We start from the raw sequence: 259,474 nt of genomic DNA, 5'->3' as shown, positions 1-259,474 counted from the left end.
AGGCAACGTTTCCAACCCACGCAATTGAAATAATTTTTCAGTGTGGCCACAATCTAGTTCTATCATTATTTTATAGTCCCCAATCAAATCATCTCTGAGTTCTAAGTGATGTCTCACCAAGGTCTTTTTCAACTTTAAAAAGAAATTTAGAGTACCCAATTATTATTTTCCAATTAAGGGGCAATTTAGCCTGGCCAATCTATCTGCCCTGCACATCTTTGGGTTGTGGGGGTAAAACCCGTGCAGACATGGGGAGAATGTGGAAACTCCACATGGACAGTGACCCGAGGCCAGGATTGAACCCGGGTCCTCAGCGTCATAAGCAGCAGTGCTAACCACTGTACCACCGTGCCGCCCAGGTCTTGTTAAACCTATAACAAATAATCCTGAGGGTACAGGATAGTTCTCTATTTGCCTTCGATGTGGGCACAATTTACCGCTGGCAGGATATTCCGGTACCGCCGACGGCGCACGAGATTCTCGGTGACGAGGGGTGCAGTGAATGGGAAATCCTGTTGACAACGGCGGGACCAGAAAATCCCGCTGGTGGGCCGCCTCCGCCACCTCAAAACACGTGGCGGGTTGGTCGTTGATGCCCACCCATAGTTTCACTGCATTGGCTGAGAAACCTTCAAGAATGTGGGCTGTGTCACTTATCTCTTTTCCTGACAATGTTGGCGTCAGAACCATGACCTGTTGGGTAAATGTGTAAATATCTATTTTGTCCGTGAGCATAAAAATGTTCTTGGCTAAGTAATATAATTTTCCAATTGCAGGCTAATTTTCTCAACATATTTCGATCTGAGTAGTTTAGTCTCCTCCGCAGTAATAACATCTCTACGTAACTGGAATTTAAAGAGCCCATGACACTTTGCCAATGAGCACCACCTCCCACAATGCTGCAATCACTTAGTACATTTTTCAGATTGATTGTAGCAGAATAAAATTGACGTTTTATTCAACCACTTCCTTTGCAATCCTACTTGAGTACTTGAAGTGTTATTTTTCATCAAAACCCCTTTAAAATAAACAAGTACAATTTCTGCATCATTGCACATGCCAATGGCAACCGCCCTTCATCACCACTCATCCAGCATGTGGAAGCTGATTAAAATAACAAACAGAAGAATTTGAGATTAATGTAATAAGCATCAATATCAGCTGCACTCGGTTGGTAGAACTGTCCCCTCTAAGTCAGAGGTTGTAGATTCCACTCAAGGACTTGTGCATCTGGCTGCTAGTTGAGTGGCCCTCTGTGCTGTGGGAGGAGACTGCCAGCTCACTGAAGGCGTCTACCTCTGGCAGGCAGGCTGGTTATTGGAACCAGAGGCTCTATACCACATTGATGGGATCATGAGAATGAAAATTCACAATCTAGGCTGAACCCAGTTCAGCAGACGGATCCCCCATTCATCCCAATGGATCCAGCAGTGTGGACCTTTTTTCTTTCTTCATTGCATGTAGGGCAGTGAGGATGCCTCCATTTTGTGGCACCCTCACAGCCTCTGACCTGCCTCAACAATACACACCCCTCTCAATGGGGCTGCAGAGCATCCGACCATCATTTTGGGACAACAGCATCAAGAGCCCACCTGCCAGCCTTCCTAAGATGGCCAACACGGAGGTGGCCAATGAGGAGGCAGCCTCCCTGATCTTGATCATTAAACTGATCTTGCTGCCAGTAAGTTGAGGCTTGGGATCCCCATTTGGTCCCATGCTGAGGTCTCAAAGCCTGTGGGAAAGGCCTATTGCTTTGTTGGATGATGATTGTATTGCCTGTATAGTGCCGCCTGCCCTGTTTTCTCGAGCGCTCCCGCTGGCAGCGGGATTCTCTGTTCCCGCAGCTGGCTAATGGGGGGAAGAATTCTCCAGTAATGGGGCTATGTCTCCACACCCACGAACAAACATGTGCGAATCACTCTGGATTTACCTGGAGTAAGTCCAGAGTGATTCTGCGATTTCCAGAGGGCTAGCAGGGCCCCAGAGTGCTCCTTGCAGCTCCGGCTGTCGATACGGGGCCTTGCACTTCCGGTCAGGGGTCCGCGCATGCGCATAGCAGTGGCCTGTGTCGGCTGCTCCACGCGACATGGCCTACCAGACCGGCACCAACAACAGAGGCCCTCCCCCCGATCGCGTGCGCCCGCTGATCGGTGGCCCCTGATCGAAGTCCTGGCCGTCCTGGAGGCCCCCCCGGCGACGGACCCCCCCAGCCGCCACGCCGAGTGCCTGCTGGGTGGAACCATGAGAGAACCACGCCGGAGGGAACTCGGCGAGTTGACTTTGGAGAATCGCTACGGGGGCCTTTTTCAATTGCCCCCGAGCGGCACCGTGTCGACCCCGCGCCCGATTCGCGGCGGTTCACCGGTGACCAGAGAATCGCGAGAGCGCGTCAGACCCAATCGAGAATTTGACGCCCGTTCTCCGCCCCCGCTCCGAACGCAATTCCGGCGCGGAGGCTCGGAGAATCCTGCCCGGGGTTTCCCATTGTGACCACTCGATACCGTCGGGAAACCCACGGGCTTGGGTGCGCTGCCGGTGAAGTGGAGGATCCCGCCAACAGAGAATCCCACAGCATGCCTCTTATGCTAATCTCAGGAATTAAATACTTTCTCTCAGTATGTAGTGGGATTCCTTCTCTTCATTCAGCACATGGAGTGCTGAATAGCATTCTGTTTGGGGAATAGAAGGTACTAAAATAAGCTTATGGATAAAGTCAATAATGTAATGATCATGCTCTGTCTATGACAGAAGGACTTTGCTCAATTATACCGATTGATATTTACCCTAAAGCATACATCAATGGAAAATGTTATTCATTACACATTCTTATAAGGAGTAGGATCCAACGTTCTCAAACAACATTCACAATTTTATACAATTATTGTACAGCTCTCCTGCAAGACTAAAAAAAATTGATTCCATTGCAAAGCAACTTGTCCTTCGTCACAAAAGCTTTCTCTCATTTTAAAATGATTTACCCATTTAAAAAATATGCGAACAACTAATGACGCAAAATTTAAGAGCCACAAAGTGTTCTTCCCTTTTCAACTATCCTCATAATCTCTGAGTGACAGTCAATTTATCACTGACCTGAGGCAAATTATGGGATGTGGATCCATGCCCAGTTGAAACTGGTTGGGAGGGGGGGATCCTCTGTTTCCGAAACTAAGGGTGTGATTCGCCGGAAAGATTTCTAAGTGTGGTAGCGAGCAGGAATTGCTGCAAGCTTCCCGATACTTGGCCCGGCAGGGTTGGCAATGCTATTCAACGTTAATTGGTCCACTTAATGAGGCCTCACGGGCTTCACGCCACAAAATGAAGACTCACCAGCCAGTTCATCGGGACCGCACATGCCAGAATCTCCCTAATACGGTCGAATAGCACTTAAACAGCACTTGCACAACCAACCTCAGTCCGCTCACAGCCATGGCGCCGAGATGAGCGGCCCCAAGGTTTGGAGACATGGACCTGGGGATGCTCCTAGATGCGGTGGAGGCCAGGAGGGATGTCCTGTTCCCCCGGGGTCCTGGAGGGTGAGCCAGGGACGAAGTGGCAGCGTCTATCAGCTCGGAAAGTGTAACCAGGAGGACTGGCCTCGAATTCCGCAAGAAGGTCAATAACCTACACCGGGCGGCATGGGTGAGTTGACACCACTCCCCCCGAGACCTTCCCAACCCCCAACATGATTAGACACCCACAACCCTCCATCTGCTCCCCAACCCACCCTTCACCCCCTCCCATCACTGCAACCCTCCCATCACCCCAACCCTCCACAAGAATCACCCCCACTTCTTGCCTTCAAACAACCGCGCAACCTCAACCATTGTTTGCAGCAAACTACCTAGCCTTCAGAACAGTGACCACGACACCACACAACCCTGCCATGGCAATCTCTGCAAGGCGTGTCAGATCATCAACATGGGTACCACCATTACAGATGAGAACACCACCCACCAGGTACGCGGTACATACTCGTGCGACTCGGCCAATGTTGTCTATCTCATATGCTGCAGGAAAGGATGTCCCGAAGCGTGGTACATTGGCGAGACCATGCAGACGCTGCGACAGCAGATGAATGGACATCGCGTGACAATCGCCTGGCAGGAATGTTCCCTTCCAGTCGGGGAGCACTTCAGCAGTCAAGGGCATTCAGCCTCTGATCTTCGGGGACTCGTTCTCCAAGGCGGCCTTCAGGATACGCGACAACACAGAATCGCCGAGCAGAAACTTATAGCCAAGTTCCGCACACATGAGTGCGGCCTCAACCGGGACCTGGGATTCATGTCGCATTACATTCACCCCCCAGCACCTGGCCTGAGCTTGCGAAATCCTACCAACTGTCCTGGTTTGAGACAATTCACACCTCTTTAACCTGGGGGTACCCCTCTCTCTGGATCTGTAAAGACTTAATTACTTGCAAATGCTCACATTCAAAGCATTGTCTTGCATCTTTGACTTTGTCTATATATATGCTTCTGGAACCAATCTCTTCATTCACCTGAGGAAGGAGCAGTGCTCCGAAAGCTAGAGATTTGAAACAAACCTGTTGGACTTTAACCTGGTGTTGTAAGACTTCTTACTGTGCCCACCCCAGTCCAACGCCGGCATCTCCACACGATGGACTGGCAACAGTGGCCACCAGCTCCCCCGAGTTCCCCCCATCTGATGAGGCCACATCAAATAGCCAGCATGGCCATGGGACGTAGTAAGCAGCTGGCTGCCTCCGCCTCTGATGTGCATCCTGGGGATGGAGCAGTAGAGCAAGGAAGGCCAAGCACATCGAGGATCAATGAGAGCATTGGAGGGGGCGGCGGTAGGTGGGGGGGGGGGTAAGGAGTGGAGTATGCGTTCTGAAGGCATTGTGGAGGGTTTGGGGGGCAAGAGAGGGAGGGTGGGGATAGTGGAGTGGCATCATCAGGATAGTGAGGCAGTGATGACACTTGTAGAGGGACATTAAAATACCCTCACCACAACCAGTATGATGCCTTGGCTCTTTGTTCCGCGATGCGGGCCAACCACCAATCCAATAGCCCATCACCTGAGACATGGTCAATTCTGCCCCCCAGCTGACACACCCGGCCCAAACACACTTGGCTGAGGACATGGGCCCGGGGCTGGGGCCAATCCCCTGGATGATCGAAGGTTGGCCGCTGTGTCTGTGGTGTTTTCTCCCGCAGTGTTCAGGCACAGTGCCCATGCATCAAGGTGTGATTGGGATGCTAGGCAATGAGCCCCAGATGCTACATCGCCCGCCCACCCACAGGGATCCACTTGGGATGTGTGAAGTGCTCACTTGGCTAAAATTGCCAATTCCCTTTTAGCAATATCCGTCAGCCTCCATGCCAGAGGTCTCCGTGGTCAGTGGGCATTAAGGGTGATCGGTGGGCAGGCAGGCAGGGGCTAGTGTTGCCCCTGGTACGAGAACACATGGTCCAAGGGTTGGCATGGCAGACCCACGCACATCCGCCCCACTGCCCCGCAGTGCTTTCCTCTCCCAGCCCCGATTCCCCTAGCCCCCTAAGGCAGCCCACCCTCCAACCTGGGCTTCATCCCCCCGGTTGCCCCCCAACCTCAGAGTACAGGGGCACCTTGCCCAGTGCCCCCGGGCTCACTGCCTGTGAGCGAAGATGACTACTCACCTCCTCAGCTTCCCGCAGCAGCCCATCCGTCATCATCTCATTTTTCAAAAGGAGCACTAATCGGCGGCAGTGTGACCACATGCTAGGGATGCTGCTGAATCATGGGAGGCCGGTGGATATGGGGTGGCTCCCATTAATTGTATGGAAATAAAGCTTGAGTAGTGATAATTGGTTTTTCGCCACACTACGGTGGGATCTGATTTCGGCTGCGGGAGCGGGATGGTTGCATCGCAAACGGTTTGGGTGGTGCCCAGCGCAATTCTCGTTTTCTGCCACTCCCGCTATTCACCGGCCTTGTTCCGCTCAGAGAATCCCGCCCTTTGTGTTGAAGCCGGGACTGAATCAGTGGACTTCTTCGACTACTAAGTTGGTGCTGGACCCGGAGTCTTCAGGATCCGTTAATGGGCTAGCACCGGCGCCACTTGGAATACGATCGATTCCAATGAAAAACATGTCCAATTTTCCGGTGTTGGGATTGACACTCGAGAGGCTGACAAGCTGCAGCAGCATATAAGCACTCCACTCCCCACACACACACACACATCCCAGCCAACATGATGGCAGCACGGCGAGTGGCACCCTGGTTTGCAGTCACCGAGCTGTAGACCCTGCTGGACATCGTGGAGGAGAGGTGGACCACCTTGGAGGAGGAAGAGGGGAGGTACAGGATGAGGCAGAGGGACATGCGGCCTTGTCTGAGGAGGAAGATGAGGTGGCCTGGGAGGAGCTGGAGTACGAGCCCAAGAATGAGCCAGAGAATGAAGGACAGGTGGCGGCAAGGTTCCGGCATACCAGGAGGACCAGGGAGGCCCTCATCATTTCCACATTCTCCGAGGATGAGGTGTGCTCGGAAGCTCAGCCCCCAACCCCCCAGATCCCCCTCTCCTTTTACCTCCCTCCCATCCATTCCCCTCTGCCCCCAATCCTCCCATTCCCTCACCCACTAGCGCACCACTCCCTCACCCACCACCCTGTTTCCCACCTCCAAGGGTCTGTATAACAGCACTCCAGGTCGATGGGCCTGTACTGTCACTGTCTGCAGTCACCCTGTAAGGCAGGTGTGTTATGATAACTTGGTGTGAGGAAAGCTCCGCTGCTGCTCAGTTTATGTTAAAGTCTGACTCCTATCTTTTTGCTGACAGTGCACTCACACCCATCCTCTGAACGAGGACTGCATTGGGGCTTTTGATCTTGGACCACTGTGCCAGGTCACGGGGGGAGCGAGGGGGGGCAGGCCCGCTGTGAAGGTTAACATGGCAGACACTTACATTTATGAGGTGCGACATGGTTTAATTTTGAACATTTCACTGTCATAGATTTGCCTCCCCCCCAACTCCAGATAGTGACCCCTCCCCTCCCCCCCACCCCAGTGTCTACTCAGTGCTCCTCCTCAATCTTCTTGATCTTCATGGTCTATTGCTATGTCTAGGTGTGTCCCCAGAATGCACATCAGAGGTGGGGCAGCCTGCTGCTTTCTGTGGCCCTGTGATCTTCGGTTTCCATGGAGGAGGCCCTTTGGATGGCCTGGAGCCGGGAGACCCGGCCGACTTACTGGAGTCACTGGCGTCGCCGTGCCACCCTGTTCTGCCATCTGCCCTTGAGATGCACCAGTGCCAGAGTAGGGGGTTTCAGAAGAAATGGAGACCGCCGTAGTCTCCTTGGTGGCAGGCCCCAGCATGGCCTCCAAAACGTCCTCCACCCTGATGGTGCCCGTAGGGGAACTCCATGGGATGGCAGGGCAGCTGGAGTGAACTACAGAGGCCTCTGAATCACTTTGTGCTGCCAGAGATGGAGGCACGCCATTGTCTGCACCATGGTGTTGACGCCCTCAGCGACGGTCCTCAGTGACTGGTCCACAGTCAGCAGAACCTCAGCAATATCCATCTGTGTCTGGGACATATCCCTCAGTGACTGGGACATGATGTTGAAGACCACATCCATGGATGTCACAGTCTGAGCCATACCTTGGACATGATGACACAAGAAGCAGACGTTGTGCTACAGGTTTTCCACTGCGGTCACCACCCGAGCAGTGTTGGCCTCGGTGCCGCGCCTTGTCATAGATAGATTTTCATAGAATTTACAGTGCAGAAGGAGGCCAATCGGCCCATCGTGTCTGCACCGGCTCTTTGAAAGAGCACCCTACCCAAGCCCACACCTCCACCCTATCTCCATAACCCAGTAACCCCACCCAACACTAAGGGCAATTTTAGACACTAAGGGCAATTTAGCATGGCCAATCCACCTAACCTGCACATCTTTGGACTGTGGGAGGAAACCGGAGCACCCGGAGGAAACCCACGTACACACGGGGAGAACGTGCAGACTCCACACAGACAGTGACCCAAGCCGGGAATTGAACCTGGGAGCCTGGAGCTGTGAAGCAATTGTGCTAACCACCATGCTACCGTGCTGCCCGCAATTGTCGGCACAATCTCCTGTGTCCGCAGCCCTTGGGACTCCTCCAAGTGCCTTGCAGTCACTGGAATATCACTGACACTCTCTCCTGAATCCCACGGCTGTGTTCCATCATCTGAATCAGCTCAGCATCTGGCTGGGACCCGGCTGTGTCCTGGGATCCAGCAGACCTCTGACTGCTGTTTCCCTTGGATCTTTCTGCCTCCATCTGATGAGCATCAGTAGCTGTGTGGTGCTCACCAGATTGTGCCCCGGAAACCTGTCCACTAATGTCACCCACCCAGGTGTGTGTCTATGCACTGGTGAAGGTGCAGGTCATAGCTATGGCGCAGGCGGAACTGATGTGGTGAGTGGTGGTATCTTACCCTTGTAGCTAGGTGGAGGTCATTGATCTTCTTCCGTCGTTAGACAGTGGTCCTCCAAGTAATGCTTTCCGCATTGCCACTGCCTCCCAGGCGGCATTGCTGACCCTGCTGTTGGTCCTCTGACCCCCCCCTCCCCCCTTGGGTGAACAGGGTGCCCCGCCTCTCATCCACAGCTAAAGAAGCCTTCAAGTCGGCATCCCCAAAGCGAGGAGCAGGTCTGCGCGCTGCCATGCTTGTGAGCTGAGTGGGAGTGATTGATGAGGGAGCGCTTAAAAGCAGCTCCACCTTGTTAGCGGCGAGCTGTTGAAGTGCGATTCAGGCGAATCAGATGGCGAGGGAGCCAGTAATGTCGAGAATCTCGTGGAGGCTCATTTTTGGCATATGCCGTTGAATATGGGCCACGATCTTGTCAATGTAGCCCTTGCGAAACTCCCCACCAAAAGTGTTCAAAACCAGACTTTAACTTTGGTTCACTGAATCACGCCCCATCCCTCATTGCACAATATCGGGTCTAGTACAGCCTGTCCTTTTATTGGTTCCAGAACATGGAGTTCTCAGAAACTTTCCCAAAGACATTCTATGAACTCGTCATCTACTTTTGCCCATCTGATTTTTAAATCTGTATGTACATTAAAATCCCCCGTAATTATTGCAGTACCTTTCTGACAAGCTCCAATTATCACTTGTTTTATACTCTGTCCTACCGTGTAGTTACAGTGAGGGAGTTTGTACACTACTTCCACAAGTCACTTCCTGTCTGCATCATTTCTCATCTCAACCCAAACTGTTTCTACATCCTGGTTTCCTGAACTTGAATATTCCTCTCTAATTTTCTATTACCAGCACTAACAGAGCCATCCCTCCACCTGTTCTCAACTTCCTGTCCTTCCTAAATGTCACATATCTTCAATATTCAGGTACCAATCTATGTCATCTTGTAGCCATGCCTCTGTAATAGCAAATCACACTCATTGGCACGGTTCTCCCAAAGAGGAGAATGTGGGGGAAAATTGCACCCATTAATTTCTATTTGTGCTATTAGTTCATCTGTTTTGTTTTGAATGCTACATGCATTCAGATACAGAGCTTTAATTTTGTCCTTTTATTATTTTTGTAGTATCTAGCCTTATCTGCTGATTTACTCTTAGATTTGCACTCTCAGTCCCTTCCTGGCATGGTCTGTTTAACATTTCTCATATTAGTACCTTCTCACTTGCCTTGTCTCTACTCTTAGGTCTACCACATCTTCCAAATTTGATCCCTTGGCCCCATTATTTAGTTTTAAAGCTCTCTCGACTTTCCTAGTTATGCAGCTCGCTCCACAGTCAGTCCCAGCACTATTCAGATGTATTCTGTTCCAATGGTAGAGACCTCATTTTCCCTTGTACTGGTGTCAATGCCTCACAGAATTTACAGTGCAGAAGGAGACCATTCGGCCCATCGAGTCTGCACCGGCCCTTGGAAAGCGCCTAAGCTTATCCCCACATTTCCACCCTATCCCCATAACCCCACCTTGCCTTACCTTTTTTTGGACACTCAGGACAATTTGGCATAGCCAACCCCTGCACATCTTTGGACTGTGGGAGGAAACCGGAGCACCCGGAAGAAACCCACGCACACACGGGGAGAACGTGCAGACTCCGCACAGACAGTGACCCAAGCTGGGAATCGAACCTGGGACCTTGGCGCTGAGAAGCCATTGTGCTAACCACTATGCTACCGTGCTGTCCCATGAACTGGAACCCACTTCTCCCAAACCAGTCTTTAAGCCACACATTCAATCCTCTGATCTTATTTCTCCTATGCCATTTTGTATGTTTCTCAGGAAATAATCCAGATATTATTACCTTTGAGGTTCTACTTCTTAGTTTGGTGCTTAGCGCCTCATACGTATTGTGCAGAATTTTCTTCCTTGTCTTGCCTATGTCACTAGTGTCTACATGGACTACAACAACTGGATCCTCCCCCTCCTACTGCAAGGTCCTCTCCAGCCTGGAGCAGATGTCCTGAACCCTGGCACCAGGCAGGCATACACAGACACCTGAGGTGGGATTCTCTGACCCCCCGCCGGGTCGGAGAATCGCCTGGGGGGGGCATGAATCCCGCCCCCGCCGGCTGCCGAATTCTCCAGTGCCGGGGATTTGGCGGGGACAGGAATCGCGCCTGTCGGCGATCGCTGGCAGAGGCTCCCTGGCGATTCTCCGGCCCGCGATGGTCCGAGTCGACGTCCGTTTTCGGCCGGTCCCGCCGGTGTAAATTACAACACGTAGTTACCGGCGGGATCTTGCTCTGAGGGCGGCCTCCGGGGGGGCGTGAGGGGATCTAGCCCCAGGGGGTGCCCCCATGGTGTCCTGGCCTGCAATCGGGGCCCACCGATCCACGGGCGGGCCTGTGCCGTCGGGGCACTCTATTCCTCCGTGCCAGCCGCTGTAACAGTTCGCGATGGCTGGCGCGGAGATGAGCCCCCCCTGCGCATGCGCTGGGATGACGCCAGCACACGCTGGCGCTCCGCGCATGCACCAACTTGCAGACCAGAAGATCCTAACATAAGGGATGAACACCGCCTGGTACAAAGTGCCCAGGTAACTCTTTCCCTCCCTGATGTGTTACAGCATCCGCAGCGAAGTCTTCAGATCAAAGACTCTGAACTGAAGCTCCTCAAGTCGCAGACACTTATTGTAGAATCATAAAATCCCTACAGTGCAGAAGGAAACCATTCAGCCCACCAGGTCTGCACAGACCCTCCAAAAGGGCTCCCTACCTAGGCCCACTCCCCTGCCCTATCCCCATAACCTCTCCTGACCTGCATACCTTTGGACACTAAGGGACAATTTTCGCACGGTTAATCTAAGTAACCTGCACATCTTTGGACTGTGGGAGGAACCGGTGCACCTGGAGGAAATCCAAGCAGACAACATGCAAACTCCGCACAGACCGTCACCCAAGGCCAGAATTCAACCTGAGTCCCTGGTTCTGTGAGGCAGTGCTTGCACTGGATAACACTGGTATCCATGAACTCCCACACTGAAATTTATATTTATATTTTAGTATTGAGCCCCATTACAGACGACCCTTTGTCTTGATTATTCAGGTTTCTCAATTTCTCTGCAAACATCTTTATTTGCTTTAATTATGCTGACTGTTTACACTATATCCTTGTTGGGTCAACATTTTTTGGCAATTGTAGGAGTAGGGTCAATGCTATTGTTGCTCATTAACAGAGTTCAGAATAAAACCTAGTTTCTTGTAACTCACTTGACGCATAGGCTTCTGCAAAATGAAGGCAATGTTGTCCTTTCTTTTACTAATTTCTATTCCGGCCTTAATATCCTCTGATTTCATAATAACGGAAGCAGAGCAGCATAAGGTAATGTTTTATTTATATGACCAAATACTTTAATAACTTTTTTAACTATCTGACTGTTTAAACATTTACATTTTTATTTTGTGCAGAGTGATTATGCGAATACTGTGTCAAATGTTCTGAAACAGGCGGGAAGAACCCTGAAGGTACTCAGCAACTGATCTGTACATGTAAAAGTACTGTGCTTCATTTAATCACTGTGAAATGTTATTTCAAGCAAAATAGAAGAGGATTAACTATTGATTATATGCTTCATGTCTGAGCTTTGATCAATGCCAGTCATACTAGGCGTTGTCCCCACCAGCCATGATTTACAAGCCTCACACACAACTAAAACTATTTTCAAACCATCCACGTATCGAATAAAAATGATACAGTGCCATAATTTAGATTCCTTTTCCAAATGAAATTCTGTGTGAGAGTAAACCGAGGACAATTTTATTAATTCTCATTAAACCCTTCAGTTATGTTCACGGCTTATAATCACTATCCAGCACCTAATTTCCTTTAATAAGGATTACTGCTTCAAATTGCTATGAGGCTTGTTTTGCTTTTAACCTCAGTTTACAACAGCTGTCAATGCAACCACCTGCTGAGGATTTTCTTTTTTGCAAAGGATCAGTTATCATGATGTCTTTGTGCAAAAATCATCCTCAAATTGGTACCCTATTTATTGCAAGTTGTAGTACATTATTAGTGTTTATTGAATGTGACATACATTCTTAAACGCAGAGGTATGAGAGCCTGTTATGAAGTCATGAGGCATAACTGTTGATTCACAAGATTGTTTGATCAAATACAAAACTATATGCATTCATATTCATTATTTTGCCTCAATCAGATTATCATAACACTTCATTTCCTTCTCCCTCATATTTTTGTATAGTTTCCCCTTAAATATATCTATACTGTTCAACCACTCACTATGGTCACATGTTCCACATTCTTACCACTCTTGGGTAAATAATTCTTCCAAATTCCCTGTTGGATTTCTTGGTGATTATCTGTATTGATGGACTCGAGTTATGCTTTTTCCATAAGAAAAAACATCCTCCCTGTATCCAGGCGATCAAAATCTCTCAGAACTTTAATGGCCTCTATTAAGTCACCCCTCGGCCTTCATGTATCGGAAAGCCAGCCTGTCAATCCTTTCTTGACATGTACACCCACGCACCTCTGGCATCACTTCTTCTCTGCACCCTCTCCAGTGTAACATTATCCTTTTCATTATATGGAAAACATATGAGACTGTAGTCTACATGCAGTCTAACCAAGGTTCAACAGATTTAGCATAACCTTCCTACTTTCCAGTACTATCCCATTATAGATAAAGCCTAGTGCTTGTTTTATTTTTAAGACCTTGCAAACCTATGGCACAACGTTTAGTGATTGATGTGTTTGCACTCTGAGATCCCTTTGTTTTTCTACCCTACTTCGTTTAGCAACTTCCATGTAATAACAGATCTCTCTCCCTTCCTTCCAAAATGCAACTCACATGTATTTATGCTGAACTTAACTAGCCCATTCTGCAAGTTTATTAATGCTCTCGTGTAAATTATTTCAGCGCACAGTATTGACAAACCCCCCCCCCCCCATTTGGTGTCATAGACATTCAACTTCACAAAAGAGAGAGGAAAACGTCACAGTGTTGACATTTTATTTCATTTTTATGCGCATCAAACATCTAATTCTTTGGAATTTAAGCTAATTTCTGATATGATTCCATTTGCTTGTATCATCTGTGTGTCTAGGAAGAATTTTGAAACATTAACGTGTTGCTCCTTTTCTTGGCTATCTACAGAAAAGAAGCACTGAGGAGCATGGCAAGAAAGTAGGTTTGATTTCACTGATAGGATTTACTTCAGTAACAAACTGTGGATGTTGTTAATATGTTGGATGATATTTATCAGTTATATTGCATACTCTCCCTCCACACAATTGCTGGATTGACTCTGCTTTGATGATTTATTGGGATTGGGATTTTGCATAATGTATATGAGGCTATCATTTGTACTCTGTGATCACTTAGGGTATAGATGCTTTAGAATTAATGTCCCACCAGAACAGGACAAAACACTGATTTAATTGAAATTGGATGTTTCCAATTGTCTTATTCTCCAGCACCAATCACTTCTCATTGAAATGTGTTCTTTCGGCCTCAGAGGGATCTTGAAATTCACGCTATGAAGATTGAGTCCAAAGTTTCATCTCGATTTGCTCACACTGTGGTCATCAGCCAGGTGCTAAATCGAGCAAATGTGTCAAAAGAAGCTTTCTTTGAAATTGAACTACCCAAAACAGCCTTCATTACCAACTTCAGCATGTGAGTATCAGCTAGACGTCAAAGTTACCAATTAGCATGGACTAGCTCTTTCAAACAGGCTGAGTGAATATGTTTCGGATGGAATTTTGCACTCTGCACAGAGTGCTGGCTGAGGCAAGAGAAACGACGTCTGGCTCTCCAGCTGCACAGCCGTGCTTTCCCTTCAGATTCTCTGGCACTCTACACAGAAAATTTGGAGGTGTGGTGTTCACCATCATGTGGGCGGGGGTGGGCTGCCCTGAACAGAATATTCCACCCTCCAACGGATATGGGGAGATCTCTCCTCCTCCCACAAGCACCGAGGCAACCTACACCCAATGGATTAAGGCAATCCCACACTAAAGGGGAACCCATGGAGTTTCCAAGAGGGCCCACACCTAGCACGGGCACTGCCAACCTAGCAGTGTCAGATTGACAGTAGCAGCGGCAGTGCCAGGGCACTGACCAGACATGTCCCTCTCCCCCAGGGGCTATACTTATACTTTGCCCCTGCAAAGCTGGGGCAACTGCATCTAGGCTGTTTTATGGATTTCCGACTGGATTCTATGGTAATTATCTGTGCATAAATGGCAGTGCTACATTGCCCTGGTGCCAGGTTGGCATTGCCAAGGGTCGGGGCCTGAGGGGGCCATGCCCATTAAAGGGGGGTGTGAAGAGGGGTGATGAAGGGTGGTGGAGGGTGAAGAGGAATTATGAATGGAGCTTCATAAATGATGGGAGGATGAAGGGGGAATGGATCTTGAAAGGGGGTAGTCTTGAAATAGGGTGGGGGGTCCTGAAAGGGGGGACCTCTGCAACCCATAGTGGGGGGTGCTCACTTCGGGGTCATTTTAGGTCTACAAAATTATGTGAGGCATAGACAGAGTGGATAGTCAGAGACTTTTTCCCAGGGCATAGGTGTCAATTACTAGGGGGCATAGATTTAAGGTGCGAGGGGCAAGGTTTAGAGGAAAAGTACGAGGCAGGTTTTTTACACAGAGGCTAATGGGTGCCTGGAACTCGCTGCCGGAGGAGGTGGTGGAAGCAGGGACGATAGTGACGTTTAAGGGGCGTCTTGACAAATACATGAATAGGATGGGAATAGAGGGATACAGACCCCGGAAGTATAAAATATTTTAGTTTAGACAGGCAGCATGGTCGGCGCAGGCTTGGAGGGCCGAAGGGCCTGTTCCTGTGCTGTACGTTTCTTTGTAGGGGGAGGGAGGGTATTGCCCATACCTGCGGGAGGTGGCATTGTCCATGGGTGGAGGGATGTAGGGGCCCCTCAAGCTCACTTCGAGATAAGGGCACCTTTTCAAAATGGCACCCTGATCGCTGAGGAGCCAGTCTTGCTGGAAGGTTCGGATCCCCACTAATAAAAATATTTCTAAATGTGGGCTAGACCAGGGAGAAACTCCCCAAGACCCCCAAAAAAGACTAAGGGCGGGATTCTCCAGTTTCCAACGCCAAAATCTGGTTCGGCGATCAACCGGAGAACACCCGTTGGTGCCAGAATCGGAGGCAGCGCCACTTTTGCGATGCTCTGCCCCTCTAAAACCGCACACCGTAGGGACGGCATCAGAATGTTACCTTAGGCCCTCCCCTGATGCTCCGCCCCCAATGGGCCGCGTTCCCAACGACGTGGGGCACAAGGGCTTATTTTTTTGGGGAACCCGGCGTAGCGGCTGCGGACTTAGTTCAGCGCCACCACAGTCGGGAGGGGAGCCGATCCGCGGCAGGGGGGACTTTGGTGGGGGCTGGGGGCACTGGTTGGGGGTGGGCTGGGGGTGGCGAGCGTGGCCAGAGGGGGGTCCTTGTGCGGCTGGCGCCATGTTGCACGACGTGGCTGTTGCAGGCCGCCTCCATGCACATGCACGACCACGGACCCAGCAATTGGCTGGCCGTATTTGCAGCTAGAGCCAGAGACTTTATGCCCCCCCCATCAGATGGAGGATCGGTGGAGGTTTTGCAACGTTTTCTTGGGCGTAAAACGCCACTGTTCTCACACCAGCGTCAGCACATAGTCTCCCAAACGGAGAATCCAGCCCTAAGTGTGGGTGAATCCAAGTCTGGATCTCACCCAAAAAGCTGGAGGGAAACATCCTGCCCAAAATGACACTTAGGGCGGGATTGTCCGGCCATGTCCGCCCAGCAACCAGAGAACCCCGCCCGAGGTTAATGGACTTCTCCATTGTCCGCACCTCGCCCATGGTGTTCTAGTGGTGGGCGGGGCAAAAGAATCCAGCCCTTAAATTTTGGGGGGAGAATCGTGCCCAAGGTGTCACATCCAGCAGCTGCTGGTCATTTGGAGAGTTGGCTAGACCAGGGAGCACCACTGGGAGCAGTGCCCAGCAGCACCACTGGGAGCAGTGGCCAGAGCCATAAACTGCACCCAGCCCAGTGAGACAGCGTGCACATCACCCTCAGAAGAAGGTAAATGGTGTCAAGTTGCTGGGGCCATTCAGGGAAGTGCAAGAGAGGCGGGAGGAGAATGATTGGGCATGGCAGTGGCTGTGATGTTACCATGGTGTCATAATATACATCAGTACATTATGGTGCAATCACATACACACACTGATGGACATGCAGTAGGACCAACCAGCATACATAACACCGCAGCCAATCACCAGTGAGAGCACAAGCACTATAAAGGCAGGGGCCAGGAGAGTTCCCGCTCATTCTAGCAACAGCCATCTCAGAGCACAGAGCTCACAGCCTGCATCACAGACATTCACCATGTGCTGAGCGCCTCACATAGCTAGTGATAGGAAAGGGTCCACAGTTAAGCTGGTATTGCTTATACCCACGTTTACAGTATGTTAGCATAGTTGAACGGTTAATAAAATAGCGTTACACCACTTCCAGCATTGTTGGCTTGTTTGTAAACCAGAACACCCAACACAACACATGGGTGGCCACTGTCGCCAGATGGCCCCTCTGTGGGCACACCCCGCACCCTCCTGCCCACATTGAGGCTGCAGCATTTATTTCCCAATACAGCGGAGGCTCCCCTCCTGCCTGCTGGTACAATTCCAGTGGTGGTGGGAAAAAGAGCTTAGGTGACTATTAATTGGCCACTTACAGGCCTCAATTTCCCTCGGCGCAGGTAGGTCTCCCTGCACCTTCCCTGCCGCTAATATAATGCGATGGCATCTGGGGGATGAATCCATTTTATGCACCCCCCCACCCAGTCTCCCAACCTTCCCCTCCAGCGATTCATTAAATTCTGTCCACCATTTAAGATTAGAGTCCATAGAATCTCGAAAGTGCAGAAGGTGGCCATTCGCCCCATCGAGTTTGCACCGACACTCCAAAAGAGCACCCTACCTAAGCCCACCCCCCACCCTAACGCTGCAAAGCCACCTAATCTGGCATATTTGTACACTAAGGAATAATTTAGCATGGCCAATCCACCTAACCTGCACATCTTTGGATTTGACAGGAGAACACCAATGCATGGCGATACTATTGTCAATTCCTCAACAAGAATTTACTTAAAATTTCAGCAAGCATCTAATTGACCCATGGGCCACGACATTTGAAGCAACCCCATCCACAGCATTTCCCTGGTAGTGCGTGCCGGGAGCTGTGCCTGGGGTCACTGCCATGGGGCACTGCCAGAAGCTTCTAAAATCACATGAGAAGACGTTGATGCGTATCCTGAAGTCATCACATCTTCGCGCCACATTCCAGTTGGCCGATGAACCTTCAAGTAGGAAGCATGTCCACTGACAATCTAGAAGCCAATTTAAATTAATTAAACGGCAACTGACTGGGACTTTTTGTTGCCCATCTGCTTTACAGTTGGCAGGTGGGCGGACTGATTGGCAAGGTGGCCTTTACGTTTAAGCTGCAACCTCGATTCAGGGCCAGATGAAAGTCAGGATTCAATAAAATTAACAGATATGTCTGGGGACTGAGGTCTGTGTGTGATTGTTCTGCCCAGGCCCTTGTGGCATAGCATTTCTGTTGATATCTATTTTTTACAGGTCAACAATTCCCTCAGATAGCCCCACAGAGGCTCTCCTCCTGAAGGGACATATTGGAAATACCAGCCCGCACGTTCCGTTTTCTCGACACTTGCCCTCCTCTCACCCTCCCCAGCAGCGTTTAGTCTTTCACAGAATGCATTCCATGCTGGATGGCCATTAATTGGCCAGACAGTGCACTATCATGTTAACAGCGCGATCTCCAATGGGAGCGGGTTTCACATCCACTCCTGTTTGTGTCTACCTCGGGCGCTCCCCGAATGTAAAATTCAGGCCAATATCTTTTTTTTCTTTCAATTTGCTACATGACTCCAAGATATTTGTAACCCCTATAACTGTATCGCTTCATGGTTCTGAGATTTTACCTCTTTACTCCAAGATTTCTCTGATATATTGCTTGTTATCACTCTCCTGACCTCATTGTGTCATGGGGGAGGCAGCGGCACAGTGGTATTGTCACTGGACTAGTAAACCAGAGACCCAGAATAATGCTCAAATCCCGCCACAGCAGATGGTGAAATTTGAATTCAATAAAAATCTGGAACGAAAAAGTTTAATGATGACCATGAAACCATTGTTGATTGTCGTCAAAATCCATCTGGTTCACTAATGTCCTTTCGGAAAGGAAATCTTTTGTCTTCTCTGGCCTATATGTGACACCCGACCCACAGCAATGACTCTTAACTGCCCCCTCAAGGGCAATTAGGGATGGGCAATAAATGCTGGCACAGCATTTTCGTCCCATGAATTAATTTAAAAAAAAGATACCCTCAATTGCTTTCGAGACATGTTTTTCTGCATTGGCCCAGTATAGTGTCCACTCTGTGTTTTCAAGATCATCTTGCTTGATGCATAAATATGTGTTGAAATATAGAACAGCAATGAATAATCAGAAGCATGTTGAATCAGTGTGAACATTCCTCCTTGAACAGTGGGAATGTAATTAAAAATGGTGGGTTTAAAAGAAGAAATCAGTGGAAGAGGTGAGTGAAGATTTAAGACAAATCGGATTTGTATTATACCATCCATGTGATTTCTCTCTCTGTAGGACTCTAGATGGAGTGACCCATGTGGGAGTTGTGAAAGAGAAGGAAGTGGCTCAGAAACAGTACCAGCAAGCGGTTTCACGGGGACAGACTGCGGGACTTGTAAAGTAAGAACAATTTCTTTGCATTTAACTGAGACATCCATTCTTCATTAGTTTATTCCTCATAACATTTGATGAGTGAAACTCTTTGGGATTGTGTCCATGTCAGTGTTAGCTGCAGGGAAATGAGAATAGAATTAGATACAATACAAATAGATACATGAAATTCCAATTGGCGGTGCCCCTCCTCCCATCCCCAACAGACAGTTGTCCATTTAGCATCACCTCTTGCCAAGGCAGCTTTTCAACCCACCTAGTTAATGTTTCATTACTTCTATGCAGTCTTGCCTTTTAAAAATCTTCCAATATAAGGGCTAATCCTGCTGTTCTGAACACCTAGCAGGAAATTCCCTGGAAATTAAATTTCAGAAAAAATGGGTTCCAGTTCTGTTTCCCACACTGGATGCCTGAACACAGAGTAGTGCAAGATATTATTGCACTTTGGGCGATGACCATTCTGAAATCTCTGTAATGCTCTTTCAGATATTTTATGAATAAAGTATATTTTTGCTTAAAAAAAATCTAGTGTCAAAGTAACAGCAATATTTCAACTTGTGTTTTTGCCCTGATTTTCAAAGGGTGTCTGGAAGAAAAATGGAAAAGTTTAAAGTTTCAGTAAATATTGGACCAAACAAAAAAGTCATATTTGAACTAACCTATGAGGAACTATTAAAACGTCACCTGGGGGCATATGAGATGCAAATCAGAGTAAAACCCCAGCAACTTGTCAACCATTTCCAGGTACATTTCTAAAGCAGCAACATTACTAATATATTTCAACTGTGGCTGTTTTTGATTTTCTTATTTGTTGATAGTTAAATTCTTTCACATTTTGGATTGCTGTTTCCAGATTGACGTACACATTTTTGAACCACAAGGCATTGCCTTTCTGAATGTTGATGCAAATTTCCTAACTAATAACCTGACATCAATTGTGAAAAAGACTCTTACCGGCACAAAGGTGGGTACATATCATTGTTTAGAAAAATCTTTACCTCACCAATTTCTGTAAAAATTAACTTTGAGTCACTGCTTCATTCAGGCACACGTTTCCTTCAAACCAACTCTTGAGCAACAGCGCAAATGTCCTGATTGTCATGAAACAATTCTAGACGGAGACTTCATCATTAAGTATGATGTCAATAGAGACCTGTCTGCTGGTAGTGTTCAGGTAATTGGAACTTATACTTAAAATGGAAGTCTCATCGGATTCTTCACTCTGATGATTTAAAATAAAAATTATGTTGTAATTTATTTTTCAGGTTGTAAACGGATATTTTGTACATCATTTTGCACCTGCTAATCTTGCCAGAATCCCTAAAAATGTCATCTTTGTGATTGACCACAGTGGATCTATGTCGGGGACTAAAATGCGTCAGGTAAGAAAAATGTTCAGTGTAGGAGGGAAAGATAGAAATCCCGCTGCCATATTCTTTGTCCGGTGTGATCCTCCGGTCCGCCGGCAGCGTACCCATGCCTGTGCTTTTCCCGACGGCATGGGGTGGCCCACAATGGGAAACTCCATTGGCCGGCTGCAGAATGAGAATCCCGTTGCCGGCGGGGACGTGCCGCGCAGGAAACGCGACTGGCGGACCGGAGAATCACACTTTTCACATTCTCTTTCCTTCTTAGGTGATCAAGGTGCAGGCAAAAGGGTAATTAACTTGTTTCATACATCCACCAATATGTGAAAGAAGGAAAAGCTTTTATTCATATAGCAGCTTTAACAGCCACACAAAATCCCAAAGTGCTTTACAGCCAATTAACTTTTGAAGTATAGTCACAGTTGTAATGTAGGAAACACAGCAGCCATCTTGTCCAAGATCATCCACAAACAGCTGTGTGATAATGGCCAGATAATCGGATTTAGTCATGTTGGTTGAGGGATAAACGTTGGTCAGGACATTGGAAGACACCTCTGCTTTTCTTTGAAGTAGTGCCCTGGGTTCTTTAACATCCATGCAAGAGTAAGGCAGAGCCTTGGTTAGTATTTCATCTGGAAAACCCCTGAAAGTGTAACAAGCTCTTCGTACGGTACTGGTTTGTGAACTTTGATTTTGTGCTTGTGTCTCTTTCTGACATGGGGCAAGTGTGCTAACTGAGCCACAACTGGTCACTAGATGCTGTTTAACTGGGAACAAGGAAGCATGTGATAGTATTCCAGGGAAAAGTATTGTTGTGATTTTTCCCTCTCTCTGTGAGTTTGCACCTTCTTCCAGTGCCTCTGCGCAGCAGCAAATGGAGATGGACACATCAGTGGCATGGAAGGTCAAGCCTGTCTCACCCGCCTCTGTGGTACTCTACTTTGGTTCTTCAGTGCACTACTCCTGCAATAAGAAAATCCTCTCCAAAATCTCTCAGCCTCTCTCTTTCTTTAAGACATTCCTTAAAGCCTACCTCTTTGACCAAGCCTTTAATAATAATTAATAATAATCTTTATTATTGTCACAAGTAAGCATACATTAACACTGCAACAAAGTTACTGTGGAAATCCCCTAATCGCCACATTCCGGCACCTGTTTGGTACACAGAGGTAGAATTCAGAATGTCCAATTCACCTAACAAGCACTTCCTTTGGGACTTGTGGGAGGAAACTGGACCACCCGGAGGAAACCTACGCAGACATGGGGAGAATGTGCGGACTCCACACAGGCAGTGATCCAAGCCGGGAAGCGAACCTGGGACCTTGGAGCTGTGAAGCAACAGTGCTAATCACTGTGCTACCATGCCGCCCATTTACATTCCTTTGTAGCTCAGTGTCAAATCCTATTTGATAATGCTTCTGTGAAGTGCCTTCGGACATTTTGTTAGTGGCTATATAAATACAAGTTGTTGAATTTCTACTAATAGACACAGAGCGCAGGTGCATCCTCACTTTGGACTATTAAGAAATAATAGATGCGTCTCTTTTTTAATAAACATTTTATTGAGGTATATTTTGGTATTATAGCAACAACACAATAAACAATGTACATGAAACCACCTCTGGACTCAGCAACACCCTTGTTTTTAACACCGTGGACATGATATCTGCAAACATTTGCCAAAATCCCCTAAGCTTCGGACATGCCCAGAACATGTGGACATGGTTCGCTGGTCCTCCCGCACATTTTGAACACCTGTTTTCCACCCCAAAGAATCTGCTCATCCGGGCCAAATAGATGCGTTTTTAATCTTACCGAACAAAGACCACGGGCGAAATTCTCCCCCAACGGCGCGATGTCCGCCGACTGGCGCCAAAGACGGCGCCAATCAGACAGGCATCGCGCCGGCCCAAAGGTGCGGAATGCTCTGACGCCGGAGGGATTTCCGCCCCGCCAGCTGGCGGAAATGGCGTTTGTTGCCCCGCCAGCTGGCGCGGAAATGCGGCGCATGCGCGGGAGCATCAGCGGCCGCTGAAAGTTTCCCGTGCATGCGCAGTGGGGAGAGTCTCTTCCGCCTCCGCCATGGTGGAGGCAGTAGCGGAGGCGGAAGGGAAAGAGTTCCCCCACGGCACAGGCCCGCCCGCAGATTGGTGGGCCCCGATCGCGGGCCAGGCCACCGTGGGGGCACCCCCCGGGGTCAGATCGCCCCGCGCCCCCCCCCCAGGACCCCGGAGCCCGCCCACGCCGCCTGGTCCCGCCGGTAAATACCAGGTTTGATTTACGCCGGCGGGACAGGCAATTTCTGGGCGGGGCTTCGGCCCATCCGGGCCGGAGAATTGAACGGGGGGTCCCGCCAACCGGCGCGGCCCGATTCCCGCCCCCGCCCAATCTCCGGTACCGGAGACTTCGGCGGGGGCGGGATTCACGGCAGCCAACGGCCATTCTCCGACCCCCCGCCGGGTCGGAGAATGACGCCCCACAATAGGAATGTATGAGGATGATTTAGTAGATTAAATATAGAATACATCATGTTGTACTCCTGCATTCTTAAATTGATATTGTTAATATTCAGGTTATATGTTTCTAAGATAGTCAGCTTGGCAAGAATTGTCCATTCTATATGGCTGTTATGCGAAGGTTGTTGAGGAGCAACATTATATTTTAATTATCTTTCTCTACCCCCCCACCCCCATTGCACGCGCACACACACACATGTCACCTTCAGATAAACATTCTTCAAGTAAAGCACAATGTACTGGAAGTGAGCAGATGTAAACAGAAAAAGTGTGGGGAATTTGACTCAATTTCAATTGGATACAATTGCTTGAATTCTGCTCTGGTAATAACTGAAACTGTCGGTGTTTGCCATCATTTCTCCACTGACAGTGACAGCAGCTTTTGGGTCTGCACTTGGAAACCCAGAAGTTGAGGTAAGTGAGTCTCCCGACAGCCATTTGGTGTACTGCAGGGGTTTGCAGTGACGGCAGTTTCCATAGTAATCATGAATTAATCGAAACAACGGTGACGCTGTTAGTTTCACTGCAATCACCCTGGAAAAAGTTATATGTTGCTGAATGAGGTGTAATTGCAATTTTAAGGCAGAGCTCCTCAGTGCAGGAAACATAACTGAGTGAGGCCTCGACGAGTCGGAGGCCTGAACCCCCCCCCCCCCCCCCACAGGGTGCTGTTAGATAGTGGGGTCATATCCGGTGCTTTCTGTTTTTGTTTTCTTTAGTTCGCACCAATAGTTTATTTAAGTCTAGTAAAATTTAACTCATTACTGTGACGAACGGTTACTGCCTTATCATCATGTAAGGTGATGTCCCCTTTAAGACCGGGCTTGGAACCCTGGGGACTCCGCTTCTGGCTCCGCCCTCTGTGAGCCATATATAAAGGGCTGCCTCATGGGCTGTGTAGCAGTCAGCACTTGTCTCAGCTCTAACATAGTTCTTAGTCTAATAAAGCCTTCTTTACAGTTTAATCTCTAAGCTTCGTTATTGAGGGTACCTCAATTACATTCCATACACAATAGTTACAGAACCAAACAGAACGTATAACCCCTCTCCATCCTTTATGATACGTAATAGATCTGTTGGACTATTTTCTAAATGGGGAAATGCTTAGGAAATCAGAAGCACAAAGTGACTTGAGAGTCCTTGTTCACAATTCTCTTCAGGTTAATGTGCAGTTTCAGTCGGCAGTTAAGAAGGCAAATGCAATGTTAGCATTCATGTCAAGAGGGCTAGAATACAGGACCAGGGGTGTACTTCTGAGGCTGTATAAGGCTCTAGTCAGACCCCATTTGGAGTATTGTGAGCAGTTTTGGGTCCCGTATCTAAGGAAGGATGTGCTGTCCGTGGAAAGGGTCCAGAGGAGGTTCACAAGAATGATCCCTGGAATGAAGAACTTGTTATATGAGGAACGGTTGAGGACTCTGGGTCTGTACTCGTTGGAGTTTAGAAGGATGAGGGGGGATCTAATTGAAACTTACAGGATACTGCGAGGCCTGGATAGAGTGGATGTGGATAGTATGTTTCCACTTGTAGGAAAAACTAGAACCAGAGGACACAATCTCAGACTAAAGGGACGATCCTTTAAAACTGAGCTGAGGAGGAATTTCTTCAGCCAGAGGGTGGTGAATCTGTTGAACTCTTTATCGCAGAAGGCTGTGGAGGCCAAATCATTGAGTGTCTTTAAGACAGAGTTAGATAGGTTCTTGATTAATATGAGGATCAGGGGTTATGGCGAGAAGGCAGGTGAATGGGGATGAGAAAATATCAGCCATGATTGAATTCTTCAGTCCCTAGCCATGTGTTTCCCGGCAGAGGCTTCCTCGAGGAGTGGGGTGATTTCAATGGGAATTCCCATTGACATCGGCGGGAACAGAGTATCTTGCCACCAGCAGCCTCTGCCGGGAAACACATGGCTAGGGGCTGAAGAATCCAACCCTTTATATCTTGCTCACATGGATAGTGTACCAGTGATGTTGTCTCATGTACAGAGGTATATAAAAATCGATCCAGTGATGGTGAAGGTTATGGATATGATGTAAAGGCACATTAACAAATGTGCATCAGAAGAATCCAGACCTCAAGCCCTACATCATGAAAAGACTTGAGTTGGCAGTCCAGAGTAGAATTCTGTTATTGGGAATTTGAGTAATTATTCCTCCATGGCTGTGCAACAGAATCCTTGATCAGCTACATGAAGGACATCCTGGTGTGGTGAGGATAAAGGAATTGGCACACAGTTATTTTTGATAGCCTGGATTATATGCCCAAATTGAGGAGAAGGTGGGGAAATGCCAATCCCATGTTACACTAAGCAATACTCCACTTCTGCAACCCTTACATCTGTGGGAATGGCCGACACAACCATGGCAGAGAATACATATAGACTATGCTGGTCCAGTTGAGGGACATATGTTCCTACTGATGGTCAACGCACACTCAAAATGGCCAGGTCTCAATCATTAAAATTTTTTTTTTTAAAAATTCGAATAAGGATATATATAACAACATCCAAACAATGGATCAATAACAAAAAAAAAAATCCCTTCCCCCTCATTGCTAAGTCTCAATCATGAAATCCACAACAACCGAACAAGCCAGCGAGGGATTAGGTGAGGTGAGGTATTTGCAAGGTCCGGAAGGTCGGAGCAACTTCTAAGTGAGAATGGGACTCAATTTATATGAAAAGAGTTTGTAAATTAGTTAAAGGGGGGTTGGTATTCAACATGTAAAATCTGCTCCGTATCACCCTACAACCAACGGGTTGGTCAAATAATTTGCACAATCACTCAAACAGGCAGTTAAGGCATAGAGAGATCAAGGCTCCTTATCAAAATGTGTTAACAACTTTCTAATGTCATATAGAAATTCCGCACATGCAACAATGCAGAGCTCACCAGAAATGTTACTCTTCAAGACGAAATTGAGAACACAATTTGACTTCTTGATACCACCTGTTACTTCGGAAACTGTCAAGTGACAACAAGTGCAAATTACTCGGAGAGAGCAAAACTCAAAGAGTAGAGTCTTCAACCCGTGGAGTACGAGTATTAGCTAGGTGCGATAGAACAAGTGAAAAATGGACACTGATCACCATCCTAGCAAAAACAAGTCTCATATCTTATACTGTCCAGACGGATGATGAAAGAGTTTGCCGATGAGTTTTACGATAGTGACATTTAAGGGGCATCTTGACAAATACATGAATAGGATGGGAATAGAGGGATACGGACCCAGGAAGTGTAGAAGATTGTAGTTTAGTCGGGCAGCATGGTCGGCACGGGCTTGGAGGGACGAAGGGCCTGTTCCTGTGCTGTACATTTCTTTGTTCTTTGTTCTTTGTCTTTGACATCTTGATAAGCATTTTCACATTCTTCATCCCGTGCCATGTTTGTTTGACACAAAGCAATGTGTTTCATGGCTTCAGCCTTGTGGCGAAGTTATGAATGAATTTGCTGTAATAATTGAGCAATCCTCAACAGCATCACATTTCGAGGATACAGGGCTCCTAGGATCTCAGACATCTTCTTTGGTTCTTTACGTAAACCATTTTCGTCGTTGATATGACCCAGATAGTTTATAGAAGACATTAAAAATTCACACTTTTCTTTCTTGGCTCTAAGGTGGTAGTGCTGTAATCATGCTACAGTAGCTTCCAAATTCCTTACATTTTCTTCAACATTTGAACCTGTAATAAGACTTTCATCTAGGGAATATTGAACACCAGATAGCTCACGCAGAATTTGATCCATGGATCTCTAAAAAAGAGCAGGTGCTGAAGTTATCCCAAATGGAAGTCTCCAATAATAAAAAGACCATTATGTGGCACTATGATAAGTGACTCTGCAGTCACATTCATCTGTAGATTTGCCCGAGACAGATCTATTTTGCTAATTGTTTGGCTTCCTGAGAGTCTAGTGAATAATTCTTCAATAAGTGGTAGAGTATAGAGCTCTGAACTCATTACTGTATTAATTGTTGTTTTAAAAGCTCCACATATTCTTACTGAACCATCACACTTTAACACAGGAACTATTGGTGTCACCCAATCACTGGTGGTAATGGATTCATAGGAACATAGGAATTAGGAGCAGAAGTAGGCAATTTAGCCCTTCGAGCCTGCTCCGCCATTCAATCAGATCATGGCTGATCTCTTCCTGGTCTCAAATCCACCTCACCACCTGTTGCCCATATCTCTTTAACCCATTTTAAAATCAAAAATATATCTATCTCTTTCTTGAAACCATTTCATGACTCAGATTCCACTGCACTATGGGGCAGTGAGTTCCAGAGATTCACCACCCTCTGCGAGAAGTAGTTCCTCCTCATCTCAGTTCTAAATCTACTGTCCCTCAACCTATATCCGTGACCTCTCATTTTAGATTTCCCCACAAGGGGGATCATTTGGTGTACGTTTACTTTATCAATCCCATTTAGTATTTTATACACCTTGATCAGTTCCCCTCTCATCCTTCTAAACTCCAATGAGTATAAGCTCAAATTGTTTAATCTCTCCCCATACGTCAACCCTTTCATCCCTGGAATCAATCTGATCAATCTCCTCTGAATTGCCTCCAATGCCACCATATCATTCCTCAAATAAGAAGACCAAAAGTGGACACAATGTGGTCTCACCAACATCCTACACAATTGCAACCACACTTCTCTACTTTTATACTCCAGCCCTTTTGCAATAAATGCTAACATTCCATTTGCCTTTTTAATTACTTGCTGTACCTGTATTCTGCGATTCATGAACAAAGACACCCAGGTGCCTCTGCTCAGACGCATATTGAATCTGCTTTCCATTTAGATAATAATTTGCCTTTCTATTTTTTTGGCTAAAATGGATAACCTCACACTTATCTACATCTGGCAAATTCTGGCGCAATCTCCTCGCCTATCTATATCCATCTGTAAAATCTTTATCTCCTCTTCCCTACCTGCTTTGCCACCTATTTTAGTATCATCCACAGATTGTTGCTATATTACACCCTGTCCCTGCTTGCAGATTATTTATATAAATTGTAAAACAGCTGAGGTCTGAGGATTGACCCCTGCGGCACCCTACTAGTTACAGTTCACCAACCTGAGATGGACCCATTTATCCCGACCCTCTGCTTTCTCTCAGTCAGCCAAACCTCAATCCAATCTAGTATTCTACCCACAATCCCCTGCAATCTCATCTTCTGGATCAGTCTGGGTTTCTCTTTGATGTGAATAGAAGCCTTGCCGGTCAAAGGATCTGTGGTGGTTTAAATCCTTGTCATGTGGCATTGGCTTTCTTTGGCTTCTATGAAATCATAGCTACTGCTTTCTAGACATCTGTCTGAGGGAGCAGGTGTAAGGGTCAGGTGAGTGAAAAGGCAGTGATTTTTTTTTCACTGTTACTGCCTGGACTGCCCTTTAGTTTGCAGGTGGGGGTGAGTGAAGTGGGGGGAGGTCTCTGTTATGGGAGTGGGGCACAAATAAGAATTACACCGGCCTGACGCTGTTCCTTTGGAGTGAAGGCCCAAATTAATAAGAGTCAAAGTGACTCCCTGGAGGGAATCCTACAGCCTGGGAGAGTTTTGACTGAATGTTGCTGCTAGAAATCACTCATTAACGATCCAACCTTTCACTCTGCGTCCTGGAAGGACATCTGTGGTTGCAACAATTTCAACATCAGAAACAACGACACACATCTTCCATTTCACAAATTAATTCCTATTATTTTTACCCCTTCCCCTACCCTCTGTGCATGTCTGTCTTGTGTGTGTTTGAGTAGAGGGTGGGATGGAAAAGGGAGGTGTAGTGAATTAGCTGGCCATTATTGCTTTCCAAGTATTGCATGTCTTATCTCTATTTTTGTTGTAAATAAACAGTCGTTGTGTCTCACTTACAAATCTGGTGCCTGTATGTCATTGGAGCAGTCAAGTGCCAAAGATCTCAGAGACTTTGCACAAATTATTGGTTAATTCACTTGTGTTGGGACACCGGAGACTGTGGGGCTGGAATCGATCGCTCACTAGGCCAGGGTGTGGTAACCAGGGGTTCTCTGATATGGGGGAGGACTGTGGTGGGTGTTCGCTGTTATCGGTTGCCTCTTATAGGGGTGTCTCTGTTATGAGGGCTCTGATATAGGGGTGTCTCTGATATGGGGGGTTCTCTGATAAGTGGGGGTCTCTGGTGGGGTTCTCTGGCGGGGGGGGGGGGGGGTCTGATGTGGGTTCATGCAGGGGATCAGGTCACCCTCATGCTTGTGTTGGGTGTTAAACATCATGGGCAAGATTCTCTGTTGGCCGACGCCGGAATTGGGAAACGCGATTGGGCAGAGAATCGGTTCCCGCTGAAATTGTGGCTGGCACCGGTTTCAAATCATAATTCTCTGTCGCCTCGACAGCGGTGTCAATGCGTTCCAGAATGCACAAAAACGACATTAGCATATCATTAGCGGTCCTGACCTGGTATTCTCTGGGGCCTCCGCGAGCTTCTGTCTTCACTGGGGCGAATTCCTGACGGGGAGGTTCACTTGTGCTTTTAAAAATCGTGAAACAGGCACTGTGGCTGCTGAGAGATAGGGGTATGGACAGTATCCAACATCGTCATAGTTTGCTGACAGTTGTGCCACTGGTTGGGAGGGGAGGCTTATGCCAGGGCCTGGGGGGGGGGGGGGTAGCTGGGGGTGGTCACGAATTGGGCTGTGTGTCCCCACAGGCCACCCCCCTAGGTGCCCTCTGACCCCAGCCAACCCATCAGTGGGATGGACGCATTTCAGCGCAACCAGTGCCATCTTGTTGGCTGGTGTGTGGGGAGTGAAGTGTGTATCTGCGGCTGCAGCTTGTCAGCCTCCCGAGTGTCAGTCATGGACCCGGCATTTCCATAAGGCGCCGGTGCTAGCCCCTCAATGGTCACTGAATTGGTCCAGGAGCTGGGGCAGTTCTGCTGTCATGGAAGTCCACGAGTCCTGCCCCGGCTTCAACACTTAGTCTCAGGAATGGTAAATCCAGCCACATAATTTTGTTTGTTTCATCATCTATTTAGGTGCAAACGCAAATATCAACTGATAATGCTGTAATACAATTCAATTATACATTCCTACTTCAGATGTAAGAATTAAATAGCAACAGTTTCTATAGTTCAACAACATGCTTTGTAAGTTGACTTCAATACAAATCAACTGCCAACTATTTGGTCAAAAGTAACAGTGCTTTTGTGGTAGTCACCACTGTTTGTATATATGCCGTATATGAGAAGTAATACGGTAAGGCTCCTCCTGTACAACAGGTACGGGGGTAGATCCCTGCCTGCTGGCTCCGCCCAGTAGGCGGAGTATAAATGTGTGTGCTCACCGAGCTGCAGCCATTTCGGCAGCAGCTGTAGGAGGCAACTCATCTCTGCTTAATAAAGCCTCGATTACTCTTTACACTCGTCTCGTCGTAATTGATAGTGCATCAGCATTCTCTTATTCATCGTGCAATCAGCTGCGTTTCATGGGGCCATCGACATGACATCGCAACACAATGTGAAAAATAGCATCAAAGCCTCTTGTGGCTCTACAGTTAATGTACTTGTTAAAATTTATGCTCGAGTTACAGTTGTTAACTTTTATTTTGTTTCTTCCAGACAAATGAAGCGCTTGTCAAAATCTTAGGTGATATGGACACAAAGGATCATTTTGGAATTATTATATTTGATGATAATATTGACACATGGAAGGATACAATATTTCAAGCAACTCTGGAAAATGTGTTTGAAGCTAAGAAATTTGTAAAAACTATTTCAGCCAGAGGAGGTAAAAATTATTATTTTTATTAGTAAAACATGAGAAATTTTTGATTTGTTATCTGCTAAAATCAGTTAAGACGTAATTCTTCAAGTGTGCCCCATTCATTTGTCCTGTTCAAGGCCTCTCTGCTACTTTCATTCCATCCAGGCTATGTGGTCACAAGCTGGTTACTGGGTCACTGATGTGAGGAACCAATGTTTGGCTGTGGTGGGTGACTTTGGCAGAGTTGTGTCTACATTATCAGCATTTGATATGAAGGAGACAAATGAGGGTTCGCTAAGTGCCAACGGTCAGCAGAGTTAGAATTGGCGGCAGCTTGTCGTGCAGAGTGCAAATGGAGAGATGGAGGTAAAAGGGGAGAAAGTGGACAAGCTGTGATATCTTCTTCAGCTTGCCACTCATCACAGCCCTGTTCATAGGAGTCTTCCCCTGTCTGTGATGGCCAGTACATGTTCCTCCATGTAGAGAATAAGCAGGATGATTTTGGTCTTCTGCCAGAAAGAATGGCGTGTCTCAGTGGCATCCTCATGAGGTACCTGTCATGATTGTATGGTTCATATGTAATATAACAGTCATGAGCTGGAGTCTCTGTGATATCGCGCCGAAATGGCGAAAGGCGATCAGCCAGAGAATCGGATCCGATGCCAAAATCCGGATTGACGCCGGTTTCGCGCCGAATCGGAATTCTCCGGACCCCCAACCCGACGAAATCGCGGCGCCCACTGCATGGCCCGGAAGTACAGTACGCATCTCATTATCTGCCCTGATGACCAATTCTCCAGGGCCTCAGCGATTCTGCGTCCCGGATGAGCCGATTTCCTGACGGTGTGTTTCTAACCACCTTTTAAAATTTGTGAAGCCGACGTGCTGGCTGAGGCGGCTGCGAGAGGAGGTAAGATTTGCCGTTGGGGATCCGCGGGCTCCTGTATCGTACTCTGCCCGTGCTTTCTGCAGGGGAGTGGGGGGCTGCCAGGGCCGGCGGAGAGGAGGGGAAGCGGGGGAGTCAGTTCGAGCAGCTGGGGAGCCTCTGACATGACAAGGGCGGAGCACACGCAACCTGTGCCATTATGGCGGCCATCTTGTTCGCCACCCACCCTGGCCCCTGGGTGGACGCCGAGGAAACTTCCATACTTCCTGGCCACTCCACTCAAACAGCGACACCCACCGGGGGACCACCCAGGGCCACATCAACGGCAGCCCCCAGTGAGGGCAGTGCCATAAAACAGTGGCACTGGCAGCGGGGACAGGCGCCAAGACCAGGGGCACCGACGGGGCCGGTGTGAGTGGGTGGGGGACATGCGTGGCTGATGCGAGCGGTGACAACTGGGGCACCCTGTAGCTCATGGTATCTGGTTGTGCACGTGTGTATGCACCATGATGACATGTTTTCCCCTCATCCCCTGCAGATAATCATGCTTGGTCACCAACCAGTGATGTTGGCCACCGTGGTGGCGGCCGCTGCCCTGCATGCAGCCTGTGGCAGTGTGGGCGGGGGCGGCTCAGAGAGGAGGCGGAGGCTGCATCAGAGGAGCGGGCTGCAGAGGGGCAGGTGGCAGCCGCTCAAGCTGGAGGGCCGGCTGCCCAACTAGACGAGGAGGAGGAGAAGGTTGTGATCTGCTGCATCCTCCACAATATAGCCCTGCAGAGGGGCGATGTGCTGGAGGAGGATGAGGAGCAAGGGCATGCCTCATCAGATGAGGAGGATGAGAGGGAGGGGGACAGGGAGCGGGACAATGAGCGGGACTAGGGGCTGGCCAGGCACGGGTGGCCGCGCAACCCCATCGTCAGGGCCAGTGAGCACGGGACACATTAGTCGACACATGTTTCACAAACTAACGGGGAGGGGAGGGTGCTGGGCAGGGACACGGACACCACAATACCACATCCCTTGACCACCGAACACCCTCACCTCCCATACCACCGAACACCCACACCTCCCACACCATTGAACACCCTCACCCCCGACACCACCGAACCCCCCACACCACCGAACCCCCTCACCCCCCACACCACCGAACACCCTCACCTCCCATACCACCGAACACCCACACCTCCCACACCATTGAACACCCTCACCCCCGACACCACCGAACACCCTCACCGCCCCCAACACCGAACACCCTCACCGCCCATACCACCGAACACCCTCACCCCACATACCACCGAACACCCTCACCGCCCCCAACACCGAACACCCTCACCTCCCATACCACCGAACACCCTCACCTCCCATACCACCGAACACCCTCACCTCCCATACCACCGAACACCCTCACCCCACATACCACCGAACACCCTCACCTCCCCCAACACCGAACACCCTCACCCCACATACCACCGAACACCCTCAACCCCGACACCACCGAACACCCTCACCTCCCACACCACCGAACACCCTCACCCCACATACCACCGAACACCCTCACCGCCCCCAACACCGAACACCCTCACCTCCCATACCACCGAACACCCTCACCTCCCATACCACCGAACACCCTCACCTCCCATACCACCGAACACCCTCACCCCACATACCACCGAACACCCTCACCGCCCCCAACACCGAACACCCTCACCTCCCATACCACCGAACACACTCACCCCACATACCACCGAACACCCTCACCGCCCCCAACACTGAACACCCTCGCCTCCCATACCACCGAACACCCTCACCTCCCATACCACCGAACACCCTCACCTCCCATACCACCGAACACCCTCACCTCCCATACCACCGAACACCCTCACCTCCCATACCACCGAACACCCTCACCCCACATACCACCGAACACCCTCACCTCCCCCAACACCGAACACCCTCACCCCACATACCACCGAACACCCTCAACCCCGACACCACCGAACACCCTCACCTCCCACACCACCGAACACCCTCACCCCACATACCACCGAACACCCTCACCGCCCCCAACACCGAACACCCTCACCTCCCATACCACCGAACACCCTCACCTCCCATACCACCGAACACCCTCACCTCCCATACCACCGAACACCCTCACCCCACATACCACCGAACACCCTCACCGCCCCCAACACCGAACACCCTCACCTCCCATACCACCGAACACACTCACCCCACATACCACCGAACACCCTCACCGCCCCCAACACTGAACACCCTCGCCTCCCATACCACCGAACACCCTCACCTCCCATACCACCGAACACCCTCACCTCCCATACCACCGAACACCCTCACCCCACATACCACCGAACACCCTCACCTCCCCCAACACCGAACACCCTCACCCCACATACCACCGAACACCCTCAGCCCCGACACCACCGAACACCCTCACCGCCCCCAACACCGAACACCCTCACCTCCCATACCACCGAACACCCTCATCCCCCACACCACCGAACACCCTTACCCCCCACACCACCGAACTCCCTCACCGCCCCCAACACCGAACACCCTCACCTCCCATACCACCGAACACCCTCACCTCCCATACCACCGAACACCCTCACCTCCCATACCACCGAACAGCCTCACCTCCCATACCACCGAACACCCTCACCTGCCATACCACCGAACACCCTCATCCCCCACACCACCGAACCCCCTCACCCCCCACACCGGCGAACCCCCTCATCCCCCACACCACCGAACACCCTCACCCCCCACACCACCGAACCCCCTCACCCCCCACACCACCGAACCCCCTCACCACCGAACCCCCTCACCCCCCACACCACCGAACCCCCTCACCACCGAACACCCTCACCGCCCCCAACACCGAACACCCTCACCTCCCATACCACCGAACACCCTCATCCCCCACACCACCGAACCCCCTCACCCCCCACACCGGCGAACCCCCTCATCCCCCACACCACCGAACACCCTCACCCCCCACACCACCGAACACCCTCACCGCCCCCAACACCGAACACCCTCACCTCCCATACCACCGAACACACTCACCCCACATACCACCGAACACCCTCACCGCCCCCAACACTGAACACCCTCGCCTCCCATACCACCGAACACCCTCATCCCCCACACCACCGAACACCCTCACCTCCCATACCACCGAACCCCCTCACCCCACATACCACCGAACACCCTCACCCCCCCACACCGGCGAACACCCTCATCCCCCACACCACCGAACACCCTCATCCCCCACACCACCGAACCCCCTCACCCCCCACACCGGCGAGCCCCCTCATCCCCCACACCACCGAACACCCTCATCCCCCACACCACCGAACACCCTCACCCCACACCACCGAACACCCTCACCCCCCACACCACCGAACCCCCTCACCCCCAAACCCCCTCACCCCCACACCACCGAACCCCCTCACCCCCACACCACCGAACACCCTCACTATCCCTACCACCGAACACCCTCACCCCCCCATACAACAGAACGCCTCACACCCCACACCACCGAACACCCTCACCCCCCCATACCACCGAACACCCTCATCCCCACACCACCGAACCCCCTCAACCCCCACACCACCAAACACCCTCAACCGCACACCACCGAACACCCTCACCTCCCCACACCACCGAACCCCCTCACTTCCCACACCACCGAACCCCCTCACCTCCCACACCACCGAACCCCCTCACTTCCCATACCACCGAACCCCCTCACCTCCCACACCACCGAACCCCTTCACCCCCCACACCACCGAACCCCCTCACCACCGAACCCCCTCACCTCCCACACCACCGAACCCACGAACCCCCTCACCCCACACCACCAAACCCCCTCACCCCCCACACCACCGAACATCCTCACCTCCCATACCACCGAACCCCCTCACCCCCCACACCACCGAACCCCCTCACCCCCCACACCACCGAACACCCTTACCCCCCACACCACCGAACCCCCTCACCTCCACACCACCGAACCCCCTCATCCACACACCACCGAAGCCCCTCACCCACGACACCACTGAACACCCGAACTCCCCACACCACCGAACACCCTCACCCCCCACACCACCGAACACCCTCACCCCCCCACACCACCGAACACCCTCACCCCCCCCACACCACCGAACAGCCTCACCCCCCCACACCACCGAACACCCTCACCCCCCCACACCACCGAACACCCTCACCCCCCCCACACCACCGAACACCCTCACCCCCCCACACCACCGAACACCCTCACCCCCCCACACCACCGAACACCCTCACCCCTCCACACCACCGAACACCCTCACCCCCCCACACCACCGAACACCCTCACCCCCCCACACCACCGAACCCCCTCACCCCTCCACACCACCGAACACCCTCACCCCCCCACACCACCGAACACCCTCACCCCCCCACACCACCGAACACCCTCACCCCCCCCACACCACCGAACACCCTCACCCCTCCACACCACCGAACACCCTCACCCCCCCACACCACCGAACACCCTCACCCCCCCCACACCACCGAACACACTCACCCCTCCACACACCGAACACCCTCACCTCCCACACCACCGAACACCCTCACCCCCCCACACCACCGAACACCCTCACCCCCCCACACCACCGAACACCCTCACCCCCCACACCACCGAACACCCTCACCCCCCCACACCACCGAACACCCTCACCCCTCCACACCACCGAACACCCTCACCCCCCCCACACCACCGAACACCCTCACCCCTCCACACCACCGAACACCCTCACCCCCCCACACCACCGAACACCCTCACCCCACACCACCGAACACCCTCACCTCCCACACCACCGAACACCCGCACCCCCCCCCACACCACCGAACACCCTCACCCCTCCACACCACCGAACACCCTCACCTCCCACACCACCGAACCCCCTCATCCCCCCCACACCACCGAACACCCGCACCTCCCACACCACCGAACACCCTCACCCCCCCCCCACACCACCAAACCATCCGCATGCACACCATCTCCGTTTTACATACCTGGGGCTCTACAATCTGGGGGCACTGGGTTGCCAGTGACAGCGGGTCTGGTCCATGGGATGGAGGATGATGACAGCCTGCTCTGCGATGAGCTCCGAGCTCCACAGCATTGGACAATGTCTGACCCATGCCCACAGTTGTACCTTCCACCTGGGTGATCCCTGCATGCAAGCTGGCCAGTCCATCACACGGTCCTGTCGAATCGCTGGGGACGGGGTGATGAGGATGGTCGGGGGAGGGGGGGGGGGTTGCATGGTCCACCCACTGGGCCTCTCCCATCCACCACTCCTCACTCCCAGTAGCCATCACTGATCACCCAATCCCCACACCCATCAGGCAGAGCACAGAGGCATGTTCCAACGGTGTTGACAATGTACAGTCTGTGCCCTAGCCCCTATAACTAAACTGTGGCCTGCACCCGTGCCAACTTAACTGGTTTCTAACTTCCTGGCCTTCAGTGTCCTAACACTACGCTTAGGTGGTTCCCCAGATGATACAGCAGGAGTGGAGGCCGACTGCTCTGACTCCCGCCTTGTGACGAGGGTCTCCTGGGGCGGCCTGGCCTTGATGGACCCAGCTGTTGCTTGGGCGTCCCGGGTGGCGTGGTGCTGCCCTGTTCTGCCCGCTGCCCACCATGATGCACCAGGGACAGAAGAGGGAGAATCCGAGGTGCTGCGGTGTTCCGGCAGCTCTCTTGCAGGAGTCACCAGCACGTGCCCCAGCACCTCCTCCATCCTCGGGGTGTCCAATGGCCCCCGGACTTCTCCATGGGACGGGGGTGCGAACGGAGCCAACCTCCGAGGCCCCCCTGACACCTGGCACTGCCAGTCCAGATGCCCGCTCTGGTGTTGACATGTGTCTGAAAGTTAGAGGCCATGAAGCACAGGGAGTCGGCCACCTCCCTCTGTGTCTGTGCGAGAACCTGGGCAATGCCACCGATGCTCTCTGCAATGGCCTGCTGTGACTGGGCCATCACCTGGGCAATGCCGCCGACGCTCTCAAACATGGCCTGCTGTGCCACACTGAGGAATGCAGCTGCAATGTCCAGGTGGCTCTGGCACATGGTTGCCTGTGAGTGGGCAGCCCTGTCCTGGGCTATGGCCCCCGCCTGCACAGAATGCCCCAGGCCTTGCATACTCTGACCCATGTCCGACTCCGTCGCCCCATTGCCTCCACCGCGGATGCCATCCGTGCGGTCGGCCTGGATGGCACGCTTGACCACCATCACTCCCTGCTCTTACAGGGGATGGACTCCACCTCCGTCTGCAGGTGCTGAAAGCTGGCCGTCATCTCCTCCTCTAGTCCCTGGGTCTCTGCCTGCACCTGAACTATGGGTGGGACTGGATGCTCCAGGAGCCCGGGACCCATCTGGGCGGAAGCTGGTTGCTGGGGCTGGCATGCCCTCCGACCGTCCGGCCCCATAGCTGCTCCTACCTCCGCCTGCTGTACCAGAACGACTGTGTAATGCGCACCAGTGAGTGTCCCAGAAGTCTCTTCACTCATTTGCCCAACCAAGGTGATAGTCTCTGAGATGGTGGAGGGTGTTGGAGATAGCTGTAACGGAAAGGTCAGTGACCCCTGCAACCCAAACTCCGGCGTCTCCTGGGTCGTGGTGTCCTGGGTCGTGGTGTCCTGGGTTATGCTGTCCTGGGTCGGGGTCCCCTGGATCGTGGTGTCCTGGGTTGGTGTCCCCTGGGTCGTGGTGTCCTGGGTCTTCTCGGGCACAGGGCTGGTGTTCCGGCTGCTCTCCCCGTCAGTGCTCGGATTTCTGGGGGGCACCGGCCATGGCCCTCACTGGGGGCGGAGGCCTCGGATGGTCCTGTAAGACACAAGACGGCATTTATGGACAGACAGACAGACAGGGGTGAGGTGTGAGCTGGTGAGGGCTGGGGTGTGGGGGCTGTGGGGGTTTGGGTGTGGGGTGAGGGGTGTTGGGGTGTGGGGGGTTGAGTTGGGCACACATTTGTCGTGAGGAGCCACAACCAGGCGGGGTGTGTCTCACTTTGTGGTGCACCGCCGACCTCCGCATGGCGACCTCCCTCTCCTCTGGCCCGCCGAAAATGTCTAGTGCCCTCTGTTCGGGCACGTGAGGGGACGCAGGTCTGGTGGTCCCCCTCCAGTCTTCTCCCGCTCCCGGCTGCTGTGCGCAGCGTGTCCTGGATGGGGGCAAACACAAGCAGCAACAGTGTTAGAAGTCCGATGCATGCAGCCCATGGGTTGGGCCTCTGATGGCATCAGTGGCCATGGCACACGGTCATTGCGGCTGGCATAGGTGGCCCCCCCGTCGATTCTCCGCCCGGGATGGGCCAAGCGGCCGTACCAAAAACCCGAGTCCTGCCGCCGCCGTTCTAACCTGGTCTTACCCGGCGGGACCTCGGTGTGGAATGGTCCGGGTGCGGCCTATGGGCAGGCCGGCCTCTCGGGCTGGTGGCCTCTTTCTTCTCCGCCGGCCCCTGTAGCCCTGCACCATGTTGCGTCGGGGTCAGTGCGGAGAAGGGAGCCACTGCGCATGTGCACGTTGGCGCCCGTGCCACTGTGCATGCGTGCGTTGGCACTGGTGCTATTGCGCATACGCAGACCCCGCGGTGCCCAGTTGATGCCGGGATCAGCAGCTGGAGCGGCGTGGGTCGCTCCAGTGCCGTGCTGGCCCCCTGTATGGGCCAGAATTGGTGATCCTGAGGCCATGTTGAACCCGTCGGAAGACGCAACGGCGTTTACGACGGCGTCAACACTTAGCCTCAGGATCAGAGAATCCTTCCCCACTTATTTTTCTGCTGTTGGAGCCATAGTTGACACAGCAGTGACAATACACAGGGACATCTTTTATACTGGAGTTATCTTGTGCTATTAATTGTCTAATGATTCCAGATGGAGACATCTCCTCCTCACCTTGGCCTGAACTAAGGCAGAATTCCCCATAACTCCTTGGCACATTCCAATTGAGGTACTTAATCTGCAATATAAACAGCTCTGCCAGCTGGTCTTTCTTATTTCTTCTGCTCTTTTAACTTAATTATTTTTTTAATAAACATTTTATTGAGGTACTTTTGGTATTGTAACAACAACAAAATAAACAATGTACATGAAACTATAAACATAGTGCAAAAGCCGTCTCCCTTCCTGACAGGTCCCACCTTTATTAACCCCCTACTCTAAGCTAAACTAACCCCCGCCCCTTCTGCTGACGATTAATTTTCCGCGAAGAAGTTGACGAACGGTTGCCACCTCCAGGCGAACCCTAACATTGATCCTCTCAAGACGAACCTGATTTTCTCCAAACAGAGAAAGCTAGCCATGTCCAATAGCCAGGTCTCCGACTTCGGGGGCTTTGAGTCCCTCCAAGCTAACAGTATCCATCTCCGGGCTACCAGGGAAGTAAAGGCTAGAACGTCTGCCTCTTTCTCCTGCTGGATTCCCGGATCTTCCGACACTCTGAAAATCGCCACCTCTGGGCTCGGTGCCACCCTTGTTTTTAACACCGTGGACATGACACCTGCAAACCCCTGCCAAAATCCCCTAAGCTTCGGACATGTAGGAAGGCAGTGCAGGTGTCCTCTTGTCCTCTGCGGTCATCTCCCTGCAAAACAGATATACCGTTTTGGATACTGTTGAGGGAGATGGCTCATCAGGGGAAGGCAGCAGCAGCCAGGTTCATGGCACCATGGCTGGCTCTGCTGCGCAGCTGGGCAGGAAGAAGAATGGCAGGGCTATAGTAATAGGGGACTCAATTGTAAGGGGAATAGACAGGCGGTTCTGCGGATGCAATCGAGACTCCAGGATGGTATGTTGCCTCCCTGGTGCAAGGGTCAAGGATGTCTCGGAGCGGTTGCAGGACATTCTGGGGGGGGGAGGGTGAACAGCCAGCTGTCGTGGTGCACATAGGCACCAACGATATAGGTAAAAAATGGGACGAGGTCCTACAAGCTGAATATACGGAGTTAGGAGTTAAACTAAAAAGTAGGACCTCAAAGGTAGTAATCTCAGGATTGCTACCAGTGCCACGAGCTAGCCAGAGTAGGAATGTCAGGATAGATAGGATGAATGCATGGCTCGAGAGATGGTGCAAGAGGGAGGGATTCAAATTCCTGGGACATTGGAACCAGTTCTGGGGGAGGTGGGACCAGTACAAACCAGACGGTCTGCACCTGGGCAGGACTGGAACCGATGTCCTAGAGCTTTGCTAGAGCTGTTGGGGAGAGTTTAAACTAATGTGGCAGGGGGATGGGAACCGATGCAGGAAGTTGGAAGGTAGTAAAACAGGGACAGAAACAAAAGGCAGTAAGGGGGAAAGTGTAAGGCAGAGAAGCCATCGTCAAAAAGCAAAAAGGGCGACAGTACAAGGTACAGTGACTGAGGGGAGCTCAGTGAATAGGACCAGGAATACTAAAAGGAATAAAACGGGAAGTGAAAACATTAATGGTAAGCGACGCGGCAGGTTGTTACATGAAGATATGGGTTCAACGACAAAGAAAATTAGGAGAAAGGTTAAGAGGAAATATAACTTAGGAGAGGTTACTGATCGAGGTGTTAAGATTCAGAACAGAGGTAAAAAAGCCGACATAAGTTTAATTTACCTGAATGCTCGTAGTATTCGGAATAAGGTAAATGAGTTGATGGCGCAAATCATCGTGAATGACTATGATTTAGTGGCCATTACTGAAACCTGGTTAAAGGATGGTCACGACTGGGAGTTAAATATCCGAGGATATCAAACTATTCGGAAGGACAGAGTGGATGGTAAGGGAGGTGGTGTAGCTCTGTAATTTAAGGATGACATCCGGGCAACAGTAAGGGATGACATCGGTGCTATGGAGGATAAGGCTGAATCCATTTGGGTGGAAATCAGGAATAGTAAGGCAAAAAGGTCACTGATAGGAGTAGTCTATAGGCCACCAAATAGTACCATTATGGGGGGGCAGGCAATAAACAAAGAAATAACTGATGCATGTAGAAATGGTACAGCAGTTATCATGGGGGATTTTAATCTACATGTTGATTGGTTTAACCAGGTCGGTCAAGGCAGCATTGAGGAGGAGTTTATAGAATGTATCCGCAATAGTTACAGTTTGTAATGGAACCTACGAGGGAACAAGCGGTCCTAGATCTGGTCCTATGTAATGAGACAGGATTGATTCAGGATCTCATAGTTAGGGATCCTCTCGGAAGGAGCGATCACAACATGGTGGAATTTAAAATACAGATGGAGGGTGAGAAGGTAAAATCAAGCACTAGTGTTTTGTACTTAAACAAAGGAGATTACAATGGGATGAGAGAAGAACTAGCTAAGATACACTGGGAGCAAAGACTTTATGGTGAAACAGTTGAGGACCAGTGGAGAACCTTCCAAGTGATTTTTCACAGTGCTCAGCAAAGGTTTATACCAACAAAAAGGAAGGACTGTAAAAAGAGGGAAAATCGACCGTGGATATCTAAGGAAATAAGGGAGAGTGTCAAATTGAAGGAAAAATCATACAAAGTAGCAAAGATCAGTGGGAGACTAGAGGACTGGGAAATCTTTAGGGAGCAACAGAAAGCAACTAAAAAAGCTATAAAGAAGAGTAAGATAGATTATGAGAGTAAACTTGCTCAGAATATAAAAACAGATAGTAAAAGTTTCTACAAATATATTAAACAAAAAAGAGTGGCTAAGGTAAATATTGGTCCTTTAGAGGATGAGAAGGGAGATTTAATAATGGGAGATGAGGAATTGGCTTCACTTGTGGAAGACACAAATAACATGCCAGTGACTGATGGAAATGAGGCTATGACAGGTGAGGACCTTGAGAGGATTGTTATCACCAAGGAGGTAGCGATGGGCAAGCTAATGGGGCTAAAGGTAGACAAGTCTCCTGGACCTGATGGAATGCATCCCAGAGTGCTAAAAGAGATGGCTAGGGAAATTGCAAATGCACTAGTGATAATTTACCAAAAGTCACTAGACTCTGGGGTGGTCCCAGCGGATTGGAAATTAGCAAACGTGACACCACTGTTTAAAAAAGGAGGTAGGCAGAAAGCGGGTAATTATAGGCCAGTGAGCTTAACTTCGGTAGTAGGGAAAATGCTGGAATCTATCATCAAGGAAGAAATAACAAGGCACCTGGATGGAAATTGTCCCATTGGGCAGACGCAGCATGGGTTCATAAAGGGCAGGTCGTGCCTAACTAATTTAGTGGAATGTTTTGAGGACATTAACAGTGCGGTAGATAACGGGGAGCCAATGGATGTGGTATATCTGGATTTCCAGAAAGCCTTTGACAAGGTGCCACACAAAAGGTTACTGCATCAGATAAAGATGCATGGCATTAAGGGGAAAGTAGTAGCATGGATAGAGGATTGGTTAATTAATAGAAAGCAAAGAGTGGGGATTAATGGGTGTTTCTCTGGTTGGCAATCAGTAGCTAGTGGTGTCCCTCAGGGATCAATGTTGGGCCCACAACTGTTCACAATTTACATAGATTATTTGGAGTTGGGGACCAAGGGCAATGTGTCCAAGTTTGCAGGCGACACTAAGATAAGTGGTAAAGCAAAAAGTGCAGAGGATACTGGAAGTCTGCAGAGGGATTTGGATAGGCTAAGTGAATGGGCTAGGGTCTGGCAGATGGAATGCAATGTTGACAAATGTGAGATTATCCATTTTGGTAGGAATAACAGCAAAAGGGATTATTATTTCAATGATAAAATATTAAAACATGCTGCTGTGCAGAGAGACCTGGATGTGCTAGTGCATGAGTCGCAAAAAGTTGGTTTACAGGTGCAACAGGTGATTAAGAAGGCAAATGGAATTTTGTCCTTCATTGCTAGAGGGCTGGAGTTTAAGACTAGGGAGGTTGTACTGCAATTGTATAAGGTGTTAGTGAGGCCACACCTGGATTATTGTGTTCAGTTTTGGTCTCCTTACTTGAGAAAGGATGTACTGGCACTGGAGGGTGTGCAGAGGAGATTCACTAGGTTAATCCCAGACCTGAAGGGGTTGGATTACGAGGAGAGGTTGAGTAGACTGGGACTGTACTCGTTGGAATTTAGAAGGATGAGGGGGGATCTTATAGAAACATATAAGATTATGAAGGGAATAGATAGGATAGATGCGGGCAGGTTGTTTCCACTGGCGGGTGAAAGCAGAACTAGGGGGCATCGCCTCAAAATAAGGGGAAGTAGATTTAAGACTGAGTTTAGGAGGAACTTCTTCACCCAAAGTGTTGTGAATCTATGGAATTTCTTGCCCAGTGAAGCAGTGGAGGCTCCTTCATTAAATTTTTTTTGATAAGGATAGATAGTTTTTTGAAGAATAAAGGGATTAAGGGTTATGGTGTTCGGGCCGGAAAGTGGAGCTGAGTCTGAAAAAGATCAGCCATGATCTCATTGAATGGTGGAGCAGGCTCGAGGGGCCAGATGGTCTACTCCTACTCCTAGTTTTTATGTTCCCGTACCAGCCTCCCCGACAGGCGCCGGAATGTGGCGACTAGGGGCTTTTCACAGTAACTTCATTGAAGCCTACTCGTGACAATAAGCGATTTTCATTTCATTTTCATTTCTTATGTCCAGAACATGTGGACATGGTTCGCCAGTCCTCCCACACATTTTGCACACCTGTCTTCCACCCCAAAGAATCTGCTCATCCGGGCCACTGTCATTTAATGGTAAGATTCTTGGCAGTGTGGATGAGCAGAGAGATCTCGGTGTCCATGTACATAGATCCCTGAAAGTTGCCACCCAGGTTGAGAGTGTTGTTAAGAAGGCGTACGGTGTGTTAGCTTTTATTGGTAGAGGGATTGAGTTCCGGAGCCATGATGTCATGTTGCAGCTGTACAAAACTCTGGTGCGGCTGCATTTGGAGTATTGTGTGCAATTCTGGTCGCCTCATTATAGGAAGGATGTGGAAGCATTGGAAAGGGTGCAGAGGAGATTTACCAGAATGTTACCTGGCATGGAGGGAAGATCTTATGAGGAAAGGCTGAGGGACTTGAGGCTGTTTTCGTTAGAGAGAAGAAGGTTAAGAGGTGACTTACTTGAGGCATACAAGATGATCAGAGGATTGGATAGGGTGGACAGTGAGAGCCTTCTTCCTCGGATGGTGATGTCTAGCACGAGGGGACATAGCTTTAAGTTGAGGGGAGGTAGATATAAGACAGATGTCAGAGATAGGTTCTTTACTCAGAGAGTAGTAAGGGCTTGGAATGCCCTGCCTGCAACAGTAGTGGACTCGCCAACACTAAGGGCATTCAAATGGTCATTGGATAGACATACGGACGATAAGGGAATAGGGTAGATGGGCTTTAAAGTGGTTTCACAGGTCGGCGCAACATCGAGGGCCGAAGGGCCTGTATATTTGTGGCTATCTAAGGAAATAAGGGAGAGTATCAAATTGAAGGGAAAAACATACAAAGTAGTAAAGATCAGTGGGAGACTAGAGGACTGGGAAATCTTTAGGGGGCAACAGAAAGCTACTAAAAAAGCTATAAAGAAGAGTAAGATAGATTATGAGAGTAAACTTGCTCAGAATATAAAAACAGATAATAAAAGTTTCTACAAATACATAAAACAAAAAAGAGTGGCTAAGGTAAATATTGGTCCTTTAGAGGATGAGAAGGGAGATTTAATAATGGGAGATGAGGAAATGGCTGAGTAACTGAACAGGTTTTTGGGTCGGTCTTCACAGTGGAAGACACAAATAACATGCCAGTGACTGATGGAAATGAGGCTATGACAGGTGAGGACCTTGAGAGGATTGTTATCACCAAGGAGGTAGTGATGGACAAGCTAATGGGGCTAAAGGTAGACAAGTCTCCTGGACCTGATGGAATGCATCCCAGAATGCTAAAAGAGATGGCTAGGGAAATTGCAAATGCACTAGTGATAATTTACCAAAAGTCACTAGACTCTGGGGTGGTCCCGGCGGATTGGAAATGAGCAAACGTGACACCACTGTTTAAAAAAGGAGGTAGGCAGAAAGCGGGTAATTATAGGCCAGTGAGCTTAACTTCGGTAGTAGGGAAAATGCTGGAATCTATCATCAAGGAAGAAATAGCGAGTCATCTGGATGGAAATTGTCCCATTGGGCAGACGCAGCATGGGTTCATAAAGGGCAGGTCGTGCCTCACTAATTTAGTGGAATTTTTTGAGGACATTAACAGTGCGGTAGATAACGGGGAGCCAATGGATGTGGTATATCTGGATTTCCAGAAAGCCTTTGACAAGGTGCCACACAAAAGGTTGTTGCATATGATAAAGATGCATGGCATTAAGGGGAAAGTAGTAGCATGGATAGAGGATTGGTTAATTAATAGAAAGCAAAGAGTGGGGATTAATGGGTGTTTCTCTGGTTGGCAATCAGTAGCTAATGGTGTCCCTCAGGGATCAGTGTTGGGCCCACAACTGTTCACAATTTACATAGATGATTTGGAGTTGGGGACCAAGGGCAATGTGTCCAAGTTTGCAGACGACACTAAGATAAGTGGTAAAGCAAAAAGTGCAGAGGATACTGGAAGTCTGCAGAGGGATTTGGATAGGCTAAGTGAATGGGCTAGGGTCTGGCAGATGGAATACAATGTTGACAAATGTGAGGTTATCCATTTTGGTAGGAATAACAGCAAAAGGGTTTATTCTTTAAATAATAAAATATTAAAACATGCTGCTGTGCAGAGAGACCTGGGTGTGCTAGTGCATGAGTCGCAAAAAGGTGGTTTACAGGTGCAACAGGTGATTAAGAAGGCAAATGGAATTTTGTCCTTCATTGCTAGAGAGATGGAGTTTAAGACTAGGGAGGTTCTGCTGCAATTGTATAAGGTGTTAGGGAGGCCACACCTGGAGTATTGTGTTCAGTTTTGGCCTCCTTACTTGAGAAAGGACGTACTGGCACTGGAGGGTGTGCAGAGGAGATTCACTAGGTTAATCCCAGACCTGAAGGGGTTGGATTACGAGGAGAGATTGAGTAGACTGGGACTGTACTCGTTGGAATTTAGAAGGATGAGGGGGGATCTTATAGAAACATATAAGATTATGAAGGGAATAGATAGGATAGATGCGGGCAGGTTGTTTCCATTGGCGGGTGAAAGCAGAAGTAGGGGGCAGAGCCTCAAAATAAGAGGAAGTAGATTTAGGACTGAGTTTAGGAGGAACTTCTTCACCCAAAGGGTTGTGAATCTATGGAATTCCTTGCCCAGTGAAGCAGTAGAAGCTCCTTCATTAAATGTTTTTAAGATAAAGATAGATAGTTTTTTGAAGAATAAAGGGATTAAGGGTTATGGTGTTTGGGCCGGAAAGTGGAGCTGAGTCTGAAAAAGATCAGCCATGATCTCATTGAATGGTGGAGCAGGCTCGAGGGGCCAGATGGCCTACTCCTGCTCCTAGTTCTTATCTTCTTATGTTCTTATGTACTGCGCTGTAATGTTCTATGTTCCATGTTCTATGTGAGCACGGTGAACGACCTTAAACTGTACCAGTCTGAGCCTGGCACATGTTGCGGACGTGTTGACTCTACTCAATGCGTCCGCCCATCGACCATCCTCTATCTCTCCTCCCAGCTCCTCCTCCCAATTGCGCTTCAGCTCCTCGGTCTGCGTTTCCTCTGACCCATAAGTTCCTTGTAAATGTCAGAGACGCTCCCTTCTCCTACCCACCCTCTGGAAACTACCCTGTCCTGAATCCCCCTTAGCGATAGGAGCGGGAAGATTGACACCTGTTTATGTAGGAAGACCCGCACCTGCAGATACCTGAATTTGTTTCCCCTCGCCAACCCAAACTTCTCCTCCAGCGCCCTCATACTCGGAAAGCTCCCCTCTGTAAACATGTCCGCCATCCTCTCAATCCCTGCTCTCGCCATATCCGGAACCCCCCCATCCATACTTCCCGGGGCAAACCAGTGATTATTACAGATTGGAGACCAGACCGATGCTCCCTCTGCTCCCACATGTCTCCTCCATTGCCCCCAGACTCTCAGGGCCGCCATCACCACAGGGCTGATGGAGTACCGTACCGGCGGGAACGGCAGAGGCGCAGTTACCAATGCCCCCCAGACTGGTGCCCTTGCATGAAGCCGCCTCCATACACTCCCATGTTGACCCCTCCCCCACCACACACTTCCTGATTATGGCTATATTCGCCGCCCAGTAATAGTTACTAAAATTTGGCAGCGCCAGCCCGCCCTCTCCCCGACTCCGCTCAAGTATTACCTTCTTTACCCGCGGGGTCTTGCCCACCCAAACGAAGCCAGTGATTCCTTTGTTGACCTGTTTAAAAAAGGACTGCGGAATAAGGATGAGGAGACACTGAAATACAAACAGGAATCACCGTCTGCACCCTCCCAGCCAGTGACAACGGAAGCGTGTCCCATCTCCGAAAATCGTCCTTCATTTGGTCTACTAGCCGGGCCAGATTTAATTTATGCAGCCGGTCCCATCCCTGCGCCACTTGAATGCCTAGGTACCTAAAGCTTCCCCCTATTAATCTAAACGGCAGCTCCCCCAATCGTCTCTCCTGTCCCCTCGCCTGGACCACAAACATCTCACTTTTCCCCATATTTAGCTTATACCCTGAAAACCGGTCAAATTCCCCTAGAATCCTCATGATTTCTTCCATCCCCCCTATTGGGTCCGATACATATAGAAGCAGGTCATCTGCATAGAGCAAGACTCTATGCTCCAACCCCCTCCCCCACCCCGGACCAGCCCCTTCCAGCCCCTTGAGGCTCAGAGCAATTGCCAACGGCTCAATAGCTAGCGTGAACAAAAGTGGGGAGAGGGGCATCCCTGTCTCGTCCCCCAGTGCAGTCTAAAGTAGCCCGATGTTGTCTTATTCGGCCGTATGCTTGTCACAGGCGCCTGATACAGCAACCTGACCCAGTCAATAAAGCCCCTCCCAAATCCGAACCGTCCCAATACCTCCCACAGATAATCCCATTCTACCCGATCAAAAGCCTTTTCTGCATGCATTGCGATCACTACCTCCACCTCCCAACATTCCGAGGGCATCATGATCACGTTTAACAGCCTCCTTACATTGGCCACCAACTGCCTACCCTTAACAACCGCCGTCTGGTCCTCCCCAATAACGTCCGCAACACAATCCTCAATCCTGGAGGACAATATTTTGGCCAGCAATTTGGCATCCACATTCAACAGGGATATCGGCCTTTAGGACCCACACAGCTCCGGGTTCTTGTCCCGCTTCAGAATCAGCGAAATTGTGGCCTGTGACATCGTCAGGGGCAACACCCCTCTTTCCCTTGCCTCATTGAACATCCTCAACAACACCGGCCCCAATATCCCAGAGAACTTTTTATAAAACTCCACTGGGTACCCGTCCGGCCCCGGGGCTTTACCCGACTTTTAATTTAATTTTAATTAACCATATTTACAGTTCTATGATTCCCACTCCCCTCATTTTACAAAAAAGGAAAGAAAGACTGGAAATTATATAAGATTTCATATGCCCAAGGTACGCTTCAAAGTGCCTGACAGCCAATTAAGAACATCCGAAATGTAGTTGCTGCTACAATGTACGAAATGCAGCAGCCAGTGCACTTACAGAAAACACCTCCATAGAATCATACAATCCCTACAGTGCAGAAGGAGGCCATTCAGCCCATCAAGTCTGCATAGACCCTTCAAAAGAGCACTTTACCCACGTCTATTCCCCCGTCTACCCCGCCTTATCCCCATTGCAGGAATTGAATCCGGGTCCGGCTCTGAGGCAGCAGTGCTAACCATTGTGCCACTGTGCATTGTGATAATGGCTATATCATTTGTTTCTGTGCAATATTGATTGCGGGATAAATATTGGTCAACACATTGAGATAACTTCCTGATTCTTCTTTGAAATAGTGCAAGGGGATATTTTACACCTACCCAAGGAGGCAGGAGGGGCTCTGGTTTAACATTTCATTTGGAGACCCATGGCTCTAATAATGCAGTGCTCCCTCGATACTGCACTAGGGTGTCAGCCTAGGTTTTTGTGCTCATGTCCTGAAGTATGATTTGAACAGGAACCTTGCAACTCAGGCAAGAGTACTACATGCGAAGCATAAGTTTCTTAAATTACTACAAAGGAGAAACAAAGCATAGATATGTACCTCAATATTTTGGTGATTACAGAGTAGCGGTGTTTAAACAGATCCATTTTCTTTTTTTAAAGAATTTTTAAAATTGAGGCATTTATAATTTTATCAATTTTAAACATCAACAATGTAACCAACAAACCCCCCGAGCATACGCCCCAGCGAACATGGCTTACATAAACAGTGCCACCTTCCCCGGCCCCCCTCCGTAGGTTCTCCTGCCCTCACTTGTCTCTCCCATGCCTCCCCTTTCCCCCCCACTTTCCCCCCTCCCCCCAGCTTAATTTCTCTCAAGAAAGTCAATGAACAGCTGCCACCTCCGAGCAAACGCTGCAACAATCTCTTCAAGGCGAATTTAACTTTCTCGCGTCTGAGAAACCCCGCCATATCGCTAACCCATACCCCGACTTCGGGGGCTCCGAGTCCTTCCATCCCAATAGGATCCGTCTCCGGGCCACCAGGGAGGCAAAGGCCAGGAAATCGGCCTCGCTCACCCCCTGGGCTCCCGGGTCTACCGACACAACAAAGATCGCCACGTCTCAACTCGGCACCACCCTCACTTGTAAGACCTCTGACATGGAGCAAACCCATGCCAAAAAATCCTCAGCCTCGGGCATGGCCAAAACATATGGACATGGTTTGCAGGACCCCCGCACAGCGCCTACACCTATCCCAACAGATCCATTTTCTAATTATGTGGTTATTCTACTAAGCATCTCCCAGATATTCTAACAGAGCCACTTTGCCACATTTTGCAATTTTGTCCCAGTGATCGTTTAAAACAAGGAGTCAAATGACATTTCAACGTCTGAAATTTAGTTGCCTAATTTATATTTTGATGGCATCACACAACCGTGTAAATTTCTGCAAAATTTTGAAAGACAGGATGATCTTTTGTTGCAGGAACAAATATAAATGATGCCATGGTGAAAGCAGTAAGACTACTGGACAAGGCCTACCAAGACAAGCAGCTGCCTGAAAGAAGTGTCTCCATGATCATTCTGTTAACTGACGGTCATCCAAATTCAGGTTACTAAAATTATGTACCTTCCTTGAAAATCTGGGGTCAAAACTAGAGCTCAAAGCTGCTCATGGACAAGGTCGATTTGAGAGGGACAATATTAAACCTTACGTTCTGAGGATTCCTTAATTAAAGTTCTTTGAGAAATATTTGCAATATTTTATAACCAATGCTTTCTGATAGTGAAACCCCAAAATAGAAATAAACACAAAGCATTTCTTCTAGAAATCACCAAATCATGGGGATTGTCCCTGTTACAAATTTAGGATTGGATTAGAAATCTTCCTGGGTTCACTTGCTGAAGCAGTCAGAGTTAAATCCCACCACCTTTAATCCACTAGTGCCTTAGTCGGACCCAGGAGTATAACAATTGTCGCTTTTGATTATACGTAACAACCTGAAAAGAAATAGATTGTTTTTATAGAGCCCCTTTTACTGCCACAGCACCACCCAACATGCTTTACAGATAATTAATTATTCTTGAACTTTAGTCACTGCTGCCATTCCTCAGTCATAAAATCTGTTTTTAGTGGTGGTGGTTGAAAGATAAATATTGGTCAGGACGCTGGTGTGAACTCCCCTGCTTTTCTTCAAGTTAGTACCATGGGATCTTTACATCCATCCGAGAGGACTCAATGCTTCATCTGTGACAGCGCGTCTGACAGTGCATTCTGCATGGCCAGCCAGAACTGGAGTGGACTTTAAAGCCTCAACTTTCTGTTGCAGAGACGCAGGAGCCACATCTAATGCCTTACAGACTTGTACTTCTTTTTCTCCAAAACTGCTGAGTTAACACAGGTTGAGGTAAAGTTAGGCTTTAATCAAAAGTTGTTGAATGTCCATAATCAGTAAACATACAGAATAATAAGATTAATGAGAGTGACTTGATACGCTTTCTCCAATATTTATTTGTGTATTATTCCAAAAGTTCAGCTGTCCAATAAAAGCTGAACTATTTCCGGAGTATATGTGCAATGATGCACTTTCACTGACTTCATTAACGCTGAGGACCAGGTTTGACCCCAGCCCTGGGTCACTGTCCGTGTGGAGTGTGCACATGTCTGCGTGGGTTTCACCCCCACAACTCAAAGATGTGCAGGGTAGGTAGATTGGCCACTCTAAATTGCCACTTAATTGGAATAAAATAATTGGGCACTCTAAATTTATTTTAATAAATACATTTCACGAATGGAACATTAATTTCTACTTTCCTTAACTTCAGCCAAACCCTTTTGGCTTCGCTGTTGGTCAGATCTGTCCCCGACGAAGTGTTGATTTATTTTCATTCTGTAATTCCCTCATTGTCCTCCATTTGGTATTTAATGTCTTTCATTGCCCCCTTTCTGAGGTCTTTCATTGCCCTCCTTCTGGGGTGTTTCATTGCCCTCTCCCTGAAGTCTTCTTTTGCCTCCTAACTGATGTCTTTGTTGCCTCCTCTTTGTGGTCTTAATTGCTTCCTGTGATGTCTTCCATTGCCATTTCCTTAAGGTCTTCATTGCCTCCTCTGAGGTCTTCCATTGCCTCGTCTTTGAGGTCTTCATTGCTTTCTGGGATCTTCTCCAATTTTCGTGTCCATAACCATTTGTTCCTTCTGTGGTTGCCACTTTAATTGTATTACTACTTTAAAATACATTGCTGCTTTAAGACTGTCATTTTAAAAACTCCGCTGTCAGCTTTCACGCACTTTTGGAGTTTTGGCATGAACCTGGATATTCTCTTATTTTTAAACTTTTAAAACTTCTCCTTTTACTAAAGGAGAGCCCTTTCAGCGGTCATGGGTTGGGGGGGAGGGGGGTATGGGGAAGATTTTGGACTTATTGGAAAGTCTGTTTCTTCTTTTTTTTAAGGTACTGATTTATTTTGGCAATTTTACTCATAGAGCGGACGAGGTCTGTTCGGGGCATTCGTTTTTAAAAAAAACTTGCTAAATTCACTTTTTTAAAGGTTAAGGAATCCTCTTCTTTGGTTGAAGTCCATCAGTGCAGCAATTGTTGCCATGGAGCCCCTGAAAACTCTGCTCTGACATTGGGAGATAGTCAATTTCAGCTCCTTGATTTTACCCGTGCATTGTGACACTTTCTTAGAAGCTTTATGGCCTTTCTTAGAAACTTTGCAGAAATTCTTTTTTTTTAAACTGAAGTTCTGTTTTTTTTAAACTTAATGCCACAGCTCTTGCTTCACAGAGATATGTTTCTTTTGACTGACCAATTCAGGTTTGTTCTGCATCTGTCCCTCAACCTTTCCATTGCTTTGACCCTGCCGGAAGCCTCGCCTCCTCATCTTACAATGTAAGCAGAGGTATGTTTCTGCATTTCACTCACCCTACTTGTGATTCTAACCCAGGGGGTCAGTGTGTGTTTTCTCCATTGCTCACACAGTGTGCAACTGTCCATCTTTCCTGATTCTACATTACTCAGGATCTAGCAATATCTTAACATCTCAAATGCATTTCTTCGTCCAAAGACAGGCATTTGGGTAAGTACTTTTTTTACAGACTTCGATTAAAACGGGATACTCACAGGTTGGGCATGAGGCAGTGTCAGGATAATTTTATACTTGTTACCAGATGTAATGATGCAATTTCACAGACTTTATTAGAAACACAAAAAGATTTATTAATAAGAAGAATTGTGCAGCAGTACAGCAGCCACACAGCTGCATCTATTCCCCTACATGTCGCCTTTCTAAGAGAGGACTCCACCCCCTGGGGTGAATACCCACTCTGACTCCCTATTCGTTGCCCAGGCCAGGTGACCCTTACTCTGCTGTGTTGCTCTGAAAGAGAAAATCGCCACAAATCACACAATATGATGTGCATCAGTGGTGAAAGTACTAGAATGACTTAGTTGCTCTATAAATAGGACCTAAAGTGCTAATCATATAAAAAAGTAAAACCTTTATCCAGTCCAATAAAACCCCTAAAAAGACTAAAAAATAGAAATACTCAATAATCATTTATTTTACCATGTTTTGTAGCACATTCACTCTAAGAGCTAATTTCACAAAATGAATAATTCCAAAATAAATCATTTTAGGGGCTGGTTTAGCACAGGGCTAAATCGCTGGCTTTGAAAACAGACCAAGGCAGGCCAGCAGCACGGTTCAATTCCTGTACCAGCCTCCCCGAACAGACACCGGAATGTGGCGACTAGGAGCTTTTCACAGTAACATCATTTGAAGCCTACTTGTGACAATAAGCGATTTTCATTTCATTTTTTTCATTTTTATTACAGGAGAATCAAACCCAACAAGAATCCAGCAGAATGTCAAAAATGTCGCTGATGGCAAGTACAATGTGTATTGCCTTGGTTTTGGTTACGATGTTAATTACAATTTTCTGGAGATAATGGCACTGGAGAATAACGGTGTAGCACGGCGAATTTATGAGGATTCAGATGCTCCCTTACAACTCCAGGTAAAATGCAGATTAAATATTGACAGATATTGGCTCATTTACCATGATCCAGAATGTCCTCAGAGATGCTCCCATTGCTGCTGTAACATCAACGTTAAGTGCAGCCAAAACCCTGTTGATATTAATGAAATGAATTACAAACACACTTCAGATAAAGTTATCGGCCGCTCAAGCGAGAGGTCAAAAACGAGAACCGCACCAGGCGCCAAGCAGTTTGCGATGCAATCGGCCACTCCCGTAGGCGAAATCGAGATCTCACCGTAGCCAGGCGAGAAACTAATTATCACCACTTAAGCCCCATTTCCATACAATTCACAAGAGGGACCCCCATATCCAATGGCCTCCTGTCATTCACCAGCCTCCCCATCAAGTGGTCACGCCGGTTAGTACTCCTTTTTAAAAGCGTGAACTTGGCGGAAGAGCCTGATTCACTTAGGACGTGGCCTGGTCCGTCATTGCATCCTTACCCACCCACCACCTCCATTTCCCACCCTCCCAGGGTCTGTGTCAAATCACTCCAGGTGCTGGAGCATGCCACTGTCGAGGGCAGGGGCTGTTGATAACCCGCAGAGAGCTGAGTGCCAGTGCTCCTCAATCTATGTCATAGTCTGACCCCTGCAAGTCTGCTGATTGCTCACTCACACCCATCAACTGCACATGGTGATGCATTGAGGACGAAAGTGACAGAGGCATCACGCTGGATGTGCACGGGCAACACGGTAACGCAGTGACTAGCACTGCTGCCTCACGGCGCCGAGGTCCCAGGTTCGATCACGGCCATGGGTCACTGTCTGTGTGGAATTTGCACCTTCTCCCCGTGCTTGCATGGGTATCTTTGCCACAACCCAAAGATGTGCAGGGTACGTGGATTGGCCACGCTAAATTGCCCCTTAATTGAAAAAATAAATTGGGTACTCTAAAATAAAAAAAATTTTAAATACTGGTTGTGCAGAAGGGTGTTTAATGTTTTGTATAGGTCCCCACTCTCCCGATGGTGCCTCCCTCACCCCATTCCCCCTACCACAGTGCCCTCAGTGATCCTCGATATGCTTTGCCCTCCTAGCTCTACTACTACATCTCGGTGTCTCCCCAGCATGCTTGACAGCGGTGGAGGCTGCTAGCTGTTTAACTTGTCCTGTGGCCTTCGATGCCCCGGCTCACTTGTCGATGGTACATGCACAGCCCTGACGCCCTGTCCTATGTTCTGACTCCAAGACGCGGCCTCATCAGAGGTGTGGAACTCGGGGGAGCTGGGGTGGCTACTGTCGCCATCCCATGGGATGGGTTTGGGTTGTCACCCAACAGCCCCCTCCTCCCATTCAGTGCCCATAGAGCCCTGGGGTCCACCTTGGGATGGAGGGGCAGATGATTCAAGCCCTGGCTGCCCCGCATCATCTGGCTCTGCCAGTCCTGGCGGTTCCCCAATGTCTGCACCATAGTGTCGCCGTCCTCAGTTATTGGATCATGCTCTGCAGTGCCTCGGCAATGCCCACCTGCAACTGGGACAAGCCCCACAGCGCCTCGGCCATTCCCATCTGAGAGCGGGACATTGTCCCGCAGAATCTCATCAAGGACAGCCTGGTACTGGATCACATCTCCCAGCGAGGCAGACATTCTGTCGACACCCTCAACCATGGCCGTCACCGACTGCGCGATGCCTTGGACACCTTCACTATGGTGCTGACACTGTGCACAAGGCTCTCCACTATGATCGCCACCCTAGCAGTGTTGGCCTTGGGGCCACACATTGTTGGCGAAATCTCCTGTGCCCATAGCCTCTAGAACTCCTCCAAGCGGGTATGGATCTGCTGGAGTGATGCTGACATATCCCTCTGAATGTCCTGGACGCTCCCTATCGTCTACATCGGCTCCATACCACAGGCTGAGCATCAGGCTGGGACCCAGCTGGGTCCTGGGATCCAGCAGCCCTCCGACTGGGGTCAGTGGGAGGGAGGGATCAGTCAGTAAGGTAATAACAACTCACATTTGACAGATCCTCTGGGTGGAGCCCGGTGGTTCCTCATCTCTGCAGCGTCCACCAGCCTCCGCGTGGGTGACCGATTTGTCCTCGGCCACCCCGGTCATCCAGCGCCCAGGGCCCTGCTCCTCGAAAGAGGTGAGGATCCTTAAGTCTGGCACCCCTTCACCACTCTGTGCCCCCTCAATTATGGGAGAGCTTTTCCTGTGGAGACACAGAGAGGGCATCGTTAGCCACATGCATAGTTCATAGTGGTGGGAGGGGGGCGTGGAGGGAGGGTTGGGTGTCACCTGGGAAGTTGGGGGGGTGGATGCTCCCTGGGTGCAGGGGGAGGGCGGGGTGCGTTGGTGTCTACTCATCCGTGCTGCCCGGTGTTGATCTTTTATCAGCACTGGAGGCCATTCCTCCTAGTCACACGCCCCAAGTTCACAGTCGCCGCCACCTCATCCCAGGCAACACTGGCTGCTCCGTGGTTGACTCTCCTGGGCCCTCGGGGAAACAGGACATCCCTCCTGGCCTCCACAGCATCCAGCAACCTCCCCAGGTCAGCATCCCAAATCTTGGGAGCGGTCTCCTCGGTCATTATTGTGAGCTGGCTGATGTTGGCTGAGCAAGTGCAGCTTAAGTGCTGCTCGACATTGTTAGCAGGGGGCTGATGAGCGCGGTCCCGGCAAATCAGCTGGCGATCCTTCATTTGTGGCGAGAAGCCCGTGAGGCCTCGTTAAGTTGAATTGCGTTGCCGGCCTTGCTGGACCAAGCGCCGGGAACCTCGTGGCAATTCCCGTTCGCTACCACACTTAGAACTTTTTCCAGAGAATCACGCCATAGTGGCAGAGTGGGAACATCTGTGAAGAAATTTGCAGCATTTAACTCACCTCTTCTCATGATTCATTTTATGTATTGGGTGATACTAGGTTGTATAACTTGTGGTAACTTGTATCTTGTAAGTTTGACTTGCAGTAACAATTGTCAGACACACTACAGCTGTTAAATCTGGGGCGCGATCTAACCGAATTGCAACAGAATGCCATAGCGAGCACATTTAGCGGGTTGTCGTGGATTTAGGTTATTCCGGATCAGATAATACTCTATTACTAACCTATGCCCTAGATTAACCTATTAAAAGAGGGAAACCTGTTTTCCTGCCAAGACTCAGAATAGATCTCACAAAGGGAGAATGCTTTTCTGGGTCTCAGACAGTTAAACAGGATTTCAGTTACTTTCTATAGGGAGAGTTCAGATTTGTCACTCATAACTAAATCGATACCTCTTGAGGTCCTATCGCCTACTTAGGCTTCCTAAATGAGTGTCTAGGAGATCAACCTCGAGAGTAATTTTCACACAGTATGATTTTAATTAAAGTATCTATATTGTGAAAATACTACCAATAGATACATACTGAATTGCAGAGTTAAAGTATAAGTGGACTAAACAGTCCTTCTAGTTATCTACTAACATACTAACTTCTCTCAATCGAATGAGATATCTTAACATGGAAAAATCCTTAAAGCATCTCTATCAGATTCTTAGTACATTTCTAAGAAGTTATAGGAAAACCATACTTACAACAGGTTTTGTCCAACAAGACAAGCTTCCTAAGAACAGAACTGACTCTCCCCCTAAGAGGGGGGTCAGGATCAGAGAGAGAATACTTCTGCTAAAATGCCTTCTCTTTATATACATTAAACTTGCTTATCGGTTCAGGAAGGCATTTGTTACCTTGGCATTTATTGTTGGTTAATTACCTATAGCGAAATGGCTAATTGGATGTACTATCACTGATAGATCTTTTAATGGTTGTAGTGTCTGTGTCCAGGGTTCTGAGATATATTGGCAAGGGAGGCACTGGTTGGTGCCTGCCTCTGTTCAGGGTGACATCCTCTCCAGATCTCAAAACAGACACTTTTGTGAAGGCGTTATTGTAAGTGTCCAAAGGTATAGTTTGAGAAAGATTTGTGTATCTACTTATCTGGAGAATTCCCTGTCCTTATATTTTGAATACTTCTCGGGAGGGGAGTTCATCTCAAAGGATTTATGGTCTATCAAAGAAGAGCCTTTAATTGTTTGATACTAATGAGTCCTTGGAACCAGCTTGGAGTCTCTCCCATCAGAACCTCTATCTGACCTTTAGCTGGAGTGGTTTTATTCCATCTTGAATTAGAATGCTGTGTGTATTACTGCCTTATTTTTAATCTGAATGCTGCAGTGAACGTGATATCCATCACAGGGTGTTTCCCGCCGCTCGTAGCCACACTATCGAATGGGACTTTGCTGCAATCCGGGGCCTAGCGGGGAACACCCCGCCGAGGTCGTAATCAGTACCATTTCCTGCACTGAGGAGCTCCGCTCACCAGAACTCCTCAGTGCAAGGGGAGATTGGGACGCCATTTTTAAATGGCACCCGGATCTCTCAACCCCATCCGACACGGCTCTGGACCCTCCAAAGCCCCAACCCACCCATAATGAGGGTTCCTCGGCCGCCCCCCCAGATCGCTCCTCACATGGATAGGGCACACCCCAGCCCGATCCCCAGCGTGATCACTGCCAACTTGGCAGTTTGGCACTGCCAGCTTGACACCCTGGCAGTGTCCCCACTAACCTGGTGCCCAGGTGGCACCATATGCCAACCTACCCAGAGGGCAACCAGCCAGGGGCTTGCTGAACTTGTGCTCACATTCTTTTTGTTGGAGGGTATCTTTCAGGGCCATGAACCTCAGCTTGTTTTCAGCATTCGTGGTAGTATGAAAACCAGTCCTGCATCAGTAAATTGAGAACTAGCCATTGTCCAGGAATTCTGCAGCTAATTGCCCCATCCCTTGTGCGGCAGGCAAGAGCACAGATATTTTGCTGCTGTGGTACCTTAAATGGTCTCAGTTATGAGCTCCTTGAGCAAGCCAACTGTGAAGTTCAGAGCCGGGTAGAAAAATCACACAAAACCTCAATATCAGGAGCAAATAGTCCTGCTAGTGCATTCCAATCTCTGTCTGCATTTCAATAGGATTTTCCAAGCTTAATATCATGATATGCAAACATGCAAGCAATGAACACTCAGAATAGGACACAACCAATGGGCAGTCAGGACACTCAGAGGTGGCATCACCACAAGGGGGCATGACATTAACACTATAAAAGGGATGAGGCACTCACACACTGCCTCTTTCCACAGACAGACATCTAGAGAGTTAGACAGGGGTGATCAGCAGCATCACACCCCAGCACGTGGCTTAGAGCAAGCTGGTACAGTTCGACTGAGTTACTACAGTTAGATTAGCAGACAGTCAAACTCATTTGAGAACTGGGTTAATAGCTCAATAAACACGTTGAACTCACTTCAGAGTCTGGAGCATCCTTTAGTTAAGACTGCATCAAGTAGCAGTCTGTGTTATCCGAAGCAGCATAACACAACACTTAAAATCTCATCAATACCATGATGGTTTAAAAAGTATGTCACATTCTTCACTTTCTTTTTCACAGGGTTTTTATGATGAAGTGGCAAATCCCCTGCTTTTGGATATTGAATTTCAATATCCAGAGAATGCCATTTCAGAATCAACTCAGGCCAATTTTAAACATCTATTTGCTGGGTCTGAAATTGTTGTGGCTGGCAAGATTGTGGACAACAGTCTGGATTATCTCAGAGCAGATGTCGTTGCTAAGACTGTAAGTGCTGTCTATCAGTTATTCAATTTATATTTTGGGTGAAACATGGAAGATAGTATTGCAGTAGAATGTTATTGAATGCATTGTGCCTGTACAAGTTATTTGAAAGAACTATTTATTCACTTACCCCAATTTCTCTCCCTTCCTTCATCCCTTACCCTTCCTCATACCTTACCTGAGGTTTCTCTTATAATTAATTCTCAGCTTCCAGTTCAAAAGATGAGTTCTGACTCTATCACCTTTTCTGGGAGTTGTAAGATTATCCTAAAAAATCCCCCCAAAAACATTTTTTGGGAGTTGTCGACAGATGCAGCATTTGGCCCATTGTGCTAGTGACAGCTTTTTGATGGGGCTAATCAATTAGTCCCACTGCCCTGCTCTTTCCTCATAGCCCAGTAATTTTTTACATTTCAAAAAGTTATCAAATTCATTTTTGAAACTATTGCTGAACCTGCTTACACCACCCATTCAGGCAATGCACTTCAAATCTTAACAACTGGTTGTATAAAAAAATGCTTTCCTCCTGCCGCCTCTGGCTCTTTTTCCAGTGACCTTATCTGTGTTCTCTGGTTACTGACCTTTCTGCCACTGGTGACAATGGTCTAAATCCACATATCTTTTTTTAAAATTTAAAATGTATTTTATTACCAACATGTATCAAAACAGGTTACAGCACATAAACACCCTGGGAAACATATTTCCCAGCAATCAACTATACAGTCTGTACAAATTTTTCCCCCTTTTTCACCCTCCCCCCCACCTTCCGCTCCCCCCTCCCCCACGACAAAGAGCTTCTCAAACACAGTCACAAACATCCCCCACCTTTTCTCAAACCTCTCTGCAGAGTCCCTTAACTCATATTTTATCTTCTGCAAATGCAGGATGTCGTACAGCTCACCCAACCAAGCCGCTACCCCCAGTGGCGATGCCGACTGCCACTCCAGTAAAATTCGCCGCTGTGCAATCAGATAGGCAAAGGCCACGACATCGGCCTTCCTCCTCTCCATGAGTACCAGCTTCGCTGAAACCCCAAATATCAGCACCAAAGTGTCCCGGTCTGCCTCCTCCTCCACTATCCTGGCTAAGACTGTGAATACTCCTGCCCAGAATCTTCCCAATTTTTCACAACCCCAAAACATGTGTGTGTGATTCGCTGGCCCCCTGCCCACACCTCTCAGACTCATCTGCTACCCCCTGAAAGAACCCACTCATTCTCACCCGAGTCATATGCACCCTGTGCACCATCTGAAACTGTATCAGGCTCATCCTTGCACAAGAGGAGGTTCACGTTTACCCTTCGCAGTGCCTCACTCCATACTCCCCAATTAATCTCCACTCCCAACTCCCCTTCCCATTTTTCCTTGATCTTCACCACCCGCACACCTCCCTGCCCACCAGCGACTTGTATATATCCCCAATTCTTCCTTCCCCTTCCATATTCTGAAGTAACAGTCGCTCCAGCAGGGTGTATCCCGGCAACCTAGGGAACCCTCTCCAGACCTTTCGCGCAAAGTCCCTAACCTGTAGATACCTGAACTCACACCCCCTTGGCAGCTTTACCCTCTCCCTTTCACATGGAGTATCTCTAACATGGTATCAAAGAATGAAGCCCAGAAGCCTACAGGTTTGGGGCAGGACCAGAACGTATGCGTATGGCTAGCTGAGCCAAGTGAACAGCGATCACATCTATCCTCAACAACTGGGAAAAACGCATTCATCCTCGCCCTAATCAAGTGTGTCCTGTGCACCACCTAAAACTGAATTAGGCTCAGCTGGGCACATGAGGATGTGTAGTTGACCCTGTGAAAGGCCTTGCTCCAAACTTCACCAGTGTGGTATTATAGGTATTACGGTACCTGATAGGCTAAAGCACCATTGGTGGAAACTGTATGCTTTCTATTGGTTAGAATGTATGATAGCTCTGCCCTGATAGGCGGGGTATAAGAACCCGTGATGCCCCAGCAGCCTTCATTCTGTACCTGAGCTGCTGGGGGAATCATCTAGCTTATTAAAGTTGTAGTTGGACTACAACCTCGCTTTAGTGGTCATTGATCGTGCATCAATCAGTAAGGTCAGAAGAAAGGTTGGAGCTCCGAATCAAGCCGGAGTGTCTGCAACTTAGCCCCCACGCTGCGAACTCAGCGGCAAACCTTAAGCACTGGCTGGCGTGCTTTAAAGGGTATCTCAAGACGGCCGAAAACGCACCCACGGGAGAGCAGAAACTGCACGTCCTGCACTCAAGGGTGAGCCCGGAGATTTACACCCTCATCGAGGAAGCGGAAGACTTTGATGCAGCGATAGAGCTGCTAAAAGGACACTATAATCGCCCGGTAAACCAGGTATACGCCCGGCACCTGCTTGCAACAAGGCGACAAACCCCTGGGGAATCACTGGAGGAATTCTACCGTGCACTCCTGGTGTTGGGCAGAAGCTGCGGCTGCCCGCAAGTTTCGGCGAGGCGAACACACGGAACTCTTAGTCTGGGTTGCTTTCGTGGCAGGTATCTATTGTCACAAATCCGCCAGTTAGAAAAGGACACCCTGGGTCTCAGGGAGGCACGGGCCCTTGCAGGCTCCCTGGACGTGGCCTCCAGGAACGCCTGCGCTTACGTTTCCGACCGTGCGGCAGCCCCCTGGGCAGAGTGGAACCCCTCCACGGCCGACCCCGAGACTTCCCACAGGCCTGCGCTGCAAGGCGGCCTGGCAACCCCGAGGGGCCCCGCTGCTACTTTTGCGGGCAGGCCAAGCACCCCCGCCAGCACTGCCCGGCCACGCATCCACCTGCAAGGGATGCGACAAAAAGGGCCATTTTGTGGGGGGATGCCAGGCCCGGGCGGTTGCCGCGGTCTCTGGCGGAGAATGCAGACCGCAACCACTAACTTCTCCATGGGCCCTGTGCGGCCAGTGGTCGCCGCCATCTTCATATTCCAGGGCCACGTGTGGACCTCGGGAGCCGCCATCTTGTTCCGCGGACGCCACGTCGGAGGGATGGGCACCCCCAGCCACGTGCGACCAATGGGAGAAGCCATCTTGGATGAACTCCAAGGACCCCAGCTCGGCTGACCACGCACTGCCCGAAGAGAACTCTCAACTACTGCGATTAGCTCAGTGACTCTGGATCAGTCTCGGCCTCGAACACTCTCAACTGCTACGACGACTGTATTCATCAACGGGCACGAGACGTCCTGCCTAATCGAATCTTGGAGCACGGAGAGCTTCATACACCCTGACACGGTAAGGCGTTGTTCTCTCCTCATCCACCCCATTAATCGAAAAATCTCCCTGGCTTCCGGTTCACACTCAGTGGAGATAAAGGGGTTTTGTGCAGCAAACCTCACAGTCCAGGGAAGGGAGTTCAAAAATTTCCATCTCTACTTCCTTCCACACCTCTGCGCGGCTACACTCCTGGGTTTAGACTGCCAGTGTAACCTTCAAAGTCTAACTTTCAAATTCGGCGGCCCTATACCCCCCCTTACTGTCTGCGGCCTGGCGAACCTTAAGGTCGACCCGCCTTCCCTGTTTGCGAACCTCACCCTGGATTGCAAACCCGTCGCCACCAGGAGCAGACGCTACAGTGCCCAGGACCGGATCTTTATTAGGTCAGAGGTCCAAAGGCTACTGAGGGAAGGGGTCATTGAAGCCAGTAACAGATTCTGGAGAGCTCAAGTAGGGGCTGTTTAGCACACTGGGCTAAATCGCTGGCTTTGAAAGCAGACCAAGGCAGGCCAGCAGCATGGTTCAATTCCCGTAACAGCCTCGCCGAACAGGCGCCGGAATGTGGCGACTAGGGGCTTTTCACAGTAAATTCATTGAAGCCTACTTGTGACAATAAGCGATTTTCATTTCAAATAGTGGTCGTAAAGACCGGAGAGAAGCATAGGATGGTCATCGACTACAGTCTGACCATCAACAGGTTTACGCAGCTCGACGCGAACCCTCTCCCCCGCATATCCGACCTGGTAAACAGGATCGCGCATTATAAGGTATTCTCCACGGTGGATCTCAAGTCCGCCTACCACCAGTTCACCATCCGCACTAGTGACTGAAAATACACTGCCTTCGAGGCAGATGGGCGGCTCTATCACTTCTTAAGGGTTCCCTTTGGTGCTACCAACGGGGTCTCAGTCTTCCAGCGCGAGATGGACCGAATGGTTGACCGGTACGGTTTACGGGCAACATTCCCGTATCTCGATAATGTCACCATCTGCGGCCATGACCAGCACCAACCTCCGAAAATTTCTCCAGACCGCTAAAATCCTTAACCTTACATACAACAAGGATAAATGCATGTTTAGCACCGACCATCTAGCCATCCTCGGCTACGTAGTGCGAAATGGAGTTACAGGCCCCGACCCTGAACGCATGCGCCCCCTTATGGAGTTCCCCCTCCCTCACTGCTCCAAGGCCCTGAAGCGCTGCCTAGGGATTTTCAGTTACTACGCCCAGTGGGTCCCCAACTATGCGGACAAGGCCCGTCCCCTGATCCAATCCACAGCTTTTCCCCTGTCGACAGAGGCCCGCCAGGCCTTCAGCCGCATCAAAGCAGACATTGCAAAGGCCACGATGCACGCCATCGGCGAGTCCCTCCCCTTCCAGGTCGAGAGCGATGCGTCCGACGTAGCTCTGGCGGCCACCCTCAACCAAGTGGCCTTCTTCTCTCGTACCCTCCATGCTTCCGAAATCCGATACTCCTCAGTAGAAAAGGAGACCCAGGCCATAGTAGAAGCTGTGCGACAGTGGAGGCATTACCTGGCCGGCAGGAGATTCACTCTCCTCACTGACCAACGGTCGGTTGCTTTCATGTTTGATAATGCACAATGGGGCAAGATAAAAAACGACAAGATCTTGCGGTGGAGGATCGAACTCTCCACCTACAACTACGAGATCTTGTATCGTCCCGGGAAGCTAAACGAGCCTCCTGACGCCCTGTCCCGCGGCACATGTGCCACCCCACAAGTGGACCGCCTCCGAGCCCTCCACGAGGATCTCTGCCACTGGGGGTCACTCGCTTTGTCCATTTAGTCAAGACCCGCAACCTGCCCTACTCCATCGAGGAGGTCAGGACAGCCACCAGGGACTGCCAAATCTGCACAGAGTGCAAACTGCATTTCTACCGACCAGAGAAAGCGCACCTGATAAAGGCTTCCCGTCCCTTTGAACGCCTCAGCATGGACTTCAAAGGTCCCCTCCCCTCCACCGACCGCAACACGTACTTCCTGAATGTGATTGACGAGTACTCCCGGTTCCCATTCGCCATTCCCTGTCCCGAGATGACCGCAACCACCGTCATCAAGGCCCTCCATAGCATCTTTGCACTGTTCGGGTTCCCCGCTTACATACACAGTGATAGGGGGTCCTCCTTTATGAGCGACGAACTGCGTCAATTCCTGCTCAGCAATGGCATCGCCTCGAGCAGGATGACCGGTTACAACCCCCGGGGTAACGGACAAGTAGAGAGGGAGAATGGAACGGTCTGGAAGACCGTCCTACTGGCCCTACGGTCCAGGAACCTCCCAGTCTCCCACTGGCAGGAAGTCCTCCCGGATGCCCCTCACTCCATCCGGTCACTGCTTTGTATGACCACCAATCAGACACCTCACGAACGTATCCTTGTCTTCCCCAGAAAGTCATCCTCCGGGACCTCGCTCCCGACCTGGCTGGCAGCACCCGGACCCACCATGCTCCGAAAACACGTGCGGGCGCACAAGTCGGACCCATTGGTCGAGAGGGTCCATCTGCTCCATGCTAACCCCCAGTACGCCTATGTGGCGTACCCCGACGGCCGACAAGATACAGTCTCCCTACGGGACCTGGCGCTCGCCGGAACCCCACGCACATTCCAGCCGCCAGTCCCACCCTCCCCTCCACCGCAGCACCTTACAGGAGGATCAGTCCTTCCGCCGGCCCCGTCTAGGGCGACCCCCCACCAACGCCCCCCGCAGGCGCTCCCTTCCCAGGTCAACCGTTTTCCCCACCAGCGCCGTCTAGGGGTGCCGAAGCTGCCATGGGCTCAATATCTCTGAAAACGTCTTATAGAATTCCACCTGGTAGCCATCAGGCCCCGGGGCCTTGCCCGACTGCATGCCCTCCAGCCCCTTGATTATTTCCTCAATCTCAATTGGGGTTCCCAGCCCCTCCACCAGGTCCTCCTCCACCCTCGGGAATCTCAACTGATCCAGAAACTGCCTCATCCCCTCCACCCCAGCTGGGGGTTCTGCCTTGTATAATTTGCTATAAAAGACCTGAAACACCTCATTCACCCCCGCTGGGTCCAGGACAGTATTACCGTCTCTACTCTTTACTTTACCTATCTCACTGGCCGCCTCTCTGTTCCTGAGCTGGTGCGCCAACATTCTGCTTGCCTTTTCCCCGTACTCATAAATCGCCCCACTTGCCTCCCTCAACTGTTCCACTGCTTTCCCTGTGCTCAACAACTCAAACTCCGCCTGTAACCTCCGCGTCCGGGGCCTCCGAGTATCTCCTGTCCACCTGGAGTATCTCCTCCACTAATCTATCCCTCTCAGCCCGTTCCACCTTTTCTCTGTGGGCCCGTAGCGAGATTAATTCCCCTCCGACTACTGCTTTCAGAGCTTCCCAAACCGTCGCTGCGGAGACCTCCTCCATATCATTTGTTTCCAGGTAGTTCTGGATGAACTTGTTAACCCGCCCACAGATCGCTTTGTCCGCTAGCAACCCCACATCCAGTTTCCACAGTGGGCGTTGCCCTCTCTCCACACTAACTCGTAGATTCACCCAGTGCGGGGCATGATCCGACACTGCAATTGCCGAGTACTCAGTATCCACCACCTTCGGTATTAGCGCTCTGCTCAGAACCAAAAAGTCGATGTGAGAGTATACCTTGTGCACACGTGAAAAAAAGGAAAACTCCTTCGTCCTCGGCTGTGCAAACCTCCATGGGTCTACTCCCCCCATGTGTTCCATAAAACCCTTCAATTCCTTTGCCACAGCCGGCCTCCTCCCTGTCCTAAATTTTGACCGGTCCAATTCCGGACAATGACTGTATTGAAGTCTCCTCCCATGGTCGGGTTATGTGACTCTCAGTCTGGGATCTTACCTAACACCTGCCTCATAAATTCCATGTCGTCCCAATTCGGAGCATATATGTTCACAAGTACCACTCGCACCTCCTCCAGCTTCCCACTCACCATTATGTACCTACCCCCCCCCTTGTCTGACACGATTCTCCCTGCCTCGAATGCCACTCGTTTATTGATCAAGATCGCCACCCCCCTGGAATTTGAGTCCAGACCTGAGTGGAACACTTGGCGGACCCACCCCTTCCTCAATTTTGTCTGGTCTGTAACCTTCAGGTGTGTCTCTTGTAGCATTGCCACGTCCGTCTTGAACTCCCTCAAACACGCGAACACGTGAGCCCTCTTGACCGGCCCATTCAGTCAACTCATGTTCCATGTGATCAGCCTGGATGGGAGGCTTCCAACCACCTGCCGACTAGCCATCACCCTTTTTAGGCCAGCCTCGGGCTCGTGCCCTCCCCTTCCTCGAGTCCCCACTCGGGCAGTCGTCGTTCCCCACCTCCCATTTGTCCCCTAGTAACAGTTCCTCCCCAGTCAGAAAAGCAGCTCCCTCCCACCCCCTTCCTCTCCCCCCCCCCCTAGCAATGACACTAGAAACCCAAACCCCCAAGTCAAGCTCCAGTTTAACACCTGCTCACCCCCCATTGCGCTTCTGAGAGTCAGCTGACCCATGCTGACTTGGTAGCTCCCGCCCCTTGCAACAAGCAGTCTGTCTCCCTATTCTTCTCTCCTCTCTCCCCCCACATGAATAAACGTTTTAAAAGCATCACATTCCCCGGTAAACAAACATCAGAAAAAACGGTGAAGAAACAGTCACTTTAGAAAAATAGTCACCCAAAAAGCAGAACCAAATTCAAAGCCAATCCCCCCCTCTAACAAGGTCCCTGCAAGACAAAGCAACCTTTAACCATCCCCACAGCCCATTATTTCACATAGAGCTACTTAAATTTATACAATCCAGCATCACAAATCTCCGCCACAGTACTTCTTCAAGACTTCAGTGTCTTTAAATTCGCCTCCAGCTTCATTTCTTTAATAAAGGTCCATACTTCGTCTGCCGTTTCAAAGTAAAAGTCCCGTTCCGCATGTGTGACCCACAGACGGGCTGGGCATCCCGAACTTCACCCCCTTCTTAAAGATGGTCGTTTTTGCCCGGTTGAACCCAGCTCGCCTCTTGGCCAAATCCGCTCCCAGGTCCTGATCGATGCACAACTCACAGTTCTCCCACTTGCTGCTCCATTCTTTCTTGGCCCACTGCAAAACGTGTTCCTCGTCCATGAAACGGTGAAAACATGCCACCATGGCCCTCGGCGGTTCGTTCACTCTGGGCTTCCTCGCGAGGGCTCTGTGCAGTCTGTCCAATTTCAGCGGCCGAGGGAACGCCCCAGCCCCCACCAACTTCTTCAACATGTCCGTCACATAAGCTCTCGCATCCGATCCTTCACTGCCTTCAGGGAGACCAACAATTCTGAGATTCTGCCTCCTGGACCTATTCTCCAGGTCCTCCAGCTTCTCCTGCATTCTTTTCTGGTGGTTGTCCATCATCCCAACCTTGTTTTCCCGCACGGTTATGTACTCCTCGTGCTCGGGAAACTTTTGTTCCACCTCCTGAATTGGTCTCCCATGGGTATCCTGGGGCGAAATTCTCCCCCAACGGCGCGATGTCCGCCGACTGGCGCCCAAATCGGCGCCAATCAGACGGGCATCGCGCCGCCCCAAAGCTGCGGAAATGACGTTTGTTGCCCCACCAGCTGGCGCGGAAATGCGGCGCATGCGCGGAGCGTCAGCGGTCGCTGACAGTTTCCCGCGCATGCGGAGTGGGGAGAGTCACTTTGTGGCGGAGGCGGAAGGGAAAGAGTGCCCCCACGGCACAGGCCCGCCCGCGGATCGGTGGGCCCCGATCGCGGGCCAGGCCACTGTGGGGGCACCCCCCGGGGTCAGATTGCCCCGCGCCCCCCCCAGGACCCCGGAGCCCGCACACGCCGCCTGGTCCCGCCGGTAAATACCAGGTTTAATTTACGCCGGCGGGACAGGCATATTCTGGGCGGGACTTCGGCCCATCCGGGCTGGAGAATTGAGCAGGGGGTCCCGCCAACCGGCGCGGCCCGATTCCCACCCCCACCCAATCTCCGGTACCGGAGACTTAGGTGGGGGCGGGGGCGGGATTCACGGCGGCCAACGGCCATTCTCCGACCCGGCGGGGGGTCGGAGAATGACGCCCCTGATTCTGAACCACTTGATCAATCGAAGCCTTAATCGGGTCCAGCGTGTCCTTCTTCAGCTTGGCGAAGCAATCCTCGAAAAACTTCACCAGCTGATCCATAGACAACTGTGTCGTCTCCCCACGGCCCTGCTGCCCCGCCATGCTGTCCCGTTTTACCAGCTCTACTTGCGTCTTCCTTATAGGACTTTGTCTTCTCACACGGCCACGTCTGGTCCAATTCTCCATACACTGGAGGGGAATTTCTCCTTACTGTCTCACTCTTCACCGATTTATCCCATAAAATCCGAAAAAAAACGGGGGACAAAGGTCCAAAAGTCCGTTACAGGCGGGAGCTATAAAATGTGCGACCTACTCCTCCATGGCCGCCACCGGAAGACCGAAATGTAATTAATGTTGTTATGCAGGCAAACATGGCAGCCAACTTGAACACAGCAAGGTCCCAAAGCAATGAGATCTCTGACTGGTTCTGTTCTAGTATGGGACAGCACGGTGGTGCAGTGGTTAGCACTGCTGCCTCATGGCGCCAAGGACCCGGGTTCAATCCCAGCCACTCGTCACTGTCCGTATGGAGTCTGCACATTTTCCCTGTGTCTGTGTGGGTCGTACCCCCACAACCCAAAAAGATAGGGTAGGCGAATTGGCCACACTAACTTGCCCCTTAATTTGAAAAAAAAAATAATTGGGTACTCTAAATTTATTTTTTAAAAATTCTGTTCCAGTATAGAGGTAAATATTGGACATGACAAAAATAAATTTCAAATCAGTACAACATGATAATAAAATACTATTGTTCACATTATATATTGTATATATACCATGAATTTTTGTTGGCAGATTTGTGAAAACAAATTATGTATTTTATGCCTAACACATAAAAGTGAAAATGTTTGCCTTTAAAAACATAACTAACTACAATTTATGAACTTATGTCATTTAACAAAGTGTCATGTATTTTCCTGATATTTAAATCCAAGTTTCAACTGAAACCTTTAATTCTTCCTCAGGCCAATGAAAATCTAACTCTACAAGCTGAAGTTAAGATTTCTGGAGCTGAAAACATTACTCAACAGCAGCAATACATTTTTGGTGATTTTACTGAGCGACTGTGGGCTTATTTGACCATACAACAGCTCTTAGAGAAGCGGTAAAGTAGCAAGAATTTTCTATCTGTGAACTTGATATGTAGAAATGTAGGGGGCGATTCTCCAGCCCTGCGTGCACCAGAGAATCTCCTGAGAGGACCCCTCCACCCCCAGCCGGCGCAACATGAAGCAACAGGAATCAGTAGGTCTCCAAAGATGGAGACCAGACACGATAACCATGACGGAGGGGCTCAAAGACCATTTGAGTCCCTGGCTGGTCAGGACATGGCTGGGCAGTGCTGCCTGGCATCCTGGCACTGCCCTTTGCATCCTGACACTGCCCCCTGACACCCCAGCACTACCCTCCCCCCCCCCCCCCCGGGTAATGCCAGGAGTAGAACCTGAAGAGGGGTTCATAGAGGGGTACAAGAAGGGGGGTACCAGAAGGGTAGGGCATGGATGGCGGTGCCTGAAAGGGGGACATGGAGGGGTGGGTGGACTGAAAAGGGTGGGGAAGGGACTAAAAGTGGGGGAAGAATTTGACGATCCCATAGGGGGTGTCGGTCACTTGTAGGGAGGGGTGTGCTGGTGTCAGCGATGGGGGGGAAGATGCCTGCAAATTGGGGGTCTCTGCCAGTGAGTAGAGGGGGGAGGTGTAGAGTTGGCTGAAGAGCGGGGCGCCCTTCATCTTTAGGTCCCGCCTGTACCCTTCCCATTTCCTCTTTGAATATCCCCCACTGCTCTTCTGTAGGTCTACCCACCGGTAACTTGTTTTAATCTACCATGGCCAGATCCTGCCTTATTTTACTAAAGTCTGCTCTCCCCCAATCCAAGTCCTTTTTCTGCAATTTGTTTATTTCCTTGTCCATAACAAACTTAAATTGCACTATGTTGCGGTTGCTATCACTGACATGTTCCCCCACCATCACATCAACCACCTGTCTGACTTCATTCCCAGAATTAAGTCCAACACTGCACCATCCCTTTTTGGACCCTCCACATGTTGAGCTAAAAAGTTCTCTTGTATACATTTTACGAACTCTGCTCTATCTAAGCCCTTAACACAATTAATGTTAATGTTGGGAAAGTTGAGATCACCCACTATAATTACCCTATTATTATTTTTACACACTTCTGCAAATTTCTGGTCGAGTTTGGGGGTGGGAAGGTTCCGGGGAGTTGGAGGGAGGGGGGTTCATCAACTCATCCATGCCGCCCGCTGTAGGTCATTGACCTTCTTCCAGTCTTTCTGGTCATGCTGCCCAAGCTTAATGCCGCTGCCACTTCATCCCAGGCTACCCTGTGGCTCACCCTCTGGGACACCCGGGGGAACAGGACATCCCTCCTGGCCTCCACTGCATCTAAGAGCCTCATCAGGTCCACACCCCCAAACCTTGGGACCGGTCGTCTCAGTGCCATGGCTGCGAGCTGAGTGGGGTTGGTTGTGCAAGTGCTGTTTAAGTGCTGCTCAACCTTGTTGGGTGGGGCGAGGGGGTAGCTGGCGAGCGTGGTCCCGCCGGCGAGCCTTCATTTGTGACATGAAGCTCGTGAGACCTCATTTCGTGGACCAACTAACGTTGCGGAGTGCTGGGGTGCTCGATGCAATTCCCGCTCACTACCACACTTAGAAATCTGTCTGGAGAATCTTGCACTTGTGGATTGCAATCTGGGTCTGACCAACCCACCGGCTGGGAATCTCACCCCTTTTCCCACCGGGGACGACACTTGGAAATATTTTGGGAAAATTGCACTCATAATTTATGTACAAGCCGTGACTCGCACACTTGCACAGCTTGTCTTCAGCACCTGAAAGACAGGTTCATCTTCAGGTTCAAAACCCTTCATCATCCTTTATTCTTGCTAACTGTAGCTGTCCCTGGAGCAAAATGACTAATAATCATGAAGTTTAATTATCTCTTTTGATTACTTGTAGAAGAAAACGACATAGGCGGTTAAAAAGATTGCAGGAAAAAGTGTTTAAATGGCAGCACAGGTATTTACTGCACGTCACATGTTTTTACAATTAATTGCCATCAATTGTTGCCTCCAGGATTTCTGCAGAGACAGATGAAAAGAAAAACCTAACGGATCGAATCCTGGAACTCTCACTCAAGTACAGCTTTGTAACACCTTTAACATCAATGGTCGTCACAAAACCAGAGGAAAATAAGAATGACACCTTTGTGGCTGACAAACCGTCAGAAGATGGTAATGTTTGAATAAAACTACCTTTCACTGACACAAACAGAAAATACTGGACAATCACAGCAGGCCTGACAGCATCTGTGGAGAGAAAAGAGAGTTTTGAGTCTGGATGGCTCTTCGTCAAAGCTAGAGAGAACTAGAAATGGGGTCAGATTTATAAATCCTGTTGGAGAGAAGAGCAATACTTCTTCGGCGTAAGCATTCCTCGAAGAGAAGTGGCAGTGAATTAAACACGGAGATAAAAGCAAATTACTGCCGATGCTGGAATCTGAAAGAAAATCTGCTGTCTGTATCCTATTCTGTACCAAATCCCTTCTGCCAAACCTCCCTGTCCATTCCTTTCAACTTTAATTACTACCTCCTCCAACAATTCAAAGATAAATTCTCATCCTTGTGTTCAAATCACTTCATGGCCTTTCCTTTCCCTATCTCTTCAGTCCTGAAATCCAATGAGAACTCTACATACCTCTGACCACGTATGCATCCACCATCTATTTGGCCCCACCACCAGTGACTGTGCATTGTGCTTTCCAAGTGCTATTTCCAAGAATTCCTCCCTAAACCACTCCACTTGGTTGCCTCTTTAAAGGCCTTAAGCTTTAATCACACATCCATCTTTGAATTTGCATTCATTTTAATCTGATTACCCTCCTGTGAAGCATTTTTGAATGGCTTACAACATTAAGGGTGCGCGAGAAATGCAAATGAAAGCTCAATGACCCGTTTTGCCCCCTACAAATGCTGCCCAATCTGATCCAGGGGGTAGAGAGTGGTGTAGCGTTAATGTAATCTCGAAGCCCAGGCTAATGCTCTGGAGTGATGGGTTCAAATACCATCATCGTTTAATTAATAAAATCTAGAATTAAAAGCTAGTATCAATAATGATGACCATTGTGACCAAAAGAAACCCATCTGGTTCATTAATGCCCTTTCGGGAAGGAAATCTGCTATCCTTACTTGATCTGGCCAATGTGTAACTCCGACCCACAGCAATATGATTGATTGCTCTCTGAAATGGCCTAGCAAGCCACTCAGTTCAAAGGCAATTAGGTTGACAAGAAATGCTGGCCTTGCCTGTGACTCCCACCACCACAACAAAATAAATTAATTTTCTGTTTTTATTTTTTTTAAATTACAAACTGAGCATCAGCAATGCTATAACTGCCAGCTTTAAAAAATATATATAAGTAAATGTATGTTTTCATTTATTTTCCAGAAAAAGTTGCAAGACCGAGTTTTCCAGGACACTCAATGGGTACGTTTTTGTAAACAAATCTCAGTCTTGCTTTTACGTGCGCCTGAGTGAAGTGGTACGCTGCTTCACAAGTGGAAGAGTTTTGTTTTACAAAGACAGATATGTGAAGGAAGCTATTTTTTTCAAGGCATTGTCACCTCATTTACCAGAATGTAAAAGATTGGGTCTGGTAGGTCCATTAACAGGAGAATTAAAAAGATGTCTTCCAGAATGAGAATGGCAATCAAAGAAAGAATGCCAGTGGAGTGGAAATGGGAATGCCAATGGAAGCAGGAAACTGAATGCCAACAGGAGATGGAAAGATGTGCATGGCAGTCAGCTATGAAGAGAGGATGGCTAGGCCGAGGTTGTTTGCCTTAGAGCAGAGAAGGCTGAGGGGGGACCTGGTCGAGGTATATAAAATGAAGAATCATAGATCATAGGTGCAAGCCAGCTTGCTATGTGGAATAACATGACAGAGACTACACATATCTCAGGCATAATGCGTTTTAATTCTGAACATTCAAAACCCTAACGGTCCCTAGCAACTGATGGTGACCCCCCCTCCCCCCACTCCCCCCAGTGCCCACTCAGTGATCCCCAATCTTCTTAATCCTCCGTGCTCTGCTGCTACGTTTAGGTGTATCCCCAGGATGCACATCAGAGGTGGAGGCAGCCTGCTGGTCTATGCGCCCTGTGGTCTTTGATGCCCCTAGTGGATGTCCTCTGGAAGGCCTGGGGCCGGAGTGCCAGGCCACCTCTTCTGTCCACTGCCCTCAAGATGTGCAGTTGTCAGGAGGGGGGACTCAGGAGAGCTGGAGACCACAGTCGTCTCTCTGTTGGAAGCTCCGGGTCGGCCTCCGGCGCTTCCTCCTCCCGGACGGTGCCCATAGGGCCCTGCGGGGCAGCTGGAGTGAGCTCCAGAGGTCCCTGCGTAATCCGGCCCTGCTGCCTCCCCATTGTGTGCACCATGGTCCTGGCGTCCTCAGCGATGTTCCTCTGTGATTGGGCACACTCTGGGGTGCCTCGGCAATGTCCACCTGCATCAAGGACACGTTCCCCAGCTACTGGGACATACTGTTGAGGCGCTCAGCCATGGCCGTCACTGACTGAGCATCGCCCTGGACATCACCACTCATAATGCTGACTTTGTTGCAGGCTTTCCACTGTGGTCCCCACCCTAGCTGTATTGGCCTCGGTGTCCGTAGCCTTTGGCGGGGATGGGGGGGAGGGGGGGGGTGGTGCGATGGGGCGGCACTCCCCTGTGGGAGGTACCTTCTGATGGAGTCATGCAAGAGAATTGGCACGTGGTCAGTGGCAGGGAATGACATGAACAACTCACTTGAGACAAGTCATCTGGTAGAGGGGCAGTGGATCCTCATCTCTGAGGCGCAGGCCAACTTCACTGTCAGTGGCCGCTCTATGCTCGGTCATCCCTTCGATCACCAGGGCCCGTTCCACTTAGAGGGTGAGGACTCTTATGTCCGGCACCCTGCTGCCCATCTAGGCCCTTTCCCGCCTGTTAGGTACCAACTTCTCCTGTGGGGACAAAGAGAGGGCATCATGGGCCGTTCACTTGATGCAGCAAGAGGGGCATGTCTATGGTGAGGGGCAGGCATGAGCACTGCTGCTGGACATGGGTGAGTTGTACTGGTGGGTACCAGGGTGAGCCAGGGCACGGGCGTGGTATTGTGCTTGGGGAGGGGGTGAGTGGCGCTACCCGCTGACTCTTGGGGTGGGGGTCTTGACACCAGAATCGTGGCGGGTGCCGAGGTCATGCCAAACCGCAATTCTCCGGTGCCTCGACAGCGGATTCAATGCGTTTCACTTCGCACGTACAGTAAATTCAGTTTGCATATCATTAACGGGCCTGACATGGTATTGTCAGGGGCCTCCGAGATGCTCCAGCCCTGGGAGATGCACTACAGCTCTACGAGCTGGAGTTGCTCAAGGAGGAGGACCATGCAGCAGCGAAGTGTGCCCAAAGGAACAGGACGCAGCCAGTGAAGACGGAGAGCAGCCGCCCAACAGGCCGAGGAGCAGGGTGAGGTGGGAAAGAGGCACCGCATGAGGCCTCGTGTGTACCGGCAGTGCCTGTAATTCGAGGACCAGCCGGATCGGGCAGGCCGTCAAAGACTCAGGCTGAGCAGGGGGACAGTGCAACATATCTGCCAAATCATGGTGCACCTGGCAATAGGGAGGACACCCGCCCCTGGTGACCATCAAGGTGACAGTCGTCCTGAACATTTACACCATGGGGTGCTTCCAGACGACAAGTGGGGACCTCTCAAGAATTCAGAGCTTAGCGCACAAATGCATCTGCGTTATCACAGAGGCCCTATATGCCCAGTTGGCAAAATACATCCATTTCAATGTGGATCGAGCCCACCAGGAGACCCAGACAGCAGGGTTCGCTGCCATCGCTGAGATGCTCAGAGTCCAGGGGGTGGTCGACGGGATGTATGTCGCCCTATGTGCACCTGCAGATGACAGGCCGCTCTTCACAAACCGAAAGTGGTTCTACTCGAAGGATGTGTAGCTGGTGTGTGACCGTCAGCATGCATGTCTGCAGCCGATACCAGGGTAGTGTGCACGACACCTTCATCCTGGCACACTTGCTGACCCTGGCTGGGAGGTTGGCTCTCAAAAACAAAACTCTAAATATGCATTAACTCACAACACACACCCGAAAACTAAACCAAATCCAAACTATTAAAACATTGCCTATTTATAACTACTAATTGTGGTGTTGGGTTCTCTGGTGCACAGATGAGCCAACACAGTTGTATGTGGTACAACTCTATTTTATTTTAACTCTTGTATACAGTTCGTTCTGGATACTCTGCACGTGCTGTCTCCCTGAGTGTGTCGTGTAGCAGGTCTGTCCTGGTCCTCGTCTCCAGCTAATACTGACCACCAGGTGTCGTGTTTGTGCTTTTATATCTTTCTGTGATTGGTTGTGGTGTTGTGTGTTCTGATTTGTCTGTTGGTGTGTCTATCATGATGTGTGTGTTTGAATATCATGACACTAATTAGCTTTAACGAATCACAACCACAATTTCAACTGAATATTATAATCGCTAATCACCAACTAACCTTGATAATGGACAACTACAGTCACAACCCAATGTTACAGCTGTTAACAATACTATCATTTAAACCAACACCAAATACTACCATACTACTATCTCCTTATATGAATAAACCTACAAACTTTAAATTTAAACTTTCATTGTAACTATTAGCCCAATTCACCAAAATTCACAACTGCCACCAGAGCAACTGTGTCAAACCTCCATAAACCATTACGGGCCTATCTCTAGCTCACACCACCAATACCAGATTTCCGAATTTACTACCTCAGAATATCTTCTCATAATCTCAATCACTAACTAATACCCTCAGCACATCCCAATTCCCACACACATAGGTAAACTGTCTACACCCAATTTAAAGCAAATACTGCCTCAAATATGGCCCTGTTGTACAACTTGTTGAACATTGTTGAAGTTATTGTGTGCATCATTAGCCTCCGCAAAAATTATTTTTATTTTTATTTTTTGGCACTTAAACACAACTTATTTTATTTGATCAGTTTAAAACCAAGTCCGTTTCAATAGGTTAGGAGACAAAAAAGAAAAGCACATTCTGCGCCCGAAACGCGCTCACTTGCGCCCCACTTACAAACGGCAATACAAAATTAGACATTTTATTTCTCTGGTCCTTACAAGAACTTTACTGGTCCTTACAAGAACTTTATGCCTCCGCAAATATGGACACTGGTAAATCACGCAACTTACCTTCCTTACTATGATCACAGAAACTCAATGTGGATCTTAACTGCTGAAATTTCCTCGACCAATTCCCGAAAGCCTCACATACAAAATACCCACGTTCTTGAAATCTACGATATGCACCATATGGGCACGTCAAATCTAATCCATTAACAATCTCTAACGCCTGCTGCCGTGCTTCCTTAACTGTCAAAGTGCCTAAGTGCGCGCATCACTGTTGGCACTGAATACCAATTTGCCACTTCACATATCTCTGCTCGAGCACTGTAATTTTTATATGCTATCGCTCTCGGGAATAGCAAGTCCAAATCTCCCACGTCCAACTCGAAATGATTCCAAATCTTCAGTTTTCTACACTGCAACCTCAACACATCCAACATTCACCTTCAACACACACACACCCAAACTCACATTTTCATTACTAAAGGTTGCTGTTGCTAAGGCTTTGATACATTTTCATTACTAAATGTATTGAAGAACAATGGTTAATTTATTACAAGAGGTTTTTATGCAACATTTCATGAAACAATGTTATATTCCGGCAAACATAGCAATTCCTATTCATTATCTGAAACAATGACTATCTTTCCACATTGGCCTTTTCATAGATTATCATCATAGTATTTACAGTGTAGAAGGAGGCCATTCGGCCCATCGAGTCTGCACCGGCTCTTGGAAAGAGCACCCTATCCAAGGTCAACACCTCCACCCTATCCCCATAACCCAGTAACCCCATCCAACACTAAGGGCAATTTTGGACACTAAGGGCAATTCATCATGGTCAATCCACCTAACCTGCACATCTTTGGACTGTGGGAGGAAACCGGAGCACCCGGAGGAAACCCACGCAGACACGGGGAGGATGTGCAGACTCCGCACAGACAGTGACCCAAGCCGGAATCGAACCTGGGACCCTGGAGCTGTGAAGCAATTGTGCTATCCACAATGCTACCGTGCTTGTGAATGCCTTGTGGATATTCAATTCTCTGTCTATGCATTGAATTAAGAAATGTACTACATCAATTTTTAAAGACACCAAATAAATCATTTAAGCAATAAATCAGTGAATCAATACATCAATAATCTATCATGAATGTGGCGTGGATGCCTGAAGGGCAGCTGGTGTGGATCCTGAAGGTTCACCGTCATGGGTCCCGCAGGTTGGCCAGCTGGCAAATGTGGGTTCCGGGACAAAAAGTTTGAAAAACACTGGTCTAGGTAGCAGTGAACATAACATCATGAATTTCACATTCATTTGAGGAGGGTGAGAAGTGTATGTCTAAGACTAGTATCTTATATGTAAAGAAAGGCAATTACAAGAGTGTGAGGACAGAGTTGGCAAAGGTGAACTGGGAAAATAGCTTAATTGGCAGGTTAGTAGAGAAATAGTGGCAGACATTTAAGGAAATATTTCATAACTCTCAGAAAAGATTTACGGTTAGTCTTTGTTTAATGTTTAATGCCCATTTAACATTGTTTCACTTTAACATCAGTATGTTAATGGAGCGTGTAATTTTGTTGAGCATTGAGAGATTCATTTTAATGTTTTATCCTGTGTGACCCAACTGGCGCCATCTTGGAGCAGCCTCGCCCACTTCCCCAAATTATGGTCTTTCCTTCTCCTTAACCTCTAAGTTGCAGCCTCTCCCCAACCTCCGAGTCGTGACCTCTCCCTGCTCCTCAATCTCCAAGTTGTGGCCTCTCCTGCTCCCCAACCTCCGAGTTGCAGCCTCTGTTCCTTCCTGACCCACTCTCTCAGTGAACTTCCCGCTCACTGAATCGTCCTCTCGTTGTTTCCTTCTTCTGGACTAGTCTTCCCAATCAAGGTCCAGATCCGATCCAAAGCTTTAGCTTTGATGTTGTGGAAGCGCAAGTCCCAGTGGTGCAGAAGTGCCTATCTGGGGCTGCTAAAATCCACATTGTCATCCACATCCACAACTGTCAAGGCTGCTCTTGCCTCGCTTCTCCTCTCCCGAACCCTTGCTCACAGCGAAGGTTCAGGAGAAGGAAAGAGTGAGCAGGAGTATTTCAAAAGAGCATGGATAATGTTGGTGTAAGAGAGGAATAAAGTATTTTGACACAGGTTTCTGTAAATTTAGTTAGTTTTGTGAAGATTTAATAAATACATTAAAAATGACAATGTTCTCAGTCACATTGTTAGCTGCATGGAGTACAGGGAGGTTAGAAAAAAAAACACAACTAAGAAAATTCATTAATTAGGCCAGTCTATTTTTTAATACCAGCAGGTTATGAATTGTTGTGTGAAATGTTTCCTTCATTTTCTGTTCACTACACAAACCTCATTTTTGCTCTTCGCCACTGGCTAACGGAAGGAAATTGTTTTGGTTCATTTGTATTTACTCAAGCAGGTACTTGATTGGTGCCTTAACAGGAAAGTGGTTCACTGACATTCAATGGCAATACCATCGCTGAATCCCCCACTATCAACATCCTGGGGGTTACCATTTACCAGAAACTGAACTGGGCTAGCCATATAAATATTGTGGCTATAAGAGCAGGGCTAGGCTAGGAACCTTGCAACGAATAACTCACCTCCTGAGTCCCAAAACCTATCCACCATCTACAAGGCAGAAGTCTGAAGTAAAATGGAATACTCTACAATGAAGATCCAACAACACTTAAGAAGTTCAACACCATCCAGGCCAAAGCAGCCCACTTGATTGGTACCCCTTCCACAAACATTCAATCCCTCCATCATTGTTGAACAATGTCAGCTGCGTGTACCATCTACAAGATGCACTGCAGGAATTCACCAGGGCTCCTTAGGCAGCACCTTCCAAACCCATGACTGCTCTCATCTTGAAGGGCAAGGGAAGATGCTACCTGGGAACCCCACCATCTGGAGGTTCCCCTCCAAGAAACTCATCATTCTGACTTGGAAATATGTCCCCAATCCTTCACCATCACTGGGTCGAAATCCTGGAACACCCTCGCTAACAGTAGTGTAGGTGTACCTATACCTCGGGGACTGCAGCGGTTCAAGAAAGCAGCTCACCACCACCTTCTCAAGGGCAACCAGGGATAGGCAATAAATGCTGGCCTAGCCAGTGGTGCCCACATCCCACATGACCCATGGAGATGTCACTCTCTAAAGGTATGATAGTATTGAGATTGAATGCGGCACAATTTCCGATCCAATGGCCATGAACTACGGTGTGCCACTAAACTTACCAACCAAATTTCTCAAACAATTTTTCAGTCCTTTTCAAGTCATCAAACTATCTACAGCTACTAATTAATTTTAGAATTCAATAATGGGCGAAATTCTCCCCCAACGGCGGGATGCCCGCCGACTGGCGCCAAAGCCGGCGCAAATCAGACGGGCATCGCGCCGGCAAAAAGGTGCGGAAGTCTCCGCATCTTTGGCGGCCTAGCCCCAACATTGAGGGGCTAGGCCGACGCCGGAGGGATTTCCGCCCCGCCAGCTGGCGGAAATGGCGTTTGTTGCCCCGCCAGCTGGCGCGGAAATGCGGCGCATGCGCGGGAGCGTCAGCGGCCGCTGTCAGTTTCCCCGCGCATGCGCGGGAGCGTCAGCGGCCGCCGAAAGTTTCCCGCGCATGCGCAGTGGGGAGAGTCTCTTCCGCCTCCGCCATGGTGGAGGCCGTAGCGGAGGCGGAAGGGAAAGAGTGCCCCCACGGCACAGGCCCGCCCGCGGATCGGTGGGCCCCGATCGCGGGCCAGGCCACCGTGGGGGCACCCCCCGGGGTCAGATCGCCCCGCGCCCCCCCCCAGGACCCCGGAGCCCGCCCACGCCGCCTGGTCCCGCCGGTAAATACCAGGTTTGATTTACGTCGGCGGGACAGGCAATTCCTGGGCGGGACTTCGGCCCATCCGGGCCGGAGAATCCAGCGGGGGGTCCCGCCAACCGGCGCGGCTGGATTCCCGCCCCCGCCCAATCTCCGGGAGCGGAGACTTCGGCGGGGGCGGGGGCGGGATTCACGGCGGCCAACGGCCATTCTCCGACCCGGCGGGGGGTCGGAGAATGACGCCCAATGTTTCCTGAAATTACATTATTCTTTTATAAAAATACATGCTGGACTCGGATTTTCAAAATTGTATAATTACATCAAAATGTTCATGTTTTTTAGGAGTATCATCACGCTTTCAGAGTAAGTTTTTTTTTACATACATCTGGATTTTGAACTGTTTCTGATAATTGTGGCAAGTTGCTCTACACATGTCAAATATAAATCATTGACAATTTCAAGCTGCTTTCTCTTGTCTAACGGCTTTAAATACTTTGAAAAGCTTTTTAATTGACACATCTAATGAATGAATTATAACATAATCCATTGTATTCTATAGAGTTTTAAATATATTCAGGTGACATGGTACAAAATCACATCAATATCCAATAAATATACATTCCAATGTGATTCAAAAGATACTGCAGAGATATTCAGTGATGACATTCTTTGAGCTCCTTTGGTTACTTGATGACAGATGGATTTCCCTTTTCTTTTCTGCAGGACCCGTTTACAGTTACGGTAAGATGCAGCTTAAGCATTTAAAAAATATAGTTGTATTAGTAAATCATACAACCAGGTACATTTAAAATTGATGGACAGGAAAAAACAGGTGATCCATCAAGCCTGCCCCACTCTCATGTTGGCCAATGTATCATGTTTAAACACTACCTCCCTTCCTCCATGCCTGTAACCGTGTAATTTCTTGAGAAAGGCAAAAAAGATAAAATGCACAGGGAAATTCATTTCTGTCCCCTTCAGTCCAAGAAATCAAATGGACAAGTCTATATAGACACTTATCTTCATTATGGTGAGATCTCTGCCCTTTCAGGACTCACCCAACTCCCTCTTGAAAACAGATAGTCATCTTCCTCCACACCAACTAGAAACATTCTCACGCTAACTACTCTTTGGAAAAGATGAACTCCCTCACATTAAGGGCACAATTTAACCAAAAGGTTTCTAAGTGTGGTAGTGAGCGGGAACTGCCTCAAGCTTCCCATTGCTCAGATGGGCGAGGCCGACACCACTATAAAATGTTAATTGGTCCACTTACCGAGGCCCCACGGGCTACACGCTGCAAATGATGGTCCCGCTGGTTGATTCATCGGGATCACGCTCGCCAGCCCCCTGCTAACAATGGGGGACAGCACTTAAACCGCCCTTGCATAGCCAACCCCACTCAGCTCACAGCCATGCCTCCGAAGAGCCCAGCTCCACGATTCTGAGATGCTGAACTGGGCTGTTTGTTGGATGTGGTAGAGGCCAGATGGGATGCCCAGTTCCCCCGAAGGTCTGGAAGGGTCAGCCAAAGGGCAGCCAGTGCTGCCAGGGAGGAAGTGGCAGCGGCTGTCAGCTAGGGGAGTGTGATCAGGAGGACCAGCTCCCTGTAAGAAGATCAACAACCTCCACTGAGCTGCACAGGTGGGTTGACACTGGACCCCCTAACCCCACCCCCCCCCTCCCACAGAGAATGCGCCTGGCACCGCCCCCACCCAGCACTGTTCTGGCTCTGGCACACCCATGCTCTGGCACACCACGGGGCAGCATGGGCAGTGCCACCCATGCTGCCCCACCCCCACACACCCCACCCACGCCTGGCATGGTTATCGATTTTAGTCTCTCCTGCAATCCAACAGTCTTTTAAAAAAATAAATTTAGAGTACCCAATTATTTTTTCCTAATAAGGGGCAATTAAGCGTGGCCAATCCACCTATCCTGCACATCATTTGGGTTGTGGGGACGAAACCCACACAGACTCGGGGAGAATGTGCAAACTCCACATGGACAGTGACCCAGAGCTGGGATCGAACCTGGGACCTCAGTGCCGTGAGGCAGCAGTACTAACCACTGCACCACTGTGCTGCCCATGCTGGAGTGTTTCTGACATATCCCTCTGAATGTCCCGGCTGCTCCCTAACGTCTCCATCAGCTCCAGGATAGCCCAGTCCATAGGCTCCATTGGTTGGGACCTAGCTGGGTCCTGAGATCCGGCAGAGCTCCGACTGTTGTCTCCCCTGGGCATTACTGCCTCCACCTGATGTACATCAGCGACTGTGTGGTGCTCACCAGCTTGTGCCCCAGAAGCCTGAGGTGATTAGTGTTGGCTGAGGTTGGATTGGTTAATTTGTGGTTGGCTTGTTGATGAAAGTAAAATTGCTCTTGGTATGCTTTCTGTGATGGCAGTCATCTCATCCATGATAGTCCTTAATACTGGGGCCTCACAAGACTGCGTACATAACCCCCTACTATACTCCTTATACACACACGACTGTGTGGCAAAATCTGGCTCCAATTACATCTACAAGTTTGCTGACGATACGACGGAGTGGGTCGGATCTCGAACAACGACTCAGAATAAAGGAGGGAGATAGAGTACCTAGTGGAGTGGTGTAACGACAATGCCAGCAAAACTAAAGAACTGGTCATTGACTTCAGGAAGCAAAGTGCTGTACACACCCCTGTCAGCATCAATGGCGCCGAGGTGGATGGCTTCAAATTCCGAGGTGTGCACATCATCAACAATCGGTCCTGGTCCACCCACGTCGATGCTCTGACCAAAAAAGCACAACAGCGCCTATATTTCCTCAGGAAACTAAGGAAATTCAGAATGTCCACATTAACTCTTACCAACTTTTACAGATGTACTATAGAAAGCATCCTATCGGGCTGCATCACAGCCTGGTATGGCAACTGCTCGGCCCAAGACTGCAAGGAACTTCAGAGAGTTGTGAACACTGCCCAGTCCATCACACAAACCCGTCTCCCATCCATTGACTCTGTCTACACCACCCGCTGCCTGGGGAAAGCGGGCAGCATAATCAAAGACCCCTCCCACCTGGCTTACTCACTCTTCCAACTTCTTCCATCGGGCAGGAGAATCAAAAGTCTGAGAACACGCACTATATTCAAAAACAGCTCCTTTCCCACTGTTACCAGACTCCAAAATTACCCTCTTATGGACTGATATGACCTCTTCACACATCTTCTCTACTGAGTAGTACTACACTCCTGTATGCTTCACCCGGTGCCTGTGTCTATGTATTTACATTGTGTATTTTATGTTTTCCCTACGTATTTTCTTTTCATGTACGGAATGATCTGTCTGAGCTGCACGCAGAACAATACTTTTCACTGTACCTCGGTACATGTGACAATAAACAAATCCAATCCAATCCAGTTCAGATAGCTCCAAAGAGGAACAAAGAGAGAGACCCAAACCGAGAAAAAAACTCAACCTCAAGGAAAAATCAGAAGGAACCCAGTCTTCCACAGGATACAAAATCTGCCCAAGCCATTGAAGGATAAAGGCATGGATTCCTAGATTCAAGTAACTGGGGGGGAAAAAAAATCTAAAAATCACCCCGACATGGATTGTCTCTAACTGGGGCTATCCTCAATATTTGTGAGGACTGAACTAACCCTACCAACCTCAATCATCGAACCTTCAACCCCACCTTGGCTCCACTCATCTTCTTTATGAATGGGATAGGAGTGATAAAGAGAACACTCCCCTCCCATAACCATATGGATTATAATACATAATAGCAAAAAGGTATAAAATTGTGCACAGATCACATTTCACGTAATCGACTCAATATGATTGTGCTAGGACAGGATAATCAACGATACTGGCCCTCATGCTCACATCTAAGGCCAACACATTCTTCCTTAGATACGGGGGCTCATAACTGCTCACAATATTCCATATGGGGTCTGACCAGAGCCTTATACAGCCTCAACAGTATTTCCCTGCTCTTGTATTCTAGCACTCTTGAAATGAATGCTAACATTGCATTTGCCTTCCTAACTGCCAACTGACCCTGTATGTTCACCTTAAGCAAATCCTGAACGAGGACTCCTAAATCCCTTTGGGCACATGGGGCAGGATTCACGACCCCCCTCCGGGTCAGAGAATCGCCGGGGGTCGGCGTGAATCCCGCCCCCGCCGTCCTCCGAATTCTCCGGCCCCCAAAAATCGCCCCGCGTGAATCCCGCCGCCCGCCTCGGAGAATGGCGGGGACCGGCGCGACTCAATGGGCCTCAGGGCCGCCTGAATTCTCCAGCCCGCGATGAGACAAAGTCTCGCCCGTTTTCTGCCAGTCCCACCGGCGTAAATTAGAGTAGGTCCTTACCGGCGGGACCTGGCCGCGCGGGCGGCCTCCGGGATTCTCAGGGGGGCATGGGGGGATCTGGCCCCGGGAGATGCTCCCATGGTGGCCTGGCCCGCGATCGGGGCCCACCGATCCGCGGGCGGGCCTGTGCCGTGGGGGCACTCTATTCCTCCGCATCGGCCGCTGTGGTCTTCCGCGATGGCCGATGCGGAGACGAACCCTCCTGCGCTTGCACCTGGATAATGCCAGCACACGCTGGCGCTCCCGCGCATGCGCCAACTTGTGCCGGCCGGCGGAGGCCCTTTGGCACCGGTTGGCATGACGCCAAGCCCCTTCCCCACTGGCCGGCGGGGCGCAAACCACTCCGGGGCGGGCCTAGCCCCTGGAGATGCGGAGGATTCCGCACATTTGGGGCGGCCCAACGCCGGAATGATTCACGCCACTCCTCGGCGCCGGGATCCCCCGCCCCGCCGGGTAGGGGAGAATCCTGCCCCAGATTTCCGAAGACTTTCCCCATTTAGAAAATAGTGTACTCCTAGCCTACCCGTGATTGCGTGAGTTTCCTCCAGGTGCTCTGATTTCCGCCCACAGTCCAAAGGAGTGCAGATTAGGTGGATTGGCCATGCTAAATTTCCCCTTTGTGTCCAAAAGGTTATGTGGGGTTACTGGGTTAAATGGATAGGGTGGAGATGTGGGCTTAAGTAGGATGCTCTTTCCAAGGGCAGAATCGATGTGCCAAATGACCTTCGTCTGCACTGTAGGGATTCTGTGATTCTTCCTACCAAAGTGCATAACGTCACACTTTTCCACATTGTATTCCATCTGCCACTTCTTTGCCCACTCTCCTATCCTGCAGATTCCTCACTTCCTCAACACTATCTGTCTCTTTACATATCTTTGTATCATCTGCAAACTTAGCAACAATGCCCCCTGTTCCTTCTTCCAGATCATTAATGGACATCGTGAATAGTTGTGATCCCAACACTGACCCCTGCGGAACACCACTAGTCGTCACCGGCTGTCATCCTGAAAAAGACCCCTAAATCTTGACTATCTACCTTGTGCCAGTCAGCCAATCCTCTATCAATGCCAGTACCTTGCCCCTGCCACCATGGGCTATCTTATTTGGCAGCCTCTTGTATGGCACCTTGTCATCACATCACGTGAAGTCCTTCGCCAAAGCTTTTCTGAGGGCCCGCATTTTATCTTGAAGAAGAAATGCCTGGGGTGGATTCTCTGCCTCCCCAGTCACATGTTCGTCGCGGTGTGCCGTCGCTACAGCGGGATTCTCCGTTCCCGCTGCTGGCCAATGGAGAATTCACCCCCCTGCCTTTCATTCAAGACCATATGACATAGAAGCAGAATTAGGCCACTCGGCCCATCGAGTCTGCTCCACCATTCAATCATGGCTGATATTTTTCTCATCCCCATTCTCCCCATAACTCCTGATCCCTTATTAATCAAGAACCTATCTACCTCTGTCTTAAAGACACTCAGTGATTTGGCCTCCACAGCCTTCTGCGGCAAAGAGTTCCACAGATTCACTACCCTCTGGCTGAAGACATTCCTCATCATCTCTGTTTTGAAGGATCATCCGTTTAGTCTGAGATTGTGGCCTCTAGTTCTAGTTTTTCCTACAAGTGGAAACATTCTCTCCATGTCCACTCTATCCAGGCCTCGCAGTGTCCTGTAAGTTTCAATAAGATTCCCCCTCACCCTTCTAAACGCCAACGGGTACAGACCCAGAGTCCTCAACCGTTCCTCATACGACAAGCTGTTCATTCCAGAGATTATTCTCGTGAACCTCCTCTGGACCCTTTCCAAGGTCACCGCTTAGATACGGGACCCAAAACTGCTCACAATACTCCAAATGGGGTCTGACCAGAGCCTTATACAACCTCAGAAGTACATCCCTGGTCTTGTATACTAGCTCTCTTGACATGAATGCTAACATTACATCTGCCTTCCTAACTGACGACTGAACCTGCACATTAACCTTAAGAGAATCGTGAACAAGGACTCCCAAGTCCCTTTGTGCTTCTGATTTCCTAAGCATTTCCCCATAGTCTATGCCTAAATTCCGCCATCCAAAGTGCATAACGTCACACTTTTCCACATTGTATTTCATCTGCCACTTCATTACCAATCTCCTAGCCTGTCCAAATCCTTCTGTAGCGTTCTTGCTTTCTCAATACTACCTGTCCCTCCACAGATCTTTGTATCATCTGCAAACTTAGCAACAGTGCCTTCAGTTCCTTCTTCCAGATCATTAATGTATATTGTGAAAAGACTATTTTGCATCTGTGATAATATGTGAAGTTGAAGACTCAAAACTTCTTTTCATAAAAAAGTGGCAATGATTTAAATGTTCTAAAGCTTTGACATTTTTTTCAAGTTGACAGCGATCCTCATTTTATAATTTCAATAAACGACCGCAGTGATGCCATTTGTTTCAACATTGATGGGAAACCAGGTGCCATTCTAAATGTGGTGACAGATCCTTCTACAGGTAGGTGCAAGCTCTGACATAATCTGTCACAAGGAAAGAAACATAGCTGTGCATTGCTCACAAACAGAAACATCTGGGGCAGAATCTAACCATATTTTTTTCAAAGTGTCAGGCTCAGAGTGAAACTGGCGTGTCGTTCTCCAGTTGCTCAGACCAATTTTCTCTCCAGATCTTGAGGCTTTCTGAGTAAATAAAAAGAGTGGGCGGGGTTTATGTCATCACTTTGGTGGGGCGGGGCCTGATAGAGCCAGCATCTGGCTCGACAGAGATTCGACCGCGATTGTTAAAGGGTGCCCCGATCAGCACTGAGATCCACCCACTCAACTGAATCTCATTTTTAAAAAGCAGCTATAAACCTCGCCAACATGATGTCACATCAGCGAGGTTTCAATATTTGGTGGGGGGGGGGGGGGGGGGGGGGGGAGGACTCATGTGGCAGGGGGTGCTGGCTAATCATATTAAGATTATTTAAATTCATGAAAATGAGGCTCTTGCCCTTTGTGGGCATAAACCCATGGTGGCACCAGTGAGGGGAGGGGAATGCTGGGAATTACAACCGCTCCAGAGAAAATCATGTTACCCAATTCTCTTCAGATTTTCCCATCATGTCGCCATTCTAACGGCGAATGCAGACCGAAAACCACCCATGAGTTGGAAGATCGTACAGTGTCATTAAAGCTGCTCATTCTGGAATTTTATTGCAGTTTTTATTTGTAATGAGTAACATAAAATAAAGTCTCAGGTTTATTATGATGCTTTTCCACATAAATCATAGAATCATAGAAGTTACAGTGCAGAAGGAAGCCACTCGGCCCATCGAGTCTGTACCAGCCCTTACGAAGAGCACCCTACTCAAGCCCACGTCTCTACCCTGTCCCCGTAACCCAGTAACCCCCACTTAACCTTTTTGGACACTAAGGGCAATTTAGCATGGCCAATCCACCTAACCTGCACATCTTTGGATGGTGGGAGGAAACCGGAGCACCCGGAGGAAACCTGTACAGATACGGGGAGAACGTGCAGACTCCGCACAGACAGTGACCCAAGCCGGGAATCGAACCCGGGACCCTGGAGCTGTGAAGCAACTGTGCTGACCACTATGCTAAATGCCAGATGGAACCATGATTTGAACATACGAACAAAGATATGAACTAGGAGCAGAAGGAGCCCATTCGGCCTGAACTTGTGGTCTTTTAAATTGCCAGTTCAAAACGATGTTTCCAATTTTATGAAGCGGCTTAAGTGTATTTTTATTTCGTGCAAATCTTATGGATAATTAACTTGATGCTTTCACTATATCTTAATTATTTCCTCATACTTTTACTCATGGGAGAGACTGTGGCTTTAACATCACAAAAATGTTGTATCTCATTCCTAGCATTTTTCATGGGAGTGTCTCTTTAAAAAAGTTTTTTGTCTTACCACATGGCTTCAGTGATATCATTTTTTGGGTGGTGCTGAGCTGTGGCTGTGAGGTTTTTTAAAGTTTCATTTTCAGTTTGACTGCTGTGGATTCAGGGAGAAAGAAGTGCTTTTTTCCTGTCTTTCTATTTTTTCATTTTAAAGAGTTGTTCCAGTAAAAAAAACATTGATTATAGCTACCTGTTTCGGTAACTTAAAATATATAGTTTGCTTTCTGGAAGGAGTTAAACCTATTGGTGAGACGGGGCCAGAATCTCAGGGAAAGCCAGTCTTATTCAAGTGAGAATGCAGAGTACTGGGCCACGCCCTTGAAAAGGGATTTGGGTTTATTGGATTTTGTTTTTTGAATTGGAACAGTTAAGGGGGAATTCATTAAGTGTTATATATAGATTACAGTAGCTGTGTGGTGTCTTTATGTTCGTAATTTATAAAAATTATTGCTGTATGTTTCGAGCTACATGTTAACTAAGTTCTTAGAAGAAAGCCTGTTTTGATTAAAGTGTCTAGGAAGACTGTTGAATCACACCTGAAGGGAAGGCTCTTGTGCTCATCCTCGCCAAATTCAACATAAAGGTTGAAGGTCAGGTGGACTTCATAATATACTGTGGAGTTTCTAAGCCCTGGCCAATAACATTTTCCATTTATTTTCTCATTATCAATAATGCAGCGGGCCATATGATTAACAGTTTACTAGCTCCTCGCTATAATTATTATTTGCATTCATCATTTGGCTCCATGAAAAAGTGATTCTCCTTATTTTAATTTGCCATTGTGACAATTGATTATGTTTTGAAATTTTTATTCAGATTTTGTGGTAAATGGAGAGCTGATTGGAGAGAAGAAAATAGAAAAAAATGTGAAAATGAATACATACTTCGGAAAGTTTGGAATTGTGAACAACCAAATGGATATGAAAGTTGAAGTATCGACTAAAATGATTACGGTCTTTCATGGAGAAGACAAAATAATTTTCCCCTGGTCATCAACAGCATCTTTAACAAAAGAGAGGTACCAATTTTTGCAATAATACCACAGCATTACATTTGTCTTTCAGGGTACAGCTGGTGCAACATATACAACTATAGCCAAGAAACAAAATGTTTGATTAGTTTGATTCTCACAGTTTGCAATGTCAAAGTAATTTGTATAATAAATGCACTTTGATAGATGCATTTTTGGGGGTTTATCATTGCATTTTTCAAATTATATTAGTTAGAATATGTGATAAAAAAAACTGCAAAAATGCATATAAGAACCAAAAAGTCACCATCACACAAACAAGGCAGAATAACAATATTGCGGCTATAGCAACCCTAAGTGAAGATTTATATCTGTCAAATACTTGAATTATTGTGATCTGTTATGAAGGATGCCGTAACAATGTACTTAAAAAATCTTAGTACGACCAGACAACAGCATACTTTTATGAAATTGTGTTTGACCTGAGTTTTTGAGGATGTAACTGGAAGGGTAGATAAAGGAGAGCCAGTAGGTGCAGTATACTTAGATTTCTAAAAGGAATTTGATAAGGTGCCACATAAAAGGTTATTATGCAAGATAAGAAAGAATGGAGTTGGATATAATATATTAGCACGGATAGAGGAATGGTTAATGAACAGGGAGCAGAGAGAAAGAATAAACGGCATTTTCAAATTGTCATCCGTAACTGGCGGAATTTCGCAAGGATCAGTCCTGTGATCTCAGCAATTTATAATCTATATTAGGGTCTTTGACTAAGAGACTGAGAGTAATGTTTCTAAATTTGCTGAAGATACAAAGCTAGGTGGGAAAGCTAAGTTGTTAGTAGGTTGCACAGATGCTGTGAAGAGATAAAAACAGATTAAATGAATGGGCAGGTGGACTATAAGTGGGGAAGTGTGAGGTAATTCATTTTGGTAGGTGGAACAGAAAAGCAGAATATATTTTTAAAAGCATGGAACCTCTAAATGTTGACGTTCATAAAGACTTGGTTGCATTCATATAAGGAACACCAAAAAGCAGCATGCAGGTGCAGTCAGCAATTAGGAACGCAAATGATACATCGGCCTTTATTGCAAGGGAATTGAAGTACAAGAATAAAGAGGTTTTTCTCTAATTGTACAAAGCTTTGTTGAGACCATATGTGGAGTATTCTGTGCAGTTATAGTCTCCATACTTAAGGAAGGATAATTTGGATTTGGTACAGTGAAGGTTCACAAAATTGGTCCTGGGATTATGTATGGCACAACTGTCTTTTGATGAGAGGTTGAATAAATTAGGCCTATACATTCTGGATTTTAGAACAATAAGATATGATCTAATTGAAACAGAAGATTCTGAAGGGGCTTGACAAAGTAGACAGTGAGAGGTTGTTCCCCACACTGGGAGTTGAGAACATGAAGGTACAGTCTCAGAATAAGTGGTCACTCATTTGGCACTAAGATGAGGAGACATTTCTTCACTTAGTGGTTTGTGAATATTTGGAATTATTAACTCCACAGGACTGTGAATACACTATTATTGAGACTATTAAAGGGTCGATAGAAACATTCTGGTCTGTCAGGGAATCAATGGATATACAGAGGAAGCTTGAAATTGGCGTTGAGGCAGAAGATCAGCTATGATCATATTGAATGATGGAGCAGGCTCATGGCGCTGTATGGTCTACTCCTGCCTCCATTTCCTGTGTTGTTATGTTGATACCAGCATGCTCCAGCACCACCATACTACAATGTTCAGGTTGTCTTGCTGAGATTTGGGCCCCAGCATCTCTTGTGCTTGACTAATGTTGGCAGGAGATTGCATAAGAAGCAGTCCTCCCTCTTTCAGTCTGACAGGTTCCTCTCCTTTGTATTTACCCACTCCCTTCATGCATTTGCGCTGATTATAATTTTTTCTTTAAGCTCTCTTACATAGTCACATCAGAAATCTTATTCAAAGTATTCATTGCCTCAGAAAAGTCAAATTAATACTAAAATGCTTAAAAAACAACTCCACCACATTGTGTTAGCTCAACGTAATTACGGTTACACAGCTCTCAGGTGGTACGGCTGCCTCACGGCGCCGAGAACCCCGGTTCGATCCCAGCCCCAGGTCACTATCCTAATGGAGCTTGCACATGCTCCGTGTGTCTGCATGGGTCTCACCTCCACAACCCAAAGATGTGCAGGGTAGATTGATTGGCAACGCTAAATTGTCCCTTAATTGGGAAAGAATTTACACAGCTCTCCCTTGAGGCTTTTCCTTGCCTGGTTGATGCTCTGTAACCATCGGCAGAATTTAATGTAATTTGCGGTGGTGAAGGTGGTCTGCCACTGGTCGGCGGCAGGGTCTTCTGGTCCCCCCATTGTCAACAGAGTTTTCCATTGAATGCAGCCCCACCACAGGGAAATCTGTGGCAGGGGTAAGTCGGCAGCGGAGCCAGAAGATTCCACTGGTGTAAATGGCCGGACATTTTCAGCTTATAAATCTGAAACAATAAATTGTTTTATTAAGAGCTTTCATCTCACTGAGGAGACTTCAGGCCAACCCACATCCAACAGCCTGCTCTGCAAACTCTGCTCACATTTTGACAGCTTTGACAAATTCCACCCCAGCACCTGAAAAAGTCTGAAACATTCTAAAACAATCAACAACATTTGAAATAAAACAACCCATAACATGATTTTAAAAGAAGTTACCTTGCACTATCACCCAATGTTAACAGATCCTTTTAAAACAAAATCCAGGATCCAGATCCACATGTTCACCAAGAGCTAGCCAGTTCTTTCTTGGGCCACATCCTATCTGTGTATCAGATTTTGTTGATATCTGTCCATTAGTTTTTTGTTTACAAACAAACAGACCCACAAACAAGGGCAAAATAAATTACCCTTCCCACATTCAGTGGCAGAGGTTAAGAGAGTTATAACAGACTACTGTGGGATTTAATGGATTGTATTCTTACTTATAAATGTTATTAATAATGGATTAATAACATAGATAATTTTGAGAGCTTTATTTGTTTGCATTCAATATTCAGTATTCCAAAGTTTAGGCACTACATAATCTATCATCTCACACATTTATTTCCTAGTTTCTCAATTTCAATCGCGAAAGAGAAGAATCTTACACTAACGATGGGCGATGATGCAACATTTGTTATTGTGCTGCATCGGGTCTGGAAAAATCACCCTCTGCACAGAGACTTTCTGGGATTTTATACACTCGACAGCCACAGGCTCTCAAATAGGACCCATGGATTACTTGGTATGAATTCACTTTATTGGGTGCTCAAACATAGTTAAACACATTACCATCATGGACATGCTTTCAGCTGCTCAGGACCTAACGGCTGGAATTCAAACGCTGACTTTTTCTGCTTCTTCACCTCACTTTCCTCCTCTGGACTCAGCTTAAACTTGACCCCTGAATCTAGCTTTCGTCCTCTGTCCTAATATCTCCTGCTGTTCTGTGTCATATGTTTTAAATGTCTCTGTGAAGTGCCTTGGGACTTTACATTGCGTTAAAAGATGTTTTATTAACACAAGTCATTGTTGGTGTTGTCACAGCCACTCAACACTACTAACAGAGTATACAGCTCTTGTACAAAGATTTCACAAAAAAAACTATTATACTGCAGTACCATATTTAGTGATGACTCTGCAGGACACATATTCCAAGAACAGTAATTTCCATTCTCCGCTGAAACTGACTGTGAAAATGAGACCATTTTACCTTGTGAAAATGGGACTGATTTCATCCGGTAATATCTGGTGTGATGACATTGAATCGCAATCCCACCCTCATTACACAGCGGGTACGTGGAATCCAAAATCGGGTGTCATTTTGAATTGAGCAATTAAAGGCTATTTAATCTCTAGCAGTCTAATCAACTGCAATACTAAATATTTGACGCAAACATTTGGTTGGATAATAAGGGCAAATGTAAAGGTGACAGCTGGGCCTGTGCCTGACTTCAGCGAGGGAGACTGCGGAGATGCTTTTGCTTGGCTACTCTTAGAATTTCTAGAACTCCTGGACTTTATCAAGGGTCTTAGGCATTATGTTGTCTGCACACTGGTGGACTTAGCGATATATCACCATGGCAGCATTGTCACTCAGTGCATTATTGGTGTAGTTATTTGTGGTGGAGATACATCCTCCAGTAAGGAGGAGAGGATGAGGAAGAGAAGGAGTGGGAGGCGGCCAGATGAACGGGGATAGAAGCCACAGGAGACACATGAAGGAGCTCAACCTGTGGAGGGGCAAGGGACTGCTGAGGGCAGGGTGCAACAGCCATGGAGGAGCCTAAAGAGGCCATGCCCAGCCAATCATATATTCAGGGTATGGACGACTTACCTGAAGATAGCAGGATATAGTGCCTGCGACGGCTTCAGCTTTCTAGAGAGACTGTAACACTCTTTGTGACATGGTGGCCAAGGAGATAACATCTATCTGTGAGGGGGGCCTCCCAATGGCAGTATGTCACTTTGAAAGTTAGTGGCTTTTCTTCAGGCTCATTTCAGGGCATTTGTGGGGACCTAAGTAGCATTACCCAGCTTGCAGCACACTACTATATAAAGGTGTTCACAGAGGCCATATTTAAATGTGTGGATCAATCCATAGCCTTCACAATTGATCGCCATAAGCAGACCAAATGAGGCAGAGGCTAGGCTGACATGGTTGGTTTTCCAAGGGTGCAAGGTGTGATTGACTGCACATATGTCACAATCAAGTCACTAGCAGGCCAACCAGAGGCATTTGGCAATGGAAATTCTTCACAAGAAGTGTTAAACATCATAAACTTCTAATGACCAGCTTATTGCATATTATACAACTAAACTCTTCATTTTGTTCCACAGTTACACGTATTTTTAAAAAATTAATTTTATGGGATGTGGGCATCACTGGCTAGGCCAGCATTTACTGTCCATCCCTAGTTGCCCTTGTGAAAGTGATGGTGATCTGCCTTCTTGAGCACTGCAGTCCCATATAAAGTTACAGAGAGTTAACCAAAACAAAAACCACTACATGTAACAAGTCGGATTAGCAAGATTTAAAAATCATAGAATTATCATGACTTAGAATCTGCCCTTTTTCCTACACCCTTTCTTAAACTCTGAATAGATCATCAACAACTACATTCAGTCTTTTCTTTCAAGTGAATAGAAGATTAAATATTGTATGCAGCGGAACTCTCCATTGGTGGGATCCTCCAGTCCACCAGCAGTGCACCCACGCCCGCGGGTTTCCCGACGGTGTGAGGTGGCCACAATGGGAAATCCCATTGGCCGGCTGCAGGAACGGAGAATCCCGCTGCCGGCGGGGCAAGCTGCGCAGGAAACCCGGCTGGCAGACCAGAGAATCCCGCCCATGATCTTTGGCTATATTTTTTCATGGTCAACCAAAGATAGTGAAGTTACATTAAAGCTTTCTTTAGAAACATCTTGACCAGTTTGCACCTCCATTTTGTACCAGGGTTTGTTGGTGCGATTGCAAACCAAAACTCTGGCAGTCTTCCCCTCTTCACATATGGGGTGCGTATTAGTCATGCTATGTGGTACGAATGACTTTCACATCGGTTTCTGAACTTTAGTACAGAAGAACATGAAGTTTTTTTTATTCTTCTCCTCCATTAATGGAAATATACCACCTTAGATGGGTCCTTTAGGTTTGCTACGGAAACCGCATATGTCTGATTGACAATCAGTTTCAAAATTATATTCTTCATTCACTTCCTCCATAACAAACTTTCTCTTTTCACTAGATTAATGAACTCGCACGGAATGAACATTGCTCTCTTTACTCAAGTCGCTTCCTAGTCTATCCAAAAGCTCTTCCATAGTCTTCAGAAAACATTCATATTTTTCTTGTTAATGTTTAAAAAATGGAACAATCAGTTCCACTTCTTTCACAGTTACACCCAGTATTTGTTGTCTCTGTTATTTTCCAATTCTTTTCCAAATTTGCTTTCCATTCAGTTCAACAACTGTTCTGGTCAGTTCAGTTGTGTTTGTCTCAAAGTTATCTGCGGAATCCTTTTACAAGCTTAACAACTTCAAATGAGCATTCAGTTCATTTCAGAATCTTTCTTCTATGATCACTGACTGCCCCTTAGACTTATCCAATTCATTTGTTAGATGCTCAATATGTTTCTTCATATTTTCCTAATCTGCTTTCAAAGTCTGGAACTGCCTTTCCAAACTGCCCACCTCATTTGTTTTGTTCTCCAGATTGTATCGGAGTTAAAGAATCTCATCGCTCCTTTCACAATGAAGTTTCAACAGTTCAACAGTCTTGGTTTTCATTCTGCATTCAACCCACTATTCTGATTCATCAGTAATTCCTTTTTCTGTTGAAGGCATTTTTCACAATACTTTATAAAGACTTCTGATACTTGAAGTTCATCAAGTTTTACCTGAAAATCTATTTTTAGAACATAGAAAAATACAGCACAGAACAGGCCCTTCGACCCACGATGTTGTGCCAAACCTTTGTCCTAGATTAATCATAGATTATCATAGAATTTACAGTGCAGAAGGAGGTTACCCGGCCCATCGAGTCTGCACCGGCTCCTGGAAAGAGCACCCTACCCAAGGTCAACACCTCCACCCTATCCCCACAACCCAGCAACCCCACCCAACACTAAGGGCAATTTTGGACACTAAGGACAATTTATCACGGCCAATCCACCTAACCTGCACATCTTTGGACTGTGGGAGGAAACCGGAGCACCCGGAGGAAACCCACGCACACACGGGGAGGACGTGCAGACTCCGCACAGACAGTGACCCAAGCCAGAATCGAACCTGGGACCCTGGAGCTGTGAAGCAATTGTGCTATCCACAATGCTACCGTGCTGCCCTTAAGAACAACTTAATCTACACTATATCATTCTACCGTAATCCATGTGCCTATCCAATAGCTGCTTGAAGGTCCCTAATGTTTCTGACTCAATGACTTCCACAGGCAGTGCATTCCATGCCCCCACTACTCTCTGTGTAAAGAACCTACCTCTCACATCCCCCCTATATCTTCCACCATCCACCTTAAATTTATGTCCCCTTGTAATGGTTTGTTCACCCGGGGAAAAAGTCTCTGACTGTCTACTCTATCTATTCCCCTGATCATCTTATAAACGTCTATCAAGCCGCCCCTCATCCTTCTCCGTTCTAATGAGAAAAGGCCTAGCACCCTCAACCTTTCCTCGGAAGACCTACTCTCCATTCCAGGCAATATCTTGGTAAATCTCCTTTGCACCTTTTCCAAAGCTTCCACATCCTTCCTAAAATGAGGCGACCAGAACTGTGCACAGTACTCCAAATGTGGCCTTACCAAAGTTTTGTACAGCTGCATCATCACCTCACGGCTCTTAAATTCAATCCCTCTCTTAATGAACGCTAGCACACCATAGGCCTTCTTCACAGCTCTATCCACTTGAGTGGCAACTTTTATTGCATTTGCTTCTACATGTTCATCATTTAGATGTTTCAAGTCCTCATTCAAGTGTTTTACTTCCTGTCACTGATATTCCAGTGTTCTTACCAGTTCTTGTTTGTCATTAGCAAACTAGTTTTTTGTGCAGGGAGTTTTGTTCTCTACATCTACACTGATCAGTTTTTCCTTCAACTGCTTGTTATCAGCAATAAGCTCCTCATGTTTGATCACAGTAATTTTTAAAGGTTCGACAAGATCGGTATGATCAAATGCCTGCTGCAACACATTGGTTGCCATGTTACCATTCATGCTGGCCAAAGTATTACCCGATATACAATCTACCCCTTCAATGGGTAAACTTAGAACAATTTTCACAGTAATAGTTCTGTTTACTTTTACTCAGTGACTTCATAAATTAACTTTCTACAAGGGAACAGGTTTATAAATCCCATGAATACCCCTATTAATACTTTTTCCTTCATCAAGCCATCTGGAACACAAACTGTATTATCAGCCACCATCTATGACTGATCTACCCCACTGTCTCTCAAAATATTAATTTGTTTACTTGTTTTGCTGGAGGAGTCATGGGACATAAGAACATAAGAACTAAGAGCAGGAGTAGGCCACCTGGCCCTTCGAGCCTGCTCCACCATTCAATTAGATCATGGCTGATCTTTTGTGGACTCAGCTCCACTTTCCGGCCCGAACACCATAACCCTTAATCCCTTTATTCTTCAAAAAACTATCTATCTTTATCTTAAAAACATTCAATGAAGGAGCCTCTCCTGATTCACTGGGCAAGGAATTCCATAGATTCACAACCCTTTGGGCGAAGAAGTTCCTCCTAAACTCAGTCTTAAATCTACTTCCCCTTATTTTGAGGCTATGCCCCCTAGTTCTGCTTTCACCCGCCAGTGGAAACAACCTGCCTGCATCTATCCTATCTATTCCCTTAATAATCTTATACATTTCTATAAGATCCCCCATCATCCTTCTAAATTCCAACGAGTACAGTCCCAGTCTACTCAACCTCTCCTCGTAATCCAACCCCTTCAGCTCTGGGATTAACCTAGTGAATCTCCTCTGCACACCCTCCAGTGCCAGTACGTCCTTTCTCAAGTAAGGAGACCAAAACTGAACACAATACTCCTGGTGTGGCCTCACTAACACCTTATACAATTGCAGCATAACCTCCCTAGTCTTAAAATTCCATTTGCCTTCTTAATCACCTGTTGCACCTGTAAACCAACTTTTGCGACTCATGCACTAGCACACCCAGGTCTCTCTGCACAACAGCATGTTTTAATATTTTATCATTTAAATAATACTGCCTTTTGCTGTTATTCCGACCAAAATGGATAACTTCACATTTGTCAACATTGTATTCCTTCTGCCAGACCCTAGTCCATTCACTTAGCCTATCCAAATCCCTCTGCAGACTTCCAGTATCCTCTGCACTTTTTGCTTTACCACTTATCTTAGTGTCGTCTGCAAACTTGGACACATTGCCCTTGGTCCCCAACTCCAAATCATCTATGTAAATTTTTAACAGTTGTGGGCCCAACCATGATCCCTGAGGGACACCACTAGCTACGGATTGCCAACCAGAGAAACACCCATTAATCCCCACTCTTTGCTTTCTATTAAGTAATCTATCCATGCTACTACTTTCCCCTTAATGCCATGCATCTTTATCTTATGCAGCAACCTTTTGTGTGGCACCTTGTCAAAGGCTTTCTAGAAATCCAGATATACCATATCCATTGGCTCCACGTTATCTACCGCAATGTTAATGTCCTCAAACAATTCCACTAAATTAGTTAGGCACGACCTACCCTTTATGAACCCATGCTGCGTCTGCCCAATGGGACAATTTCCATCCAAATGCCTTGCTATTTCTTCCTTGATGATAGTTTCCCGCATCTTCCCTACTACCGAAGTTAAGCTCACTGGCCTATAATTACCTGCTTTCTGCCTACCTCCTGTTTTAAACAGTGATGTCACGTTTGCTAATTTTCAATCCGCCAGGACCACCCCAGAGTCTAGTGAATTTTGGTAAATTAACACTAGTGCATTTGCAATTTACCTAGCCATCTCTTTTAGTACTCTGATATGCATTCCATTAGGGCCAGGAGACTTGTCTCATTAGCTTGCCCATCACTACCTCCTTAATGATAACAATCATCTCAAGGTCCTCACCTGTCAAAGCCTAATTTCTATCAGTCACTGGCATGTTATTTGTGTCTTCCACTGTGAAGACCGACCCAAAAAACCTGTTCAGTTTCTCAGCCATTTCCTCATCTCCCATTATTAAATCTCCCTTCTCATCCTCTAAAGGACCAATATTTACCTTAGCCACTCTTTTTTGTTTTATATATTTGTAGAAACCTTTACTATCTGTTTTTATATTCTGAGCAAGTTTAGGGAGTTAGGAGTTAAATTAAAAAGTAGGACCTCAAAGGTAGTAATCTCAGGATTGCTACCAGTGCCACGAGCTAGTCAGAGTAGGAATGTTAGGACAGATAGGATGAATGCGTGGCTCGAGAGATGGTGCAAGAGGGAGGGATTCAAATTCCTGGGGCATTGGAACCGGTTCTGGGGGAGGTGGGACCAGTACAAACCGGATGGTCTTCACCTGGGCAGGACTGGAACCGATGTTCTAGGGGGGGTGTTTGCTAGAGCTGTTGGGAAGGGTTTAAACTAATGTGTCAGTGGAATGGGAACCGATGCAGGAAGTCGGAAGGTAGTAAAACAGGGACAGAAACAAAAGATGTACCACTTTGGATACTGTTGGGGGAGATGGTTCACCAGAGGAATGTAACAGCAGCCAGGTTTATGGCACCATGGCTGGCTCTGCTGCGCAGCAGGGCAGGAAGAAGAATGGGGAAAGTGTAAGGCAGAGAAGCCATAGTCAAAAATCAAAAAGGGCGACGGTACAAGGTACAGTGACTGAGGGGAGCTCCGTGAACAGACCCAGTAATACTAAAAAGAATAAAATGGGAAGTAAAAACATAAATGGTAAGCGACGCAGCGCAGCAGGTTGTTACATGAAGATATGGGTTCAACGACAAGGAAAATTAGGAGGTAAAGTTAAGAGGAAATATAACTTAGGAGAGGTTACTGATCGAGGTGTTTAGATTCACAGCAGAGGTAAAAAAGCCAGCATAAGTATACTTTACCTGAATGCTCATACTATTCGGAATAAGGTAAATGAGTTGATGGTGCAAATCATCATGAGTGACTACGATTTAGTGGCCATTACTGAAACATGGTTAAAGGATGGTCACGACTGGGAGTTAAATATCCGAGGGTATCAAACTATTCGGAAGGACAGAGTGGATGGTAAGGGAGGTGGTGTAGCTCTGTTATTTAAGGATGACATCCGGGCAATATTAAGGGATGACATCGGTGCTATGGAGGATAAGGTTAAATCCATTTGGGTGGAAATCAGGAACAGTAAGGTGAAAAAGTCACTGTTAGGAGTAGTCTATAGGCCACCAAATAGTAACATTATGGTGGGGCAGGCAATAAACAAAGAAATAACTGATGCATGTAGAAATGGTACAGCAGTTATCATGGGGGATTTTAATCTACATGTCGATTGGTTTAACCAGGTCGGTCAAGGCAGCCTTGAGGAGGAGTTTATAGAATGTATCCGCAATAGTTTCCGAGAACAGTATGTAATGGAACCTACAAGGGAACAAGCGGTCCTAGACCTGGTACTGTGTAATGAGATAGGATTGATTCAGGATCTCATAGTTAGGGATCTTCTCGGAAGGAGCGATCACAATATGGTGGAATTTAAAATACAGATGGAGGATGAGAAGGTAAAATCAAACACTAGTGTTTTGTGCTTAATCAAAGGAGATTACAATGGGATGAGAGAAGAACTAGCTAAGGTAGACTGGGAGAAAAGATTTTATGGTGAAACAGTTGAGGAACAGTGGAGAATCTTCCAAACGATTTTTGACAGTGCTCAGCAAAGGTTTATAGCAACAAAAAGGAAGGACGGTAGAAAGAGGGAAAATCGACTGTGGATATCTAAGGAAATAAGGGAGCATATCAAATTGAAGGAAAAAGCATACAAAGTGGCAAAGATCAGTGGGAGACTAGAGGACTGGGAAATATTTAGGGGACAACAAAAAGCTACTAAAAAAGCTATAAAGAAGAGTAAGATAGATTATGAGAGTAAACTTGCTCAGAATATAAAAACAGATAGTAAAGGTTTCTACAAATATATAAAACAAAAAAGAGTGGCTAAGGTAAATATTGGTCCTTTAGAGGATGAGGAGGGAGATTTAATAATGGGAGATGAGGAAATGGCTGAGAAACTGAACAGGTTTTTTGGGTCGGTCTTCACAGTGGAAGACACAAATAACATGCCAGTGACTGATAGAAATTAGGCTTTGACAGGTGAGGACCTTGAGATGATTGTTATCATTAAGGAGGTAGTGATGGGCAAGCTAATGAGACAAGTCTCCTGGCCCTAATGGAATGCATATCAGAGTACTAAAAGAGATGGCTAGGGAAATTGCACATGCACTAGTGATAATTTACCAAAATTCACTAGACTCTGGGGTGGTCCCGGCGGATTGGAAATTAGCAAATGTGACACCACTGTTTAAAAAAGGAGGTAGGCAGAAAGCAGGTAATTATAGGCCAGTGAGCTTAACTTCGGTAGTAGGGAAGATGCTGGAATCTATCATCAAGGAAGAAATAGCGAGGCATCTGGATGGAAATTGTCCCATTGGGCAGACGCAGCATGGGTTCATAAAGGGCAGGTCATGCCTAACTAATTAATGGAATTTTTTGAGGACATTACCAGTGCTGTAGATAGCGGGGAGCCAATGGATGTGGTATATCTGGATTTCCAGAAAGCCTTTGACAAGTTGCCACACAAAAGGTTGCTGCATAAGATAAAGATGCATGGCATTTAGAGTAAAGTAGTAGCATGGATCGAGGATTGGTTAATTAATAGAAAGCAAAGAGTGGGGATTAATAGGTGTTTCTCTGGTTGGCAATCAGTAGCTAGTGGTGTCCCTCAGGGATCAGTGTTGGGCCCACAATTGTTCACAATTTACATAGATGATTTGGAGTTGGGGACCAAGGGCAATGTGTCCAGGTTTGCAGACGACACTAAGATGAGTGGTAAAGCAAAAAGTGCAGAGGATACTGGAAGTCTACAGAGGGATTTGGATAGGTTAAGTGAATGGGCTAGGGTCTGGGCAGATGGAATACAATGTTGACAAATGTGAGGTTATCCATTTTGGCAGGAATAACAGCAAAAGGGATTATTATTGAAATGATAAAATATTAAAACATGCTGCTGTGCAGAGAGACCTGGGTGTGCTAGTGCACGAGTTCCAAAAAGTTGGTTTACAGGTGCAACAGGTAATTAAGAAGGCAAATGGAATTTTGTCCTTCATTGCTAGAGGGATGGAGTTTAAGACTAGGGATGTTATGCTGCAAATGTATAAGGTGTTAGTGAGGCCACACCTGGAGTATTGTGTTCAGTTTTGGTCTCCTTACCTGAGAAAGGACGTACTGGAGCTGGAGGATGTGCAGAGGAGATTCACTAGGTTAATCCCAGAGCTGAAGGGGTTGGATTACGAGGAGAGGTTGAGTAGACTGGGACTGTACTCGTTGGAATTTAGAAGGATGAGGGGGGATCTTATAGAAACATATAAAATTATGAAGGGAATAGATAGGATAGATGCGGGCAGGTTGTTTCCACTGGCGGGTAAAAGCAGAACTAGGGGGCATAGCCTCAAAATAAGGGGAAACAGATTTAGGACAGAGTTTAGGAGGAACTTCTTCACCCAAAGGGTTGTGAATCTATGGAATTCCTTGCCCAGTGAAGCAGTAGAGGCTCCTTCATTAAATGTTTTTAAGATAAAGATAGATAGTTTTTTGAAGAATAAAGGGATTAAGGGTTATGGTGTTCGGGCCGGAAAGTGGAGCTGAGTCCACAAAAGATCAGCCATGATCTCATTGAATGGCGGTGCAGGCACGAGGGGCCAGATGGCCTACTCCTGCTCCCAGTTCTTATGTTCTTATGTAAGCATTACATACCTCTGTTTTAACAACCTCATAATCTGAAGATTGTTCTTCTGAAGGGGTACAATACATATCCGAAGCCTTTTCAACCAAAACTCTTTGCAAAATAAGGGTCCATGAGTTGGAATGTCCGCACAACCTGCTGCATGTTTCATGGTTGCAGAGGCGGCAGGAACTTCTGGTCTCACTGTTTTCATCGCGGTTTCCAGGTGAATGCGCCCCTTACCGCTGGGAAACCCACATTGGGGGTGTACCATCAGCAGGACTGGAAGATCCAACCGGTGTGAACAGCTGGAAATATTCGGCCCATGTGTACTTTGGCCACTTCAGCTTTTGAGCCACCTTTTCAAACATTTTTCAGTAAATTTAGGCAAGAGACAAAGACTTTTTATTGTGCCAAAGCTCGGAATGGGACTCAATATCTCGTCTGAACTACTCGACTATCTTTCATCCAGTAACTTAAGCTTTTCTCGAGCCAGTTCATGCTGTCTAATTTTTTTCTTTCTTTGAAACTCAAGCTCAAGCTTTTGCATTGCCATTTCTTGTGCTCTTACGTTTTCTTCTTCCTGCTTTGCTAACAAACAAGCTGGGGTCAAACACACCACGCTGCACACTAAAATGTAACCATGGCATAGTCCACAGACTTCTCAACAACCCACCCATGCATCAGTAAACACTGTGGGTGGGATTTTCTGGCATTTCCGCCAGCAGGATCTTCCTATCCTGCCAAAGGTGACCCCTGCGGCGGGTTCCCTGGCGGCATGATAAGTGAGCCACGCAGACATCGGTAGGACTGGAAGTCTTCAAAGATCTCACCTTGGAACTCTCTCCACAATTTGCTCCAACTCGCAGGGTTTCAATCTCATCTCCCAAGATTCCATTCTGTTGGATTCCCAAGTATGCACCCAGGCACCAACTCGCAAGCACAACTTCAGCTCTTCGGCCAAGCTGAGCTGAATACCACTGTTCCAAAGGTGTAGCTTCACCCCAGTGGCCTGCAGCACCGAGTCACCAATCTTTGGCTGCCTTTTTGGATCTTCAGGGTTTCTCCTGAGCTCTTTTAAATTATCAGGGCTTCTCCTGAGCCACCTTTGCTTAAAGTCTGCTAACTGCAGCCTTCCATCTACTTTTAACTTAACTAGGACTTCTTCCTGTCCCCTGTCTGGGACTCTTTGTTTGGTACTTCTCTGTCTCCTCTCCCTATCCACTTCCTGGGATACTAATAATTCATGCTCCTGGTCACACAACCTGGGTTTTTGCCCTAAATGTTTCTGCATGCACAGATGCACTGGGCCCAAAGAACTCAAAAATGTAAATGCGCTCCCGATCTGCAGAAGCACAAGAGCTCTGAGGTCCATTCTCAAGGTTGAGGTACAGTAAGAAGTCTTAGAATACCAGGTTAAAGTCCAACAGGTTTCTTTCGAATCGCTAGCTTTCGGAGCGCAGCTCCTTCATCAGGTGAGTGGAGAGGTGGATTCCACAACCACATAGATAGATAAAGATAATGATGCAAGATGATACTTTGATGATACATCTTGCATCATTGACTTTGTCTATTTATGTGGTTGTGGAACCCACCTCTCCGAAAGCTAGTGATTCGAAACAAACCTGTTGGACTTTAACCTGGTGTTGTAAGACTTCGTACTGTGCCCACCCCAGTCCAACGCCGGCATCTCCACATCAAGGTTAAGGTAAGTTGGCTTGCATAACAGATTAATCATAGCATTTAGCAATAGCTTCTAAACTCATTCATCCCATCTGAACCATTCGGTCGCCCTCATTGGTAGAATGAAATATATATTCTTGTTATATAGCCTGCATTTGGTACGCTGTACTGTATTTGTGACTTTCCAGTTAAATTAATTAATTTTTATTTTGACACAGGCCAGTTTTATCGTGAAGTAAATGCTGAGATATATAACATTCGCCCTGGCTTAGATCAAGGCAAACCTGACGCAACAATGATTGTAAAAGGTCACAAACTCAGGGTGACAAGGTAATGTTGCTCAGATACTATTAGCACTTTTGATGTACCCTATCTAATAATTGCAATTCTTCGCTACATTTCTTACATACATTTTATTGATGATTTTAATTTCAGGGGGTACCAGAAAGATTACAGACTTGACCCGAAGCGAGGTACCAATATCCCATGCTGGTTTGTTCACTACAACGGGAAAGGATTTATTGATGGAATTCCCACTGACTACGTTGTCACTTCTTTATTTGACACGTTGTATTCATAACCTGGGAGCAGATGGTGAAAGTTCACCCGTTTCGTATCCCTTGCATGGTTTTATTGTTCAATTACATTATATGTCAAATACATACAGATTAAAAATTGTAAATCTGCAAGCATTTCCTGTCTCTTTATATAAATTTAAATGTTAATTTCCAAAGAAACTGCTCTTGGGAAATGATTAAATGTGGTTCGTGTGTGTTAAGAGTGAAACCAGGTGTTGCAAGGTGAGCCTGAACTTTAACCCAGTGTGCTGAATCTTCCAATGTTCAGGCATCAGGAGCAATTTCAGAGTCTGACTCTCCTCGTGGCAACAGCGGGACTTCAGCTGCGATCTCACTGGTCAATTAAAACCCCTTCTCTGTGATCACTGTCCAATCAGTGATCATAGAATCGTGGAATTTACAGTGCAGAAGGAGGCCATTTGCCCCATCGAGTCTGCACCGGCCCTTGGAAAGAGCACCCTACCTAAGCCCACACCTCCACCCTATCCCCGTAACCCAGTAACCCCACTCAACCTTTTTGGACACCAAGGGCAATTTAGAATGGCCAATCCACCTAAGCTGCACATCTTTAGACTGTGGGAGGAAACCAGAGTACCCGGAGGAAACCCACGCAGACACGGGGAGAATGTGCACACTCCACAGAGACAGTGACCCAAGCTGGGAATCGAACCTAGGACCCTGGAGCTGTGAAGCAACTATGCTAGCCACTGCGCTCCCATGACGCCCAAATGGCAGGTGGGCTCAGGAGTTGGCAGGTTTAACCAGTGCTTGGTTGGCAGTCTTTACTGTGGCAACAGCGAGGATGCTGAAGATTCTGGGACATGAGGGAGCAATGCGATGAAATGGAGAGCTGGCTGATGGTGTTGGAGAGCTCTTGCTAACTCGAGAATTCTCTTGTGACAGCAGTTTCCCTGTGTGACTGGCACAGTGGCAATACTCTGCCTCCAGATGACTGACATCATGCCATATGTGCCGTGTAATGATTGGCTATAACTGTCAAGTCACCTGGACGAGCGGATGTGCACCTACCTCCAGTGAGCGGGGCATATTCTCCTGGGCATAATTTTAAATGTCCAGTGAAAATGCTTGATAATTGCCTCATTCGTGACCTCAATTTCTTTCCCTCTGCTGCTGTATGGTCTCTCAACATTTCCTCCCGCCTCCCTGGGACCACGTCAGCAAACTGGCTCAATACACTTTTTCAGATTTTCCTAGTGCCAAAAACCACGACCCCCCCAACCCCAACCTCCCAAGACCCCACCAAACTCCATCTCAAACCTATCTCTAAGGGGTTGAGAAAATTCCCCCACTAAATTAAAAACAGAAATTCTGGTAGCAATTCTCCCTGCAAAAGCAATCGCATAATCATCCTCTGGTAGCTTATGAGATGGCTTGCAGTACCCACTGAGACATTTAAAGAACTGCTTCAGGGAAGTGTCCTGATCTCACCACAAGAACTACTTTCGTTCAATCCTAGTGACAACAGACAGTGACATTGATACAAGCATTAGTATAGTTCCAGCATTGAAAGCTGGAGAGAAAGTGGCCTGGTAATGACCAGCACTTCTACTCCTATTTCCTATGTTCCTATCTAAGGAAGAGATTGTCATACTTATTAAGAGGAGCTGGAATTTAAACCACAAAAGCATTGCTTTCTTAATGATTATACTTCTTGCACATGAACCAACCACCAGATTTGAACTTGATGTATAGCTTCATTACAATTCATGTGGTAAAATTGATTTTAAATCAACCCAATGTCATTCCACTGTTAAAAAATTCAATTTACATGGTACGGCATGTCAGAAATGAAATTAATTTCCAAATCTTTGAATAATTCTTGTCTAATCAATAGTTGTCTCATCAATATAGTATCCTTTTGGAATCAATTTGGGTTCAATGAAGGCTGTTTAGCACACTGGGCTAAATAGCTGGCTTTTAAAGCAGACCAAGGCAGGCCAGCAGTGTGGGTTCAATTCTTGTACCAGCCTCCCTGAACAGGTGCTGGAATGTGGTGACTAGGGACTTTTCGCAGTAACTTCATTTGAAGCCTACTTGTGACAATAAGTGATTATCATTTATCAGGACATAGCTTGTCTATACATTCAGCTGCATAATTAGTTGCCCTCCAGTGTGAGTTGCATTTATCTTGCATGTGATGGCAGTGGATATAAAAGAACCATTGTGTTCCAAGCCCCTTAGAAACTAATAACTTTAAACAAGAGATTTGAATTCCCAGTGATTAACTTAAAGGAAATGCACAACAAGGTTTCAAGTTTGAAGACTGTTACTGTAACAAACTAACAACAATATTGACTAAACATTATCTAGTAAGCAACTAATGCAACTGATAATCCTACAACCTATTTGAATCATACAATATGTTTCCAATTACAGTACTTGTAGAAAACAGTCCCCAATCACTCACCATTTTCCTTGATACAATACTGCACCTCACCTCCAGCAAATTACCAAAGGCACAGACATAATCTATAGACCTGTTAAACTTTCGTACCATTCTTCTGACATCATCATTTTTTATTCATTCATGGAATGTGGGCATGGCTGGCTGGACTAACTATTTATTGCCCATCCCTAATTGCCCTTGAGCTGAGTGGCTTGCTGGGCCATATCAGAGGGAATTTAAGAGTCAACTACATTGCTGTGGATCTGGAGTCACATGTCAACCAGACCAAGTAAGAATGTAAGATTACATTCCCTAAAGGCCATTAGTGAACCAGATATGTTTTTTCAACAATACAATGGTTTTATGGTCATCATTAGACTTTTAATTCCAGATTTTTATTCAATCCAAACATGACCATCTATCTTGGTGGGATACGAACCCTGTCCCCAGAGCATCACCGTGGGTCTTTGAATTACTAGTCCAGTGACACTACCACTATGCCACCGCCTCCCCAATTTGGAGGAGCTTGTTAAGCACTGCTGGTGATACTTCTCCAGTGTTTTGAGGTGCCTACTGTAGGTTGTCCAAATCTCCAAATCGAATAGGAGCTTGGGGGTCACTGCTGCCTGTTAAACAGTGACCTTAGCCTCGGGATTGAGATCCTGGTCCTCAGACACTCTTTTTCTCTGCTGGCATATTTAAGGCGATGATGAATTTTGTCTTCTATGTCTGCCTTCATCAAGATGAGGATCCTAAGATAGGGAAAATGGTCCTCATATTCCAGGATCTCACCATTGATCTTGATAGGGCATGGGAATTTTTGTTTCTGTGGGAGCTGGTTGAATGATGACTTTAGTTGTTTGGGTATTGAGTAAAAGGCTTTGGGGGAGTTGTCAATGATCAAGAGCTTCCAAGTAAGAGCACACACAAGCATCATCTGTATACTGAAGCTCTATGACTGGGGCTGGGGTGAATTTGGTTTTGGATTGCAGGTGGCGTAGGTTAAACAGTTTCTGTTTATTTTATAGAATATAGAACAGGCTCCATCCCAAAGCAAAATGTGCCTCTCAAAATTATTCTCTCTTCGATTTTACAGATATGATTTTTGAAATTTACACTGAAATATGAGAACCACAAAATGCATTGAATTGTCTCCCCATAGCAACCAGCCTTACAGCACCTCTGGGTGATAGTCAATTTATCACTGACCTGAGGCAAATTATGCTGAGCTCTGGAAAAATGACATGGCTGGGCTTAACAATCTTTACAACCAGTAGAGAAAAGAATCTTCCTTTTTATGAATGTGGGTTGGATTCACAATCATAACCCACGTGTAAAGCTAGCCAAGCATCATCTGTTTTCCCTCTCCCTCACATTATTTCTTTCTATTGAAGTTGATTGGATCTTTATTTAAATAGCCACAATGTAGCCAATGCCCTTGCCTATTGGAAAGTGTAGCTCGCCCCTGTCCCATTGACTTCCTAATAAGGTGAGTGTCATGAATGTGCCTAGCAACAGCAGTAAAACAAATTTAACAAGACATAAAAGGATGTGAGATGTCCAGCAACAGATAGAAATCTGGCTAGAGATAGCAGTAGCCACTATTCAAAAGGTCAGAAGAGACGCATCTCTGTCAGTAACGAGTTTAGAAGGCAATTTAGACAAGAATCCTGTAGAATCTCTTATTTTCAAATAAGAGGCGGGGTCCGGTGGTAGTTTGAGATTGAGTTTATTGCAAAAACTTGGGTCGTACATTTTCAAATGCAAACAAAAACAAAAGCCTAGCAGGGCATAAGGAAGAGAACAGTGGATAAAGAACAAAGAACCAATGTACACCAAGAGCTTTTCGCCTGCACTTTTTGGTACCGCCCCCTCTCTGCTCCTAATTGGCTTGCAAGTTTTGAATTGTGACTTCTGAATGGTGCTCCATACCATCACTCACAATGGTATCTAACTTACTAGCTCTGCACATTTGCAGTCTGGATGCTGAAAGGCTGGTGTAACATTTCACTTTAATCACCCCCAAACTGCAAATGCATAATCTGACTTTGACTCAGAACAATATTTCATCTCACCATTGCAATATTTTTAAAACTTGTTTTTAATATTTCCTCACAATTCCCCCTTTGATTCTTCTGAAAAGGTCCGTGATGTTTCGGATCCAGTTTTCGGGGTCCTTAAGGGGGAAGGGGAGCAGCCCCAAGTCGTGGTCCACATAGGTACCAACGACATAGGTAGGAAAAGGGATAGGGATATAAGGCAGGAATTCAGGGAGCTAGGGTGGAAACTTGGATCTAGGACAAACAGAGTTATTATCTTTGGGTTGTTACCCGTGCCACGTGATAGCGAGACGAGGAATAGGGGGAGAGAGGAGTTGAACACGTGGCGACAGGGATGGTGCAGGAGGGAGGGTTTCAGATTTCTGGATAATTGGGGCTCATTCTGGGGTTGGTGGGACCTCTACAAACGGGATGGTCTACACCTGGACCAGAGGGGTACCAATATCCTGGGGGGGAAATTTGCTAATGCTCTTTGGGAGGGTTTAAACTAGTTCAGCAGGGGCTTGGGAACTGAATTGTAGCTCCAGTATTCAGGAGGTTGAGAGTAGTGAGGTCATGAGTAAGGTTTCAAAGTTGCAGGAGTGTACCGGCAGGCAGGAAGGTGGTTTAAAGTGTGTCTTCTTCAATGCCAGGAGCATCCGGAATAAGGTGGGTGAACTTGCAGCATGGGTTGGTACATGGGACTTCGATGTTGTGGCCATTTCGGAGACATGGATAGAGCAGGGACAGGAATGGTTGTTGCAGGTGCCGGGGTTTAGATATTTCAGTAAGCTCAGGGAAGGTGGTAAAAGAGGGGGAGGGGTGGCATTGTTAGTCAAGGACAGTATTACGGTGGCAGAAAGGATGTTTGATGAGGACTCGTCTACTGAGGTAGTATGGGCTGAGGTTAGAAACAGGAAAGGAGGGGTCACCCTGTTAGGGGTTTTCTATAGGCCCCCGAAAAGTTCCAGAGATGTAGAGGAAAGGATTGCAAAGATGCTTCTGAATAGGAGCGAAAGCAACAGGGTAGTTGTTATGGGGGACTTTAACTTTCCAAATATTGACTGGAAACGCTATAGTTCGAGTACTTTAGATCGGTCCGTTTTTGTCCAATGTGTGCAGGAGGGTTTCCTGACACAGTATGTAAATAGGCCAACGAGAGGCGAGGCCATATTGGATTTGGTACGGGGTAATGAACCAGGACAGGTGTTAGATTTGGAGGTAGGTGAGCACTTTGGTGACAGTGACCACAATTCGATTACGTTTACTTTAGTGATGGAAAGGGATAGGTATATACCGCAGGGCAAGAGTTATATCTGGGGGAAAGGCAATTATGATGCGATGAGGCAAGACTTAGCATGCATCGGACGGAGAGGAAAACTGCAGGGTATGGGCACAATGGAAATGTGGAGCTTGTTCAAGGAACAGCTACTGCGTGTCCTTGATAAGTACGTACCAGTCAGGCAGGGAGGAAGTGGTCGAGCAAGGGAACCGTGGTTTACTAAAGCAGTCGAAACACTTGTCAAGAGGAAGAAGGAGGCTTATGTAAAGATGAGACATGAAGGTTCAGTTAGGGCGCTCGGGAGTTACAAGTTAGCTAGGAAGGACCTAAAGAGAGAGCTAAGAAGAGCCAGGAGGGGACATGAGAAGTCTTTGGCAGGAAGTATCAAGGATAACCCTAAAGCTTTCTATAGATATGTCAGGAATAAAAGAATGACTAGGTTAAGAGTAGGGCCAGTTCAGGACAGTAGCGGGAAGTTGTGCGTGGAGTCCGAGGAGATAGGAGAGGTGCTAAATGAATATTTTTTGTCAGTATTCACACAGGAAAAAGATAGTGTTGTCGAGGAGAATACTGAGATTCAGGCTACTAGACTAGAAGGGCTTGAGGTTCATCAGGAGGAGGTCTTATCAATTCTGGAAAGTGTGAAAATAGATAAGTCCCATGGGCCGGGTGGGATGTATCCTAGGATTCTCTGGGAAGCTAGGGAGAAGATTGCTGAGTCTTTGGCTTTGATCTTTAAGTCAGCTTTGATACAGGAATAGTACCAGAAGACTGGAGGATAGCAAATGTTGTCCCCTTGTTCAAGAAGGGGAGTAGAGACAACCCCGGTAACTATAGACCAGTGAGCCTTACTTCTGTTGTGGGCAAAATCTTGGAAAGGTTTATAAGAGATAGGATGTATAATCATCTGGAAAGGAATAATTTGATTAGAGATAGTCAACACGGTCTTGTGAAGGGTAGGTCGTGCCTCACAAACCTTATTGAGTTCTTTGAGAAGGTGACCAAACAGGTGGATGAGGGTAAAGCAGCTGATGTGGTGTATATGGATTTCAGTAAAGCATTTGATAAGGTTCCCCATGGTAAGCTACTGCAGAAAATACGGAGGCATGGGATTCAGGGTGATTTAGCAGTTTGGATCAGAAATTGGCTAGCTGGAAGAAGACAAAGGGTGGTGGTTGATGGGAAATGTTCAGACTGGAGTCCAGTTATTAGTGGTTTACCACAAGGATCTGTTTTGGGGCCACTGCTGTTTGTCATTTTTATAAATGACCTGGAGGAGGGCGTAGAAGGATGGGTGAGTAAATTTGCAGATGACACTAAAGTCGGTGGAATTGTGGACAGTGCGGAAGGATGTTACAAGTTACAGAGGGACATAGATAAGCTGCAGCCCTGGGCTGAGAGGTGGCAAATGGAGTTTAATGCAGAAAAGTGTGAGGTGATTCATTTTGGAAGGGATAACAGGAACATAAGAACTAGGAGCAGGAGTAGGCCATCTGGCCCCTCGAGTCTGCTCCACCATTCGATGAGATCATGGCTGATCTTTTGTGGACTCAGCTCCACTTTCCGGCCCGAACACCATAACCCTTAATCCCTTTATTCTTCAAAAAACTATCTATCTTTATCTTAAAAACATTTAATGAAGGAGCCTCTACTGCTTCACTGGGCAAGGAATTCCATAGATTCACAACCCTTTGGGTGAAGAAGTTCCTCCTAAACTCTGTCCTAAATCTGTTTCCCCTAATTTTGAGGCTATGCCCCCTAGTTCTGCTTTCACCCGCCAGTGGAAACAACCTGCCCGCATCTATCCTATCTATTCCCTTCATAATTTTATATGTTTCTATAAGATCCCCCCTCATCCTTCTAAATTCTAGTCCCAGTCTACTCAACCTCTCCTCATAATCCAACCCCTTCAGCTCTGGGATTAACCTACTGAATCTCCTCTGCACACCCTCCAGTGCCAGTACGTTCTTTCTCAAGTAAGGAGACCAAAACTGAACACAATACTCCAGGTGTGGCCTCACTAACACCTTATACAATTGCAGCATAACCTCCCTAGTCTTAAACTCCATCCCTCTAGCAATGAAGGACAAAATTCCATTTGCCTTCTTAATCACCTGTTGCACCGGTAAACCAACTTTTTGCGACACACGCGCTAGCACACGCAGGTCTCTCTGCACAACAGCATGTTTTAATATTTTATCATTTCAATAATAATCCCTTTTGCTGTTTTCCTACCAAAATGGATAACCTCACATTTGTCAACATTGTATTCCATCTGCCAGACCCTAGCCCATTCACTTAGCCTATCCAAATCCCTCTGCAGACGTCCAGTATCCTCTGCACTTTTTGCTTTACCACTTATCTTAGTGTCGTCTGCAAACTTGGGCACATTGCCCTTGGTCCCCAACTCCAAATCATCTATGTAAATTGTGAACAGTTGTGGGCCCACCACTGATCCCTGAGGGACACCACTAGCTACTGATTGCCAACCAGAGAAACACCCATTAATCCCCACTCTTAGCTTTCTATTAATTAACCAATCCTCTAGCCATGCTACTACTTTCCCCTTAATGCCATGCATCTTTATCTTATGCAGCAACCTTTTGTGTGGCACCTTGTCAAAGGCTTTCTGGAAATCCAGATATACCACATCCATTGGCTCCCCGTTATATACTGCACTGTTAATGTCCTCAAAAAATTCCACTAAATTAGTTAGGCACGACCTGCTCTTTATGAACCCATGCTGCGTCTGCCCAATGGGACAATTTCCATCCAGATGCCTCGCTATTTCTTCCTTGATGATAGATTCCAGCACCTTCCCTACTACCGAAGTTAAGCTCACTGGCCTATAATTACCCGCTTTCTGCCTACCTCCTTTTTTAAACAGTGGTGTCACATTTGCTAATTTCCAATCCGCCGGGACCACCCCAGAGTCTAGTGAATTTTGGTAAATTATCGCTAGTGCATTTACAATTTCCCTAGCCATCTCTTTTAGCACTCTGGGATGCATTCCATCAGGGCCAGGAGATTTGTCTACCGTTAGCCCCATTAGCTTGCCCATCACTACCTCCTTGGTGATAACAATCCTCTCAAGGTCCTCACCTGTCATAGCCTCATTTCCACCAGTCACTGGCATGTTATTTGTGTCTTCCACTGTGAAGACCAACCCAAAAATCTGTTCAGTTCCTCAGCCATTTCCTCATCTCCCATTATTAAATCTCCCTTCTCATCCTCTAAAGGACCAATATTTACCTTAGCCACTCTTTTTTGTTTTATGTATTTGTAGAAACTTTTACTATCTGTTTTTATATTCTGAGCAAGTTTACTGTCATAATCTATCTTACTCTTCTTTATAGCTTGTTTAGTAGCTTTCTGTTGCCCCCTAAAGATTTCCCAGTCCTCTAGTCTCCCACTGATTTTTGCTACTTTTCCATCCATTTGATACTCTCCCTTATTTCCTGAGATATCCACGGTCGATTTTCCCTCTTTTTACCGTCCTTCCTTTTTGTTGGTATAAACCTTTGCTGAGCACTGTGAAAAATCACTTGGAAGGTTCTCCACTGTTCCTCAACTGTTTCACCATAAAGTCTTTGCTCCCAGTCTACCGTAGCTAGTTCTTCTCTCATCCCATTGTAATCTCCTTTGTTTAAGCACAAAACACTAGTGCTTGATTTTACCTTCTCACCCTCCATCTGTATATTAAATTCCACCATATTGTGATCGCTCCTTCCGAGAGGATCCCTAACTATGAGATCCTGAATCAATCCTGTCTCATTACACAGGACCAGATCTAGGACCGCTTGTTGCCTCGTAGTTTCCATTACATACTGTTCTAGGAAACTATCGCGGATACATTCTATAAACTCCTCCTCAAGGCTGCCTTGACCGACCTGGTTAAACCAATCGACATGCAGATTAAAATCCCCAATGATAACTGTTCTACCATTTCTACATGCATCAGTTATTTCTTTGTTTATTGCCTGCCCCACCATAATGTTACTATTTGGTGGAAGAGACTACTGGGCTAATGGTAAGATTCTTGGATGTGTGGATGAGCAGAGAGATCTCGGTGTTCATGTACATAGATCCCTGAAAGTTGCCACCCAGGTTGAGAGGGTTGTTAAGAAGGCGTACGGTGTGTTAGCTTTTATTGGTGGAGGGACTGAGTTTCGGAGCCATGAGGTCATGTTGCAGCTGTACAAAACTCTGGTGCGGCCGCATTTGGAGTATTGCGAGCATTCTGGTCGCCGTATTATAGGGAAGTTGTGAAAGCATTGGAAAGGGTGCAGAGGAGGTTTACCAGAATGTTGCCTGGTAAGGAGGGAAGATCTTATGAGGAAAGGCTGAGGGACTTGAGGCTGTTTTCATTAGAGAGAAGAAGGTTAAGAGGTGACTTAATTGAGGCATACAAGATGATCAGAGGATAGGATAGGGTGGACAGTGAGAGCCTTTTTCCTCGGATGGTGATGTCTAGCACAAGTGGACATAGCTTTAAATTGAGGGGAGATAGATATAGGACAGATGTCAGTGGTAGGTTCTTTACTCAGAGAGTAGTAAGGGCGTGGAATACCCTGCCTGCAACAGTAGTGGACTCGCCAACACTAAGGGCATTGAAATGGTCATGGTATAGACATATGGATGATAAGGGAATAGTGTAGATGGGCTTTAGAATGGTTTCACAGATCAGCGCAACATCGAGGGCCGAAGGTTGTACTGCGCTGTAATGGTCTATGTTCTATGTTCTCAGAATGAATCAATAAAAGCAAGCAAGCAGGAAATGGTGCAATGGAACACATTCACAGATGCCTTTGATGGTCCCTTTGTTTAGGAACAGCCTTCAACACTGGAATGGGCAAGGCAATAAGCTGTTACAAACCTTTAAATATAGGAAGAACGCTTATTAGGCAAGAGGGGATGATGGATAGTCTTGAGAGGCAAATCCTTAGCAGGGGCTTTGATTAATTGTTCACAGCAACACTTAATAAACATATAAAAATTGAAAAAGCATGCAACGGATACAATATTGTTAAACATGTTCGCAAATAAGAATAGTCCTTTTAAGAGATAGGAGTTTTAATCACAGTCTGCTCGTTTAATGTGATATGTATGAATCCAAGCTTTCTTCCCCTGGGCTTTAACAGCTGCTTGGGTGACCAGTAGCACTTGATAGGGTCCATCCCACTTAGCATCCAGAGATTCTTTATGTACTTTCTCATGTAAAACCAAACTCCAGGGACAATGTGTTGTCCTCCTTCTGGTGGATCTCCCCAGCCCACCAAAACCTGTCGAGAAGCAGAACTAATAGAATTTGTTAGATTCTGACAGTATAAGGCTTCACTCATCAAGTGACAATCGGCTTTTCGCAAGTCAATGGTTCCTGGCAGAGACATGGATCTCCCTGTTATGATTTCAAATAGACTCAGACCTGTAGTTCTATTTGGAGTTGCCCTCATACTGCGCAGGACTATTGGTAGTGCCTGGGGCCACGGCACTCCCTCCTGATGATGTTTGGCAAGTCATTGTTTCAGAGCTCTGTTCATTCATTGTACATACCCTGATGATTGTGGGTGATGAGGACAATGTGAGTCCCATGTAATGTTTAGTGGTCTCCAGATTTCTTGACATGCAGCACCTGTAAAGTGGGTCCCCTGGTCAGAGTTAATGCTGGTCTGGACTCCCCATTGGGGAATGTAATCCTAACATTAGATCTTAGCCGTATTATTGGATGTGGCCCTTCCAAGTGGAACAGCTTTCACCCACCTTGCGAACTTGTCGATGTAAGATTCCTAGGATTTGACTGTGCCAAGTTGAAGGAATCTATAATATTCCTACTATTCGGTTACCAGGAGCACTTTGCGATTACTGGGACTCAGCAGAAATTTACAGTTAAAACTTCTCAGGTGCCAAAAGGAATTGTTTTATTTGTCTTCTGTTGATTGCAATTTGAAAGTCATTTAAAAGGCAATTCGTAGACAATTTGAAGCTTTCTAGAATCAAAGACATTATCTTCTTGCTTAGGCAGACAGCTCGAAAGTAACTTTTAAAAGGTCAAAGTCTGAAAATGAAATGTGAAAAAGAGAGAGAGAGAGAGCTAATCTAAAACTAAAACTAAACGTCAAAACCTCAAAAACACTCCCCAAAATGGCGGGGGAAACTTTTCAGTTATACCCTTTCATATCTGTCTTAAGTCATCTAATCACACCCCAATATAATCCTAATTGGTTTGGGTTAGACTCAAACACATTTAATTTGACGGCAAGCCGTCCATCTTCAATGTGCAACATTAGTTTTAATTGTTTCATGTCTGAATCATGTTACGGAATGTGATTCCCGCTGTCATCACTCATGGCCTGAAAAGAAAACAATAGAGCTTTAGTTACTGGACTCTTGTCACCTCGTTGCCATGGAATTCAGCCCTTGTCCTTGACAGCAGCACAAGCATAGAGTCAAATTGTCTTACAACTGTGCTGTTTTAATCTATGATGGAATTATGCTGTTTCATGCTATTTTTTGTGTCTCTGTATGTTCAGAGATGACCTGAGGTTATAAGTGAATTTAAAATGGGTATTTAAAACTGGGGCTTAATATTTATGCTTAAACAGCTATCTTTTACCTATACTAGTTGTATTAGAAATACCTGGCTTTTTCAGTCGACCACAACGAGAACATCGGTGTATCCGTGAGATGGAGGAAGGGAGATATAGTCGACCTGCAAATGCTGGAATGGTCCGGCAGGGGCAGGGGACCTCAGTTGGGGCATCAACATGATAGGTCCAGGATTATTCTTCTGGCAGACCAAACAGCGGCCTGTACCAAAGGGAGTGTTTTTGAATCCCCGACCTCACCAGCTTTTCTGGAACCATGCTGTCATTTGTTGCGGGGCCAAGTGCCCCCATGAATGGGTCTGTTGGGCTAAATAGGGCATCAGTGCTTATGGTGCAATTGGCTTGTCAGTACCTCTTTGTCTCTGGATGCCTTCATCACATAGGTTCATCCCTGCCTCAAACCATGTCCACTTTTCTTCTCGAGAGCAGTCGCTTTGCATTGTCTGTAGGTCTCGAGTTAGACTGATTGCTCCCAGTCTGCATATTTGTGTTGGTTCCTCTGGAGAAGCGCATTGTGAGGTGGCCTGTTTGGCTGCCTTGTCGGCTGGGGCGTTTCCTTGTGCTTCTGTGGTATTTTTCTCCATATGGGCCTTACACTTCAAAATGGACACTTCACAGGGTAGTTGTATGGCCTCCAGTAAGTCTCGTACCTCCTTCCCATTTCGGATCGGTGTACCAACGACAGTGAGAAATCTTCTTCTGTGCCATAACTGGCCAAAGTTGTGAGCAACTCCAAAGCTGTACCTTGAGTCTGTATAGATGTTAGCTGTCTGTTCCTTTGCTATCCGGCATGCTTCTGCCAGGGCCCATAACTCAGCCTGTACGGCTGATGTCCTTGAGGGCAGACACCCCTTTGACATAATCTTGTGTAGGCTTGTGACCACCTATCCTGCTTTTTGGATGCCATTGTCAACAAAGGAGGAGCTGTCTGTAAATAGGATCAGGTCTGGGTTGTGCAGTGGTTCCTCTGACACCAACCACTGGGGCAGCACGTAGCATTGTGGATAGCACAATTGCTTCACATCTCCAGGGTCCCAGGTTCGATTCCAGTTTGGGGCACTGTCTGTGCGGAGTCTGCACATCCTCCCAGTGTGTGCGTGGGTTTCCTCCGGGTGCTCCGGTTTCCTCCCACAGTCCAAAGATGTGCAGGTTAGGTGGATTGGCCATGATAAATTGCCCTTAGTGTCCAAAATTGCCCTTAGTGTTGGGTGGGGTTACTGGGTTATGGGGATAGGGTGGAGGTGTTGACCTTGGGTAGGGTGCTCTTTCCAAGAGCTGGTGCAGACTTGATGGGCCGAATGGCCTCCTTCTGCACTGTAAATTCTATGAAAGCTCGATTCCTCCATTACCTTCAAGATATCCACACAGTCATGCCCTCTCCTCACCCCTCTTGCTCGTCGGGAGGTGAGAGAATAGATGATGGGTTCACATGGCTAGCCCAGACAATGTGGATATTGGGGGCTTCCAGGATCACTGCCCATTTTGTCCATCTTACTGCAGTCACCTGGGAAACTCTGTTCATAGACAGCAGAATGTGTATGGCAAGGGGGCACTTGACGGTTAGCTTTTGGTCCAACTAGACCCGCAGTGGCCATTACAGCCTGATACGTGGCTTCCATGGTTCTCAGGCAACTTCCCTATCCGAGGGTCAGTGCGCCCAGTTTTCCTGAATAGTATCCAGTGGGTCTCTGCTGATCCCCATGTTCTTGTGCCAGTATTGCTGTCATGTATCCTTCTTTCTCATGGACAAACAAGGTAAATGGCTTACCATCATCAGGGATTCCTAGAGCCGGGGCAGAACACAAGGTCTTTTTTAGATTCGCAAAGGCCTCTAGCTCTTCTCCCATGAGGACAATGACTTTTTTGGATTTTAGTTTCCCCATTAAATGGTCATTCAATGGCTGAGCCAGCTGTGTGCAGGAGATGATCCAATTTTGGTTAAAGTTACACTAATCCAAAAAGGACCTGAGTTCTTGGATAGCAGTAGGTTATATGGCAGCCTGAGTGGCTGTGGTCCTATCATGGGTAAGTTCTCTTTTTCCTTCTGAAATCTTTTGACCCAGGTACAGAACCTCTGCTTTGGCAATTTGTGCTTTGGCAATGCTGGCTTTATGTCTGTAGTGATCTTTACTTGGGTATGTACAGAAGGGGCTGATGGGTAAAGGAAAGACCACTAGGGGGAGCACTAGCGTGTATAAAAGGGGAAGCAAGCAGCCCTCTGGGGTGTTGGGTGGATTAGACCGTGAGGAGAACAGAGGCAGAGATTTAGCTCAGGGCTGCTAGTGTGGTCAGGCCTAGTTGTAGTGTATAGAAATGTTGTAACCTTTCTTAACAGTAACAGTAACAGTTCTTAAAGTAAGAACTCACGCAGCTATTTAAGTTGTGTTGCTCAATAAACCTTCTGTAAAACTTCTGGATGACTTTGAGCCTTCTTCCAAAGCCTCTACTGTAACTGAGTTGAGTAGCACATATTACCTGCCTTACAGGTAACAAAACAATGTCCTCTCAGGTGGAGGCGGTCCAGCTTGGTACGTAGGTCTTGTTTGTGTTATTCTTCCATTTTGGACGCCAACAGAATGTCTTCCACATACTGGATAACCATAGAATGCTCAAATGATTGTGTGAGGTCATGTGAAATACCGTAGGGCTGTTGTGAATACCCTGTGGTAGTTGTGTCCAGGTGTACTGTAGCTGTTGGATGGTAAAGGTGAACACGGTCGAACCTCAGGTGCCAATGGTACCGACCAAAATCCATTTGCCGTATCTATTACCCCAAGAACCATTTATGTCCCGGCATTAGACCATTAAAAATGGTGGACGGGTCGGCTACCAAAGGTGCACTTTGATCAATACACTGGTTGCCTTCCTGTAATCGACGGTCAGAAGCCAAGTCCCATTGGGTTTCCGTACTGGCCATACGGGCCTCCATACAGAGGAACTATGTGTTTTTACGAACACACCTTGCTCCTCTAGACTGGCAAGATGGCAGCAATCGAGGTTGGGCTGATAGGGTACTGTTTGGTGCACAATGGGGAAATCTCAGTAAATGATGCCGGTTCCATCTGGAGTAAGCCGCAATCATTCTTATCTTTGGCCCATATTGGGTGCTCTTCCAACCCCCCCTTCTTCAGACTTTTGATGGTCCAAGTTACCTGGCCACCTTCAAAATAAAATGAGGAATTCAATAGAGTCAGGACATCTATCCACTGCGCGTATCCAGATTGGTGTGGTCAATTTGTGTGGGCCAAGTCCAATAAGTATCGGTTGAGTTCTTCTGATTACCAAAACCTGGCTCCCAACCCCGTGGGCAATTTGTATCTTGTCATCTAGAGGTAAAGAGTTTTTCTATCAGAGGGGCAAACATGTTAATTCAGATCCTGTATCCAGGATACCATTTATTTCTTGATCGCCCACCCTCATAGTGATATACAATTCATCTCCTTGCTGTTGGATCAGTCGTCGCCACCAGATCGTCGCCACCAGAGGTCGTGCTTGGTCTGTGCGTCGGGCTGTTTCCCTGACGTCCTTTTTGTTGTCCTTTTTCCTTTGCACCTCCTCACCCAGTGCCTTTTTTTCCACAGTGATAACACTTTCCAAGTCATTTTTCTTGGGTGTTGTTACTGTTAGGATCCTTGGGTTTCCATCCTGCCTGCATGGTTCGGAGTTTAGCTCCCATATCCTGGTATAATTTGTTACACTGATCCACTAATGTGCAAAGGTTGATTCCCGGGTCTCCCACCCGGGCAGAGTTACCTTCAGCGACGAAGGCGGCATTCGTAGGACCTGTGGTGATCCACTGTAATAGGAGATGTAAGGTAGGATCTGTACTACAGGTTCATCGGGAGCTCCTGCCGGCTGGCTCCGCCCAGGGAGAACTGTATAAATATGCATGACCTCCAGTGCCCTGCCATTTCACCAGCTGCAGCAGGAGGCCACGCATCTGACTGTAATAAAGCCACAGTTGTACCCAACTTTAGCCTTTGTGCAATTGATCGTACATCAATTTATTACAGTTAGATTTTCCACAGAATGGATATCAGAATTAAGCCCGATCGCCTGCAACTGGATCCGCACTCGCCCGACACCAGAAAAGACTTTACTCACTGGCTAGCATGTTCTGAGGCCTACATCAAGGCTGCGGACCCTGAGCCAACGGAGGCTCAGAAGACAAACGTCCTGTACTCCAGACTGAGCTCCAGCGTGTTCCCGTTGATCCAAGACGCCACGAATTACACAAAAGCAATGGAACTCCTTAAGGAACACTACGCTGGGAGAGGTGAGTGCACAAAAGGCGTGTCAGGAGTGCCTTTAGTCACGGAGTGCTGATTGGAACAGAGTGCATCTGAGTTTAGGTGAGTGACTGAGTGCTGATTGGAACAGAGTGCATCTGAGTTTAGGTGAGTGACTGAGTTCGGGTTAGTGGCGAGAGAGGGCTGTGTTTTTGTTGGTGTTCGGGTTTATCCTTGAGGTTCTATAAAGAAAATTTAAAAATATATATTTAAATTAATTAACTAGTTGAATATGGCTGGACAGGTGCTGTTGCTGTATGATGATGGAGCTGGTGGATCCCATTGAGACCGTCAGTGACCACATCTGCAGCAAGTGTTGGCTGCTCGAGGAACTTCGGCTCAGAATTGATGAGCTGGAGACCGAGCTGCACACACTGCGGCCCATCAGGGAGGGGGAAAATTACCTGGACGCTTTGTTTCAGGAGGCAGTCACACCCGGTAGAATAAGTACTGTTAATTCGGACAGTGGTCAGGGACAGAGTGGTGTGACTGCAAGGCAGGCAGGTAGGGGGATCCTGAGTTTAGGAGTTGAGGAGCCTCAGCCCTTGACCTTGTCCAACAGGTATGAGGTACTTGCTCCCTGTGTGGATGAGGAAGAGGGCTGTAGGGAGGATGCGTTGACTGACCACTGCACCGTGGTACAGGAAGCCATTCAAGAGGGGGGAGCAAAAAGACAAGTGGTAGTTGTAGGGGATTCTATAATTAGGGGGATTGATGGCATCCTTTGTAAGCCAGATCGAGAGTCCCGTATGGTATGTTGCCTGCCCGGTGCCAGGGTGAGGGACATCTCTGATCGGCTTGAAAGGATTTTGGAGAGGGAGGGGGAGGATCCAGTTGTTGTGGTCCACGTTGGGACTAACAACATAGGGAAGACTAGGAAAGAGGACCTGTTTGGGGATTATCAAACACTAGGGACTAAATTAAAGAACAGGTCCTTCAGGGTTATAATCTCTGGATTACTACCCGAGCCACGTGCCAATTGGCATAGGGTTGAGAAAATTAGAGAAGTTAACACGTGGCTAAAGGAGTGGTGCGGGAAAGAGGGATTCCATTTCATGGGGCATTGGCATCAGTACTGGGGCAGGAGGGGCCTGTACCGTTGGGACGGTCTTCACCTGAACCATTCTGGGACCAGTGTTCTAGCGAATAGGATAAATAGGTTGGTCACAAGGACTTTAAACTAGCAAGTTGGGGGGAAGGAAAGTGTAAAGCTATGGACAGTATAATGGTTAATGGAGATCAAGGCAGCAGGTTACGTGTCAGGTTATTATGTAGAGATATGGGTTCAAAGACAAGGAAAATTAGGAGAAAGGATAAGAGGAAAAATAAATTGCGAAAAGTTACTGATCAAGGTGTTAGGATTCATAACAAAGACATAAAAAACAGCATAAGTGTACTTTACCTGAATGCTCGTAGTATACGAAATAAGGTAAATGAGTTGATGGCACAAATCATCGTGAATGACTATGATTTAGTGGCCATTACTGAAACATGGTTAAACGATGGTCACGACTGGGAGTTAAATATCCAAGGGTATCAGACTATACGAAAGGATAGAATGGACGGTAAAGGCGGTGGTGTAGCTTTGTTGTTTAAGGATGGCATCCGGGCAATAGTAAGGGATGATATTGGTGCTATGGAGGATAAGGTTGAATCAATTTGGGTGGAAATCAGGTATAGTCAGGCGAAAAGGTCACTGATAGGAGTAGTCTATAGGCCACCAAATAGTAACAGGATGGTAGGGCAGGCAATAAGCAAAGAAATAACCGATGCATGTAGAAATGGTACAGCGGTTATCATGGGAGATTTTAATCTGCATATTGATTGGTTTAACCAGGTTGGTAAAGGCAGCCTTGAGGAGGAGTTTATAGAATGTACCCGTGATAATTTCCTGGAACAGTATGTAATGGAACCTACAAGGGAACAAGCAGTCCTAGATCTGGCCCTGTATAATGAGGCAGGATTGATTAATGATCTCATAGTTCGGGATCCTCTTGGAAGGAGCGACCACAATATGGTGGAATTTAAAATACAGTTGGAGGATGACAAGGTGAAATCAAACACTAGTGTTTTGTGCTTAAACAAAGGTGATTACAATGGGATGAGAGAAGAACTAGCTAAGGTAGACTGGGAACAAAGACTTCATGGTGAAGCAGTTGAGGAACAGTGGAGAACCTTCTGAGCGATCTTTCACAGTGTTCAGAAAAGGTTCATACCGACAAAAAAGAAAGACGGCAGAAAGGGGAAAAATCGACCGTGGTTATCTAAGGAGGTGAGGGAGAGTATCAAATTGAAGGAAAAACAGACAAAGTGGCAAACATTAGTGGGAGACTAGAGGACTGGGAAGTCTTTAGGGGACAACAGAAAGCTACTAAAAAAGCCATAAAGAAGAGTAAGGTAGATTTTGAAAGTAAACTGGCTCAGAACATAAAAGCAGATAGTAAAAGCTTCTACAAATATATAAGACAAAAAAGAGTGGCTAAGGTAAATATTGGTCCTTTGGAAGATGAGAAGGGAGATTTAATAATAGGAGACGGGGAAATGGCTGAGGAGCTGAACAGGTTTTTTGGGTCAGTCTTCACAGTGGAGGACACAAATAACATGCCAGTGACTGATGGAAATAAAGATATGATAGAAGAGGACCTTGAGAGGATTGTAATCACAAAGGAGTCAGTATTGGGCAAGCTAATGGGGCTAAAGGTAGATAAGTCTCCTGGCCCTGATGGGATGCATCCCAGAGTGTTAAAAGAGATGGCTAGAGAAATTGTAAACGCACTAGTGATAATTTATCAAAATTCACTAGACTCTGGGGTGGTCCCAGAGGATTGGAAAGTAGCAAACGTGACACCTCTGTTTAAAAAAGGAGGTCGGCAGAAAGCGGGTAATTATAGGCCAGTAAGCTTAACTTCGGTTGTAGGGAAAATGCTGGAATCTATCATTAAGGAGGAAATAGCGGGGCACCTGGAGGGAAATTGTCCCATTGGGCAGACGCAGCATGGGTTCACAAAGTGTAGGTCGTGTCTGACTAATTTGGTAGAATTTTTTGAGGACGTTACCAGTGCAGTAGATAACGGGGAGCCAATGGATGTGGTATATCTGGATCTCCAGAAAGCTTTTGCCACACAAGGTTGCTGCATAAACTAAAGATGCATGGCATTGAGGGTAAAGTGGTAGCATGGGTAGAGGATTGGTTAACTAACAGAAAGCAGAGAGTGGGGATAAATGGGTGTTTCTCTGGTTGGCAACCTGTAACTAGTGGGGTCCCTCAAGGATCAGTGTTGGGCCCGCAGTTATTCACAATTTACATAGACGATTTGGAGTTGGGGACCAAGTGCAATGTGTCAAAGTTTGCAGACGACACTAAGATGAGTGGTAAAGCAAGAAGTGCAGAGGATACCGGAAGTCTGCAGAAGGATTTGGATAGGTTAGGTGAATGGGCTAGGGTCTGGCAGATGGAATTCAATGTTGCCAAGTGTGAGGCTATCCATTTTGGGAGGAATAACAGCAGAATGGATTATTATTTAAACGGTAAGATGTTAAAACATGCTGCTGTGCAGAGGGACCTGGGTGTGCTGGTGCACGAGTCGCAAAAAGTTGGTGTGCAGGTGCAACAGGTGATTAAGAAGGCTAATCGAGTTTTGTCTTTCATTGCTAGAGGGATGGAGTTCAAGACTAGTGAGGTTATGCTGCAATTGTATAGGGTGTTGGTGAGGCCGCATCTGGAGTATTGTGTTTAGTTTTGGTCTCCTTACCTGAGAAAGGACATATTGGCACTGGAGGGAGTGCAGAGGAGATTCACTAGGTTGATCCCAGAGTTGAGGGGATTAGATTATGACGAGAGGTTGAGTAGACTGGGACTGTACTCATTGGAGTTTAGAAGGATGCGGGGGGATCTTATTGAGACATATAGAATTATGAAGGGAATAGATAGGATAGATGCGGGCAGATTGTTTCCACTGGTCGGGGAAAGCAGAACTAGGGGGCATAGCCTCAAAATAAGGAGAGGTAGATTTAGGACGGAGTGTAGGAGTTACTTCTTCACCCAAAGGGTTGTGAATCTCTGGAATTCCTTGCCCAGTGAAGCAGTTGAGGCTCCTTCTTTAAACGTTTTTAAGAAAAAGATAGATGCCTTTCTAAAGAATAAAGGGATTCGGGGATATGGTGTACGGGCCGGAAAGTGGAGCTGAGTCCACAAAGATCAGCCATGATCTCATTAAATGGCGGAGCAGGCTCGAGGGGTCAGATGGCCTACTCCTGTTCCTAGTTCTTATGTTCTTATGTACGCTCAGAAGGTGAACACGCTCTTCGCCAGGCATGTACTCGCCACCCGCTCAAAACTACCTGGTGAGTCCATCGAAGACTTCTGGCGGGCCCTAATTCCACTCGTCCAGGACTGCGACTGTCAGGCCGTTACGGCCGCCGAACACGCGAATCTCCTCATGGGCGATGCCTTCGTGACGGGGATTGCGTCGGACAGCATCCACGAACGATTACTGGAAGGGGCCACGCTCGAACTGGCGGAGACGGAAACCTTGGCCTCCCCATCCCGTAACGTACAATCGTACCCCTCCCGCCGCGCTGCCCACCCTTCTACTCCTTCCTACCCCTCCGGGACCCCGCCGATGACCTCCTCAGCCAGGGCCCTGCCCTCTCTTTTTGCCAATCTAACTGCGGATTGCAAGCCCGTTGCCACTCGGAGCAGACGGTACAGCACCCAGGACAAGACCTTCATCAGGTCCGAAGTCCAGCGGCTGCTTAAGGAGGGTATTATCGAGGCCAGCAACGGACCCTGGAGAGCCCAAGTGGTAGTGGTTAAAACTGGGGAGAAACACAGGATGGTCGTGGACTACAGCCAGACCATCAATCGGTACCTGCAGCTCGACGTGTACCCCCTCCCACGCATATCTGATATGGTCAATCAGATTGCGCAGTACCGGGTCTTCTCAACAATTGACCTGAAATCCACCTACCACCAGCTCCCCATCCTGAAGTCGGACCGGCCATACACTGCCTTTGAGGCGGACGGTCGCCTCTACCACTTCCTTAGGGTCTCTTTCGGTGTCACAAATGGGGTCTCGGTCTTCCAAAGAGAGATGGACCGAATGGTCGACCAGTACGGTTTGCAGGCCAGCTTTCCGTACTTAGATAATGTAACCATCTGCGGCCATGACCAGCAGGACCACGATGCCAAGCTCGATAAATTCATTCGCACTGCCACTTTTCTCAACCTGACCTACAACAAAGAGAAGTGTGTGTTCAGCACGACCCGGTTAGCCATTCTCGGCTATATTGTCCAAAACGGACTTCTCGGGCCTGACCCCGACTGCATGCGCCCCCTCATGGAAATTCCCCTCCCCCATTGCCCCAAGGCCCTCAAACGCTGCCTGGGGTTCTTTTCCTACTACGCTCAGTGGGTCCCAAACTATGCGGACAAGGCCCGCCCACTCATTCAGTCCACCCAATTACCCCTTGCGGCCGAGGCACAACATGCTTTCGCCCGCATCAGAGCAGACATCGCCAAGGCCTGGATTCGCGCAGTGGACGAGTCACTGCCTTTCCAAGTAGAAAGCGATGCTTCAGACGTCGCCCTTGCCGCCACTCTAAACCAGGCAGCCAGACCCATGGCATTCTTTTCCCGCACCCTCATGCCTTGGAAATTTGATACTCATCCGTCGAAAAGGAGGCCCAAGCTATCGTTGAAGCTGTGCGGCATTGGAGGCATTACCTGGCCGGTAAGAGATTCACCCGCCTTACGGACCAACGGTCGGTAGCCTCCACGTTCAATAACACACAGCGGGGCAAGATCAAAAACGATAAAATCTTGCAGTGGAGAATCGAGCTCTCCACCTATAATTACGAGATCTTGTATCTCCCCGGTAAACTCAACGAGCCCCCAGGCACCCTCTCCCGAGGTACATGTGCCAGCACACAAGTGGACCAACTCCGGGCCCTACACGACAGCCTTTGTCACCCGAGGGTCACTCGATTGTACCATCTGGTCAAAGCTCGCAATCTGCCCTACTCCGTCGAGGAAGTAAGGACAGTCACCAGGGACTGCCAGGTCTGTGCAGAGTGCAAGCCACACTTCTACCGGCCGTACTGTGCGCGCCTGGTGAAGGCTTCCCACCCCTTTGAACGCCTCAGCGTGGATTTCAAAGGGCCCCTCCCCTCCACCGACCGTAACACGTACATTCTCAGTGAGTACTCCAGATTCCCCTTCGCCATCCCATGCCCCGATATGATGTCTGCCACCGTCATCAAGGCCCTCAGCACCATCTTCGCTCTGTTCGGTTTCCCCGCCTACATCCACAGTGACAGGGGATCCTCATTCATGAGTGATGAGCTGCGCCAGTTCCTGCTCAGCAGGGGTATAGCCTCCAGCAGGACGACCAGCTACAACCCCCGGGGAAACGGGCAAGTAGAACGGGAGAATGGGACGGTTTGGAGGGCCATCCAGCTGGCCCTATGGTCCAGGAACCTCCCAGCCCCTTGCAGGCAGGAGGTCCTCCCTGACGCTCTGCACTCCATCCGGTCACTATTGTGCACTGCCACTACTAACACACCCCACAAACGTGTTTTTACCTTCCCCAGGAAGTCCACATCCGGGGTGTCGCTCCCGACTTGGCCCGCTGCTCCAGGACCGGTCCTTCTCCGTAGGCACGTCCGTCTCCACAAGGCGGACCCCTTGGTGGACAGGGTTCACCTGCTCCATGCCAACCCTCAATATGCCTACGTTGATTTCCCCGACGGCCACCAAGATACTGTCTCAGTCAGGGACCTGGCACCGTCAGGCTCCACCCCAACACACACCCCCACCAATGAGCCCCCCCACCTCCCACCGCGCCGCCAATATTGACCCCACCAGACCACTCCCCCTCCCCTTTTCCGCACAAGAGGACGAAGAGGACTTCTGCACACTCCCGGAGTTCCCTGATGACTGGCCAGCATCAGCACCGCCACCACCGCCATTGGTGCCACCTCCACCACCGCCAGGACCGACTTCTCCGCCACCATTACGCCGCTCCCAACGAAGCACCAAAGCACTGGACCGGCTGAACCTTTGACGGACTCTGGACCTTCAACATGGACTTTTCTTTCCCTACCACTGTACATAATTGCACTAATTGTATATAGTTTCACTTCACCCCCGCTGGACTCATTTTCAACTAGGGGGTGAATGTGGTGAACCACTGTAATAGGAGATGTAAGGTAGGACCTGCAATACAGGTTCGCCGGTAGCTCCTGCCGGCTGACTCCGCCCACGGAGAACTGTATAAATATATATGACCTCCAGTGCCCTGCCATTTTGCCAGCTGCAGCAGGAGGCCACGCATCTGACTGTAATAAAGCCACAGTTGTACCCAACTTTAGTCTTTGTGCAATTGATTGTGCATCAGGACCAAAAGTGCTGCCGCCCATATCTTTGGGTCAGCCTTATTCCCCAGTGCTACAACCGGACAGATTGGATTCATTCATCATACTCTAAGTCTTCCACCGCCCCTTTTTGCTGGCAAGCCACGATCTTTCCCCAGTCCGTTTTTGCAGGATTGAAAATGTGTAGCCAGCACCTGATCGCAGCCCATCCTGCCCCTAATTGCTGCCCCTCACCTCCAAGGTACCATTATGTCAGGATCTGTACCCTGTCCCACGAGTGGAGATTATATATGCCTTTTAAAGGTTCTAATTGTTCCCACATTTTCACTCCCCCTTTCTTGGGGTATGGCAATTTTTTCCACCATTTATCAATTTTTTACAGGACCACTGGGACATGGTGAAAATACTGAGCAGATTTAGCTTTAATTTTTTTCTTGCCACCTTCGTCAGTAGTTTCTTCTGACTTAATTTTAACCCGTTTTTTCTTCAGAGGATTGAGCCACGCTGAGGAGGGTTCCTCCTATGAAGAACTACTTTCTCCATTAGAGGCGCTAGAGGACTCAGACTCAGTTTCTCGACTGGCTTCGCGTAACTGCGTTTTTCGCTGTTCCGCTTCTATTTCTTCTACGCAAGGGTACAAATGGAACAATTTACTTGCGGGGGATCCAAGGGATCCTGACCTTTTTAGTGGTGTTACTGGTTCTTCATGCAATTGCTTCTTAAGTTCTTTGATTTCGGGCCTGATTTCGGACTTAAGTTCCTTGACTATGGACTTAAGTTATTTTACTTCGACTTCTAACTTTTCCGATTTCAGTTTTTCCTTTTTTAACTGTTCGCTTAAGCCGTCAGTTGTTCTTTCACAGCGGTCAGTGCGCGATCATGTTGGGATTGACTCGTAATTTTGTTTCGCTGTAGAACCTGACCCATGTCGACTAGGGATCATTTGATTTGTTCCTTTTCTTTCATACAGGTCATTTATCTCCAGATCCTTTTGATATCGTCCCTTGGAGGTACCATACTTTTCCTCAATCTCAGTACAGGTTTTGGATAAGTCAAACTGTTGCTCTATATACTCTTTTAAATGCCGATGGATCTCGACTATGGAAATGTCCAACGTGGCTTGCCCGCCTTTGAATGTGGTAGGCAACTGTTTGTCCTTTTTCTCTGCCATAATACCATTATTTTGTCCAGACTCAAGCCCTGAGGCTTTTCAGCCAGGCCAGTTTATCTATCCTGTATATTTCCGAAATCCAGATGTCTGTTAGGGACTTGAGCCGGCTACCATACCGGAAAGGTTTGAGGTCGCGTAAGAGGGCTACCGAGTCTAAACAATGGGCAAGGACATTTTTTTAATAACGTGGTGTCCTTATCTCCAGGGATAGGTCCGATGTCCAGATGTCTGGCGCCTTTTCTCTCTCATGACTCTGCTCGCAACGCCAAATTGTAGGATCTCTTATTTTCTAATAATAGACGAGGTCCAGTGGTAGTTTGAGATTGAGTTTATTGCAAAAACTTGATTCGTACACTTTGAAATATAAAAAAAAGCGCAGCAGGGCATAAGGAAGAAAACAGTGGAAAGGGAGCAAAGATGAGAGAGAACAATGTGCACCAAGAGCTTTTTAATCTATTCTTTTTGGTACCGTCCCCCTTCTCTGCTCCTAATTGGCTTACACGTTTTGAATTGTGACTTCATCATTCACTCACAATGGTATCCAACTTCCTGGCTCTGCACATTTGCAGTCTGGATCCTGAAAGGCTGGTGTAACATTTCACTTTTATCACCCCCAAACTGCAAATGTATAATCTGCCCTTGACTCAGAATAATACAAGCTTGTATTTCATCCCACAGTTAGAATATTTTCAAAACGTGGTTTTAATATTTCCCCACAAATCCGATGTCAATGGTTTATGAGTAGAGCAGTTTACATGGACAATTGGGAAGATCAATGTTAATGGCTAGGGTCAAGGACGTTGTTAGGGCAAACAGCCAAATACATAGAAGGCATAATTAAAAAGCAACAAAGGTATAATTAGCCAGCCCCTCAGAAGCAAGAGCAGCCAGTTAACACCTAGCAGGCTCAGAAAGCATACAAGCCAGTTTTCAAGCTAGCAGCCAAAAGTTAGTTTTCAGCTAGCAGCCAGAGGACAAATTTTACAGGCAACAGTTTCAACGTCTTAGAGACAAAGCAGTGCAGGAAACCTCAGTAAAGGCAATTAAATTTTTTTTGCTGGATCAGGAAAAGACATTTCTCAGACTTGATTGTCATCCCTCTACTGTGTAGTAATTATGAAGTGATTTTAACTTATAGGTTTATTTAATTTGAATGTTGTTTGCGGAACAGGGGACGTCTTAGAGAGTTCAGGTATCATAGATATATTTTGGAATAAGGGGTAAATTTTACATAAATTCTGTGTGTATTTAGTAATTTATATACATTGTAGACCAGTAATTAATTATCATAGAGTAGTCCGGTTTGTGTGTGTTTGTCTTGCTTTACTATAATAAATAGTCTGTAATAATTGTTACACAGCTTCTCAATAAAAATATTTTAAAAATAATAATTTTCATACTGCGACTGGATTACTTATTCTCACTGGAGTTTTGCTTGTCTCCACACATCATTACAGAAACCAAAACTATGCACCCCCCTCCCACCCCATAAACCAGGGTTTCAGTAGGATACCCTCGCAGGTAACAAACTATCTTTCCAAGTTCATTCCTTGTTACAGTGTGGTCACTGGATCTCTTTGTCAGCTCCTCCACCAGGACGTTGAATGGTGCTGGCAAATGCAGCGGTCTTTAACCGCCGTTACCTAATACAGATATCAGAACCAGCACCAACAGGTGCCATAGTACCCCAGCCCCAGCTTACAACAAATGCCCCCTACACTAGTGGACAGGGAGGCTCCTCCAGAGGCTTACGCAGTGAGCCCCGCACCCACTGGTTACACTGATGGGATGCCCCAGATCGTCCACACGGACGACACCAGCCCAAGAAAATCTACAGTTCAACCAACTGGCACAATCACACAATCAGGGCGTACGATCAAACCAAACACAATGTTCCAAGACTAAGCACTAGAACTGACCTTTGACTTTCCTCTTTACAAAACAAAAAGGGAGGGTTGAAGGAGATGCAATGGGTTGTGCACCTGTTGCAACAGCTTAATCTGTGTTTCATCCAATGTAAACAGTTATACATTGTTCAATTTGTACGCTATAAAATGGTTCAGTCAGCTTGCACACACTTACATCTCAGTACCACCAGTTGTCCCAACTTAAATGGAGATGTATACCGAGTGGTCACGTGATGACGTGGCCATTTAAAGGGTCACATGACAGGAGTGCAGGAGTTCTCCCCAGAGCACGGGCAGGGTAACGTTTTGAGTCCACAAGAAGAGGGAGTCCACACCGAGTTGAGTGAAATAAACCGGCCGACTTTATACCAGAAACTCTTCAGCCCACCCACCCCCTCAGCAGGAGACCACATATTTACCTAAGGCTTCTGGGAAGGCCACATCATCGATACCACAGATTTCGGTTGGATTGAGGTTACAACACACACAGCATGTCGAGCTGCTCAGACTAGTGAATAAACTGGTGATGTTCTAAGTCAATCATTTTCAAAGTCGGCATCATGACCCGCAGGTGGGTCGCAGGCGGGTGTCAGGATGGTCGCGGGGCCATGCATCACGGTGTTCCTGATCGCAGGTAGTGCTGAACGGCCACAGAAGCCTGCTTTTAACAGTGCCAGCTGCGACCGGCTTTCAGAATGCCAGCCGTGCCACGCATGTGTGCCCGCTCATCAGTGTGCAGGAGCCCAGCAATAAAGACCGCCTCCTCCTGACATCAGAGCGCTCATCCAGGAGATTTTAAAAAAAATTCAATGTAGCCTTCCTGCCTGAAGCGATGGCAGACAGCAGGTCACGCGCCCTGAACACTGATGTCATGTGCTCTGGGCGCGAATGCGATTCCTCCATTTTGTTAGCAGCAAACAAGCAACAGGATTTAAAATGGATTGTTTCATAATAAGGAAGATACAAACAGGCCAGGCTCTAACAACTAAATGGGCTGGAGAGCGTGGCTCAGGCGAATCCACAGCAGGACTAAGCAGTGGTGATGTGAGCTGTTCAGGAGAATCCATAGCAAGACAAAGCAGTGCTTTGCGCAGGTGAAGGAGACACATCCTGAGTGAGTCACATCCAGAGTGGGAATTGGAACTTGGTATTTGATGCAGTGAGGTAATCAGGAAAGGTAAGTGATAAGTCTAATTTTGCTGTTTTTCACATAAAAGTGTAGTGTGTAGCTTAGTGTCTGATTGGCTGAAGCTGCCCCACCCTAATTGCTGAGAGGCAGTTATCTGTCAGTCACCTGAGGCCTGTTTAGTGGCACATGGGTGTACATTGTATTCTTCTGTTTGAAGCTTAAGTAGTGTTACCCTGGTTAGCTGAGGCCTGTATAAAAGACAGACAGAAAGCACACTCAGTAAGCTTTGCGCAGGTGAAGGAGACACATCCTGAGTGACTGAGACACATCCAGACTGAGTGAGACACATCCAGAGTGGGATTTGGAACATGGTAATTTGGTGCAGTGAGGTAATCCCGTGCAGAGTGGGAGAAGGTGCTTTTTCCCTACCGTCTTGTTCTTTCTTCTGGCCTGTAACTGTTAATCTGCAGGGAGAGAACCAGAGAGCATCCTGGGAAGGTAAGGGATTTTTATTTTTTATTTTTATTACCTTTTCAAATTGCGGCGGGGGGGGGGGCTGAAGTGACATCACAGTAAAGCTGTGACCTGATTGGCTGGTTGGGAACCTGCTAAATTTGAAAAAAAATATTGCAAAACAAATCTAATTGATTAACTAGACAGTGGAGTAACTAAACCTAAGGGCAGTGATTGGTATTTAGCATTTAATTTTACAGGAAAAATCATCTAGCGTCAGGGCCATATAGTTAATTGTAACTCAATCTAACAATAATTCAAGTGTTTATTTTAAATTAATTAATTAGTGCTTAAATGTCACTCAGCGGGGTGCAGTGCTCCAACTGTGAGTTTTGGAAGATCTGTGATGCTTCCAGCGTTCCGGTCGACTACATCTGCAGCAAGTGTAATCAATGGCAGCTCCTCACAGATCGTGTGGTTCGGTTGGAGCAGCAATTGGATGCACTTAGGAGCATGCAAGTGGCGGAAAGCGTCATAGATAAGAGTTATAGAGATGTGGTCACACCCAAGGTGCAGGCAGAGAGATAGGTGACCACCAGAAGGGGCAGGCAGTCAGTGCAGGAATCCCCTGTGGTTGTCCCCCTCTCGAACACGTATACTGCTTTGGATACTTTTGGGGGGAATAGCCTATCAGGGGAAAACAGCAGCAGCCAGAGCAGTGGCACCACGGCTGGCTCTGATGTTCAGCAGGGAGGGTCAAAGCACAGAAGAGCAATAGTCATAGGGGACTCTATAGTCAGGGGCACAGATAGGTGCTTCTGTGGATGTGAAAGAGACTCCAGGATGGTATGTTGCCTCCCTGGTGCCAGAATGGGTAGTGGGCATCCTGAAGGGGGAGGGCAAGCAGGCAGAGGTCGTTGTACATATTGGTACTAACGACATAGGCAGGAAGGGGCATGAGGTCCTGCAGCAGGAGTTCAGGGAGCTAGGCAGAAAGTTAAAAGACAGGACCTCTAGGATTGTAATCTCAGGATTACTCCCTGTGCCACGTGCAAGTGAGGCTAGAAATAGGAAGATAGAGCAGCTAAACACGTGGCTAAACATGCTGGTGTAGGAGGGTTGGTAAAAGTGGGTCCCGCGAAAGAAAAGTGTTCGCGATTCTAAGTACTTGGTCGCCAGTTATTGAAACATATCCCCATCCAAAACTAACATTTAAAACTTCCGACAGTGCATGCACCATCTGCATGTAAAGTGCTTTTGTGTGTGTGTATATATATATATATATGTAGATATATAAAAACAACCTAAAGATTGTTGCTGCCAGAGTTTTATCCTCCATGCCAATGACAGGGTCCCCTCCTCCTCCGAGAGCCCTTTCCGCGGGCCTGGGAGGACTGCAGGATCGCCGTCGCCATCTTTGATGCAGGCAGTTGCCGATGACGCCACTGGCATTCCTCACCCGCACTGAAGCTGACAGAGATTGCTGAGAATCTGCTGTAACCAATCGACTCCCGAAGACCAACAACAACAAGACTAACGCGCGCGCGCTCCTCCAGCGAGAATAATTACTTCACTTCTATTCCAGCATTGATCTCCATGTAAAGACCACTCTTCGGCCCCCACTGTTCACATTGCGCAGTTTGCCTCTTTTTTTGACAAATTGTCAAAGTTGGGTCAATGCCGGTGGTGTTTATGAACAGAGGTCGGAATAAAGCCCAGCTCCTTATAGCTCGATTGTGCAACATTGAGACAATGCTGCCCTTCATTTTGCTGATGTCTATCCCACCATCAATCTCCTCTGATTATATAATAACGGAATCAGGACATCACACGGTAATATACGCGTTATGCTGGAAATAATGATAGTAACTTCCTTTATTCGTTGATTTACTCTTCGAACCTTTCGAACTATTTCTGGCATGAAATGTTTATGATTTTCTTAATTGGTTGATTCACCGTTTAAACTTTTTATTCTTTCTCTTGAATTGGAGCAGAGTGTTTATGTCGACTCTTTCATCGTGTCAAATGCTCCGAAACTATCCGGAAGAACCCTGAAGGTATTCGGCAGCGAGTCCGTGCATGTAAAAATGCTGTGCTTCATTTACTCGCCAGGAAATGTCGTTTCAACTCAAACATACAGGCATCAACTATTCTTCTGAGTTTTTAATCAATGCCAGCCGGCATCATGGCAACAGGCGTTGTCCTCGCCCAGTTGTCAATTACAAGCTTCTCACATGGGAGGGGAATTATTCCTCCCTCCGAATTGCATATAAGAATGATACAATGTTTTGTAAGGGCAGCGAAGCGTCCACACCGAGTTTGGTCGAAACAAACAAACTTACTTTATTTACAATTTACTCTTGTATACAGCTCCAGTCGTTCCCCACTCGAGTCGCTCTCTCTAGCCGGTGCCTAAACTGCCCGGCTTTATATATGGTACAACTATACGGTGTTAAGAGGTGCCAACCCCCTTAACGGGGGAGCTCCTAATCTGCAAGAATTGTTCCCACCCTGTAGGCTACTTGCAGGTTATAACACAATGCAAAATGAAATCCCGTGCGAGAGTAAACTGAGGACAATTTTGTGATCCTCGTTGAACCCTCGGGTTTGGTTCCGTGCCTTATTGCCGCATGTAATCTCCTTCGGAGAGTGTTGCTTCAATTTGGTGCGAGGCTTGCTTTCCTTCGCTCTTGGTTGGCAATAGCTGTCAATGCAACCACTCACTGAGGACGATCTTTGCACTAAAGGATCAATTAAAATCAGTCCCAGAGGACCATACGCTGCTCTCTTTGAGAGCTGATTGGAGGCGATTTTAACCTGAAGGTCAGCGGCCTTCATGAATAACCTGAGACTGCATGGGAATTGAATTGGAACATAGAACATACAGTGCAGAAGGAGGCCATTCGGCCCATCGATTCTGCACCAACCCACTTAAGCCCACACTTCCACCCTATCCCCATAATCCAATAACCCCTCCTAATCTTTTTGGACACAAAGGGCAATTTATCATGGCCAATCCACCTAACCTGCACGTCTTTGGACTGTCGGAAACCGGAGCACCCGGAGGAAACCCATGCAGACACGGGGAGAATGTGCAGACTCCGCACAGACAGTGACCCAGCAGGGAATCGAACCTGGGTCCCTGGTGCTGTGAAGCCACAGTGCTAGCCACGTGTGCTACCGTGCTGCCCTAATTTATACTGTAGGCTTAGCAGTGCATTCCTTTATTATCAATTACACCAAGTGATACTGTGCTGGACTAGAACTGTGGGTCACTTAAAAAATAAGTGGTCGCTCATTTACGATGGAAACAAGGAGAAATGTTTTTTCAGAGGGCCATGAGTCCCTGGAACTCTCTTTCCCCCAAAGGCAGTGGAACCAGAGTCTTTGAATATTTTTGAGGCTGAGCTGGATAAATTCTTGATTAACAAGGGGATGAAAGGTTATTTGGTGAGGCAGGAATGGGGGTTGAGGTTACAATCAGTTCAGCCATGATCATGTTGAATGGCGGAGCAGGCTTGAGGGGCCGAGTGGCCTACTATTCTTATGTTCACATGTGTTGTATCACTGTGCTTACTTTGTATATAAATCTAATCTCCAGTTTTTAAAACTTAAATAGCAGACAGAAGCTGATTGAAGCCTGAGGTAAAGGCTAATAGTTTGTTATAAGCTTTGGGATCACTTTTTATTGCATTTCATAGTACACTGTTTCAATTTATTAAATGTGTAATATATCCTTAGACTGTAGCAGAGCATGATCCTCTTGTAAATCCATGAGGTTGATTCACTAAATTATATCATCAATTGCAAGACTGTAACATGTATGATAACTATTACAAATCAATCAGGTTACTTTTCAAAATTAGTTCTAACAAAGAACAGTGAATAAACTCTTGCAACATACTGAAGGGTTGTATCCAGATCTGTTGTGCATTAAATATTCTATTACAGAAAAAAAGAGAACATTTTACAGCCTTGATATTTTAATCTTGTATCACTTTTTGAATTTATATTAATTTCTTATACTACTCCAATATCTCGTATTATTTATATGCATAACACATGCATTTTATAACGTGTTGATCCTTTTCTTGGTTGGCAATAGAAAAGAAGCACCGAGGAGCATGACAAAAAAGTAGGTTTGATTTCTCGACACTGATTATTTCAGTAACAATTTGTGTTTATTCTAATGTGTTGGGTGATTTTTATCAGTTCTGTAAAATTTTCTTATTTCTCTGAATCATAGCTTGAGCGTCTTTAATTTGATTTGGGCTGCATTGTGTTTCTGCAATTACCATTTATACACAGATCATCTAGGGCATGATCGAACGCACATGCTGCACCCAAAAAGCAGCTTGCCATGGCACAGTGTGGCCGATAGAAGCTGGGAGACTCCATCCCTGAATCTACCTGACTCACAACGCCTCACAAGGTCTGACGTGATCTCGCGAGACTTTGCAATGTAAAGGCGGGATCACTTTTAGGCAAGACAGCTACCCGGGGCATTGAGATCTATCTCCTTTGCCTTGGAGACCCTGGGTGAGTGCCATTCAGTACTGGTCTCCACAGTTGGGGACCAGATGTAATGGCACTTATACTTGTGACGGTCTGCCAGGGGATCACTGGCCTCCAGGTGCATGCCCTTTGTGGGTGGGGTGGTACCCTGGCACTGATGGTGCCACCTGGGTGCCAGCCTGGCACTGCCCAGGTAGCACTGGCAGGGGCACTGCCAGGGTGGTTGGTTGGCATTTTATGTGTGGTGATGATTAGGCTGGGGGATTGTTGCAGGGCAACCCTCCCATAATGGGCTGGGGGGGGAGGGGGGGTGGTTTGCTTCGAGAGCTCCAGAGATTGGGACGCTCGCTCCTCACTGAGGCGTTCTGGTGTTTCCAGCTGAGGTCCCATATCTAACCTGGGTGCCGTTTTATAGCGTGGTGTTTCTTGACGCTTTTCCCATTTAGTTAAATCCCGCCCAGAGAGTGAGCATATCAGATGCCTTATCATTAATGTTCCACAGACGGCACTGATCTACCTCAAGTAGGATCTGTAGTGATATGTATATATGAAGATATATAAAGGGTTAATGACTACATCATCATGTAAGACAACCACTAGATGGCAGCACTAGATCCATGTATAAATATGTGAACTCTGAGGATCTTGCTCTCTTTGAACCAGGAGTGACTGGACAGCAGAGTGTTAGAGAGATATAGCATAGTTAGCACGTGTAGTTAAATATAGTTAATACTTATTCTGAATTACTTTATCACTAGTTATAGTTCTGTAAGAGTGAACAAACTCATTTCAATATTATTTAATTCGTTATTCAATTAAACCTATTTGCTTTAAGTTGAAGATTAGTAGTTTCTTTTCAATCTAACCATCAGACCATTCTGGAAGTGTAAAGCAAAGAGTAACAACATATTACAAACAATATAACAGGATCTTTCCAGTTATTTTAGTTTCTTGCATCAATCATTCCTCATCGAAATGTTACTTCTTAATTTCTCTCAGCCTGAGATGGAGCTTGAAATTTATGGTATGAAGATTGAATCCAAAGTTACATCTCGATTTGCTCACAATGTGGTAATCAGCCGGGTGGTAAATCGAGCAAATGAGTCAAGGGAAGCTTTCTTTGAAATGGAACTACCCAAAACAGCCTTCATTACCAACTTCAGCATGTGAGTATCAGCAACATTATTCAGTCCACTTAACTAATTAGGATGAAAAATTGTGTGTACGTTTTATGTGCAGTGTGAACATTTTTAATTTCTTGTATGTAAATCTAAAGATAACAAAACCTGTGTTTCTACCTCAACAAATTAATCTTGCTACTACAAATTGCAGGTGTCTAAATATTTTGTTGTGCTACATGGCTGATTTATGCAGCAGGTAGAACTAAAGACATCTTTATAAACAGAGACATAAAGTACAAAATCAGGGAAATTTTGATGAACTATAAAGCAATGGTTCAATCTCAACTGGAATGTGTTGAATTCTGGAAGCCACCTTTAGAGAGGGCGTAGAAAAGATTTGGAGAATGGTTCCATGGATGAGGGACTTCTGTTCTGAGCAACAACTCATTTGTACTTCCAGAGAGCCAGCAGGAACAAGGTGGGATGAATTGTCGTGTTCTGTGCTGCAACCGTGCCATGATTCCAGCTTTTGCCATGTTTTGCTTGTTGCAAAGCCATTGCAAATGACTAGCCATTGCTACCAAATTAAAATTTAACTTTGTTCAACAATAACAACAATTTTTATGGTGCCTTTAATGCAATAAAAAGCCCCAGGACACTTCACAGGAGCATTATAAAACAAAATATGATACTGAGCACACCGGGAGATAGGCTAAATGGGCAAAAGCTGAGTCAAAGAAGTAGATTCTGAGAAGTGTCTTCAAGGAAGAAAACACGGTAGTAAGGTGAAGAGATGTGGGTGTGTGTATTCCAGAACTCCAGGCCTAAGCAATTGAAGGTGCGGCCACTAATGATGGAGCAATTAAAACCGGGGAGTTCAAGACAGCCAGAATTAGAGGAGTGGCAATATCTCAGAGGGATGCGGACAAAGCCATGGAGAAACTTGGAGACAAATATCAGAACTTTAAAGTCAAAGCATTGCTTGACCAGCAGCCAATGTAGATCAGCGAGCACAGGGTGATAGATGACCAGGACTTGTTGCGAGTTAAGACACAGACAGCCTCCAGTTTAGAGGGTAGTGTGGGAGACCAGCCAAGTGTGTGTTGGAATAATCAAGCCTAGCAATAACAAAGCTATAAATGAGGGTTTCAGCAGTTGATGTGCTGCAACAGGGTGAATTTGGAGGGCTTAGTGAATATGAGGTTGTAAGGTCATCCCAGGGTTAAATGTGACACCAAAGTTGTGAACAGGCTGGCTTAATCTTAGATTGTTGTAGAGAGAGGGATGAAGTCAGTAGCTAGGGCACCAAAATTAAACTAATATTTAATTGGAGGAAAACTTTCTCATCCCATACTGGATGTTGGATCAGCAGTTTGATTGTTAAGCGACAATAGAGATGTTGAGAGGAGTGGTGGTGAGATAGAGCTGGATGTAGTCAGCATAGATATGAAAACAAATGCTATTGTTTTGGAAGATGTCACAAAGAGGCAGTATGTGGATGGAAAATAGGAGACCAATAATAGATCCTTGAGGAACACCAGAGGTAATGGTCTGGGAGCAGCAAGAAAATCCATTGCAGAGATTTTCTGGCTCTGATTATATGGTTAAGAATGGAACCAGGTGAGAGAAGTCCCACCTGGCTGGAGATTAAGGAGAGACTTTGAAAGAGCGTGGTGTGACTGCAGATAGATTGAGGAGGAGGGGCGAGTAAGTTAATCTTTATCACATCCACATAGGATGTCATTTATGATTTTGATAAAGAGCCTTTTTGTCACTAGTAGGGATTCAAACATAGTGGGCAGGATTCTCCACGCCAGCGTCAAAACGCGGGTGTTTGACTCTGGACTTTCCTGAAGTAAGTCCAGAATGATTCTCCTGCAAGCAGGGGGCTAGCAGCTCTGGCTGCTGATATGGGGCTCTGTACTTCCAGTCGGGAGTCCGCGCATGTGCACGACGGCAGCCTATAGCGGCCGCCCCGTGTGACATGACCGACTCGCACCACGCACCACGATGAACAAAGTAGGTCCCCCCGAGATCGCGACGGCCGCAAATCGGTGCCGCCCGATCGCTTGCTTGCCTATCAGGGCGGCCGGAAACTGAGTCCACAGCCGTCACCGGCCGTTCCCAACAGGCAAAACGGGTTAGAACCATGCCGTCGAGAACTCGGCCAGTTTTCCTGGAAGAATCGCTGCAGGGCCCTCTGTCAATGGCCCCCTACCCACGCCGCGTAGACCGCGCGCGATTCCCGCTGATTCTCGGGGAACCGCAGGATCACGGGAGCGCCGTCTGACCGGATTTCGTCGTTGACGTCCATTCTCCGCACCCGCGCCGATCGCGATTTCGGCACGGAGGCTCGGAAAATCCAGCCCAGAGTTCCAGGAAAGCAGGAAATGGATTTGGGAGGCGACAGCACATTCATGCACTGAGGGGAGGTTGGCTTTGGGGATGGTAGGTTGAAAGATAGTGGAGTCAAGGGTCGGTTTCCTGAGGAGATGGTTACTTATTGCAGATTTAAAGGAGAGAGAGTCAATATCTGAAGGGAGAATTGTTGACAGTTATTGGCTGAGATGGGGACCAGGAGGAAAAGTTAGGTGCTCAGCAGTTTAGTGGGAATAGAATCGAGAGAGCAAAAGATGGGTCCCGGATGAGCTCAAGAGAGGGCAACAGGAGAGATCGGAGATAAACTGGAGAAAGGTACAAATTCAAGGCTCTTGTATTGAATTCCTTATGCAAATAAGGAGCAGGAGTAGGCCATCCGTCCTCTAGAGCCTGCTCTGCCATTTAATACGATCATTGCTGATCTGATAATAACCCCAAATCTGTATCTCGCCTACTCCCTAATAATCGTTCACCTTTAGAAGAAGTTTGGGCAGGTGTAAGGGAAAGGTGCATCAGAGGCAACTATTTGGATGGCCTCGATTTTAGCGATGAAGTTCATGAGATTCTCTGACTTACTGTTGGAGGTGAGGGTGGAGGGGTTTAAAAACATGGTTTGCAGGAGAGAAAAAACAAGTTTATCTTGGCATTCTATGATGATCCTGGAATAGGGAGCAATTTTAGGAGACTAGGCTAGGACCCGATAGTGTTTTCATAAAATTTACAGTTCAGAAGGAGGCCATTCTGCCCATCGAGTCTGCACCGGCTCTTTGAAAGAGTACCCTACCCAAGCCCACACCTGCATCCTATCCCCATAACCCAGTAACCCCACCCAACACTAAGGGCAATTTTGGACACTAAGGGCAATTTAGCATGGCCAATCCTCCTAACCTGCACATCTTTGGACTGTGGGAGGAAACCAGACCACCCGGAGGAAACCCACACACACGGGGAGAACGTGCCGACTCCGCACAGACAGTGACCCAAGCCGGGAATCGAACCTGGGACCCTGGAGCTGTGAAGCAATTATGCTAACCACTATGCTACCGTGCTGCCCAAGTGGGTGTCAGCCATATCCATTCAAGTCTGCTTGTGCAGTTAAATACACAGAAGAGTACTGCAAGTCTACTGACAAATAAATTGTTTAGAATTCAGTGGGTCCATTTGAATTAGTCCGAATGATTGAATACTGATTTGACATTTTTCAGCATGAGTGGGGGGGGGGAGTAAAATGGTACTGGGAAGGGAAATTGTTTATTAAATGATTTTGAAAAATAGTCATTTCAGAATCGACAGGACAATGACAATGCATAGGCATAATATTGCCAGTTTCTATGCAAAATGTTGCAGCATTCTTCTAATTGGCCAGCTAAGAGCTATTATTACAAAAATAATTTCATAGAGTCAAAGAATTATTAGGGAGCCTTAGGAGGCCATTCAGCCCATCAAGGCCATGCCGGCTCACTTTCAAGCAATCTAGCCAGTGCGTTTTCCCTACTCTATCTCCGTTACGCTGCAAGATTATTTCCCTGAAGTGACTATCTAATTTCCTTTAGAAATGATTGATTGCTTTCCCTTCCTCGTAGGCAGGGATTCCCGAATATAATTTGAGAATTTATTGAATAGTTTTTCTTTTAAACTTATTTTTAACTTTCAAAATCTATACCTTTCTATTTTATATATAATTTGTAAAAAAATTGATGATAGAAAGACAAATGCTGCAAAGTTGAGTTAGATCAGGGATTAGAATTATTGAGAGTCTCATAACTCACATTAATGTTGTCAATTTTAATTCCCCTTTACATTATGCCTTTCTGCTGAAATTCTACATTATATGATTATTTGGACTTTTTGTAAGAATTCACATTCAATTGAATTTGTTTAAATCTAGAACAGTCCAGACTTGAGTATTTCTCCATTCCTTTCTCTCTGACAGATTTTTTCGTGGCAAATTCTCCTGCTGCACATTCCACACTCCTCAGATTATCTCTTCTATGGTTTTAGTTCTCCACGCTTTATACCTCCAAGGTCTTTCCCTGACTTGGCAGTGCTCTTATGACCATCTTTTATCTTGCAATTTGCCAAATGTCTCCAAGGCCTCTACAACCCCTACAACTCAGGAATTTACCTCCCTCTCTGAATTGTTTCCCCTTTGCTCCCTGCCTCCATGATTCTCTCGTTCATAGTATCATTCTCCTAATCTTGCTGTCAAATATATCCTCAACTCTGTTTTGAAGCCATACACCTTTCTGCAGCCATGGCCTAAACTTAGGAACAGGAGTGGGCCATTCAGCTCCTTGCGTCTGCTCCGCCATTCAGTGAGATCATGGCTGATCTGTGGTAAAACTCCATATACCCACCTTTGGACCATATCCCTTAATACACAAATCTATCTCAGATTTAAAATTAATAACTGATCGAGCATCAATTGTCATTTGTGGGAGAGAGTTCCAAATCTCTGCCACCCTTTGTGAGTAGAAGTGCTTCCTAACGTCTCTCCTGAATGGTTTGGCCCTAATTTTTAGACTATGCCCCCTGGTTCGAGAATCTCCAACCAGTGGAAACAATTTATCTTTATCTACCCTGTCTTTACATGTTAATACCTTGAAGACTTCGATCAGATCACTTATTAACCTTCTAAATTCTGGGAAAACAGGCCTAATTTGTCGAGTCTCTACTCATAACTTAACCCCATGTTGCTCTCCCTCCAAGGCCAAAATATCCTTCCTGAAGTGTTCTGCTCACTGTACTCCAAGTCGGGTCTAACAAGGGTTTTGTAAAGCTGCAGCATAACTTCTGCGACTTTATACTCCATTCCTCCTTGGCTTACATTGAAATTGATCTGCCGCAGTTTTGCCCATTCACTGAGCCTGTCAACGTCCCTTTGTAATTTTATGCGGTCTTCTACACGCCACTCTGTTTTCAAGACTGTCCTGCTAGGTGCATAAATATGTATCAAAATATAGTTCTGCAATTAATGATTAGAAGTATATTAAATTAGTGTGAATATTCCTCCTCGAACAGTGTAAATGGAATTAAGAATAATGGGTTAAAAGAAGAATTCAGTGGAGGAGGTATGAGATAAAATTGATATATCCGTTTTCATTTATGCCATCCATGTGATTTCTCTCTTTGTAGGACTCTAGATGGAGTGACCTATGTGGGAGCTGTGAAAGAGAAGGAAGTAGCTCAGCAACAGTACCAGCAAGCGGTTTCACGGGGACAGACTGCAGGACTTGTAAAGTGAGAACAATTCCGAGAATTTAACTGATGACCTACGTTTTTCATTAGTTTATTTCCCACACGATTTGATGGGTGGAACTCCATGGGATTGTATCATTGTCAGTATTAGCAGCAAAGAAACAGGAATAGAAATAGATACCTGAAATTCCAATGGGCAGTGCTCCTCCTCCCATCCCCAACAAGACACATGTCCATTTATCATCACCTCTTGCCAAGGCAGTTTTCAATCAACCCACTTAATATTTCATAAATTCCAAGCATTCTTGCCTTTTTCAAATACTTCCATTATGAGGTGATTTCTGCTGCTCTGAGGAAACTAGCTGAGATTGAAGGTTGGGAAATTGAGGTTACACTGTTGTAACACTCTCTCCAACAGTGGATGCCTGCAAGCAGAGATTCATTGCTGGTAAAGCAAGATTACAGAAACACTCCACTTAATTAAATAGCTTCTGATAAGTATATTATTCATAACCATTAACACAGTTCACTGAACGGGACCAATCAATCTAAAGTTGTAACTCGGGCAAATCCAATTGGAAAAGTTGGCAGCAATCTGTAATGCCAGGTTTCCACCCAATTTGTGCATCACACTCATTTTTGGGAAAGTGAAAAACAGAACAGGAAAAGTAAGGGGCCTCATTTAATTATTGATTCAAGGGCAGCAGATTCTGCTAACTGTTTCTTCAAATATTGGCAGGATGCCAGGACTCAGTAGAAATACTTTGGGCGCAATTCACGTTTTAAACTATGCCTGCGTGACTTCCCACTGGGGAGTTGAGTAATTCCCGAGATGCCAATAAATTCGACTCCAATCTCGTTAATGAGATTTAAATGAGGGTAAATTATATCCTCGCCATTTTTGTGCATGATCCAGAGCTCGCCATCGGGAGCAGGCTGGGAGAATATGTAAAATGGTCCATGCCCAACCCGAATCTCGATTTTTGCCCTCTCCTGCTATTCGCCCAGTGTGTCCAGATCCACACGGGCATAACGCAGTCGCTGAATCGTGTCCTTAATTTTTCCAAAAATAAACAAGCCTGTGCTGCTGGCACCACAAATAATGCCCAGATCACATTTATAATTCCTGCCACAGTTCAACTTAAAACTTCTGCTGAGATATTTCAATAAATAAACAAATGTCATTTGATGCAATTTTTATGTTTGATAATATAGTTGTCATTGTGTGTCAGCTGTGATTCAGTCAGTAGCACTCTTGCCTCTGAGTCACAAGGTTCCGGGTCCAACTGCCACTCCAGGACTTGAGCACGAAATCAAGGCAGCACCTGGTGGCGGGGTGCTCAGCAGATGGCTCTGCTTACACCTCCGTCCCATGGCGTGGCCCAGGGGCCATTGGGCACCCTGGGGGCGGAGGAGGTGACGGGACCCATGCCAGAACACTGCAGCACCTCGGACTCTCCTTCCCCCCCCCCCCCCACCTCCTGTCCCTGGTGCATCTGGTGGGCACCATGCCACCCGGAACACCCTCTGCTGCCTGCTCCCCTGCTGCAGCTTCCCCCTCCTCTCTGAGTGGCCCCGCTCATGCGGCCGCAGGGTATCTCGCAGGGCTATTGCCATCACCACAGTGCCCAACATCACGGTTTGATGTCCGAATGCCATTGTCTGCAGGGGATGAAAGGCCAACATGTTAGCATGGCGCATACTCCTGTGCCAGCCAGGTTCCATGGGCTACACGGTGGCCCCGGTTGGCACTGCGGGCCCCGTCCATGCATGTTCTCCCGCATCCCTGCCCGGTCGATATCCGGCCCCGTCGGTGCCCCTGGTCCTGGCGCCTGTCCCTCTGACACCGCCTCACTGGGGGCTGCCTTGGGTGTGGCCCTGGGTGGTCCCACAGACACACTCCAACCTCATTCCCCACACACCTCCCATCCCCCACAACCCCAAACCTCACCCCCCCCCCACCCCCAACACCAAACCTCACACACACACCCCAATACAATCCCAAACCTCACACACCCCCGCCCCCCAACCACAAACCTCACTCCCAACCCCATCCCCCACCCCCCCCACATCCCCCCCACACACCCCCAACCCCACCCCCCACACACCCCACCCCCACACAACATGTTGAAGTTGTGAAGAACACAATGTAAATTAAAGTTGGTTTTTTTTGCAGATCCCAAACCTGCACAGTTTTTATGCAGCCCTCATGATGCAAATCTCACAGTTGGACAGCAACACATTACAGCAAAACAATGAGTTCTTTATTCAAAATATCACAACGATTCTGTGTCTGCAACAAAAATATTTTAATTTGTGTTTTTACTGATTTCCAAAGGGCATCTGGAAGAAAAATGGAAAAGTTTAAAGTGTCAGTAAATATTGGACCAACCAAAAAAGTCACATTTGAACTAACCTATGAAGAATTACTAAAACGCAACCTGGGGAAGTATGAGATGAACATCAGAGTAAAACCTCAGCAACTTGTCAAACATTTCCAGGTACATTTCTAATGTCGCAACATTTCCAATAATAATAATATTTTGTTGTGACAAGTAGGCTTACAATAACATTGCACTGAAGTTACTGTGAAAAGCCCCTAGTCGCCACATTCCGGCGCCTGTTCGGGTACACAGGGAGAATTCAGAATGTCCAAATTACCTAACAGAACGCCTTTCGGCACTTGTGGGAGGAAACCGGAGCACCCGGAGGAAACCCACGCAGACACCGGGAGAACGTGCAGACTCCACACAGACAGTGGCCCAAGCCGGGAATCGAACCTGGGACCCTTGCGTTGTGAAGCAACAGTGCTAACCACTGTACTACTGTGCCGCCCAAACATATATTTTAGTTGTGGCTGTTTTTCATTTCCTTATATGACAATTTAATGCTCTCGCATTTTGGATTGCTGTTTCTAGATCGATGTACATGTTTTTGAACCACAAGGCATTGCCTTTCTGAATGTTGATGCAAAGTTCCTAACTAATAACCTGACATCAATTGTGAAAAAGACTCTTACCGGCACAAAGGTGGGTACATATCATTGTTTAGAAAAATCTTTACCTCACCAATTTCTGTAAAAATTAATTTTGAGTCACTTCTTCATACAGGCACACGTTTCCTTCAAACCAACTCTTGAGCAACAGCACAAATGTCCTGATTGTCATGAAACAATTCTAGACGGAGACTTCATCATTAAGTATGATGTCAATAGAGACCTGTCTGCTGGTAGTGTTCAGGTAATTGGAACTTATACTTAAAATGGAAGTCTCATCGGATTTTTACTCTTATGATTTTTTAAATCAAAATTATGTTGTAATTTATTTTTCAGGTTGTAAACGGATATTTTGTACATCATTTTGCACCTGCTAATCTTGCCAGAATCCCTAAAATTGTCATCTTTGTGATTGACCACAGTGGATCGATGTCGGGGACTAAAATGCGTCAGGTAAGAAAGCTTTTACTGCAGGAGGGAAAGATGGATATCCCTGTTTTTCTTGCTCTCTTTACAGTTCTTACTCAAGTTTCAGCCACAATAGTGACTAACTTGTTTCACACATCCAGCATATGAGGATGAGAAAGAAGAAAAAGTTTTAATTTACACAGAAGTTTTCACAGCCACAGGAAATACCAAAGTGCTTTACAGCCAATTAACTTTTTAGAAAATATATATTTTATTAAAGTTTTCAAACACAATTTTTCCACCTTACAAATCAACAAAAAAGATAACACATTAACTAATAGATAACATAATTTAAATAAAATAGTGAAAGTAACAAAAAATAGTGCTCCCCCCCCACCCCAACCAGAGCAAAGCAGGTTGCCCCCCCCCCCCCCCCCCTCCCTCTGGGCTGCTGCTGCTGACGATCTATTTTCCCTTAACGTTCCGCAAGATAGTCAAGGAATGGTTGCCACCGCCTGGAGAACCCCTGAACCGATCCTCTCAACGCAACCTTCATCCGTTCCAGTTTTATGAACCCTGCCATGTCGTTTATCCAGGCCTCCACGCTGGGGGGTTTCGCTTCCTTCCACATGAGTGAGATCCTTCGCCGGGCTACCAGGGACGCAAAGGCCAGAATATCGGCCTCTTTCGCCTCCTGCACTCCCGGCTCATCCGCTACCCCAAATATAGCTAACCCCCAGCCTGGCTTGACCCGGACCGTCACCACCTTTGAAATCGCTCTTGCCACTCCCCTCCAGTACTCATCCAGTGCCGGACACGACCAGAACATATGTGTGTGGTTCGCCGGGCTTCCCAAGCACCTCCCGCACCTGTCCTCCACCCCGAAGAACCTGCTCAGCCTCGCTCCCGTCATGTGTGCTCTGTGTAGAACCTTGAATTGTATCAGGCGAAGTCTGGCACACGAGGAAGAGGAATTTACCCTACTTAGGGCATCAGCCCACAGACCCTCCTCAATCTCCTCCCCCAGCTCTTCTTCCCATTTTCCCTTCAGCTCCTCTATCAGCGCCTCCCCCTCCTCTCTCATCTCCTGATATATTTCGGACACTTTGCCCTCCCCGACCCATACCCCCAAATCACTCTATCCTGGATCCCCTGTGTCGGGAGCAGCGGAAACTCCCTCACCTGTTGCCTCGTAAACGCCCTCACTTGCATGTATCTAAAGATATTCCCCGGGGACAACTCATACTTTTCCTCCAGTGCTCCCAGGCTCGCAAACGTCCCGTCAATAAACAAATCGCCCAATCTCCTAATTCCTGCCCGATGCCAGCTCTGGAACCCTCCGTCCATCCTTCCTGGGACAAACCTATGGTTGTTCCTGATCGGGGACCACACCGAGGCACCCGTCACACCCCTATGTCGCCTCCATTGCCCCCAGATCCTTAAGGTTGCCGCAACCACTGGGTTTGTGGTATACCTTTTCGGGGAGAGCGGTAGCGGCGCCGTCACCAGCGCCTTTAGGCTCGTTCCTTTACAGGACGCCATCTCCAGCCTCTTCCACACCACCCCCTCTCCCTCCCTCATCCACTTGCGAACCATCGCCACATTGGCGGCCCAGTAATAATCGTCCAGATTCGGCAACGCCAGTCCCCCTCTGTCCCTGCTGTGCTGCAGGAACCCCATCCTTACCCTCGGGGTCTTCCGTGCCCACACGAAACTCATAACACTCCTATCTATTTTCTTAAAAAAGACCTTAGTGATCAAAATGGGGAGACATTGAAACACAAAAAGAAACCTTGGGAGGAACATCATCTTGACTGCCTGCACTCTGCCCGCCAATGAGAGCGGCAGCATATCCCACCTCTTGAAATCCTCCTCCATCTGCTCCACCAGCCGTGTCAGATTGAGTTTGTGTAAAGTTCCCCAGCTCCTGGCTACCTGAATCCCCAAATATCGGAAGCTCCTTTCCGCTCTCCTCACCGGCAGGTCATCTATCCCTCTTCCCTGATCCCCGGGGTGTACTACGAAAAACTCACTCTTCCCCATATTAAGCCTGTATCCCGAAAAATCTCTAAACTCCCTCAATATCTGCATAACCTCTGTCATCCCCTCCACAGGATCCGCCAGATACAGCAGTAGGTCATCTGCGTAGAGTGACACTTGGTGTTCCTCTCCCCCTCTAACCACCCCCCTCCATTTCCTAGAATCTCTCAACGCTATGGCCAGTGGTTCAATTGCCAGCGCGAACAGTAATGGGGACAGAGGGCACCCTTGCCTCGTTCCCCTGTGTAACCGAAAATACTCCGATCTCTGCCGATTTGTGACTACACTTGCCACTGGGGCCCCATAGAGGAGTTTAACCCAGCTGACAAACCCCTCCCTGAACCCAAACCTCCTCAGCACCTCCCATAAATACTCCCACTCTACCCTATCAAATGTCTTCTCTGCATCCATCGCTGCCACTATCTCTGCCTTCCCCTCCGCTGGGGCCATCATTATCACCCCCAACAGCCGTCGCACGTTAACATTCAGTTGTCTCCCCTTTACAAACTCTGGTCTTCATGCACCACCCCCGGGACACAATCCTCGATCCTCATCGCCAGCACTTTTGCCAGCAACTTGGAGTCTACATTCAGGAGCGAGATAGGCCTATATGACCCGCATTGCAGCGGATCTTTATCTCGCTTCAGGATTAATGATATCATCGCCTCCAACATTGTCGGGGGTAGAGTCCCCCCTTCTCTGACCTCGTTAAAGGTTCTTGCCAACAGCGGGGCCAACAAGTCCACGTACTTCCTATGAAATTCCACCGGGAACCCGTCTGGTCCCGGGGCCTTCCCTGCCTGCATGTTCCCCAGTCCTTTGGTCACCTCGTGCACCCCGATTGGCGTCCCCAGACCTGCCACCTCCTGCTCCTCCACCTTTGGGAACCTTAGTTGGTCCAAAAACTGTTGCATCCCCTCTTTTCCCTCCGGGGGTTGGGACCTATATAGCCTCTCATAAAAGGTCTTAAACACCTCATTTACCTTCCCTGCACTCCGCACCATAGTTCCCGTTCCATCCCTAACTCCCCTATTTCCCTCGCCGTTATCCTCTTACGAAGCTGGTGGGCCAACAGCCGACTCGCCTTTTCCCCATATTCGTATCTCATCCCCTGTGCCTTCCTCCACTGTGCCTCTGCCTTCCCTGTGGTCAGCAGGTCAAACTCCGTCTGAAGTCTTCGCCTCTCCCTATATAATCCTTCGTCCGGGGCCTCCGCATATCTTTTATCCACACTCAAAATCTCCCCCACTAATCTCTCCCTTTCTTTGCCCTCTTTTTTCTCCTTGTAAGCCCTAATGGAGATCAACTCTCTCCTAACCACCACCTTCAGCACTTCCCACACTACCCCCACCTGAACCTCATCATCATCATTGGCCTCCAGGTACCTTTCAATACATCCCCGCACCCTTCCACAGACTCCCTCATCCGCCAATCGTCCCACATCCAGTCGCCACAGTGGGCGCTGTTCCCTCTCCTCTCCTAGTTCCAGATCCACCCAGTGCGGGGCATGATCTGAAACGGCTATGGCCGAATACTCCGTTCCTCCCACCCTCGAAATCAGTGCCCTACTCAAAACAAAGAAATCTATCCGGGAGTAAGCCTTATGAACATGGGAGAAAAAGGAAAACTCTTTGGCCAACGGCCTAGCAAATCTCCACGGATCCACTCCCCCCATTTGCTCCATAAACCCCCTGAGCACCTTGGCCGCTGCCGGCCTTCTTCCGGTCCTGGATCTAGACCGATCCAACCCTGGATTCAGCACAGTATTGAAATCCCCCCCCCATTACCAGGCTTCCTACGTCCAGGTCCGGGACACGTCCCAGCATCCGCTTCATAAATCCCGCATCATCCCAGTTCGGGACATATACATTTACCAGCATGACCTCCTTTCCCTGCAATCTACCACTCACCATCACATATCGGAAACCGTTGTCCACTACCATATTCCTAGCCTCGAACGACACCCGTTTCCCCACCAATATAGCCACCCCTCTATTTTCCGCGTCTAACCCTGAGTGGAACACCTGTCCCACCCATCCTTTCCTTAACCTAACCTGATCCGCCACCTTCAGATGCCTCTCCTGAAGCATGACCACGTCTGCCTTCAGCCCTTTTAAGTGCGCGAACACTCGGGGCCCTCTTAATTGGCCCATTTAGGCCTCTCACATTCCACGTGATCAGCCAGATTGGGGGGCTGCCCCCCCCCCCGCGCCGACTAGCCATCACCTACTCTAGGCCAGTCTCACGTCCAGGTCCCGCGCACGCACCAGTCCCCCAGGCGGCGCACTCCCGTCCCGACCACCTCTTCCCTTGCCAGCTCCCTCTCGATCCCAGCAGCAGCAACCCAATTATCCCCCCCCCCCCCCCCCGCTAGATCCCCATCTAGCATGGTTACTCCCCCCATAATGCTTCCAAAAGTCAGCTGACTCCAGTCAACCCCTGCTTCCCCCGCTCTCTCCTTGACCCCCCCCCGTGTGTGGAACTCTCATCCTCCTTGCGCCTATCTTCCTGCCATCATCTCCCTAGCGCGGGAAGAAACCCGTGCTTTCCTAGATCAGGCCCGCCCCCTATGGCGCAGCTCCCCCTACAGCCCCGTTCCCATTCCCCATCCCTCACCTATGTCCCTTTTTCCACCGGCGCCCACATTTCTCAGTGTCCCCCCCGTCAAAGAAAAAAGGGATTTTTCTCTTCCCTTTCCCCTCCCATCTATCGTCCCGATGCGGTGAACCTCCCATTCCCAAATTTACATTTCTGTACATCAACATCGTCATCTGGTTTAAGGGGCTGGTTTAGCTCACTGGGCTAAATCACTGGCTTTTCAAGCAGACCAAGGCAGGCCAGCGGCACGGTTCAATTCCCGTACCAGCCTACCCGAACAGGTGCTGGAATGTGGTGACTAGGGGCCTCTTCCGACGTTTCAAAATAATAGTGTCTATCTTGGTACGTGACCCACAATCGCGCCAGCTGTCGCATCCCAAACTTTACTTTCTTCTTGTGAAGCGCCGCCTTGGCCCGATTAAAACTCGCTCTCCTTCGCGCCACCTCCGCGCTCCAGTCCTGATACACTCGTATCACCGCATTCTCCCACCTGCTACTCCGTACCTTCTTGGCCCAGCTCAAAACAGCCTTTCTGTCGGTGAAGCGGTGAAATCTCACCACTATCGCCCTTGGTGGTTCTCCAGCCTTGGGTCTCCTCGCAAGGACCCGGTGAGCCCCTTCCACCTCCAGGGGGCCCGAGGGGGCCTCCGCTCCCATTAGCGAATGGAGCATCGTGCTCACATAAGCCCCAACGTCAGCTCCCTCCACTCCCTCGGGGAGACCCAGAATCTGGAGGTTCTTTCTCCTCGATCTGTTCTCCAGGACTTCGAGTCTTTCGCTACACCTCTTGTGTAGCGCCTCGTGCGTCTCCATTTTTACTGCTAGGCCCAGAATCTCATCCTCGTTCTCAGCTGCCTTCCCCTTCACCCCACGGAGCTCTATCGCCTGGGCCTTTTGCGTTTCTTTTAGCCCTTCGATTGCCAACAACATCAGCGCCAGCACCTCCTTCTTTAATTCCTCCACACACCGTCTAAGGAATTCCTGCTGATCCAGCCCCCATGTCGTCTGGTCTCCATCCGTCGCCATCTTGCTCCTTCCTTCTCTTCTCTGCCGCTGCTCCAGAGGATCCTTCGCAATCTGGCCACTACCACCGATCTTTTCCATACACACTAGGGGGGACTCCTTACTTCGTCACCCCACACTGGGTTTGGTCCGAAAAAATTTCCGTTGGGGCTCCCAAAAAGAGCCCAAAAGTCCGTTAAAGCGGGAGCTGCCGAAACGTGCAGCTTAGCAGTGCATCGCGCAACCGGAAGTCCCCAATTAACTTTTGAAGGGCAGTCACAGTTGTAATGTAGGAGACACAGCAGCCAGTGCTTCAAGAGGTTGGCCAAGAGACACATCAACTCCATACACCTAGATTGCCTTGATCCACTGCAATTTGCATACCACCACAACCGGTCCACAGCATACACCATCACCCTGGCCCTAGTCTCATCCCTGGAGCATCTCGACAACAAAGACACCTACGTCAGATTCCTATTCATTGACTACAGCTCCGCCTTCAACACCATAATCCCAACGAAGCTCAGAACAAAACTCTGAAACCTAGGACTTGGCTCCTCCCTCTGCAACTGGATCCTCGACTTCCAGGCCAGTAGACCACAGTCAGTAAGGTAAACAACAACACCTCCTCCTCAATAGTCCGCAATACCTGGGTCCCGCAAGACTATGTACTTAGCCCCCTACTATACTCCCTATACACACACGACAGTGAGAACATGCAGACCCCACACAGACAGTGACCCAAGCCGGGAAACGAACCTGGGACCCTGGAGCTGTGAAGCAACAGTGCTACTCACTGGGCTATCCTACTGCACGAGACTAGATTTGAGTATAGAATACAACATGTTGTAGTCCTATATTCTTAAATTGATATTGTTAATATAGAAATATTTGGTTTATATATTACATATTATATTAGTACGTTCGAAAAACTGACCACTCTATATGGTCTTATATTACTAGAAGGCTATTTAGGAGGAAACTCAACTCCAATTGGCTACAATGGTCCAGCGTTTGCTGTGGTAACTATGAAACTGTCAGTATTCACAATAATTTATCAGCTGAAACTGACAGCAATTTCAAGAGTCCTTTACACATCAAAAAACATAACTACACACAGCCTAATCCAATCAACATGTGCTGCACATACTTATTTTGATCACACTTATTTTGGACCCCATATCATGTGTTGTCTTCCTTGCGTTGTATCTGAGGCTTGACCTGGCTTCAAGAACAGTGCTGTTTGCTGACTCACTGTTCTCCGTACAATAGCTGCTTGCTGTATTAGTTCCTGCAGTTGCTCGGTAGTCAGTTATGAATGCTACCACAAGCGTTTAATCAGATTAACCGTTCCCTACAGTGCCCATCTTACGAGGAAAGACATCTCTGACTCCTCAAATACTTCAACTTATCTCTCATGTAGTGTTGAAAGTCTATTGGCTCCTGTTGATGAGTCTCAATGCAGGTCATAGACAGCAGTTTAATATAACAATACCTGGCATATTTCCTTCAAAATTCCCCCCGTTCCTGATTCCCGCTTCATTGTCCTCTTTAGCTGTGTCTTCATTTTTTAAATCCCACATTCACATAGAATCATTATGCATATGGCTTAGGCCTTCTATCCTTCCTGCTATACCAGCTTCCATTCATTCCAAGATTCAGCCCTTCCTGTTTCTCTGCTCCACTCATATTTGGTGACGATGTAACAAAGCTGGAATCAGCGGTTGTGGGTTAGTGATTATTAATAGGCTCTGAATCATCAAGAGTTTCTATCGAACAAAGCTTCTATTTTATGCACATTCGTTTTATGTAAGTTGCAGTGTAACAAAGATTCAATACAAGTTTAGCATAAATTCTTTAATTTAAATTTTATCCCTCTATAAATGACCCCGGTGTTTTATAATGGCCATTCTCACCTGCATCGCTACTTTTATTGATTTGTGTATTTCTACTGCAGGATCTCTTTGTTATTCTACCTCTTTTAGATTTGTATTTTCTAACGTGCAAACTCCTTGTTTTCCTATTTTCTTTCATGTTCCTTGATAATTAGTTTCATAGTTTCTCTTTGCTCTCCCAGTTTTTTGAAATTTATTCTAATTTCTTCATAATATCCCATGTTATTCCAATCCCTGCTATTCATGCCCATAATATATGTCTCTTTCCCTACCCTCATTTTATTTCTAATGGTTTCATTCATCCATGGAGATTCATTAGTGTTCAACTTGTTTTTGCTTCTTCTTTTTTTTTTGAAGACAGCTTTAAATGTTTTTCATTTCTGTTGATCATTTTTTTACAGATATTGTTACCATTTTATTTTTCCAAGTTCTATTCACAGACCCTCAAAATAATCCCTTCTCTGACCTATTCGCTGTCTTTTGCCTTACTTCCATCCTACTTGATTGTTATCATAAAGCATGTAATATTATGGTTGGTTTAGGGAACCAGTTTAGCTCAGTTGGCCAAACAGCTGGTTCATGATGCATAGCAAGGCAAACAGCGTGGGTTCAATTCCCGTACCAACTGAGGTTATTCACGAAGACCCTGCCTTCTCAATCTTGCTCCTCGCCTGAGGTGCAGTGATCCTCAGGTTAAATCACCACCTGGGACCATGGCGACTTTACTTTTACTCATAATATTATGGTCACTATTACCTAAATGATTCCATATTTTTGCTTTTTTTTTATTTGGCTTATTTCCCAATACTGAATCCTCCATTATTGGGCTTCTTACATATTGGGCTTGAAAGGAGTAATGTACACAGCCCGGGGTCCGGTTGCAGCTATGCCTGGGTAGGTCGCACGTTCGGCAGCTCCCGCCAAGAACGGACTTTTGGGCCCTTTTGAGGAGCCCCAGTGGCACTTGGACGACGATTCCCAGTGTGGAAAGGCAGCAGTAAGGTTCCTCCAGCCTTACTGGACCAGGAGTGGACCAGGAGTGGAGCGATTAAAAATGTGGTTTTGGAGCAGAGAGGAAAGCGGGTGCGGAAAAGTAAGATGGCGGTGGGTGGAGACCAGGCAGCGTGGGCGCAATGGTCGCGGGAGCAGCAGGAGTTCCTGAAAAGCTGCTTTGCGGAACTGAAAGCAGAAATGCTGGCCCCAATGAAGACGTTGATAGAATAGCTGGTGGAGACCCAGAAGGCCCAAGGGGCGGTGATTCGAGAGGTGCAGCAGAAGGCCTCTGAAAACGAGGACAGATTCTGGGCCTGGCGGTGAAAGTGGAGGCGCACGAGGAGGTGCACAAGAAGTGGCAGGAAAAGTTTGACGACCTGGAGAATAGGTCGATGAGGAGGAATCTCCGGATTCTGGGTCTCCCTGAAGGGGTGGAGGGGTCCGACGTGGGGGCATATGTAGCCACAATGCTGAACACGTTAATGGGCGCGGGAGCCTTCCCGCAACCCTTGGAGCTGGATGAGGCTCACAGAGTCCTGGCAAGGAGGCCTAAAACCAACGAGCCGCCAAGGGCTGTAGTGGTGAGGTTTCACCGCTTCATGGACAAGGAGTGCGTCCTGAGATGGGCGAAGAAGGAACAGAGCAGCAGGTGGGAGAATCCATATTTATCAAGACTGGAGTGCAGAGCTGGCTAAGAAGAAGGCTGATTTCAACCGGGCCTAGGCGGTGCTCCACCGAAAGCGGGTGAAGTTCGGGCTGTTGCAGCCAGCGCGACTGTGGGTCACTTTTCAAGATCGCCACCATTATTTTGATACGCCAGGTGAGGCGTGTACCTTTACAAAACGAGAGGTTGGACTCGAACTAAGAGTTCGATGTGGGGTTGGGTTTGTTTATTCGTTGTGTGGGAAAGCTGGGGAGTGGGAAGGGGTGAGTGGATGTGATATGTGGGTTTGTGGGCATCGGTACTGTTTTGCAGGGGCTGGTCCCCGTGTGCAAAGGGGGGAGAGGGGCTAGGGGGCCGTGGGGAACTGGGGTGCTGGGGTGAGGTTGTAGGAGAAAGGAGCTGCGCCATAGGGGGCGGGGCCGGCCCAGGTGGAAAACGCGGGCTTTTTCCCGTGCTGAGGAAGGGTGGGCGGGGCCTGAGGGGAGGGGCGGTGCTGGAGGGGTGCTCACATCGGCCTGAAGAGGGGGGATGGGATGGGGATTCCACACGGGGGGGCCGTTTGCAAAGGCGGGAGTGGCCGGGGTCAGCAGGAGTCAGCTGACTTACGGGTGTGCAATGGGGGGAGCAAGGGGGCTAGACGGTAGCCCAGCTTGGCGGGGGGGGGGGGGGGGGGGGGGGGGGGACTGGGTTGCTGCTGTACTGACCGAAGGGGAGCTGGAGGTAAAAGGGAGAGTCGGGCCGGGGGTTCGCCGCCTGGGGGACTGGAGTGTGCGGGAGGCGTGGGCACGTGGCTGGCCTATGAAAGGGGATGGCGAGTCGGCATTGGGGGGCGGGGGAGGGGGGGGCGAGTAGCCCCCTGATCCGGCTGATAACATGGAATGTGAGGGGCCTAAATGGGCCGGTCAAGTGGGCCCGGGTGTTCACGCACTTAAAGGGACCGAAGGCAGATGTTGTTATGCTTCGGGAGATGCACTTGAAGGTGGCAGATCAGATCAGGCTGAGAAAGGGATGGGTGGGGCAGGTCTTTCATTCAGGGCTGGGTGCGAAGACAGAGGGTTGCAATACTGGTGGGGAAGCAGGTGTCGTTCGATGCGCTGAATATTGTGGCGGATAATGGGGGTCGATACGTGATGGTGAGTGGTAGGTTGCAGGGGACCCGGGTGGTACTGGTGAATGTGTATGCCCCAAATTGGGCCGATGCAGGGTTTATGAAGTGCATGTTGAGTCGGATCCCGGATCTGGAAGCGGGAAGCTTGATAATGGGGGGGGGGGGACTTTAATACGGTACTGGACCCAGCATTGGACCGATCCAGGTCAAGGACGGGTAAGAGGCCAGCTGCGGCCAAGGTGCTAAGGGGTTTTATGGACCAGATGGGGGGAGTGGATCCGTGGAGGTTTGCCAGGCCGGGGGCCAGAGAGTTCTCTTTTTTTCTCCCATGTACATCAGGCCTGTTCACGGATAGACTTCTTTGTGATGAGTAGGGCACTGATCCCAAGAGTGGAGGGAACGGAATATTCGGCAAAACGATTTCGGACCACGCCCCGCACTGGGTGGAGTTGGGGTTGGGGGAGGAGAGGGACCAGCGCCCGCTGTGGCGCCTGGATGTGGGACTGTTGGCGGATGAGGAGGTTTGTGGGCGGGTCCGGGGATGCATTCAGAGATACATAGAGGCCAATGATAATGGGGAGGTGCAGGTGGGTGTGGTTTGGGAGGCTCTGAAGGTGGTGGTTAGGGGAGAGCTAATTTAAATTAGGGCTCACAGGGAGAAGAGAGAGAGGATGGAGAGGGAGAGGTTTGTGGGGGAGATAGTAAGGGTGGACAGGAGCTATGCAGAGGCCCCCGAAGAGGGGCTGCTGAGGAAGCGACGGAACCTCCAAACGGAATTTGATTTATTGACCACGGGGAAGGCAGAGGCTCAGTGGAGGAAAATGCAGGGGGCAGTGTATGAGTATGGGGAGAAGGCGAGTCGGTTGCTGGCACATCAGCTACGTAAGAGGGAGGCGGCAAGGGAAATTGGAGGAATCAGGAATAGTGGAGGGAATACGGTGCGGTTAAAATAAATGAGGTATTTAGGGATTTCTATGGAGACCTGTGTAAGTCAGAGCTCCCGGAGGGGGGCGAGGGGATGCAGCGGTGCTTAGATCAACGGAGGTTCCCGAGGGTGGAGATAGAGCAGGTGGCTGGCCTGGGGGCCCCGCTGTGGCTGGAGGAGCTGGCTAAGGGATTGGGGAGCATGCAGGCGGGCAAGGCCCCGGGACCGGATGGGTTCCCGGTTGAATTTCACAGGAAGTATGTGCATCTGTTGGGCCCGTTGCTGGTGAGAACCTTCAATAAGGCGAGGTAGGAAGGGACTCTGTCCCCGACAATGTCTCGGGCGCTGATTTAGCTGATTCTCAAGCAGGATAAGGACCCACTGCAGTGCGGTTCGTATAGGCCGATCTCGCTCCTTAACGTAGATGCCAAGTTGCTAGCGAAGGTCCTCACTACGAGGATTGAGGATTGTGTCCCGGGAGTGATACATGAGGACCAGATGGGGTTCGTGAAGGGCAGGCAGTTAAATGCGAATGTACGGAGGCTCCTGAATGTGATTATGATGCCCTTGGTGGGAGGGGAAGCGGAGGTGGTGGCGGCTATGGACGCGGAGAAGGCCTTTGATCGGGTGGAGTGGGAGTACCTATGGGAAGTGCTTAGCAGCTTTGGGTTTGGGGAAGGGTTCATAGGGTGGGTCAGGTTGTTATACAGGGCCCCGGTGGCGAGCGTGTCTATGAAGTAGCGGAGATCAGAATATTTCAGATTGTACCGGGGGACGAGACAGGGGTGACCCCTTTGCTGTTTGCGGTGGCAATTGAGCCGCTGGCCATTGCATTAAGGGAGTCTAGGAACTGGAGGGGGTTGGTCCATGGACGGGAGGAACACCGGGTGTCGTTGTATGCTGTTGACCTGTTGTTATATATTGCAGATCCAGTGGAGGGGATGGCGGAGGTCATGCGGATGCTTAGGGAGTTTAGGGACTTCTCGGGCTACAAGCTCAATGTGGGGAAGAGTGAGCTCTTTGTAGTGCATGCGGGGGGGGCCAGGAAAGGGGGCTAGAGGAGCTGCCGTTGAAGAGGGCGGAGAGGACCTTTCAATACCTGGGTATCCAGGTAGCTAGGAGCTGGGGGGGCCTGCATAAGCTTAATTTGACACGGTTGGTGGACCAGATGGAGGAAGACTTTAGGAGATGGGATGTGTTGCCATTTTCCATGGCGGGTAGGGTGCAGTCGGTCAAGATGACGGTCCTCCCAAGGTTCTTGTTCGTGTTCCAGTGCCTGCCCATCCTAATCCCCAAGGCTTTTTTCAAGCGGGTAAGCAGGAGTATTATGGGGTTTGTATGGGCGAGCAAGACCCCGAGGATGAAGAGGGTGTTTCTGGAGCGCAGTTGGGACAGGGGCGGGCTGGCGCTGCCGAATTTGTGTGGTTATTATTGGGCAGCTAATATGGCGATGATCCGTAAATGGGTAATGGAGGGAGAGGGGGTGACGTGGAAGAGGCTAGAGGTGGCGTCTTGTGGGCGCTGGTGACGGCACCGTTGCCGCTACCGCCAACGCGGTACACCACAAGCCCGGTGGTGGCGGCGACATTGAAGATCTGGGGGCAGTGGAGGCAACATAGGGGTGAGGTGGGGGCCTCAATTTGGTCCCTGATACGGGATAATCATAGGTTTGTGCCGGGCAGGATGGATGGGGGGTTCCTAAGTTGACAACGGGCAGGAATTAAAAGGATGGGGGACCTGTTTATAGATGGGACTCTTGATAGCCTGGGGGCGCTGGAGGAGAAATTTGGATTGCCTCCCGGAACCGCTTTTAGATATATGCAAGTGAGGGCGTTTGTGAGACGGCAGGTGAGGGAATTTCCACTACTTCCAGCACAAAGGATTCAGGACAGGGTGATTTCGGGTGTATGGGTTGGAGAAGGCAAGGTCTCGGTGATTTATCAGGAGGCCTCGGTGGAGGAGTTGTAGGGCAAGTGGGAGGAGGAGCTCAAGGAGGAGCTGGATGAGGGTCTGTGGGCTGATGCCCTGGGCTTGGTCAATTCCTCCTCCTCATGCGCCAGGCTCAGTCTAATACAGTTCAAAGTAGTACATAGGGCGCATATGACAGGGGCGAGGATGAGTCGGTTTTTTGGGGTGGAGGACAGATGTGTGAGATGTGCAGGGAGCCCAGCGATTCACGCCCATATGTTCTGGCCGTGCCTGGCGCTGGAGGGGTTCTGGAGGGGCTTTACGAGGGCTATGTCCAAAGTTGTGAACACCCGGGTCAAGCCGTGCTGGGGGATAGCACTATTTGGGGTATCGGACGAGCCAGGAGTGCAGGAGCCGAAAGAGGCCGGAGTTCTGGCCTTTGCGTCCCTGTTAGCCCGGCGGAGGATCCTGCTAATGTGGAGAGATGTAAAGCCCCCCGAACGTGGATGCTTGGATCAGTGACATGGCAGGGTTCATTAAATTGGAGAGGATAAAGTTTGCCTTGCGAGTGTCTGTGCAGGGGTTCTCCAGGCAGTGGCAACCGTTCCTAGACTTTCTCGCGGAGCGCTAGGTGGAGGTTGAAACAGCAGCAACCCCGGGGGAGGGGGGTTTGGTTTATGTTTTTGTTAAAAGGGGGCGTTTTCCCCACTTTTGTAATTATTGGTTAAATGGGGTTAATGTATCCTTGTTTGATTTCCTATGTACAATTTTGTTTTGTTTTTCTTTCTTTCTGGAATGTTTGGTTGAAAATTTTGAAGAAACATTTTTTTTTAAAAAATGTACACAGCCCAGGAATTCCAGTTTCTTATCCCCTTTACATACATACCACCTAATAGTGGAAGAGATGTGGAAGAAGAAATATGCAAACCATATTAGGGACATGAGCAAAAACATATAACAATAATAACTTTCCTGATATTAATTGGCCAGAAGAAGTGGACAAAGATGCTAAAGGTCTGAACATCAAAGGCCTCATCAGTTCTTCCCCATGCTCTCATTTCCTGTTTGGTACAAATTTAGGCTGACTTAATTTCCTGTACATCCCCCCCCCCCCCCCCCCCCCCCCCCACTCCACACCCCACCCCAAACCCAGCCATCCATCAAACTAGTTTGAAGACTTTCCTACCTCCCTGTTTAATCTTTTAACTAGGACATGAGTCACGTCTGGTTCAGTGGAGTCCGTCCCCTTGGCATATCTCTCTCCTGTCCGTGTGTTTCGTGGAAAGACAGCGCTAGCTCTTTTGTCACATGCTAATTATCCTGATCTGACTGTTTATATGCTAATTTGCACATGGCAAAGGCAGAGATTATTACCTTCAAAGATAAAAGCAAATTACTGCAGATGCTGGAACCTGAAACAAAAACAGAACATGCTGGACAATCTCACAGCCTGTGTGGACGGAGAAGGGAGCTCATGTTTCGGATCTGCATGATTCTTTGTCAAAACTAGAGAGAACTGGAGATAGGGTTAGATTTATACTGTAGTGGGGGGGAGGCGTGGGTGTGACTTTAACACACTGCTCACCTTTATTCTGCCATTCACACATTCTAATCTCTTTATGTGCCACTATCAGCACCCTTCTTAGCCTTAATCACCCCCATTTACATTCCTATTGTCTTTCTGTCCTCGATATCTTTGTCAATCTCTATCTATTCCTGGCCCCCTATCCAGCCCCACCGCTCCAAGCCCCCAAAGTGGCTGGCCTTCCCGCTGTCTTTCTCCTTATCCTCACAGGTGGCTAGCACCTCATACTTTTGGACAGGCCCAGTGTCTGTGGGACATTCTTCTCAATCTCTCCTAAATTCCCATTAGCCTGCTCCAGAATAGTCATACCCTCCTTTTCCCAAACCTGTGCTTTTTTCTGTGATATGACTGCATTTCCATATAGAAATTCCTCCTGTCCACTAAGTTTGGAATTTCTCTAAGCTGTACTCCATCTCAATGACTCTGAGCTGCAGTGATTGAAGGTGGGACCTTTCCAGCAGCGTGGGAACCTGGGAAAGTTTCACTGTCCACAAACACCTACATACTACAGCCCCAATGCAAACCCTGCCCTGCTTTCTCTAGTCCTTTTTATTTGTTTGATTGGTGATAGCCTGAATGAATAGTTTTATGATGTAAGGATGCCCTTGTTTAAACCTGATTTTGCTTGTGTATTCCCTTTATTTTCTGTTATCTTGGCTGTTATAACTTTTGTATCTGGATGATTAATGAAATGCCGCCAGGCAGAGGTGCCACTTGGTCTGATCTCATGACTCCACCTGGCACCAGTGCTATTTGGTCTAGCTCAGTGATGACATAGAACATAGAACATTACAGCGCAGTACAGGCCCTTCGGCCCTCGATGTTGCACCGACCTGTGAAACCACTCTAAAGCCCATCTACACTATTCCCTTATCGTCCATATGTCTATCCAATGACCATTTGAATGCCCTTAGTGTTGGCGAGCCCACTACTGTTGCAGGCAGGGAATTCCACGCCCTTACTACTCTCTGAGTAAAGAACCTACCTCTGACCTTATATCTATTTCCCCTCAATTTAAAGCTATGTCCCCTCGTGCTAGACATCACCATCCGAGGAAAAAGGCTCTCACTGTCCACCCTATCCAATCCTCTGATCATCTTGTATGCCTCAATTAAGTCACCTCTTAACCTTCTCTCTAATGAAAACAGCCTCAAGTCCCTCAGCCTTTCCTCATAAGATCGTCCCTCCATACCGGGCAACATTCTGGTAAATCTCCTCTGCACCCTTTCCAATGCTTCCACAAAGGGCAGCACGGTAGCATTGTGGATAGCACAATTGCTTCACAGCTCCAGGGTCCCATTTTCGATTCCAGCTTGGGTCACTGTCTGTGCGGAGTCTGCACATCCTCCCCGTGTGTGCGTGGGTTTCCTCCTGGTGCTCCGGTTTCCTCCCACAGTCCAAAGATGTGCAGGTTAGGTGGATTGGCCATGATAAATTGCCCTTAGTGTCCAAAATTGCCCTTAGTGTTGGGTGGGGTTGCTGGGTTGTGGGGATAGGGTGGAGGTGTTGACCTTGGGTAGGGTGCTCTTTCCAAGAGCCGGTGCAGACTCGATGGGCCGAATGTCCTCCTTCTGCACTGTAAATTCTATGATTTAAAGATCCTTCCTATAATGCGGCGACCAGAATTGCACGCAATACTCCAATTGCGGCCGCACCAGAGTTTTGTACAGCTGCAACATGACCTCATGGCTCCGAAACTCAATCCCTCTACCAATAAAAGCTAACACACCGTACGCCTTCTTAACAACCCTCTCAACCTGTGTGGCAACTTTCAGGGATCTATGTACATGGATACCGAGATCTCTCTGCTCATCCACACTGCCAAGAATCTTACCATTAGACCAGTACTCTGTCTTCCTGTTATTCCTTCCAAAATGAATCACCTCACACTTTTCTGCATTAAACTCCATTTGCCACCTCTCAGCCGAGCGCTGCAGCTTATCTATGTCCCTCTGTAACTTGTAATATCCTTCCGCACTGTCTACAACTCCACCGACTTTAGTGACATCTGCAGATTTACTCACCCATCCATCTATGCCCTCCTCCAGGTCATTTATAAAAATGACAAACAGCAGTGGCCCCAAAACAGATCCTTGTGGTACACCACTAGTAACTGGACTCCACTCTGAACACTTCCCATCAACCACCACCCTTTGTCTTCTTCCAGCTAGCCAATTTCTGATCCAAACTGCTAGATCTCCCTGAATCCCATGCTTCCGTATTTTCTGCAGTAGCCTACTGTGGGGCACCTTATCAAACGCTTTACTGAAATCCATATACACCACATCAACTGCTTTACCCTCATCCACCTGTTTGGTCACCTTCTCAAAGAACTCAATAAGGTTTGTGAGGCACGACCTACCCTTCACAAAACCGTGTTGACTATCTCTAATCAAATTATTCCTTTCCAGATGATTATACATCCTATCTCTTATAAATCTTTCCAAGATTTTGCCCACAACAGAAGTAAGGCTCACTGGTCTATAGTTACCGGGGTTGTCTCTACTCCCCTTCTTGAACAAGGGGACAACATTTGCTATCCTCCAGTCTTCTGGTACTATTCCTGTAGACAAAGCGGACTTAAAGATCAAAGCCAAAGGCTCTGCAATCTTCTCCCTAGCTTCCCAGAGAATCCTAGGATAAATCCCATCCGGCCCAGGGGACTTACCTATTTTCACACTTTCCAGAATTGTTAACACCTCCTCCTTATGAACCTCAAGCCCTTCTAGTCTAGTAGCCTGAATCTCAGTATTCTCCTCGACAACATTGTCTTTTTCCTATGTGAATACTGACGAAAAATATTCATTTAGCACCTCTCCTATCTCCTCGGACTCCAAGCACAACTTCCCACTACTGTCCTTGACTGGCCCTACTCTTATCCTAGTCATTCTTTTATTCCTGACATATCTATAGAAAGCTTTGGGTTATCCTTGATCCTACCTGCCAAAGACTTCTCATGTCCCCTCCTGGCTCTTCTTAGCTCTCTCTTTAGGTCCTTCCTAGCTAACTTGTAACTCTCGAGCGCCCTAACTGAACCTTCATGTCTCATCTTTACATAAGCCTCCTTCCTCTTGACAAGTGTTTTGACTGCCTTAGTAAACCACGGTTCCCTTGCTCGACCACTTCCTCCCTGCCTGACAGGTACATACTTATCAAGGACACGCAGTCGCTGTTCCTTGAACAAGCTCCACATTTCCATTGTGCCCATCCCCTGCAGTTTTCCTCTCCATCCGATGCATCCTAAGTTTTGCCTCATCGCATCATAATTGCCTTTCCCCCAGATATAACTCTTGCCCTGCGGTATATACCTATCCCTTTCCATCACTAAAGTAAACATAATCAAATTGTGGTCACTATCACCAAAGTGCTCACCTACCTCCAAATCTAACACCTGTCCTGGTTCATTACCCAGTACCAAATCCAAAACGGCCTCGCCTCTCATTGGCCTATCTACATACTGTGTCAGGAAACCCTCCTGCACACATTGGACAAAAACGGACCGATCTAAAGTACTCGAACTATAGCGTTTCCAGTCAATATTTGGAAAGTTAAAGTCCCCCATAACAACTACCCTGTTGCTTTCGCTCCTATCCAGAATCATCTTTGCAATCCTTTCCTCTACATCTCTGGAACTTTTCGGAGGCCTATAGAAAACCCCTAACAGGGTGACCTCTCCTTTGCTGTTTCTAACCTCAGCCCATACTACCTCAGTCGACGGGTCCTCATCAAACGTCCTTTCTGCCACCGTAATACTGTCCTTGACTAACAATGCGACCCCTCCCCCTCTTTTACCACCTTCCCTGAGCTTACTAAAATATCTAAACCCCGGCACCTGCAACAACCATTCCTGTCCCTGCTCTATCCACGTCTCCGAAATGGCCACAACATCGAAGTCCCAGGTACCAACCCATGCCACAAGTTCACCCACCTTATTCCGGATGCTCCTGGCATTGAAGAAGACACACTTTAAACCACCTTCCTGCCTGCTGGTACACTCCTGCAACTTTGAAACCTTACTCATGACCTCACTACTCAATGGGGTTTCCCGGTGGCGTGGGGCTGCCCCACAATGGGAAACCCCATTGACCAGCGGGCGTAACGGAGCATCCTGCTGGCGGGGTGAAACAGAAATGTGGCTTGGCAGGACGGAGAATCCAGCCCATGGTGCCTGTAAGTCATTGGTGCAGCCTAGGGCCAAAGATCTCAAAAACATTACAAGAATTATTGGTTAATTCACTTATGTTACATCTCTGGTTGATGGGGGCCTGGAATTGACCGTGCCTTGCCCAGGGTGTCGTAACAACGAACAATTGTTTTAGGTATATTAATTAAGTAATTTGTGTAATATAGTAATTGATACATTTCCCCAGCTCTTAGTTTATGCAACAGTCCTACCTGAGAGAGACAAAAAAAACCCCTGAAATTCCCACCAATTGGCCGCTTATCTGCTGTCCTGTGCTGTCCCCCTGTGGAGTTTTTCTTTCCTCCATTGCTTTTAACTCTTTCTCTCCTCCTGTCCCCTCCCTCCGCTTCTCTCAGGCCTCAGGTCACCGTTCCGTTTATCCCTTCCCCTCACTCTGGTCCCACTTGCACCAGCACACCCTCATAGACATTGTATGTTTAGCTATCATTTATAACGGACGCCTTCACAACAAAGCAACTTGATGAGATAAAGGACATCAAAGTCTGTTGTTGCACTGCAGGTAATGTGATTGTTAAAAGTTGAGGCTCTTAAGTTACATTTGCAGACTGATGTTTTATCCCTTTCAGACAAATGAAGCACTTGTCAAAATTTTAGATGACATGGGCACAGAAGATCATTTTGCAATTAATATATTTGATGATATTTCGGAAACATGGGGAAATGCCATATTTCAAGCAACTCCAAGCAACGTGACTGCAGCTAAAACGTTTGTGCGTGGAATTTCAGCCAGAGGAGGTAAAAATTATTTTTTTAATTTGTAAAACATGAAAACTTTTGATACATTACCTTCTAAAATCAGTTCATGCGTAATATAAATATAGGGAATACTTATTCTTCAAGTGTACCCCATTCATTTGTCCTGTTCAAGGCCTCTCTGCTACTTTCATTCCATCCAGGCTATGTGGTCACAAGCTGGTTACTGGGTCACAGATGTGAGGAACCAATGTTTGGCTGTGGTGGGTGACTTTGGCAGTTATGTCGACATTATCTGCATTTGATATGAAGGGGACAAATGAGGATTCGCTTTAAGTGCCAATTGTGAGCCGAGTTAGCATTGGCGGCAGCTTGTCCTGCAGAGTGCAAATGGAGAGAGTTAAGCAAATGGGGGGAAAGTGGACAAGATGTGATATCTTCTTCAGCTTGTCACTCATCACAGCCCTGTTCATAGGACTCCTCCCCTGTCTGTGATGGCCAGTACATGTTCCTCCACAGGGTAGAGATTAAGTAGGATGGTTTTGGTCTTCTGCCAGAAAGAATGGTGTGTCTCAGTGGCATCCCCATGAGGTGTTCAGACTGTATCTGTCATGATTGTACAGTTCATTTAACCTATAAAAGATGTGGGGCGGGATTCTCCGACCCCATGCCGGGTTGGAGAAGCTCAGGGGGGGAAGCGAGAATCGCGCCATGCCGCCCCGACGCCGGCTTGCCTATTCTCCGGCGCCCGTTGAAAGCGGCCACCCGGCGATTCTCCGGGCCGAGTGGCTGCCGGGTTCGGCCGAGTCCCGCCGGCTTGGGTTAAGTATGGTCCCACACGACGGGACCTCGGAGCTCTGTCTGCGGGGGCCGTCCTTGGGGGGGGACAGGGGGCGGTGACCTCCATGGTGGCCTGGCCCGCGATCGGGGCCTACCGACCGGTGGGCGGGCTGATTGCCTGGGGGCCTATGTTCCCCTGCGCCGGGCCCCTGTAGGGGTCCGGCATATTGCCCAAGGGCCAGCGCGGAGACGGGAACGCAATGCGCGAACTCTCGCCGGCCGTGGCGCGCACGCGCAAACTTGCACCGGCATTGGCATGCATGTGGAAACTCACGCCAGCCGTGGCTCGCATGTGCGAATTCGCGCCGGCCGTAGTGCGCAGGCTTTCGGGCGCCAGAGCTGCGGAGATCACTCCGGTGCCCTACTAGCCCCTTGGGAAGGGGTGGATAGCTGCCAGGTGAGGCCCGTTGATGCCGGAGTGGCTCGCGCTACTTTTCACGCCGGCGTCAGAACTTGGCCACAGGATTGGAGAATTCCGGCCGAGTTGCGGGATTTTCCGTTGTCCGACGTCAAAATCTCATTCGGCGATCGGCCATAGAATCGCCATTGGCATTGAAATCGGTGGCTGCGCCACTTTTGCGAAGCTCCGCACCCTCCAAAATGTATGGTTGGCCTCAGAATGTCACCTAAGGCCCTCCCCTGATGCTCTGCCCCTGATGGGCCGAGTTCCCGATGGGTCACTCATGCTATTTTATTTCAGGAACCCGGCGTGGCGGCTGCGGACACAGTGGGGGAGTAGCCGATCCGCAGGCAGGCTTTGGCGGGGGCTGGGGGCACTGGTGGGGGGTGGTCCGGGGGGTGGCAAGCCTGGCCAAAGGGGGAACTATTTGGCAGGCCGTGTCCAAGCGCAGCTGGTGCCATGTTACACAGCGGCGGCCTGCAGGTACATGTACGGCCACGGACCCGGCAATTCTCCGTTAATATTCGCATCTAGAGCCGGGGGCTTTACGCCACGTGCCTGCTAGCCCCCCATCAGGTTTTGCGCTGTTTTTTCGGGTGTAAAATGCCATTGTTCCCACGTCGGCATCAGAGAATCCAGCCCTGGTCTGGGAAATTAGCAGTTGCAGTAGTGGTGAAATTAAGAAGTGAGAGGGGAGATGTAGCGAAGTACATACTTGCCACCCCCACTTTGATTCTGTGTACACCTGCCGCTGCCTCAGGAAGGCAGACAGCATTATCAGAGACCCCTCCCACCCAGGCATTGCCTTCTTCCAGACCCTTCCATCAGGCAGAAGGTACAGAAGTATGAAGACCCGCACATCCAGACATAGGAACATCTTCCCCACAGCTACAAGACTCCTCAACGACTACCCGTCGGACTGATCTGTTCCCTGTAAGAACACTATTTATGATGCTCTCTGCTGCTCTTGCTCATGTATTTGCTTTGTTTGGCCCTTTGTTCTGCACTGTAACCAATCGCTGTTTGTCGATGTACCATTTGCCAATGTACTCTGTTGATTATTCTTTTTGTCTACTATATACGTTTCCTCGGCTGCAGAAAAATACTTTTCATTGTACTTCGGTACATGTGACAATAAATCAAATCAAATCAAATGTAGTGATTTTAGGAGATAGAAGGGAAGCTGGGACGGAGTATTATGAGTAGCAAGGCTACAGATAGTGCAAGTGTGAGACTAGAGTTGTTGAGGTGAGAGGAAAGATTTTAAACTCGAGAGCTCTGGTGAGGACAGCAAACTTATCTCAATAATTCAGTCATGTCCTCAGAACTAAGCTCCTGGTGTAATATACGTCGGCGGGACTGGCCGAAAATGGGCGGCCACTCGGCCCATCGTGGGCCGGAGAATCGCCGGGGGGGTCGCTGCCAACGGCCGCCGACAGGAGTAGCGCAATGCCCGCCCCCGCCAAATCCCCGGCGCCGGAGAATTCGACAGCCGACGGGAGCGGGATTCACGTCGCCCCCCGGCGATTCTCCGACCCGGCGATGGGTCGGAAAATCCAGCCCAGGATTTTTATTCAGCAACAGTGAAGTAACGGTAATATAATTCTAAGTCAGGATGGTGAGTGGTTTGGAGGGGAATTTGCATGTGGGGATTTCCATACATCTGCTGCCCTTGTCATTCTTGGTGAGAGAGGGTTCGGTTGACTTGAGGGTGTAGATTTGGACAAGTCCACATGTGGCTTAGGGCAGGCATTGTCAAACTCGTGGGTGCGACCCACGGGTGGGTCACGGGTGGGGGTTGGGAGGGTCACGGAGCCGTCCGTTGCGGTGCTCCCGATCATGCCAATCTGCGCGCAACACTCAGCATCCGGCTATTAAAAACACCGGCTGCAAGCGGCCTTCAAAATGGCCGCGAACATGTAAAGAAAATGCAGCCGCACTGCGCATGCGCGCCCATGACCGGGTACGCATGCGCAGTGTGGCCGCTTTTTTTTTTTAACGGTCGCAGCTTTTTGTTTTACAAGTTCGGGGGGATTTTATTCATTTATTTTCTCATTTAGCTTTTATATTTTTCATTTATTTTATTCATTTAATTTGTATTTTTTTCATTTTTTTTTACAAGTTCGGGGGGGGGAGGGGTTTTGAAAAGATTTTACCGGGAAAAAATGCAGAACTTTGGACAGATGGAGATTCCATACTTTCCGACACCGAAAGGCTTCACCTTCATCCAACAGGTTCCGTTTGACGAGCGTGTACGAGGACCAAAGGGACCCAAAACCATTTCCTCCATTTTTGTCAGCAGCAAACAAGATAAGAGAAAACGGTGGGTTGCGAAGGTCGGTCGGTGTGGGTCACGAAGGTCGGCCGGGTTGGGTCCCGAAGGTTGGCCGTTGGTTAAAAATGGGTCCCCGGAAAAAAAGTTTGAACAACACTGGCTTAGGGCACCAGTGACCCACTCTGACTGAGTTATGTCTAAGGTTTTGAATGTAGTTGCTCTTGCAACCTGTTAACTTTTATTTTTGATAAATGTTGACTGTATTGGTGAGAGTGATTAAACTTTATTCAGCACAAGTAAACTTTATCTGAGGATCAGTTAAGAAGTGGTATGATATCCCTTTTATGTGTTGGGTAAAAGTCACAGTAACAAGTGTTTTGTTATGCTCTTGACGTAGCATAAGCTGCTTCCTTGATGTGCACTCTGACAAAGAAAGGTTCAGACTTGGAGATCGCTTTAACATGTTTATTAAACGATTAACAATTCTCATACTTGGATTCAACGCTACTGTTAATCCTGCTATAGCTACTCAGATTGACGAACCAGTCTGCTACAATCCACGTGGTGGGTATGATGTTCAATCAACCCTGTGTCTGTACTCACTGAGTGTCTCCACTGGAAAGACGCTGAGCATGTGTGATGTGTCCTTTTATATGTGTTGGTGTAATGCCCTCCTGTGGTAATGTCACCTCTGTGTGTATTGTGACTGCCCATTGGTCGTGTCCTATCTTACTGACCTATTGGTTGACTGTGTGACATGTCTCTAGTGTTCCCTCTAATGTCTAGCTAGGTGTAGTGTATGTACATTAACCCTTTGTGTACTTACAGTGATGTATATCACCACAACAAGTGCCTGCACACCAGCCCATACTCCTGGCTGTTCCTCCAAATATTCTACACCTACTGTTATTCATACCGGCTTTTTATAACTTTTCTGTAATTCAAAACTACTAAATTTCACGACACTGACCATCTTGTTATCCACGAACAGAAATGTCATGCACACGGGTTTGCTCAGGTTTTGAACTAATAAGTCTTGAAATCACTTATTTTTCTACCGTTTGAGCTGTTATCAGAACACCAGTGGCAATAAAAATTACATCTTTTTACATTGGAAATATCTAGCGCCTATTGATGTTTTTTGCAAAAATATACTTTATTCATAAAATATCTGAAAGAAGCATTACAAAACATTTCACATGGTTATAACAGGTAAGTGCAACGATAGTCGCATTTTCGACAGAGATCCTCCCCCCTCCCCACTCCCGACTCTGAGACGACAACTCTGTCTGGGCCTCGCCAATGCCTGCATAGAATGCCCCAGGCCTTGGATATGCTGATCCATAGCCAAAACCGTCGCCCCCAATGTCTCCACCGCGGACGCCACCCATGCAAAGTTGGCCTGGGTGGCACACATGGTCATCACCACCTCCTGCTACACGTGATTGGACTCCTCCAACTGCACCTGCAGGTACTTGATGCTTGCCGACAACCCCTCATGTTGTCCCTGGATCTGTGACTGCATCTCCACTATAGATGGAACTGTCCATTCCAGAAGCCTGAAAATCCGACCCCTGGGGTCAGCATGGGCTCCAACTGTCTGCCCCTCAGGTGTTCCGACTCCACCTGCTGTACCGGAGCAGTTGTGTGGTGAGCACCAGATAGTGTCCCAGGAGCCTCTTCACTCAAGTGCCCAACCGAGGTGAGTATCTATGGCGGCCCGTATGGGTGGCGACATGTGGTGCAGGGTGGCGGTTCGGCCACACTCCGGGGGTGGCGGGGGGGGGGCTGGGTTACCGGATTGTGGGATGGGGGTTAGTGCCAGGGGCACAGTATTGTTGACTCATCCTGGCCGCCTGAGGAGGTCATGCAGCTTTCTTCTGCACTGCTGGCTGTGCCTGACGGTGTTGCCCACAGTGCTGACAGCCTCTGCCACATGCGCTCAGTGTGGTAAACACCACTGGTAACATACTACGCGTATTACGGCACTGCCACTGAACTGCAGGTAATACAGTAAATCCCAGCCTCCTGGCTCCTCCCAGCAGGCGATGTATAAAAGTGTATGCTCTCCTGCACTGCCCCCATTCTGGTTCCAGCTGCAGGAGGCTCAACAGCTTGTGCAATAAAGCCTCAATTGTTTCACCATTTTCGTCTCGTGGTCATTGATGGTACATCAATTTTTTGCACAAGATTTGTATAGATGAACGTCTTAATCAAGCCAGATCGCCTGGAGCTGAACCCTCATGCAGCCGACGCCATAGCCACCTTCGAGCACTGGCTAGCCTACTTTGAAGGATACCTCGGAGCATCCACAGAAGCCCTCTCAGACCCGCAGAAGCTCCAGATCCTCTACTCACGGGTGAGCCCACCAGTTTTCCCCCTCATTCGGGATGCGACCACCTACACCGAAGCGATGGCGCTACTAAAAGGACAGTACATCAGGTCTGTGAATCAAGTGTTCGCCAGGCACCTCCTGGCCACGAGACAGCAACTCCCGGGGGAGTCTCAGGACGATTTCTTGCGTGCTCTACGGATAGGAACTGTAATTGCCAGGCAGTGTCCGCAGTCCAGCACACAGAACTGCTAATCAGAGACGCTTATGTTACATGCATGGAGTCTAATTATGTTCGCCAGCGGTTATTGGAAAGGGGTACGCTCGACCTTACAGATACTGTGCAGTTTGCTAACTCCCTAGAAGTGGCCTCCCACAATCTGGACGCCTACACCTCCGACCACGTGGCACCCTAATGGGCATCGTGGGTCCCACCATCTTCCGACTCTAGTACACCGCAAGCCTGCGCCACGCAGCAGCCAGCCAACCCTGGAGGGCCCAAATGTTATTTTTGTGGCCAGAGCAAACATCCCAGGCAGCGCTGCCCAGCGAGGAGCGTGACCTGCAATGGGTGTGGAAAGAAGGGCCACTTCGTCTCCGTTTTCCAGGCCCGATCAGTCGCAGCCGTTTCCAGGCCCAAAATCGCTGCACCCCCCCACGTGCGATCCAGGGGCGCCGCCATCTTCTCTGCCACCCACCACGTGCGGCCTGTGGGCGCTGCCATCTTGGATGTCGTCCACCATGTGCGCCCCCCTGGGCGCCGCCATCTTCGGCGCCACCTTGGACCGTGTCTCAGGACCCCTTCTCGCCCGCCTGTTCGCGACCCGCTGATGCCACCGCTGATCAGCCGGGGACCTCCCAACATCTTCCGCAGCTTGCCTCCATTACTCTTGATCATCTCAGCCCCGCAACCTCGCGACCGCTATGACAACGATAAAGATCAACGGGCACGAGACGACCAACCTTTTTGACTCGGGGAGCACAGAGTTTCATCCACCCTGCTACGGTAAAGCACTGTTCCCTCCCGGTCCTCCCCGTCACCCAGAAAATCTCCATGGCCTCCGGATCCCATTCCGTGCAAATTCGGGGGTACTGCGTCGCGATCCTCTCCGTTCAGGGCGTAGAGTACAGCAACTTTAGACTTTACGTCCTCCCCCATCTCTGTGTGCCCTGTTACTAGGTCTCGATTTTCAGTGTCACCTCCAAAGCCTTACTCTGAAATTCGGCAGATCCCTGCCCCCCCTCACCATTTGTGGCCTCACGACCCTTAAGGTCGAGTCTCCTTCACTGTTTGCAAAGCTCACCCCGGACTGTAAGCCGTCGCCATGAGGAGCAGAAGGTACAGTGCACAGGACAGGACCTTCTGCGGGAGGGGGTCATTGAGGCCAGTAACAGCCCCTGGAGAGTTCAAGTGGTGGTAGTCAAGAGTGGGGAGAAACACAGGATGGTCATTGACTACAGTCAGACCATCAACCGGTATACGCAGCTCGACGCATACCCCCTCCCACGCATATCTGATTGCGCAGTATCGAGTCTTCTCTACAGTTGACTTGAAGTCCGTCTAGCACCAGCTCCCCATCCGCCTGGAGGACCGCCAATACACTGCATTCGAAGCAGATGGCTGCCTCTATCACTTCCTTAGAGTTCCCTTCGGCGTCACCAATGGGGCTTCGGTCTTCCAGCGAGAGATGGACTGAATGGTTGACCAGTACGGGCTGCGGGCCACGTTCCTGTACCTAGATAATGTCACCATCTGCGGCCACAATCAGCAGGACCACAACGCAAACCTCCAAAAATTCCTCCATAACGCCAAACTCCTGAACCTCACCTACAATAAGGAGAAATGCGTTTTCCTCACCAACCGCTTAGCCATCCTTGGCTACGTTGTGGAAAATGGAGTCCTAGGGCCCGACCCCGACCGCATGCACCCCCTCCTGGGACTCCCCCTCCCCCACTGCCCCAAGGCCCTGAAACGATGCCTGGGGTTTTTCTCATATTACACCCAGTGGGTCCCTAATTATGCGGACAAGCCTGCCCACTCATCAAGTTCTCAGTTTTTCCCCTGACGGTTGAGACCCGCCGGGCCTTCAACCACATCAAGGCGGACATCGCCAAGGCCACAATGCATGCGGCCGACGAGTCCCTCTCCTTTCAGGTGGAGAGCGATGCATCGGATGTGGCTCTCGCTGCCACCCTCAACCAGGCGGGCAGGCCCGTGGCTTTCTTTTCCTGCACCCTTCATGCCTCCAAAATTCGGCACTCCTCTGTCGTAAAGGGGGCCCATGCCATTGTGGAAGCTGTGCGACATTGGCGGCATTACCTGGCCGGCAGGAGATTCACTCTCCTCACTGACCAACGGTCGGTTGGTTGCCTTCATATTTAGCAATACGCAGCGGGGCAAGATCACGAATGACAAGATCTTGAGGTGGAGGATTAAGCTCTCCACCTACAACTATGAGATCTTGTATCGCCCGGGGAAGCCCAATGAGCCCCCAGATGCCCTATCCCGCGGTACATGTGCCAGCGCACAAGTGGACCGACTCCGGGCTCTCCATAATGACCTCTGCCACCCGGGGGTCACCCGGTTCTTCCATTTTATCAAGGCCCGCAACCTGCCCTACTCCATCGAGGAGGTCAGTACCTTGACCAGGGACTGCCCAGTCTGCGCGGAGTGCAAGCCGCACTTCTACCGGGCAGATAGAGCGCACCTGGTGAAGGCCTCCTGCCCCTGTGAGCGCCTCAGCATGGACTTCAAAGGGCCTCTCCCCTCCACCGACCGCAACGTGTACTTTCTCAATGTTATTGATGAGTACTCCCGTTTCCCATTCGCCCCAACATGACTTCTGCCATGGTCATCAAGGCCCTGCACAGCATCTTCACCCTGTTCAGTTTCCCCACCTACATCCCTAGCGATCGGGGATCCTCCTTCATGAGTGATGAGCTGCGTGAGTTCCTGCTCAGCAAGGGCATCGCCTTGAGCAGGACGACCACCTACAACCCCCGGGGAAACGGACAGGTGGAGAGGGAGAACGGGACGGTCTGGAAGGCCGTCCTGCTGGCCCTTCGGTCTAGGGATCTCCTGGTCTCCCGCTGGCAGGAGGTCCTCCCCGATGTGCTCCACTCCATCCGGCCGCTTCTGTGCACTGCCACTAATGAGACCCCTCATGAACGTGTGTTTGCCTTCCCGAGGAAGTCCACCTCCAGGGTCTCACTCCCAACCTGGCTGACAGTTCCTGGGCCCGTCCTCCTACGGAAGCATGTGAGGAGTCATAAATCGGATCCTCTCGTCGACAAAGTCCTCCTTCTCCATGCGAACCCAGAGTACGCCTATGTGGCACACCCCGATGGGCGACAGGACACAGTCTCCCTCCGGGACCTGGCGCCACCTGGGTCCCCACCCACAACCGTCACCACCCCCAACCTGGTACCATCCCCTCCCCCTCCGGCTGCCTCCCTCGCACCTGCACCGCCCATCCTCCCACCAGCGAACCCCACCTCAGCAGCATCCATCTCCTCACCGGATCCACTACTGGGTGACGAAGCAGAAGACAGCACGCTCCTGGAGTCGCAGGTGACCACATCGGCACCCACGCCACCACCGGACTGAGGCGATCGAGGTGGAGGGTCAAGGTCCCCGACAGACTCAATCTGTTGTTTTTCACCCCCGCTGGACTTTTTTTAAACAGGGGGTGAATGTGAATACTACAGATAATACAGTAAATCCCAGCCCGCTGGCTCCTCCCAGCAGGCGATGTATAAAAGTGTAAGCTCTCCTGCGCTGCCCCCATTCTGGTTCCAGCTGCAGGAGGCTCAGCATCTTGTGCAATAAAGCCTCAATTGTTTCACCATTTTCGTCTCGTGGTCATTGATTGTACATCACTCAGGCACGGCGAACGGCGGCGGCTGGCAGCCTCCTTCCTGGGCCGTGGTACAGGGTCATCCGCCTCTCCTCCACCGCGTCCAAGAGGGGCTCCAGCTCCAGTTGGTAAATCTCGGGGCTGCTCCCCTCGCTGCTATCTTGTTGTCTGGGATGCTGTATGTGGGGAGTGCACTGTGTATGTGCGGCTGCAGCTTGTCAGCCTCCTGAGTGTCAATTGTAGAACCGGTGAATCCGGCACCATTTGTCATTGGAATCGATTGTGTTCCACGTGGCGCCGGTGCTGGCCCCTCAACAGGTGCGGCACCAGCTTTTCTGTGGTGAAAGTCCATGAATTCTGCGTTGGCATCAACACTTAGGGCGGGATTCTCCGTTCCCCGACGTTGATTTCGTAATCGCCAATTGGGCGGAGAATCCCTTTTGATGCTGAAATCGGGGGCGGCGCCTGTTTGACGCAGTTTTCGTATGCTCCGCCCCCTCCAAAATGGCATCATCGCCACGCACTGCACACTCTTGGGGCGGCTTCAGCGCATCACCTGATGGCCTTCCCCTGATGCTTCGCCCCTGATGGGCCGCATTCATGACCACGTGGTTGATATGTGGTCTCAGCCGTGTGGGAACCGGGTGTGGCTGCTGTGGACTGTGTTCAGCGCCATCACAGTCGGGCGGGATCTGTGCTGTTGGCCAAGGGAGCTTCATTGAGGGCTAGGTGGCCAGGGGGGTACAATTTGGCAGGCCGGCCCCGCGCATGGCCAGCGCCATGTTTTACGGTGCGACCGCTGCAGTCGTCGCTGTGCGCATGCGCGGCCATGGACCCAGCCATTCTCCAGGCGTTTATTTTGTGGAGGCCGGGAGATTTACGCGGCGCGGCTGCTAGCCCTCACCGGTCACAGGATTGTGAGGGGGCGCCGCCGATTGTTTTCTGTGTAAAAAGCCACGGATCCTCCGCACTTAGCTGCAGAAATGGAGAATCTGGCCCCGAGTCTCAGAAACGGAGAATCCCGCCTCTGAACTCAGTCAAAATAATGCAGAATTTCTGGCTGTATACTTCAGAAAATGTACCTTAGCTCGCCTTCCGGCCAAAAACTAAACTCTGCCTACCTGCTCGAGGCCTGGTACAACCCCAGCTTCTCCCATTAGTTACATCATCCTTATCCCACTCAAATCCCAGGAACTGATTATTTAAATTTAAACTCAGTGGGTGTGATTCTATATCTGGTTTCGGGCTCCTTTAGCAGGGTGTTTCTCAGCGCCTGCAGTGCCGAGAAAGACCCTGCTATTCAACAGTACTTGGCCATTTTTCAGGCTTCAGCGAGGAACGTCCGTTGAGGCCGCACTTTATTTCCTGCACCGTAATTTCCTGCACTGATGAGCTCAGCTCGCCAGTGCAGGAAGATTACTTGCGGATCGGGGCACCATTTTCACAGGAGCCCTGACTTTCGATCCCCTCAGCGGCCCCACTGTGGCCTCCGGTCCCCCCCCCTACTTCATCCAATCCCCCCTTCCGGGGTCAGCGAGCCCCCCCTCACTCCACCTCTTATGGGTAAGGCACCACGGGCCCAAACCTGGCACCTGGGCACCTTAGCAGTGCCAGCTGAACAGTGCCACCCAGACACCCTCGCAGTGCCTGGGTGGCAGTGCCAAGGTGCCAGGCTGGCAGTGCCGAGGCACCCAGGTGCCACTATATCCTGTCCCTGACCGCTCAGGGGCCTCCAATGGCATGGGCGACCCCACCAGGTCCATGTTTGTGCTAAATGGCGCTTTGGCAAGGTCTCCCCGGCGAAGTCATTAGATCCCGGGCAGCGGGGGGGATCCAGAGAAAACATATTTAATTGAGCCTAATGGCGACATCTCGCGAAGTTCAGTTGAATCTCGCAAGATGTCTCGAGCGTTGCGAATTTTGTGAGAAGCCTCTAAGGTGCGAAGAGGCTGGCAATTCGTGCCTCTAGTCCAGAATTATCTACTCCCCAGGCAACCTTCTTCATATAAACAAAATTCCATTAGCCAAACATTTACAATGCTTTAATTATCCCTTTCAGCCAAAGTATTTGTCTTTTAAACTAGAACTTTAAAAAAAAGATTGCTGCATCAGTCATACACACACTAACTCAGGCATTTAATCCTTACTGCACCCAATACATATAATACAATGGGCTGGATTCTCCAATTTTGAGGCTGTCTGGAGGAATTGTCTAGTTTTACAATGAAAACGTCGGCGCCATCCCCACATTGATGCTCCACCTGGTGGGGGGGCTAGCAGCCACGCCACGTGAAACTCCTGACAGAGAATTGCCAGGTCCGTCGCTGCGCAAGACGATGACTTGCAGCGGTTGCACTGTACAACATGGCGCCGGCTGCGCGCGTACCCGACCCCTGGAAACCTCCTTGCCCCCCCCCTCCCCCACCCGCCAGCAGCATGGTTCCCGCCCGACTGTGCCGGCGCTGGACACAGTCCACAGCCACTACGCCGGGTTTATGAAAACTCAGACCACACTCGACCCGCGCGGTCAGGAACTCGGCCCATCGGGGGAGAGCTTCAAAGCGACGCGTTGACGCCGCCGCAACGGCATGCGGCGTGCACCTTAATTACACCGATTTGGAGGGGGCGGAGTGGCCACGATTCAGTCGCATAAGGGGATTCTCCGCCCAATCACCGAATACGATTTTGATGTTGGGCAACGGAAAATCCTGCCCATGATATCTACAGTCATCGCAGCATGAAGGATCTGATGGGGAATGCCCTTCTCATCACCAAGCTAGGTCTTGGTGCTTGTTTGAAAGTTCTGGTGATGAGGCATTCTGCTAAATGACATTTGACAATTTGCTCAGGGAATCATCCGGCAGGATCCACCATCTCCCTTTCCAATAGGCCTCGAGGACATTACGTGCAGACCACTGCATGATGGACTTATGGTTAAGGTTGTTTTTCTGAACAAACCTTTCCACGAGTGACAGGTGGTATGGCTCGGCCATAGAATCCCTAGAGTGCTAAAGGAGGCCATTCAGCCATCCAATCTGCACTGACCCTCATAAAGAGGATCCTACCTAGGCCCACTCCCCTGTAACCCCATCTGACCATTGGACACCAAGAGGCAATTTAGCATAGCCAATCTACCTAACCTGCACATCTTTGGACTGTGGGAGGAAACTGGAGCACCCAGAGGAAACCCACACAGGTATTGGAGAACGTGAAGATTCCACAGTCACCCGAGGTCCGAATTGAACCCATGTCCTGCCGCTATGAGGCAGCAGTGCTAACCACTGTGCCACAATCCCATCATAACTACCTGGAGCTTTCCACAGCAGCATGGCCAGACCCATCCTCTGCAACATCAGGGATAGGTAGAACCTCAGCATGTGGTGACACCTGGTGTTTGCGGAGGACCTATGCACAGCTTAATGCAGCCGCACACAAAGGTGGCCATCAGAATGAGAGCAGCGTTGGGTACAATTCTCCCTCCCTTATCCACAGATTTGTACACGGTGTCCCTTCAAAGCCGATCCATCTTTGATTTCCCGATGAACTTGAAGATGGCTCGGGTGACTGCTGCAGCGCAGGATTGTGGTCTGGGCCAGACCTGCGCCAGGTACAGCAACACAGAGAGCACATCACACTTGATGCCTATTGATGGTCTAATGATTCTGGCTGGAGGCACCTCCTAATTACCCAGTCCTGAACAAAGGCACGATCCACCCTTACTCCTTATCACAATCTTGTCTAGTCCACATTTACATGGGAGCATAAATGCCTCTGCTGAATGTTCTTTCTTATTTCTGCTGCTCTTTGAATTTAACTTTAATTAACCATGTTGTCATGCTTCTCCTACCACCCACTCCCCTTAATAATATTAATAATTGCTTATTGTCACTGTGGTGATATGCATCACTGTAAAGACACAAGGGGTTAAAGTAAATACCTGTAGACTAGCTAGACACTAGAGGGAGCACCAGAGACATGACACACAGACACTCAACCAATAGAACAGTTAGTACATAGAACACAGAACATTACAGCGCAGTACAGGCCCTTCGGCCCTCGATGTTGCACCGACCTGTGAAACCACTCTAAAGCCCATCTACACTATTCCCTTATCATCCATATGCCTATCCCATGACCATTTCAATGTCTTTAATGTTGGCGAGTCCACTACTGTTGCAGGCAGGGCATTCCACACCCTTACTATTCTCTGAGTAAAGAACCTACCTCTGACATCTGTCCTATATCTATCTCCCCTCAATTTAAAGCTATGTCCCCTCGTGCTAGACATCACCATCCGAGGAAAAAGGCTCTCACTGTCCACCCTATCCAATCCTCTGATCATCTTGTATGCCTCAATTAAGTCACCTCTTAACCTTCTTCTCTCTTACGAAAACAGCCTCAAGTCCCTCAGCCTTTCCTCATAAGATCTTCCCTCCTTACCAGGCAAAATTCTGGTAAATCTCCTCAGCACCCTTTCCAATGCTTCCACAACCTTCCTATAATGCGGCGACCAGAATGCTCGCAATACTCCAAATGCGGCCGCACCAGAGTTTTGTACGGCTGCAACATGGCCTGATGGCTCCGAAACTCAGTCCCTCTACCAATAAAAGCTAACACACCGTACGCCTTCTTAACAACCCTCTCAACCTGGGTGGCAACTTTCAGGGATCTATGTACATGAACACCGAGATCTCTCTGCTCATCCATACTGCCAAGAATCTTACCATTAGCCCAGTAGTCTCTCTTCCACCAAATAGTAACATTATGGTGGGGCAGGCAATAAACAAAGAAATAACTGATGCATGTAGAAATGGTACAGCAGTTATCATGGGGGATTTTAATCTACATGTCGATTGGTTTAACCAGGTCGGTCAAGGCAGCCTTGAGGAGGAGTTTATAGAATGTATCCGCGATAGTTTCCTAGAACAGTATGTAATGGAACCTACGAGGGAACAAGCGGTCCTAGATCTGGTCCTGTGTAATGAGACAGGATTGATTCAGGATCTCATAGTTAGGGATCCTCTCGGAAGGAGCGATCACAATATGGTGGAATTTAAAATACAGATGGAGGGTGAGAAGGTAAAATCAAGCACTAGTGTTTTGTACTTAAACAAAGGAGATTAAATTGGGATGAGAGAAGAACTAGCTAAGGTAGACTGGGAGCAAAGACTTTATGGTGAAACACTTGAGGACCAGTGGAGAACCTTCCAAGTGATTTTTCACAGTGCTCAGCAAAGGTTTATACCAACAAAAAGGAAGGACGGTAAAAAGAGGGAAAATCGACCGTGGATATCTAAGGAAATAAGGGAGAGTATCAAATTGAAGGAAAAGTAGCAAAAATCAGTGGGAGACTGGAGGACTGGGAAATCTTTAGGGGGCAACAGAAAGCTACTAAAAAATCTATAAAGAAGAGTAAGATAGATTATGAGAGTAAACTTGCTCAGAATATAAAAACAGATAGTAAAAGTTTCCACAAATATATAAAACAAAAAAGAGTGGCTAAGGTAAATATTGGTCCTTTAGAGGATGAGAAGGGAGATTTAATAGTGGGAGATGAGGAAATGGCTGAGGAACTGAACAGGATTTGTGGGTCGGTCTTCACAGTGGAAGACACAAATAACATGCCAGTGACTGATGGAAATGAGGCTATGACAGGTGAGGACCTTGAGAGGATTGTTATCACCAAGGAGGTAGTGATGGGCAAGCTAATGGGGCTAAAGGTAGACACGTCTCCTGGCCCTTATGGAATGCATCCCAGAGTACTAAAAGAGATGGCTAGAGAAATTGCAGATGTACTAGTGATAATTTACCAAAATTCACTAGACTCTGGGGTGGTCCCGGCGGATTGGAAATTAGCAAACGTGACACCACTGTTTAAAAAAGGAGGTAGGCAGAAAGCGGGTAATTATAGGCCAGTGAGCTTAACTTCGGTAGTAGGGAAGGTGCTGGAATCTATCATCAAGGAAGAAATAGCGAAGCATCTGGAGGAAATTGTCCCATTGGGCAGACGCAGCATGGGTTCATAAAGAGCAGGTCGTGCCTAACTAATTTAGTGGAATTTTTTGAGGACATTACCAGTGCGGTAGATAACGGGGAGCCAATGGATGTGGTATATCTGGATTTCCAGAAAGCCTTTGACAAGGTGCCACACAAAAGGTTGCTGCATAAGATAAAGATGCATGGCATTAAGGGGAAAGTAGTAGCATGGATCGAGGATTGGTTAAGTAATAGAAAGCAAAGAGTGGGGATTAATGGGTGTTTCTCTGGTTGGCAATCAGTAGCTAGTGGTGTCCCTCAGGGATCAATGGTGGGCCCACAACTGTTCACAATTTACATAGATGATTTGGAGCTGGGAACCAAGGGCAATGTGTCCAAGTTTGCAGACGACACTAAGATGAGTGGTAAAGCAAAAGGTGCAGAGGATACCGGAAGTCTGCAGAGGGATTTGGATAGGTTAAGTGAATGGACTAGGGTCTGGCAGATGGAAAACAATGTTGACAAATGTGAGGTTATCCATTTTGGTAGAAATAACAGCAAAAGGCATTATTATTTAAATGATAAAATATTAAAACATGCTGTTGTGCAGAGAGACCTGGGTGTGCTAGTGCATGAGTTGCAAAAAGTTGGTTTATAGGTGCAACAGGTGATTAAGAAGGCAAATGGAATTTTGTCCTTCATTGCTAAAGGGATGGAGTTTAAGACTAGGGAGGTTATGCTGCAATTGTATAAGGTGTTAGTGAGGCCACACCTGGAGTATTGTGTTCAGTTTTGGTCTCCTTACTTGAGAAAGAACGTACTGGCACTGGAGGGTGTGCAGAGGCGATTCAGTAGGTTAATCCCAGAGCTGAAGGGGTTGGATTATGAGGAGAGGTTGAGTAGACTGGGACTGTACTCGTTGGAATTTAGAAGGATGAGGGGGGATCTTATAGAAACATATAAGATTATGAAGGTAATAGATAGGACATATGCGGGTAGGTTGTTTCTACTGGCGGGTGAAAGCAGAACTAGGGGGCATAGCCTCAAAATAAGGGGAAGTAGATTTAGGACTGAGTTTAGGAGGAACTTCTTCACCCAAAGGGCTGTGAATCTATGGAATTCCTTGCCCAGTGAAGCAGTAGAGGCTCCTTCATTAAATGTTTTTAAGATAAAGATAGATAGTTTTTTGAAGAATAAAGTGATTAAGCGTTCTGGTGTTCGGGCCGGAAAGTGGAGCTGAGTCCACAAAAGATCAGCCATGATCTCATCGAATGGTGGAGCAGGCTCGAGGGGCCAGATGGCCTACTCCTGCTCCTAGTTCTTATGTTCTTATGTTCCTGTTATTCCTTCCAAAATGAATCACCTCACACTTTTCTACATTAAACACCATTTGCCACCTCTCAGCCCAGCGCTGCAGCTTATCTATGTCCCTCTGTAACTTGTAACATTCTTCCGCACTGTCCACAACTCCACCGACTTTAGTGTCATCTGCAAATTTACTCACCCATCCGTCTACGCCCTCCTCCAGGTCATTTCTAAAAATGAAAAACAGCAGTGGCCCCAAAACAGATCCTTGTGGTACACCACTAATAACTGGACTCCAGTCTGAACATTTCCCATCAACCACCACCCTTTCTGATCCAAACTGCTAAATCACCCTTAATCCCATGCCTCAGTATTTTCTGCAGTAGCTTACCATGGGGAACCTTATCAAACGCTTTACTGAAATCCATATACACCACATCAACTGCTTTACCCTCATCCACCTGTTTGGGCACCTTCTCAAAGAACTCAATAAGGTTTGTGAGGCACGACCTACCCTTCACAAAACCGTGTTGCCTATCTCTAATCAAATTATTCCTTTCCAGATGATTATGCATCCTATCTCTTATAAACCTTTCCAAGATTTTGCCCACAACAGAAGTAAGGCTCACTGCTCTATATTTACCGGGGTTGTCTCTACTTCCCTTCTTGAACAAGGGGACAACATTTGCTATCCTCCAGTCTTCTGGCACTATTCCTGTAGACAAAGATGACTTAAATATCAAAGCCAAAGGCTCAGCAATCTCCTCCCTAGCTTCCCAGAGAATCCTAGGATAAATCCCATCTGGCCCAGGGGACTTACCTATTTTCACACTTTCCAGAATTGCTAACACCTCCTCCTGATGAACCTCAAGCCCTTCTAGTCTAGTAGCCTGCATCTCAGTATTCTCCTCGACAACATTGTCTTTTTCCTGTGTGAATACTGACGAAGAATATTCATTTAGCACCTCCCCTATCTCCTCGGACTCCACGCACAACTTCCCGCTACTGTCCTTGACTGGCCCTACTCTTACCCTAGTCATTCTTTTATTCCTGACATATCTATAGAAAGCTTTAGGGTTATCCTTGATACTACCTGCCAAAGACTTCTCATGTCCCCTCCTGGCTCTTCTTAGCTCTCTCTTTAGGTCCTTCCTAGCTAACTTGTAACTCCCGAGTGCCCTAACTGAACCTTCATGTCTCATCTTTACATAAGCCTACTTCTTCCTCTTGACAAGTGTTTTGACTGCTTTAGTGAATCACGGTTCCCTTGCTCGACCACTTCCTCCCTGCCTGACTGGTACATACTTATCAAGGACACGCGGTAGCTGTTCCTTGAACAAGCTCCACATTTCCATTGTGCCCATCTCCTGCAGTTTTCCTCTCCATCCGATGCACCCTAAGTCTTGCCTCATCGCATCATAATTGCCTTTCCCCAGATATAATTCTTGCCCTCTGGTATATACCTATCCCTTTCCATCACTAAAGTAAACGTAATCGAATTGTGGTCACTGTCACCAAAGTGCTCACCTACTTCCAAATCTAACACCTGTCCTGGTTCATTACCCAGTACCAAATCCAAAATGGCCTCGCCTCTCGTTGGCCTATTTACATACTGTGTCAGGAAACCCTCCTGCACACATTGGACAAAAACGGACCGATCTAAAGTACTCGAACTATAGCTTTTCCAGTCAATATTTGGAAAGTTAAAGTCCCCCATAACAACTACCCTGTTGCTTTCGCTCCTATCCAGAAGCATCTTTGCAATCCTTTCCTCTACATCTCTGGAACTTTTCGGAGGCCTATAGAAAACCCCTAACAGGGTGACCTCTACTTTGCTGTTTCTAACCTCAGCCCATACTACCTCAGTAGACGAGTCCTCATCAAACGTCCTTTCTGCCACCGTAATACTGTCCTTGACTAACAATGCGACCCCTCCCCCTCTTTTACCACCTTCCCTGAGCTTACTGAAATATCTAAACCCCGGCACCTGCAACAACCATTCCTGTCCCTGCTCTATCCATGTCTCCGAAATGGCCACAGCATCGAAGTCCCATGTACCAACCCATGCCGCAAGTTCACCCACCTTATTCCGTATGCTCCTGGCATTGAAGAAGACACACTTTAAACCACCTTCCTGCCTGCCGGTACACTCCTGCAACTTTGAAACCTTACTCATGACCTCATTACTCTCAACCTCCTGAATACTGGAGCTACAATTCAGGTTCCCAAGCCCCTGCTGAACAAGTTTAAACCCTCCCGAAGAGCATTAGCAAATTTCCCCCCCAGGATATTGGTACCCCTCTGGTCCAGGTGTAGACCATCCCGTTTGTAGAGGTCCCACCGATCCCAGAATGAGCCCCAATTATCCAGAAATCTGAAACGCTCCCTCCTGCACCATCCCTGTAGCCACGTGTTCAACTCGTCTCTCCCCCTATTCCTCGTCTCGCTATCATGTGGCACGGGTAACAACCTAGAGATAATAACTCTGTTTGTCCTAGATTTAAGTTCCCACCCTAGCTCCCTTAATTCCTGCCTTACATCCCTTTCCCTTTTCCTACCTATGTAATTGGTACCTATGTGGACCACGACTTGGGGCTGCTCCCCCTCCCCCTTAAGGACCCCGAAAACACGATCCGAGACATCACGGACCTTTTCAGAAGAATCAAAGGGGGAATTGTGAGGAAATATTAAAAACAAGTTTTAAAAATATTGCAATGGTGAGATGAAATATTGTTCTGAGTCAAAGTCAGATTATGCATTTGCAGTTTGGGGGTGATTAAAGTGAAATGTTACACCAGCCTTTCAGCATCCAGACTGCAAATGTGCAGAGCTAGTAAGTTAGATACCATTGTGAGTGATGGTATGGAGCACCATTCAGAAGTCACAATTCAAAACTTGCAAGCCAATTAGGAGCAGAGAGGGGGCGGTACCAAAAAGTGCAGGCGAAAAGCTCTTGGTGTACATTGGTTCTTTGTTCTTACTCCACTGTTCTCTTCCTTATGCCCTGCTAGGCTTTTGTTTTTGTTTGTATTTGAAAATGTACGACCCAAGTTTTTGCACTGAAATCTTTTTATTGGCATTTCTAATATTTATAAACAATTGTGAAAATCGCTTATTGTCACATGTAGGCTTCAAATGAAGTTACTGTGAAAAGCCCCTAGTTGCCACGGGAATTAAACCGTGCTGCTGGTCTGCCTTGGTCTGCTTTAAAAGCCAGCGATTTAGCCCTGTGCTAAACCAGCCCCGATAATTGTATATATACATCACAATTTTCTTACCCGTGCTAATTAACTTTATTGTACAGTAAGGAGTCTTACAACACCAGGTTAAAGTCCAACAGGTTTCTTTCAAATCACTCCCCCCCCCCCCACCCCCCATCCCTTCTCTTCTTTGGTGGTTCCCCCATCTTCCTTCCGTCTCAGTCGTTTGGTTCCGTATCTATCTTGTTTTTTTTATTCTTTTTTATGAAACATTTTATTGAGGGTATTTGTGATTTTGTAACAATAACAGAAGAAACAGTGTACATACAAATATAAACATAATGCAAAGGCCATCTCCCTCCCTCACAGGACACAACCTTTCTTACACACTAATCTAAGCTAAACCTCCACCCGCTTCTCTGCTGATGTTTAATTTTCTCTAAAGAAGTCGACGAACGGTTGCCACCTCCGGGCGAACCCCAACATTGACCCTCTCAGGGCGAACTTGATTTTCTCCAGACAGAGAAAGCTAGCCATGTCAGTGAGCCAGGTCTCTGACTTCCGAGGCTTCGATTCCCTCCAAACTAATAGTATCCGTCTCCGGGCTACCAGGGAGGCAAAGGCCAGAACATCTGCCTCCTTCTCCTCCTGGACTCCCGGATCCTCCGACACTCCGAAAATCGGCACCTCTGGACTCGGTGCCACCCTTGTTTTTAACACCATGGACATGACATCCGCAAACCCCTGCCAGAATCCCCTAAGCTTCGGGCATGCCCAGAACACATGAACATGGTTTGCTGGTCCTCCTGCACACCTTGCGCACCTGTCTTCTTTCCCAAAGAACCTGCTCATCCGGGCCACTGTCATGTGAGCCTGGTGAACGACCTTAAATTGTATTAGGTTGAGCCTGGCACATGATGTGGATGCGTTGACTCTACTCAATGCATCCGCCCAGAGACCATCCTCTATCTCTCCTCCTAACTCCTTTGCCCATTTGTGTTTCAGCTCCTTGGCCTGCGTTTGCTCTGACCCCGTGAGTTCTTTATAGATGTCCGAAACCCTCCCCTCTCCCACCCACGCTCTGGAAACTACCCTGACCTGTATCCCCCTTGGTGGTAGGAGCGGAGAGGTTGAGACCTGCCTGCGTAGGAAGTCCCGCGCCTGTAGGTACCTAAACTCATTCCCTCCCGTCAGTTCAAATTTCTCCTCCAACTCCCTCCGGCTGGGAAAGCTCCCCTCCATGAATTAATCTCCCATCCTCTCAATTCCTGCTCTTTGCCATCTCCGAAACCCTCCATCCAGCATCCCCGGGGCAAACCGATGATTATTGCAGATTGGAGACCAAACCAATGCTCCACATGCTCCCACATGTTTCCACCATTGCCCCCAGGGCCGCCACCACCACGGAGCTGGTGGAGTACCGTGCTGGCGGGAATGGCAGAGGCGCCGTTACCAATGCCCCCAAACTCGTGCCCTTACATGATGCCGCCTCTACTCGCTCCCACACCAACCTCCCCGACCAACCACTTCCTAATCATGGCTATATTTGCCCAATAGTAATTGCAAAGATTCGGCAGCGCCAACCCCCCCCCCCACCCCCCCCCCCCCCCCACCCCCCCCATGCTCCAGCACCCCCTTTTTTACTCGCGGGGTTTTGCCCGCCCATACAAAGCCAGAGATCACAGGCGGGATTCTCCGATCCCCCATGGGTCCGAGAATCGCCGGGGGGGGCGGCATGAATCCCACCCCCGCCGGCTGTTGAATTCTCTGGCGATTCTCTGGCCCGCGATGGACTGAGTTGTCGCCTGTTTTCGGCTGGTCCCGCCGGCGTATGTTACGACAAGTACCTACCGGCGGGACCTGGCTCCGGGGTCCTCCGGGGGGTGCAGGGGGATCTGGCCTCGGGGGGTGCCCCCATGGTGGCCCGGCCCGCGATCGGAGCCCACCGATCTGCAAGCGGGCCTGTGCCATGGAGGCACTCTATTCCTCCGTGCCGGCCGGTGCGGAGATGAACACTCCCTGCGCATGCGCTGGGGTGATGCCAGCACACGCTGGTGCTCCCGCGCATGCGTCAACTCGCGCCGGCCGGCGGAGGCCCTTCGGCACCAGTTGGCGTGGTGCCAAGCCCCTCCGCGCCGGCCAGTGCGCCGCAAACCACTCCGGCGCCGGCCTAGCCCCCTTTGGGGCGGCCCGACGTCGGAGTGGTTCACGCCACTCCTTTGCGCTGGAGTTGCCCGCCGCCGGTTTCCAAAGAATCCCGCCCCACCTTGTTTACCCTTTTAAAAATGGCCCGTGGAATAAAGATGGGGAGACACTGAAAAAGAAACTGGAATCTCGGGGGGACCGTCATTTTCACTGCCTGTACCCTTCCAGCCAGTGATAGCAGGAGCATGTCCCACCTTCAAAAGTCTTCCTTCATTTGGTTCACCAGTCGGGTCAGATTTAGCTTATGTAGCCGTTCCCATTCCCGTGTCACCTGGATGCCGGGATACCCAAAGCTTCTCCCTACCACTCTAAATGGCAACTCCCCCAATCGCCTCTCCTGCCCCCTTGCCTGGAATGCAAACATCTCACTTTTCCCGATGTTCAATTTATAAGCCGAAAACCGGTCAAATTCCCCCAGAGTCCTCATAATTTCTCCCATCCCCTCTAGTGGGTCAGAAACATATAGGAGCAGGTCATCTGTGTGTAGAAAGACTCTGTGTTCCACCCCTCCCCAAACCAGTCCCTTCCAGCCCCTTGAGGCTCTCAGTGCAATTGCCAGCGGCTCTATGGCCAGCAGTGGGGCTGGGGCGCATCCCTGCCTCGTCCCCCGGTGCATTGTTTTTTTAAATTCTTAACTTGCTCCTCGTTTCTGGCCTCGAACAGGTTTAGGAACAGGCTAACAAACTGCCCCCAAGAATCCATAAGCCTTCCTCCGACCCGCGGATGGCATACTTAATCTTCTCCGGGTGGAGAAATTCCGATAGGTCAGCGAGCTAGTCTGCAGCTGTGGGTGGTGCTACTGATCGCCAGCCGAGCAGGATTCTCCGGCGTGCGATTAGGGAAGCGAAAGCAAGGGCGTTAGCCCCCTTCCCCATGTGTAGTTCTGGCTCCTCCGATAACCCGAAGATTGCCACTATCGGGCATAACTTCACCCTCACCCCCACAACCTTGGACATTGCCTCGGAGAAGGCTGTACAGAACCCAGCAAGTTTGGGACAAGCCCAAAACATGTGGGTGTGGTTGGCCGGGCCCCTCTGGCACCGTTCAGATTTATCCTCCACCTCCGGGAAGAACCAGCTCATTCAGGTTCTGGTCAGGTGCGCTCTGGGCACCACTTTGAGCTGCATTAGGCTTAGCCTTGCGCAGGAGGAGGTGAAGTTAGCCCTGCTCAGTGCTTCGCTCCAGAATCCCCACCCCACCTCTGCCCCCAGTTCGTCCTCCCATTTTTGTCTGGTCTTGTCCAGTGGTGTTCGAGCTCTATCCAGTAACTGTCTGTATATTTTCCCACATAGTGGTATCTAGCATGGCTGGGTGGAATCTGTGATTGCAGCAGATAGGGGCCATTGGGGACATTATAGTTATCCCGAAGTGTTGTCTCAGCTGGGTCCATGTTCTCACCGTAGCTGCGACCACTGGGCTCGTTGTGTATCTTGTTGAGGAGGATGGGAGAGCTGCTGTAGCCAGGGCCCGGAGTGTTGTTCCTTTACAGGAGGCCTCCTCCATTTGTACCCAATCTGTGCTGGGTTCTTGTACCCATCCCCTCACTCTTTCTGCCGTTGCAGCCCAGTGGTAGTACTGTAGGTTTGGTAAAGCCAAGCCCCCTTTGATTTTCCTTCTTTGCAGTGTTGGTTTGGGAAGCCTCGGGTTCTTACTGATGCACGATCAATTGCACAAAGACTAAAGTTGGGTACAACTGTGGCTTTATTACAGTCAGATGTGTGACCTCCTGCTGCAGCTGGCGAAATGGCAGGGCACTGGAGGTCATGCATATTTATACAGTTCTCCGTGGGCGGAGCCAGCCGGCAGGAGCTGCTGGCGAACCTGTAGTGCAGGTCCTACCTTACATCTCCTATTACAGTGGATCACCGCATTCACCACCTGTTAAAAATGAGTCCGGCGGGGGTGACGTGAAGCTATATACAATTAGTGCAATTATATACAGTGGTAGGGAAAGAAAAGTCCATGTTGACAGTCTGGAGTCCGTTAAAGGTTCAGCCGGTCCGGTGCTTTGGTGCTTCGTTGGGAGTGGTGTAACGGTGGCGGCGAATTCGGTGCTGGCGGTGGTGGAGGTGGCACCGGAGGCGGTGGTGATGCTGGCCAGTCATCGGGGAACTCCGGGAGCGTGCAGAAGTCCTCTTTGTCCTCTTGTGCGGAAAAGGGGAGGGGGGGGTGCCCTGGTGGGGTCAATATTGGCGGCGCGGTGGGAGGTCAGGGGGGGCGGCGCATTGGTGGGGGGGGGGGTGTTGGGGTGGAATCTGACGGTGCCAAGTCCCTGAGTGAGACAGTGTCTTGGCGGCCGTCGGGGAACTCAACGTAGGCATATTGAGGGTTGGCGTGGAGCAGGTGAACCCTGTCCACCAAGAGGTCCGCCTTGTGGAGTCGGACGTGCCTACGGAGAAGGACTGGTCCTGGAGCAGCGAGCCAAGTCGGGAGCGACACCCGGATGTGGACTTCCTGGGGAAGGTAAAAACACGTTCATGGGGTGTGTTATTAGTGGCGGTGCACAATAGTGACCGGATGGAGTGTAGAGCGTCAGGGAGGACTTCCTGCCAGCGAGAGGCTGGGAGGTTCCTGGACCATAGGGCCAGCTGGACGGCCCTCCAAACCGTCCCATTCTCCCGTTCTACTTGCCCATTCCCCCGGGGGTTGTAGCTGATCGTCCTGCTGGAGGCTATACCCCTGCTGAGCAGAAACTGACGCAGCTCATCGCTCATGAATGAGGATCCCCTGTAACTGTGGATATAGGCGGGGAAACCAAACAGAGTGAAGATGGTGCTGAGGGCCTGGAAGACGGTGGCAGACGTCATATCGGGGCATGGGATGGCGAAGGGGAATCTGGAGTACTCATCGACCACACTGAGAATGTACGTGTTATGGTCGGTGGAGGGGAGGGGTCCTTTGAAATCCACGCTGAGGCGTTCAAAGGGACGGGAAGCCTTCACCAGGCGCGCACAGTCTGGCCGGTAGAAGTGCGGCTTGCACTCCGCACAGACCTGGCAGTCCCTGGTGACTGTCCTTACTTCCTCGACGGAGTAGGGCAGATTGAGAGCTTTGACCAGATGGTACAATCGAGTGACCCCTGGGTGACAAAGGCTGTCGTGTAGGGCCCAGAGTTGGTCCACTTGTGCGCTGGCACATGTACCTCGGGAGAGGGTGTCTGGGGGCTCGTTGAGTTTACCGGGGCGATACAAGATCTCGTAATTATAGGTGGAGAGCTCGATTCTACACCGCAAGATTTTATCATTTTTGACCTTGCCCCGCTGTGTGTTATTGAACATGAAGGCTACCGACCATTTGTCCGTAAGGGGAGTGAATCTCTTACCAGCCAGGTAATGCCTCCAATGCCGCACAGCTTCAACGATAGCTTGGGCCTCCTTTTCGACGGATGAGTGTCGAATTTCGATAGCATGAAAGGTGCCGGAAAAGAATGCCACGGGTCTGCCTGCCTGGTTTAGAGTGGCGGCAAGGGCGACGTCTGAAGTGTTGCTTTCTACTTGGAAAGGCAGTGACTCGTCCATTGCGCGCATCCCGGCCTTGGCGATGTCTGCTCTGATGCCGGCGAAAGCGTGTTGTGCCTCAGCCGTGAGGGGGAATTGGGTGGACTGGATGAGTGGGTGGGCCTTGCCCGCATGGTTTGGGACCCACTGAGTGTAGTAGGAAAAGAACCCCAGGCGACGTTTGAGGGCCTTTGGGCAGTGGGGGAGGGGAAGTTCCATGAGGGGGCGCATCCGGTCGGGGTCGGGCCCGAGAAGTCCGTTTTGGACTATATAGCCGAGAATGGCTAACCGGGTCGTGCTGAACACACACTTCTCTTTGTTGTAGGTCAGGGTGAGAAGAGTGGCAGTGCGGAGGAATTTATCGAGGTTGGCATCGTGGTCCTGCTGGTCATGGCCGCAGATGGTGACATTATCTAAGTACGGAAAGGTGGCCCGCAAACCGTACTGGTCGACCATTCGGTCCATCTCTCTTTGGAAGACTGAGACCCCATTTGTGACACCGAAAGGGACCCTAAGGAAGTGGGAGAGGCGACCGTCCGCCTCGAAGGCAGTGTATGGCTGGTCCGACTTCCGGATGGGGAGCTGGTGGTAGGTGGATTTCAGGTCAATTGTTGAGAAGACTCGGTATTGCACAATCTGATTGATCATATCAGATATGCGTGGGAGGGGATACGTGTCGAGCTGCGTGTATCGATTGATGGTCTGGCTGTAGTCCACGACCATCCTGTGTTTCTCCCCAGTTTTAACCACTTACCACTTGGGCTCCCCAGGTGCTGTTGCTGGTCTCGATAGTACCCTCCTTAAGCAGCCGCTGGACTTCGGACCTGATGAAGGTCTTGTCCTGGGTGCTGTACTGTCTGCTCCTAGTGGCAACGGGCTTGCAATCCGCAGTTAGATTGGCAAAAAGGGAGGGGGGATCGACCTTGAGGGTCGCGAGGCCGCAAACTGTAAGGGGCGATAAGGGCCCCCCGAATTTGAGGGTGAGGCTCTGGAGGTTGCACTGGAAGTCCAGGCCCACCAGGAGTGCAGCGCAGAGATTAGGAAGGACATAGAGGCGGAAGTTACTAAATTCTACGCCCTGGACCGTGAGGGTGACTGTACAAAAGCCTCGGATCGGGACGGAGTGGGATCCGGATGCTAGGGAGATCCTTTGATTGGCAGGGTGGACCACGAGGGAGCAGCGCCTTACCGTATCTGGGTGAACAAAGCTTTCGGTGCTCCCAGAGTCCAGCAGGCACGAGGTCGCGTGGCCGTTGATTTTAACCGTCGTCGACGCGGTGGCCAGGTTGTGCGGGCGAGATTGGTCCAGCGTCATTGAAGCGAGCTGCGGTTAGCCATCGGATGCGAGCGTGTGCGGTTCCGATGTCGGGATGTCCGGGGACCCTGTGGGGGACAAGATGGCGGTGCCCATGGTGCACACATTGCAGGGTCGGGACAAGATGGCGGCACCCATGGTGCGCACATTGCGGGGTCGGGACAAGATGGCGGCGACAAGATGGCGGCGCCCATTGGTCGCACAGGGACTCGGGAGGTGAAGATGGCGGCTCCCATTGTGCGTCTGGCGTGGGGAGGGGGGCGATAGCAGGCGCGATCGCAGCGACTGCGCGGGCCAGGCACACAGCCGCGAACTGCAGGTTCGGGCCGGGCAGTGTTGGCGGAGGTGCTCCTGCTGACCGCAGAAGTAGCAGCGGGAGGGGTACGATTGTATGTTACGGGATGCGACCGTCATGGAGAGCGCCAAGGTTTTCGTCTCCGCCAGTTCGAGCGCGGCCCCTTCCAGTAATCGTTCTTGGATGCGGTACGACGCAATCCTCGTCAAGAAGGCATCGTGCATGAGGAGATTCGCGTGTTCCGCAGCCGTAACGGCCTGACAGTCACAGTCCCGGACAAGTGGAATTAGGACCCGCCAGAAGTCTTCGATGGACTCACCAGGTAGTTTTGAGCGGGGGGCGAGTACATGCCTGGGAAGAGCGTGTTCGCCTTCTGCGCGTAGTGTTCCTTAAGAAGTTCCATTGCTTTTGTGTAATTCGTGGCATCTTGGATCAACGGGAACACGCTAGAGCTCAGTATGGAGTACAGGACGTTTATCTTCTGAGCCTCCGTTGGCTCGGGGTCCGCAGCCTTGATGTAGGCCTCAAAACATGCTAGCCAGTGAGTAAAATCTTTTCTGGCGTCGATGACTGTGGCAGACGTCATATCGGGGCATGGAATGGCGAAGGGGATTCTGGAGTATTCGTCGGCCACGTTAAGGATGTACGTGTTTCGGTCGGAGGAGGGGAGGGGCCCTTTGAAGTCCATGCTGAGGCGTTCAAAGGGACGGGAGGCCTTCACCAGGTGCGCCCGGTCTGGCCGGTAGAAGTACGGTTTGCACTCCGCGCAGACCTGGCAGTCTTTGGTGACCGCCCTGACTTCCGCAATGGAGTAGGGTAGGTTGCGGGCCTTTATGAAGTGAAAGAACCGGGTGACCCCTGGGTGACAGAGACCATCGTGTAGGGCCCGGAGTCGGTCCACTTGTGCGATGGCACATGTACCTCGGGATAGGGCGTCCGGGGGCTTGTCGAGCTTACCGGGACGATACAAAATCTCGTAATTGTAGGTGGAGAGCTCGGTCCTCCACCTCAAGATTTTATCGTTTTTGATCTTGCCCTGCTGTGTGTTATTGAACATGAAAGCAACCGACCGTTGGTCAGGTAATGCCTCCAATGCCCCACAGCTTCAACAATGGCTTGGGCCTCCTTTTCGACGGAGGAGTGCCGAATTTCAGAGGCGTGGAGGGTGCGGCAAAAGAATGCCACAGGTCTGCCTGCCTGGTTGAGGGTGGCGGCTAGAGCGACGTCTGATGCATCGCTCTCAACTTGAAAGAGGAGGGTCTCGTCGACCGCGTGCATCGCGGCCTTGGCTATGTCGGCCTTGATACGGTTGAAGGCCTGCTGAGCCTCGGCCGTCAGGGGGAAAACTGTGGAGTGAATGAGTGGGCGGGCCTTGTCCGCATAGTTAGGGACCCACTGGGCATAGTGTGAGAAGAACCCCAGGCATCGTTTGAGGGCCTTGGGGCAGTGGGGGAGGGGGAGTTCCATGATGGGGCCCATGCGGTCGGGGTCGGGCCCTAGAACTCCATTTTGCACCACCTAGCCAAGGATTGCTAAGCGGTTGGTGCTGAACACGCACTTCTCCTTGTTATACGTTAGGTTCAGGAGTTTGGCGGTGTGGAGAAATTTGGAACGGTTAGCGTTGTGGTCCTGCTGGTCGTGGCCGCAGATGGTGACATTATCCAGGTACGGGAAGATGGCCCACAGTCCATACCGGTCAACCATTCGGTCCATCTCCTGTTGGAAGACCGAGACCCCATTAGTGACGCCGAAGGGAACCCTAAGGAAGTGGTAAAAGCGGCAGTTTGCTTTGAACGCCATATATTGGCGGTCCGCCTTGCGGATGGGGAGCTGGTGGTAGACAGATTTCAGGTCCACTGTAGAGAAGACCCAGTACTGTGCAATCTGATTGACCATATCAGATATGCGTGGGAGGGGGTATGTGTCGAGCTGCGTGTACTGATTGATGGTCTGACTGTAGTCAGTGACCATCCTGTGTTTCTCCCCAGTCTTTACAACTACCACTTGGGCTCTCCAGGGGCTGTTGCTGGCCTCGATGATGCCTTTCCGCAGTAGCCGCTGGACCTCCGACCTGATGAAGGTCCTGTCCTGGGCACTGTACCGTCTGCTCCTGGTGGCGACGGGTTTGCAATCCGGGGTGAGGTTCGCAAACAGGGAAGGTGGGTCGACCTTAAGGGTCATGAGGCCGCACACAGCAAGCAGTGGTAGGGGCCCGCCGAATTTCAGAGTTAGGCTTTGGAGGTTGTACTGGAAGTCCAGGCCGAGTAGCAAGGCTGCGCAGAGGTTGGGGAGGATGTAGAGCCGGAAGTTGCTGAACTCTACGCCCTGGACGGTGAGGGTGGCGGTGCAGTACCCCCGGATCTCCACGGAGTGGGATCCGGAGGCCAGGGAGATGCGTTGGGTAATGGGGTGTACCACGAGGGAGCAGCGCCTTACCGTATCGGGGTGGATGAAGCTCTCCGTGCTTCCGGAGTCGAGAAGGTGAGGTGTCTTATGGCTGTCGACTTCCACCGTCGTTATCACAGTTGCGGGGTTGTGTGGCCGGGACTGGTCGAGCGTGATGGAGGCGAGCTGCGGCTGGTGGGCCCCAGTCTGGTCAGCGGCGTTTGCGTGCGATGAGTGGCCCGAGAGGTGCCCGACGAGCAGGGGTCCTGAGGCGGCATCTAAAATGGCGCCGAAGATGGCGTCGCCCACGGGGCGCCCGTATCGGGCGGCGTTAAAGATGGCAGTGCCCACGGGCCGCACGAGGTCTGATGGGGGGAAGATGGCGGCGTCCACAGGCCGCAAGAGGTCTGATGAGGGGAAGATGACGGCGCCCACGGGCCGCACGTGGGTTGTGGGGGCGGAAATGGCAGAGCACACGGGTCGCACGTGGGGGTGCAGGAACAATGGGGCTGGTTACAGCGGCGGTCGACCGGGCCTGGCACACTGCAGTGCGATGTCCTTTCTTCCCGCAGGCCTTGCAGAGTGCACTCCGCTCCGGGCAGCGCTGGCGGGGATGCTTTGTCTGCCTGCAGAAATAGCACTTGGGCCCCCCGGGTTAGGCTGGCTGCCGCGCGACGCAGGCTTGGGGTTGGCTGGGGGCGGTCGCTGGTGCGGTCCACGATGTCCAGGATGGGGTCGCCAAGCGATCGGGGGCGTACGCTTGTACATTATGAGAGGCGACCGTTAGTGAGGTCGCGAGTTTCTTGATCGCCGCGAAGTCAAGCGTACTCCCTTCTACGAGGCGCTGGCGGATGTACGCCGACCCTATGCCCGTAACGAAAGCATCCCTGATTAGGAGTTCAGAATGTTCAACGGCCGAAACTTCCTGGCAATCGCAGTTCCTCGCCAGGGTGTGCAGGGCACGCCAGAAATCTTCCAATGACTCACCGGAGAGTTGTTGCCCCGTGAACAGGAGGTGCCTGGCGTAAAGTTTGTTGATCGGCCGTGTGTAGTTCTCTTTCAGAAGCGCCATGGCCTCAGTGTAGTTGGGTGCGTGCCGGATAAGAGGAAAAATATCGGAGCACAACCGTGTGTACAGGATCTGTAGTTTCTGTGCCTCTGAGGGTGGTTCTGTCACTGGTCCGATGTAGGCTCCAAAGCAAGCTAACCAGTAGTCGAAGGCCGTTGTGGCGTTGTCTGCTTGAAGATGCAGCTGCAGGCGATCTGGCTTGATGCGAAGGTCCATCGCTGTAAAATCTCTGCTTAATAAATTGATGCACTATCAATTACGACGAGAGTAGAGAGTAATCGAGGCTTTATTACACAGAGATGTGTTTCCTCCTACAGCTGCTGCCGAAATGGCTGCAGCTCGGTGAGCACACACATTTATACTCCGCCTACTGGGCGGAGCCAGCAGGCCGGGATCTACCCCCGTACCTGTAGTACAGGAGCCTTACCATATGTGTACTGTATACAGACAGTGGTGACTAGCACAGATACCGCTGACCATGACGTACCATCCCCCTGGCTCCGTAACTGTCTTGGTTTCTATAAACCTCGTCCTCTTGTTAATTATTATTGCTACCCCCCTAGACCTCGTCCCGTAACATGAATGGTACGTCTGTGCCACCCAGCCCTTCCTTACCAGCAGTCGGTCCTACTCCCTCAGGTCCATCTCTTGTAGGTAGATTATGTCTGCTTCAAGGCTTCTTAGGTGGGCGAAGACTCTGGATCTTTTCACTTGGCCGTTGAGATCCCTTACATTCCAAGTAACAATCCTGGTGGGGGGGTTTCTGACCCCCCTTTCCTGCAGGATCACCCATACTTACCTGGTGGACGCGCCCCTGCACTCGGGGTTTCCCTTTGTCCAGGGGCCGCCCAACATGGGCGCCAGCTATATGTACACCACGTGGATGTGCCCCTGCACTCCAGGGTCTCCCTTTGTCCTGATGCCCTCCCGAGTGGCTGTTTGCGGCGCCGTCTTGGTTCCTCACCCCGCTCCATGCCTGCCGAGGCCTGTGTCTATTCTGTTTCTCTACCTCAATCTTCTCTTTGCTTCTCTTTTGTTCTGCGCTCTCCCCCGACTATTCTCCATACACCCCCAGCACCTGCCCCTCTGTCCCCATCCGGTGTTCTTTCCCCCTTCTGCCCCCCCCCCCCCCCTTGTGCCAGGTGCTCCCCCTCCTCTGAGAGGTGCGCCACGGCCCTCCTTTCTTCCTGCCCTCCGTGTTGGCCCTCATCGCTAGCACGGTGGTCCCCCTCCCAGTACTTGCCCAGCTCTGGCCCTGCTTTACCTTCCTCCTACCAGCCCTTGTCTCGCCCTCCTCTCCACTTTTCTCACCCTCACTTCCCTTGCACCACTCCCCCCCCCTTCGCATTGAGAGAAGAAACAAGCCCGGAAATGAGGCAGCACAGTCCCGCGCAAAACAAAACAAATGTGTACAGTTCATGCTATTATTATCTCTGTTTGCGGTCTGTCCTCCGCTCTTTGTTCCGATTCTTCCTTTCTTTTCTGCCCCCGTGGCTTTCATTGCTGTGGCGACTGTTCCTCCCCCAATTTGTTCGATTTAACAAACTCATCAACCTCTGCTGGGGTTTTAAAATACAGCTCCTTTCCTTTGAATGTTACCCAGAACCTGGCCGGGAATAACATCCCAAATCACACCCTACTTTTGTAGAGTGCTGATTTTGCTCTGTTGAACTCAGCCCTTCTTTTTGCCAGTTCCGCCCAATGTCCTGGTACACCCTTATATTCTTCCCTTCCCATGTGCACGATTATATCTGCCGGGCCCACCTGAGGATTTTTTCCCGGTCCTGGAACTGGTGTAGCTTTGCGATAATCGCTCTGGGCTGCTCCCTGGCTTTGGGCTTGAGTGGAAGTGACCTGTGTCTATTTCTGGGGGGTTTGGAAATCCTTCCCTTCCCACTAGCTTGCCCAGCATTTGGGTGATGTAGCCTGTTGGGTCTCTGCCCTCTGTCCCTCTGGCAGACCCACTATTCTGACGTTCTGCCATCAGGACCTGTTTTCCTGGTCCTCCACTTTCCCTCTTCGGCTTCCCTGGGACGTTACCAACCTTCGCACCTCGGTTTCCAGAGCTACCATCCTGTCGCTCTGGTCCGAGGCAGCCTTCCCCAACTTCAGGATCGTTTTCTCCTGCGCCTCCACCTTCCTTCCCAGGCCTTCGATGGTTCGCTGCATTTTGTCTGCTGTCTCCGACAGCATCTCCTTCATCATCATGTGGAGCTCCATCCTGATCGCCTCCTTTATGGCGTTTAGCTGCCTTTTTCAGCACGCTTCTCCACTCTTCCCCCTGTGCAGGGGGGATGATGGTCGCCGCATCCCCTTCCTGCTCTGCTGTTTGGTTCACCAGCTTTTCCCCTTCCAGGTTCGCCTGAACCCCCGTCCCATCTTGTGGGGCCGCCTGCCTGTGCACCCGCCGCTCCTGCGCTTTTCCCTCGCTGCTGCTCCTTACATCTCGCCGTCCCCTCGATTTGTTATTTTTTACAGCCATAGTCTTTTTGTGTACCTTTTGCCTTTGGCTGGGTTTTGGTGGGCTTTTTAAGCTGAAATTCCCGTTAAATTGCCTCTGCTAGGTTCGTTTGGGTCCGCTCAGCACATCGCCGCCACCGGAACGGACGGTCTGCCTTTCTCTTATGTCACTCTTTGCTTTTCCCATTGTTTATGGGGAGCTCTCCCTCCACCATGTTAATTGGCCGGGTCTCCACAGACCTACTTGACCATTGTTATAACCCCATGGAGGTCACGCGACAAGGACCATCTGGTTTCCCGGGACCTCCGCAGAATACAAACTTCCCCGGTAACGGGGCGGGGCTTCCCTTTAAAAAGGAGAGCCCTTACTTGTATAAAGATCCCCTCCTTGGTGCAGGTCAGGGAAAGAGACCCTTAGGGGAGCGGAGACATGTTGTCTTGTTAATAAACCTACCTGCCGATTATGCATGCTGCTTTATGCGGATTCTACAATCATGCTTTGGAATTTTGTCCCAGTGAAATTCTCTTGATTGTTAAGAACAGGTAGTAAGTTGACACTTTAACATCTGAATTTTAGTTGCATAATTTATAATTTTGTTGGTGTTGTAGAAAACATATAAATTTAAGCCCAGACAGAAACATGTTTTTTTTTAAATTTAAAGAACCCAATTATTTTTGTCCAATTAAGGAGCAATTTAGCGTGGCCAATCCACCTACCCTGCACATTTTTGGGTTGTAGGGGTGAGACCCATGCAGACACTGGGAGAATGAGAAATATGTTAAAGATAAATTTTTGTTCTTTGTTTCAGGAACAAATTTAAATGATCCCATGTTGGAAGCAGTAAGGCTTCTGGACAAGGCCCATCAAGACAAGCAATTGCCTGAAAGAAGTGTCTCCATGATTATTTTGTTAACTGATGGTAAAGCAAATGAAGGTTAGTGAAAAATAAATGTCTTCTATTTCTATCTTGTGAAAGTCTGTCTAACGGAATTAAATTTTGAAACCTGACCGGAAACAGATCTGAGTCGGGTGATATCAGGCCATCAGACCTTGTGTTCTTGAGCTTCCTTTGTTGCTGATATGTAGTCCCATGAAAACATTGTAACCTTTCATCACGGATACCTTCAGATAATAAAACACAAAAACAGGAATAAAACATTTTGCTTTCCTTTTAGAAATTGCCAAACCAGAGGGATTGTCTAACTTTAAAAATTCAGGCCGGCATTAGAAATATTCCTGGGTTCACTTCCTTTTGTAGTCAGAGTTAATTCCATTGTCCTTAATCTGTCTCTGCAGTAGTGGGACACAGGAGAGTAATAGTTGTCCCTTATGATGAAAACTGAACTTCCAACTGAATAAACAACTTGTATTCAAATGGCACATTTTGTGACCAAAGGACTTTCCAAAGCACTTTGCAGAAAATTAATTATTTTTGAAGTTTAATCACTACTACCAATTTTCTCAGAGATAGGTTCAATAGAGTGCACTATATTCACAGCTGTAAGATTTTGGGTGCCCTCCAATATATTTTAAAATTTGTCCTGAAGTTGGTTGAGAGAAAATATTGGTCAGGAAACAATGAGAATTCCCCAGCTTTTCTTCTAGACCGAGTTGAGACAATTTAATGTCCCATCTGAAAGACAACGGTCGGGGTTCTTCATCGGCTGACGCCAAAATCAGGCAACGTGATTGGGCGGAGAATCGGTTCCGCCGCCTAATTCGCAGAGGGTGCCGATTTGACGCCAAATCGCAATTCTCCGTCACCTCAACAGCTGTGTCAATGCAGTCCAGAACGCACGTACGGTAAACACCGTTTGCATATCATTAGCCGGCCCGTCACAGTATTCTCCGGGGCCTTGGCCATGCTCCGCGTTCAATGGGCCGAGTTCCTGACGACGCGGTTCACTTGTGCTTTTAGAAATCGTGAAACTGGAATAGTGGCTGATGAGGGAGAGAGAGGAGGTAGGACACAGAGTGGAATGACCATGGGCTGTCTGGTCGGACTAGCTTGGGGGGGGGGGGGGGGAGAGGAGAGGTGATGGGAGTGCGGGCCGTGTGGCCTGGATGACCCCCAACGGGACTGGGGCAGTGTCCAGGCAGGGACTGCCATTGCCATGGCCTACAAGACAGCCATCTTGCTCCACACCCCACAGACCGCCCACCTTGGCCCCTGGTTCTGCAGAGAGTGACACCAGCCATATAGATGCTCGCACCTCTCCCTCCGCCATAAAACCCTCCCACCCGGCTGCCACCCGCGGGGGAATCACGCAGCCCATTCAAGGGCAACGGCCAATGTAGCCCTACAGTGCCACCGGGTGGCGAGCGCATAGCTTACCACTGGCAAAGGTAGCTCCAGTCAACGGTACCCCGGCAGCAGGAACATGCTCCAAGGCCAGAGGCCCCCACAGTGCTGGGCAATGACAGGGCCAGGGGTGCGGAGCTGGGTGGGTGAGTGGAGACATGCGGGGTCTGGTTGGGTACAGGGGTACACACCAAGCTAACATGTCGGCCTTTCGCCTCCTGCAGACAATGGATATTGAAATTCAACCAGCAATGCTGAGCTTCCTGCTGGTCACCGCAGCCCTGGGGGGTGCCGTGCAGCTGTACGAGCTGGCGCTACGCGAGGAGGAGGAGAAAGCTGCAACAGCGGAGCATGCAGCAGCGGAGCCTGCCCCAGAGGAACAGAAGGCAGCTGCCCATTATGGAGAACCGGCAGCCCAACAGGCCAATGAGGAGGCGGTGAAAAGGAGGCGCCACATGAGGCCTCTGTCATTCAAGGACCTATCGGACCGGGCATGCTGCCAAAGACTCTGGCAGAGCAGGGAGACAGTGCGACAAATCTGCCAGATATTGGCGCAGCAGGGTATGGGGGAGGTCACCTGTTCCCGGTGGCTGTCAGGGTGACGGTTGCCCTAAACTTTTTTGCTATGGGGTCCTTCCAAGCGCTGAGTGGGGACTTGTCTGGGATCTCACAAACCTCTGTTCACAGGTGCATCCGCACCATCACGGAGGCCCTGTATGCCCAGGCGGCTCAATACATCCACTTCAATACAGAACGAGCCCACCACGATGCCCGGGAAGTGGAGTTTACCGCTGTCGCCAGGATGCCCTGGGTCCAGGGGGTGATCGACGGGATGCATGACCCCTACGAGCACCTGCAGGTGACAGGCCTCTCTACACTGACCGAAAGGGGTTCCACCCGATGAACATGAGCTGATATGTGACCACGTGTGGACGTGGGTTAGTGGCAGGGGCACAGTGCTGCCTACTCACCCTGGCCGGCCTGAGGAGGTTGTGCAGTTTCTTCCGGCACTGCTGGCCTGTGTTGCTGGTAGCACTGACTACTTCAGCTACCTGCGCTAAACACGTGTCATTAAACACTGATGCCAAAATTCTGATGAAGGCCCTGGCGAGGCAACTGGAGAGTTGCGTGCCAGAGGTAGTCGCGGAGGATCAGACAGGCTTTGTCAAAGGCAGACTGGGATATTATTCCTATCACTGAAACATGGCTAAGGGAGGGGCAGGACTGGCAGCTCAATGTTCCAGGGTACAGATGCTGTAGGAAAGATAGAACAGGAGGTAAGAGAGGATGGAGAGTTGTATTTTTGATGAGGGAAACTATCACGGCAAAACTGAGTGGGGATATATCCGAGGGTTCGCCCACTGAGTCTATATGGGGAGAACTGAAAAATAAGAAGGGAGAGATCACTTTGATAGGATTGTACAACAGGCCCCTAAATAGCGGGAAATTGAGGAGCAAATATGTAAGGAGATTACAGATAACTGCAAGAAAAATAGAGTGGTAATAGTTGGGGACTTTAACTTTCCCATCATTGACCGGGACAGCCATAACATTAGGAGCTTGGATGAAGAGAAATTTGCTGAGTGTATTCAGGAGGAATTTCTCATTTAGTATGTGGATGGCCCGACGAGAGAGGGTGCAAAATGTGATCTCCACTTGGGAAATAAGGAAGGGCAGGCAACAGACGTGTTAGTGAGGGATCACTTTAAGACCAGTGATCAGAATTCCATTAGTTTTAAGATAACTATGATAGGTCTGGCCCAAAATTCTAAATTGGGGCAAGGCCAAGGTATTAGACAGGAACTTTCAAAAGTTGATTGGGGGAGTCTGTTGGCAGGCAAAGGGACGGCTGGTAAGTGGGAGGCTTTCAAAAGTGTGTCAACCAGGATTCAGGATAAGTACATTCCTTTTAGAGTGAAGGGCAAGGCTCGTAGAAGAAGGGAACCCTGGCTGACTCGGGATATTGAGGCCCTGGTCAAAACGAAGAAGAGAGGCAAGGACTGATTAGGGACAGTCAGCATGGCTTTGTGAGTGGAAAATCATGTCTCACGAATTTGAGTTGAGTTTTTTGAAGGGGTAACCAAGAAGGTAAATGCGGGCAGTGCAGTCGACGTTATCTACATGACTTTAGCAAGGCATTTGACAAGATACCGCATGATAGGTTGTTGCATAAGGTTAAATCTCACAGGATCCAGGGTGAGATAGCCAATTGGATACAAAATTTGCTTAACGACAGAAGACAAAGGGTGGTTGTAGAGGGTTGTTTTTCAAACTGAAGGTCTGTGACCAGCAGTGTGCCTCAGGGATCAGTGCTGGGTCCACTATATTTTGTTATTTATATTAATCATTTGGATGCGAATTTAGGAGGCATTGTTAGTAAGTTTGCAGATGACACCAAGATTGGTGGCATAGTGGACAGTGAAGAAGGTTATCTATGATTGCAACGGGAATTTGATCAATTGAGCCAAGAGTGAAATATTCCATGTGAGCACGCGGAGGGGGATGGGGGATCAGAGCTTTGAAACGTGCTGCTCAAGCTGGTTCAAACAAAATTCCAATACCTGCGGATCCCAATAGCCCAAGACTGGACACGGATCCATAAATGGAACCTGGCGAGTCTGATGGAAGAGGTACGGCAGCACAGTGGTTAGCACCGTGGCTTCACAGCACCACGGTCCCAGGTTCGATTCTCGTTTGGGTCATTGTCTGTGAGCAGTCTGCACGTTCTCCCTGTGTCGGCGTAGGTTTCCTCCGGGTGCTCCGGTTTCCTCCCACAAGTACCGAAAGACGTGCTGTTAGGTGAATTGGACATTCTGAATTCTCCCTCTGTGTACCCAAACAGGCGCCGGAATGTGGTAACAAGGGGATTTTCACAGTAACCTCATTGCAGTGTTAATGTAAGCCTACTTGTGACAATAATAAAGATTATTATTAGAGGGAGTGACAGAGGTGGGACTCACTCCCACTCACCCCGGCAGGGAGAGTACAGATAATAAAAATGAACGTGCTGCCCAGGTTCCTCTTCCTATTCAGGTCCCTCCTGAACTTCGTCCCCAAGGCCTTCTTCACCAAAGTAGACATGTTAATCATAGAATCAAAGAATTTAGAGTGCAGAAGGAGGCCATTCGGCCTATCGAGTCTGCACCAGCCCTTGGAAAGAGCACCCTACTTAAGCCCACAACTCCACCCTATCCCCGCAACCCAGTACCCCACCTAACATTTTGTTTGGATTCTAAGGGCAATTTAACATGGCCAATCCACCTAACCTGTACATTTTTGGACTGTGGGAGGAAACCGGACACCCGGAGGAAATCCATGCAGACACAGGGAGAACGTGCAGACTCTGCACAGACGGTCACCAAGCTAGGAATCGAACCTGAGGACCCTGGAGCTGTGAAGCAACAATGCTGAACACTGTGCTACCGTGCCACCACAATCATGCCATTTGTCTGGGGGAGGGGAAGAACTGAAGGATCTGCAAGAACGTCCTACAGAGAAGGAGAAATATGGACGTACTGGTCCTTCCAAACCTCCAAGTCTGCCACTGGGCAGCCACCACAGAAAGAGTGCGGGGATGGGGCAAGGAGCTGGGAGCGGAATGGGTAAAAACAGAGGAAAACTCCTGTACGGGGACATCCTTCTGAGCAATGGCCATGGTCCCACTCCCATTCCCTCCAGACAAGTACTCAAGAAACCAAGTTGTTGTGGCCACACTGAGAACGTGGAACCAACTCAGTCACCACTTCAGACTGGTAACAAAGTGCACCACGGCCCCCATCTGCAAGAACCATAAATTTGCCCCGGCGACAATAGACGCCTCCTTTAAAAGGTGGAGACAGGACGAAAGGACACTGATGGTAGGGGACCTATACATAGGTGGCAGAGAAGCGACCCCGGGGAACTGACAGATAAGCTCCAGCTCCCGAAAGGGAGCGAGCTGCGATATATGCAGTGAAGATAGTCTTCCGCAAGGAGACAGCAACATTCCCCCAGTTACCAGGACACTCCAAATTCTAACTGTGAGTGAACTAGGAGACAGTAACTGCGCTGACATGTACGTACGGCTACTTTAGGAGGTACGGTCACCACTGGAGAAATGGGAAGAAGAGCTAGGTGTGGTTATCGGGTGAGGACTCTGGTGCATTGCACTGCATAGGGCGAACTCCACCTCCTCATGCACAGGGCTCAGCCTAACACAGCTGAAAGTGGTGCACAGGGTGCACTTAAAAGAATACGCATGAATAGGGTCTTCCGGAGGTGGAGGACAAATGTGAGCAGTGCCATGGAGGCTTGGCCAACCACACCCACATGTTCTGGTCTTGTCCTGGACTTATCGGGTACTGGACCGCCTTCATCGAGGACATGTCCAAGTCTGTGGGAGTGAGGGTGGAGCCGTGGCTACTAGTGTCGGTCTTCGGGGTATCGGAACAGAACTCTTTACCGGGAGGACGGTGCCGCCCTAGCCTTTGCCTCCCTGATCGCCTGCCGGAGACTCCTTCTTGGCTGGAGCTCGGCAGTGCCACCCAAGGCCACGGACTGGCTGTCCAACCGAGCGGAATTCCTTAAATTGAAAAAAATAAAATTCTCCATTTAGGGATCGGAGTAAGGCTTCCAGAACACATGGAATCAATTCACCAGCCTGTTCCAAGACCTATTTGTAACCAAAAACTAAAATGTGAGGGGAGGGAGGGAAGGGAGACCAGGTTGAGAATGGATAACTGAACAAATGGAAGGGGGGCGGTAGGAGGGTGAAGGGAGGGTGTAGAAATCTACCATGAGGTTTAAGTGTAGTCTCGTTCGTATACACTTCAAAACTCAGTAGAAAGTTAAGTTACACTTCTCAGGTGTGAAATAGAAATCCTCTTGTGGTTACAAATCAAATGTTCTCAATAAAGCCCTTGCCAGCAAAAAGACTTGAAGAGATATAATTGACTTAGTAATTTACAAACAGATTTATCTTTCAAAAATACAGTAATGTTTTTTTTGTTCAAAGCAAAAACAGCTTGCGCAGACTTTAAGAGTTAGAATGGAAATATGAAAACACGAAATAAGGATAGTGAATAGTTAGGTAAAAGGTATAGAGTGATCCTGGATAGAAAATGTCTGCCCGGACCTCTATGTTTGAAGAGAATGTTGTCAGTCTGACTCCATCTGTCCTTGCCCCTACAATGTGCTGATTGGCTTGGATGGGTCTCAAATGCATTTGGGTGGATGGTTAATTGTCAGTCATCAATGTGCAACATATATGCGGATATGTTACATCTTTGGGTACCTTCTTTGTGTTGGGATGTGACTTACACTTTTAACCAATTCTAGTTTTTACTGGTTTTACTGCTGATTGCAATATTATTTGTATTCTGAACAATGGTGGATTCATGTTGTCATGGTGCTTATTTTGACCTTGATCAGATTGTGGTATAGCTGCACAACTTCTGCAATTCTGTTCATTAGAACAATGGATAGTTTATCATGTCAATTTAGAAATGTTGCATAAACTCTAGCTAGCCTTTAGATGTTTCAAATTCAGTGTGCTTTGCCACTGCAAATCCTGAAAGCTGTGTGTTTTTGTAATCTAAGTTATGCTTGAAGTTTTATGATGAAATTCATTTTAAAATGGATTTTAAACTGGATGGATCCCAACCACCCACAAAGTTTCTCCCAGATAGAGATATCTGAGGGTCTGTCAAGCTTTCTGACTTTTTGAATGTGAGCTGCCAAATCTTTAACTTCTTTTGAATTATCTGGAATAATAGTGCAACACTCCGCACCAATCAGGGCGCAGGTGCCACCTTTTTTGGCTAGCACATAGTCAAGTGCCATTCGATTTTGTAGTGCCACGGTTCGAATTGCTCGCATTTCATCAGAGATTTTGTTTGGGGCATTGGTGGTATCATCAGCTACGTTTTGTATGATGGTTTGTTATTTTATTGAATTTGTTGGCTACCCTTATTTCCCAATAAAAAGGAATAATTTTAGCATAGATTGCATCTTGTAATTTGATAACCCGTTTATTTCTTCGAGTAATTGGTTCTGATAGATAAGGGAGATGAGGGAGGTGACGGATGGCAGGTACTACATATCCTAAATAGCAAGATCCTGATCAGAATTTTGGAAGCCAGGACTATGCTTTGTTATTACAGATAAAATATGTTCCATTATAAGCCAAATATTGGTAAATATATTCCAAAGACCAATGGTCTATGAATGTTTTGTCACTTATGATATTGTGTATACCTTTTATTATTGAGGATCGATCAGCTCTGTGTTTTGCACTATTGGTACATTTATAGTCTGTGTTTACATCAAAATAATTAGTACAAATACTATGGCCCATCTTCACCCCTCTGGGGTCATTACTAGTGAGACATATTGATCCTTCTTGTTTCAGAGTATTTTGGAGATTAATAGGTAGAGGATTTTTATTTGTGTTATATTTAGGTTGATACCATCGTGGAAAAAGTGTTTAGTGGATAACCTGCAAATTTCCAGAAATTAGCTATTTGCTTTAAATAAATTTGGTAGCTTCCTTTCTGACATGAAACTGCTCCAGGATGGGATACTGCAGAGGAAGGGGCGCTTTGGTAGATGTACCATTCTGCTGTTTCTGAAGCATTAAAGGGGATAGTTAAGAAAGGAATGCCTTCTCCTGAGTGAGTGGGGGTTGCAATGCATACCCAACAAGTGGAGATATTAAACATTTTTGCATAAATCTTAGATGTATAAAGGAATGTGTTTTCATTTAATTCTGGGACAACATTTACAAGGCCAATTATATAACTGAAAATGAATATTACGGCAAACATTTTTACAGATCTTAATACTTATACGCGCGCTTCACACGTGACGCGTGGATCCAACTTTTCTTTCCTTTCAGTTTTACAGCAGACTGGGTGGTGAGAAGGACTAAAGAGTGTCCTTCCCACTTTGATCCTAGAGGTTCCTTCTGTAGTTTCTTTACGTAGACTTCCTCGCCGGGCACTAGATCATGCCACCTTCTGGGGGGTCTCCCCAGGCAGCCAACACCTGTTGAGAAGCAGAACTAACAGCATTTGTTAGATTTTGACGATAAGTCAGCAAAGTATCACTCATTAAATGACAGTCTGCCTTTCACAAATCAATAGTCCCTGGCAGAGACATTGGTCTGCCTGTGATGATTTCAAATTGACTTAAGCCTGTTGTTCTGTTTGGTGTTGCTCTAATACTGAACAATACTATTGGCAAGGCTTGGACCCAATTCATGCCTTCTTGGTTGTATTTAGACAATCTTTCTTTCAAAGTTCGATTCACACGTTCCCCTTGTCCTGATGGTTGTGGATGATAAGGACAGTGTAAATTCCAGTCAATGTTTAATAATCTACACACTTCCTTACAAACAGCACCTGTAAAGTGGGTTCCATTGTCTGAGTCAACGCTAGCTGGTACTCCCCATCTTGGGATGAAGTATTTACAATGGCACTTTGGCTGTATGGGCGGCTGTGGCTCTCCCAGCTGGAGCAGCTTCTACCTATCTAGAGAATTTATCCACTATTACAAGGACGTCACTGTACTTTTGGCATTTCGGAAGAGTGATGTAGTCTACCTGTATATCCTGGAACGGTCCTGCAGGAGCAGGAGCTTTTAATTGAGGCATTGTTGTTATAGGTCCCAAGTTATTCTTTTGACAGGTTATACAACGGTTTGATACCAATTGTGCATATCTTTTGAATCCTTTACCAACCAACTCCTCTGGAATCGACCCATCATTTGTTGGGGTGATAGATGGCCCCATGAATGGATTTGTTGGGCCAAAAAGGACATCAGTGCTTGTGGTTCTACTGGTTTATCAGTCTGAACTGGTCTCCAAATATCATCATCATACAACTGAATACCTGATTCTAACCATGTCCATTTTCTTTCTGTGTGCAATTACGTTGCATTTCACGTAGATCCTGTAATAAGTTGGTCACTCCCAATTTGTAAATGTGATTGAATTCCACATACCATTTTTCCCTTGCTGCTTGGTCTGCAAGAGCATTTCCTCTTGCTTCCGTAGTGTCTTCATGAGTATGGGCTTTGCATTTTAGGATTGATACTTCTTTTGGCAAGGCCATAGCTTCTAGGAGATCTCGTACTTCCTTTCCATTTCGGATAGGTGTACCTGCAGTTGTGAGAAATCCTTTTTTTCTCCACAGGTGGCCAAAATCATGTGCCACTCCAAAACCATGGGCGAAATCCTCCGTAATCGGCGTGATGTCCGCCGACCGGCGCCAAAAACAGCGCAAATCAGTCCGGCATCGCGCCGCCCAAAGGTGCGGAATCCTCCGCATCTTGAGCGGCCGAGCCCTAACCTTGAGGGGCTAGGCCCGCGCCGGACTGATTTCCGCCCCGCCAGCTGGCGGGAAAGGCCTCTGGTGCCCCACCAGCTGGCGCGGAAATGACATTGCCGGGCGGCGCATGCGCGGGAGCGTTAGCGGCCGCTCACGGCATCCCCGCGCATGAGCAGTAGAGGGGGTCTCTTCCGCCTCCGCCATGGTGGAGACCATGGCGAAGGCGGAAGGAAAAGAGTGCCCCCACGGCACAGGCACGCCCGCGGATCGGTGGGCCCCGATCGCGGGCCAGGCCACCGTGGGGGCACCCCCCGGGGCCAGATCACTCCGTGCCCCCCCAGGACCCCGGAGCCCGCCCACGCCGCCTTGTCCCGCCGGTAAGAGAGGTGGTTTAATCCACGCCGGCGGGACAGGCATTCTAGCAGCGGGACTTCGGCCCATCCGGGCCGGAGAATCGCTGGGGGGGGGGGGGGGGGGCCCGCCAACCGGCGCGGCGCGATTCCCGCCCCCGCTGAATCTCCGTTGCTGGAGAATTCGGCAACCGGCGGGGGCGGGATTCACGCCAGCCCCTGCCGATTCTCCGACCCGGTGGGGGGTCGGAGAATCCCGCCCAAGATCTGGAGTCAGTTTAGATGTTAGCAGTTTTATCTTTTGCCGCATGACATGCTTCTGTTAGTGCTTTTAGTTTGGCCTGTTGAGCTGACGAACCTGGGGATGAACTTCCATCAGCTAATATTTCATATGGGCTTGTGACCGCCCACCCAGCTTTTCTGACACCCTTGTCAATAAAAGAGGAACCATCTGTGAATAGGATTAAATCTGGGTTCTGTAGTGGTTCTTCTCCTACTAAGCGTACCTCTTCCATTTCCTCTATTATTTTCACACAGTCATGTCCCTCCGCCCTCCTCCCTTTTGTTCCTCGGGAAGCGGGAGCAAAGATGATGGGTTTACTGGACTGGCTCTGTGAAAACAAAGGTTGGCCTCTTCCAAAACTGCTGTCCATCTAGTCCATCTAGCTGATGTAACTTGTGATACTCTGTTCATGGATAGTAGAGAGTGGACTGAATAGGCATTTAATGGTTAACAGTTGGTTTAAGACAAGGCCTGATGTTGCCATTACAGCTCGACGTGTGGCTTCCATGGCTCTTAAACAGCTGCCAAATGCTAGTGCCACATTGTCAAGTTTAATGGAGTAGTATCCAACTGGTCTTAACTGATCACCATGTTCTTGAGCTCGTATTGCAGTCATGTAACCCTCTTTTTCATGAACAAAATGGTAAAAGGTTTTCCATTGTTTGGAATACCTAGAGCTGGTGCTGAACATAGGGCCTTTTTCAGATTTAAGAATGATTCCTTTTGTTCAGTGTTGAGGTTAACCGTGTCTTTTGATTTTTGGTTACCTTTTAAAAGATCATTCAATGGCTGAGCTATCTGAGTGAAAGAATCAATCCAATTTGTGTTAAAATTACACAGTCCCAAAAAAGATCTTACTTCCTGGACAGTTGTCGGTTCCTTGGCAGCTTTGATGGCAGCCATTCTGTCCTGAGTAAGTTCCCTTTTGCCTTTAGATATTTTCTGACCTTATTAGACAACTTCATCCTGGGAGATTTGTGCATTGGCAAAGCTAGCTTTGTGTCCATTATCACTAAGGTGATCTAAAACCAAATATAAGTCTTTTTCATGATCATGTTTATTAATGGATGCTATCAGAATGCCATCTACATTCTGGATAATGGTGGAAGACAGGACAGGCAGTTGCCTGATGTGGAGCGAAATTCTCCATCCCGCCCCGCTACATTTCTGCCCCGACCGGCCGGCCGGATGCTCCGTTACACCGGCCGGTCAATGGGGTTTCCCATTGTGGGGAGCCCCACGCCGTCGGGAAACCCCAGGGCGCCGGCAAAACGGAGACTCCCGCCGGCGGAGAATGACGCCCCTGGTTCTGTAGAGCCATGTGGCAAACAGTAGGGCTATTGTGAAAACCTTGTGGTAGTTTAGTCCATGTGTACTGTTGTTTGATGGTGAAAGCAAACCACGAGAATCGCGTTCCAGCATCGGGGCGGCGTGGCGTGATTCCCGCGGCCCGCCGGCGATTCTCTGTCCCGGCGGGGAGTCGGAGAATTCCACCCCATGACTGTAGATGGATGTGCCACTAAAGCAGCTTTCCTGACAATGAATTGGTTTGATTTTCTATAGTCAATAGTCAGGTGCCATGTGCCATTAGCCTTTTTGACAGGCTATACAGGGCTGTTTGATGAGCTGTGAATGCGCACTAAGATTCCTCTTTCTTTAAGTTGTTGTACTATAGGAAGTATGCCCTGAATTGAAGTTTTGTTAATAGGGTACTGTTTGGTACAAGGCGGTGCAGATCCAATGAAAGTGACTAGTTCCATTTTTAATAGGCCACAATCATTTTTGGCTTTAGCCCAAATTAAGTGATTTTGTATCTCACTCTTTTTGATGTGTCTAATGGACCAGGTGATTTTTCCGTTATTAAAATAAAGTGAAGAATTTAGTTGAGATAGGATGTCCATGCCTAGAAGTGCCTGTGTAACCGGACCTACCCAAATTGATGCCATCAGTTGATGGTGGTCCAAATTCTAACAGCATTGGATCAGTCTTTCGGAGGGTAAAAGAATCTCCCCATGCTGCAAAAACGTTAATCTTTCCTGCATTTAGGGGGAAAAAATCAGCATAGTCTTGAGTAACACAGGTAAGTTCAGCTCCAGTATCAAAAAGAAAATCGATATTATATCCTCCCACTCTTAATGAAATATATAATCCATCCTTTTTCTGTTCAAGCAGTGTATGCAATGAAATGTGAAAAGAATCACCAAGAGTGGAGTCTATTAGTTTTTTGAAGCTTCAAGCAGAGATCGGCTTCGTATTGGGGTTAAGCTGTTAAACATTTCAGTCATTTCATTGTCGTCATTGCGTGCAACCCCACATGGCAACGGCTGGAGGGGCCTAGATTACCTGTACGTGTCTTGTTGGAATGCAACCCTGGGCATGTCCTGTCTGTACACATGACGTGGCTGGCCACGGGGTGGGAATGTATTGTATGAGTCATTGGCCTTTTCACTGGGCGAATTAATACCAGAACTATTGTTTCTTTGTTCGTCTCCCCAAACAGGCGCCGGAATGTGGCGACTAGGGGCTTTTCACAGTAACTTCATTTGAAGCCTACTTGTGACAATAAGCGATTTTCATTTCATTTCATTTCATTGTAGTTTGTAACGACATGTTTTCATCTAATGTCCTGTTTTACCACAATAAAGACATTGTGAAGGTTTCCTATATTATTTTAATGGGGCAAGGGGAGAGGGGTGGGCAAGAGAAGGAGAGGGGTGAGGAGACACCAACCAGGATTCTGGGCAAGCAATGCACTGGAGCCAGAGGGGACAAAGGGTAAGGAGACATTGGGGGGAGGTGGTGGTGAAGTGGTATTGTCGCTGGACTAGTAATCCAGAGACCCAGGATAATGATCTGGGGACCCTGGTTCGAATCACACCGTGGCAGGTGGTGGAATTTAAACTTAATAAAATATCTGGAATTAAAAAGCTAATGATGGCCATGAAACCATCTGGTTCACCAATGTCCTTTAGGAAAGGAAATCTGCCATCCTTACCTGGTCTGGCCTACATGTGACTCCAGACCACAGTAATGCGGTTGCCATCTGAAATGGCCTAGCAAGCCACTCAGTTGTATTCAGCCGCTACGAAAATACAAAATAAAAAGAATGAAACCGATCAGACCACCCAGCATCGACTCAGGCACCGGAAACGACAACAGCAAACCCAGCCCTGCTAACATCTGGGAGGCTTGTGTCAAAGTTGGGAGAGCTGTCTCACAGATTAGTCAAGCAACAGCCTGACATAGTCATGCTCATAGAATTATACCTTACAGACGATGTCCCAGACACCACTGTCACAATTCCTGGGTCTGTCCTGTCGCACCAGGAGGACAGACCGAGCAGAGGTGGCGGCACAGAGTTTTACAGTCGGGATGGAGTTGCCATGGGAATCCTCAACATTGTCTTTGGACCGCATGAAGTCTCATTGCTTCAGATTAAACATGGGAAAAGAAACCTCCTGTTGATTACCACATATCGTCTACAGCTGATGAACACCACTTGGAGGAAGCACTGAGGGTGGAAAGAGTGCAGAATATACTCTGGGTGGGGGACTTCAATGTCCATCACCCCAAGAGTGACTCAGTAGTGCCAGCACAGACCGAGCTGGCCGAGTCCTAAGGGACATAGCTGCTAGACTTGGACTGGAGCAGGTGGTGAGGAAACAAACAAGATGGAAAAATATACTCTACCTCAGCCTCACCAACCTGCCTGCTGCAGATGCATCTGTCCATGACAATATCAGTAGAAGTTTCCACCGCACAATCCTTGTGGAGACTAAGTCTCGTCTTCACATTGAGGATACCCTCCATCGTATTGTGTGGCATTATCACCGTGCTAAATGGGATAGACTTTGAACAGATCTAGCAACTCAAGATTGGGCATCTGTGAGGCGCTGTGGGCCATCAGCAGCAACAGAATTGTATTCAACCTCAATCTGCAACCTCATGGCCAGCATATCCCCCACTCTACCATTACCACCAAGCCAGGGAAAAACCCCTGGTTCAATGAAGAATGCAGAAGAGCATGCCAGGAGCAACACCAGACATACCGAAAAAAGAGGTGTCAACTTGGTGAAGCTCTAACTACCTGTGCGCTAAACAGCATTAGCAGCAAGTAATAGACAGAGATAAGCGATTCCACAACTAACGCATCAGATCCAAGCTCTGCAGTCGTGCCACATCCAGGGGTAAATGGTGATGGACAATTAAACAGCCCACTGGAGGAGGTAGCTTCACAAATATCCCCATCCTCAATGATGGAGGAGCCCAGCATATATGTGCAAAAGGCAAGGCTGAGGCATGCGCAACAATCTTCAACCAGAAGTGTCGAGTGGCTTCCGGGTGCGGCGATGACCAGCTGAGTCGCACGTTTCGGCAGCTCCCTGTGAAACGGACTTTTGGGCTCTTGATAGGAGCCCCAACGGCAATTTTAACGGCTGAAAACACCGTGCGGTAAACCAGGAGGGTGTTCCCCCTGGACACTGATGGAAAAAGGAGAGGAAAGTGGCCGGATTGCAGCGGATCCTTTGGAACAACGGCAAGGAAGGCAAGCAGAAACCAAGATGGCGTCGGAAGGTGGCAGTTTCATATGGGGCCCTGAACAACAAGAGTTTTTGAAACGCTGCGTGGAGGAGATAAAAAAGGAAATGAAGAAAGAGTTGTTGGCCCCGATATTACAGGCGATTGAAGGGCTGAAAGAGGAACAAAAGACACAGGAGCAGGAGCTTCGGGTCGTGAAGGCGAAAGCAGCAGAGAATGAAAACGACATACAGGGCCTGGTGGTGAAGTCGGAGATACAGGAGGCACACCAGAAACGATCTGTGGAGAGGTTGGAGGCACTGGAAAATAACGCAAGGAGGAACAACTTGAGGATTGTTGGCCTTCCTGAAGGTGTGGAGGGGGCGGACGTCGGGGCATATGTGAGCACGATGCTGCACTCGTTAATGGGAGTGGAGGCCCCGACGGGTCCGTTGGAGGTGGAGGGAGCATACCGAGTTATGGTGCGAGGATCGAGAGCAGGAGAAGCTCCCAGAGCCATAGTGGTGAGATTTCTCCGTTTTAAGGATAGAGAAATGGTCCTTAGATGGGCGAAGAAAACTCGGTGTAGTAAATGGGAGAACGCGGTGATCCGCGTCTATCAAGATTGGAGTGCGGAGGTGGCGAGAAGGAGGGCGAGCTTTAATCGGGCCAAAGCGGTACTTCACAAAAAAAAGATAAAGTTTGGAATGCTGCAACCGGCAAGACTGTGGGTCACATATCAAGGGAGGCACCACTACTTTGAGACGGCGGATGAAGCGTGGACTTTTATTGTAGAAGAAAAATTGGAATGATTGGACTACGAAAATGAACGTTTGGACAAAGTGGTGGGACGAGTGGGGGGGGGGCGAAGAGGGATTGTATGATTAATCCTGCGGTATGGTAACTTTTCTTTCTCCCACAGGTGGTGATGGGGGGAGGTGGGGAGGGAGAGGAGATGGGGCGTTGGCCATGGGAGGCGGGGCCGAGGGAGAGGCGCGGGCTTGGTTCCCGCGCTATGATAATTATGGCGGGAATAGAGAAGCAGGAAGGAGGGGGCGCCGCACGGGGCGAGCCGTGATCACGGGGGGAAGCCGAGGTCAGCCAGAGTTTGCTGACTTCTGGGAGCAACATGGGGGGAGTAATTACGCTAGCGGGGGGGGGGGGGGGGGGGAGGGGGGAATTACTGGGTTGCTGCTGCTGGGGAAAGGGGGGAGTGGGTACGGGAAAGGATGGGCGGGGGGGCACTGTCTGGGAGAAATACAGCCGCGTGGGAACTGGGCGAGAAGCTGGAAAAAGATGATGGCTAACCGGCAAGGGGGGGGTGGGAAGCCCCCCAACTCGGCTGATCACGTGGAACGTGAGGGGGCTTAACGGGCCGATAAAGAGGGCACGAGTACTCGCACACCTTAAGAAACTTAAAGCAGATGTGGTCATGTTACAGGAAACGCACCTGAAACTGATAGATCAGGTTAGGTTGCGCAAAGGATGGGTAGGGCAGGTGTTCCATTCGGGGCTGGATGCGAAAAACAGGGGGGTGGCTATATTAGTGGGGAAGCGGGTAATGTTCGAGGCAAAGACTATAGTGGCGGATAACGGGGGCAGATACGTGATGGTGAGTGGCAAATTACAGGGAGAGATGGTGGTGTTGGTAAACGTGTATGCCCCGAATTGGGACGATGCCAATTTTATGAGGCGAATGCTAGGACGCATCCCAGACCTAGAGACCGGAAAGTTGATAATGGGGGGAGACTTTAACACGGTGTTGGAACCAAGGCTGGATAGGTCGAAGTCCAGGACTGGTAGGAGGCCGGCAGCAGCCAAGGTGCTTAAGGATTTTATGGAGCAGATGGGAGGGGTGGACCCGTGGAGATTCAGTAGACCTAGGAGTAAGGAGTTCTCGTTTTTCTCCTATGTCCATAAAGTCTATTCACGCATAGACTTTTTTGTGTTGGGTAGGGCATTGATCCCGAGGGTGAGGGGAACGGAATATACGGCTATAGCCATTTCGGATCATGCCCCACACTGGGTAGACTTGGAGATAGGGGAGGAAACAAGAGGGCGTCCACCCTGGAGAATGGACATGGGACTAATGGCGGATGAGGGGGTGTGCTTAAGGGTGAGGGGATGCATTGAAAAGTACTTGGAACTCAATGACAATGGGGAGGTTCAGGTGGGAGTGGTCTGGGAGGCGTTGAAGGCGGTGGTTAGGGGGGAGCTGATATCAATAAGGACACATAAAGGGAAGCAGGAGAGTAAGGAACGGGAGCGGTTGTTGCAAGAACTTCTGAGGGTGGACAGACAGTATGCGGAAGCACCGGAGGAGGGATTGTATAGGGAAAGGCAAAGGCTGCATGTGGAATTTGACTTGCTGACCACAGGCACTGCAGAGGCACAATGGAGGAAGGCGCAGGGTGTACAGTATGAATATGGAGAGAAGGCGAGCAGATTGCTGGCACACCAATTGAGGAAAAGGGGAGCAGCGAGGGAAATAGGGGGGGTGAGAGACGAAGATGGAGAGACGGAGCGGGGAGCGGAGAGAGTGAATGAAGTGTTTAAGACATTTTATAAAAAATTGTATGAAGCTCAACCCCGGATGGGAGGGAGAGAATGATGGAGTTTTTGGATCGGCTGGAAATTCCCAAGGTGGAAGAGCAGGAAAGGATGGGATTGGGAGCACAGATCACGGTAGAAGAAGTGGTGAAAGGAATTAGGAACATGCAGACGGGAAAGGCCCCGGGACCGGACGGATTCCCAGTTGAATTTTACAGAAAATATTTGGACTTGCTCGCCCCGCTACTGACGAGGACCTTCAACGAGGCAAAGGAAAGGGGACAACTGCCCCCGACTATGTCAGAAGCAACGATATCGCTTCTTTTAAAGAAGGAAAAGGATCCGCTACAATGCGGGTCCTACAGACCAATCTCCCTCCTCAATGTAGATGCCAAGGTCTTGGCCAAGGTAATGGCAATGAGAATAGAGGAATGTGTCCCGGGGGTGGTTCATGAGGACCAAACTGGGTTTGTGAAGGGGAGACAGCTGAACACGAACATATGGAGGTTGTTAGGGGTAATGATGATGGCCCCACCAGAGGGTGAAACGGAGATAGTAGTGGCGATGGATGCCGAGAAAGCATTTGATAGAGTGGAGTGGGATTATCTGTGGGAGGTGTTGAGGAGATTTGGGTTCGGAGAGGGGTATGTTAGATGGGTGCAGCTGTTGTATAGGGCCCCAGTGGCGAGTGTGGTCACGAATGGACGGGGATCGGCATATTTTCGGCTCCATAGAGGGACAAGGCAGGGATGTCCTCTGTCCCCATTACTGTTTGCACTGGCGATTGAGCCCCTGGCGATAGCGCTGAGAGGTTCCAAGGGATGGAGGGGAATACTTAGGGGAGGAGAAGAACACCGGGTATCTTTATATGCGGATGATCTGCTACTATATGTGGCGGATCCAGCGGAGGGGATGCCAGAAATAATGCGGATACTTGGGGAGTTTGGGGATTTTTCAGGGTATAAATTGAACATGGGGAAGAGTGAGCTGTTTGTGGTGCATCCAGGGGAGCAGAGTAGAGAAATAGAAGACCTACCGTTGAGGAAGGTAACAAGAGACTTTCGTTACCTGGGGATCCAGATAGCTAAGAATTGGGGCACATTGCACAGGCTAAATTTGACGCGGTTGGTGGAACAGATGGAGGAAGATTTCAAGAGATGGGATATGGTAGCATTGTCAGTGGCAGGGAGGGTGCAGGCGGTTAAGATGGTGGCCCTCCCGAGATTCCTCTTTGTGTTTCAGTGTCTCCCGGTGGTGATCACGAAGGCTTTTTTCAAAAGGATAGAAAAGAGTATCATGGGTTTTGTTTGGGCCGGGAAGACTCCGAGAGTGAGGAAGGGATTCTTACAGCGTAGTAGGGATAGGGGGGGGCTGGCACTACCGAGCCTAAGTGAGTATTATTGGGCCGCTAATATTTCAATGGTGAGTAAGTGGATGGGAGAGGAGGAAGGAGCGGCGTGGAAGAGATTAGAGAGGGCGTCCTGTAGGGGGACCAGCCTGCAGGCTATGGTGACAGCCCCATTGCCGTTCTCACCAAGGAACTATACCACGAGTCTGGTGGTGGTAGCTACACTGAAGATTTGGGGACAGTGGAGACGACATAGGGGAAAGACCGGAGCACTGGGGGGGTCCCCGATAAGAAACAACCATAGGTTTGCCCCGGGGGGAATGGATGGGGGATATGGAATGTGGCAAAGAGCAGGTATAACGCAATTGAAAGATCTATTTGTGGATGGGAAGTTTGCGAGTCTGGGAGCGCTGACCGAGAAATATGGGTTGCCCCAAGGGAATGCATTCAGGTACATGCAATTGAGGGCTTTTGCGAGGCAACAGGTGAGGGAATTCCCGCAGCTCCCGACACAAGAGGTGCAGGACAGAGTCATCTCAAAGAAATGGGTGGGGGACGGTAAGGTGTCGGATATATATTGGGAAATGAGAGACGAAGGGGAGACTATGATGGACGAACTAAAAGGGAAATGGGAAGAAGAGCTAGGGGAGGAGATTGAGGAGGGGATGTGGGCAGATGCCCTAAACAGGGTAAACTCGGCGTCCTCGTGCGCCAGGCTAAGCCTGATTCAGTTTAAGGTATTACACAGGGCACATATGACTGGAACACGGCTCAGTAAATTTTTTGGGGTGGAGGATAGGTGTGCGAGGTGCTCGAGAAGCCCAGCGAATCATACCCATATGTTTTGGTCATGCCCGGCACTACAGGGGTTTTGGATGGGGGTGACAAAGGTGCTTTCGAAAGTAGTAGGAGTCCGGGTCGAACCAAGCTGGGGGTTGGCTATATTTGGGGTTGCACAAGAGCCGGGAGTGCAGGAGGCGAAAGAGGCCGATGTTTTGGCCTTTGCGTCCCTAGTAGCCCGGCGCAGAATATTGCTAATGTGGAAAGAAGCCAAGCCCCCGGGGGTGGAGACCTGGACAAATGATATGGCGGGGTTCATAAAGTTAGAGCGGATTAAGTTCGTCCTAAGGGGGTCAGCTCAAGGGTTTACTAGGCGGTGGCAACCGTTCGTCGAATATCTTGCGGAAAGATAGATAGGGGAGAACAAAGAAGGCAGCAGCAGCGGCCCAGGACTTGGGGGGGGGGGAGGGATGGGGGGGGGTGTGGCCTGAGACAAGGCAGTTGCCAATTAGGGCTAGTTTTTTTTTTTTTTTTTGTTATTTAATATTTATTTATTTGTTGTTGTTTTTGTTTAAATTTAAAAAGGTCATTATTATCTGTATTGTTACAATGTTGTGTAAAGGATGCACAATGTACTGTGTTGGTTGACCAAAAATTTTCAATAAAATATTATTTAAAAAAAAAAGAAGTGTCGAGTGGATGATCCATCTTGGTCTCCTCCGGAGGTCCCCAGCATCACAGTTGTCAGTCTTTAGCCAATACGATTCACTCCATGTGATATCCCTTCCATCATACGGTCAAAACTGGGGATCTTTGCAAATGAATGCATACTGTTCAGCACCATTCATGACTCCTCAGATAATGAAGCAGTCCATATCCAAATGCAGCAAGACCTGGACAATATACAGGCTTAGGCTGACAGGTGGCATTCGCAGTACACAAGTTCCAAGCAATGATCATCTCCTACAAGAGAGGATCCAACCATCGCCCCTTGATATTCAATGGCATTACCATCGCTGAATCCCCATAATAAACATCCTGGGGGTTATCATTGATCAAAACTGGACTGGACTAGCCATATTAATACTGTGGCTGCTAGGGCAGATCAGAGGCCAGGAATCCTACAGTGAGTAACTCGCCTCCTTACACCACAAAGCCTATCCACCATCTACAAGGCACAAGTCAGGAGTGTAATGGAATACTCTCCACTTGCCTGGATGAGTTCATATTGGGATTCAGCCACATTGGGCAGCACAGTAGCATTGGGGATAGCACAATTGCTTCACAGTTCCAGGGTCCCAGGTTCGATTCCGGCTTGGGTCACTGTCTGTGCGGAGTCTGCACATCCTCCCTGTGTGTGCGTGGGTTTCCTCTGGGTGCTCCGGTTTCCTCCCACAGTCCAAAGATGTGCAGGTTAGGTGGATTGGCCATGATAAATTGCCCTTAGTGTCCAAAATTGCACTTAGTGTTGGGTGGGGTTGCTGAGTTATGGGGATAGGGTGGAGGTGTTGACCTTGGGTAGGGTGCTCTTTCCAAGAGCCGGTGCAGACTCGATGGGCCGAATGGCCTCCTTCTGCATTGTAAATTCTATGATAATCTATGAATGCAGCTCCAACAACACTCAAGGAGCTCGACACCATTCAGAACAAAACAGTCCACTTGATTGCTTCTCCTTCCACAAACATTCAAACCCTCTGTACTATCTACAAGATGCACTGCAGTAACTCGCCAAAGTTCCTTAGGCAGCACCTTCCAAACCCACGACTGCTACCACCTAGAAGGACAAGAGCAGCAGATACCTGGGAACCCCACCACCTGGAGGTTCCCCTCCAAGTCACTCACCATCCTGACTTTGAAATATATCGCAGTTTCTTCATTGTCGCATGGGTAAAATCATGGAACTCCCTCCCTACACCTCAGGGACTGCAGCGGTTCAAGAAGGCAGCTCTCCACCACCTTCTGAAGGGAAGCTAGGGATGGCCTATAAATGCTGGCCTAACCAGCGATGCCCAGATCCCCAAATGAGTATAAAAAAATACTTGGGTGCAACCACACCAAAAGTGTGCCAACGTTGCGTCAAACATGCCCCTGGTATGTTTTAGTGCCAGGAGGCGATATACACATAGTAGGTACAACATGGATGGAAAGCCGTTTACGGAGAGCCGGAAGCCAGGGCAGCCATATCTGGATCTGTGCACACGTTACCCACATATACATACCTATGTATGTTCCTATAGTTGTGTCTTTTATTTGTTTTTTTTCTCTCTTTGCTATTGTATATATACATATACCTATTCTGTCGATATCTCTGTATTACTGATTAATGTTCCTCGCAATATTTTTATAAATGCAAACTAATAAGAATACTTTTTTTAAAAAAGGACATTAGTGTACCAGCTAGGTTTTTTACGCCAGTCAACAATGATTTCATGGTCATCATTAGACTATTTATTCCAGATATTTATTAGATTCAGTTTCCACCATCTGCCGGGATTTGAACCCGGGTCCTCAGAGTATTACCCTGGGTCTCTGGATCACCAGTCCAGTGACAATACCTCTTCTGTGCCATCGCCTCCATGTGACTGCATGTCTTCAAATTTGGCAAGACTCGTCAAGGAAATCCATCACCACCAACAGCCACATATTGATTGTGAAACAGCAGCATAACACTTGGGATAAGGCAGCTGATGAAATGCCACTGATGTGACTGCACTTAGAGATGACTCAGTCAACTGTGGCACACACTCCAAAATGACACTCTCATCCAATAATTTAGATTCCTGAACTACATTTATCGTAACCCTAATATGGACGCAGAGTAGCCAAGCAAGATGAGCATGGCTGCACGATGCCTCCTCTTACACACAAACAGTGTGCTGTCATGGCCAGCACTGGCCCTTGCGAAGTCCACAATGATCAGACCACATAAAGCCCTCAAGGGCACTCGTCATTGCTAATGCGGAGCACTGTTCTGGTTCGTCACATGCTCGCTCCTATCCCATTGCTCCCCTCCACATTGTCTGAAGCAACAATGTGCAGTTCTAGAGCATGCTAAAATGCTGTTCTGGACTCCAGAAATCACTATTTGGAAGTAGCAACAGTAACCTGTTGGAGTGTCAAGGCAATGGGACAAATCAGGCTACCAACTTTGTGACAAGACCATTCTTGCCAGAGAAACAGCATGTTCCCGGTGGATTAATAATTAATGCAGTCTGAAGCGCACGATACGGTGCAAAAACCGGTGGGTGGAATGCCGTTTTTATGTCTGCTTTCACTGAAAATCCCAGCCCAGATCAACCACAATCTTATTGAATGGCAGAGCAGGGTCGAGGGACCAAATGACCTACTCCTGCTCCTAATTTGTATGTTCGTATGTGCTCTTTCTATTTCTCCAAAGGCAGGCTGAATTAAAATTGGGTGAGCAAACATTTACTTCAGTTCTTCTTTATACCATTGTTGTCAAACCATGCAGAATAATGAGAGTGACTTGATACAACTTCTCCAATATCTATTTGTGCATTATTGCAAAAACGTTCAGATGTCGCAAAGAAAGTAAACTATTACAAAGGGAAGTAAACTACGTCATGCAATACCGGTGTTAGTGATAAAAATATTGTAATATTTAACTCAGGCATTTTGTAAATGAGTCCTAAACTACTAATAGTGTAATACAAGTTTAGCCTTATCCCATCCTGATAGAACCTCTTTAAAAAATCTGTGAAATGCTCCAATAAACATTTATTTTACCTTAGGTTTGTAGCATGTTCAGTCTAAGAATTAGGGTTCTCCAGATGAACATAGAATCCCTACAGTGCCAAGGATGCCACTCGGCCTATTGAGTCTGCAGCAACCATCCAAAAGAGCACTGCACTATAGCCCCTGCGCTATCCCCGAAAACCTGCTCATTGATCATGGCCGGAAACCCACGCAAGCACGTGGAGAAAGTGCAAAGTCCACACAGATAATAAGCCAAGGCCAGAATCGAACAAAGGTCCCTCGCACTGTGAGGCAGCAGTGCTACGCACTGTGCCCACATGTCACCCCTGGAACAGTTCTAAAATAAATTACATTTGTTTATCTTTATTACAGGAGAAACAATCCCGACAAAAATCCAGCAGAATGTTAAAAAAGCCGTCAATGGAAGGTACAGCATATATTGCCTTGGCTTTGGTTATGATGTTGAGTTCAGTTTTCTGGAGAAAATGGCACTGGAGAATAACGGTGTAGCACGGAGAATTTATGAGGATTCAGATGCCCCCTTACAGCTCCAGGTAAAATGCGAATTAAATATTTACAGATATTGGCTCACTTACTATGGCCCAGAAATTCCTCAGAGATGCTCCCATTGCTGCCGTACGAAAGCCTGTTGGCACAGAATTACAACTACACCGGTAAAGGTATAGAGGTGGGCAGGGAGCATCTCTGAGAAAATTCTGACTAGGTTTTAACCCAGCTCCCCAAGCAGGAATAAGGTGAGTTAGGGACTGATGACCAGTTTACACAAAAATACAAGAATTGGAAGCAAGAACAGGCCTTTTGAGCCTGCTCCACCATTCGATAAGATCGTTGCTGATCTGATTGCACCCTCCCTTCCACTTATCGATCAAAAATCTATCTAACTCCGCCTTGAATATGTTCAATGACCCACAGACCAATGACCCTCAGAGAAAACCTTCTCCTCAAATCAATCTTAAATGAGAGATGCCCAATTTTTAAACTGGGACCACTAGTTCTAGACTTCACTGGCATAGCACGGTGGCACAGTGGTTAGTACTGCTGCCTCACAGCACCAGGGGCCTGGGTTCAATTCCAGTCTTGGGTGTCTGTCTGTGTGTACCTAGGTAGAGTGTTCTTTTAGAGGGTCACTGAAGACCTGATGGGCCAAATGCCCTCCTTCTGAATTATAGGGATTCTATGGATTGCCCACAAGGGAAAACATCATCTCAGCATCCACCCTGTCAAGTCCACTCGGGATTTTATATGTTTCAATAAGATTACCCCTCATTTTTCTAAACTCTGATGGGTACAGGCCCAACCTATTCATTTCCTCTTAAAATAATCTCTTCACCCCAGGAATCAGTCAAGTGCACCAAATGCACTTATATCCTCTCTTAAGTAATGAGACCAAAGCTGTACACAGTACTCCAGATGAGTTCTCATTAAGGGTGTGGTGACACTTCCCTGTTTTCATACTTGGCAATAAATGCCAACATTCCATTTGCCTTCCTAATCACTTGCTGCATTCATGTACCTGCATACTAACCTTCCAGAACTTTTTGGCTTCAATACTGCACATAATTGGATGGGAAGGACGTGCTGAGTGAAGTAATTCATAACAATTCAGTATGGCAGCAGTTTCACTTATAAAGTTTGTATTTGTGCCCTTCTGCAATAAATGGCGAACATTCAAAGCACTCTAAGGTTAGGAGAATGCTTTGAAGGCACATCAGTCGTAGATTAATAGAAGTATGATGAAAGATATTGTGACTTTTAATGGGGCAGTTACTTCTAAGAAACTATTAGGCAGTCTTATATTGGCAACCTTCTACAGGTGAGCCATCTTCCTTCAAATTTGAAACTAAGACCTCTGTTTTCATAGTAGTTGAAACTCAGTAGAAAATCCTACAAACCCTCAGATCATGAGAAATGGTCTTGTAAGTACATTCCAATCTCAAGTTTCAATAGGAATTTCAATACTAAAGACTCGGCAATATTATGATTATTTAGAAAATATGTCAAGTTGTCACTTTTTTTCTTTTTCACAGGGTTTTTATGATGAAGTCGCGAATCCCTTGCTTTTGGATATTGAATTGCAATATCCCGAGAATGCCATTTCAGAATTAACTCAAGCCAATTTTAAACAGTATTATGATGGGTCTGAAATTGTTGTGGCTGGCAAGATTTCAGACAACAATTTGGATTTGCTCAGAGCAGAGGTCTTTGCTCAAGGTGTAAGTACTCTCTATCAACTATTCCAATTAATCTATTTATGTTTTGGATGAATCATAGAACACAGTAATACAGTGCAGTAGGAAGGCAGTGGCATAAGTGGTATTGTCACTGGGCCAGTAATCCAGAGGCCCATGGTAATCCTCTGGGGGCCCAGGTTCTAATTCCACCATGGCAGATGGTGAAATTTACAATGGACTTCAAAGTCTAATGATGATCATGTCACAATTGTTGATTGTCGTAAAAACACACCTAGTTCGCTAATGTCCTTGAGGGAAGGAAATCTGCCGTCCTGACCTGGTCTGGTCTACATGTGACTCCATAGGAACAGTAATGTGGTTGACTCTTAAATATCCGAGCAAGCCACTCCGCTGTATTCAACTGCTACAAAGAAAACACAAATGAATGAAACCAGATGGATGACCCGGCATTCACCTAGGTACACGAAATGACATCAGGAAACACAGCCCTGTCAACCCTGCAAAGTCCTCCTTACTAACATCTGGGGACTTGTGCCAAAATTGAGAGCACTATCTCACAGACTAGTCAAGCAACAGCCTGACATAGTTATACTCACAGAACATATTACAGATAATGTCCCATACACCACCATCGCTATTCCTGGGTATGTCCTGTCTCACCAGCAGAACAGACCCAGCAGAGGTGGCGGCAAATAATTTCACTTTGTTTTTTAAAAAAAAAATGTTATTCTCCTTTTTCACATTTTCTCCTGAGTTTACACCCACCAACAATAAACAATAACCAGCAACAGATATGTCAATCCCCATAACAGTAACAACGCTCCCATCCTCCCACCAACCCCCAAACATCAGGCCACATGTTTACATAAACAAATGACAAAAAGGAATCGGGGATTACCCCTAGTCACCTTAATATACACAGCTTTCCCCCAACCCTCCCACCCATCACCACCCAACTAAAGTTCGATGTTATCCAGTTCTTGAAAGTGCATAATAAATAGTGCCCATGACTTGTAGAACCCCTCCGAGCTTCCCCTCAGTTCGAACTTAACCTTCTCAAGGGTCAAGGATTCCAACAGGTCCCCCCGCCATGCCAGGGCACTGGGTGGAGAGGCTGCTCTCCATCCCAGCAGGATCCGCCTTCGGGTGATCAACGAGGCGAAGGCTATGATATCTGCCTCCGCACCCGTTTCCAACCCTGGCTGGTCAGACACCCCGAATATAGCCTCCCGGGGACCCGGGTCCAGTTTCACGCACACTACCTTGGAAATTATCCTAAACACCTCCTTCCAGTACTCCCCTAGCTTTGGACAGGACCAAAACATATGAACGCACCCCCCGCAACGCTCACACACATCCTCTACTCCTTCAAAACATCGGCTCATCCTCGCCCTCGTGAGGTGCGCTCTATATACCACCTTCAGCTGTATCAGCCCCAACCTCGCACATGAGGTGGAGGCATTCACTCTCCGGAGCACCTCACACCAGACCCCCTCCTCTATAACCTCTCCCAGCTCTTCCTCCTACTTTGCTTTGATCCCTTCCAGTGGAGCTATTCCAAAATAGCTCCGTACACTGCTGACACTGCCCCCTTCTCCAGTCCCCTTATCGTCAGCACCTCCTCCAGCAATATGGAGGCCGGTTCCTCTGGAAAGCTCTGTATCTCCTTCCTGGCAAAATCCGGAACCTGCCTGTACCTAAACACTTCTCCCTGCTCCAGCCCATACTTCGCTTCCAGCTCCCTCAATCCTGCGAACCGACCCCGAAGAAACAAATCTTTTAGCGTCTCAATCCCCCTCTCTTCCCATTTCTGAAAACTTCCATCCCACCTCCCTGGCTCAAATCTGTGGTTCCCCCGAATCGGCATTTCCCTTGACCCTGCCCCCAACCCGAAGTGTTGGCGAAACTGCCTCCAGATTTTCAATGAAGCTATTATTACCGGACTCCCTGAGTATTTCCCTGGAGCTATCGGGAGCGGCGCTGTTGCTAGTGCTTTCGGTCCCGATCCCCAGCACAAACTCTCCTCCAAATAATTTCACATTTAACTGTTTCCCTCCATTTTTCTTTTCCCTTTCCGAAATATTTTTTGCGGGGTCTATCTTGGCGGCTGCAGCACCGAGAAGCACCCAGCTATATCCATGGCACTTTCCCACTTTCTTTTAGCCTCGGGGAGTTCCTCTCTGCCAAGACCACGCATGGAGGGATTTTCTGAAAGGCTCCTTGCAGATCGGGGCGCCATTCTGGAAGGCTGCCCAATATTTGATCCCGCCCCAACCTTGGAGAGGCCTCCGGGAACATGCCCCTGCTGGGCTGGCAGTGTTGCAGTACCAGGGGGAATTCCAGGGTGCCACCCTGTCCCTGTCCACCTGGGGTTCTCTCATGGTCTGGAAGACCCCACATATGCTTGGTCCATGTTTGTGTGGATCAGTGTCAACGGCGCCCTGGCGAGGTCTCCCAGGTGCTCGGAGAACCCGGCGAATGCACACCCATTTAAATATGCTGATCTGGGTCACGCCCAGTGAGGACGAGATCCAGATCATGATCGTTGGGTCTCGTGAGACATTTGGAGTGTCGCAAATCTTACGAGGAGTCTCTCACGAGATTCAGCGGCCTCGTGCCGCACCAAGTTGGGCGTGATGAGGCCACTGAATCGCCCCCATCATCATAGATTCTATTTCTATTACCTCTTCTAGGAGCTGTAGGATTGTCCTAAACATTCCTGAAACATGCAGCGAAGGTTTACCAAGCTGATTCCTGGAATGGTGGGACTGTCAGATGAGGAGAGATTAAGTCGGTTAGGATTATATTCATTGGAGTTTAGAAGAGTGAGAGAGGATCTCATAGAAACTTACAAAATTCTAACAGGATTAGACAGGGTAGATTCAGAAAGAATGTTCCCAATGGTGGAGGAGTCCAGAACTAGGGGTCATAGTTTGAGGATAAGGGGTAAATCTTTTAGGACTGAGGTGAAGAGAAATTTCTTCACGCAGAGAGTTGACCTTCTTCCGACACTTGAGGCCAGTCCTCCTGCTCACACTGCCCGAGCTGACTGCTGCCGCCACCTCGTCCCAGGCAGCACTGGCTGCCTTGAGGCTCACCCTCCGATACCCTCGGGGGAATAGGACATCCCTCCTGTCCTCCACTGGGTCCAGGAGCCTCCCCAGGTCAGCATCCCGAAATGTTGGGGCCAGTCTCCTCGGCGCCACTGTTGCGAGCTGGATGGATGAGCTTAAGTGCTACTCGACCTTGTTAGCGGTGGGATAGAGAGCCTGGTTCAGCTGGCGAGCCAGCATTGACATCAATGTAGCATTTGACCAAGTGAGGCATCCAGGAGCCCTGGCAAAATTGAAGTCGATGGAAATTGGAGAAAACTTTCCACTGGTTGGAGTCATACCTAGCACATAAGAACAAAATAAATTGTTGGAGGCTAAACATCTCAGCCCGGGACTTTGTAATAAAGTACTATTTTTTCACATTATATATTTACAAATTCTATCAATTGTTGTTGTTCAGAAAAATGAAAATAATTAATGTGCTTTATGCTTAATATTTAATAGTGAAAATGTTACAAATTACAGTATCTTTAAAACAGAATTAACTACAAATTATTGAGTCATAGATTTTTGCAGCACAGAAAGAGGCCCGTTGGCCCATCATTTCTGTGCCGACGATCAAACACCTATCTATTTTAATCCCATTTTCCAGATCTTAGTCTGCAGCCTGATGTGCTATAGTGCTCATCTAAATGCTTCTTAATGCGAGCTTATATCATGGAACAAAGAAGTGTCATGTATAGCCCTGATCTTTTAATTAGAGGGTTCAATCAAACTCTTTAACTTTCCAACAGGCTAATGAACACCTAACTCTAAAAACTGAAGTGAAGGTATCAGAAGTCGAAAATGTTACTCAACAGCAGCAATATGTTTTCGGTGATTTCACTGAGCGACTGTGGGCTTATTTGACCATACAACAGCTCTTAGAGAAGCGGTAAAGTAGCAAGAGTTTTTTTGTCTGCAAGATTGAAATATAAAGATGTTGTTTATGTACAAACAGTGATTGGTATGGGGCGGGATTCTCCGATATCGGCACGATGTCCGCCGACCGACGCCAAAAACGGCGCAAATCAGTCCGGCATGGCGCCGCCCCAAAGGTGCGGAAGTCTCCGCATCTTGAGGGGCCGAGCCCTCACCTTGAGGGGCAAGACCCGTGCCGAACTGATTTACGCCCCGTCAGCTGGCGGGAAAGGCCTTTGATGCCCCGCCAGCTGGCGCGGAAATGACTTTGCCGGGCGGCGCATGCGCGGGAGCGTCAGCAGCCGCTCACGGCATCCCCGCACATGCGCAGTGGAGGGGGTCTCTTCCGCCTCCGCCATAGTGGAGACCATGGCGAAGGCGGAAGGAAAAGAGTGTCCCCACGGCACAGGCCCGCCCGCCAATCGGTGGGCCCCGATCGCGGGCCAGGCCACCGTTGGGGCACCCCCCGGGGCCAGATCGCCCCGCGCCCCCACCAGGAGCCCGCCCGCGCCGCCTTGCTCCGTCGGTAAGAGAGGTGGTTTGATTCTCGCTGGCGGGACAGGTATTCCAGCAGCGGGACTTCGGCCCATCGCGGGCCGGAGAATCGCCGGGGGGGGGGGGGGGGCGCCAACCAGCACGGCGCGATTCCCACCCCCGCCGAATATCCGGTGCCGGAGAATTCGGCAACTGGCAGGGGCGGGATTCACGCCAGCCCCCGGCGATTCTCCGACCCGGCGGGGGGTCGGAGAATCCCGCCCAATGTTCGGTCCATCAGCATCTGAAAGATAGGTTAGGACTTGGCTATAAATTCTTCATCATCCTCTATTTTTGCGAACTATAGCTGTCACTAGTGTAAAGTGGCTAAATAATCATTCCAGTTTAATTATAGATTTTGGTTACTTGTAGAGGACTATCACAAACAGTTAAACATGAATGCAGGAAATGTGTTTAATTGGCAATTTACAAGTATGTAGAGCACTGGATAAGAATATGTTACAAAATTAATTGCTACCAATTGTTATACTCAGGGTTTCTGCAGAGACAGATGAAAAGAAAAACCTAACGGATCGAATCCTGGAACTCTCACTCAAGTACAGCTTTGTAACACCTTTAACATCAATGGTCGTCACAAAACCAGAGGAAAATAAGAATGACAACATTGTGGCTGACAAACCGTCAGAAGATGGTAAAACTACCCTAAATAAGCTTTGATTTTGGAATTGACATTCACCTTGTTTATCAGTCGACAGGTTTGATTTTAAAAAGCTGTAAGTTTTACTAATATACAGACTTCAACTTTCAATTGTTAATTAAAGATCTCTGCAGTTCTAAAAATAAAAACAACTGGGCGGGATTTACCGCCCCCCCCCCCCCCCCCCCCCCCCCCCCGCGCCATGTGTTTTTCAGCAGGGGAGGTGGCCAGCGGGATCTACCAGACCTGCCGTTGTCAAATGGATTTCCCAATTGTTGATCATCCATGAAATTGTTCCTCAGAGGCAAATACAGTATTTTATCATGAAAAAAAATTATATTATGAAACACTCAATTGTGTGATTAGGTAATAATATACATAACCTGTGCTGAGTGTCATCAAAACAAAATTGGTACAATATGAATCTTCGGTCTTGATTCTTGCTCCAGGATTGGGTGCGCAGAGACGGAAGAATCACCAGTTCAACGAACCCAAACTTTAAAATGGGTACCTCAGCATCCAATTTTTAGTCTGGGATGGGGGTCGCGGGTTCAAATACAAGTCAAATAGGGTGACCCAGGAGGTTGTAAGGGGTTGGAGGAGGCAGATCTGGCACGGGTTTGGTGTCCCTGCCGTAGATAAAATGCAGGCCTCCAGAAAGGCTCATTTGAAAGTTGGTTTGTCAATTATGAAGTCCTGGTGCCTCGGAGGAGATGTTATTGCCTTGTCAGGTGAGTGTCAAAGCTGTGCATGTTGTCCACCTGTTAGCTGGCAATGGATCAGGTGGCCCATCATGGAAGAACTGTCACTGTTGCTGCCTAATGAAACTAAACCACTGAAAGCCTGGAATGGATTATTAAGACACAACCATGGAGGTGGTATTGATTAGCCACCACTACCTGGTACAGATATTATGCAGTCATGTAGTTAACTGCCAAGACTCGGTGGATGAATGGTGAGCAGTGCCATGCTCATTATCCCATCCATTTTCCCTCTTGTCACCCATCTATCAGGATGTGCCCGCAGAGTTGACCTTTGACCAGGTCCCTCGCGGCTGCCCACTCTCACGGCACACCGGTGTGACTAAGAGTGAAGAAACCAGTAGGGCTGTCCGTGGCCCCGACACAGTATGCTACCTTGGAGTCACATCCGCAACATACACAGCACCAAGCATTTGCACAGAGCTATTTTCTTCACCAAAGGTTACCAATAATCATAGGTGATTTGGGGGGGAATGGTTAGTGCATGTAAACATAAAAATGAATGAGAGCATTGTAATCTGAATGGCTTACAACTCTTTTCACCTTACATTTTTGTTCGCAGAATATCATACAGAGGAGATATGAAGGTGGTTCTTACCACTAGTAATGATAGTGGCATTCTGAGATCCATCGTGACATGCTGTTAACAGGATCAATGTTATTGGCTGATTTCTGATGCTTTGGAGGGCTTCTTCCTTCTCTGCTGTATCACATAAGATTCCAGAGATCAAAAGCTCAAGTACTGATATACTCCTTGTATCTTTCAATGTCCATCCAATCTTGACCTTAAGGGAGGCTCAAAGATCAAATTTCACAAACCAATGCAGGCCAGCAGGTATATCTCAAGCTTGAGTGCTGGGTGCAGTGTTGCACATTGACCTAGTGTAGACATCGCAGCTCGAGAAGTTATGTATCGCATAGGTAATATTGGTCAACTGCTCATTACTTTGGTTGCATTTGCATTCCAGGTGCCGTAAGCTGTGCGCTGTGTGATAAGCAGAGGTATATTGTAGCCAAGAATGTTGCAAGTAGCATCCACATCAGAAACTGGACCATTGGCTGGATTGAATGCTGCATGCATTCTTTCAAAGAGCTGTTGTGGCACAGTTATGGGCTCCACATATGCGAGATGCCTTATCTGCTTGTATGCTACAACATACAATCCTATCAGCGTGTATGGGATTTGAATTCTGATGTTGTGACACTCTCTGCATTGTGAGCAGAGTTTGATTATGAACAATTTGTCCCTTCATTTACAGCCTTTGGCATTCATGTTGTGAATGACGTATTACCATGTGTGTTTGAAATGTGATGAGGCCCATGGTTATGATGCTGAGGGTTTCAGCCAAATGAATGTGACTTGAGTCCAACTCACTGCCTGCTCTGTGGCACTCCTGGTGACCACATGCTACTGTTGTAGTTGTGCTTTGCCTCTGTGGGTTCCTAAAGGAGGTTATTATCCAAGTTCTTAAAGGGTAGTCTTTGTCCCCTGAAGCAAACCAAAAAGATGTGTTGGTAACTGAAATAGCTGAGAGATTTGGGAAGTCCTTAGTGTGAAGAGGTTCTGGCAGCTGCCAGGGAACCTTGCGCACATGAAGTAAATCTTGTGGTGACAAATTATGCATTTATTGAGTGGAAGAACATCTGGTTGACAAAGATGACAGCATGTTGAGTTGTGGCCTTTATTGCAACATGAGCTGTGAAGAAGGCCTATGGTGTGCTCGCGTTCATTAACAGAGGGATTGAATTTAAGAGCCGTGAGGTGATGATGCAGCTGTACAAAACTTTGGTAAGGCCACATTTGGAGTACTGTGTACAGTTCTGGTCGCCTCATTTTAGGAAGGATGTGGAAGCTTTGGAAAAGGTGCAAAGAAGATTTACCAGGATGTTGCCTGGAATGGAGAGTAGGTCTTACGAGGAAAGGTTGAGGGTGCTAGGCCTTTTCTCATTAGAACGGAGAAGGATGAGGGGCGACTTGATAGAGGTTTATAAGATGATCAGGGGAATAGATAGAGTAGACAGTCAGAGACTTTTTCCCCGGGTGGAACAAACCATTACAAGGGGACATAAATTTAAGGTGAAAGGTGGAAGATATAGGAGGGATATCAGAGGTAGGTTCTTTACCCAGAGAGTAGTGGGGGCATGGAATGCACTGCCTGTGGAAGTAGTTGAGTCGGAAACATTAGGGACCTTCAAGCAGCTATTGGATAGGTACATGGATTACGGTTAAATGATATAGTGTAGATTTATTTGTTCTCAAGGGCAGCACGGTAGCATTGTGGATAGCACAATTGCTTCACAGCTCCAGGGTCCCAGGTTCGATTCCGGCTTGGGTCACTGACTGTGCGGAGTCTGCACGTCCTCCCCGTGTCTGCGTGGGTTTCCTCCGGGTGCTCCGGTTTCCTCCCACAATCCAAAGATGTGCAGGTTAGGTGAATTGGCCAATGATAAATTGCCCTTAATGTCCAAATTGCCCTTGGTGTTGGGTGAAGGTGTTGAGTTTGGGTGGGGTGCTCTTTCCAAGAGCCGGTGCAGACTCAAAGGGCCGAATAGCCTCCTTCTGCACTGTAAATTCAATGATAATCTATGATTAATCTAGGACAAAGGTTCGGCACAACATCGTGGGCCGAAGGGCCTGTTCTGTGCTGTATTTTCTATGTTCTATGTTCTATGAGTGCAATCAACACAAGCCTGCAGCTGCACTATCACTGCAAGTCCCTTTACCTTCTGTCCACAACATCTTTGTCATTTAAGGTGAGATTATCTAGCCTCCCTGCATGTTTCCCGGCGGCTGGAGGTGGCCTATCATTGCGGTGGCAGTATCTTCAAGTCTTGTTGCGGTCAATGGGATTTTCCATTGAATCCACCCCACATATTCGGAAAACCCATGGCGTGGGTGTGCCATCGGCAGGACAGGAAGATCCCGCTGGCCTGAAAAGCCGGACGATGTCCGTATCTTTCCCGACCTCCAACCAATCGCTGGCCGTCTATTTTTCTCCACCTGCTCCACGCCGCTCCTCGCTTTCAACATGAAACCCAGCACATTTCTACCTCTATTCAGCCTTGAAGAAGTCATGCAGAATCAAAACGTTGGGGTGGATTCTCTGCCCCACAACGTAGGGAGTAGTTGGTGCCGGTTCTCCCGCCGGCATGGGAGTTCCCCAGAAGGGAGAATCCCGCTGCATATGGGGAGGCGGGGTTGGGGTTGGAGAGGGAGGTTATTGGGATGGCGATCCTCGACTTCCTGACCCATAGACCACAGTCAGTAAGAGTAAACAATGACACCTCCTCCACAATAGTCCTCAATGCTGGGGCCCTGCAAGGCTGCATACTTAGCCCCCTACCATACTCCTAAATCACACACAACTGTGTGAAAAATTCAGCTCCAACTCCATCTACATGTTTGCTGATGACATAACCGTCGTGGTTGAATCTCGAACATTGATGAGTCAGTACAGGACGGAGATAGAGAATCTAGTGGCATGGCGCAACAACAACAATCTCCCCATCAATGTCAGCAAAACGAAGGGGCTGGTCATCGACTTCAGGAAGCGAAGTGTCATATACACCCCTGTGTGCATCAATGGTGCTTAGGTGGAGGTGGTTGACAGTTTCAAATTCCTAGGTGTACACATCACCAACAATTTGTCCTGGTCCACCCACGTCGACGCTATGACCAAGAAAGCACAACAGCATCTATACTTCCTCAGGAAACTAAGGAAATTCGGCTTGTCCTTATTGACTCTTACCAATTGTTACACCATAGAAAGTATCCTATCTGGCTGCATCGCAGGTTGGTGTGGCAACTGCTCAGCCCCAAACCGTACGAAACTACAGAGAGTCGTGAACACAGCCCAGTCCATCACGCAAACCCGCCTCCCACCTCTTGACCCTGTCTACACCTCCTGCTGCCTTGGGAAAGCGGGAGAAATAATCAAAGACCCCGCCCACCCAGGTTACTGTCTCTTCCAACATCTTCCATTGGGCAGAGATACAGAAGCCTGAGGCCCGCCGGAGCTCCCCCCCCCCCCCCCCCCCCCCCCCCCCCCCCAACACAAATCACCTCGCCCTCACTCCCGCCGGTGCACCCCACAGCCACCCCCTTCCCGGGGGGATCGGTCCTCCTCCCAGGCCCGTCCAGGAGTAAGGAAACAGAAGGGGTGAGACACGCACTAACAAATTCAAAAACAGCTTCTTCCCCGCTGTTACCAGACTCCTGAATGACCCTCTTATGGACTGAACCGATCTCTCCATGAATCTTCTCGACTGAGTAGTACTACATTCTGGATGCTTCACCCGATGTCTACGCATTTACATTGTGTATTTGTCATATGTCCTCTGTTTTTCATATATGGTACGATCTGGCCTGGACTGTATGCAGAACAATACATTTTACTATCCCTCGTTGCACGTGACAATAAATAAATCTAAATCTAATCTTGCTTACTGTGCAGAGTAGGCAATTGACTAGAATCTGCAAATAAATTGATGTACTTTTACAAAGCACATAATACTTTAAAAACTTTACTACAATTGGATCCAATAACTGTCTTTGGATACATGCTAGACACAGATCTTTAAAAATGTTATAAATGGATATATGTTTTTATTTATTTTTCAGTGAATGTCGAGAGACACCAAAAACTGCACTATGCACCAGGATTTGCACAGAGTAAGTTTTGTGAACAAATCATAATCATATTTGGAGGTGCATCTGAAAAAAGTGATAAGTTGCTCTTCAAGTGTGAGAGTTTCTTTATCAAGTCAAATATGTAAAAGTCATGATTTCAAGCCATTGCCATCTCTTTTACCAGTGTTAGGGATTGGGTCTGGTAGCTTCTTTACAAGTTGAAGCAGATGCCAGAGCTAGAATGGGAAGGAAAGAATTTATGGCTGTGAGTGAAAATGAGAATGCCAATGGAAGGAGGAAACAGGAGATGAAAAATGCATATTATATTGCACATTCACAAAAGTCCTGCTTGTGTGATGATTCCTTAAAATTGTAATTGGTTATGTGATGAAGGGAGATTTATGTGTAGCTAGATTGCTACTTTAACACAAGGGAGGAGTGGTAGTGGGACGGAAATAGAAAGAGGCACATCACACTGTTAGTGGAAGAGGAGAAGAAAATACTTGGAGGCAAGTTCCTGTGAGCTCCATTATTTTTCTAAGGACTTAATAACTACATTCAAAGTTATATAATGTTATCAATTAACTTGTTAGCTCAGGAGTACAGGGAGATCAGAAGCAACACAATTAATGAAGTTGTTTGATCAGTCTATTTAATGGTACTTGCTGGTCATCAATTGTAGTGTGGCAAGAAAATGCTTCCTTCAATTCTTGCTATTTATACAGTCTTCAGTTTTGTCATTAACCACTGGCAAAATGAGGAGAATTGTTTTAGTTCATTTGTATACTTGATTGGTAACCTAGCAGAAAATTGGTTTGAAGGAAGAGATTGTGAGGAACGAGGACTCTTGCAGGGATTTGAAAACAAGGATATAAATTTAAAGATCAGTTACTTGTGAAATCAATAACAGTTATAATCAGCACACCTAATAAAAATACTTATTCCCAGAAGATATTGCAAGGAGGTGCAGCAATGAAATACTTTCAGCTACTTTAGTTATTTGATTCCACATTAATTTTAATCTTTTTCTCTGCAGAGGGGCGTGCTTTCACTTCTGGTAAGACACAGCTTAAGCATTTATTCTTTACATAGTTGTGTTAATAAACCTTTCAGCCTTATACAGTTACATATAAAATTAATGGACAGGAAAAGACCAGGTGATCTATCAGGATCACTCAGCAGCTTCATTTTTAAACACTTCCCACCTGTCTCCATCACTGCAGCCATGTAATGAACTGAGAGAGACGAAGGAGAAAGCATCCAGGTCCAATTAGGTAAATAAGCAAAGCAAAATTCCTCTCCATCCTCTTCAGTCCAGGAGATCATTTGGGCAAATTTATGGAAATATTTAGGCCGGGATTGTCCTGACTTGCCACAGCAGTTGCGGTGAGCCAGCCAAAATTCCATTGACATCGGTGGCACTGGTAAATCCCGCCAGCGGGAGGGATCGGAAGAACCCGTCATTATTAGGGGCTGGTTTAGCACACAGGGCTAAATCGCTGGCTTTTAAAGCAGACCAAGGCAGGCGAGCAGCACGGTTCAATTCCCGTACCAGCCTCCCCGAACAGGCGCCGGAATGTGGCGACTAGGGGCTTTTCACAGTAACTTCACTTGAAGCCTACTTGTGACAATAAGCGATTTTCATTTTTCATTTCATTTCATTAGCTTCAATAATGGTGCAATCTGTGCCCCAGTGGAAATCTGGTCTAGTCCTCTCTTATAGACGTTCAGATGGTCAACATCCTCCACAACAGCTGACAACATATTCTACTGGCTAACTACTCTTTTGGAAAAGAAGAGCTACCTAACCTAAGGCTTGTTCCCAGTCCTGCATAACGTCACAACACCCTGAGCTAGTGCACGGTCAATTCCAGCCCCATTTGACCCGGAGGATAAAGATCTTTGATCTTTGATGCACTGGGATCACTTGCAGTCATTGTGTTTCTGAGGTTCAGGCTTTTGTTTTGATACTTCTTCCTTCGAGGCTTGAAATGGTTTTCTCTGGCAAGGTTGTCTACCTTCTCTGCAGATTCAGCATCATTTCAGGTTCACAGAAAAGGATGTGCCAGGCACTCACTGCTTTCTGAACAATAGAGCAGTTCTTTCACTTCAGCAAGCAGGGGAGCAAGAGAGTGTTCCTTTCACTTCCAAGATCTAAACACTTCTGCCAAGTTCTCCTCAGAAGGCATCATGCAGGAACCAATCACTGACTGATATCAGGCAGAACACTGCCCCTGTCCAACCCATTGGTTACCAGTTAACAAATCGAACCGATTCCTTTCACAACCAGTTCCTGGATCCATCTGGTGCCGAAGAGTCGGGCTTCTCCTCTCTCAAATACAAAACCTGGGAACACAGTATCCTGGAAAGTGGGCTGTTTCAACTTTGCGTTGGCTTTTTTCTGTCACAAGGAACGACCACTGTAGATTTCCTCCACTAGCTGCAAGCTGGAGCAAATCTTCTAGCTAAATTTCCCTTATGAAACCTGCACTGAATTGACTGCTTCTGTCTGTAAACACACAGATAAATTGAACCAAATAAGTCTCTAATAAAGCTCCACTCAGAACCACTATCTCTATTACACAGGTGACCCGTCCCTAGGTATAAATGCACATAAGTACTTTTTCATTCCAAAGTTTTCCTTGATTTTGGGAAACCATATGAATCATTTCTATCTCTAATTGAATTTTATGACCCTCTTTCCCAAACTTGCTACAATGGTAGACAATGGTAGAGATCCTGGCTCTATCAAGGGGTCCAGAAATGGGTGATCTATTGTTCAAGTTTTTTTCACAATCAACTCTGATCTTGCAAAGTAAACATAAGTTAGCTTTTAACTGTAATTAACTCCAAGCTTATTTGAATTGCGTTTACTTCAGTGTTGCGAATCAGTTTCTCAGTCAGGTGCCCCCATTTTCTGCAGTTACGACTTCAATTCCTAAAATTTATATTCTAAAATGTATGAATTATGAACTATATATTCATAATGAAACCCACAGCAAAGTAAAGGCCATTTTCTCTGAAGTATATCATGAGATTCAGTAGAGGGTAAATTATTTTAAACCCTGTTTCCCTGCCAAATTCAGAACATGCAGAAAGAAATACCTGACTTCCTTTGAAGATTGTTTTGCTTCTGTAATAATTTTTTAAAAATAATTTCCAGAATGTGAGCGTTGCTTGCTAGACCAGCATTTATTGCCCATTGATAATTACCCTTGAGAGGTGGTGAGCTGCCTTCTTGAATCATTGCAGTCCATGAGGTGCAGGTACATGCACAGCGCTGTTAGGAAGGGAGTTCCAGGGTTTTGACACAGCAACAGTGAAGGAACAGCAATACATTTCCAAGTCAGGATGGGGAATGACTTGGAGTGGAACCTCCAGGTGGTGGTGTTCCCATGTATCTGCTGCTCATGTCCTTCTAGATGGTAGCGGTCATGGGTTTGGAAGGTACTGCAGAAAGAGCCTTGATGAGTTCCTACAAATGTGTGAAGTTGAAGCGTTATTGTATAAAAGTGACAATGCTTTAATGTTCTAAAATTTTGACATCTATTTCAAGTTGACACCGATCCTCATTTTATCATTTCAATAAATGATCACAGTGATGCCATTTGTTTCAACGTTGATGGGAAACCAGGTGCAATTCTAAACCTGGTGACAGATCCGTCTACAGGTAGGTGCAAGCTCTGCCACAAGCTGTACAAGTAAAGGAAAATAGCTGTGCATTGCTAACAAAAGAAACATCTGAGTTAGCAGATCATACAGTGACATTAATGTTGACCATTCAGGAATCTTGCTGTTTGATCTGTCCGCATACCTGGCTGATATTGGAAAATCTGATAGCAAAGCCTTTAGTAATTCAAAATGAGAAAAGATCAGAAAATAATAACACAGTCATTAGTTGTAGTGAGTAGTAAACAAAATCTAAACCTCAGACACATTCTTGAGGCTTTTCCATATTTCAACATGACTGAGGGGGCTAGGATTTGAACATGTATCCTTTTGAATTTACAGTTTAGTATAATGCTTCTAATTTTATTAAGTGTGTCTGTTAGATTTAGATTTATTTATTGTTGCATGTACCAAGGTACAATGAAAAATACTGTTCTGTGTACAGTCCAAATGGATTGTTCCATACATGAAAAAACATAGGACATACGATAAATACACAATGTAAATACATAGACACAGGCAGCGGGTGAAGCATATGGAGTGTAGTGCTACACAATAGAGAAGATGCGTGGAGAGAACAGTTCAGTCCATAAGAGGGCCATTCAGGAGTCTGGTAACAGTGGGAAAGAAGCTGTTTTTGAAACTGCTAATGCGTGTTCTCAGACTTTTGTATCTTCTGCCCGATTGAAGAGGTTGAAAGAAAGAATACCCCAGGTGGGAGGGGTCTTTTATTATGCTGCCCGCTTTCCCAAGGCTGCGGGAGGTGTAGACAGAGTCGATGGATGGGAGGTGGGTTCGCGTTATGGACTGGGCTGTATTCACGACTCTCTGTAGTTTCTTATGGTCTTGGGCTGAGTTGCCATACCAGGCTGTGATGCCAGATAGGATGCTATCTAAATCCAAATCTTCTAAATCTGAACTGTACGCAGATCAACACTTTTCATTGTACCTCGTTGTACATGACAATAAATCTAAATCTAATCTTCATTATTTCCCTTAATTTTTACTCGTGGATAAAGGACATTGGATAGGATCTCCTTATATCTACAACAAATACCTTTTCATTCTTGATACCATGGCCATTTCACTGCTTTCATACTATCCTTCTCGTCTTTATACATCATTGTATATTATTGATAGCCTGATATTTGTCAATTTAGTTAATGTTACTTGTGTTACAGATAAATGAAATCAAATGGAACTCAGCTATTAACAATTCAATTATTCCCTATAATTAAACGTTTCCTGGTTCCTTCTTGTAACAATTATTTTCATTCATCATTTGGTTTTATGTAAATACGATTCTCCAGATTTTGAATTGATTAATATTCATTAATGTTTTCAAATTTATATGTAGATTTTGTGGTAAATGGACAGTTGATTGGAGTGAAGGAAACAGAAAATAACAAGAAAATAAAAACTTACTTTGGAAAGTTTGGAATTGTGAACAATAAAATGGATGTGAAAGTTGAGGTTTCAACACAAATGATTACAGTCTCTCATGGAGAGGATAAGGTTTCTTTCTCCTGGTCAACAACAACATCTTTAACAAAAGAGAGGTATGGTTTATGTAGCAATACAGCAGCATCACATCTGTTTCAGACAAAGGTTGGTGGCAGCATCGGTGTAAATCTAGCCAAGAAATTACTTTAATTCTCAGAAAAGGCCTTGCAATGAAAAAAATTCAAAGCAAGATACAAATAGGAACCAAGAAGTCGCCATCGCATACACAAGGTAGAATAACAATATTGCTGCAGTTAGAAACCTAAGTGAAGATTCATAACAGTCAAATACTTGGAGGAGGGTTAATCTGATATTGACATTGAGTTTAAAAAAAAAGATGTTTTATTAAGTCAAGGCTTTTATGGTACCGTATCAATTGTTTTCACCCCTTGAAGTAAAAAACTCACCACTATTCTTAGAATTCCTCCTGTACCAAAAAGGGTCAATAAGACATTCTAAATGGCGAACAGGGATTCTCACTCCGTGACTCCTATGCAAACTTAGGTGGGTGCTATTCAGGTCAAACTATATTTTCAAGTTATCCCCCGGTATAACCCATATCTTCATAGAAGAATTTTATCTACTTACTACTTAGTAGCATCGATCCTGGGTCCCGCGTTGCTAAGTAAGTCAAGTAGACTTTGTAATAACCACTGTTCCAGGTTAAAACTTTACGTTATTTAATTATTATATTTTTTCTTTTAAAAGATGCAATCACTGTCTTTGCAGAAAAGTAAAAAGACCTTGCTTCTGGTTTCCCCTGGTTGGTTGAAAAGACCTTCAGGTCCACCTTGACAATCTCTCTTCTTTAGCTTTTGGTCTTTCTCAGGTGGATTCGCTGTTTCGCTCAGTTGCTATGCTCTAGATTTCCCATGACCGAGGGCAGGTTCATAGAATTTACAGTGCAGAAGGAGGCCATTCGGCCCATCGAGTCTTCACCGGCTCTTGGAAAGAGCACCCTACCCAAGGTCAACACCTCCACCCTATCCCCATAACCCAGCAACCCCACCCAACACTAAGGGCAATTTTGGACACTAAGGGCAATTTTATCATGGCCAATCCACCTAACCTGCACATCTTTGGACTGTGGGAGGAAACCGGAGCACCCGGAGGAAACCCACGCACACACGGGGAGGATGTGCAGACTCCGCACAGACAGTGACCCAAGCCGGAATCGAACCTGGGACCCTGGAGCTGTGAAGCAATTGTGCTATCCACAATGCTACCATGCTGCCCTGTCTTCCCCAGATGGATTCGCTGTTCTGCTCGGTTGCTAAGTTCTATTCTTCCCATGCCCGAGCTATGAGAGCTGACTATGCTGGCTGTCTGCCTTGTTTAGGGTTTATATTCCCCTTCTAGCAGTTATTAAGTTTTTAATGACATTATCATAAAGTAACTTTATTTTACTCTTGATTGTACAAGGTACCTTTAATCTGAATTGTTTCTAACACAACTATGTATTCATATTGAGCATGACTTCAGCTCATCAATCTCTGATTACATTGTTTCCTTTGTGATGTTCAAAAGTGCTTTGATCCAAGAGGGATGTTACATCTGGTTTCTGTCATTTCGAAAGTTGCTTTATTATCAAATAGTGCCCCCAGCTCAGAACTCTGACTCCGATTTGGGTCTAACGTGTGTTCCCATGGACACGTTATCTCCAGCTTCCCATATTCACCTGGTGTCAGCAGAATTTCACACCTAAACATTTGTCACCCAATTCAACTGAAATTCCTAGCCATTCTTTTCTAGCTGCTTACTAAAATAATGAACTTCAAAGAAGGTGCGAAATATTGCTTTTTTCCATATAACTAAAAGTTCAATCTGCTGTGACTTAAAAGACATACATCAGTTTTACATTTGAATAGTCACAAGCTGTTTCGTTAACGCCTGTTTGATAAAGGCTATCTGCATTTCAAAACCTTCTTTTGCAGCTGCTGTTAACCCTTTGTGGGATTTTTCCCTACATTCTCTCATGTAGCCTTAGGTCAGGTATTGCCAGACTTCCATGTTTCAAAAGACATATTTTCCCATTTTTTCTTTTACACCCTATTTTCTAATCTGTTTGTAAACATTATCGGTGGGATTTTCTGGTCCATTGGTGAGCCACCCTTCGCTAATGCAGAACACGCCACAGCGGGAGAGGAAAATCCTGCCCTATACCTCAAAAAGTAATGGATGGATTGCAATCAAACTTCATGTACAGAATATGGCCCAAGGAAGCCCAATTACCTTTTGGCCAAGTTAGATTTGAATTTGGACCTGGAATTGTTTTTTAAAGGATCCATTAACATTGGCAGATAGAGTGAGCGGAATTCTCCTATTTTCACCATGGTGGGATTTTCCGTGGCAGAGGTGTCTCGCCATCAGCTACTAATAGGACCTTCTGGTTCCACCAAACTGGATCTCAATTTACATTCCCCATCCGTGGTGTCATCGGGGAACCTGCGGCAGGGGTATACTTCAGCTAGACAGGGAGGGACCATCGACAGGAATTGCCAGAGAATTCCACCCAATTAATTAATTTTTTTTGTGAATGTTTGATTTGGAATCTCGTTGATTGTTTTAGAATATTGGATTTGCTCAGCTGCTGTGGTGGAATTTGTCACAGCTGTCAAAATGTGAGCCGAGTTTGCAGAGCAGGTTGTTGGATGTGGATTAGCCTGAAGCCTCCTCAGTGAGATGGAAGTTCTAAACAACATTTTTTATTTTTAGCTGTATAGTTACAGAGCATCAACCATACAGGGAAAAGCCTCAAGGAAGAGTTGTATAACCACAATAATGTTAAGTTATCACAGTGTGCTGGAGGTATGCAATCGACTGAGCGCCGTCTTCATTTATTTTATAATACTGCCTCTATTGCCATGAAATCCCATTGTAGGGATGATGATTTTTGTTTGGCAAAGAAAATAATACGAAGTCTATTCAGGTCCAGTATTGGCAATGTTGATTGGGACAGAAAGCCATGGGCCGGGATTCTTCAACCCCCCCCGCCGGGTTGGAGAATCCCCGGGGGGAGGCGCGAATCCTGCCCTGACACCGGCTGCCCTATGCTCCGGTGCCATTTTTCGGGTGGCGGCGGTAATCCCGCCACACCAGTTGACAGCGGCGCCCCCGGCGATTCTCCAGGCCCAGATGGGCCGAGCAGCGTCCAGTTTTGGCCATTCCCGCCGGCGTGATTTACTCACCTCACACACGGCGGGACCTGGCAGGTAAGTGTGCGGGGGCGGTCCTCGGGGGGGGCGCGGGGGTTCCGACCCCAGGGGCCTACCGATCAGGGCCTACCGATCTGCGGGTGGGCTTGTTCCGTGGGGGGTAGACTTCTTTCCTCCGCGCTGGGCCCCTGTAGGGCTCTGCCATATTGCCATGGGGCTGGCATGGAGAAGAGAACCCCCCGCACATGCGCGGAAATCTGCCGGCCGGTCCGCGGATGCGCGAACTCGCCCTGGCCCTTCGGTGCCGGCTGAAGCGGCGCCAACCCCTCCGCCGTCCACCTAGCTTGTTCGGAGAATTCCTCACGTTCGGGGGCTGTTGACGCCGGAGTGGTTGCCACCTGTTTTCCCGCCAGCGTGGGGACTTAGTCCCCAGAAGGGAGAACCCCGCCCATGGAACCTGTGCCAGCAAAGGTTTTTGACATACCTTCCAGAGATCAATCAAAGTAGAGGGACTGAATATCTGGAGCTCAGAAATTGGTGAGGTGGGGCAAACTGGGGGGGAATGAGCAAATATTATGGGGGGAGTGAAACAAACTGATGCTACCAGAGCAGTGCTTGGGGCAGGGATGATAGGTTTTGAATTGGGGGTAAGTGCAGTGGGGATGAGAATGCACAGTTATCCTAAATCCCAGACCATCAAATACTAAGATTGGTCGAACAAATTGATTTAGAAATTTTAAACAAACATTCTATCTGATTAAGCCACCTTTAAGAATCACTCTTAACATACATCACCATCTGCCTCTGGAGCACTGGAATGTTATGGCTTGCTATGGACAAAAGGAGAATGATTAACTGTATGACACAGATATCAGGTACAACCTCAATCTCCTGCAGTATCGTAATCCAAATAAAATAGCCTAAGGGACAAATATAGAAGATGTGGCAGCAGTTGACTATTCTGCAACTGATCCAACACTAATTCATGGGACTTATTCCCCAGTTCCCCAGCTGTATGTTTCTTGGCAGCATGCCATACATTGGTGGCAGGATTCTCTACTCTCGCTTCTTGTCATGGGACTTCCCATTGACACCACCCCATATGCCGGGAAACCTGTGGACGGGGGTTGCACTGCCGGCAGGAACAGCGAATCACAAAGGCCGGAGAATTCCGGCTATGATGTTTGGCTACCAACGATACAGTACTGGAAGATGCAATGCAGAATTTTGAGTTGTTCACAGGTGCATTTCAAGGAATCACAGACCAGATAGCTTCTATGCCTCTACAAAGTCATCCAGTTAAAATCAACTATCCAATCTTCTCGAGGGCAAGTTGAGTTCAGTCTGTTCATTGAAATGAATATAACATAGAATCATGGAATCATTAAAGCACAGAAGAAGGCTATTCGGCCCATCAGATCCATGCTGACACTCCTTTGAAGCAATTCACATACTGCCACACCCCCACCCTCTCCCCGCACTTATACATTCCTCTTTTTTAGATATTTAGAAAATTTTGAAAAATCTATGGCACAGAAAGAGGCCACCATGTCTGTGCCAGCTGACAAATGAACCACCCAACCTAATCCCATTTTCCAACACTTGGCCCATAGCCCTGGAGGTTATGGAATTCAGTTGCCTATCAAGATACCTCTTAAATGCGTTGAGGGTTTCTGCCTCAAATACCCTTTCAGACAGTATTCCAGACTCCCAAAACGCTCTGGGTGAAATAGTTTCCTTATCTCCCAATCACTTTAGGTCTATCCCCTCCTAGTCATTGATCTCTCTGTTAAGGGAAATATGTCCTTCCCGCCCACTCTATCCAAGCCCCTCACAACCTTTTACACCACAATCAAATTTCATCTCAGCCTGTTCTGTTCCAAGGAAAACTACCCAATCTTTCCTCATAGCTGCAATTTCCACCTTGGCAATGTCATTGGGCTGTAATGTTAGCCATCTTCCTAAATAAAACAAATGGAAAACGATTCCAGTTTCAATCTGGGAACCAATGGGCTGGATTTAATACAGCTGACGCAGTGGAAAACATGGCAGCCAGGCCCCTTTAACATTGGGGAGGGTCTGCACCATTTTGCAGGCAGCAGCCAAACTGCCCCCGATTAATTCATAGGGCAGAAAGAGCTGATAGAAGATTCTTGGCCACTATTGGTATATTAATTAGTGTCAAGACATGTTGGGCTAGTGCACGGTCAATTCCAGCACCACTTGACACGGAGTCGAAACACAGGTGACAATAGATTTTATTTAAAATAGGGCAGCACGGTGGCACAGTGGTTAGCACTGCTGCCTCATGCCGCCGAGGACCTGGGTTCAATCCCGACCCCGGGTCACTGTCCATGTGGAGTTTGCACAATCTCCCAGTGTCTTCGTGGGTCTCACCCCTACAATCCAAAGATGTGCAGAGTAGGTGGATTGACTATGATAATTGCCCCTTAATTGGAAAAAGAAATAATCGGGTACTCAAAATTTATTTTAAAAATGTAAAAATAGATTTTATTTAAAACACCCGAGGTCCTTGGTTGAGCTCCATAAACCACAGTCACCAGGTTTGTAACTTTAAACATAAACAACCTTTTATTATGTACCGTATTATAACAAAACGGCCAGAAAGTGTAACTGACTACTACCCCTTTTCCAACCCCATCCCTTTCTAGCTTGCCCCACTCTTTATGTATACACATACACACAGACAAACAACACAAAAGGGAAAGTGTGGTGGGAAGCAAAAGAAAATATAAATTTTTGAAAAAGGGTAACGATCTTTGATGCACTGGGATGACTTCCAGTTCATGTCTTTCTGAAGTTCAAGCTTTTGTTATAGTACTTCTTTCTGCTAGGCTTGAGATGGTTCGGTCTGGCAAGGTTGTCTACTCTCTGGCTGTCTACCAGTTAGATATAGCACTTAGGGCTAAGGGGATCAAAGGATATGGGGGGTAAAGCGGGATTAGGCTATTGAGTTGGATGATCAGCCATGATCATAATGAATGGCAGAGCAGGCGCAAAGGGCCAAATGGCCTCCTCCTGCTCCTCTTCTATGTTTCTCTGCAGACTCGGTATAATTTCAAGTTCACAGCAAAGGATGTGCCAGGCACTTACTGCTTTTGGAACAAGAGAGAGGTTATTTCACTTCAGCAAGCAGGAGAGAGACCAAGAGTGTTCCTTCCACTTCCAAGGTCTAAACTCTCAGAAAACATTGTGTAGGAATCAATCGCTGACTGTTGTCAGGCAGAACATTGGCTAACCCACTAGTTACCAGTTAACCAATCGAACCATCTCCCTCCAAAGCTGGTTTCTAAGATCCACTCAATGGATCTTAGTCTGACTTCTTTGTGTATTTTCCAGGGAACAGTGTCCTGACAAGCAGGCTGTTTTAATTTTGTCTTCTGCATGCCCCGATTATGGGTCTCTGGACCAAAATAACAAAATATAACACAATAAATGGGAATAAAGGAAATACATAGGAAGGACTCTTATAATTAGACTCATTAATTGGCGAATTGACACCCTTTATTCCTGAGCCTACTGCAATTTATTTGTGGCTCAGAAATTAAATGGGGACTGCACAGTTTATGCACACCCTAAGAAGGCTGCCAGTATACCATGTTGGGTTTCCAGAGGCCTCGTGGATGTGAGAGGAGAGGGTCCCTTGCATTTAAGTGCTCTGCCTGATTGAGGGACCGAGCATTGGGAGTGGTGGGGCCACTGAAAACCAGTTTGCCTCTGACTCCACACGGCCCTCAGCCTATAATCACCATCCCACATTCACTCACCTTTGGTCTGGGTGGTTCGGGGTCTCGGGTGGGTGCATTCCCGTCAGCATCCACCACTCTCGCTGGCATTAATGAAGAGCTACCTGCTTTTAATGGCCGTCAGCTCTCTCCAGGCAGGACTTGCGCTGCTGGGGATCTCAACTGCAAGGATGGCCCGACGGTAGTCACGTTAGTGCCTGAAGGACATTTGATTCCGTTGTGCTTCACCGACAGAACTGATGTGGGTTCCTTGCCAGTTCACTGACTGATGGGCAAGATCCCCCGCGGCCTGACAAAATCCTGACCAATATGTGGCTTTGTGTTCATCTTTAAGATGATATTTGCCTTGCAGTTGATTAAAGGAGCAGTGTGTAAACTGAGTGGAAGTGGTAAAACCATAAAAGACCCAAATCTATAACACAAAGGGAGGGATTTCCCAGTTGTCTCACAGAGGGGGGAAGGTGGTTAGATTTCTCAGAATATGAAACTGGCAGTATATGTCTTGCCAAAGTTGAATGAATTCACTCACAGGGTTTTGTCAGGGTGGCGGAGAGGGATATGCTGCAAACCTGGGGGCAATTTCTCCTCGACCATGTATGGACCCCCAGCCCATCGTCCGGTTACCATCTTCAAGAGCATCAGAAGGGCAATTGGAAGGTTATTTAGTCCGAGTGACAACACTGGGTGCAGTGGCCACTTCTGGGACTGCACCCAGCCAAGAAGGACAGTAATGGATACCCCACTGGGATGGGGTCGGGTGTTGCTGGGGCCAGTCAAGCAGGCTCCAGCAAGTGAGGGGTGGGAGTTGGTGAGGGCCGAGAGCTGCTACTTTGGGTGTGGCCACTGCTGCCAGGGAGACCTCGTGAGCCACACAGTGCCCCACCCCCACCCTTTTTGAGCGAACTGGTAAAATATAGACCAAAATGGGATGTACCTTAACCACAGCATGGCATAGGAAAATCGGAACAAGAAAAGAAAACACCTGTTTTGGATTCACATGTGAATACACATATATTAGAAAGATCTAATCTAAACAATCACAGCTGCAAAGACCAATAAATAAGTGAAAGGGCAATCCTATCCTGGTCATTAGACAATCCAAAGACACATGGGAAAATCAGCAATTGGCTACCATGCCAATCTACAAATGCAATTCCAAGCATAGGTAAGAATGCCAGTTTTACTTCTGCTATTAATTCCTTTGTTCTTCTGTTCTTGCCCCCACATCCAAATGCTACTATGATTTGAGCTCGAGCATCTCTCATACTTGAGTGATGTTAGTGGGCTGCTACACCACAATCAGTCGTCTATGCTTTTAGAGTGAGAGGGTTCCTCTCCTTAGCATTTCCCACTGCCCCATGCATTTATTCTAATTGCCATTACTTTTTCAGATCCCTTTCCAAGTCACATCTGGGGCGAGATTCTCCGGTATCGGCGCGATGTCCGCCGACTGGCGCCCAAAATGGCGCAAATCAGTCGGGCATTGCGCCGCCCCAAAGGTGCGGAATGCTCCGCATCTTTGGGGGCCGAGCCCCAACCTTAAGGGGCTAGGCCCGCGCCGGACGAATTTCCGCCCCGCCAGCTGGCGGAAAAGGCCTTTGGTGCCCCGCCAGCTGGCGCGGAAATGACATCTCCAGGCGGCGCATGCGCGGGAGCGTTAGCGGCCGCTGACGGCATTCCCGCGCATGAGCAGTGGAGGGAGTCTCTTCCGCCTCCGCCATGGTGGAGACCGTGGCGAAGGCGGAAGGGAAAGAGTGCCCCCATGGCACAGGCCCGCCCGCGGATCGGTGGGCCCCGATCGGGGGCCAGGCCACCGTGGGGGCCCCCCCCAGGGCCAGATCACCCCGCGTTCCCCCCAGGACCCCGGAGCCCGCCTGCGCCACCTTGTCCCGCCGGTAAGGTAGGTGGTTTCATCTACGCTGGCGGGACAGGCATTTTAGCAGCGGGACTTCAGCGCGGCGCGATTCCCGCCCCTGCCGAATATCCGATGCCGGAGAATTCGGCAACCGGCAGGGGTGGGATTCATGCCAGCCCCCGGCGATTCTCCGACCCGGCCCTGAAGTCTAACACAAAGTATGCATTGCACTAAACAAAGTAAAGCTAACATTAAAATACTGAAGATGCAACTTCGAAGATGGGCTATAGATTATAGAGCAAGTGCATGAAGAATGCAAGAAGAGGTCAAATGGAGTATGTTCAGTCGCTTATAATGAAGGGTGAGACTGAAAGAAGGTACAAATGATTGAGGCCTGTGGTAGAGGAGCACTATAATCCTGCCACTGTGGTGAGAGTTGATTGCTCGATGTTATATGATTATTCCAACTTGTTCAGCTAGGGCCACAGAATAATTGCTACAACAGGCCAACTGAGTGAGGCTTCTAGGAATGTTTGCTTATTAACATATAAATATTATAAAACTGTTATTAGAATGTTGAAATTTGATAGCTTTATTTGTGTTTATTCAATTCAGGATGTCAGCATCATTTATCTCTAACATTTATTTTCTAGTTTCTCGATCTCAATCATGAAAGAAAGGAATCTCACACTAACAATGGGTGATGATGCAACATTTGTTATTGTATTGCATCGGGTGAGGAAAAATCACACTGTACACAGAGATTTTCTGGGATTTTATACACTTGACAGCCACAGGCTCTCAAATATGACCCATGGATTACTCGGTATGTAGAATATTCACTTAATTAGCTGCCAAGTCGGTTAAGTGCTTCACAATTGGTGGCTGTGCCTTCAGCTGCCAAGGCCATAAACTCTGGAATTTCCTCCTTTACTTTTCCACAACTCCATCTTGGTTTTCATCTTTATGACATACTTTAAAACCGACTTCTTTGACCAAGCTTTCATTATCTGACTTTCCTTATGCGGCTCAGTGTCATTTGTTTAGTTTATAATGTTCCTGTGAAACAGGTTGTGAAACAGGTTGGGATGTCTTATTACATTAAATGTGCTATATAGATACAAATTGTTGGTGTTGTTGTGAACATTGAACACCATTAGCAGGCAATGCAGCAATTTTGCATATTCCTTTGCAACAAAAAAAATTTGGGCTCCTATACCATATTTAGGAATGACTGCAGGACACATGTCCCAAGAACAGTCATTTCCATTCTTCACTGAAACGCTGTGGGCGAGATTCTCCACTCCCGCGCCGGTTGGGAGAATCGCCTGGGCCGCCAAAATTTCCCGGGACACTGGTCCGACGCCCTCCCCCAATTCTCCCAAGCGGCGGGAACGGCCCGGTCGAGTTCCGCGGGCCGCAGGCCGGAGAATCGGCGGAGACACCCAAAATGGCGATTCTCCAGCACCCCCGCTATTCTCAGGCCTGGATGGGCTGAGCGGCCAGGCCAAAACGGCGGGTTCCCCCCGGCGCCGTCCACACCTGGTCGCTGCCGTCGTGAACGGTGCGTGAACACTGGGGGGTGGCCTGCGGGGGGGGGGGGCGAGGGGGGATCCTGCACCGGGGGGGTACCTTAAATGTGGGAGGCCCGCGATCGGTGCCCACCGATCGTCGGGCCGTCCTCTCTGAAGGAGGACCTCCTTCCTTCCACGGCCCCACAAGATCCGTCCGCCATCTTCTTGCGGGGCGGCTTAGAGAGGACGGCAACCACGCATGCGTGGGTTGGCGCTGGCCAACCCGCGGATGCGCGGATGACGCCAGTCATGCGGCGCCGGCCGCGTCATCTATGCGGCGCCGCCTTTACGCGGGCGACAAGGTCTGGCACGTGTAGATGACGCGGCCCCGATCCTAGCCCATTGTCAGGGCCCGAATCGGTCGGGATCGGGGCCGTTACGCGCCGTTGTGAACCTCGACGGCGTTCACGACGGCGCGGCCACTTCTTCACGGGAGTGGAGAATCCCTCCCTGTGAATTTGGCAACATCTATTCTGTGTCTGTCCTTGAATAGTTACAAAAACCACGGTCCTCCTTCAGAGAGGACGGCCCGACGATCGGTGGGCACCGATCGCGGGCCGCCCCCCCCAGCGTTCACGCACCATTCACGACGGCAGCGACCAGGTGTGGACGGCGCCGGGGGGAACCCGCCGTTTTGGCCTGGCCGCTCGGCCCATCCGGGCCTGAGAATAGTTGGGGTGCCGGAGAATCGCCATTTTGGGTGTCTCTGTCGATTCTCCGCGTTCGACGGGCCGAGTACCCGCCGAGTCCCGCCAGCGTGATTCTAATGTGGTTCCACCCGGCAGGAACTCGGAGTCGCGGCTGATGGGTGTATTATGGTGGGGGGGCATGGTGATCGGACACCGGGGGGCGGGGGGGGCCTTGATGATGGGCAGGCCCGCGATTGGGGGCCACCGATCGGTGGGCCATCGCGATCCGGCAGCGACCTATCTTCCAATGCGCGGGCCTGCTGTGTGGCTCCACCATGTCAGCGGCGCCCACTCAGAGGTGGGCTGCCGCACGCATGCACGGCCGCGCGGTCTGTCCTGCAGGGCCCCGCTGGCAGCCAGAGTTGCGGGATGCAGCACGGGGAATCATCCCGGACTTTTGAGGAAAAAGTCCGGAGTGATTCACGCACGTTTTCCAGCGGGCGTGGGGACTTAGTCCCCCAAAGGGAGAATCCCGCCCACTGTCGTTGTTAAAAAGTGTTTTGGCTTATGCATGTTGTTAGGAAAGTTACTAAGAGTTACTTATAGAGTACTGTATCTTTTTGGGGGGTTATCAGTGTCGGTAGTTGATAAGATGTTTACTGTGTGTTTCAAAAATGTTAACTGGATTCATAGAATAAACATTGTTTTTGTTAAAAAATATTTTTAGTTCTCTGTTGCATCACACCTGTAATGTGCGCCCTTGTACTCCCCATAACCAAAATCTATTCCAAGTTGTGGGTCAGGTGAACTCCATGATATACTTTGGTGTTCTCTAAACCCTGGCCCATAATAGTATTAACGATTAAACTAATTTTATATATTATTATTATATTAGTATATATATTACCACCAAAATTCTTGCAGAGCAAAAGCATTACACAATGAGAAAACTGAAATTCTTGGCTTAGTCACAAAATCTAGCAACAGCTCCTAAACCCATTCATCCCTTACGAATCATTAGATCTTCCTCACTTTTTTATTCTGCAGGGACACCTGTACTGTATTTGTGACTTTCCAATCAACTTAATTTCTCTTCATTTTGACACAGGCCAGTTTTACCATCAAGTGAATGCTGAGATATTTTTCATTCACCCTGGCTTAGATCAAAGCAAACTTCGTGCAAAAATGATTGTAAAAGGTCAAAAACTTAGAGTAACAAGGTAATGTTGCAAGTGTAACAATTCTAATTTATTCTATTTAATAGTCCCAATTTGTCTGTACATTTCTTGCATGTGGTTTATTGATGATTTTAATTTTAGGGTGTACGAGAAAGATTACAGACTTGATTCAGAGCGAGGTACCAATATCCCATGCTGGTTTGTTCGTGACAACGGGAAAGGATTTATTGATGGAATTCCCACTGACTACGTTGTTTCTTCTTTACTTGAATCAGTCTATCCATGACCCGAGACCAGATGGTGAAAGTTTATCCCTTAGTATCATTTGCATGGCTTTACAGTTCAGTCACTTATATGTCAAACACATATCGATTAAAAATTGTACATCAGCAAGCATATCAATTAGAAATTTCTATGTTCATTTATGATGAAAACTGCCTGCATAAAATGACCATGTTTGGTTTGTATATGTCAAACATGAAACCAGGTGTTGTAACGTGAACTCCATGCTGATCCAGTGGGCTGAATCTTCTGGACTGTGAAAATGTTTGAGAATCGGGACCATTTTCAGATTCCGATCATGTTCATGGGAGCTGTGAGACTTCAGGTGTGATCTAACAGGAGCTGGTTAATTAAGCTCCCTCCTCCATGATCACCATCCAAATCGGGACGGGAATCAGGCTGAGGAGATGGAAGGGTCAATCAGCCGCTGCAGTGTGTTGACAGCTGGCAGTCTTCACTGTGGCAAAGGTGAGAGTGCTGCTAAAGTGTCTGGGACACGAGGCAGCAAGGTGGTGAAAGGGAGATGAGGCTGGTAAAGGCTTCTCTTTAACCTAAGCACTCTGTGACAATGATCTGCATGGGAGACAGCTGCAAAGCCAGGCCTCGTGTATCGGTCAGATTGGCTGTGACAGACCTGGATGTGCACCCGCCTCTTATGAGCTGCAGGAAATTTGTTTGTCTTCCAGGATAGAACAGATTCCGATGCTAGGCTTTACATGGGCTTTAATGACTGTATAATTAAGTGATGCTGAATAAAGACACTGACAAGTGTTTAATCACTTAAAACCTGTGATACATACAAAATATATTCTTACACATGTACACAAAATAAATCAATTTTATTTTAATCCATGTGTATTGGTGTTATTGCTGCTCCTTTGCCAATTGTTTGTAATATTCTATTAAATAGAGTAATATCCCCAAATTTCTCTTGTTACAAGCACATTTTAATTTTTAACTTTTGCATTCAGCAGATGTTAATTGCAGCGCAAACCAAATTCCAAAGAGAAACTTGGCCCACGTACTACAAACTTTTGTATTATGGTGAGAAAAAAGTCCACTGAATTCAGAAGCCACAAATTCCAGTAACACTTTTGAGATTTTAAACAGTAAATTAAAACATTTATTAATAAAAGTTAATTGAACTTAAACACCCAATTGCAGTTACTCAGTTAAAATTTGCTTCACAGTTCATCCCTCAAAAGAAGCTCACTTAGTTTGACACAAAGGTAAACGACCTGTCGACAACTCTCACTTATAGATGTTTAGCTCCAAAATTCCAGTAATATTACTCCAAGGGAACCACGCTGTTTCTTTAGGAAAGGTATATCACAGGATTATCAAACCCTCTCCCTCTCTGCTGTAGAAATTCAAGACTTCAAAACAAAATCCTGCTTTATGGAAAACAGCCACCGACTTGTCTGGAATGGCTGCTTCAAACTTTACACCTTAACAGCTCTTTCCCCAACATCGAGTTGCTCCCACAACTCCAGACGGTCTTATATAGCCACCATATCACAGCTCAACATCTCTTAAATATACTTTTTGGCTTTCATCTTTTATTACATTGTCCTTAGCCCCTCTTTGAAACATAACTTTCCCAAAATATAAAAATGCTTCATGTTCTCACTATTGCCCCACTTTTGAGTCAAATACAATTTAATAACATTTCCTTATTTATTTATGACCTTTTGCAAGTTGTAAAATCTTTTACCCTCCTTTGAAAGTTAACAGCTCAAATCCAAACCCTTATCTCCAAAAGCAGTCAGTTGAGAGCGTGTGTCCCCCATCTTCAATGACTTCAATGTTATTAGGGTTCCTTGATGACACACTCCCATCAAATGTTGGCTTGATGTCAAGGGCAATCACTCTCACTTCACCACTGAAACTCAGCTTTTAATCCATGTTTGGAGCAAGGCTGCAATGAGGTGTGAAGCTGAGTGGTCTTGGTGGAATCAAAACTTAATGCTGCTTGGTGCAGAGCATTGACAGGATGCAGAGCTGGGCTGAGAAGTGGCAGATGGAGTTTAACCTTGATAAATGTGAAGTGATTCATTTTGGAAGGTTGAATTTGAATGCTGAATACAGGGTTAAAGGCAGGATTCTTGGAAGTGTGGGGGAACAGAGGGAGCTTGGGGTCCACGTACATAGATCCCTCAAAGTTGCCACCCAGGTTGATAATGCTGTTAAGAAGGCGAATGGTGTGTTGGCTTTCATCTAAAAAAAAATTATTTTTTATTAAAGGTTTTCATAAAATATCAATAACAAAATGAGAAAGAGAAAAGAACCCAACAGGGTTAAGTACAAAACACAATCTAAAAAAGCAAACC

General features: G+C 48.1%; 2 protein-coding genes across 3 annotated transcripts; both read left to right on the top strand.

Moving 5' to 3' along the window:
* The first annotated feature begins 11,614 nt into the window (after nucleotides 1–11,614).
* Nucleotides 11,615–106,381, top strand: LOC140388481 (inter-alpha-trypsin inhibitor heavy chain H3-like). Its single transcript, XM_072472749.1, has 23 exons — nucleotides 11,615–11,789; nucleotides 11,876–11,932; nucleotides 13,588–13,617; nucleotides 13,949–14,109; nucleotides 19,126–19,230; nucleotides 19,803–19,965; nucleotides 20,075–20,185; nucleotides 20,267–20,395; nucleotides 20,487–20,603; nucleotides 30,704–30,872; nucleotides 50,774–50,899; nucleotides 54,125–54,306; nucleotides 59,759–59,944; nucleotides 70,227–70,366; nucleotides 72,355–72,512; nucleotides 73,726–73,764; nucleotides 81,647–81,667; nucleotides 82,028–82,045; nucleotides 88,034–88,147; nucleotides 90,376–90,577; nucleotides 93,624–93,796; nucleotides 105,911–106,022; nucleotides 106,128–106,381. The coding sequence occupies exons 1-23, from the start codon at nucleotides 11,700–11,702 to the stop codon at nucleotides 106,270–106,272; spliced, it is 2,748 nt and encodes a 915-aa protein (XP_072328850.1). The 5' UTR covers nucleotides 11,615–11,699; the 3' UTR covers nucleotides 106,273–106,381.
* Nucleotides 106,382–136,441: 30,060 nt separating this feature from the next.
* On the top strand, nucleotides 136,442–257,992 carry LOC140388480 (inter-alpha-trypsin inhibitor heavy chain H3-like). Of its 2 annotated transcripts, XM_072472746.1 has the most exons (22): nucleotides 136,442–136,759; nucleotides 136,921–136,983; nucleotides 139,032–139,061; nucleotides 140,441–140,607; nucleotides 146,077–146,181; nucleotides 148,478–148,640; nucleotides 149,058–149,168; nucleotides 149,250–149,378; nucleotides 149,471–149,587; nucleotides 169,031–169,199; nucleotides 203,378–203,503; nucleotides 227,096–227,277; nucleotides 228,772–228,957; nucleotides 232,784–232,923; nucleotides 233,978–234,135; nucleotides 239,524–239,574; nucleotides 240,569–240,589; nucleotides 243,089–243,202; nucleotides 244,559–244,760; nucleotides 254,135–254,307; nucleotides 256,793–256,904; nucleotides 257,004–257,992. In XM_072472746.1, exons 1-22 carry the CDS (start codon nucleotides 136,604–136,606, stop codon nucleotides 257,146–257,148), a joined length of 2,820 nt encoding a protein of 939 aa, XP_072328847.1. In that variant the 5' UTR covers nucleotides 136,442–136,603; the 3' UTR covers nucleotides 257,149–257,992. The 2 variants fall into 2 exon arrangements, with proteins under 2 accessions (XP_072328847.1, XP_072328849.1); XM_072472748.1 differs by lacking the exon at nucleotides 136,921–136,983.
* Nucleotides 257,993–259,474: the final 1,482 nt, after the last annotated feature.

This window comes from Scyliorhinus torazame, chromosome 13 (genome assembly GCF_047496885.1).
Source record: "Scyliorhinus torazame isolate Kashiwa2021f chromosome 13, sScyTor2.1, whole genome shotgun sequence".
NCBI classification, from domain to species: domain Eukaryota; kingdom Metazoa; phylum Chordata; class Chondrichthyes; order Carcharhiniformes; family Scyliorhinidae; genus Scyliorhinus; species Scyliorhinus torazame.
This window is presented reverse-complemented; position numbering and strand designations above follow the sequence as displayed.

Bases quoted from the DNA above. Each gene is read 5' to 3' on its own strand.
- LOC140388481 (XM_072472749.1), top strand. From the start codon at position 11,700: ATGAAGGCAATGTTGTCCTTTCTTTTACTAATTTCTATTCCGGCCTTA. The intron at 88,148-90,375 runs GTAGGTGCAAGC...ATTTTTATTCAG, and splicing joins GGTGACAGATCCTTCTACAG to ATTTTGTGGTAAATGGAGAG. The intron at 106,023-106,127 runs GTAATGTTGCTC...TTTTAATTTCAG, and splicing joins CACAAACTCAGGGTGACAAG to GGGGTACCAGAAAGATTACA.
- LOC140388480 (XM_072472746.1), top strand. From the start codon at position 136,604: ATGCCGGTGGTGTTTATGAACAGAGGTCGGAATAAAGCCCAGCTCCTT. The intron at 136,984-139,031 runs GTATTCGGCAGC...GGTTGGCAATAG, and splicing joins TATCCGGAAGAACCCTGAAG to AAAAGAAGCACCGAGGAGCA. The intron at 239,575-240,568 runs GTAAGTTTTGTG...TTTTCTCTGCAG, and splicing joins TGCACCAGGATTTGCACAGA to AGGGGCGTGCTTTCACTTCT.